At 39.1% G+C, this 212,500-nt stretch overlaps 13 protein-coding genes across 25 annotated transcripts in view; 6 read left to right on the forward strand and 7 right to left on the reverse strand.

Annotated features, from left to right (window-relative positions):
• Positions 1 to 24,990: 24,990 nt before the first annotated feature.
• On the reverse strand, positions 24,991 to 38,652 carry nt5dc2 (5'-nucleotidase domain containing 2). Its single transcript, XM_055045937.1, has 14 exons — positions 38,201 to 38,652; positions 35,471 to 35,655; positions 35,293 to 35,367; positions 33,931 to 33,986; positions 33,697 to 33,790; positions 31,884 to 32,012; positions 30,741 to 30,801; positions 30,550 to 30,652; positions 30,327 to 30,428; positions 29,524 to 29,605; positions 29,365 to 29,451; positions 28,268 to 28,408; positions 26,564 to 26,628; positions 24,991 to 25,577 (listed from the first exon to the last, which is right to left on the reverse strand). The coding sequence occupies exons 1-14, from the start codon at positions 38,577 to 38,579 to the stop codon at positions 25,316 to 25,318; spliced, it is 1,821 nt and encodes a 606-aa protein (XP_054901912.1). The 5' UTR covers positions 38,580 to 38,652; the 3' UTR covers positions 24,991 to 25,315.
• Positions 38,653 to 45,932: 7,280 nt separating this feature from the next.
• Positions 45,933 to 66,087, reverse strand: zgc:162200 (uncharacterized protein LOC558638 homolog). 2 transcript variants are annotated; one of them, XM_055045907.1, is made up of 10 exons: positions 65,904 to 66,087; positions 64,213 to 64,539; positions 61,568 to 61,780; positions 61,307 to 61,459; positions 60,677 to 61,159; positions 57,333 to 58,205; positions 55,527 to 55,706; positions 53,253 to 53,404; positions 51,678 to 52,038; positions 45,933 to 49,746 (listed from the first exon to the last, which is right to left on the reverse strand). In XM_055045907.1, the coding sequence occupies exons 2-10, from the start codon at positions 64,462 to 64,464 to the stop codon at positions 49,741 to 49,743; spliced, it is 2,673 nt and encodes an 890-aa protein (XP_054901882.1). In that variant the 5' UTR covers positions 64,465 to 64,539; positions 65,904 to 66,087; the 3' UTR covers positions 45,933 to 49,740. The 2 variants fall into 2 exon arrangements, with proteins under 2 accessions (XP_054901882.1, XP_054901883.1); XM_055045908.1 differs by lacking the exon at positions 51,678 to 52,038.
• Positions 66,088 to 67,005: 918 nt separating this feature from the next.
• apex2 (APEX nuclease (apurinic/apyrimidinic endonuclease) 2) lies at positions 67,006 to 71,202 on the forward strand. The gene is made up of 6 exons (XM_055045938.1): positions 67,006 to 67,164; positions 67,262 to 67,345; positions 67,484 to 67,664; positions 68,155 to 68,298; positions 69,132 to 69,201; positions 69,995 to 71,202. The coding sequence occupies exons 1-6, from the start codon at positions 67,050 to 67,052 to the stop codon at positions 71,084 to 71,086; spliced, it is 1,686 nt and encodes a 561-aa protein (XP_054901913.1). The 5' UTR covers positions 67,006 to 67,049; the 3' UTR covers positions 71,087 to 71,202.
• A 523-nt stretch (positions 71,203 to 71,725) lies between these two features.
• LOC129370190 (sodium-coupled neutral amino acid transporter 3-like) lies at positions 71,726 to 90,864 on the forward strand. Of its 4 annotated transcripts, XM_055045950.1 has the most exons (18): positions 71,726 to 71,924; positions 75,749 to 75,863; positions 79,410 to 79,461; positions 79,547 to 79,662; positions 79,739 to 79,823; positions 80,527 to 80,642; positions 81,814 to 81,887; positions 82,614 to 82,706; positions 83,491 to 83,572; positions 83,693 to 83,775; positions 84,431 to 84,489; positions 84,583 to 84,744; positions 84,853 to 84,932; positions 85,003 to 85,103; positions 86,094 to 86,218; positions 88,289 to 88,433; positions 89,185 to 89,288; positions 89,721 to 90,864. In XM_055045950.1, the coding sequence occupies exons 4-18, from the start codon at positions 79,622 to 79,624 to the stop codon at positions 89,823 to 89,825; spliced, it is 1,455 nt and encodes a 484-aa protein (XP_054901925.1). In that variant the 5' UTR covers positions 71,726 to 71,924; positions 75,749 to 75,863; positions 79,410 to 79,461; positions 79,547 to 79,621; the 3' UTR covers positions 89,826 to 90,864. The 4 variants fall into 4 exon arrangements, with proteins under 4 accessions (XP_054901925.1, XP_054901922.1, XP_054901926.1 ...); XM_055045947.1 differs by lacking the exon at positions 79,410 to 79,461; XM_055045951.1 differs by lacking the exons at positions 75,749 to 75,863; positions 79,410 to 79,461.
• Positions 90,865 to 92,598: 1,734 nt separating this feature from the next.
• Positions 92,599 to 98,968, forward strand: wasb (WASP actin nucleation promoting factor b). 2 transcript variants are annotated; one of them, XM_055045945.1, is made up of 11 exons: positions 92,599 to 92,841; positions 93,513 to 93,653; positions 94,275 to 94,361; positions 94,451 to 94,547; positions 94,862 to 94,891; positions 94,984 to 95,013; positions 96,098 to 96,296; positions 96,400 to 96,575; positions 96,985 to 97,526; positions 98,147 to 98,258; positions 98,347 to 98,968. In XM_055045945.1, the coding sequence occupies exons 1-11, from the start codon at positions 92,743 to 92,745 to the stop codon at positions 98,403 to 98,405; spliced, it is 1,572 nt and encodes a 523-aa protein (XP_054901920.1). In that variant the 5' UTR covers positions 92,599 to 92,742; the 3' UTR covers positions 98,406 to 98,968. The 2 variants fall into 2 exon arrangements, with proteins under 2 accessions (XP_054901920.1, XP_054901921.1); XM_055045946.1 differs by having other exon boundaries at positions 92,756 to 92,834.
• A 106-nt stretch (positions 98,969 to 99,074) lies between these two features.
• On the reverse strand, positions 99,075 to 119,179 carry sema3gb (sema domain, immunoglobulin domain (Ig), short basic domain, secreted, (semaphorin) 3Gb). Of its 2 annotated transcripts, XM_055045911.1 has the most exons (18): positions 118,646 to 119,166; positions 116,257 to 116,393; positions 108,058 to 108,218; positions 107,880 to 107,942; positions 107,669 to 107,788; positions 107,395 to 107,488; positions 106,791 to 106,910; positions 106,532 to 106,677; positions 105,307 to 105,421; positions 105,154 to 105,223; positions 104,864 to 105,008; positions 103,410 to 103,632; positions 103,239 to 103,327; positions 103,117 to 103,158; positions 102,460 to 102,617; positions 101,370 to 101,437; positions 101,156 to 101,283; positions 99,075 to 100,284 (listed from the first exon to the last, which is right to left on the reverse strand). In XM_055045911.1, exons 2-18 carry the CDS (start codon positions 116,366 to 116,368, stop codon positions 99,904 to 99,906), a joined length of 2,235 nt encoding a protein of 744 aa, XP_054901886.1. In that variant the 5' UTR covers positions 116,369 to 116,393; positions 118,646 to 119,166; the 3' UTR covers positions 99,075 to 99,903. The 2 variants fall into 2 exon arrangements, with proteins under 2 accessions (XP_054901886.1, XP_054901885.1); XM_055045910.1 differs by having other exon boundaries at positions 107,395 to 107,788; positions 118,646 to 119,179.
• On the forward strand, positions 112,324 to 148,747 carry si:ch211-167b20.8 (protein phosphatase 1 regulatory subunit 3A). Of its 4 annotated transcripts, none has more exons than XM_055045941.1 (6): positions 112,324 to 112,413; positions 127,643 to 127,723; positions 138,241 to 138,939; positions 142,006 to 142,040; positions 143,362 to 143,444; positions 145,352 to 148,747. In XM_055045941.1, exons 2-6 carry the CDS (start codon positions 127,662 to 127,664, stop codon positions 146,024 to 146,026), a joined length of 1,554 nt encoding a protein of 517 aa, XP_054901916.1. In that variant the 5' UTR covers positions 112,324 to 112,413; positions 127,643 to 127,661; the 3' UTR covers positions 146,027 to 148,747. The 4 variants fall into 4 exon arrangements, with proteins under 4 accessions (XP_054901916.1, XP_054901915.1, XP_054901917.1 ...); XM_055045940.1 differs by lacking the exon at positions 112,324 to 112,413 and adding an exon at positions 122,910 to 123,040; XM_055045942.1 differs by lacking the exons at positions 112,324 to 112,413; positions 127,643 to 127,723 and adding an exon at positions 143,631 to 143,657 and having other exon boundaries at positions 137,719 to 138,939; positions 145,352 to 145,464.
• Positions 130,350 to 137,124, reverse strand: tspy (testis specific protein Y-linked). 2 transcript variants are annotated; one of them, XM_055045944.1, is made up of 8 exons: positions 135,673 to 137,124; positions 135,301 to 135,378; positions 135,105 to 135,216; positions 134,732 to 134,886; positions 134,531 to 134,607; positions 134,130 to 134,329; positions 132,044 to 132,097; positions 130,350 to 131,944 (listed from the first exon to the last, which is right to left on the reverse strand). In XM_055045944.1, exons 1-8 carry the CDS (start codon positions 136,627 to 136,629, stop codon positions 131,904 to 131,906), a joined length of 1,674 nt encoding a protein of 557 aa, XP_054901919.1. In that variant the 5' UTR covers positions 136,630 to 137,124; the 3' UTR covers positions 130,350 to 131,903. The 2 variants fall into 2 exon arrangements, with proteins under 2 accessions (XP_054901919.1, XP_054901918.1); XM_055045943.1 differs by having other exon boundaries at positions 134,130 to 134,332; positions 135,673 to 137,121.
• A 2,489-nt stretch (positions 148,748 to 151,236) lies between the features above and the next one.
• gpr173 (G protein-coupled receptor 173) lies at positions 151,237 to 156,256 on the forward strand. 2 transcript variants are annotated; one of them, XM_055046433.1, is made up of 3 exons: positions 151,237 to 152,239; positions 152,369 to 152,398; positions 153,205 to 156,256. In XM_055046433.1, the coding sequence occupies exon 3, from the start codon at positions 153,374 to 153,376 to the stop codon at positions 154,586 to 154,588; it is 1,215 nt and encodes a 404-aa protein (XP_054902408.1). In that variant the 5' UTR covers positions 151,237 to 152,239; positions 152,369 to 152,398; positions 153,205 to 153,373; the 3' UTR covers positions 154,589 to 156,256. The 2 variants fall into 2 exon arrangements, with proteins under 2 accessions (XP_054902408.1, XP_054902407.1); XM_055046432.1 differs by lacking the exon at positions 152,369 to 152,398.
• Positions 156,257 to 162,262: 6,006 nt separating this feature from the next.
• Positions 162,263 to 172,606, reverse strand: wdr13 (WD repeat domain 13). The gene is made up of 10 exons (XM_055045825.1): positions 172,526 to 172,606; positions 171,131 to 171,218; positions 170,810 to 171,041; positions 169,330 to 169,439; positions 168,370 to 168,500; positions 167,980 to 168,287; positions 165,945 to 166,125; positions 165,696 to 165,837; positions 164,900 to 165,018; positions 162,263 to 162,956 (listed from the first exon to the last, which is right to left on the reverse strand). The coding sequence occupies exons 2-10, from the start codon at positions 171,169 to 171,171 to the stop codon at positions 162,772 to 162,774; spliced, it is 1,449 nt and encodes a 482-aa protein (XP_054901800.1). The 5' UTR covers positions 171,172 to 171,218; positions 172,526 to 172,606; the 3' UTR covers positions 162,263 to 162,771.
• Positions 172,607 to 177,108: 4,502 nt separating this feature from the next.
• Positions 177,109 to 188,715, reverse strand: LOC129370126 (protein-serine O-palmitoleoyltransferase porcupine-like). The gene is made up of 15 exons (XM_055045826.1): positions 188,583 to 188,715; positions 186,764 to 186,906; positions 185,700 to 185,892; positions 185,561 to 185,604; positions 185,319 to 185,500; positions 184,143 to 184,273; positions 184,036 to 184,056; positions 183,839 to 183,853; positions 183,626 to 183,751; positions 182,833 to 182,933; positions 182,104 to 182,180; positions 181,964 to 182,027; positions 181,743 to 181,828; positions 180,792 to 180,902; positions 177,109 to 179,288 (listed from the first exon to the last, which is right to left on the reverse strand). Exons 2-15 carry the CDS (start codon positions 186,897 to 186,899, stop codon positions 179,187 to 179,189), a joined length of 1,389 nt encoding a protein of 462 aa, XP_054901801.1. The 5' UTR covers positions 186,900 to 186,906; positions 188,583 to 188,715; the 3' UTR covers positions 177,109 to 179,186.
• A 1,493-nt stretch (positions 188,716 to 190,208) lies between these two features.
• Positions 190,209 to 196,378, reverse strand: LOC129370123 (uncharacterized). Its single transcript, XM_055045824.1, has 4 exons — positions 196,104 to 196,378; positions 195,918 to 196,011; positions 192,518 to 193,070; positions 190,209 to 192,390 (listed from the first exon to the last, which is right to left on the reverse strand). Exons 1-4 carry the CDS (start codon positions 196,300 to 196,302, stop codon positions 191,374 to 191,376), a joined length of 1,863 nt encoding a protein of 620 aa, XP_054901799.1. The 5' UTR covers positions 196,303 to 196,378; the 3' UTR covers positions 190,209 to 191,373.
• A 12,302-nt stretch (positions 196,379 to 208,680) lies between these two features.
• LOC129370122 (PDZ domain-containing protein 4) overlaps positions 208,681 to 212,500 on the forward strand; it is a 24,035-nt gene continuing 20,215 nt past the window's right edge. The window contains exon 1 of one of the 2 annotated variants that reach the window (XM_055045822.1): positions 208,681 to 210,962. In XM_055045822.1, coding sequence (XP_054901797.1) covers positions 210,903 to 210,962 — 60 coding nt within the window. In that variant the 5' untranslated portion in view covers positions 208,681 to 210,902. The remainder of the gene's footprint in view (positions 210,963 to 212,500) is intronic. The other variant, XM_055045823.1, reaches the window with a different exon arrangement.

Here is a 212,500-nt window from a genome sequence, read left to right on the forward strand (position 1 = left end):
GTCGTAGTGGATGAACAAGCCACAGAGTGAAAATAGCAATATAAATTATGTTATCATTATATTTTTCCATTATGAAAGGTGACGCTCTCCCTCACCTGCCCACCTGACCACAAGTCTCTGGTAACTATGGCAACCAATGACAGTCTAAGAGCATCCTGACACTTTCTGAGACTATGACATCACAATGTGACTCCAAAGGCAGAATTCTGACATCACCAGCGATTATAAAACTCCTCACATCGATCTACTGGCGTCACAATCTGTTAGCAGCCGTTGTTGATACGTTTGTCGTGAGAGTTTAGTTAGCAGTTCACAGTGAGATTTTCAACGTTGTTTGGAAATTGACATCAAACTTAACTTGAATTTTTACCGAGTTCCTAGAGAATTGAAAATAGCAAAAGATACAATGCAGTCCGACCAGCCCAGAATCGAAGAGGTTGCATCCGGCAACATTGGAAAGGGAATTACAGCCACCCAAGCCACTCAAGCGCAGGAAGAAGAAGGTGTCATTTGCTGTCTGGTGGGAGCTGCACGGAGCCAAGGAGCTTGCACTTTTCTGCTGAAAACATCGAACAGCAAGACGCTTCACTGGCTGAAAATGAATCGATTGCCAAAGCACTGGAGACAGTGGACCAAAACGGGGACAGTCAGCCGCCCGAGAGCAAGTCCAATGAGAAGAACCAGGTTCCATTTAAATCCTGGTCAGAGGAACACGTCCCTGTTGACAAAGAGAGTTCTGCAGAAAATGATGAACAGAAGAACGATTCACTGGCCAGTGAAGAACAGTCCATCGCTGGAGTGCAGGAGACAATTCAGAATGTGCCCAACGCTTCTGAAAAGCCGACAAGTCAACAAAAGTGTGGGTGTCTAGCCAAGTTCAAGGACCTTGAAATGGAGCATAATGAAGTACAAAAGTACTTAATGAAACTGCTGGATGAAATGTTTGACTTGAATCAAAAACTAAATGCGAAACTGACACAACAGGAAGAACTGACACAGAAAATACTATCAGAGAAAAGACAAAGAAAGTTTTCCATGGTTTCTGTTCAAACACAAACAGATGCACAAGAACGCCCAAAAACAGTTGAGGATCAGGAAGCCACCATCGAAACTAGCATTCATATTATTGAAACGGAGAGAGACACTGTACAGGAGATCACTGTGGAAGAAACGGTCCCCACAACCCAACCAACTGGAGACAAGGAAGAAGAGAGCAAACCATCAAAGAACGCTCAACGGAAAATAAAAAGAAAGGCAGCAAGAAAGGCAGCCCGGGAGCGTCAGACCCTCAAAAAAATTGAAGTTTCTGAAAAAAACACTAAAGATCCAATTGCTCCTTTAGAAACGGTCCCCACAACCCAACCAACTGGGGACCAGGAAGAACGGAGAAAACTGAGACGTAAAATCAAACGAAAGGCAGGAAGAAAGGCAGCCCGGGAGCTTCAGACCTTCAAGAAAGTTGACTTTTCTGAAGAAAACACTGATGGCAAAGTTACAGAGAGCGTAACTGGTGTGGTTGCTGCAGGGTCCACAGAAGGGGAGAGTGAGGACAACCAGAGAACCTCCCCTCCACAGACAGATAGACCATTGATTGAAGCTGATATCCCAAACATCAACTGAGGAATTAGAGATTGAAGCAGCAGAAGAGGCAGCTGAGCAAAACAACATCCACGAACAAATAGAGACCCCAAGGAAAAAGATTTCTCTGTGGAGGAGAATCAAGAAGGCATTAACTCCATCATGTCTGCGCAAATTCAAAGACTATCCAGAATAGATCAAATTTGTCAACGAAATTTTACATTTAAAAGGGGGTTGGGACAAACATGTGGGTTTACTGATTGGCGGTAATTGTAAAACAGCGACTGTTTTTGTGAATTGGAAATTTTAATATTAAAAAGCAAGAACTGCACGGGGGGAATGTCTCCCCGTGTAGGTGTGGGTTCTCTCCGGGTGCTCCGGCTTCCCCCACAATCAGACACATCAGTCCTCATGATCATCCACTGAAAAATAGCGACTGTTTTTGTTAATTGGAAATTTTAATATTAAAAAGCAAGAACTGCACGGGGGGAATGTCTCCCCGTGTAGGTGTGGGTTCACTCCGGGTGCTCCGGCTTCCCGCACGATCAGCCACATCAGTGCTCATGGTCATCTATTGTAATATTTTTATTTCTAATTCGAAGCAGAAGATAAGACAACCACACTTATTAATTAAAGGGAGATTTGGAATAAAATGTAAACAACGTGGAACAAAAACAGCCTTTTAGAGTTTAAACCTATACAAATTGTAAAAAATAAAATCCACACAACAGTGTGTGCTCAACACACACTGTTGAGCACAGAATATCAGATAGATACATATCTATATATATCTTTATATTGATATCACTCTATCCATTTATGTACTCTTGCTCTCTCTATTTCTCTCTTTCTCTCTCTCTCTCTCTCTCCCTATATATATATATATATATATATATATAACATATATATATATATATATATATATGTATAAATAAATATATAATAAACATATTTACATAATTGTATATTATGTATATATGTTACACATATACATAATATAAAATTATATTTTATATATATATATATATGTGTGAAACGTAAGAGCCTTACGTTCTCTCGCATTTTGCCAGACGTGCAATAATGACGAGAAGTAGTCAAATGAACTGTCATGTACAGAGCTTTGGAGCTGACGTCACTGCGTGTGACGTTTACGTCGCTCGGCGCCATGTTGTTTGGCCACAGACCAAAACAAACTTTTCCCGGTGTTTTTATCGCGTTGCCGCTGTATCCTCCTTCTCCATAATGCTGAAAAGCTGTTTGAACGAAGCTCTCTTGACAACAGCAGCACGCCATTACTGTTGGCGGTAACCACGCCAAAACAACACAAACAAAAAACAGTCTTTGCTTCTCTTGCAGCCTTACTCTTTCCAGTCGTTCTGCTCTCACACAAACCTCCGCTCACCCCTCACTTTCACTCACCCGTCCCCTCGCTCTCTCATCCATCCTGGTGCATTCGCGGACAACGGGAAATCATACTCTAAATCTCTAAGCAGCGTAACATCCAGTAACATTTAACATACTGTAAGGTCGTTATGATATCCAAGTTTCGCTTCGCTTGAGTTCAACGCCGTATTTTCGTCAAATGCGCATGTGCGCAGTTTTTCAGTAAGAGTAAAATCATTTGAGTAAACCTTTCGCGCTCAAAATGGTAGGGAAAAAAATGCACAGGAAAACGAAAATATGAAGATGAACACAGGACGTTTTTGACGGAGTGGGATGATTTATATTTTTTTGTTGAACGTAGTGGAAAGCCATTCTGTATTATATGTCAGGTGTCCTTGTTGCATTTTAAGGCTTTAAACCTTCAGTACCACTTCAGCTCACTTCATGCTAACATCGACCAGGATTTTCCAAAAGGGACTGAACTTCGCAAGCACAAGTTGGTTACCTTGAAAAATCAGACAGAAAAGCAGGCAAAGTTTTCCCAAAAGTTTACAAAGCACTCAGAGACTGTAACGCTTGCATCACATGAACTGGCTTGGAACATTGCACTGTCCAAAAAGCCATACAATGAAGGGGAGTTCATTAAAAAATGCCTCTGTGACGTTGTTGAAATCTTGTCTCCTGAAAACGATAAACTAAAACGAATGGTATCAGACGTCCAACTGTCCCGCCACACTGTTGAGCACAGAATATCAGACATTAACATGGCTATTCAGTCACAGTTGCACTCTGATCTTCACGCTTGTGAGTATTTTAGTGTTGCATTGGATGAGAGTTGTGACATACAAGACAAGGCTCAGTTGGCAATATTTGTACAGTCTGTGTCAAACGATTGATCAAAGACGAACTCCTTGATATCATGCCATTAAAAGACAGAACCCGTGGCGTAGATGTGAAAGATTCAATGATGGATCCATTTGTGAAAACAAATCTGCCCATAGCGAAACTAACTGCAATAGCCACAGGTGGGGCGCCAGCCATGATCAGATCTGTGAATGGGCTTTTGGGGCAGTGCAAAGCTGACCAAACATTTCCAGAGTTTTGGAATTTCCATTGCATCATACACAGGGAGCAACTTGTGTCTAAATAATTGAATTTAGACAGTGTCATGAACCCTGTGATGAAACTTCTCAACTACATCCGCACACATGCGCTTCACCACCAAGAGTTCAAGAATCTCATCGCTGAGCTGGAACAAGGGCTTCCAGGTGACCTGCCGCTACACTGCACTGTAACGGCCAGGTACTCTCTCGCTTCTTCCAGCTTTTGGATGTTGCGAAAGTGTTCATGGAAGAGAAGAACAAGGTCTATCCTGAGCTCTCAGACCTCGAGTGGGTTATAGATCTGGCCTTTTGGTTGACATGTGTCACTTGGACAAACTGAACCTGACCTTGCAGGGCAAATTAAAAATGCTGCCTGACCTGGTGCAAAGGGTGTTTGCATTTATCAACAAACTGAATTTGTTCAAGGCGCACATTCAAAAGGGAAATTTAACACATTTTCCCACTCTACTAAAAGCCAGCGGGCAGGTCACCAGCACCACCTTGAACAAGCAAAGATCCAGATATGCAACACTGGTTGAAAACCTGCACGAAAGCTTTGTGGCCCGGTTCCGTGATCTACAACTGAAAAGGCCACAGATTACATTCCTTGTCGACCCATTTAATGCTGAGACAGACTTTTTGAAAGCCCCGCTAGTCATAGATGAGGGTGCGGCTGAGTTGGAGATGATTGATCTTCTTGAGGAGGACCAACTGAAACCTGCTTTAAAGAAAGGGACCATTGAGTTCTGGAAACATGCCAATGGAAAAACATCCTGATGTCAAACGAGCTGCACTTAAGATACTGTCAAGTTTGGGTCAACATATGTCTGCAAGTCTGCGTTTTCTACCCTGAGACATGTGAAATCGAAGCATCGGTCTGTTCTGACCGACATCTATGTCAAAGAATTGCTTCGAGTGACAACAACGGCGTACAAGTCAGATCTGAACAGGATTGTTCAAGACAAGGAATGCCAAAAGTCCCATTAAATAACACATGTAATGCACATAATAAAAGGAAAAATGTATTGTAAATTGTTCTACTATTGTTTGTTCATTTAGTAAAAACAGAGTTTGTTTGCATGAGAACGTTCACAGTGTTCATTGTTGAAAATGTCTGGCCTGTGGACTTTGTAGTGTTAAAATAGTGTGTGAAATTTACAATAAATCTGGCTGAGCAAAAGTATGTGAGTATGAGGAAGGAATGGGTTGATGTTCATGTGTGCCCATGCACATGATTCATCTCAGGAGGAGCAAGTGAAACAAAGGGTTGAACAAAACACATATTTATTACACATTTTGGCAATAACACGAACAGAACGAAATAGTCAATGTTTTCCTCTGGGAGTCCTAAGTCAAGCCAGTCAAGTTCAAGGGTTCCTTTTCCTTTGATTCAGTTTCAGTTTTCAGATCTGAATGTTATGTTGTAGCTACCCGGGTAGTGTGAATATGTGCAATCCCACCGATCTAGTGGAACAGAAGAAGGTCCTTCTTTGGCATCGTAGTGGACACAATGTGAATCCGATCTTGTGGATTCTGGCTCGCCGTTCTTCATGTGTTGTTTCCCAACACACACAAAAAAAAAAAACAACCGGAGATTCACAGCAATAAAAAGAAAGAAATTAAATCTTTACAAAAACAACTTCTCCCAGATCCCGATACACAGAAATCAAAACTTAAACACAGATGAAACTAATTCTTGAAAAATATTCAAAAGAAAACAGATTTTTATCAATAAAGTGACCACAACCGTTTTTTTGCTTCTTCTTCTGATTACTCTCGCTCATATTCTGTAGCATATCACTGTAGCTTTAGACTACTTTGAAGCCATTTACTGCCACCTATTGGCAATATGTTGTATTACAGGCGATAACTCATGTTCGCTAAAATAACATGGGTTACATATATATATATACATTCGCCCTTACCAAAATGGTAAGGGCGAAACCAGACATTGTCGTAGTGGATGAACAAGCCACAGGGTGAAAATAGCAATGTAAATTATTTTATCATTATATTTTTCCATTATGAAAGGTGACGCTCTCCCTCACCTGCCTCACCTGACCACAAGTCTCTGGTAACTATGGCAACCAGTGACAGTCTAAGAGCGTACTGACACTTTCTGAGACTATGACATCACAATGTGACTCCAAAGGCAGAATTCTGACATCACCAGCGATTATAAAACTCCTCACATCGATCTACTGGCGTCACAACCTGTTAGCAGCCGTTGTTGATACGTTTGTCGTGAGAGTTTAGTTAGCAGTTCACAGTGAGATTTTCAACGTTGTTTGGAAATTGACATCAAACTTAACTTGAATTTTTACCGAGTTCCTAGAGAATTGAAAATAGCAAAGATACAATGCAGTCCGACCAGCCCAGAATCGAAGAGGTTGCATCCGGCAACATTGTGGAAAGGGAATTACAGCCACCCAAGCCACTCAAGCGCAGGAAGAAGAAGGTGTCATTTGCTGTCTGGTGGGAGCTGCACGGAGCCAAGGAGCTTGCACTTTCTGCTGAAAACATCGAACAGCAAGACGCTTCACTGGTTGAAAATGAACAGTCCTTTAAGTCTGCCGCTGAAAATGTCGCAAAGCAGGACAGTTCTCTGCCAGAAGAAGAAGGTGAGCTGGTAGATTCCTCAAAGAAGGAGATTTCCGAAGCTGAACCTGTGATTTCAACGACACAACAGGTCGCCGAAAAGAGAAACGTCTCAAAGTCACAGAAGGAAGTGGACCAAAAAAGGGAACAACAGGCAGCTTTGCCCAGTAGCGGAAAGAAGTCCTTTTGGAAAATCCTCCCCAACTCAGACCTTGTGTTGATGTAAGCTTTCTTGCTCGGAACATTCAATCCCAAAATGTTTTAATGCCGGCACAAGAACTGGACGAGGCAGCTACCTTGAAAGAGGAAAGCTCTACTGACAATACGGTGATTTCTTTAGACAGACAAGGAGACTGTCTAAATGAAATTCAGCATATGCCCAACTCTTCTGAAAAGCCGACAAGTCAACAAAAGTGTGGGTGTCTAGCCAAGTTCAGGGACCTTGAAATGGAACATTATGAAGTACAAAAGTACTTAATAAAACTGCTGGATGAAATGTTTGACTTAAATGAGAAACTAAATGCAGAACTTAAACAAAAGGAAGAACAGACAAGGAAAATACTATCAGAGGAAAGACGAAGAAAGTATTCCATGGTTTCTGTTCAAACACAAACAAATGCACAAGAACGCCCAAAAACAGTTGAGGATCAGGAAGCCAAAATTAAAACTAGCATTCATATTATTGAAACGGAGAGAGATGTAGTACAAGAAATAACTGCAGAAGAAACGGTCCAAACAACCCAACCAACTGGAGACAAGCAAGAACGGAGAAAACTATCAAAGAACCCTCAACGGAAAATAAAAAGAAAGGCAGCAAGAAAGGCAACCCGGGAGCGTCAGACCCCCAAGAAATTTGAAGTTTTTCTAGAAAACACTGAAGATCAAGCAGTTCCTCCATCAGAAACACTTGGGGATCAGGAAGCCAACATCAGTACTTGCATTGATATGATTGAAACAGGTAGAGACACAGTACAGGAGATCACTGAGGAAGAAACGGTCCAAACAACCCAACCAACTGGAGACAAGCAAGAACGAAGAAAACTATCAAAGATAGCAAGATGCAAAATCAAAAGAAAGGCAGCCCGTGAGCTTCAGACCCACAAGAAATTTGAAGTTTTTCTAGAAAACACTGAAGATCAAGCAGTTCCTCCATCAGAAACACTTGGGGATCAGGAAGCCAACATCAGTACTTGCATTGATATGATTGAAACAGGTAGAGACACAGTACAGGAGATCACTGAGGAAGACACGGTCCCCACAACCCAACCAACTGGGGACCAGGAAGAAAGGCGAAAACTATCAAAGTACGCGCGACGTAAAATCAAACGAAAGGCAGGAAGAAAGGCAGCCCGGGAGCTTCAGACCTTCAAGAAAGTTGAAGTTTCTGAAGAAAACAGTGATGGCAAAGTTACAGAGAGCGTAACTGGTGTGGTTGCTGCAGGGTCCACAGAAGTGGAGAGTGAGGACAACCAGAGAACCTCCCCTCCACAGACAAATAGACCATTAATTGAAGCTGATATCCCAACATCAACTGAGGAATTAGAGATTGAAGCAGCAGAAGAGGCAGCTGAGAAAAACAACATTCACGAACAAAAGAGACCCCAAGGAAAAAGATTTCTCTGTGGAGGAGAATCAAGAAGGCGCTAACTCCATCATGCCTGCGCAAATTCAAAGACTATCCAGAATAGATCAACTTATCAACAAAATTTTACATTTAAAAGGGGGTTGGGACAAACATGTGGGTTTACTGATTGGTGGTAATTGTAAAAACAGCGACTGTTTTTGTTAATTGGAAATTTTAATATTAAAAAGCAAGAACTGCACGGGGGGAATGTCTCCCCGTGTAGGTGTGGGTTCTCTCCGGGTGCTCCGGCTTCCCCACAATCAGCCACATCAGTGCTCATGATCATCCACTGAAAAATAGCGACTGTTTTTGTTAATTGGAAATTTTAATATTAAAAAGCAAGAACTGCACGGGGGGAATGTCTCCCCGTGTAGGTGTGGGTTCTCTCCGGGTGCTCCGGCTTCCCCCACGATGAGCCACATCAGTGCTCATGGTCATCCACTGAAAAATAGCGACTGTTTTTGTGAATTGGACATTTTAATATTAAAAAGCAAGAACTGCACGGGGGGAATGTCTCCCCGTGTAGATGTGGGTTCTCTCCGGGTGCTCCGGCTTCCTGCACGATCAGCCACATCAGTGCTCATGGTCATCTATTGTAATATTTTTATTTCTAATTCGAAGCAGAAGATAAGACAACCACACTTATTAATTAAAGGGAGATTTGGAATAAGAGATATGTAAACGTAACAAAAATTAGAATTTTAAACCTATACAAAAAAAAAAAAAAAAAAAAAAAAAGTATATATATATATATATATATATATATATATATATATATATATATATATATATATACAAAAATTCCCTTCTCACCCACCGCGGGTGGTTCTTATCCTCTGAGCTCGGGTCCTCTACCAGAGGCCTGGGAGCTTGAGGGTTCTGCGCAGTATCTTGGCTGTGCCAAGGACTGCACATTTCTGGACTGAGATGTCTGATGTTGTTCCTGGGATCTGTTGTAGCCACTGCTCCAGTTTGGGGGTTACTGCCCCGAGGGCCCCGATGACCACAGGCACCACTGTGGTCTTCACCTTCCAGGCCCTCTCCAGTTCTTCCCTGAGGTCCTGGTATTTCTCCAGTTTCTCGTGCTCCTTTTTCCTGATGTTGCAATCACTTGGTATTGCTACATCTACCACAACGGCTTTCCTCTGATGTTTATCCACTACGACAATGTCTGGTTGGTTCGCCATTACCATTTTGTCTGTCTGGATCTGGAAGTCCCACAGGATCTTAGCTCTGGCGTTCTCCACCACCTTTGGGGGTGTTTCCCACTTTGATCTCGGGGTTTCCAGTCCATATTCTGCACAGATGTTTCTGTACACTATGCCTGCCACTTGGATATGTCGCTCCATGTACGCTTTCCCTGCCAGTATCTTGCACCCTGCTGTGATGTGCTGGACTGTCTCAGGGGCCTCCTTGCACAACCTACACCTTGGGTCTTGTCTGGTGTGGTAGATCTGGGCCTCTATTGCTCTGGTGTTTAGGGCCTGTTCCTGGGCGGCCAGGATGAGGGCCTCTATGCTGTCCTTGAGTCCAGCTTTTTCCAGCCATTGGTAGGATTTACTGATATGAGCCACTTGGGTTATTTGCTGGTGGTGCATCCATGTAGGGGCTTGTCCTCCCATGATGGTATCTCTGGCACCTCAACCTCTGTTCCCTGTTGTCTGAGACATTCACTTAGCACATTGTCTGTTGAGGCTTTGTCCCTGATGTATTTATGGATCTTAGTTGTTTCGTCCTGGACAGTGGTTCTCACTCTCACTAGTCCTCTGCCTCCGTCCTTGCGGCTCGTGTACAATCTCAGGTGCTGGATTGGGATGGAACCCTCCATGCATGGTTAGTAGCTTTCTAGTCTTAATATTTGTGGCTTTTATCTCCTCCTTTGGCCAGCTGATTATTCCAGCAGGGTATCTGATTACTGGCAGGGCGTAGCTGTTTATCGCACGGATTTTGTTCTTGCCATTGAGCTGGCTTCTCAGGACTTGCCTTATTCGTTGGAGGTATAGCTGTGGCTCCTTTCCTTGTGGCCTCATCGAGGTTGCCATTTGCTTGTGTGTATACCTAGGTACTTGTAACTGTCCACTATGTCTGCTATTGTTCCTTGTGGGAGTGAGACTCCTTCTGTGCGGATCACTTTCCCCCTCTTTGTGATCAGCCGACCACACTTCTCTAGTCCGAATGACATCCCAATGTCAGTGAGAGACACTCTGAGTGACTCTCAGGGCCTGAGAGACACTCTGAGTGACTCTCAGCGCCTGAGAGTCACTCTGAGTGACTCTCAGGCCCTGAGAGACACTCTGAGTGACTCTCAGGCCCTGAGAGACACTCTGAGTGACTCTCAGGCCCTGAGAGGCACTCTGAGTGACTCTCAGGGCCTGAGAGACACTCTGAGTGACTCTCAGGCCCTGAGAGACACTCTGAGTGACTCTCAGGCCCTGAGAGACACTCTGAGTGACTCTCAGGCCCTGAGAGACACTCTGAGTGACTCTCAGGCCCTGAGAGACACTCTGAGTGACTCTCAGGCCCTGAGAGACACTCTGAGTGACTCTCAGGCCTGAGAGACACTCTGAGTGACTCTCAGGCCCTGAGAGACACTCTGAGTGACTCTCAGGCCCTGAGAGACACTCTGAGTGACTCTCAGGCCCTGAGAGACACTCTGAGTGACTCTCAGGCCCTGAGAGACACTCTGAGTGACTCTCAGGCCCTGAGAGACACTCTGAGTGACTCTCAGGCCCTGAGAGACACTCTGAGTGACTCTCAGGCCCTGAGAGACACTCTGAGTGACTCTCAGGCCCTGAGAGACACTCTGAGTGACTCTCAGGCCCTGAGAACACTCTGAGTGACTCTCAGGCCCTGAGAGACACTCTGAGTGACTTCAGGCCCTGAGAGACACTCTGAGTGACTCTCAGGCCCTGAGAGACACTCTGAGTGAGTGACTCTCAGCCCTGAGAGACACTCTGAGTGACTCTCAGGCCCTGAGAGACATCTGAGTGACTCTCAGGCCCTGAGAGACACTCTGAGTGACTCTCAGGCCCTGAGAGACACTCTGAGTGACTCTCAGGCCCTGAGAGACACTCTGAGTGACTCTCAGGCCCTGAGAGACACTCTGAGTGACTCTCAGGCCCTGAGAGACACTCTGAGTGACTCTCAGGCCCTGAGAGACACTCTGAGTGACTCTCAGGCCCTGAGAGACACTCTGAGTGACTCTCAGGCCCTGAGAGACACTCTGAGTGACTCTCAGGCCCTGAGAGACACTCTGAGTGACTCTCAGGCCCTGAGAGACACTCTGAGTGACTCTCAGGCCCTGAGAGACACTCTGAGTGACTCTCAGGCCCTGAGAGACACTCTGAGTGACTCTCAGGCCCTGAGAGACACTCTGAGTGACTCTCAGGCCCTGAGAGACACTCTGAGTGACTCTCAGGCCCTGAGAGACACTCTGAGTGACTCTCAGGCCCTGAGAGACACTCTGAGTGACTCTCAGGCCCTGAGAGACACTCTGAGTGACTCTCAGGCCCTGAGAGACACTCTGAGTGACTCAGGCCCTGAGAGACACTCTGAGTGACTCAGGCCCTGAGAGACACTCTGAGTGACTCTCAGGCCCTGAGAGACACTCTGAGTGACTCTCAGGCCCTGAGAGACACTCTGAGTGACTCTCAGGCCCTGAGAGACACTCTGAGTGACTCTCAGGCCCTGAGAGACACTCTGAGTGACTCTCAGGCCCTGAGAGACACTCTGAGTGACTCTCAGGCCCTGAGAGACACTCTGAGTGACTCTCAGGCCCTGAGAGACACTCTGAGTGACTCTCAGGCCCTGAGAGACACTCTGAGTGACTCTCAGGCCCTGAGAGACACTCTGAGTGACTCTCAGGCCCTGAGAGACACTCTGAGTGACTCTCAGGGCCTGAGAGACACTCTGAGTGACTCTCAGGCCCTGAGAGACACTCTGAGTGACTCTCAGGCCCTGAGAGACACTCTGAGTGACTCTCAGGCCCTGAGAGACACTCTGAGTGACTCTCAGGCCCTGAGAGACACTCTGAGTGACTCTCAGGCCCTGAGAGACACTCTGAGTGACTCTCAGGCCCTGAGAGACACTCTGAGTGACTCTCAGGCCCTGAGAGACACTCTGAGTGACTCTCAGGCCCTGAGAGACACTCTGAGTGACTCTCAGGCCCTGAGAGACACTCTGAGTGACTCTCAGGCCCTGAGAGACACTCTGAGTGACTCTCAGGCCCTGAGAGACACTCTGAGTGACTCTCAGGCCCTGAGAGACACTCTGAGTGACTCTCAGGCCCTGAGAGACACTCTGAGTGACTCTCAGGCCCTGAGAGACACTCTGAGTGACTCTCAGGCCCTGAGAGACACTCTGAGTGACTCTCAGGCCCTGAGAGACACTCTGAGTGACTCTCAGGCCCTGAGAGACACTCTGAGTGACTCTCAGGCCCTGAGAGACACTCTGAGTGACTCTCAGGCCCTGAGAGACACTCTGAGTGACTCTCAGGCCCTGAGAGACACTCTGAGTGACTCTCAGGCCCTGAGAGACACTCTGAGTGACTCTCAGGCCCTGAGAGACACTCTGAGTGACTCTCAGGCCCTGAGAGACACTCTGAGTGACTCTCAGGCCCTGAGAGACACTCTGAGTGACTCTCAGGCCCTGAGAGACACTCTGAGTGACTCTCAGGCCCTGAGAGACACTCTGAGTGACTCTCAGGCCCTGAGAGACACTCTGAGTGACTCTCAGGCCCTGAGAGACACTCTGAGTGACTCTCAGGCCCTGAGAGACACTCTGAGTGACTCTCAGGCCCTGAGAGTCACTCTGAGTGACTCTCGGCACTGAGAGGCACCCTGAGTGACTCTCGGCCCTGAGAGGCACCCTGAGTGACTCTCGGCCCTGAGAGGCACCCTGAGTGACTCTCAGGCCCTGAGAGGCACCCTGAGTGACTCTCAGGCCCTGAGACTTTTTTTTTTTTTGCTTTAAAACAAAGCTTTAAAGCAAACATTGCTACAAATAAAGCAGTTTGCAGAAAATATCTGAGCATTTCTACGTCAAAACCTTTACACCAAAAACATCGTGCTTTCCCAATGGCCGTCATTTTGAAGAATTACTCTGTCTACGTCATCACAAGTCCTCTCCTCGAGCATGTTTTCTTTTTTCTGCTTCCGGCTCTCCATTTCTCTGGAGCTTAAACTGCCCAAAACTCTAACATTTGTTTCATATTTTTCACTTTTTCAGAAAATTAAAGCAGGTTTCAAGAAGTCCTGATCGGATATAAAGACCCTCCAAGCAGTTGTCTCACTGCTGCATTTATGTCCCAACTGAACAGAAACAAGTCTGCAATGCTCTCAAATTATTATTCACTGAGAGGCACTCTGGCCTTGTTGCTCTCATGGACTGAGAACTTTCACTTCCTGCTCCTTCCAATTCTCTTACATGTACATTAGTACACTCTGGATGCAGCATATGCTTCAGACCAGGGGTGCTCAAGTCCAGTCCTCGAGAGGTACCATCCTGTAACTATCAGCTGCTCCAACACACCTGAATCAAATGAATGACTTGTTACCAGGCCTGTTCATAGCTGAGCCTGGTCTATGGAGTAAGGCTGCAACTTAAAGTTGCAGGATGGTAGCTCTTGAGGACTGGACTTGAGCACCTCTGCTTCAGACCATTCCATAAGCAGATCTTGAACTCCCTCCACTTTCCACCTCTCTGAGTAAAGCCTCCCTGACATGTGCTGAATCCAGCACATGTTAGAGTTGGCTCCCTCACTGACACTCTGCATACAGACTATGCTTCGCAGTGTTCCACCTGCAGGTCTTGAACTCAGACCCATCGGAACCGAACCCATGTCTTTACGCAGTGTGCCAACCGAGCAACTACCCATCTTTCCGTTCGAACTTCTACAAATACCACAAAGTCAGTCTTCCATGTTAAAGTTTAAAAGCATGCCTTAAGCAGGCTTTGAACTAAGAACCAAATGGACAGCAACCCAGTCTCGATCCACTGTGCAAACCAAGCATCTGCCGATCTTGTCGTTCGAACTTCTACAAGTAGCATGCCTTAAGACCTGCTTAAGGCATGCTTTTAAAGTTTAACATGGAAGACTAACTGTTCTTTAAAGAGGTTGTGCTCATAAAACGAAGACAAGTTCCACACTGATTTTGTTTTCTTTTTGAATGTGTTATGGGTGAGTCTAAGTTCCTGCGTAAGGCAGACTGTGCTCCGAAGCACAGTCTGCATCCAGAGAGACAACTGGAGTTTTAAAGTTTAACATGGAAGACTGACTTTGTGGTACTTGTAGAAGTTTGAATGGTAAGATCAGCAGGTGCTTGGTTGGTGCATTACATACAGACCGGGTTTTGTTTCAAGGCCTGCTTCAGGCATGGTTTTAAAGTTTAACATGGAAGACTAACTGTTCCGATGGTTCTTGGGATACTTGTAGAAGTTCGAACTGAAAGACCAGTAGGTGCTCGGTTGGCGCACTGCGTAAACACATGCGTTGCGGTTCTGATGGGTCTGAGTTCAAGACCCGGGTGCGGAACGGTCCGAAGCACCCTCTTTATCCAGAGTGACAGCTGGAGTTTTGAAGTTAAACACGGAAGATCGACTTTGAGGTACTTTTAGGAGTTCGAGCGGCTTGATGGGTGAGTGCTCTGTTGGCGCACTGCGGAAAGACATGCGTTGCGGTTCCGATGGGTTCAAGACCTTCAGGCGGAATGGTCTGAAGCACCCTCTTTATCCAGAGTGATAGCTGGAGTTTTGAAGTTAAACACGGAAGACCGACTTTGAGGTACTTTTAGGAGTTCGAGCGGCTTTGTTTTTTTTTTTTTTTTTTTTTTTTTTTTTTCCTGTTGTGGGCAATGGGGCCCGGCGAATCCCCGTGGTTAAACGGACGGCGGAGTCCGGCGGTAACAGGCGCTTAAATTCCGTGTCAAAGGGAAGGAGGAAGAAAGGGAAAGCAGAGGGAAAAAAAAAAAAAACTTGGTATTTTATTCTATGTTGCATGCCTTTGTGTTTTGTGTTTATGATGTAAAGCACTTTGAAATGCCTTGTAGCTGAAATGTGCTATACAAATAAAATTTGATTTTGATTGATTGATGGGTGAGTGCTCTGTTGGCGCACTGCGTAAAGACATGCGTTGCGGTTCCGATGGGTCTGAGTTCAAGACCCGGGTGCGGAACGGTCCGAAGCACCCTCTTTATCCAGAGTGATAGCTGGAGTTTTAAAGTTAAACACGGAAGACCGACTTTGAGGTACTTTTAGGAGTTCGAGCGGCTTGATGGGTGAGTGCTCGGTTGGCGCACTGCGTAAAGACATGCGTTGCGGTTCCGATGGGTCTGAGTTCAAGACCTGCAGGTGGAATGGTCCGAAGAGTCACTCAGAGTGCCTCAAAAATCTTTTACGTAAAGTTTCCTAAAAAAAAGGAAACCCTCCTTTAGTTTGTTATTAAAAAAACAGAAAAAAAACACACAATACACAAGTGAAAATAAAAAATACATATGGAAGGAGGTTGGATAAGAAGGCACCCTCAGAAGGCTGCACAAACTGCAATTTCCTTCTTTTAAGTTTATGACCATTTTCTGCTAGGAATTGAAGTAATTTCATGCTTTCAGAAACACACAGATTTTGATTGGGAGCCGCCGATAATAAATCATCAACATACTGCAAAAGAGCTGTCTGTGGTGTGAGTGTCAAATGTGAAAGATTTTCATTCAATGCTTGGTGAAAAATGGTTGGACTCTCATAGTAGCCCTGACAAAGTCTTGTGAATGTGTAGAGTTTATCGTTAAATTGAAAAGTGAACCAGAACCGGCTTTCTGGGTGAACTGGAACACTGAAAAAAAATTTGCTAAATCAATGACTGTGAAAAACATGCTGCCTGTTGGAATTTGTGATAAAATAGTGTATGGATTTGGAACAATAGCTGCTCTGGCAATGACAGACCTGTTAACTTCTCTAAGATCTTGAACAAACCTCCACTCAACAGGTTGATCAGGAGCACTGAGTTTCTTCACAGCTTCTGGTTTGAAAGGGTATTGTTTTTGATTGGGATAGTGACAATTTGATTTGGGCATTATGTGAATTGGTTTTTCATTTTTTATTATTATTATTATTTTTTTATTAAGCCCACATCATATTTGTAAGAAGCAAATCATGGTGATCGCGAAAAATAAATACTTTCTGAGTGACATATACAATCAGTTGTTTCATATGTTGCTTTTGCTAGAGGGCCAAAAGTTTTCCACCCGTCTCCTGGATGTTTTGCCAAAGAGACATAAGGAAATAAATTTTAAAAAAAAATCAGTCAGTGTGAAGAAGCTCAGTTGCTCAGGTGACAATCAGCAAAAAAAAAGCAGGTCTCAGCGGACCAGCATATTTGAGTTGCATGCAGCAAACCATGGTCCGAAGAGTCACTCAGAGTGCCTCAAAAATCTTTTACGTAAAGTTTCCTAAAAAAAAAAGGAAACCCTCCTTTAGTTTGTTATTAAAAAAACAGAAAAAAAAACACACAATACACAAGTGAAAATAAAAAATACATATGGAAGGAGGTTGGATAAGAGTGGGACGGCGACGGCGCCGCGACACTTACCGCAGTCCGGGTGGGGAATGGGAGCGAGGTGGTCCCTGGGAAAGGAGGGCGAGTGCATTTCCCTCCTTTAGAGGGAGGAATCAATTCCCCTATCCTAGCCGGCCAGTGCCTCCACCGAGGGCTCCTCGTTTCTATGGTCCCCAGCCCCGTTCTTATGCCTCAGTTGTGCGTGGTAATTATCCACGCAGGGGCAGGAGAGGTTTTTCTCCTTCAAATAGAGAGACTGATGTTAGGCGGGAACCTGCTGACCCTCAATTTGGGGCTTTGGTGCGCAAACTACATACAATCATAAAAACGGTTCATCATCTTCAAAATGTGACCCCTGAACCCGATAAGCCGGAACCACGCATGATTTCTGGAATGGTTGAGACCCTAGCTGGAATGATTAAACCAGCTTTACCGACCCGTCAAACCATGGATTTGATCGTAGGAAATGCTAAAAATTGGGGTCAGGTGACTTACCAGATCTTAATACAGCACTATGAGGAAACCTTGGAACATCTTTTGGATGACTTACCGGCTCTTTTGGTCCCACAGTGGAAGGAGGCTTTTGAGGTGGCAGTTCGATGGGCAAAAAGGAATTTGTCCAGAATAAAACGGGATGAAATAGATCATGCTGAGGCCTTAATCTTGGCGAGAGTAGGCCCAACGGAACCTATCCGCCAGGAGCGCACACGCCAGACCACCACGGCAATCCAGACGAGTGGTTCAGGCCGTGAAAAGAGGACACGTGAGGTGGGGACCTCGATGACTCGACCCTCACAACAACGGACGGTCAATTTTGAATCGGAAAGGCCCTCCGTAGGTCCCACGTAGGTCCCAGCGGCAAGGAAGGTCCATTGCCACCATGACTGGTGATCAACATGACATGATGGTTGAGGAAGAAAGGGCAGGACCTTCGAGACCACTTGAACGCAGATCACCTAGACGACAAAGGTCACAGATTCCTTCTGTTCAGGAGAACCGAGAAAGGGATCAAGATAGTGATGAAATATCCCAAGATGAGAGGTTTTCACCTGCTAGCCCAGAGTATCCAGAACTACAGGTCCTGTTTGATGAGATGCAGCAGGAGGAGGAGGAAAGAGAGGAGGAAACTCTCAGGGCCTGAGAGGCACTCTCAGGCCCTGAGAGTACACTGTCTGTACCGGCCACTGTCCTCTCTATGGGAGGATAGTGGCTGTTGTTAGATATTTTTAGTATTATCATTTTGTTGTTACTTTAGTTTATATTCAGTCTAAAGGATTATTTGTGATTTAGTATAAACTGACCTGGAGGTTACGACTGTCTTCATGCGAGATAGTAAAACTTTATGGTTCTCAGACCCTAAAGTTTTCTCTGGTGTTTATCTACCCGGTCTTAGGTGACAGTTTGACCCAGAGCTGAACTGGGCTCAGATTGTAAATTAAGATATCACACCTGGAACTGAGTTGTTGGTCTGTTTGTGTTAAATGTTTTACGACCTCTGTTGTTGATGTTCTTTGTCAATAAAGAGGGAGCTCACGTGAAAGCAGATCAGAATTCTCTTTTGACCAGCCCGGAGGAGCTGTTGATCGGGATTTCTCCTTCTGCAGAAGCCTGACCATATTTAATTCATATACGTTGTCTGTGGTTATTTTATTGTAGGTTCGAGGAAAATACCTAACAGCTGTCCTCTCGTAGAGGACAGCCACAGATTGCTGTTGTGGGACGCCTCCCTTTCCCATATGCCTTTCCAGTATTGTTCAGTCTCCAGCCTTGGTGGATCTGCTCTGTTGTTATTACCCTGCCATTGAGAGTACACCTTAGCTGGTTGAGTGGAGAAGAGCCGGTTAATCCTTCTGGATTCATTCTCCCTTGTGTATCTCTTTAGGCGGCTGGCCAAGGCTTGGAGCCTCTGTTTGGCAGTTTCAAGTGCTTCAGGTATGGGCATCTGCCTGTACTTTCTGGGTACTGGTCTTTTCATTGTACCCTTGTGGAGCTCTGACAGTTGGCTCACTTCCTCCTTTGTTACCTTGATTTTAGCCTCTAACCGTCTTTTCCATGGTGGGTATTGGGTCTCATGGTTGCTCTTATAGCCAAGTATCTCAAGGATCACTGATGCTGAGTTGTAGATCAGCTCATTGGTTTCTGTTATGGTGTTGGTAGGGATCGTTCTCAATGCTGCATTCACATTCTCAATGAGACTTTCTGATGGTACTTCACTCAGCCGTTGTAATTGGCGCCGAGGAGGCCTGGTTGTCATTCGGGTCATGATTCTCTCTCTCAGGTCAGCAGCTGTCTTGTTCAGCTCTGTTTCGCTCATTGGGGCCGTGTATCCCCTCACTGGGTGGGGACTTGTAGTTAAGTCCCCACAGTCCTGACATCCGGGTTCCTCCCTTTTGCCGTAGCATTTGTGTTGTATCTCGTCAATCTCAAGTTGTGATAGCAGTTGCCGTTTGCGGATGTTGGAACACTGAGCTACTAGTTGTTTAGCGCTTAGTGTTGACTGGGGATGTCGAAGTAACCATTCCTTCCCCAGTCTTTGCATGTAACCTCTCTCACTAGGGTTACTTGAGTAGTAGCATTCCAACAGATCCACATTTTCATCTCTCGCCCATTTCCGTCTTGTTCCAGTAGCCCATTTGTCATCAAGGTGCTCTGGTTCCCCAACACCTGACGCAGACCTTGTTTGGCCGGAGGGTCTTGCCTAAGGACCCAGACTGGATTCGAACCCCGCCCTCTCGGGTGATATACTGATGCCTTATGTATTGAGCTATATATATATATATATATATATATATATATATATATATATATATATATATATATATATATATATATATATATCACACTGCCCCATCAAAGTGGGCAGTGAACACTTTTAACTTTAAACTCTAATACACTGTATATTTTCTTTCTCCGTTTCATTCCAACAGTGGCGATTTTGCTCACATATCTTTGCCTCCCACATTGGCCAATAGGGTCCACATATTTTCCTTTGGTTTGGTCTGAAGGCCTGGGTCCGCTGGGCTTTGTGCATCCGCTTACCTACTAAGATGGCGTGGATCACGTTTGGTTCAGATTTCTGGAAACTATGTATTCTCTGCAAATTATGTATATGATTATTTGGTTGAATGACATTTCCCATTTTATATATTTCACAGCGAATGAAGTTGCAGTATATCACAACAAATCTATTGTGTTCGGAAGATAACAATTTTATGTTTTGAACATTGTCAGAACACAGGAATGTTCCTGTTGTTATGTAAGATTTTGTTTCATGTCATGTTGGGTTTGATGCTTTCAACAGAATTTTAATTATCTCAACATCATTGCTTTCCTTTTTGTCAAGCCGCCTCTAAATCTTTTTAGGTATGAAGCCCAGAAGGCAAAGTTGATCTAAAGGAGAAACACTTACAAAGATGAAATCAAATGAATAAATATAAAGATTTTAATCCCCAAGACAAAACCTTGTTAATCTTGGATTTGTCATCTGTTTCGCATGCCAAAGTACAAATAAACCCCGTGGATGTGTGTAGGCAGAGACAGTCGGCGCTTCATAACAGCTGGTATTTCCAAAAATAATTTCAAAATGTCTGCATTTGTCGCCGTGTGTGTACAGGCGTGTCCTGCAGGGCAAAAGAGCATGCTGATGACTCAGGAAATATGCTGCAACGAACAATCCACCAGTGACACTGAGCTAATCCACCATCAAAGGGTGACCTTGAAAGGTCGTTGCTGTGAGAATTTAGTGGCTCTAAAAACTCACAACTAAAAAATATTCCTACAAGTGGGATCCCTTCTCCTGTCGAGCAGCTCGGTGGTGCGGAAACGAGATCATTAGTCGAGTCAAATGAGAATATGTTCTTTTAAGCAAATCTATAAATATTCATTCACAAGTGGGCTGAGGAAGGAAGGCAATTTGTGTTGAATGATGAGTAAATGTTAACAACCCACTCTGCTGCTAATTCAAATGCAATGTCTCTGTCTTGATCAAAAGTGTTTCTCTCTCAAATTCATGAATAAAATCCCAAGCAGAGCTGAAGCTTTTCACAATTTTTTTTTTTAAAACAGACAACGGATATCCTGTCAACAATGCCTTTGTTTTAAATCTTAAACCTTCATCGTCAATTTGTTCACATTTTATTTTTTTCTAATGTCTATTTTTGTTATTTCTGTTTATTTCACAGTCTATTAAGACGTATGCTGCTGCTGTCTTTCTTGCCAAGTCTTCCTTGTAAAAGAGACGTTGATCTGGTTAAATAAAAAACTTAACATAAACAAATTTTTAAAAAAAAAGCAATTATGACCTCTGCGACCTCAGAGACGGATATGGAGCAAAGGAAGAGTCAATAGAGCCAGCAGGAAGGATCGGGATCGATAATAAGGTATCAACTCAGCGTTCTTCATACAAACCTCTCACAGCGGGAAATTAATCTACCGTTCCTGCACTCTGCATCTTTGAACGTATGCCAGACATTCATTATTGAGTCCGACTGAATTTAATCTTAATGCATCCCGACAGTCGCAATGACATTGCATCAAATCCAACCCTCCTAATTAAAGAGTTAGTCTTGCATGCTATGCACTCAAGAGCACTCACTTTCTAAGAGAGGCTACTTGCAAGGGTGCAGTACCTCTCTAAGGAGTAGGAATATAACAAAGACAGATCCTTTCCAGAAAATATAGGAGGGAAATAACCAGTGGCTGGCTGCTAATAATCAAAATATCAAAAAGACCAGAAAAGTCAAGCAAACACTCATTTATCATGCACAGCACAGGTGCAATCTGTGGTGGAAATCCAGAATAAATGGGAGGTGCAAAACTGGGAAAGATGGCGGTTCAATTCGGGGCGATCAAAGAGGCAGCTTGCTTTCACTGTAATAAGCTATTTCCTGTGATTTTCGGAGAAATCCTCCTCTGAGCAAGGATGGCTCAAAAATAAAGCGTGCACATGAATAATTTAGTGATGTAGGAAAGCGACGCATCCATCTTCTAAAAAGAAGTTTGAATGAATCTTAAATTTATTTTTCTTCAGAAACTCTCTTCAAACATCACGAAAAGAAAAAAAAAGACGCTTTGATTTTGTGAATCAATATTTTAAGTAATTTATTTAGGATGACAATAATTTATAATAATTGAAACGGTTTTATTTTGCACCACGATTAAATTTTCTTTCCTAGACATGTTCAATCCTGTATGAAACATTTCTAATCGACTTGCTTAGAAAACATGACAAATATAATGTAAAAATAAATTAAGAAAAAGTCTAGTGAATAGCTTTCAAATGATTCCAACAAAAGGATTCTCTTCTTATAAAACATGAATAAATATTAAAACTAGCTCACTAAACTGCGTCACGTAATCACTCAAGACGCCATGATGGAGGTCGCAAATGAGTATTGCACTGAAAGACTTAAGATGTTTTCCCAAGTTGTTTGTGTCAGTTTATTCTTGTTTGAGTCCAGGTAATTTGTCTGAGAATATAAAAGGTGTAGCTCACCTGGTTGGGGCTCATAGACGGCGGGATTAACAGAAGCATGAAGCAGCTGGGTTAGAAAGCGACCAGAACTTGATCAACTTTCCAACTTTGCCTGAATTCACACATGATTTATGTCACTATGTCGCTATAAACTGCGTTTCCCCGTAAACCGGAGCAGCATTGAAAGGAGTTTCGAATAGAGTGACGTCACGTGCAAAGGGTCGATAATTACGTACTAAAAAAGTTCCCTATTGAAGCATTGTTGCAGAAAACAAAGTTAAGGACAAAAGTGAGAGAATGACTTTTAAGGAGGATCACATTTAGCATGCTTCAAGTCTAAATGAACAAATTTATAGTGAAATATAAAATTGGAGGAAACACATTCAAAGTGGGTGTTTAATCAAGTCTTTGGTCATCTCATGTACTTATGACAAAACATAGATTTCTGTAGACAGACCGGCTGGTCTCTACATTAAGGCGGCCATCTTTACAGCTCACAATCTGTTTGCTAATGCTCCACCTAAATATCTCCACCTTCAGCAGAGCTTTACTCGTATTCAGTGGTTGTTGGCAGAAAGGCAAACCACATGAATAAAAAATAAACATGTGGTTTGGTGCTGCTTTTAAAGAATGACAATAGAGAAAGGAAGGACTGTGAGTTCTCCGCAGGGGAGGGGCTTCTCTTTCTGTTGTTTTAGTTTTGCAAGGCTGAGGGATGGAGTATCCTGCATCACTGGGAACGTCTCAAACGCTGAGATCTCTAGTTGTGAAAGCAAAGGTCCTGTTACGTTTAATAATAGAAAAGGCTGCGGCGCAGTGGCTGTCTGAGCACACAAACCAGAGCCTGCAGCTGTTCATGGACAGACACACAGGCACTGAGGAAGAAAGTTGAACATGAGAAGCCACAACAAAATGGTGAAATGTAAAAATAGAGAGATACAAAATAGGAGAAAGAAAGGAATTCAAAAAGTACCCCAACCCTGTTTGTCAAAAAACTACAATCTGAGCAGATGTCATACAAATCAGTGGTGATGAGGTCTCTCTATTCATTGCATGTAATTTACAGCGTATTAAGTGTTCCCTAACAACAGTGTGTGTAAAACACATTTCTTCCACCTCACTTGTTGCTCATTGAAGTGAAGCTCGTCATCTAATTGCCTGATTTCCAATCAATTAGGTCGGCGAGCTTGGAGAGAAAAAAACCCTCAAATGCAGGCTGGAGTCACAGAAGCATGAAATACAAACACCAGTAAGTGACCAAGTCACCTTAAATCTGTTTGCCACTCGTATAGAAAGCTGCTTCACCTCATTATGTGTTAAATATCAAAACAATGTGGAATAATCAGCAATTGGTCAAGTATAATGGGTAGATAAGATTATAAACCGTCAAACCGAAGCACATTAATGCATTTAGTTATGCATTTGAACTGCTCTTTAACAGATTTAAATGTTCACATGACACATGAACAGGCAGGTGCGTCTCAATAGGAATATTATTTCAAATCTTCCTTAATTTCGTTAAACATAATTTACTAGGTGGTTTATAACAGACAGGTTGATCTTTCAAGCTGCTATTTCTGTTCATTGTGATAATTTTCCACTTACAGGTAATAAAATCTCAACATTTAATATTCTACAAATTTGAAATATTGCAGAAGTACAATAAAAAATGCTGAAGAGTAAGCTTAGTGGCAGCTTGAAGGAAAAAGTAAATGGTTGTCCAACATGGAGATATATTTTACTATTAATTAATTGAAAAATGTTTGGCAGTTGTTTGCCTTTTAAACCAAAGAACACCAGTAAAATTCTGCAGCTTTAAGTAACAAGAGCCTGAACTCTAAACGTAAGAACAATTAAGTTGATTTATTGCAATAACGATACATTTGCGATATATGGTGCAGACTCAATGTATCTATATTTTGAAATAGTAATAGTAGTTTGTGAAATATCGTTTGCAAGGCAGTTTATGACTACCAGGCTGCTAACTAGTCTCAAAAGTAAAGACTGAAAACATCTATAAATATTTTAAAAATTCATTTGCGCGAAACACCTTGAGATGCTTTTTCATCCGAACCCGGAACCTTCTGTGGTCGGTATAAAAATAACTACGATAGAATGCGGATGAAAGTAAACATAAATCACTCTGTTAGCTGTAAGCATTTATTGATAACTCCCATCATAACAAATCTCTCACTGTGTCAAAACAAAAAGAGCAACAGGAAGTATACACTTGGTTCCAGGAAGGCGGGGCAGCGTGCTAAAAAAAAAAGCCCCCCAAAAAACAAGAGTTGGACCCAGACCTGTGTCGCTGTTAAATTAGCAGCAGCAGCTCCTGTAGTTTAATAACAGCCACAGCCTTCGCTCAGAAACATTTCGCTCAGAAACATTTCGCTCACCCAGCACTAAAGTGTACTAAAGTTAAGTACTCCGCCTCTGCTGTCGTCTTCTGACGGCTGGAACCGAATGAATTTCAGACGGAGGCTGCGTGAGCAAAGAACGGATGCTGTGCTGCCTAGCAACCAACCGACCAATCAGACTGAAGAAATCACAGTCCCTATGCAAATCACTAAACGGTTAGTTTCCACTCTGATTATGTTCGACACAGTGAGGTATTTTGTTCACTACTGCACCTGTAATGACACGCAGAGTACAGCACGTTGGGGTTAATAAGGCAAACACAGAATTATAAAAGATCTTAGTTCTTTATTTGCTTTAATTGTGCGACGCAGCTTAGTATTAAACAGTTTCCCCATTCTCACCAATCCTCTGTCAGTCTTGTACCACATTTCATTTCATTGACACGTCAACTGTGGCTCTACAGCGCCCCCCAGTGGACTCAGGGAGGAGGTTGCCTCTACGAGTGAGCAGTGTCCAGTGGAAGGAATTGTGCAGCACCTTCTTGGATAAAAACAGACCCTGTTAAAAGGAACTAAATGCTCCGGCTACCTCAAGTGTTTGCCACTTTGACCTAAAATGTGTCCAAAGAGTCAGTGGGGAGAGCACAGCTCTCATCGAATGCTGGCCATGTCATCCAGGTGGGGCGTCTTCATGCAGCCTGTGCACAGCTGATCCATCCACAGGGGGGCTTCGTGCTGGAGGGGCGTGCGGCGGGGGTAGAAGGTGTACGAGGGGTCGTAGTTCAGCAGGCAGCTGAGAGAAGCCATGTAGATGTCTGAGAATCGGCTGAGGCGTCTGGAGAAGTAGGTGGGGTTGTGGCATGTTCTGAAGATGCTGCCAAACTGAGGGTTGAACAGGTTCTTCGTCATCACCCTAAGAGACGCACATTTGTAGAGAAGTTAATACAAGTACATGCTTATACTCGCCTGCGAAGACATTTCCTACTTGTTTATTTTTTTAATAGGGTGTGTGATTAATCTGAAAAGTTTAAACATTAATATTGTCTAAGGCAGATTAATTAATTACCTATTTTGAGCTAAAAGCTTCTCTCTAACATAGGTTTACCTAGTCCACAGCAGCACAGTCTTATACTGCAGACTTGAGTAAAAAGATAAACCCAAAGAGTCAAACTTATGTGTTCAGTCACTTTAAAAAAATAAATAAATAAATAAACGCATGTTTAGGTAAAATCAAGCTAGTATATAGCCTGCTTTTTACAATGATGAATAATAATATGTTTAATATATGGAACAAAATTACTACTTTTAAATCTTCTTGAATATAAAAACTTTGACAATTGAGATTCTTCAGACATAGTTTGAAACATTTTTTCAAACTTCCATTTTTATAGTCTTAAGGCATAAAAAGCCAAGAAAAACATTTAACAATGTTAATGTTCATGCACAATAATCACATTTTAATAGGAAACGTGTAGTTAGGTCCCTTTTTATTATGCTGCCACTAAATAACAACCAGTGTAACTAAATGAATTCAGAAGTTACTCAATTAGGCTAATAAAGTCCGAGTGTTTTATTGAAAAACATTAATGAACAAGCTGCAATGGAAAGTGGAAACCTATAAAGAAATGACTGCACATGGAAACAAACAACTCCTGAAAGCTAAGCAGTAATCAGAACGGAGTAAAGAGGCCAAAAGCATTCAGTTTATGCTTGTGGCATGACATTACTTTGCATGCAGACGACACGGAGTAGACGAGATGTATAGAGTGACACAAAAGGCTATAGAAAGGATTGTTTTGCATAGGGGCAGATCTTGGCAACAGGAAGCACTGTAGACTGTCAGAGGTCAGTGGGTTTACTGGGTGGAGCCTTGGATTAAAAGGCAAGATAGAGACTCACCTCAGTTCTTCTCTTTCTTTCTGCCATTCCAGAAAAACTTTTTTGGAGGCTGGGTCACGGTGTGTCTGAAATATTACAGAAGCGTGCATTCAAACATCAAACTGGGCAGTTCGGCAATGATTATTTCTGTCATGAGAAAAGTGTTATCTCATCTTTAGTCAAAGAAAAAAACAGTTGTTGAATGTGGAGTTCAAGAGGTTCCCCATGATCCTGCAAAGGCATGTCAGCTTAAGTTTTGTCTCTGAAGGCATTTCCTCCATAAGGAAAGGTGACAGAGTTCACTTGTGTGTGGCGGCTTCCTAATAAGTACTTCATGACTTTGTGTCTGTCTAATTTTACTCAGCATTGCTTCTTCTCCTTTACTGCTGCCACATGTGAACATCTTGACTTCAGAGAGAATTCGGTGCACGGCTTTGGTTATGAAAAGCTCAAAAAGTCAAACTTACGTATTAAGTTTTTGTGAAAATTTGCAAGTTTTGGAAAGGTTGGATGTGTCAGAGAAGGGCCGGTTGTGTCAGAATGTATGAATAAAACCCATTAAACTGTTAAAATATCAATAAACATCTGTTTATTTTTGCATTCAAAAAGGTTTTCTTAAAATAAAATAATATTAAACATCTTTTCACACCATTCAGTCCATCCAGGATCCAGGACTGTTTTTGTGGTGTTAATTCAGAAATATTTGTAAGAATGTTTTACACTATTTGTGCCAATATATAATGTTAAATCGCCGTACTTGACATTAAGTAAGGCTGAGGCAGCAGTCTATTAAATCTAATATTTTTGGCCAATTTTGAGAAAATTTTGCAATGAAATAAAAGATAATGATTTTGTGTGAATTTTGCAGATTTGTGAAAAACTGGAGGGACTTATTGATGTAATTTGGAGTCCAGACGGCCAAATAAAAAGCCACAGCGGCCCAGATTTGGGCCACGAGCCTTGAATTTGACACATGCGCCTCAGAGAGTGCAAATTTAAATAAATTATTTTAAAAAATGAACATATAAAATGGCAAGAGGAGAAAATATGTTGTGTTCTTTTCTCATAATGCAGAAAAAACACAGATAAATAAAAAAATAAATATGTGATTATGGTTATTTTGTCTAATTCTTCTTGCCGTTAATGCAGAGTAGTGATGAGCCATTTGCTGCTGTCAAGGTCTTCCTCAGTCCTAAAACATTATTAATACTGGCAGGTGTCTACATATAACCTACTTGAATACATAGAGAACTGTAAGTCACCAAGAAAATTGAATGACGAAGTGTTTGAGGTTATTTTGTTTAAAAATGCTGAGCACGTTCCCTGTTGTGGACAAGTTCAGACAGCAGACAGACATGTTCAGAAGCCAAGCCCTATCAGGGTGCATATTATAGCTTTGTAATTGTTGCTGAGAGCAGTTTGGCTTCCAAATGTATGATTCTGAAAAAAAATTTGTTTAGTTTTTTTTACCTTTTAAAAGAGGAAAACTTTTGTATTCAGATTTAAATGCTAGAACTTCCTGCTTGTTGTTTAGTAAAGATTCAAAACAAATGCCTCTTATTTGATGAAGAAGATGTTGCTGTAAAACTCTTTGGCCTCGCTGTCTGGAAATGTCTGTTCAGGTTCAAAAGTGGCTCAACAAGTGTTGCAGATTTGTGTTTCGTCAACAGAATCGTGCTTGTAAAAACATTACATGTCTGAGCGAACTGGGTGTTAACTGCTCACCTGAAGCCGCTCCATCAGGCCGGTCAGGGCCTGCAGCCAGGTGAGGGTCACTGCGTATCGGTGCGCGCTCACTATTTTGGTTTCTTGCTCCAGTTCTGGGACGATGGCTGCGGTGCGCCAGCCGTGTCGCAACATCAGATCCTGCAACACGCAAAAAAATAAAAAATAAACAATGACAGAAAGGTTGGATGAACTTTCAGTTTTCTTATCTGGCTATGAGCAGAAGTATTTTAAAATGTTTGATTTTTATTGGGGAGAAGCAACAGTGCAGAGAAGTTTTATCCACAATAAACTTATAATAATAAAGAAAAGCAAGAAAGGAGGAGACATGACTAAAGAGCATCACATGGATTTCTTTATTTTATCAGCCCTGCTGCTTAAGGTTTAAATATTTAAGTCACACCAAAAACCAAAATGACGCTGACCGATGTCTTTGTCCGTTTCATCAAATGCACAGCATCTGACCATAAAACATCTTCATGTTGAGTTTAAGATGTCAAGCTCTAGATCTGCCACAGTAGATAAAGAAATAGCTGATATCAATCTGATCCTGTCCAAGGTGCAAGTCTGAGGTTTTATCTGTTCGTATCCACTCATTTCAAACATTCTAAACAGAAATTAAAATCTGGACCTGCCAATAATATTCCATTCTCTAATTTTTTCTTATCATCCAGACTAAAAATGAGACTGAAACCTTGCAATGCTTCATTAACATTGCAAGATCTCTAAATGTGCAGTTAAAAAAAACCAAAGAATATGAATACTTTAATTTCTCAGTTAGTCAAAGAATAAAAAAAATAATTGTCCAGAGAAACATTTTAATACTTATATTGCTAGTAAAATCTGTAAAAAAAAAAAAAAGCTGCACAAAGCTAACCAAAATGAACAAAAATCTTCAGAACGTTTTTCTTCAGGTCACGTCTGCAAGTCGCAACAACAAATGTTCCAATGAAATTTCCAACTTTGCATTAATCACACACTGACATCACCGGATATATTGAACACAGGAGCTGAGTCATGTTTCCCCTAACGCTTAGTCATAATGTGAACTTTTACTGAGGGGGAAAGAAAATAAATCAACAAGCTTCCATACTCACAGCCAAGTCGCTATAAAGATGATCTCCAAAGTAAAGGACCTTTGACCCTCGCCATCCGGTCAGTCTGAGGAAGTCAAACAAGTTACCCTGAAAAACAAAACACACCAAGTTAACTTACAGACATACAGTTGCAGCATGTTGTGACAGACAGACACTAACCTGTTTATAGATCTGCCCTTTGTCCAAACGGTTGATCTTTTCCCACCGCAGGTCTCCGTTATTATCCAAGCGCCTGAAAGGTCTGAAACAAAAACATGTTGCTGAGATCAGATTCTGAAACTAAAAGACCTGAATGCTTTGCATGTTCTCTTTCAGTTTTGTGGATTTAATGTGGTGTGCTTGTTTGTTTAGATTCTATAAACGTTAATATATTACGTTTTTCTTCACAAAAACCTATCATACAAGTATGGAAAAGAAAGGGATAAAATAATTTATGGTTAGCATTGCTAATAAACAAATATAAATACCCGGATTGTTTCACATCGGAGCAGAATTTCTTATGAAACTTCTGATAAAACCGGCCCTTTGTTAAACTAAGTCTCTTAATAACAATAATAATAATTTCTAATAAGGAATATATACAGGCCCTATCATTCATGGGAGAGGGAGACGCGTTATTGTTTTCAGTGAGGGGTAAGCTAATGAGGCGTAAGCTAGGAAGCTAAAGGTCAAAAGCAAAGCGCATGCGCGATTGGTGATATTTTAAGACCACAGCGCCATCTCGTGGCCAGCTGACTCAGCTGTTATGCCAGCATAACAAACTGCGTACATACAGTATAACGTCGCGCCGTTTAAACGTGGAACCTTTACCGAATTAAAAACATCTAAAAACACCAGGAGTTTCCTGGCAGCTGTTTGGTATAAATGTAGCCGATTGGAGGCTACAATGTGGCAAAATATGAAGATGTTTACTTTTAATCACTACTTTCCCAATTAACTTAAAAAAAATAGCAGTTACTTACTTGATACAGTCGGTGAAGAAGTGAGGTTTATCTGCCTGCACGATAACAACATCAAAGAAGTCTCTCCAGTTTTTCCCCACCATGTGCGTCATTCCTTTATCCCTACACAGAGAGGAAAAATACAGCATTACAATTTGCAACATGGTGGCTTTTTTTAGCATTTCCTGTCCTGTGAGTCAGAATGAACTGCAGCAGTCGGAGACCTCTCAGGGCTCAGACTTACACAAAGCTGAAGGGACTGTTGGTGATGAGAAACAGCTTCTTCCCCTGACTGACCAACCGATGAAGGACAGCATCCGTCTCTTCCTTTCTCAGGATGAACTTGTCTGTGAGAGAAAACAAGGCAAAGTGTGGCTGAGTCTGTGCAGCAACATGCAGGTCGATGCAGCAGAAAGGAGAGGCAGTTGCTCTTACCAAGGTCTTGCATGATCCACTTGTACATGTAGCCTTTGAGATGAACCATGCCAATTGCTTCCTATGGTGTAAAAACAAATCTGTTTATATTCTTTGTATATTCACCTTGCAAAAGTATTTACACCTTAAAGTTTTTTGCATTAAAAACACAAACCTGAGTTCAATTTGTTGGGATTTTATCTCACAGGCTACAACAGAATATTAAGAGCAACACAGAATCAACAATTGAAGCATTACATTTACTTTATTCTTTTTCAACTTTATTATTGTTATATTATAATTTTATTTTCATCATTTTTGTGTTTTCATAAAGTGAAGCACTGAAATAAAATTTGATTTGTAGTCATGAAATTATAGGAACAAAGTCATATTTTCAGTCATAATATTACACGAAAAAAGTCATAACAACATGAGAAAATAGTCATAAAATTACAAAAATGTCATAATATGAAGAGAATATACAAACTAATTTGATGAACAAAGTCGTACAAGAATAGTCATATTATTTTTAAAATAAAGTCTTACGAGAATAAAGTTGTAATATTCTTGTGATGTTTCACTGTTGGGTTCAAGGTGACGTTTAGTTTTTGACCTCACAGTGTAAAAAAGCTCCATTTTTGTAGGAGACCATCTTCTACATGCTTCCTGTGTCTCTTGTATGTCTTATGGCAGACTTCAAACATGACCTTTGACCTTCCTTTCAACATTGGTGTGTGGTTGTAACGAGACGAAATGTGAAAAAGGTTCGAAGGACATGATTACTTACTGTGAGAACTACATGAAACTTTAAAACAAGCTGGCTTTGGGATTCAGAGCGTTACATTTCAGAATCATTCACTGAGCTTTTTTTTTTTTTTTTATAGATTTTTCCTGGATGTTCCCGGAAAATGACACATTTGTAGCTAGAGAGGAAAAGCACTCATTGTTCTTGGCTTTGCTCGTGAATGTTGCCATTCAGATTCCTGAGCCTCCAGCTGAAGGATTACGGGACTGGATGTGAAAACAGTCACATACACACCCTGTCCTGTCCTGCCCTGCCCTGCCCTGCCCTGCCCTGCCCTGTCCTGCCCTGCCCTGCCCTGCCCTGCCCTGCCCTGTCCTGCCCTGCCCTGCCCTGCCCTGAATGAACACAGAGGAACTCACAGAAACATCTTTGAAGAGGTGAACCGGGTCGTACTCGATGTCATTGGTGATGAAGAAGTCGTTGGCGACGGCCAGCAGGGTCATCTCTGGGATGGAGAAGATGTCCATGAACTGCTTCACCTTCGGTCCCTGCGAACAGGAAGAAGTTGTTATTTAGTCTCGGGATGCACGATATTACCGATGTTAGCTGTACAATTTAACATCGGATATTCTGTCAAAGTAACGATGACGCTCCCAGTCGAGCGAGAACTCCGGTTTACATGTTTACACATCAGATGCGCCACAACGACAAACATTTTGCTTTCAACAAACGACAAATCAATGGGATCCCTGAGCTTGTTTCTCTGCAACTAGGAGACAATGGCACCCGAAGTGTTGCTCCTGCACAGAGTATGTTGGTTTCCACATGGAGAAGCAGTTTGAAGCTTCATTGCCTCATTTATGAGCCGGTCACCATATCATGCAGAGCAGCTTGGGACGTGGGAATCGCCCACCGGGATAAATCCAGTCTCCTGTCTCTTTTCTGGACATTTTCCCTTCGCAAAGAAACTTTCCAAAGACATCTGATCTGTTTCTGACTCATTTTGCAGCTTTGTGGCTCAATACAAGACATAACCAAGAGAATCTGGTTAAAGGATTTTCAAAATAAAAGATCCTCCAGCCTCAGACAATCCATAAAACGGAAATATTGAACTATTTCTTGTACGGCCCGGTTCCAGTTGGTTCGCGGCCCGGGGTTTGGGAACGACTGCTTTAAAAGATTGAAATAAAACATATACGTCTTTTTTTTAAATTAAAAACTAAACATTTTATTGCTTAAAATGCAACATATCATTCTTTTAGCAGACGCTTAATAATTTCTAGCAAAGGATGAATCTGTAGCTGAAACAGTAAACGCTTTCTGCTTAAATCAGAAGGTGCTATGTTACCTGGAGAAGCTAAAATCGCCACTTTATGAGTTCTAGGTATTTACAGACAAGTTTTTGCTGTTTTTTTCATTTTAAATGCAAAATATTTTTATTTTTTGTACAGTTTTGGCTTTATCAAGTTGTTCTTTCATCAAATGTCTGTTTGCTATGTGTCAACTATATACTCTAGGTCATAATTAATTGATTACTAAATTAGTTGACAATTATTTGAATTATCAACTCATTGCAATTGATCTGATTACTCATTTCAGCCCAAAATGGATCAAGATAACAGTACCAGGCCTCGTTGTAAACAAAGGCAATGAGATTATAGCTGCACAAAAACTTTTCTGCTTAAGTTTATTTAGGAAAAAGTTGGATTTAAATGTCTGCCCAAAGAAAAAATGCCAACCTGACCCAACATTTCACTCGTAATTGCTCTTAATTGGACTCATGTTGGCTCGCTTTTCACATTCAAGGATTTCTGCCTTTCCTGACTGCATGCAAGTCGGAGGAAATTAAGAACACAGAAAATCTTTCCAGAGAATACTTCAGAGTTGGGAACGCTGCTTTCATCACGCCAATGGGATAAACAAGATCCCCGAAGTTAGGATTTGGTCTTATGCAATGCTCCCGGCTGTCCAATATCTGAGAAAGCCGCCAGATTACATCCTCTGCTTGTTTAGACATGGACAGATGAGATTATTATTGTTATTTTTCTGCAGAATCTGCACCATGCTGAGCACAGTGCCACACGAAACCGATTATACAAAATCCAAAAAACAAAGTGAAGAAACTGGAACACATGCCAGCTATTGCTCAAAAGTTGTTTCACAACTGAAATAATGTGGCTGACGAAAACAAACATAATTCCTTCAATTAAAAAAGAAAAAACTCCTTCTAACCTTTCCGTAGAATCCACTGTCCTGCGACAGCGGGACGTGAAATGTCCCCCCGTAGAGATAAAGGACCTCATCGTCCGACACTGGACTCAGACCGCTGAGGGCAGCAAAATTTTTGTTCAGAGGATAATATTATCTGACCAAACAAACACTGTTTTGTCTTGAGCAGCAGGGATGAAGACAAGCAGAAATAAATCAATGTGTTTTATTTAGAGAGAAAAGGTCGGCAGCTCCTACCGGTACACGGTTCCTGGCTCAATGTAATGGAAGGCATCGATTTTCATGAGAAGTCCCTACAGAGGAGGGAGAAATGGTTTTATTTGAACAAAGAGAGAATTTTTAAAGTTGTTACATGGATTAAACAGGGTGGTGATGATTATGACTTACAGCTTACAATAACCCAAAACTCAGCCTGAGCATGCACTGCAAAACCACAAAATCTAGTGCAAATATCTAAGGCAAAACTAACTCACAAGTAACTTTTCAGCAAGATGTATATAATATTATTTCTTAATATTGAAATGTACTACTTCCATTCACTTTCAACAAGATACAAGTTAATTTATCTGTCAATAGACGTACTTTTTCATCAATAAATGTTACTGAAAAGTTACTTTTGAGTTAATTTATCTTATTTCAAGAGTAATAAGATATTTGCACTTTAAACTAGACCAGAAAATACTGGGCAGTAGGTGTTGGCGACTTCAAATTGTATCACAATATTTTGTGGTAATATTGTGATAACTATAAAAGTGACGATGCAAATTATTTATTAAGTTTTTCAGGTCGCTGTATGGTTGTGTCTGCAGCAATCATAGCTTCACAAACACAAACACTGCTCTTACGATCCGATTTGTAATACGTTTCAGTCACATAAAAAAGCAACTAACTGAACTTAATCATATTTTCATATTAATTTATATTTATTGATATTTTCATTGGAGAAAATAGTAAAACTAATAATTCCAACAATACGGAGAGTTTTTAAACATTGTTTTTGTCAGAATTTATTGTGACAAAAATGAATTAAAATTTCTGTCATAATAAGTCATATATCCACCTAGCATGGAGGCTTGAAGCTGATCAGCCTGGTTTACTGCTGCTAAGCTAACAGAATGCAGATTGGTTTAATAACAAATTTATGTGCCGGAAAAATACTTTGGACTTGATGAGGTTATTGAGAAACGGCGATTTGCTGGAGGCATGAACTCTGTTTTATTTGGATTAGATTTTACCCAATCGCTAACGCAGGGTTTCCCCCCAGTGCTTTATGAGCCTGGCGGGCCACCAGGCTCAGAAAGCCCCACCAGGCTAAATGCAAACGTTTTTAAGACTTTATAGTTGATGTTCAGAAATTAATCTTCCAATAACACATAATTATCAAGTGACATTTTAAAATTTCTGTCAACTTTGAACATTTTTAATTCAAAAACATGACGGGCCTCTGGATGAATGACCGCCAAGCACCCAACCATTGGGCTTAGCAAGTTTTCTGGGGGAAACTTTGGTTTAATGTTTAGATATTTTTATTACATTTCTATTTAAGAAACACCTGCATACACACAGATTTTCCTGCAATAGCACATTTAAAATATTCACCTTTTGGATGTCATAGTGAAGGCCTCGGACAGTAAAGTTGGGAATGTACTCATATTTTGCAATTTCCTCAGGATACTGCGAGGCAGAAACACAGAGTGCATGAATTAACACAACTTTAAAACCTGCTTTCTTCATATTTTCCTTCCTCTACAAATCTGCTAAAGTATTATTTCAATACCTTAAAGTGCTCAATCAGGAATCCTTTAGCCGTGTCGTAGATCAGCGTATTGAGCGCGTTGGAGTACTGAGCCAACGTGTAGTCGTAGTCAAAGCCGTAGATGTCCACTTCCTCCAAGCTGACCTCGTTGTTGGCGTAGATCACCGAGGAGTTCAGGCTTTTACACGCACCGGGAGGGATCAGGTCTGAGCAGAGAGAGAGACAGATGGGTGATTCAGTTCAAATAGTCACACATCACATCAGACGGGACAATGACTCGAGCAAAGAGGGAAAGAAAACGCAGTGATTATGTGGGGAAGGCTAGGATTAACAGCGGCTGCTGATTCTGCACTTCTGCAGAGAGCAAAGAAGTTAAACTCTCCTGCTGCTGTTTTGGTTCCAGCCAGGGACTGGCGAGCTCGGCGGGGATTGCGTAACCTGCCTGCAATTCTCAGATGTCAACTGACTCTTGACCAAACCAATTCAGCCCACAAAGAACATTCTGTGCACTGAAATGTGCGGCTGAAAGCCACTCCTGAATGCCTTGCAACGCAGGTTACTTCTGCTTTGTCTGCTTCCTGCCTGGCGGGTTAAGAAGCCGCGACAGATTCATCTGTTTGCATTCGGAGGGTAATGCCCCCGCTGACACTGTATCAGCGGACACTATATCAGATCTATGTGGGAAAGTAGGTCACGACCTTCTCTCCTGGGACAGTTCAGTGAGCGGCGCAGCTGGGGAGCAGGTGTGCATTCAGCAACCCTCTGGCTGGACGCCCTGCAGCTAAAAGCACCTCTCTTTTCACGCAAAAACACTCATCCTGATAAAAATCTGTAAAACTGTGATCATGAAGGGAATGCATGGCTGGCTTTCAATTGAGAATCTGCAGCAGAAGTCGGCGGCTGAGAAAACTTCTTTTTTTTGTGTGTGTGTGCGTCAACATTCAGAAAGGCAGCGTACCAAGACAGAAAAAACACAGTGTACCCAGTGGCGTACTGGTACTGTACGTACTTCCACGTTCCACTGTAAACAGTGTTACAGGCACGTTTCTGTACGTCAGAGACAAAATCTAAAGTCACGTCTAAAACTGCATTGGCATTTCTGCAATAATGTAATAATGAAACCCTTATAAATGTAGCAGCAAATCTAAGAAAAGCTGCCTTGCTCCTTTTGACTTTTACTATAATTAAGCAGTTTTGTTTACTTTAGAGTGTTGTTGCATTGGACTTCTACTTTGTTTGCCGATCTGCTAACAGCCAAGCCAATGTAAACAACCTTGTAATGCAAATGTATTGTGCAAGTTTTAAACTATTTTACCGTTAAAAGGCAAAGTAGCACAACTTTGCAAAACGCCGAATGTTAAAAATAATATTTGTGCAACAGAGTTCCTTGTGGGTTTCCATGAGAGAAGCTATTGATTAAGATTAAAGTGCTGTAATCAGATTTAAGTTGACGCCCCAGATATAAGCCTCTAACATCAAATACTAGGGTTTCCCCCAGTGTATTAAAAGCCTGGCGGGCCACCAGACTTTACTTGTTCCCCCAGCAGCCCAACCACTGCTTATTTATTTAATTTTTTTTAATTAAAATTTTTTTAAGACTTTATAGCTAGTGTTCAGGTATTACTCTTCCAGTCTTTTAATAAAACATGATTATCAAATGATATTTTAAAAATTTCTGTCAATTTTAAACATTTTTTAACTCAAAAACACGACGAGCTTTTGGATGAATGACTGCCCTAGCAGCCAGCCACCGAGCTTAGCAAGTTTTCTTGGGAAAATTTTGTAATACAGTTCAGAATTAAGGACAAAATTAAGTCAAAATCATAAAACATTAATCCTGGGTGCAGACGTTCCTATTTAAACTCAACATTTTTGATGCACGGCTTCCCTTCTTCCATGCTAAGCAACAACAACCAGTGGCAGGTGGCGCTCCTGTAATTCCAACCTCACAGTTTCTCATGTTTTGTCAGGGAGCAAAATATTTCCAAACAGTCGAAAGTGTCTGACTTGTGAGGTGAAAGTGCAGGAGCCCTTTATTCATCCAGCTGGCTGGAACCGCTCAGCAACACACAGAGCTACAGCTTGGCTGCAGAAAACCAACTAAATCTCTTGAACGCATCCGTTAGGCAGAACTACAACTTGCATCAGCTGTGAAGATGTAATTTTTCTTTCCATAACACCAACCTGTTGCCTACATGCTAAAGATGCACACAGTAAACAAAGCATTTCACTGTGCAGGGAGGCAACCACACACTTCATGCAAAATGTATCTCAAAAGCATAAATCAGAACATGTTTTGTCAACCTTAATATCCAACTGAACACAGTTGGGACGATGTGTTTGCAGGAATAAAAATTACTGGGAGTTTCTAGAAATGAATCCAAAAGGAATGGAGTCCTGCAGTGTGCCAGTGGTTTAAAACACAGATTCTATCTACAGGCAGAAGTCAACTAAATAAATAGCTCGTGGTTCATATATTGCACTGATGTGGATAAACTACAACATAGCTGTAGGGACTACTGTAGGTAGAAAATAATGCTGACTCGTTGTAAACCACTTGAGCTCTGAGGTGACCAGCTGCATAAATCTGCAAAGTGAGGATGCAATAGGGGAATCCTCAAACGTACAAAATGTCCTCGCTGGCTACAGATAAACATCTTCAGTTGCCTGGTGACGTGGACAAGGGGGTGCCTGCTTTCCGTGGGGTGGGCTGGGGGGGCTGCGAGGACAAAGGGAGGATCCGGTGCTTACCGTAAACCAGCCGCTTCAGGTCGTTGTAACGACTCCACAGGAACGACGTCTGGTCCATGGGCGCCGCGTTGGACGTGAACGAGCGTCTCCTGACGCCGCTGGCGCCCGGGGCGCCCGCGGTCTCCTTCAGCCTCTTCTTCTCGCCGCTGCCGCATTTGTGCGGCGGCTCGCCGGATGACGGCGCGTCTGCGCCGCTCGGCCTGTCCGCGTCCGAGCTGCAACTTTGCCCCTCGTTCTTCTCGATTTGCTTCGAGCCCGCGAGCGCCCTGCACGAGCTGGACAGTCTGTTCACGCGTGGGGGTCTGGCGAGTGGAGGGGTCCTGTTGCCCCGGGCCCACAGTGTCCGTGTCAGCACGGTGCCCACGGTCTTGAAAGACATTTTCTTTTCTGAGATATGTAAACACGCCTCGCTGCTGCTGCTGTCTGTGCTGCTGCAGGATTCAACCAGAAGCAGGATGAAAACAAACCTCGCTCGGAGAGGCCACGCCCACTCACAACCCCCACTCTGGTGCCCCACTGTGGAAGGGATGGGTCTCTAATCGCTGCTCTTATCATAAGCACTGACATCACCCTATAGCTGCTGTTTACCTCTGTTATCTGAGTTCGTGAAAAAGCGGTAAACACTGTTTAAAGTTTCTTAATGTGTTCCGGAAATGCCTCTTTAAGCGAGGTGGCGCTTTGTGTTGCTGCAACGTCCCATAAACGCATCACAGATATGAGAAGGAAAAGCAAAATATGGATACATGTCTTTACAAAAATGCATCCATAAGGAAAAGGAAAATCAAAATACTTTTCTTTGCAAAAAATGCATCCATAAGGAAAAGGGAAAGAAAAACAAAAAAAAGCAAGAAATCTCAATGTATCCATTGAGATTGTAAATGTAAGTTAACTGAAATAAAGCTACAAAATTCAAACTCTCCCACAGATGCTCTGCACCCAGTCTCACTGAGGTTGAGCTATTTTGGGAAGAAGAATTGCCAAAAACTTAATTTTCTAGAAGAGCAAAGCTCATTTAGTGAAAGTCTTCTGCATCCTGGGTGCACAAATGAGCGTTACCACAGATCCTTCCTTCCAACAGCTGTTAGATTCTTCCTAATCTTTTCAAAGCATCTGGTTTTTATCTTCAAAATGTATCTGACATGTGAGATGAAATGCTTCATGAAATCGTGAGGAAAATGTAAGGATAAGCGCTTCGGAGCAGATTCCAGCGGCTCCAGCAGAACGAAGCACATGTATGAACTGGGTCACTGTGATCCTCCGAGCTGAAGGCTGCAGACAGAACTGAAACACAGTGAGTCAGAGGAGAAACGCGCAGACTTAAGCAGAGCAAAAACTCTGTTTCCAGAAACAATCATGCATACAAAGTCAGTTATTAGCAAATTTTCCACCTCTACATTGAAACTGCTGGATTTATTTTGTTAATGGCAGGTAGCTGTTGTCTGCTGTGCATGTGACCAGTTGAGATAACGAGACGTTTATCAGCGTGTTTCAACACGTCCTCGTCCCCTGCTCAGTGAAATCTCAGAAGAACAATAGTCTGGTGAGAACAAATAGTTATTCAGTTCCTGTTAAACATGTGGAGTTCAGCAGCTTTCTAATTCTCTCAGTGTTAGTAGGTGAAAGGTCACCGCTGCAGGCGGGCCGGTTATGCACATGGACTATTTCTCTTCCTCACTTGGTTTTGTGGAACTATGCAAAATATTGTTTGGTTTTGTTTCACCAAAGCAACAAAAACCTCCTACTGAGACAAAGATATCATCAGGAGCTTTTCCAAAATGGAGTCTTGTCACGCAGGATTGTTCGAATGCTGCGATGCCAGCGGGAGACGCCGTGAGCCCGTCCCCCCCAAAACCAACAGCCTCCATGTTTTCACTTCATATTTTAACATCAGAACAACTTCTGACTGCATGGAGAGCATATTAGAACTTCATCTTATTTTTAGTTGTATCTGGGTTTTGACTGGGCCATTTTGTCATTTTTGCTTTGATCTATGTGTCAAAGCCATAGCTTTGTATGTAATCCTCCAGATTCTAAACTAAACACTAAATGTGCTTAAATATGTTATCAATCCAATATGCCAATCCAATGCAATATTACTATTACTTTAAAACAACGGTGCAGATTTTCTTGTATTTTTTCTCAAAATGTTTCAGAAGAAGTGGCCATTGGCGCTCATCCTGATTAAATCATCAGGGTTTTGGGATTTTACCGTAATCCCAAACATTTACTTCTGTCCAGGACTACGTTTTACCACGAGACGGATTTAAACTGTGACAAGGCTGCGTTCAGCTTCACAGCTGGAAGAAACTACAGGTTCAGCAAAACAAGCACCAAATAATTCCCAGCTTCTGGTTCAGGCTGAAGACACGCCACCAGATTAGAAACTTGAAAATCAGCTTGTCGTTAACAATTTACCCCGGACAGCCAGCAGGAACTAAAGAGTCTTCCACAGACCTCTGCCTTTCTCTCCTGAGCTCCTGGACTTCATCGTAACTCACACTGACCGCCTTCCTTGCATACTTTCTCTACGTTTAAGAGAAACAAACAAATGTCTCTGCCTTCTCCATGAGCGATTTATAATAGAGACGACACAGGCAGCAAAACAACTGAATCTTTCATCCCCATTCCCTGTAAAATCACGACTTAAAATTTTGACCTATTTGACCTCCAACAAACCCCCCTGTCTCTTTTTTTTTTCCCTCTCAGAATCCAGTTTCATGGACTTTAGCACTAACTTCAAGACTCTCATCCCCACCCCCACAACCCTCTCCTCCTCTTCTTCTTGTTCCTAAATTTTCCCCGCACGCAGCAACAGGGTGCAGTCGCTTTGATTGGCTGCAGCCTGACATCACCACTCCGAGTCCCACGCCTACAGGGCTCCAGTCGGGCCAAACGAAACAGATTTCCTCTGACCACTCCCTGCAGGCACACAAACTTCTCAAAACACTCCGCAGTCCATAAAGACGACAAGCTCAAGGTGTCGAGCCTGGAAGCTGTAAACAGCTCGGTGGTTTTCTGTTGTTATAAACAGGAGCAACAGATCATTCAGTCTAACCGCAGACTCTGAACGCAGCACAAGCTCATGCTGGGATTTTTAAGAGCTTTAACTGCACGGAAAAACACAGAAAAAACACAAGATCTCACCAGGTATTTTGTCTAGTTTTTAGTGAAAATACCGAAGCACAATGAAATAAGATAAAACCAACTTACAAATAACTTTTCAGCAAGAGATAGGAGCTTGTTTTAAGTCAACAGTGATTAAATAACATAACTTTGGTCTTATAATCTAAGGTTAAAAAAACAGTTCAGATAGAGCTGGAGCTTGCCATGTACTGCAAAAACAAACATATTTTTAGTCTAGATTTTAGAGCAAATATTATAGTATACATGAAATAAAATTAAACTAACTTATAAGTAATTTTCGGCAGGTAAAAAGAGCTTGTTTTAAGTCAATAATTCCTTAATATTGGTGTAACAAAGTACTTATTCCATTGATATTTCATTTAACTTATAACCAGACATTTTTCCCCTGTTATAAGTGAAATAATCTGCTCATGGGATAAGTACTTTTTCACCAATATTGATAAATTATTGACTTAAATCAAGCACTTTTTATTTGCTGAAAGGTTAATTGTAAGTCAGATTGATCTTATTTCAAGTCCACTATGTTTGTGAAAATACTTGGTGAGATTTTGTGTTTTTGCAGTGCATGAGAAATGTTGTTTAACATTGGTTCATAAGACAAAGATCCCAGTGTGATATAGTTCTGTCACATGTCTCAGATGATCACAAAGGACGTACTGATGCTCTGATTTGAAGCAGAAGAAAATCAGACATTAAATTAAATCTTTCACAAATAATATTTATACTTTAGGACCAGAGTTGGGTAGCAGCTAATTATTTACAGATTCTGAAAGTGTGGATTTTAAGCTTTCCAATCATGTCAAACACATGGAAATTGAGGAGCAAAATAGTTATTATTTCCTAACACATGTTGTATGAATACAACCACCCATCTATTCATCGATTGTATTTAACTAATTTAATTTAATCATTTTTAATAAAAAAATATTAGTAGCTGTATCATGTGCGAGCAGAGCAACAAAGAGCCGAGTATTATTTTCCAACACATCTTTTGTTAGGCCAGGTGTGGCGTCGCGCTTTAAGATGACGTCACGGTAAAATATAAATAAACGTGAGGAACATGCAGTTCCTTACGGAACACTAGGGGGCGCCCCCCGCGAACTGGCAGCTCCTAAAAGACTTTTAGGGGAGTCTTTACTTTTTACTTGAGTAATTGTATCATAAAATATCTCTGCTTTAATTTGAGTAAAATGTTTGGATACTCTACCCACTGTGTGTCAGATTACCTTAACTACAACAAAAATTATACAGTTTTTGTAAAAGTTTCAAAAGTTTTATATTGAAAGAAACTAATTTGGGATAATGTTACTTTGCCTGATTTTGTTATTTGTCTAATTATTTTATTCATATAAATTATTTTCAGTTTGATCTTTAAAATACCAAAATTTCCTTAATATTTGGGTCCGACTGATGATGTTATTTTCAAATATTAAATGATTGATGTTTTGATCAGTTCAATACTTGATTTGCCCTTTTACCAGATTCTTTTTTTTTTACTCTTACTAGAGTAATTTCTTGGATGAGTTTTTCTTACTTATACTTGAGTAAAATATGATGAAGTAGTATTGCTGAAGTAGTATTGCTCAGAGTAAACATTGTACTCTGGTACAATGTTTTATACTGGATCAATCTCTGTAAAAAACAGATTATTTTCTTCTTACAGCTGAAGAAAACATGACGTTAAATCAGAAAAGTATGCTTAATACTTGCTTAAAAGTTATTTAAAAAAGTAGTTTTAGTCTAACAAATAAGCCTCTGTGGGACACATATTGTAATTTATTAAATATGTCTGTAATCACATGCACATTGCACAAAAAACCCAAACCAGATGACTGAAAGTTGCAAAGCCATCTGGCACAAAAGGAGGTGAGTTGTAGTTATGAATGAAGCTGACTGTTCCAATGTGAAGCCTAGGAACAGTCAGCTTCACATTGGTTTTTAGTTCGTAACAGGATTTTATTCAACCCTTAAAATGGCCTGAATGCAGAACATCTTCCAAGAAACTCTAAATTCTGATAGTTTCCTTCAGATTGCTGCGATTTCATTTGAAATTTGCCTTATCTCAGATATGAAATTGCTCTGACTTGTTCGGCTCAGAACAAGCTCCAACGATAAACACGCTCATCTTGGAATGTCTGCCTAAATGCAAACCCATATCGGAGCGAAATAATCCACATCAGATTGAGCACTTTAAGCTTTAAATTTGTCTTAGGAATTTTAGCCTTTAACTTAAGTCTCTTTAAGAGATTATTCCTTCTGTTGTTCTAAATTGAGCTTTGTATTTTTTAGGCTACTGGGGTTTTTGTTATTACTGATATTTCTAGTTTGGCCCCCAAAAACTGTCTGTCATAAATCAACTGTAATACAACAGCAGTTATAGCTTGATGTGTTGCTGCCCTGTATAGAAAAGCTGGTTCATTAAAGCATTTAAATAAGTGTGTGTAGAGCGAAACTTACACACACTTAATATCACACTGAATGTTTTAAAACTTATACATTTTAAAACACATTAAATTTTTAATAACAAAGATTTAATGTTACATCTTCAGTTTTCAGTTTTCATTAGTAACAATTTTTATTGTTACAAACATTTTAGTAACAATAAAAATTGATACTAATATTAGTAATAAATTAATAATAAATAAAAATTGTTGCTAATTGTTACTAACATTTCAATACAGAGCACATTTGTACAGAGTAAGAATAAAGATGTCAAACTACATTCTTTGTTGTTTCTAAATGAGTAAATTTTGGATTTACATCCCAATGAGAAATACTCTGAAATTCCAATTAACAGATTTTCACACACTTGGGTAACACGTGAGAAAAGATCAAGAGTAAACATGAACACTTTATCGAATTAACTGGCAATCAGATGATTAAGTGAATGTTAAGGCCCGCTCCTCTACTTTTATTTTTAATCTTGTTTAAAACATTTCGTCTGACTTTCAAATTAAGGTTGGATATCAATGTGACATCAGTTTTATCTAGTAATAGATTAGTTTATTTTTTGTTTGTTTGTTTCTTTCTCTGTTATGTTTGGCTGGATTGTGCAGCACTTTGGTCAACATTGTTGGTGTTTTTAAATTATTTTCTATGCATCACAGTTACATAAAACAAGCAAACCTCTGAGAGTTAGTAAAAATCTTTCCAAAGTACCACAATTATGAAAGTTAGAGAAAACTTTCACATTTTTGCTGAGGCCAGCTTCCCAGGAACACTGTTCCTTAATCCAAGTCTTTTTCCATTTCAGACTGGAACAGAATAATACTTTACTAAAGAGTTGTGTGAAAACAGGAGGTGCATTTTTCTCACAGCGTAGATGGTGACTTCTCCTCTTTTTACAGATTAGCGGGTGGAAAATCGCGCTGATTAGTTGCTGAATTAGGCATGAGAGGTGCAGCCACAAGCAGGGTGAGCCTTTAATGCTTTTCATACAGAAAGCCTTTTCTCAAACATGTTTCTACAGCAGCCCAGAAGAGACAAATCCAAACAAACACTGGTTCTATGAAGAACCTTTAACATTGTTTACCAAACCAGCAGCCTTTATATTCACCTCTAGATGAGGAAAGACACTTAAAACAAATAAATTCTTTATTAAAGTAGCACTGAAAAGTAAAAATTCACATGAAATTTGAGAAATGTGAAAAAAAAGCCATTTTTAGAAATATTTCTTAACATTACAGAAAGGCAGCTTGAACTTTTCACATATCTGTAGCACAGTGAGACCTTTGACCTTTTCTCTTTACAGTGTCTCAAGATTGTGAAGACGCCGAGTTTTCCATTCCACTGTTGATTTGATCATTTCTTTCATGCTGAACCCACCTAGAGTGTTTGTTGCTGACAGAAATCTAAGCTTTATCTGACCAAAGCACACAGTTCTAGTTAAAGTCCCAGTGGAGATAAGCTAACTGTACATTTATGTTTGTGATGGTACGACAGATAAGGCTTTTTCGGCTGTTATAAAGTTGGAACAAATATGCCACTCTTCAACTTTTTTGAATCCCTTATCAAACTGTTACTTGTACATGTTGGTAGTCTAACCTTGGAGAAAAAAAGGCAAAACGAAACGGGCTAGTGTGTTACGTCATATTTTGACTCCAGAGAAACAGAAACTCATATTTTGACTCCAGAGAAACAGAAACTCGTGAAGCACCAAGTAGTTCCTGGAAACTCTTCAACTTTTATAGTTGAGTTTAATCTAAAACTTGATACCAATATTGGCACTGCATGCGATTATGTGCTGTTGAAACAAGATTTTTGCAAATGGTCAATAAAAATATATGTAAACATTTGAATTTGATGAAAGTTACAAAAAAAAATAAAAAGTTCTCAGCAAGTTTTTCAGCTTTAAACAAATAGAATAATTTTGGTAATTCTAATACGAAACCAGAAAAGTTTTAGATCTGACTTAACTTCAGACAAGGAGGGAAAAAATTACTGCATGTTTATTTATGGTGTGTAAATACAATTATTGTTTGCCCCACTAAGTGACATTTTTACTGTTTGAAGTTTTATTATTTTTTTTAAAATAAAAGCATTTAAGAACTAATTTCTGTGCAAATAATGATCACAAACTGAAACGGTGTACAGTGTTGGCTTTTTATTCTTCTGGAGGTCAACAAAGGTCAACTTGCATACACATAAAAAGTTGAGGACCATCAGACAGCTTGTTTGGAGTGTTTTGAATGACATCATGTCGATTTACAGAAAATGCAAACCACATAAATACAGTTAAAATATTATACAGCAAAGGTCAATAAATTATCCACAGGGTGAGTTAAATAGATCAATTTACAACCTTCAGTGCAACATGACATTATGTTAAAGCATTTTCACTGTTTAGTCGGAACATTAAACGTTTTTCCATTATTATTTTCATACAGCAGCAATTTTCCATGATAAATACAGCAGATAACATATCAGGATTACTTCATCCTCAAAGGAGCTAAAAAGTGAAAATATTTTACCAAAAGGAGATGTCACCTTTGTCAAAGCTTCAATCAACTTCAAGCAGTTCAAACAAATTTTTACACCAATAAAAGCTACAGTGTTTGAACAATGTGGAGAAGAAAAAAAACCAAGGCACAGAAATGAAAAAGCAGGATATTGCAGCAAATGGTCAGTAAATTGTTAAAACATTTCCTCATTAAGAATCAAAATATCTGATTATTTCTATCATAAGTTGGGATAGATTTCCAGATGATGTCAACGAACCCTTCAGAATAAAGCGACTCTCTTGGATCACAGAAATGCCCCGACAATAAAATCTTTTATCATAGAATCATGCACTTTTATTGATCCACCTGCAGTCTATCTGCATATTGAATTAATAGATTTAAAGTTTTCAGGGGAATCTTATGTTCAACAAGCAAAAACTTCACTAGCAGCAAGAGACACTATAGTAGTTAGAAAACAACAGACTCAAGCAGCAGCTTTACTGTGATTACTATACATTTACATTAGAGCACAGAACTATTTAATCTGAAATGCATAATGTTGATGTTTGTTGATTAGCTGTGGCAGAGAATAAGGAGCAGAAAGACTGAAGTGTTAATGGAAGCCAATAAAGTGGAGAAACAAGAAAATGTTACGTTAATTTATCTAAATTCAACCTGTCAAAACACACAGCTGCATGCCAATAAAATCCATGATCAATAAAAAGTTCAGTTATTTCAGAAAATCATTTCAAAATATGAAACGTAACTAAGAATTATGGCTCATAACTAATGAAGAGCCAAATTGTTTCTCAGAAAATTATAATATTACGCAAAATGAACAAAAGAACCAATCAGTTGTTGAAACAAAATGTCTTTGCAAAATTCGTCATCTGTTCAGAGCTAAGCACATTAGCTGAAAGTTAGACGGAAGGAAAAAAACCAAAACCTAATTTATAGCTTCAGTCATGAAAAATTATTTTTTTTTACATAGTTGTTGAAACTTTCACTAAATCCTGATAAATTATGAAAGATAATCTGTGAAAATAAATAAATATATGGAAAAAAAGAAAAAGAAAACTCCCCCTTGTGGTCTTACCACAATTTGCAGAACTAAACCACTCAGGCATAAAAAAAGGGTCTTAGGAGTGTCAATCATGCTTGTGTACACACTGCTCAAAACTGTGGGTGTGCTAATAGCAGAGAAACAATCTAACATTATAGAAAAGCTGCCAATTTCTCACACAGTGATCGCCTTCATGCATTGTTGCAGAAATTTCACTGACTTATGCAATTTTCTGAGAAACTGTTAGGATTTCATTAGCTTGAAGCAACAAACTTAAAAGCCAAAGTTTTATGTTTTGAATTAATTAATTGAAATATATAAACTTCTGCTGGGCTGCTTCATATTGAGTGCGATTCTTACAGAAGATAACTCCCGAAAGCGGCTCGATGGTTAGGACGTTAAATGGCTTTTTTTCTCAACGAAGCTGCGGCCAGCCAGGAGCTGCGTTTCCATCAAACATAAAAATACGCAAATCAAAATTACAAAAATAAATTTGCTTAATAGAGACAAGACAATTTGGGAGAAACTCACATTTTTCAATATAGGTTTTGCATGTGTAATTCCCAAACTGCAATGGAAAGACTTATATTTGCATCACACGGGTCATGTGATCGACGACCGGATGTTACTACTGGCAGAAACAACAAAGTCGATGACAGGAAATAGAAATAAGAGTTTGTTTTTGTGGACAATGTGCAGCTGACTCCACCAGATCTCCCACAGCATCGCACAGTTCATAAAAGCTTTATCGTTTGAAAATGTTAACTCCATAGCTCTTCGATAAAATTGCAACAATTTTCCCAAAATGCCGCACACAGAGCCGCTCTAGCAGAGGTCTGTTGCGCCAACGTCTCCTCTGATGGCTGATAGATGGTGAGCGCTACCGGCAGAATTTATAATGACTTATCGCATGAACAAACTTATTCTTGTGTGTGACGGAAACACAAAATTCTATTTATTCCAGGTGAGGATGTTAATTCAACAAATCTTAAATGTACTTTCTCTTTCACAGGGTCTTTTCGACCGAGGCATTCACCAGGACGTCCTGGTAAAGTCACTAGTGCTTCTGAGGGCTTTATAAGCCTGGCGGGCCACCAGGCTTTACATGTGCCCCCACCAGGCTAAACATTGCTTTATTTATTTGAGGTTTTTTATGTTTTCCATGGGTCCCTGGAGGATGAGTGAGCTCGGCTCACCTCCCTATCTTAAAAAAAATAAATAAATTTTACAAAGTAAAATTCAAGATTTGCGCACATTTGTAATGGAAACGCAGCCAGTGTTGAACCAAAAGTCAGGCAGGAAATAGGCACCAGTCTGCATAGTTTGTAAAGTAAGACCTCCACTGAAGACTTCTCAAACTGATTATTTATGGTTCTGACCTGAGGCGGTGACGTTATGGCTGATCTATTTCCACAAAAAAACAACCTTGTTTACTGACCTCTAGTTAAAGGGTGTAGCTGACAGGCAAGGAAAGACAGAAGGTAAAACAAGACAGGTAGGAGTTAGACGACAACAGCGAGCTCCACTGAGATCTGTCGGTAAATGTCCGCCGCTCATTTTAAGAGACGATCATTCTAGACGAGCTCAGGGTTTCCCCCAGTGCTTTCTAAGCCTGGCAGGCCACCAGGCTTTACATGTGCCCCCACCAGGCTAAGCATTGCTTTTTTTTCTTTTTTTTTTCATTTTTAAGACTTTGTAGTTGGTGTTTTGGTTTTAATCTTCTAATAACACATAATTATAAAGTGATATTTTCACATTTCTTGTCAACTTTAAACACTTATTAACTCAAAAATACGACGGGCCACTGGACGAATAAATGCCCTGGCGCCAAACCACCGGGCTTAGCAGGTTTTCTGGGAGAAACCCTAAAGCTAAAGTCTTTTCGATGCTAAAGAACGCCTAACAGGCCGGACAAGGTTGCCAGGTTAAAGGCAAGAGGGTGCGAAGACGTTAATGCCTCCAGAGAACAGATCACAGCCTTGTTTCTGAGTCAGAGGATAGCAAATACTGTACAAGAAGGATTCTGTTTATGGAATAAATACTGTCGATGGTTCACCACAATACACCGTGTTGAAAAAGACAAAACAGACACAGTCAGTGAGAGAAGAGAGAGAGAAATGAGCGGCAGGTTAGACTCTTCATCCTCCTCCACGATGCATGCAGGTTTCTCCACACCAAGAGGCTGGGATGGAAGATTCTGTCTTTTTTTAAATCTTTTCAGATTTTTTTCACTCCATGGTGGAGAGGGATTAATGCAGCGTCATATCTGGGATGGACAGGATGTCTGAGGTCAAGCAGGGAGGATGGAGGAATTAGCCGGGTGGAGGGGAAGTCACAAGATGAAGACTGGTCCTGATGGAGCAGAGGGGTTTTGGAGTGATGGTGGGAGTGTTTCAGCGCTACGGAAACAGGGGGAGACAGAGACAAAACAAAAACATTAAGTTCAACTTAATCAGAAAGAAAAGAACTGATAATATGAGAGTGAATGATAATGACAAGCAGAAATCCTGCAGTTACTCGCAAAATCATTCTAACAGCTTCCACGTTTTGGTTACAACCACACACTTTAATGTATTTTATAAAGACTTTATGAGGAAAAAAAAGTAAATCTGAAGCATAAATATAGAAATAGATCACCACAAATAGAAACCTAAATAAATGGTCTTGCATTTGAATTTATGCTTGAACAATAAAGCCTCCAGTCACTAGGGGGCAGCACACAACATGTTCAACCCAGTAGAAGATGGAGACAGAAGTCAGTGGAAGTAAAACAGAAAATGCCATTTGCACAAAAAAATGTTAAAAAGTGACATACCATGGATAAAAAATAATCAATGCTTAGTTTTTTAAAGTTTTGAATGTTTCTCTTGCCAACGCAATGAATCATTTGCAAGGTTTCTCGAGAATCACACAATCTGAACAATCTTAAACATTAAAAACTGAGTTTATAAATGGAAAATGGCTCAAAGCGACAAATTTTAGTTGTTACTGCTCATTTTTATGAATCTGTGTTGATTGTAAGCAGCATGTTGGTGCCAATAGAGAGAAATAATTTTAATTCTCGATATGATTTATATTTGGAGGTCATGAAAGCCATAAATTTCTTCTTGCAACTCCATCCATACACATCAGATCTGCAGTTCACCGCAAGTCACGTAAAAACGTTACATAAGAGTAGCAAGGAAATAGCGATACCTGAAACAAAACTAATATTGCAAATCACCCTGCAAAATAAAACCGTAGTTCCCTCAGATGATTTGCAAATAAAGAACAAAATTTCAGCCTTTTGAATCATACAGCCTAAATTTGTAGAAATTAGTTAAGAAATTGTCTCAAATAGAGTCTCAATAAAACACATAGAGGTTTGTGGTTGTAATTTGACAAAATATGGAAAAGTTCAAGTGCTGCGAAAACTTTAACAAGTCACCACAAGCCATGCAACAATCAGCAATAAACCAATTAAACCTACAAATCTCTTGCCAAAACACATAAAGGTAAAAAAAACAGAAGACATACAAAGCAGCTTATTTAACGTCTCATATATTTATAAAACTTTTTAATCATAAAGCTGCTACTTTTTCTTGCGAGAGCATTTAGAATGAGAGCTCCGGGCCCTGGAAGATGCAGCCTGACTTTTATTACCACAGTTCCTGTTGGCAGCACTGTGTGATTCATCTGTGCTTCTATTTATGGCGGTGGAAGATCTGCCTCTAGACTCTCTGCAGACTCCGCTCATCCTGGGTTTACCAGGCGGGTTGTGAGCAGACAGAGCCGCGACTGTTTGGGCCGCTGAGTATCTGGAGTTGGGCTGTGAATGGGCCGACTCTGGCGGCAACGAGTAGCTGCTAGCAGCTGCTCCTTGCACGGATTTGGATCTGTTCTGCTTCTTCCTCACAGAGGCGTCTGGGTGTGTTTTTGGGTCGGGCTTTTCCCGGCTCTCGCCCCATGCCTTAGTTGTGTTAGGAAACACACACAAAGCTTTAGAGGAGGTTAGATCATCAGTAAGTGAAGAGGAAGCAGACTTCTGTCTGCTGGAAGAGGAAGAAGCAATGTGAGTTTTGACAAAAGTGTCCTGGCGCACAGGGACCGAAGCTCTCCGGCCTGACGCAGCCTTTCGTCTATCACTTGTACTGACTGTCAAGTCACTGCTCAAAGAACTGGTGGAGTCTTTACGAGCCAGAGAACGTCTATGACTCACCTGCGTATTAAAAACATCACTGATACTACGACTTCTAATGAAGGTGGCATCTCTTGGGAGACCCCGGCCACCGTGGGACCGGCTGCTTGTGTGAAAGCTGCTGTCGGAAGAAAGAGAAGAGGAGGTTCTTACAGGGCTTGTGTGGAGACTTCGGGTTAGAGCTCGCAAGTGGTGGGTGGCCGAGGCGGGGACGCTGCTGCCGAGGACGGGGCTGGCCCGCGGACTGCTCCTCAGCTGGGGCCTGCCGGGGCTGCTGCGGGGGCTGCGGGAGGCCCGGCCCGACTTGGCGGCTAGCTCTTTGGCCCGGGAGCGCCGGGGGCTGCTGTTCAGGCTGCGGGGGGCCTGAGGGGCCTCCAGGTCCTCCAGACGCTGAGTGAGGGCCAGTTTCTGCTGGATGGCCATGCGCAGGAGGGAATTAAGAGTCTTCTTCTCGTCCTCAGCAGCGGCAAGCTGCCTCTGCATCTCGTCCAGCTGGGTGACGTACTGATCGCACCTGAAAGACGTGGACAGTGTCAACATGCAGCATGCACAAACAGGCAGGCAGGAGCTCATCAAAAGGCACACAAAAACAGTTAGGTTAAAGACAAGAGTGAGTGTGTTACAACCAACACCAACTAGCACCGCAAATAAGACGACTTTTAGAATCTGAAATGTTGCTAATTACGTCGGAGAACTCAAACAACTTATGCTGCATTCAGACTAAATCCGATTTGAGCTTCAAGGAGCAACATAGAAAATGCTGTAGATGGAAAATATGAACTTTTGTAGATGAACACAGAGAGTCAAGCAATCTGAGACTTTGCTTTGTGACCTGTAGAAGAATGCAATCCTGCAAAAAAATTCTAATTGGATTGTTTGACACCTACAAAAAAAAAAGAGGTTTTGATCACTTCAAAAAATTTCTGAACATTCATAATTTTCTTTAAATATGAGGATTGAAATTGATGATGCCACAATTATAAAACCTATGATGCTACATTGCCGTCTTCAACAGCATTTTGTTGAGTTTTAGAACCACAGACAAAACAAAACGAAGTAGGAAGGTGAACGAAGGATGAGTCGTCCATGTGCAGTTCTAGCATCCCTCCACATGGTGGCACCACTAACCTAGGCTTGAACCATAACCTTTTCCAAAGCCGTAATCTGTTGGATCAGACTTCAGCCGTCCTTGATTACTGTCTGTTCTGGAATCCATCTTAAGGATAATCAAGTAGCAGCTCATAAATGTCTGCAAACAGACCAGACAAGCTGAAACTCGTCCAGGAACCTCTGGGCTCTTTAACACCTGCTACAAAAATTTAAAAATTTAAATAATAAAAATCTGGGAGTCATGCATGTTTCTAGTATATTGTATTGGTATAATCACTGCTTTCCAATCGAGCAGAGGAGTTTAGTGAGGGAGAGTTTGGTGATCTTGGTTTTGCTGACTTTTACTCGTTTCGTGCAAATGTTCGGCCCTCTTCCTCCCCAACTTGACCCGCCTGAACCGGACAAAATAACTCATGAGGCCCGTCCTTTTCCCCGCACAAGGCAGAGCATGTGGCTTATAATCTTCACGTGAAGTCGTGGAGAGTGCACGGGTGTAATAAGAATGGTAAGCTCATTAACCACTAACGAGTGCTTTTACAAAGCATTCAGTGCTAGAAAAAACTTTTAACAATATTTTTTCAGGTCTTATAACGAGTAATAAAAAAATAAAAACCTTACCTGCTGGCAAACATGACTCTGAGAGACGAGAAGGTGGCGGCGTCCTCCTTCAGGGCTTTGAGCTCATTCCTCAGTTTCATCATGGTCTCCGACACCATGCTCTTCTCCGTCTCATACTTGGTTTTCAGATTAGACAAGGCCAACTCAGCCGTCTGCAACGACACAAACATAAACAACCTCGAACATTTAAACAAGGTTTGTGAACCTTTCACAGCGTAAAATTCAAGCAAATGAAGGTTTTCAAACTTTTCCAGCACCAACTTTAGAGTTACAAACAAATGAACTAAACAATCTCAATTCAACATATGTATTATTTATTAATGTTGATATTTTGTGATAGTACTCTACAGCATAACTGTAACTAAAACATAACAAAATGTTGTGTTTAAGTGTCTCACACACCCCAAATACTAGACTGATCCGAGAACAAAACACCAATTCAAAAAAAATAAATAAAAAAATCCCCAGTTTTAATAACTTTATTTAACCTATAAATATAAGCAACTTTTATTTCAATTATAGGGCTCAATAAGTTTATTAGGAATAATAATATTCATTATTAAAATAAATCGCCTGATGGTAAATTAACTTCTTGCTCAAATTAAATGCTCCCCATACAAAGTTACAAAAATTTTTTTTAAAAAAGAAACAATCCCAAGTTTTCTGGCATTTAGCAAATAGAAGTAATTTTGGTCATTCTAACTACACAGTGACAAAAAAAAATGTGTTTGCGTCTTTTTATTGGCCGTATAAAAATATCTAGTTTTAACAAAGCTTTTTATTTGAGTTATTTGGTAGAAGCTCTGTGAAAAAACAGTTACCAACTGAAGCAAACGGATGTAAAACAAAAAAAAAAAAGAGTGAAAAATATGATACACAACTGAACCAGAGTTCACACTAAAAATAAATGAATGCCGTTTGACTGACATCAGGAAAAGCAGCGGGTCGCTTCTTCAAACAGAACATTAAGACGTTCTGTTGGTACCAGAATAACAGGAAGCAGGGCATGAGGACTGTAAAGCCCTTGATGATGCTAAGATCAGCAGGAATCTGCACTGATAGTAAAGACAAACCAAATCTAATGCAGTATTATGAATATTTTATTATAGACGAACCAGAGTCCTGAGCCCAGTCTGTCCCAGTAACAGCGTCATCAGTTTAACAGTGTGACGTGAAAATAAACATGGAATATATCAATTCCAGACAAAAACGTCACCTGGAGAGTGTTTGGAGAAACCGAGAGAAACGACAGAAGTAGGTCAGATGAGATAAACGAGTGGAGGAGAAAGCAGGCTTAAGCTCTGGAAAGTCTAAAAATCATTCAGCATTCAAAGAGCTAAGGAAAAGGGAAACTCACTGGCCCCTTTATTAGGTACACCTGATGATGGCGATATGTATATTAGCCAATCAGATGGCAGCAACTCAATGCATCCCGCATGGTGAAGTAGGGTTATATGGCTTATTATGCTTCCTGGAAGAGATTATGATACGTCTATGGCAATCTTTTTTTAAACTGTGCTCCGCGTAACAACTGCTAATTTACCATGACGTTAAGCTAACTGTGTGACGCTACAGTTAGCTAACCAAAGGCTTGCGTTTAAAAATAATAATGGATAAATGACTGAAGACCGAGTCACTAAAAAGAAAGCCTGAAGATTAAGGTGGAAAGTTTCTCAGGATGTGTTGTGTAACTTTTGTTTTTGAATGCTTTTATGTTAAATAGCATTGAGCGCTGCGCCCCACACTGACTAACTGCATCTTAACACCTAAAGTAACATTATTTATGTTCGGCTAACTACTGGCTGAAAGAAAATGCTTGTTTTTGCCAACACAACTCAAGTCTATTTTTCTTTTCTTATGCTTTTAAATTACAAATAGTCCTGAAATGCTACTAAGTGCAAACAACACTTGAACTTTTTAGAATCCATACTTTCAGAATCTGTAAATAACTAAAAATAACTTGTTCATGGTTTTATTGCACCACCCTTTAGATTCGGAACAATATTAACAGACTAAAATTTTCATTTCAGGTTGTATATATTAAGATGTTGTGTTATTGTACGGGTACTTTCAGGTTAGGTGGTCCATGAGTGTTTGTTAAATGGGGTAAAGTGGTCCTCAGCCTGAAAAAAGTTGGAGAAACACTGGTCTATGGGTCATACATAACATGTTCATCACATTTCTGCATAAAAGTTTAGCCTGAATTGACAGATAATACTGCGGGAATAACCAAATAACCTAAGAGACGAGGAAAAGCGCAGTAGCTTCGTTTACCTGCTTGTTTGCCTTCAGGACAGTCCGCAGGGTTGCGATCTGCTCTCTCTTCGTGCTGAGAAGGGATTTGAGTTTTAGGACTTCCTCCAAAAGGCTTTCGGTATCCCGCTCTGACTCCTCGCTGCTGCTGAGCCCAGAGTACGGCATCGCTCCTCTCTGACGGCAGAGGTCCACAGCCACCTGGGTGGACATGCACACAGGGACAGAGAAAAGTGATTTAATGGATTTCTTTCTGCTTTGCTAAATTTATTACACTTCTGCAGCAGTTTAAAATAACAAATCACTATATTATTTACAATATATTCAGCAACATTCTATTCAAATTTCTAGAATAGAGGTGGGCGATTTGGACTATGTTTTATCTTGATATTTTGTACTGTTATTGTGATAAAGATAAATGTGACAATAAAAACTATTCATTATGTATTAATTAGGTAACAGAATATCTGTGATTGTCCTTAACACAAATGTTACTCTTTAGAAACATTTCCATTTGCAATACTCTTCTTTAAGTCACCAGTCACATCATATTTCATAATATTTTCAATTTTATTGAAAAACTGTGGAGAAAATGGTAAAACTAAATCCTGACAATATGGACAGTTTGAACATTAATTTGAATTTTTCACGATAAATGACGAGATAAATCCCCACCCTCCGTTGTAGAATTAATTTTTGCATGGAAAATGTTTTCACTTCAGAGAAAGAACTAAGATAAGCTTTCCAGTGTTTAAGATAATGTTTGCTCAAACAAATGTGTTTTCCTGAGGCCACAACTCAACTTTGACCCCTGGTAATCCGATTCATTCAAACAAACACACACAGGCACGTGTCAGCACAGCCCTGAACCGGCGCTGGATTTGAGAGGCGCTCAAGAACATTTGCTGTCTGAACACAATGTCAGGTTCAAGGAAAACTGTACAGAGGAAAAAGCCTGGCTTTTAGTCGCAGTCAGAAAATAAGATTTGGAAATTATTTACGCCTGTTTGTAAGAGGTGAGCTGGCTCTGCCAACCAGGTTCAATCCTGGGACCCCTCATATTTACCATCTACATGCTACATTACAATGTCACCAGGTGACTCTCAACTCATACAAGCACCAAAAAGAACAAATCAATGTGTGGATGGGACATAACTTTCACCAGATAACCAGAAAAACTGAAGTATTATCTGTGGACCTAAAGAGGAACAATCTAGAGTCAATCTAGAGTCAATTAATCTCTAGTTAATTATTATACTAATTAACTAGAGATTTGTTCTGAACATTTAGAGCCACATAGAGATGGGTACAAAGTCAGCCTTCTATCACCTGAAGAACATTTCCAGGATTGGAGGACTAATGTCTCAGTGAGATCTAGAAAAACTGTATCTAAGAGAATTTACTTTTAAATGCTGCAGTTAGTTTATAAATCACTGAATGGCTCAGCAACACAACACATTAAAGATCTGCTGTTGTATCACCCTTCCAGACCTCTCATGCCTTCTGGTACTGCTCTGAGTTCCCAAAACCAGAACCAAACATGGAGAAGCAGCATTCAGCTTCTATGCACCACAAATCAAGAAATCTGCAAACAGCTGAAACACTGAGTTCCTCTTAATCAAGGCTAAACAGCCAACAGTTTAGAGCTGGCTTTGATTTGTAATAACTAGAACACTGATCAATATATTTTATGTACATCTGCTTGATTTCAATATGTGTATTAGCTGTTTCATAATTGATGACTGATGTTTTTATGACTTTGAACTGCCTTGTTGCTGAAATGTGTTGTACAAATAAACGTTCGTGTCTCGAACACCGCCCTCTTACCCTGAGGTGCTTGATCTGGCAGCGGATGACAGCAACCAGGTTGGATACATTGGACGGGTCCCTGAAATCCAGAGTGGGGGATCCGGGACAGGTCAGCGAGTCTGCACTGGATCCTGCGCTGTCCACCTCGCCCATGAACTGCAGCGCCGCAGCTTTGGAGATGAACATGTCGTTTGCCCGAGGCTTCTTCTGAGCGTTGTGTTGGGCGAAGACGTAGTGTGACCTCCGCATTCCTCCTCCGCCACCACCCCTAGCGCTGTCCCGGTAGTAGTCCAGGGTGACCCGTTTGGGCGTGATGTTGTTGCACACACAGATGTGGTGGTAGAGGTTGGACAGCTCCTCGGAGAAAGCCAACAGCTCCTCCTGAGCGACGCTCAGATGCCCTTCAGAATCGGTCGCCACTTTCCGGGTGGCTCCGATCTCCTTCTCCAGCTCGCCGATGCGCTCTTGATCCTGCTTGCTGGACTTGATGCACTGCCGGATCTTGTCGGCCAGCTCCTGGGCCTCGCCCCTCCAGCGCTCCTTCTCCTGCTTGTATCTCTGCTCGAGGGTGTTGTACCGCGCACCCGCCTGGGAGAGTTCGTCTCGCAGCTTCAGGAGCTGTTCGCTGGCTGCGCGCATTCGTGCTTCCAGCACCTCTTTGCTCTTAGTGTCCACCTCGTAGTCGAACCCCTCACTGCCGTCCTCTCCGGTTTCCACCTTCTGCCTCTCCTCTGCCTCCGGGTTTGGACGCGGACTACTTTGCGCAGCTTCCAGCTGCTGAGTGAGAGCGCCAACCTTGTCTTCCTGCTGACTTAGAGCCTGTTTGGACATCATCAACTGCATCTGCAGTTCCTCCACTTTGCTACCCAGGCTGGATTTCTCCCTTTCTGCCTGAAAATACACACAAATACACAAAAAACATTTAAAAAATGTAAATTAGGAAAGCAGGTAATCGATCAATGAGTTAGTTTAAGGTTGATTTATCTCATTGATCAACTAACGATTAATAGAAGCCAATGTCTTTCCATATCAAAGGGCTAAAATGTTCATGTTATACTAAATAAAAAAAAAAAATAAATATATATATGTATATATTACCATTATTTTGTGTCACCTCTTTTAAATACTGATTGAATAAACTGAAAATTGTGGCTCTTACTAAACTTAGACATATTTTAAAATTGAAATGAAACGGAAACCTCCCTGGCTGCTGAATAGAAAATTAAACGATGAAAAGAACAAACATTAACTGAGATATTTATATAGTCGTACCAGTGATGGCTGGTGGTGATATTTGAAAGGTGGGCCAATATATTTATTTATATTTCTAAACAGATACGCATAAAGTGCATGTTATATCCCACACCGGACTCAGTTTGGGCCGTTTCCATTTCCCGCTATGCTCTGAATCCGCCATCTTTGTTTCTGCATCACTCTCGGATAACCAGCGGCGCCCTCTGCTGGCTGGCGGCTAAACTACAACACTAAAATGAGCTCTAAGCGAATGTCATCACTAGAAAAAAACACTCTAGCCACTCATAGTTTTCTTTTAAACAATTCGAATTGACTTTATTTATTTTAAGAAAACGAAAGGATGATTTCTCAGACCTCCCCCTCCCTCTTCATGCATTTTTAATGTAACCACATGCAGATCCAGAGCCCAAACATCTGCTAGACAGGAGCTTTTAAACCCAACCCCCCAACTTAAGTGCATCATACATAATGCATTTCCTCCAAACAAAGAGAAGGGACAACTCGATATGTTCTCAATTATTCGAGACACATTCTCTTAGAAGGAAGCTGAACTGACAATAAATAGGAATGGACTAAAATTTCTCAGTGAAGCAGTTGTTACGAAACAGTGCTAATCCTGCAACAACACAGAGCGGATGTGGTTTCCGACAGGAAGTGCCAGCTAACAGCTGCGTCACACAGACTAAATGGTGCTGAAACTTCCTCACTTGGGACAATTATGAATGTTAGTATTTAACGGAATCTGAACACACAAAGAGGAGTTTCATCTACAGATTTATGTAGTGATTTGTTTTGGTAGAGACAAGATGACAAGAGCAGGCTAATATTAAAACACACATACTCATTTAAAATGAATGAACGGGTGTGTTTTTATTCAAAAGTAATATGCTCAGTGAGAAAAATATGTAATCCCTTTATAGATTTATTTTATTTGTCACTCAAATATTTTAAACTATAAAACACACCATAAGATAAAAAGAAAACCATCAATAGAAACATAAATCAGCCATTAATGGACCAAATACTAATTTATTATTTTTTATTTAAATGCGTTGTATTTTGTATTTTCCAGGCATAATGCCATTTTATCGATCAATCAAGTATCTATTATTTTAAGCTAATGTGAAAATTTTGCATATACCAAACATGACTTAAAGCCATTTGATGCGTTAAAATTGGGCTTCTTTAAGAAGCTCCTGCTCTTTCCGACACTCTGCCTTAAGCACATCACCACAAAAATATTCCTCCTTAATGCGGTTTACAACTGTTCTTAGGAGCTCAGTGACATAGTTATTTTTTTAGGTAACTATGGCTTTAACTGTGTGTCACAGCAATTACAGCCCCACAAACACGAGTGCTGCTCTTGAAAAACATTCCCATGTCCTAAATATGCTTATTTAGGACACCAGGGACATAAAGAGGTTAACAATACGGACAGGTTTTTTTTTTCAGCATCATTAATTGGAAATTATATAAATAAGTGTAAATTATTATAATATGAAATTTAGCATGAAGCAAGATAAACGATACAAAAAAAAACGCCCACCTCTAGTTTCACCAGGTGTTTACTAACTAATGCTGACGCTAGTCTGCAGGAGCTGAGAGGGGAAGGTGTGGCGGGAGGTTTTCTGTGGGGTAGAAGATCCGAGAAGTGGAAATAACTTTGTAAAAGAAAGCATTCAGACACCCAGTGTTTCCCCCAGCGTATCATAAGCCTGGCGGGCCCCCAGGCTTTACTTATGCCCCCAATAGGCTAAGCATTGTTTATTTGTCTTTTTAAAATGTATTTTTTTAAAGACTTTATAGATGGTGTTTATCTTCCAGTCTTTTAATAAAACATAATTATCAAGTGATATTTTTAAATTTTGAGTCAACGTTGAACATTTTGTAACTCAAAAACACGATGGGCCGCTGGATGAATGACTGCCCAACTACCAGGCTTAGATTTAAGGATTCGTCAAACATAAATTAACTTTTTTGATGAGGAAGTGGCATAAATCTAAAAAAAGTGGATTCTACACAATACTCCACCTCTAAAACTCAATGTAAAAGTTTTTTTCAATATCAAAGTAATATTTCTACGAGTAGTAATAGGCTCTGTTGCATACCTGTAGCAGCTGCTGCTTTAGTTTCTGACTGTCTGAAAAGTGCAGCTCACTCAGCAGGTCAGACACCAGGCCTGAGGCTGGAGCACGCAGGAAAACGTCGCTGTTGCGCGGCGTGGAGTAGCGATGGACGAGGCCGTTGCTTTTGGAGCTGGGCGCAGACGCAGATCCGTTGGTGTGACTGCTGTCCTGGTTTTCTTCATGAGCGTCGCCCTCCCCTCCATGGCCCTCCTCCTGGCTGTCGTCCAGCCGGTCCAAATGGAGCTCCAGGTTCCCCACAGAGTCGAACGGGTTGAGGGTCAGGGCGGAGAGCTCCCGCCGCAGACTGTTCTTCTGCTCCCGCTCCTCCTTCAGCGCTTCCAGGGCCTCGTCCAGCTGCCGCTCCGCGATCTCCCTCAGCCTCGCGGCTTCTTCCAGCTGCGCTCGCAGCTCATCTTGCTCTTCGTTCTTCTGGGATAGCTCAAGCTTTATTGATTCAAACTCCACCTAAACGCAGATTAATTCAGTTAATTCAAAGACTAAAACAAATTTTGACAAACTTCACATCTATAATATTGTTAAAATAAAACCCTGTTATATACACACAATTAACACAAACTCAACAGGCAGCAGTAAAAGAAAAAGACATCTGACCTGGTTTTCCTTTAGCACAGACACTTGTTTCTGTAAGGAGATATTTTCTTCTTCCAGCTCGCCGTTGTCCTGTAGCTGACGCAGCTCACGTACTTTATATTCCTTCATTTCATCCCTCAAATGGTTCTTCTCTGCTTCCAGACATTCACATTCCTACAGGACGTAGCAAAACTTGCAATTCAGACTGGAAAGTTGATATATTGAATAATGGACAGAATACACGAGGCCCCGACAGGATTGATTGGTGGATACACATCGTACCTTCTTAAGCTGGGTGGAGAGCCCCCCCAGCCTGTCGAGCTCTGCGTGGGCGTTGCCCAGAGCAAGACGCGTCTGTTTGAGCTCAGCCTGAACTTCCTCCATCCGGGTTGCCATGGCAGCCTCTTTGGAGGCCGTCTCCTGCAGCAGGCTCTCTTCCCGACACTCTCCATCAGCAGCTGCACGCTTCTGGCTGCTCACAGAATCTGCAAAAGCCTTCACACAAACAAAAGAAGTGAAAAATGGAGGGAAAACGTGAAGTATCTCACAAGCATCTATGTGAAAAAGTCACTGATTTGATGGATGAATCAAGGACAACTCAAAGTTATCCTAGATTCATAGATAGGAATAAACACAGACTTTAATCATCCGGTTCCTAACTATGGTGCTGCAGAAACACAGTGAAGGCCTAATGATTGGCTTATAGCCTGTAATCAGGAAGCAGATCACTGATGGTGCCAGTGAAAAGTGTTTCACTGGAAAGTGCTTTGTTGTTGCATAATAATGCTAATTGGAGGCACTAGCTCACACTGCTTTCCTTAAATCTTGAGTATCCAAGAAATTCTGTTTAAGCCGATTATGAAAGATTTAAAATTCTGTAAGCTTGTGACCCTTAAGAAAGAGCTTGTCCTAACACTGAGTTTGAAAAATACCTTTCTCTGCAACATTTATTAACAAGAAAGGCTTCAACTAATGATTATCCTGACGATTAATCGCATAAAAATACATTGTAAGGCTTCTTCTGACAATTGTTATTTCAATAATCTGTTGATTACTTTTTGGATCAACTAATTAATAAAAGGATAGCAAAAGGTAGTTAATAGGAGATTTCAACTTATGCGGAATTTGAAGCAGGTGAAGCAAAGTCTGACATTTGAGAACTTTTAGGTATATCTTTTAGGTTTATCTTCAATTTAAAATATAGATTTCAGGGTTTCCACCTAAGCATTATAAGCCTGGCAGGCCACCAGGCTTTACTTGTGCCCCCACCAAGCTAAGTATTGCTTATTTATTTAGCTCTTTTTTCAAATGTTTGCATTCTTAAAGACTTTACAGTCGGTGTTTAGGAATTAATCTTCCAATAACATAATTATCGAGTGATATTTTCAATTTTTTTTGTTAACTTTAAACATATTTAACTCAAAATCCCGACTGGCTGCCCTAGCACCCAACCACCAGGCTTAGCAAGTTTTCTGGGGCAAACCCTGAATTTTTTGCAGTTTTGGCTTATTTACTACTCTGGGTATAATGTTTATTTAGCAAATGATAAATGGAGCAAATACTCCAGTTATCAATTAATTGATTACTATATCAGTTGACGATTATTTTTCAAATACTAGTTCATCACAATTAATTTTCAGCCCTATGACAAAGAGTCTTGAATGCCTTTAAGAAAAAGTTTGACTGTTACATTTCTTCATTTTAATTACATTAATTTGTAATATATATCATCATGACTAGGTTCTCTCTTCATAAAGTTTACAGTATGTTGATCTCCCTCACATGCTAGTATGCTAGTGTTCCAGGTCATTTCTGAACTCAAGGGTCTAAAATACATACATTAATAAAATGCATTAGGAATGGCTGACCTAATAATTGGGATTGGGCCTTTCAAACAAATGGTACTGAAGTCCAGATGAAACTTAACTCCCGTTCCCAGTTGTCTGGGATTCTGTTTGCCGCACCCGCAGTGTGCTATGTACGATGGATAGTGGACATTTTTTTAACAAGCATGGAGTATTTTCTTTTGCAAATGAAGTAATATTGCATTTTCAGCCAGGCTGATTTAATGAAACTTTGTTTTTGCCCCCAAAATTAAGTATTTGTTACCCATTACTATTCATAGTGATGGGAACATGCCAACTTGTCAACAAATCCAAGTCAAAAACAGAGCGAAAGCCAGTGGAAACCATTGTTAGAAAAGCAAAACACTAATGGTCTGTTTGCACTACGAAGCAAGATTTTCTGAGTTTCCAGTCGGAAAAACAATCAACATGAATGCCACTAGAGTTCAGGATTCCTCCTGGGAAAGACAGAGCTCGCAGGGAGACACAGAGTTCACTGTTTGCATCTAATTAAACCCATAAAGCTGTACAATGTGTGTCTGAACAAAAGATGGACATCCTGATAATCCTACCCTCATGATGCCTCAGACATTACATGATAAAGTTTAATTTCCTTTTAGGCCATAAATGGAGCCAAGCTTTCATCTTAGTGGAATAATTCCTGAAACATAATTAATACAAATTTAAATCTATGACTCATAAAGGTGCAAATATAAAGAGGAAGAAGAGGAATTTTTAAACGGCTTTGAGAAACGCTGCGAGCCGCTCCTCAGCTGTGAAAATTCAAATCATCAGTAGGAGCAGTGACATAGCACCGTTATGTTATTTGCATTTCTGCAAACATTGTAGACTTAAACTATCCCATTGGTGTATAGTTATATCACACAACAATATTTATAAACGGAGGATTATTGACTTTTCAGTCTGGGATTAAAAGGTCATGGAAGCACATCACTTTAAATCTGTCACACATGCTGGATCAAATGATTATGTTATCATTGCAAAAATTCACCTTGGATGTTTTTGTTAGTTTGTTGATGGTTGTATCATCTAAAACATTGATGGTGAACACATTTGTTTTACCTCTCTGAGCTGCTGCAGCTCCAGCTTTAGGGACTCGTGTTCCTCCTCCAGTTGCGTGTGTTTCATCTTGAGAGCGGCGCTTTCTTCCAACACCACCAGCCCGTACCGAGCGGCCTGCAGCTTTTCATCCGTCGCCTCTTGGAGCTCCAGGGTGAGCCGCATCACCTCTGCCTTCAAGTCTCTGCTGCCCATATCTGCTTCCACATCTTCCTCGACCTCTCCACCCGCCGGGTCGGCATCCGTCTCCAACATCTTTACCCGGCCTCGCGCTTATCTTCTGACGAATCGCTACCACACCCTCACTCCTCCACCCTCATAACCACTGGCCTGCAAACGAGAGGCACAATATTGACACCTTGGATGGTTCTGTTGCCAACAATGCTAGACAGGCTTTCACAAATTGTCTGTAAACAACCCGCCAAGCCATCCAGAAATGTAGGTTAAATCTCTGTCATGCAAAGAAGAAACCATATGTGAATGGTGCAGCCCTGAGACAAGGCTGATTTAAAAAGAGTGTGAGTGGAAAAGCATTGTCTGGTCATTTAAATCCAAATAAATGACCATAAAAAATTCCTGCATATCTGGTGGTACACATCATAAAAGGTAACATTCATTGCACCACTTTTACAGTTCATCAATTGGCTTTCAAGGAGTTTTCTCCACTATAGAATCAGAGTAAACATTTTAAACTTCAAAATTAGTACCAAATAAGATACATTTTACTACTTGCAAGTCGCAAGTTGTGCAATTTGCAAATCATTTCATTATGTTTTTATGTATAGCTTACATATAATAGTGCCTCAACTTTACCAGAATCCCAAACATTAAAATTGTTAATAGTTGAGTTAGAAAGCGTTTTAACTTGAACCTCTGCTTGGTGAGGCTAAAGTCTGAAATTACCAAACTGCAAGCATTTCATGTGCATCTCATGTTTCAATGCTGACTCTGCTTATGCTCTCATGTGAAACTAAAGTGTTTGCGTTCAGAGACAGCACATCAGAGTGGTTCATTCAAATTATTTAGAGCTCAGTATGTGTGACTGCTGTGATCATCAGCAGATTGGATTCCATTATTGCAGTGATATGGCTGAGCTCAATCCTCTTGCATCTGCCAAACTATGGAATTACAGATCCCAGCTACAGTATAAAGTATAACTGAAAAGGAAAGGAAAAACAACAACGTGGATTGATATTCCTGTGACGTGGGGAGTCGTGGACACCCTTTGACAGAAGATGGACATACCAGCTGTCCCTGTTGTTGCCCAGATGATGTGGTCAGTTAGTCATCCTGAAAGCATCTGATGCTACCAGCCCACGAACCAATCTCTCTTAGTATCAAAAACAAAAATTCAATCGTATATTGATTATTTTCCAATACTGACCTGTTATATAAATGATAAGAGATCGCCTGACAGGGATACAGAACCGAACACGACACCGGTACAGAGAAACAGGACACTGACCAGACTGTTAGCATCGGTAGCTTAGCTTAATGTGATGCACTCAGCAAATAAAGTCATAATGTTGACTTACTGGCAGAGTTTGGAGATCAAGCATCTAAATCTTATACGTTTTCAAAGCAGAGGACGAACCAAACTAAACAGAGATCTCTCTTTCTCTCCCAGTTGAATTCTATCAGAGGAGCTAATTAGCCCGGGCAGTCAGCCATTAGTAGCCAAACTACGTACTCACCTCGCTGTTTTATTTCACCGATAGAGCTCGCTTGCCGCCACAAAACCGCCGCTTTGCTCCTTCCAGAGGAGCGCTCAGCAACAGCGGTCTCCTGATCGCGTTAGTTAGCGGCGGTTCCAGGTTTGGTTTAGCGAACAGCCGCTCCCCTTCCTCCCAACCCACCTGCTTCCCTCGTTTGGCGGAGGGGTCGAGTGTCAAACGCGCGCTGAAAACGTGAAGGCACAGGGGCGCCCTCTTATGTACCACCAGGGTACTGCAGATGGAACCACAGAGCTGCAGGGTGTTTGCGTCTGAAGTTAAGTAAACGCACTTAACCTTTTAATGTTGTTAGATAAGTACTGCACTTCACGTGAATAAAGAGGAACACAAAGTGCACGTTTATTTGTGTATTTACTTTTAGGAGCGGTTTTATGTTTCTATTGACTTCGTTAACTAAAATTATAATGAAAGGATTGATTCTCTTACTGGTGTGAAATTTCTGAATAATCTACAGATCCGTCAAAAATGCATGTTTATTTGTTTTGATTTTCTTATTTCAGTCTTTAAAATATTTTGCACAAGGCTTCATGTTTATCTCTTTCAAAAACATAAAATATTTTTGACAACTCAGTTCTTATGCAATCTTTTTAGGAAATTATTTAGTGTGATCAGGTGTGTCATCGTTCAAAACTCTAATATGTTATTCCACAACAAAGTATACAATACATAAACACTTAAAAGCATTGAAATTGTAATATTTTCTCCTCTTTTTTGGTTCTACCACTAATTTATTTGAGTTAATCTTAGAGTTAGACTGCTTGGACTTAAACTACATTATTCTAAAAGGCTTGTCAGTTTCTTTCAAGCACATTACTTATTCTTTAAATAAATGAAATAGCCCTTTACTGACTGACTCTGAAGCTAAAGCGAAGGATCAAACGTCAACCTCGGCTTCGTGCTTATTACCGTCTCTATCCGAAAAATATATAATGTATAATTCATAAATATCAAATACAAACATCTTGAAATCAATAATAAATGCGTTTTAATAAAATGACAAGAAAAAATAGACAAAAGAAGACTTCCGCTTGCGTCGGCACCAACATCCGGTTTACTTCCGGCTTTTAACTGTGGCTTGTTGCCGCTCTCTAGTTTAAGTCTGACAGCATGAAGCTCGTCACCTGGAATATTAACGGCATTAGGACGTTTAAAAGTGGGATAAAAAAGGCTCTCGACAACCTGGACGCAGATATAATTTGTGTCCAGGAGACAAAAGTCACAAGTAAGTGTTAAAAGCAGAGAAGCTACCGCCCATTGTGCTCCAATCAGAGCTCCGTTATGAAAAATAATGAAAAGTTAATCCCATTTATGCTTTTCAGGAGACCTGCTGGATGAACGGACGGCTATTGTTGACGGCTACAACTCGTATTTCAGCTACAGTCGAGGACGCAGCGGTTATTCAGGTTTATAACGCATCTATCCCAGCCATAAATACCACACAAACTATGATAAAGAAGATTTGCTGTGTTTATTTAAAGATAGGTCCTGCAGAACAAGGAAGTTCATAACCTTATGTCAACACCTTTGCCTGGTGTCCACAGGTGTTGCGACTTACTGCAGGGATAATGCCACTCCTTCTGCTGCTGAGGAGGGACTCACAGGCCTGCTCACCAACCATGAAGGAGCTGTTGGATGCTATGGTGACCACCGTGACTTTTCAAGTGAAGAGCTGCAGCTTTTGGACAATGAGGGGCGAGCCGTCATCACGCAGCACAAAATAATGTAAGAGAAAAATTCAAAATTCATTTTCTTCTGCACAATGGTGCAGTTAGTAGCACCGTTGCCTTGAAGCAAGAAGGTCCTGGGTTTGATTCCCAGCACGGGGTCTTTGTCCCTGTGCATGTGTGGGTTCTCTCCAGAACCCTAGATTCTCCCTAGGTGTGAGTGTGTGTGTAGTTGTTTGTCCTGTCCATCTCTGTGTTGCCCTGTGACAGACTGGCGACCTGTCCAGGGTGAACTCCGCCCTAAACGTTTGGAGATAGGCATCTGCACCTTCCGACTCCACCAGGGACAAGGGTGTACAGAAAATGGATGGATGAACGGATGAAAAATTAATTTGTTAGAATGGCGACTGAATTTGGTTTCTGCATTCAGATGTTTTGGTTATTAATTAATATTAACCACATTCCAAACTTCATTCTTCTAAAAACAACCCATCTAATTTAAGCAGTGCTTGATTTTTTTTTAAAATTCTTTTGCTTCCCATCCACAGGTGTCAGGACACAGAGCAGACTGTTACTGTAATAAATGTCTACTGCCCACGCGCTGACCCAGACAAGCCGGAGCGAAAGCAGTTCAAGCTGCAGTTCTACAAGCTGCTTCAGTGTCGGGCTGAAGCGTTACTAAAAGGCGGGAGGTGAGTGTAGAATGAAGCGTTTGGCACAGGTGTTTCCTGCTTTTACCACGAACGTTTCAACTACAACATAAACTACTTTTCTTTTGATATTATTACTACTTTACAGCTGCAATTCAATTAAATTCTGCTTAAATAAATAGCAACAATTCAAAATAAATTATGTTTTGAAGGACTTTGCCAAAAAAAGTAATTTCAGTTCAATCACACATGCATTCCAGTTGATCCTAGTCATCAAGCTATAAATAAATAAATCAATCAAGCTCTCTTCATCATTCAAAATAGCTTAAAAATCTTCTAAGGAAACTAGAGGAACCTAGCAAATTGCAACATTGTGGACTTTCATTGACCTAGTTGCATGATAATTCCCATTTGCAGCTTTCACAAGCCATGCAGAGGACAATAATGGGAGGAGATGTGGCGAGATTTGACCACAATTTAACTTTTTGACCTACATTTTAAAAGCTATTTGTGGTAGATTATCAACACGGCACCTTATACCCACAGTGAAGCATGGTGGTGGATGCATCATTCTTTTTCAAACATTCATGAGTCATGAAGGCCCAGCCAAAGTCCAGACCTAAATTCACAGAAAATCTCCATTGAATGTAAGATGGAGTGAATAGTCAAAAGTTTAGCAAACTGGCAGAGAAATCCTCCAGAAGCATTTCGGCTGTACTTCATTAACTTTCCACTTTCTGTTCCTCTATTACATAAAATCCTAATGAAATTCTTTGAACTTTGTGGTTGTAATCTGACAAAATGTTAAAATTGTAACTATCTTATTTCTCTGCTTCTTTCTACCAAATTTCTAAACAGTTTTTTCTGTTCTCCAGCCACGTCATTGTTTTGGGAGATGTGAATACTTCTCATCAGCAGATAGACCACTGTGACCCAAGAGATATTGTAAGTAAAAGCTTTAAAAACTGCTGAGATGGAAGTCCATTTTTAAACTAATATTATTAAGACTCAAAAGAAAGCCTACAACCTTTAAAATCTCACCACTCCATTTTATGTACATTTCATGAAGGAGATTGCGCTCATGTCTTCTACGGAGGTTTTTATATCGTTTCCTTCTGTAGTTCTTGATGCAGCGCCACCACAGGCGAGGAGGGGAACAGGTTTATGAAGTGGTTTTGTTCGTTGGATACAGTGGACTATAAAAGCAAACCCCACCAGATGAAAGTGTAACAAATGTTGCAATTTTGGTCCCAATCAAACCGAGTTTACCAGTCTATGAGGTGTGAAAAGATCCGTGCTTTGACATTCAATCAATCGATCAGTAAATTTATTTGTTAGCACATTTCAATGACAAGTCCGTTCAAAGTTCTTTACATCATAAAAACAAAAAATACAAAGTCCTGAGCCCTGGAAGGTTGATACAACAACATCAGAGCTTGATGCCGCACATTAGCAAATTGCCACAACCTCTGCATATGTAGCGTATAGACTTGGGAACATTTCATTTAATCTTATGACGACCTTTATGCTACTTCCCCTCTGAAATGTTATGAAACCAGCGAGGATATGCTTATCTTGACACATGCCGCTTTTTCATTTCGACTTTGTCTTTGTTCTGTTGTTGAGGATTTAAATGATCAGAATCAAAGTCCTGGAACAGAAAGAAGTTGCACCTTTTTTTTGCCATTACTCTACTTGTTCCTGCTCAATAACCAAATGTTTTTCTTATATTTCTCAGGAGGACTTTGCTGAGAATCCTGGGAGGAAATGGCTGAATAGCTTTTTGTACAGTAGCGCTCAAGAAGAGGAAGAGGAGGAACATCATGAAAAATTAGAGACAACAGATTGTGTCCAAACGGGAAAATTTATAGACATGTTCCGCTACTTTCACCCAACTCGCACCAACGCCTTCACCTGTTGGTCAACTCTCACTGGAGCCCGACAGACTAACTACGGCACTCGTATTGATTATATATTTGCGGACCACCAGCTGGCCCAGGAGCAGTTTTCGGGGGCAGACATTATGCCGGAGGTGGAGGGCTCCGATCACTGTCCCGTTTGGGCGCACCTGAAATGTTCGCTTCTTCCCTGTTCCAAACCTCCGCCCCTCTGCACTCGCTACCTGCCAGAGTTTGCCGGCAAGCAGCAGAAACTCTCTCGCTTCCTGGTGAAGGTGGACCAAAAGTTCCTGGGATCTTTGCCAGGATCCCAGGAAGAAGAAGAAAAGAGGGAGAACGTGAACCCGTTTTGTGGCGATAGTAAAAAACGATCAGCGTCAGAATCTGCTGCCCCAAAGGGGAAAAAGTCAAAGACAACAAATACCTCCTCAAAGCCGCAGGGCAACCTCCTTTCTTTTTTCAAACCCAAACTCACAGATGTTAAACCGTGTGACAACACACCTGGTCTGGACCAATTTACCTCATCGCACAGCAAGCCAAAGGCATCCGTGACCAGTGAGCTGCGTTCAGGAACGGGCGGCACGACTGAACACACTGAGCTTGTTGTTGACGCTCCGTCCCAGCTGTGCACCAGCAGCGGCGCAGGACAAACAGGCAGCGAGGTGAAGGCCAAACAGCCGGCCTCTCGGCCCACTGAGGGGCAATCAGATGTCAAGAAGGGGGCATCATCTGTGTTTTGGAAGTCTGTGCTTCACGGCCCGCCCCCGGCCCCCTGCTGCAAGGTGCACAGGGAGCCCTGTGTGCTGCGTACTGTGAGAAAAGACGGCCCAAACATGGGCAAACAGTTCTTTGTGTGTGGACGGCCTCAGGGACACGCTTCCAACCCCGAGGCGCGTTGCAACTTCTTCATGTGGGTAGAGAAAGGAAAGTAACACGTTTTCTGTTGCGCGACCGTTAAAACTCCATCAGACACACACTCCACTTCATTTCACTGTTTTTATAGATTTTTATTTCGTCTGACTTGAAAATAAAATAGTTTTATATTCTATGAGTCCTTTTTTTCTTTTTACTCTTATGCAAATAAAAATAAATTGTTGATCTTTAAGGACATTTCAAAATAAAAGGTTACAGATTATAGATTCCAGCTAATAATACATTATTAGTTTATTGTTAATGTTAACCTGTTTTTTCAGATTTATATTAAATATTTTCATAAAATTTGTGTTTTTGGCTTTTGAGACATTCTAAAGTTAAAGCTTAGACATAAAAAAAGCACATTTTTTAATGCCTGCATAGCACAATAATACAGCAGAACAATGAGTCACTATTTAAGTGAAAATGCAGTTTTAAATCCACAGTCGTTAATTCGTGTTACTTTAGAGGTCGGTTTAAAAAAATAAAAAACTATTTTGGAGTATATTAAAGGTAATTTTTTCCAAAAATGGGATTGTTAAGCAATAGAGCACCATGTGTAAGCCTGTGTGGGGAAAAAAAAAAAGGGGCTGGCGAGGGGAGGAACATTTATTTTTACGCGCGTCGTCACTACCTTCGCTTCCTTTCCACCATCTTATTCTCTCAGCTGCTCATTCTTTGCTGGAGCTTCAGGTTTTGTTGAAAATAATTCCTGGGGCATAAATCAGCCACCACATTTTGACGTTTCCCCTTCCTGTCTTTCACATCTGTCTGGACTGAAGACGTCAACCTCTTCTGTAAGAGGTGGACAGCAGCAGAGGTCTCTTCACAGCGCTCCACGTGTTCAGCGGTTCCTCTGTAAGTGTTTCACATTTAAATATGTGGCGAGGTGATGTGACAAAAACAAAAGAAAAGAACAGTAAAGTACTTGAATTTAGTGATAGAATTAGGGTAAAAAAATAACACTCTTACATCCAGTTTTTTATCATTACTTTTGTTAATGGATTAGTTAATGCTGACTAGTCTTATCGGTAAAATGGTCAGAGCAAATGCAGAATTTTAAAAGACGAAGAAGAAGTAGAAAATTATGGCAGCTGAAACAAAAACTACTTTGTTGAACATCTTTATCTAGTTGTACCTTCTGAAGTTACTGATTCCTGCAACCAGAAGTGAAGCTTCTTTCAATTCCTATAATCAAACCATGTGTATGGGCTCCGGCAATAACCAGCAAACCCTGATCAAATAAATGGAAATATGTGTTATCTTAAAGATTATGCCTTATAAGACTTATATTAAAAACTCTTCTAGCAGAGGAAACTTGCTTTAGATACAATCTGTAACTGAATGACATCTTTTCCAGCTAGAGTTTTGTGTCACAGTGAGATAAAGTGGGTGCGCTGTTAAAGCCTGTATCTCTGTTAAGTTGAACTTTATCAGTCAACTGAAATGTCATGTGTCACAAGTTGGTGCCATTTTTTTTTCTAATTCAAAGCACAACTGAATGGTTTTGTCTTGTTTCCATGATATCCACCTTTATGCTGGAGTGTTTTATTATTGTGCTGACGTGTCGCATGGTGTCTGAAAGTGTTTAGACATCAGAGGGGAAGAAGTCCTGGAAGACTTTCAACCTGAGCTCTGGTGATATTCGAGGGATTGGTTAGTTTTTTTTGTGTGCCTCTTCCGTTGTTACGTGTGTGTAGGTTTCGTAGTTTGTTTTGAGAACAGCACCTGCAGCTCCTCAGTCACATGTGATGCATCCTGAAAAAGCACTGATCTGCTAAGCTAATTACCATCGCCACAGCAACAGGCAGGATGCAAACCAGCAACCTCAGATGGCATTCTCTACACTCCTATTTTTTTTCTTCGCTTGAGTGGTCAATATTTACATTTCCTTGTAGAAGTATTCTCACTCTGTGAGGATTTTTTTTCACATTTCAAAAAACTTTTTAGCATTGCAAAAACACAAAATCCTACTATTTATGGTTTGGTTTTTAGTGCAAATATCTTTGTACACTTGGCATAAGGAATAAAAAACTAACCTACAACTAACTTAAGAAAGATACAGGAGCTTGTTTTAAGTAAATATTGATTTTAAAAAAGTACTAGTCCCATTGGCATATTATTTCACTTATAACAAGAAATGTTTCCCATGTTATGAGTTAATTTATCTGCCAATAGAACAAGCAAGAATCATTTATTTTTTAATAACTCCTTAATATTGTTGAAACGTGTTACTTCTATTGGCAGATTTTTTTCACCAATAATTTGGGAAAATGTTTTGTTATAAGTTTAATAATAGAATTAGTCCTTTTTAAGTCAATAAAAAAGAAGTATTTACTGAAAATAAGCTCATATAGCACCCTAGAAAGTTACTTCTAAGTTTGTTTGTTTTTTCTTATGTCAAGTATAGACAGAAATACTTTTGTGTTTTTGCAGTGTGTCATTAGATAAGTGACATAAATATGGGCATAAGTGTAGAAATTTATTGAATAAACACATCACTGTGAACACTATCTTTCACTGTCAGAGTTGACAGAGAGATGGATGGATGGAAACGTAAAGCAATCCTGTGTCAATTTGACGCTAGAGTCCAGGTTCACCTTCTGGAAACACAACAAACATGCAGCCAAATGGACAGCATGGCTTAGCTTAAGTCATACACTACAAGAACAAAATTTGAACAAGTATTTTTGTCTAGGTTCTAGTGCAAACATCATAGAAAACTTGAAATAAGGCAAAACTAACCTAAAGTACCTTTTTAGCAACATATAGAAGCTAATTTTAAGTAAATAATTTGATTAAAAAGTCATTGTTCTATTGGCATACTTAACGTATAACAAGACATTTTCCGATGTCAATTTGTCTCTCAATGGAACAAGTATTTTTTAAACAATGTAAAGGAATTATTTACTTAAAATAAGCTTCTATATCACATGTGTCAAACTCAAGGCCAAGGGGCCAAATCTGGCCGGCTGCAGCTTTTTATGTGGCCCTCTAAAGTCTAAGATACATCAATAAATCATGCAAACTCCACACAAAATCAAATCTTTTGATTTTGCAATTTTTTCCCAAAATTTGCTGTAAATATATAGCAAATATTGTAAAAATCTCTTACAAATATTTCTAAATTAGCACCACAAAATCTTTGATGGGCTGAAAAGACATTCAATATTATTTCATTTTATTTTACTTATTGAATGCTGAAATCAGCAGCTATATATTGATAGTGAAACAGTTTAATGACAGATTTTATCAATAGATTCTGGCACAATGGGCTCTTTGAGAACATTAGATCTTTGATATGGCCCAAAACAGAAATAAGCTTCACATTGCGCTATATCTTGCTAAAAAGTTACTTTTAAGTTAGTCTTATTCCAAGTGTACTAAGATGTCTGCACTAGAAATGTATTTTTGTATTTTGTATTTTTGTATTCATGTGTTTAAATGGCCCAGTCAAAGTCCAGACCTAAACTTATTAGGAATCTGACTGTTCCTAATCAAATCTGGCTTGATTTTAATTCACTTGGTCTTTAGGATTTGCATAGTTGGTTCAAACATATTCCAAAAGAGCCTGCAGCTGTAACTCTTATTGAAAATATTTACTGAGTGAGGCGACTAACAAATACGCACCACACCTCAGAGTTTAAGACTCTCTCTGTTCAGGTGGAAACCCAGGTCTTTGCAGACATAAAAATGTCCTAAATGATTAACCCAACATCACTCCCTTAAAAGTTTAGATACCCAACTGTTTGTCTGCCAGTCATTGCACAGCTGTAGAGATTTAAAACAGCTAATTATTAGTAATTACCTGAAGGCGATTAGTTGCTCTGGATTCCAGGGTTTTTCCTTTGCATAACATTTTAAAAAACAGTTTCCTTCCTCTTCACTATTATTCCCTACTTAGTATTAGTTTCTTACAGTAAATCCAAATCAAATAAATTGATGTTGGTGGGAAAAATGTGAAAAATTATTGGGAATAAATGGTTTTTAGCATTTAAACATAGTAACATAGCTTAAAATAAATTTCATTGAGTAGAATAATCTAAAATGCAGATTATATATAATGTTATAAAAATATCAGCTTTTATTTTGCCTTTCTTCCAGCATTAATAAGTAGCATGTCCATATAAAAATAATTATTCCTATTAAATAAATACAGTTAAACCATTTTTTAAAAAATTAATACCTTGCCTTAAAGTTCCTCTCAGCCACTTTTCTAAATGGGAAAGACAAGAAAACATGCCACACATTGAAATAAATAACCGGCTATTTAACAGTTGCTACAGTAAGGAGCCACTCACTTAAATCCACAGCTGATTAAAAGTTTAAAACTCTACCTGTGACAAACTTAAATGATCTCACCACTTACAGAAAAGAATTAAAATATCTAATTTTTAAAGAACAGCAGCAACAAGATGGGATTTGAACCAAAGTCTTTAACAGAAACAGTCATAAATAATGAGGTTCTGTGAAGCAATCACTTTCTCTGGACACAGCCGGCACTTCATTGCCTTCACACAGCCACCAGTGTTTGCACCATTTCAGTGGTAAGCAGATTCCTGCCTGCATACGTGCAGCTCTGACACCACCTGTGAGAGGTTTAACAAAGGGTTAAAAATGGGTGTTCCCATTTCCTGCTCCAGCTCTAATCTCCCTCACACTCTCCTTTCTTCACTACCAAGGAGCTTTGGAGAGACTCCCTGGAGCCAAACTCCACACAAACCCTGGTGGATTCTGGAAAACTTAGGCAAACTTCCATCAGGATTTATCATTTCATAAATAAGCTCTGCATCTGGGGTAAGTTGCTGCTAAACTGTGCGAGTCCCATTGCTTTGTAGATGATGTGGAAGAGAAGGGAAGGGCTAAGTGTCAATAGTGCTGAGTCTTGCGTCAGACAAAAGCCATGTGGCACACTCAGCCAAATATTAATAATGATCTACTGTGTGTCAATGGAAAGGTTGTTCTCACTGAAAACAGTTTATTTAATGTCTTATTGTGATGTAATTATAATCAGAGCACAGAGAAAGGGCATTTTTGGGTCCGTTTAACTGATATATATCAATTAAACTGATACATGTTTATCACCTGGTATCCACATGTTCTGTATTGTCTGTGTGTAAAAATCAAACAGAAGACATATTTGATGGGTTATGCTCTTTGTTAACCAGGTTTGACTAGTTTGCCCACCCCCCTCTTCTAGGCTCCATCGTCATTAAAATACGTGAAGCTTGCTCAGAGCAAACTTTGCCTTTTAAAGAGTAAGAACCCAACACAAGACTTGTTTAGTTGCAAACTGTTCCTGACATTTGGTATGCTTTTGGCAGTTTCATGAATTGGCTGTCTGCCCTGGGAAAGTTACAGGGTATGCAACTGAAGAAAGTGAGTCCAACAAAACCTGACCTCAGGCTAGCCCTCTGGGAAAACTCGACCCTGTGTTTAGTCTAAAACAGCACCAATTTACACTGCCGCTCTTTGTTTATCTCTGTAGTCGGCTGCTACCAAGCGCCAACTTCTCTGGGTGGTTGTACGCCAACAGAACTGCTCATTATTCTGGTTTTGTGCGAAATTCTCGACGACGGGTCAAGTCTGGTGACAGAGTGCCCTTTGGAGGTCATATGTGAGAAAACAGGGGGAAGTTTGACCCAGGAGCAACAGGGACGCATCCCATGACCCAGGAGGGCTGGAGGACAGAGCTGTGGGTTTTCCCAGAGGTGTCCATGCCAGCTTTACGCGTCCCATAGGAGATTAGGGCAACACGAGTCCTTGTGACTTAAAGCTGCTCCAGTCTTAACAGCAAGTAAAAATAAAATGGTTACCACAGGACAAGCCAACCCTAAATGATGGATGGATGTAACATCTAACATGCATAAAATGAAAAAGATAACAATCACAAGGCTGGATAATTTGGCTTGTGGTGGAAAAGTTGGATAGACCTCGTGGGACTAACTCTCGTCTGTTTCTAGTTTATGTATTTTTAGTTCTTCCTTTGTTTATTTATGTATAACGAGAGGTTTCATTAATCTTTTAAAAGGTGAGATGCATGGTACCAAATTATTACTTGGTAAAAAGCTAATTGAGTAATTAATTACATACATGTTTGACAAATTATTAATCAAATTTCACTAAAAACCAAGCGAGCCAAACTAAAAAACTAACAGAGAATTAAGAAAATGTACAAATCTCCTTATTTAACAACCACATTTTTGCCAAATGTGCAAACATTTTACAACTACAAGTTATGATCTCGTTTTGCAAAATATTCTACTATTTCTTACTATTATTTTTTCTTTTATATTATCCTATTTTTCAACCCAATCAATTTAATCTTTGTTGAAATATAGTTGTAACTATTGTTTTATTTATCATGTCTTTCTTTCATATTAAAAATAGCATTATGATATTGTGACTATATGTTTTGTAAAATTAGCTTTCTTGGATATAAATGATAAGATTCAATTTTTAAAAAGCAACTCCAGTTGCTTAACAGAGGTTTTAAAGAAGTAGAAGTTCTTTGTTCATCGGATTTCTGTTTTTAACATCTCTAAATTAGGAAGTAAAATTCTTAAAATCAAAGGCTGAATTTCTTGGAGCTACATTTTTATGTTTTCTGGAAACTGTGGGTCCAAAAGTACACTTACAATTAAACTTCAATGTTTCATAAGCATTTTATGTGACAGAAAAACCCAATTTAGGGCATATTTGTCAAGGAACCAGAAACTAAGACTTTACCATCCACTAAACTAGCAGAAGGAGCCAACAGACCCAGGGTAACTCTGGAGGAGCTGCAGAGATTCACAGAAACTTGGTGGTGGTAACATCATGCTGTGGAGATACTTTCAGAGTTTATGGGAAAACTGAGGTTGCTACAAACACAATAATCCCTGAAATGAAACTTTATTCTGGGGTTGGTGCTCCAGCAGGAAAGTAAAATTGTTGGGAATTTTACTTTCTATTTAAGGGACAGACTTTATTCACCAAGTCCATCTTTAACCTTTGATGTTGTCGACATTAAAAGCTTACTCATGTGTTATCATGGCACAATCAAAGTCCAAAGCAAAATCCAATTGGTGATCTTTCAATCCAAATTGGTTGAGCTTGAGATATTTTGAGAAAAATAAAGTAGGAAAATGTCCCGTGAACTGTCAGCTATTATGAGTTACAATATCTCATTGGGGCTGAATTTAAATCCATTTATTCTTTGAGAAAATATAGTAACTACAAATTTCCTTACATTTCACAAGTCTTCACTACTTTCCAATAAATAAATCCCAACAAAATCCTGTTGTAACTTGACCAAATGGTTAAAGGGATGTGGATAAAGTCAGCCGTAATATTTGTTTTAATATTTCTTTCACTGTTTAATACACATGCACATTATTTACGTTTTTGAAAAAGTGATCCGGCTCAGCTGTACCACGCCGTGGATTGTGGGTCCGATATACCGATTTCTAAAAACTGCAGTCTTTTAGGTTTGTTTGTACAGTGTTGTATTGTTTTTTGTGTGAACCTTTATATTTGTTGCTGCTTTCACAGCTGAATTTTTATGGGATAAAAAAGGCTATTTTTGTTTTATTTTATTTCTATTCTAACTAGGAAGTAAAAAATTTCAACCCTACTGAATAAGAAAAGGTTTTGTATTCTTAGTCTGTGTTTGATATGGAGCTTGTGATTTTGAACAAAAGAAAAATCACTCTTACACTGCAAAAACACATCTTACCACGTAATTTTGGTCTAGTATTTAGTGCACTTGAAATAAGACAAACTAACTTAAAAGTAACTTTTCAGCAAGATGGCTTTTTTAAGAGAATAATTCTTAGCATACATGAAAAAGTACTAGTTAACTTATAATGTGGGGAAAATTTCTTATTATAAGTTAAATAATCTGCCAATGGAGCTAGCAGTTTTTAAAATTAATAATAAGGAAGTATTGACTTAAAACAAACTCCAATGTCTTGCTTAAAAGTCACTTGTCTCATTTCAAATGTACCAAGACATTAGCACTAGAAAGTAGATCAAAAATATTGCTAAGATTTTGTGTTCTTGCAGAGTAGCCAGCCGATGATACATATATAACCTTTAAAAGTGTGCCACTGCTGCCCTAGCATTGTATCAGGCAGATAATACTGTTTGTGCTTCCTGCAAGATATATTTCAAGAGCTTGTCTCAACTTTAGCAGGTTAAACGAAAAGGTGATGCATTCAGATGTAATGTAAGATACATCCTGTAACATAATTTGGCTTGTACGATCTTAATGCCGTGTGGATGTGAAATAATGTGTGAGCAACAGACAACCTCAATTTCCCTATGGGATTAATAAAGTTTTTCTATTCTATTCTATTCTAGTTTGTACTTTCTATGCGTTTAAATATCCAAATCAATCCAGCTGACACCAAAGGTAACCCGTACATAAGCGAGTTTATGATTTACAGGAACTTCTTTTGGATGTGTCAATAATAAGGTGTTTGTTTTTCTGATTCCAGTCATTTCAAGTATCAAAGACGAGCCTTTCATTGCACCAAAACCAGCCCAACCACAGCAAGTAAGATAAAAATAAAATGGAGCTTCAAAAGATGAATGGACACAGCAGAGATGATGGGTGAGTGACTCCACGTGAGCAAGACTGTTCATCGAGTCGATCTTAAGTTAACCCTTTGACTCTTCCTCCAATGTAGGTTTGATTCAGTTGAGGCCATGGAAGAAAACTCTGAGTTTCTGCCACATAAAACCGGCATAAAGAAAGAAGGCCACTTCACAGACGTGAGTTTCAGGCCACGTTCACACAGCAGCCTCAAGTGACACAATTCCTATTTTTTTGTCAAACTGGATTTTTTGGCACGGTCGTTCACACTTCCGATCTGTATGTGTTCTCCAGAGTGAACTGCAATAGACCTGAAAGTGTCCCGCATGCGCAGTAGAGAGCGCAGTAGCGTCACAAACAGAGCGCGTGCTCAGTGATTCGCCTCATAAAAGAGCCGAAGATAGACGTGTTTAGTGTTAATAATGGATGCAGGCTGCCTTTATAATCTTAAGAAGATGATGAGGCAGAATTAAAGTGCTCAGTGTTTGCGAAGGTAAACATGGATGCTAAAGGTGGCGCATAGCTTACAATTTTTAAAGCCGTTGTCCGACTGTACCAACATATTAACAACTTAATCTGCCATGGTTGTTGTTTTTCTTCCCGCTTGGGAGAACCAGGACGCAGAATCGTGACGTTGATCGAATATCAGTAACGTTCAGGTCGGTAAATGCGATCTTATCGCATTTGAAAAGATCGTATCGGATATCCAAGTGACCTGTATTGTTCAGATTGTATTGAAAAGATAAGATTCAGGTCGCATTAAGGAAAGAAAAAAGTCGGAATTGGGTCATCCTGCGGCAGCATTGTGAATGCAACCATTTATGTCAAATGATTTTCTTTTTTGTCACAAAGAAAGAAACATTTTCATGTCTTTTGTTTCAGTTTGAGGGGAAGACTTCATTCGGCATGTCCATCTTTAACCTTAGTAACGCCATCATGGGCAGTGGAATCCTGGGACTCGCGTATGCAATGTCCAACACAGGAATCATTCTGTTTATGTGAGTAAACTGAACAAAGTTATTTTATCCAGGCTAAACAGTGTTGAATTTCATCAGCTGCTTGTGATATTTATTTCATTTTTGGTGAATCCCTGACTGCTCTCTAAAAATTACAATAACTATTTACTAATAGCACATTTATATATTTTATTATTTTTTTTTCAGTCACCTTTTTGTTTTGTTTTTTTGTAGTACTTTTTCTAGACACTTTGTGCCTTTTTATTTATGACTTTACAAATAATCTTTTTAAAATTTAATTAAACGTACAATGTGAATCAGATAATTTTCCAGAATACTGGACAGACAAATAAAATTAACAGATTGTGAGATTTCTTATAATATGTCCATGGAACTGCATTTGTCCAAGATGTAAAAAGATAAGTAAACATAATTTTTATTATTATTAAATACCTATAGTGAAAATTTCTAAATAGTAAATAATTTAATTAACATTGTTGTTAATCCTACTGCTGTTATTAAGTAGGAATAACAGCAGTATTGCTACTCCGGTAGGAAACACTACAATTTTATCTTATAATATTTTATATAAAAGAAAATATTAATTAATTTAAAAAATATTGTATTTTATAATAAATATTTTATTATAAATATTTTATTTATTATAACTAGAATATCTATTTTTATAAATATTTAATTTGTTATAAATGTATTCATAATAAATAAAATATTATTTAATAAACATGTTTTATCATTAAATAGTATTTTATTTTTAATAAAATAATATTCATCATCCTTACCATTATCAATAATAATTTTAATCAAGACAGACAGACAGACAGACAGACAGACAGACAGACAGACAGACAGATGTAATGTAAACAGTGTTACACCATGAACAGCTTTTCTACTGGTAGGTTCTGATCTGTCAGAACCTACGTTAGAGCAGACAGCTCCTGTAAATCAGATTTAAATGGTTAAATATAGAAACCCAATCAGGTCCAAGACACGCCTCCCTGGAGCTGGACTGAACCATATGGCAGGTGGGAGATAGAAAAAAAAAACAACCTGCTTCTTTATGAACTAAAATGCCTGTTCTGAAATGATAATCTCAGGAATTATAAAAATGATTCACTCCAAATTATCGTTTGTTTTCTTTTTGTCCTGTAACTTTTATGATTGCGTGCCAACAGAAGTGTTTTTTGTCTTTCAGAATCCTGTTATTGTGCATCGCTGTTCTGTCTGCATATTCAATTCACCTCCTGCTAAAATGTGCCGGAGTTGTAGGTAAGAGGCTCAAATAAACTTTCATAGCTTTTCCACTTATGCCTTAATAAGTAGAAACTTTTTTGACATTCCTGGGAAGGTTTGTAAAAACCTAAAAGTAGTTTAATCTTTAACATAAAAAGTTGCAATCTGGACAAAAAGACCCTGAATAAAAGCAGTAATATTGAATAAAAATCCAACAAACTAGATCATAAAAAAATAGACATCTAGTTATATTCAGAGTCTGATTTGACAACTTTACCACACAGCATGGTATACCAAGTACTGAGCTCCAATATTAGTTACCTACTGAACTTTAACTATTGTTCAGTTTGCTCAGATGCAGTTCCTCTCATAAGCACTAGTTGCCGCTGTGATAATGTGATAAAGTGATGGGAGTATACTATTTATTTAGTATAAGGGGGGAATCTGATATTAAGAACATTGAATGTTTGACTGTTGCCATGAAGTGTCATTTGGTAAATAATGACACTTTTAATGCAAAGTTGATTCTTTCAATTGACTTTTAATTTTGATTTTAATGCAACTTTACTTTAAGCGTGACATTATTTACCAAATAATGCAAAGTCGACACTGACATGAGATTCCCCCCGAGTCCCCACCACCATTACTGAAAAACTGAAAGACTGCAGCTAAAAACAGTGTGAGATTATTTTTCTGTGATAAAATATACTTTTAAGCTCTTTAAAACTCGTCTTAATATTTATTACCACGGTTGGTTTTCAGGTATCCGTGCATATGAGCAGTTAGGAAATCGAGCTTTTGGACCCCCAGGGAAAATGCTGGCTGCCATCATCATCACTGTGCACAATATTGGAGGTATTCTTAATTCATCTCTCATAATGCATTTCAATATTATCCTATATTTTCCTATGTCAATGTACAGTCATTTTTAATAAATTGGAAATTTATCCCAGTAACTCAGTCTACTGAGTGCCCTTAGCAAGTATTTTTGGTTTACTTTCTGGTCCAAATATCTGAGCACAATTGAAATAGGGCAAAAATAACTTACAAGTAACTTTTCTGCAAGAAATAGGAGCTTATTTTAAGCTAGTAATTCCTTAACATTGATGAAAAAGTACTTGTTCCACTGGTAGATTATCTCACTTATAAATATTATCTTATCCATCAATATTAAGGACTTATTTATTAAAAACAAACTCCCATATATTGCTAAAACGTCACTTCAAAGTTAGTACACTTGAAATAAGTCATAACTAAGACATTTAAACTAGAAAATAAGACCAAAACAATGTTAAGATTTTGAGGTTTTTGCAGTGTGACTCACATTTTATAGATTAATTACACATACTGATGTTATCAAGCCTTTATTTCCTGTTATTTATCGTGATTTTTCACAGATAATAAAAACTATGTTTAATGACTAAAGGTACTTTTAGTTTCACAAATGATCCCCAGAAAGCATATTCTAATTTAATGAATATGACTGCATATATTTGAATTTAAAAATTTATAGTTTTGTTGTCATGAATTAAAAAAGTTATAGTTTTGTTGTCATGAATTAAAAAAAATTATAGTATTGTTGTCATAAAATAAAATATACACAAATAAACAGCATAACCTTGTCCTTATGTGTTTGCAGCCATGTCCACTTATCTTTTCATTGTAAAGTCAGAGCTCCCTCTGGTTATGCAAGCATTTCTTGGAAAAAGCAACAACACAGGGTGAGCATTTATTCCAGATTTCTTCTTGGTTCTCTCATGGCACTTTCAGTTTTTTGTCGTCATCGTTTTTTGCTTGATTGTGTTCTGATTTTCTCATTTGTTTGTGTGGCCGAATCTCAGAGAATGGTTCCTGAATGGAAACTATTTGATCATCATCGTTAGTGCCATCATCATTCTTCCCCTTGCGCTCATGAAACGGCTCGGTACGTCGGCCACTCTCACCTTCTCTCGGCCGCTTTTCCACTGGCACGTCGCGCACTGACCGGTTAACGTCCAGTTTGGGTTTACAGTCAGCTTTTCCGTTGTACAATCTGTTCCTCTGTGTTCAGCTAATGTTTTCATCGACGTTCTGGTTCTGATGGACTAAACTAAAATAAACCCAGATGTTTTATTTTGTCTTGTAGAAATTTCCCGTATTTCAGTGCGGCTTGCTGCTTCTTCTTCTATCTGACATTTATTGGCGGTTGTCAAAAAAAAAGTCAAATGTTGGTTGACTATTACCAGCAATGCTAAGCTAAATGCTAATTTAGCATTTTATGCTAATTTTCAGTGACGTAAATCACGAGCGGATCAGTGATTGCGGTCTGCTGATGCCGATCTATGTAATTATCATTTGAAACAATTTATTGTCTTATTTTCGTCGTATCTTGTCGCGGACACTGTATGTTTCCCATTCCGACAGAACACCGGATCGAACCGGTTCGAGGTGGTCTAGTGGAAAAGCGGCTGCTGTTTTGTCACTCTTCATGCTCTTCTCATGTAGACATTTTTGTTGTCTGTTTTTACATGTCTGACTCTGAAAGTGATTTAAAAAAAAAACTTAAATAATGATGTTGTTTTCTTTTTATTGCACTCCAGGATACCTTGGCTACACAAGTGGCTTCTCTCTCTCCTGCATGGTGTTTTTCCTTATTTCAGTGAGTCAGCAAAATGGAAATGAAAGAAAACAAACAGCTGCTCTCCTGTTAAATATTTGTCTTTTAATAAATTTGTGGATGCATTTTGTCCAGGTTATCTACAAGAAGTTCAGCCTCCCCTGCTTGTTTGATTCCAGTAATACTACAACCCTTCATGATGAAATCTTCCCAAAGCTCAATACCACAACATTTCATGATAACTTCACAAAGCTTAATTTAACATGCGATGCCAAACTATTTACCATCAACTCCGAGGTCAGAAAAACGCCACATCGCCTTTATTGCCGTGTGCATTTCATGTAAAGTCAACAGCAGTGTTGGGAACATTTGATATTCACGCTTGTACTTTGTTCTGGCGTTTAGGCAGCGTACACCATCCCGATCATAGCTTTCGCTTTTGTCTGCCACCCAGAGGTGTTGCCCATCTACACAGAGTTACGGAAGTAAGTCAGGACGTCATACTCGGTCTCTGCTGCGTATGAAAGCGATATTAAAGTTTTTTCCCTCTTGCAGTGCCAACAAGAAGCGCATGCAGAAAGTTGCTAACATCTCCATCCTGGCCATGTTTGTCATGTATCTGCTGACTGCTATTTTCGGTTACCTCACCTTTTACGGTAAGATTCGCACGAAAGCTGCAATATGTAACTTTTATAAATATATATATATTTTTTTTTACACATATGCTGAAACAGTCACTATGTTGTGACAACATAGTAAGAGTGTTTTTCAATTATTTTCTGTCAGATATGATATTTAATCATTTATCTGTTCTACATGCTGGCTCCAACACAAAATGACCCAAATATTAAAACTATGGAGAGCTATTTCAGGCAAAATTAAGGGTAGTTATTTATTATTTTATGTATTTATTCTGTATTTACACCTTCATTTATTATATTTATTCATTTATTTGTTATTTTACTTATTTACCTATACATCTATTTATTTTATTGATATATTTACTTATTTTTTATTTATTTATTCATTTACACATCTGTTTATTTCATTATATTAATTAATTTTGGCTGAAATTGTTCTCCATATGGTAGTAGATCATTTTATTGTTTTAAGTTTCATAACAATTTCCAATTTCAGTTCATTAACTCAATCAGTGACATTTAATCAAGACTACTCAGTCAACAAAAAAAATGCTAATGATTCACTGGGATGTACAATTTTACAGTAAAACTTTTAAAATTATAACAATGCATTCAGCTTGTTTGTCAAAAAGTTTATTGTTTTACATTTTAAATTTGCAACAATATTGATTATATTTCAGCTTGTCAAAACAGATAAAAACATTTTACATTCACGCTTTGATGCTTTGTCTTGTAAAGTTATTATTGGTATTACTTATAAATAAGAAAAACCTTTTTTTTTTAAAAAAACAAATTACAATCAAATAATCAGCCGCAGGACTATGAAGCAGCCATTTAAAAAACTGCTTATTTCAAAGAACCAGACTTTTTGACACTATTTGAGTAGCACCGGTGTAGCAAGAGACAATTAACTAACAGAAAAAATACACTTACGTCTGGAAAGGTGTAGCAAATGTGCAGGAACCCTAAAACTGAGAAGTGTTTTTTTGTGTCGTCTCTCGGTAGCTGGAGTCGAGCCAGAGCTGCTTCACACTTACAGTAAAGTGGATCCTCTGGACGTCCTGATTCTCTGTGTGCGTCTGGCTGTACTGGTGGCCGTCACTCTGACTGTCCCTGTGGTTCTGTTCCCGGTAAGAAACACTGCAAAAGTATTCAGATGTACAATAACAGGTCCCGCATATCTAACAGACTACACATCAACACCAAAACACAAAACCGATATGCAGAAAATCAAACCAATAATTTAATGGTGAAATATTTCTGAGTAACTAAAGCTCCTTTCTATGTTTAGTCTTCAGACTTTGTCTCTTTTTTTTACCCATCATTCTGTTCAGTTCCTTAGTTTCCCCAAAAAAAACATCTGTTAATTAGAAAAGCATTTTCTTTCAATTGAATTTCTTCTGCACTGTAAAACATTTGAGCTGCATTTAGTCGCATCTTCTCTCTTCTACTCTTTAAGTCAAATAAATTTGGAGTTTTAGATTTTGAATTTAAATGTGTGAGTCTGAGAAATATAAACTTGCAGTTATGAGTTGTGTTAATGTTTAATTGACTTTGTCAAACCTCTAATAGTTGAATAAACTAGTTTTTAGGTTAGCACTTAAAAAACTAAAAGAAGAAAAAAAACAGGAATGAGAGCCATTTCCCAGAATGCTTGGCGGCATGTTTTTGTATCCTGACTCTTATGAATGCAAATGTTTATTTTAATGCAACGTGAGGATAATGTCCTGTTCACACTAAAGTTTCTCAGCTGAGTTCATTGTGATGTTTAATAAAATTCATCATCAGTTCAGAAATTTTATTCATGCAGTTTGAAAGAAGAATTTAAATGATTCTAAAGCAAAATAAACTTGATATTGTGAGTAAAATAATAGAGAAATGTGGCTCTTTGACCAGGTGGGGGCATTATTTTCTTGCATATTGCAAAATAATTATTTTATTTAAATTAGATCATTAGGGTAAAACTAATAATTTAAGATTAATGAATATAAAAACCAGTCTTTAAACAACTTTTCGCTTGTTGTTAAATCAACTCCATGAATTTTAATTTCCAAGTTAAAACCAACGCAATTTAATTTTTGACTTAACTTGCATTTTTGACGCAGCAGGTGGACTTTTATTTTCAAATTAAACCTCCTTCAAATGTTTTAGTGTATGACAATTTTTTAAGTGTTTAAAATGAGTAATTTATCTTAGTTATCAATTTCATCTTTAACTTTAGAGATGCATTTCTTTAAGAGCTTTAACCAAACTGATGCTACATAAAGATTATATAAATATATTTATTTAATGACATAAAAAATGTAGCAAGGCGGCTTTTTTTTTTAAACTGCAATTTATATATTTGCTTTGGATTTTATTAAAAATTTGAAACCTTAATAACAGTTTTAAATCCTGGAATTTAAAAAGTTGCTAAAGTTTAGATTTAGCTTAAACAAATTTAGCTATTTTGGGTTCCAGTGTGGAACAAAGCTGAACCTACCACCAGTCCAAATTTTTATTTTTAGGCTTATCAGATCTTTAATCTGCCATCTTGACTTTAAGCTAAGGTACTGAAACTGACTCAAATGACAACAAAGGAAATGGGTCGACTTCCTTCAGCCATGCAGCAGATCGACTCTGGGGAGCTTCTCTAATAACCTTTGTATCTTAACTTACAGAAGCAACAAGAAGTTATGAAAACCGTTTTAGTTTGTTCACAAGAAGTACAAATCAAACCGATTTGTACTAAATTAATTTTTTACAGTCAAAATAATTCTACCTGTTTTTATAAGTGAGGCTATTTTTTCTTGCAAATCCTTAAAGTGAAAGATCAATACGAGTTTGATGCCAACAGAGAATCTCAACGTGAATTTAAGGCCTGCATGTAGCTTAGCTTAGTTTAGCATCAGTTCAAGAGCATGGTAGCCATTTGAAGGAAACACAATGTATGTAAATATCCTTAAATATTGCATCTTCAATTTGTGTAGCAAATATATACGACAAACTTAAGTCAAGATTTTGAGCTCAAACCAAGTTAACCTAACCTTAAAACAAATTAATGAGTTTTGTAAACTGCTTGATCTTTCTTTCCCAATCACTTTAAAGAGCACATAATCATTTCTTTAAATGTTTTAGGGTTTTTTTTGCAGTCTTTATGCTCAATGTTTGTGTTTGAAAGGAACTGATTTCCCTTTCTCTTTATCTCTTTTTTTTTGTAGATTCGCAGAGCAGTGCTTCAGATCTTCTTCCCTGACAAGCCTTTCCACTGGGCCAGACATGTCCTCATTGCATTCTGTCTCATCTTTGTGGTCAACCTGCTCGTTATATGTGTCCCTTCAATCAAGGACATCTTTGGCGTCATCGGTACGTTCGCAATGTAGGGACAAGAAATCGGAGCCTCACTGCAGATGCTATACTGTGAACTCCACTCTAAATTTAATTAAGTTGGAAAGTAAAGGGTTACAGATTTTTTAGAGTTTACAGCTAATAAAAACATACAATTTTGTTCCTTAGAAATATAAAAATATAACATGAGGACAATAAAATAAAGAGATGGTGTCATGTCTAACTGTCCACAAGGAGGATAACTCACAGTTGTCATTGCTAAAGAAGCTAAAGAAAGTTGAATGGAAAGAAAAAGGATTTAGAATTTTTTTCAAGGTTTTCAGTTAGTGGTGAATTGTTGAGTTATGACATCAATTGGTGTTGCTCCACTGTGTTTTTTCACAGTGCAGCCAAAAGATTTAAAACACTTATAGTTCTGCTAAAAAGAAGCTTTGTGGAGGTTCTAATTTAAATTTGTACCTATCCACATTACCAAAAGTACCAATACCTTCCAGGATCTCAGTGGACTTTAAATTGGTCTGTAACAAAACCCTGCAGAGAGAGAATCTAGTAATCAAAACTGGTTAAAAAGAGAGCTTAAAATGAATCACTCTTGGTTTAGTGAATCTACATAACATATAAAATTCTCTCTTTTTGAATTGGAAAACTGATATAAGTTAATTTTTCAATGTTGTAAAACTTCATTGTCAGTGCTTTACTTATATTCTGCGGTCAAATTAACCATTTGCAATAAAAAATCCTTGTTGCTTTCCGTTCTTGCCTTGTGCAGGAGCCACATCGGCCCCCAGTCTCATTTTCATCCTACCTGCGATTTTCTACATCCGGATTGTTCCTGAAGACCAGGAGCCTTTGAAGTCAAAACCAAAGATTCAGGTAAGCATCTAAAGCTATGTTCACACATCAGGTCTTGATCCTTAATTCAGATTTTTTTTTTTTTTTTTTGCATGGTCAGTCATACTAACTAGAAAATTTATAAAGAAATTTAAAAGTGGCCTGCCAAAGCTTGCTTGTTGGTTGGATCCCAGCGTTCTGATGCTGAAATGCTTGAAAACAAATTACTACCACATGTGGAAGCAGCACAGATCAGATATGTATTTGGGTGAAAAGATTAGAATTAGGCCATTCAGACTGCGGTGAAAAAGATGTGTATAGGTCACATAAGGGCAAAAAAAAATAGATTTGGGCCGCATTTACCTGCTGTGTGAACGTAGGTTTAGTGAAACACTCACTGTGTTTTATGTTTGGTTTCCTACTTTTTAAAATCTAATTAACGGACACATGATATTCTCTTTATGTCTCCTTCAGGCTGCCTGCTTTGCAGCATTAGGATTCATCTTTATGATCATGAGCCTGTCATTTATAATCATCGACTGGAGTACCGGAAAGCCTGGAAGCGGAGGCGGCCACTAGCTTCGCGCTATTTATGCTGTGACTGAACAAAGGTACTGCAAACAGAATGTCAACCAAAACTCTCCCAGAAATTATCCCGTTCAGCTGAGATCCGGGCCAGAGCCTGGAGATTTTCAACGAAGGAAAAACAAATGCGCCGGCGTCAATATCTGGAAAATGTTTTGACGTGTGACAGCACAGAAAAATGTTCTGTTGAGGAGGAGGGACCACAGGATGGCACGACGTTTGTTCTGTCCGAGTCCGCCGCCCTGCCACGGCTCCAAGTTAGGGTGAAGATGGCAGCAAGAGGATGAATGAGAACAGCATGACTAAGTTGGAAATCCCATTTCAGTGTTTCATGGAATAGTTCAGTCACTGCCAACATCCCTCCCGTATACTTCCCTAATATTTCAAATTACATTTATTTACTGTTTCTCCAAACAAAACAATCGTTTTGATTAAATGTCCCTACATTTGTCTTGAAAAATATAAAGAACAATGGCTGCATTTTCACAGAGATTGTTATATTTGGCAAAGAAACAACTATCTATGAAGTGAAGTTCAACTAATGTGATATTATTTTTTATGTCTCTTGTTGTGAATGATGTAAAAAAAATTACTATTTTTCAGGCAGAGTCTGAGGTGACCAAATAATCCGGTGCAATATGCAGGATTTTGCTGCTGTTCAGACAATTTGCTGACAATCATGTGAGCCAAAATACAGAAAAAGGGTTTTGCACAAAGAACGTAATGTTTTTTTTATATATATAAATATATATTAGATTAGCTGCAGACCAAAGAGTGTATTTATGCAGTTATACTGGTGGAAAAGTTACCTCTTTTTAATTTATCAGGTGCAAAAGTAGAGCCTCAAAGCATCCGGTGTTGCAAAGCATGCTTCATCTCGTTCAGAAACGTTTCCATATGTTACCCATTGATAAGGTTAAAATAAAGGCTTTTCTGCGAAATTGGTCCAAAACATCTGTTACCTTTGTGAAGCAACCTGTTCATTTTCTGACTGGTTTTACTAACATATTACAATAAAAGTCTTTTGTTTCTACACGTGTGTCTTTTTAAATCCACATCTGCTCTGTTTTTTCTTTGAGAAAATCTCACAAAACTGTCTTCAAATAAAGTCATTTGCAAACATTGAGATTAGTCTGCAGTTATAGAAAATCAGATGATTTAGAAGCTTTTGGAATCATTGAGTTAAATTGACACATTTTAACACAAAACATTTCCTTTTTTTTATACCTCATAGCAAAATCAAATCAAATTTGGCAACATGTCAGGAAGAGAATCACAAACCTCCACAAGTCTGATAATACAGGGAAGGTGTTTTTGGTCAAGAGATGAACATATTATTATGTGTTTAGCTGTTAAATTGACCAAAAATACTTGCAGAAGCTGAAGAGAAGCTCTTTGTGCAAATGGCCGCCATTCTGTTAAGCTAATAAACATGTTGTGCTTCCTTATGCTTCAGAAGCAAAACGCCCTTTACCTGGTCTCTGACACATAAGTACAAAATAAAAATAAGTACAAAATGAAACATAAACATGTGTCGATACTGAAATAGCACATTTTGATCATGAAAATGTCCGAGAATGTCGCCGACTAGCATAAGCTAAAGCTAACGTTAGCCACAAAGTTTAAAGAAAGCAAAACTCACCTTCATATCTGTGAATGTACAACGAGGCGGACATCTTCAAACCTTTTTCCAGCTTACTTGTTGGGGCTTGATGTACCTCATTAACTGTTACCTTGGACAAGGCCTGCGAGCAGCTGGCCGGTAAATAACTGCCATTTTCAACAGACCGGAAGCGACGGAAGCTGGCGTGGACCTGAAGGCCGCACAGACAGGAAGAAGCTCCAACCAGTCTGAAATCAGCAGATTACTGTTTACAAATACATTCAAAGACAAAGACCTTTTTTTAAATAGACATTTATTAGAAAGTTCTTGGCCTCAGTGAGCATTGCTATAGTTAGAGGAAAATTTAGGAAGCTTGGAAGCCTAAAAAAACATACAAACTGTAGAGTACGGAGGTGGCAGCATCATTTTTTCCTGCAGGGGGTTCTGGTGAAGAAGAAAGTACACAATGTGCAACACAGTTAGACAAACAGGAAGTTAAAGCGTAGGCACAAGTGGGTTTTTCAAATTGTCAATGAGCCCAAGCCAACTGCTGAATTTACAACAAAGTATCCTAAATGGGAACAAGGTTAATTACTCAACTTGAACAAAGTTCTGAAAGTTTGCAGGCAAAGTTTAAATGAATTTGAACAAACCTGACTCAGTTACATGAGTTCTGTCAGAGGGAATCGGCCAAAACTGCAGCAAACAGCAGCTTCTTGAAGAATACCAAAAAAATTCACTCCAAATCATGCAGTTTATTGAAAGATAACTTTACAAATATTTAAGAAAATGTGTGCAAACTTTCCACTTTGTTAAACGCTGAAAACATCTCTCTAAAATATGGAAAGGTTTAGTTTGATTTATTGTCAGTGGAAAAAAAGTCTTCCCTTTTTATGCACTCTATGTTCAGCTGTTTGAGATAAAAAGTTTTTGTTTGCATGGCTGTAAAATTAACAGAAGAAGAGTACACACACACACACACACACACACACACACACACACACACACACACACACACACACACACACACACACACACACACACATTGCCTGCCTGTCTCTCTCTCTCTCTGAAAATGGAAGTAACAAGTTGATTTGTGCATCGACTGAGCGAGAGAAGAAAAGTGGGGGTTAGAGAAGTGTGGTTGTCCGTTTCCTGCTTTGAGCTGATCTGTGCACAGAACAGAGAAGAGAAACTTCCTTTCTGACAGTGCATTGTGAGGACATTTCTGTTTTTTTTTTTTATGTATTTCTATCAAACGCAGGAGATATGAATTTCAAATAAACTGGAGCATTTGTGAGAAGGACAATGAGCCGTGGGAAGAATAAAACGGAGAGCGTCTCGAGCTCCCTGCTGAGCCAACAGGAGAATGAGAAGCTGGAGGAGCTCCTGGGCAGAAGGTGTGCTGTAAGTTCACAACTAGCAATATACTGATATCGGATAATCTTCTTTCTGACCCAAGGCTTTCCTCAGGTTCAGTCTCTTCCTTTTGAAGAAGCTAAAGTCACATCCTGAAGTGAATCGCTAAATTAACGGTTACATATTTGAATCTGATTCTTGTAAGATCAGTTTTTTTACTTTTAGTTATTAGTTTCTGAAAAAAAAGGAAGAAAAAAAGGCATCAGGTGTTTATTTTTGCTAGGTTTTTCAGTAAAGGAGGTAAATACATGTTTTCTGACATTTGGTCATCAAGAAAGTGGGTAGCTGTAACAGGAAATGGTGGCTGAATCGATTCTTCCTCCTCTGTCAAAATTAGAAATGACTGTGTTTAGTCTCACAGCAGAGCAGAAGTTAGTCTGTTCTTCGTTCTTTTTAATCCACTAAAGTAAAGATTTGCTCTGGTGGATTTAAAAACCTGCAAAGCTTTAAAACAGCAGGTGCAACAGAGAATACAGAGCACTAGAAGAAAAACGTATCAGAGCAAATGAAAGCAGAGAAGGAAGTTAATCATCGTCACCAAACTGCAAATTTACATTTAAACGGCAATAAAATGCCTTAGCAAGTCATATCAGCTCTGAACTGTGTCCAATGCCTCTCTCTCTCTCTCTCTCTCTCTAAACATGTGTGTGTGTGTGTAGTCGATGGCCACAGCAGTGGCTCAGTTGTTCATGGCTCTGCCTCACAGCCCAGCCATGTGGAGTCTGCAGCACACTGGAGTGGTCTGCTTCGTCAAAGACAACCCTCAGCGCTCCTACTTCATACGCATGTTCGACCTGAAGGTCAGACAACAACCAAAAACCAACAATTAACGCTCACCTTTGTTTTCCACTAAGTTCTCCTTTTTAAACGTCACATATAGTTCACACGAATTACTAAAGTTGATTACTTTTACCAACTGTTCACTTTAGACCAACATTTAAAACAGAAAACTGTTTAGTTTATTAATTTGATAAACTAAACATAACACCAATATGTAGCTTTATACTGTTAATGTCGAAGCAAGAAACTCCTGTTAGTTTACAAATCTAGAACAAACTTAAACAGAACCATCTACTTAACCCAGAACAAGAACCAGACACGGAGAACAAACATTTAGCTTTTTACTAAATAGATATAAAACCAAACCCAGAACAACTGGAACCGAAATATAGTTTTATCGGAACAAGAATCCAAAGAAACCACTACTAGTTTATAACTTTTGGACTAATTATTCTTATTCTGAAACATGAGGAACCAATATACAATTTTATATATTTTCATTGTTGTCTTTCTTTTGGTTTTGGCTGTATTTTCTTCTAATTCATATGAAGCACTTTGAAACGCTTCGCAGCTGAAAATGTGCTTTATATTTAAAATATACCTGGCTTACCTAAGAGATGATTACAATCTTTTCTCCTCAGGCTGGTAGGCAAATTTGGGAGCAAGAGCTCTACAACCAGCTTGTTTACTCAACGCCGCTGCCGTACTTTCATACGTTTGCTGCAGATGTAAGACGTTCCCTGCACATTCTGCATTTATAAGTCAAGGTTTTCTGTACATTTCTTCTTAAGCTGTTTGATTCGATGTGCATTCGCAGGACTGTCAGGTTGGACTGAACTTTACAGACCAACAGGAAGCGGACGCCTTCCAAAGCACCATCATGGAGAAAATCAACCAAAGACACAACCGACAAGGTCAGCATGAACAACTGAGGGGCAAAAACATTTCTTGTAAAAATTAAACATTTAAGCTAAGGTTGACCTTTTTAGGAATTATTATTATTATTATTATTATTATTATTATTATTATTATTATTATTATTATTATTATTTTTAATCTGTTTTGTTGGTGTTACATTATCATACAGACAGTACAGACTTTTTTTTTTTTTTACTTGTCTATTCATTTATTTCTGCTTTTCTGTTTTAAATTTAACTCTGCATTCACGGCGCTGCTGTGACATCCTGGATGCTGTGATCCAAAATGGTGGCTTGTTTACAACCGACAGAGAAGAAACAGCGCCCCCCACCGAAGAATGGTAGGATATACCCCTGATAGGATGTTTAAAACGAAAACTTTATTTGAATCATGCATCAAACCTGTTATGTTTTCTTCTTTATATTGCTGCAGACAGAGGTTCCCTCCCTCCTGTCCCACCCGGTATGTATTTCCCATAATTCATAGCGCTTATTGAAACAACATTAAAAAAAATTGTGTTTTGATAACCCAGTTTTGACTTTTGTAACTTTCAGTGCCTAAATTTGTTTTGGAAGTTTCATAAAACAACAAGATGCACAAACTACATTCAGAAGTATTTACTTTAAATAAGAAAAAAAAATTAATTTGGTAAAAGAAAAAAAAGAATAATGAAAAATAATAACAGCCATAAACATTTAAAATGAAATAAAATAAAATTATATTATGGAGTGAATGTTCAGACTGAACGTTTATCTTTTCTCAAATGTCAGAATAATTAAATATAATTTCACAAGAGTTTTTGTCTTATTTAACTTCAAAGTTGAGAACATTCATTATGTTTTTGTAGCAAATTATATCTTATTATAATATTTTGGGCATTTGCTGAGTTTACTTAGTCAGGTTTGCGAGTCGTCTCGCAAACAGTAAAATTTTAATCATATGTCCGAAACATTTTTATTAGAATATATCAGTTGACTTTTTATTGTTTTCCAAGTTAATTAGTAGATAGTATGGCTGCATCTGAAATAATTGATAATAGTTTTTGTTTTTATCATTAAGATCCAGAGTTGGGTAGTAATCTATTTATAATTGCTGATTTAGTTTTGAGAAAAAAAAAACTTTTAGGAGTATTTTCACAACTCTGTGTGCTTTACTTTTAATCAACGAATTTTATTATGACTTATTTCTACTGTTACTTGAGTAATATTTCTGGATTCTCTACCTAATGATTGATAAGCAAAAAGCTTTTAACCAAAAATTCAGACACACACATGCAGTTTTTTGGCAACGTTTCATAAGTTTTATATTGAAAAATTTGGACGAAAAATATTTAGTTTTGCCTGATTTTGTAATTATTTAAATTAATTCTTTTCATTTTGGTCTTTAAAACATTTTCACATAATTTATGTTCTGTTGTGTCATTTTTAAATATCAATCGTTTGATGTTTTGATCACTTACTCAGTACTCTTTACTAAACCCACTATCACTTATAATTGTTACTGTGTCCATATTTGTTAATATTAATGCTTTTATTTCTCCCTACAGCAGCGTCTCCCAGCCCTTCATCTTTCCACATGGCCACAGTGGACATCCAGAACCCGGACATCCAGTCTTCGCGCTACCGCTCCATGCCTTCCCCCGCCATCCCCGCAGCTGTTTCCAGCAAAGGAAAGAAGAGCAAAAAGGACAAGAAAAAAGGTGCGAAGCTCTCCAAGGCGGACATAGGAGCACCAAGTGGATTTAAGTAAGGATTTGAGCTGCCAAAACGCATCCAGATGTCTCAAATTAATTTATTCTGGAATTCACAGATGGACTTGCATGTTCTTTTTTTTTTCTTTTTCTGACAGGCATGTAACGCATGTAGGATGGGACCCCAACAACCTGGACCCAGATCTGTCCAAGCTGTTCTCCCAGGCAGGCATTTCTATGTCTGACCTGAATGACGAGCGGACGTCCCAGCTGATCTATAACGTCATAGAGCAGTCAGGAGGCATCGAGGCCGTGAAAAGGGAGCTGAACCGAGGTCAGACTTTTTATTTCCACCTTTCTAATTAATCCCTCTGCTCCCAAAGCCTGAAACAAAAGCTACTAAAGCTACAGTAACTTTTATTAAAAATTTTTTTTTAATTTTTTTATGTATTTATTAAAACTGACACTATATTGTGACAGATAATCAGTGAAAAGATCCTCTAAATATTTATTATCTTTCAAAATCAACTCTATGCAGGTGGGGTTTTAGTCTAGATTTAAGGAACTCAGCGTTTCGGCTGCTTTGCAGTTTTCTGGAAGTTTGTTCATTTACATATGAAAAGTCAAATCAGAGAAACTGATCATTTTAAATCGTCTCTTCATTTTTCGCAGAGTTGTATTTTTTATTAACGTTACATCCTGCATTTATAACTGGGTTCATTTCTCCTGTGTTTACGTCACAGGTGATGTTCCTCCACCCCCTCCTTCCAACCGACAGGGGCCCCTGCCTCCTGTGCCGGGCCCCGGACCCCCGGCTCCTCCTCCCTCACGAGGTCGATCTGGCCCCCTGCCTCCCATCCCAGGCCAGGGGCAGCGCGGACCTCCTCCCCCTCAACCGCCTCCGACCCGCAGCGGCCCGCCACCTCCTCCTCCAACAAGCAGAGGAGGCCCACCTCCACCGCCTCAACCGGCCTGCTCTTTTGCCCCTCCGCCTCCTCCGACTTCACGGAGCATGCCACCTCCTCCGCCGCCATCCGGCCAGCCTCGCTCTATAGGTGTCCCTCCACCTCCTGTCCCATCTACACCCAGCAGGAGTGGTGGGGAAGGAGCACCACCGCCTCCGCCTCCTCCGCCTCCACCTCCTCCGGTTTCTGCTCCTTCAGATTTCCCTCCTCCTCCGAGGAGTGGTGGCGCGCCTCCACCACCTCCTCCTTCATCCTCCGGAGGAGGAGACGGCAGAGGCGCCCTGCTGGATCAGATCCGACTCGGAAAGAGTCTCAGAAAAGTAAAAAAATTAATCCTTCCTCATATTTTTTACACTTCGAATTAAATTTCCATCCATAAACAAACTTGAAGGGGACTGACTATGCTTCCTTGAACAGGTTTTGCATAAAATCATTCTTAGATAACGAGATTTTAGTCTGTTCAGTGCTCTGCTGCTTTCAGGATGAGACGTTTTCATGTCCCTTTAAATAATTTGCTGGCCTCGCCCCACAACTCAACGTTTACACTCACACGTGCAAACGGTTGCAAACGACGGACAATTATACCGTAAATGTCTGAAAAGCAGAAGTGGAGCCTCCTGTGCAATCAAAAAGAATGCAGCGAGTGGTTTCTGAGCAGTAATTCAACAACAAAACATATTTTCCAGCAGCCATTGTACAATGCATACAGTGGTTAAATCAGCTGACCACCTGGGTTGCTAGGTAACTAGGCTGGACTCTGCTGGTGTTGCTAGGCAACGGCGCAGTTCCCATACTTGTAACTTTATTTTATTTAATTTTTTTTAGTGCTTAGCCTGTTTTAGAAGTATTAGAAACAATTGCGACCCAAATGGAAATATAAAAATGTGCAAATATATGAATTTTGGATAATAAAACCTGTTGTGTGTTTTCTTTTTTGCAGGTAACAGAAAGCTCTGAGCCGCCGCCGCCTTCAACGCCAGACGAAGGAGAGGGCATCGTTGGTGCCCTCATGATGGTGATGCAGAAGAGGAGTAAAGTCATCCACTCTTCCGGTAAGCATCAGCTAACATTGTGAAGAAAACCGAGCCGAAACAAAACCAGAACTCACTCCTTCATGTGTGCGTTTGTTCGCTCCTGCAGATGAAAGTGAAGAGGACGCAGGATTTGACGATGATGACGACGACGAATGGGACGACTGATAAAACACCGGCTGCTGCAGATTCTGAATTTATTAGATATTAGTTTTAAGCTCAATAACTGTTACATGTGACGTTTCAAACTGGAAAACGACTCGTATTTATGGGAATACTGTTTTTGCATTTGTGCTGGAGTTAATAAAAACAAACGGTTCATTAAAAAGGCTGAACATTTCTTATTTAGAAGAAATGTTATAAGTTTAAGAATAAGTTTCAGCGTTGAGTTCTTTAGAAAATTAAAGTTTAAGGTGATCTTGCATTATCATGTAACTATAAAAATGACTTGAAAATGCTCTCAGAACAACAATATCATCGTTTATCGCAATAATTACTGGGACAATTTATCTTTGTTAATAATGTCTGACATCTCACCAAGACTTTAAAACAGTCACTTGATGCTGTCATGGCAAATGAACGATTTCTCATCTGTCAACACAAATATAATTATGCAGCAATGTTTATATCTGTAAAAAACAAGTAAAAATGTTAGAATTCTGACATTGTTGTCAGAATATTGAGAAAAAAGTGACTTTTTTTCTCAGAATTAAAGTCAGAACTCTTGTTTTTTTAGTTGCCCTAATCCACTTCCACACATTGGGATTTTTGTCTCCTTGCTGACAAAATGTCTAGATACAGTGTAGGATGACAGAATAACAAGCAATACTACATCGATCCAGGTTCGCTCCCATTTTTATCGTATACTGTACATTAAAAAAAAAAAAAATCAGTTCTTGTCATACATCTGTGCAAAGATCCCCATTTCCCATGAATGCCACCAACAACAAAGTGCATAACTGGAAGAAGAACACTGTACGCTACACAGAACTTCACTACTCACATACTGCAGGTCACCAAAAGCACAGGACAGTAATGGGAGGGCAGTAAATATCAACATCCAATGGAATTAGCTTAACATTACGACTCACCAACATCAGAACACAACGAGAGAGCAACCATGAAATGTACAACGAGCAACGACAGTATGCATGCAAAAATATGCATTTATATCAACATCATACCATACAGGGAAACCGAAACAACAGGTCATGACCGTTAATATTATATTCACAATTAATATATTACACTTCTGTTCGGAGATACTTAAAGGAAAGCATACCTGTGTAACTATAGGCTTATCATTTGCATTATTGCATTCAGCCTTTTTTTTTTTGCAAAGAACACCAAGTTTATGTGAAATGTGTGCTTTGTTCCACTGAACAGTTCTTTTATTTTATTTTTTTAAGAACAGTAACATTATTATACACTGTAATAAAGCTGCTGTTTGGTAACTATGGCATCATGTAGAATGTGGTCATCAGTAGTGTAAACTATATTTAATATGGATTTACTGGGTTGAAACTTGCAAAACCAACAACACTTTAATGATAAAACAATAATAGCGTCACCCACCCCAAATGAGTGGAAGTGACACCCAAACGAGTGTCGAATTAAAACGTCCAGCATAAAGTCCAGACAGACCGGTGTTGGACCGTCCCGCCGCCTAACCGAGACCTTGGTCTTGACTTTCTGTGTGCCTGCGGTTCGTGCGCTTCCGCTGCTGCTGCTGCTGTTTGGGGTTGACTTGGTCCCAGTAGGACTGGCAGTACTGGTTAATCAGTCTGATCTCAGGTGGGAAAGGCGTGGAGGCGACGGACGACTGAGGGTACGCCCCTGCTTGGCGGGTTTTTGGCTCCTCGTCCTCGTCCTGAGCGGTCAGCGCCAAAACGATGTCCCGATCCAGGATGCGCAAAGCCACGCGGGCCACGGTGTGCTTGAAGTTGTTCTCGGTGGCGAGGCAGTGGTAGAGCCCCGCATCTGATTGGTTGAGAAACTTCAGGAGGATTCCCTGGTTGGTCTTCAGAACTCCTCCAACACGATTCAGCTACAGGTTAAAGAATGAGCAACAAGTTTAGATTTCTATCCTTCTAATAACTAAGAACTAACAATTGATGCAACAAAGCACCAGCAGCGCAGTGAGCGTGCTCAGTGTTTTGGCAACCACCATAAAAAAAGAAGAAGAAGTGTTTGCAGTAACCATGGATGCTAACAGTGCAGCATATCTGACAATTTTAAAGTTGCTGTCCAACTGGAGTCAGCAGATTAACAACTTAATCCTTATTACAGCCTCCCATGGTTGTTGTTTTACTTCCCGCTTTCGCGTAATGCGACACAGAATAGTGACATTTGTCGAGTATCAATGACGTTCTTTCGGCTAAACGCGACCTGACCGTTAAGATTCAGGTCATATTTGGAAAGAGCAACCAGGTCGCATTCGAAAAAACAAACCAAAAAAATCTTCTGTTGTTCAGACGGTCATGTAAAGATTAGATACAGGTCGTATTACAAAAAATCGGGTTTGCATGTCAAACATTTTTTCTTTTGTTTTTTTTAATTCTTTGACAACCATTAGCAATTTCAGTGAGTCACATGAAACCCAAATCAATAGAAAGGAGCTGCAGCATAACTGAACCGGGAAGTTAAAATCTGTAGCTGGAGGGTTTTTCTTTTCTCACAACAGTAAGTGGTTGGAATAAGTACAATTTGTACAGTATAAAATAGTAAAATGTTGTATCATTATTTTTGGGGAACAGCGGTTATTCTTGTCAACATTGGTAACAGGGTTTTATGCAAGAACACAAGATAGGAGGTTCAGACTTGAATTACTGAATTGAGACTTCAGCCAAACTTCAACCTCTATATTTTTATTTGTCTTTTCTTATTAAAGTTGCAATGAACAAATTTTACTTCCTCACCACTTTCCTCTTTCCCTCCCTCTGGTAAAGCCACTTGACTGTGGCCTGAGGGGAGCGAGGCTGACACTCCAAGAAGGTGCTGCTGCCCTCCACCCCAAACTGCACCGTCTCTCTCAAACGTTTCTCCACTGCACAAGTAAACAGAAAACAAAACTGCTTAAAATAAAAACAACAAAATATTCATGATATTTAACAATTAAAACCTCCATCTTACCTTTGGCATTAAAGCCCCTGCACTGTCTCAGTGGATCACCGTGCTTTACATCCTGTCTTCTGCTCCTCCTAAAACAAGTATTAGAGTTTAAGGATTCATTCACACCAGTCCTTTTCAGTCCACTTTACTCAAACGCTCGTTTGTTTGGGGAAGTGTTGTAATCAAACTGATTCAGATCAAAAAAGTTAACTGGTCCACCTACAAACCTAAATATCAGTTCTGTGGAAGTGAACTCCAAGTATATATAAACGCCAAGTGGACCGGAGGCCACTCCAGAAGCAGGAAGCGGGGTATAGCGCAGGGGATTCTGGGTAATACAACTTAAACACAAGCTGGGAGTCTATGGCGAGTGGGAGAAATAACTCGTCTTATACATAAACCAAAGCCAAACCGCTAAAATCTAACGTCACTCCATTTTCTTTACATTTCGTCAAGAAAGAAGTTCAACTCTTGTCTTCGTCTGAGTTTTTTTGTCTTGTTCCCTTCAGTGGTTCTTGGTGTGGCGCCACCACAGGTGAGGAGAGGGAAGAGTTGGAGGTGCTGCAAAAACACCAAATTTCACCAAGTACTTCTGGTCTAGTTTCTAGTGCAACTATTTTAGTAAACTTGAAATAAGACAAAACTACCTTACAGTTATTTCTTTTTTTAGCAATACCTAGAGACTGTTTTAAGTAAATAATTCCTTAGAATTGATGAAAAAGCACTTGGTCCATTGGCAGATTATTTAACTTATAACAAGGTATATTTCCCATGTTATAAGTTAATTTACCTGCCAAAAGAGCAACTCCATTTCTATCAATATTAAGTATTATTTACTGAAAACCAGCTAGTTTGTCTTATTTCAAGTGTGCAAAGATATTTGCTAAGGAACTAGACCAGAAGTAATTTTGTGTTTTTGAAGTGGGGAACAGGTTTTTCAAAGAGTTTGGTTCTTTTGACCCAGTGCCGTGTGAAAGTGAATCGCACGGCACTGGGAAATGTAACAAATGTCGTGACTTTGCTCCCCAGTGGAGCCGAGTCTCTCAGACTGTCAGGTGTGCTTCAGTAAACCCAACAGAACTGCACAGTGATAATACGAGGTGAGCGAAACCTTTTGGTAGAAGGGGTGAAGGCGGAGCAGCTCTCTCCATCCCAAGCGCAGTAGGGGTCCCGGGCCAGGCAGCAGTCGGAGCAGGCCCTGCCGTACACGCCGCAGCGGTGCAGTGACACCTGCGTCAGCCCCGCGTCCGATGACACGTACAGCTGTTGCTGAAGCAACACAAACAAAAACGAGGTCTACTCAAAAAGGCAGTAGATGGATGTAAACAAAGGTCGTAGTGAAAGTATTCATACCTTCTGAACATTTTAATATATAGAGCAAAACATTTTTGACACATCTCAACAGCAAACCTCAATGTCTCAATGTCACAAATGTGGTTATATAATTTTTTTTTAAAAAACATTATATAATGGCTCCGATTTTATGTTTACGGTTGTTATCTTGATGGAAAGAAAAGTCTCTGCTCCAGTCCATTGAAAACCAAGCTGGTTTTCTTCCAGGATAGTTCTTCATTTAGTTACTTGTCATTAACTCTAACCAGATTTTTTGTCTCTGAAGAATCCCCACAGCCTCATGCTGCCACCACCATGTGTTACCAAGAAGAGCGCGTTTTCAAAGACTGTAACAACGTCTGGGAAATTCAAGCGGTACAAATACTTTTGTGAGAACCTGCAGTGTCTCCAGTATGAAGAATAAAAAAAAGCTTACTCTTTTTGAAGAAATCTTCATTGTTTTAACAGGAACTCTGGTCTGAAATTTAATGAAGAAAAATACATAAACTTCTGTGGTTACTGTCATTGAATGAACACAGAGATGAAACGGAGACATACCCGAAAAACCTCAACCTCTTCTAGAGTCAGTTCCTCCATGGTTGTTGGGTCTTTGGGTAAAACGATGACTTTTTGCACTGTGCCTCGGTCTAAAAGCGACATTAATATTATTGAATATTAACATTTCTCAATGAAAATGTATTACAACCGTCTGTCCTACTGCTATTTCACCTGTGCCTAGAAATAGGACCTCATAGCGCCCATCCACTGCGTCCACCTGGTCAACCACAAGGGCCGTGTACCGGTAGTCCACGCCGGTTTTCACCACCAGGGGGCGGCGGTGGATGGGATACACTGAATGAAACATGAGGGGATGTGAGCGGATGAAATTCACAGCTTCATCCGAGAAGTTCTTGGACGACTGGATGCCTGGAGTGAAGGTTCCTCCTGGACACTGGATGCAAGAGGGAGGAAAGAAGGTTTGATTACACCAGAATCATGTTGAATATGTACAAAAACACTTACAGCATGAAACATAATTACAAAACTTGTATTTTAAATATCCAAGAGAAAGGATGGAAGTGCAAACTTATCAATACTTCTCCTCCTTAAATGTTACATTTATTACATATACATTATACTTTTACTTAACTTGTATTTAATACTTAACCCATTTTAATTACAGTGGATGATAAAACAAAGGTAGGGTTAAAAACAACACCAACATCAATAATCGACTAATAATGTTATATTACTAGAAAACATGCTAAGTCATTCATCCAGCGGCCCGTCATGTTTTTGAGTTCAAAAATGTTTAAAATTGACAAGAAATTTGAAAATATCACTTCAAATAATTATATTTTATTAAAAGATTGGACAATCAATACCTGAGCACCAACTATGAAGTCTTGAAAAATGCAAACATTAAAAAAAAAACTGCTTCAATACATAAGCAGTGCTTAGCCAGTTGGGGGCAAAAGTAAAGCCTGGTGGCCAGTCAGGCTTATAATACACTGGGGGAAACCCTGACATAGTGCATCCAGTAATAATCATAAGTTTAAATGATAATTTGGACACTTTAAAATTGAACAATGTTCAAATTTGACTCCACTTATTGATATACAAACATTCTAGATCTGAATTTTAAATTCAGAAAATTTAATTCTCCCCTTAACTGATAAATTTCCCCCTTAGACAAATTTTGAATGTTTTTTGGTAAATATTTTGGGTTTGTAAAGAATTAAAGCTGTCAATAGTTTTACTTTGTCAATGAATTTTAATAATCTACTTTTGACAAATAGTGTGTTAGTGTTTTTGAAGTATGACACTAGTGTGTTTGTGTCATACTTCCATAAGGTTGATTGACCTTATGGATCAATCAACCAATAAATTATGTGTATAGAAAATTTCAGGCATTTCAAAGTGCTTTACATCATAAAAACGCAAAAATACAAAGTCATAGAACACACAGTTCAATTATTACACATCAAGTTATTAATTGATATTTCATTGATTATGTTTCAACCGCAACTCTAAGTCAGTGGGTTTTTAGGCTAGATTTAGAGGCACTCAATATTTTGGCAATTATCTGGAAGTTTGTTCCAGATTTGTGGTGCATAGAAACTTAATTGCTTTTGCTCCTCCTTGTCGTATTTCTCTGTGAAGAAAATGAGAGTGAAACTTACTGTTCCAGGCCGTGGATAGGGAATCTTCCCAGTGTATTCTGTCCACTGGTAGTTGTGGCCGTGCTTGTGGGCAAACGGCCCATTGAAGACGTTGCGGACGTCAGCCATCGAGTATACGCAAACTGCTGAGCCCTTAAACACAGAGCTTCAGCAAAAACAAACAACCTTATTAAAAGAAAGGTGCCAAACCCAACCCATGAAATTAGAGAATAAATTAGCCACAAAAATGTGTTGATAAAACAAAGAAATTACTATGAATTTGTGAACCTGGATTCCAGAAAATGACTCACCCGGCTGTGGTGAACAGAGCGTACACCATGGGGTTTCTTTCATCCTGTGTTGGTTGAATGAACACGTCTCCTGGAAAAACAATGACATGCATTTCATTAAGATCACAGTCAAACAGATGCCGCTGACACAGATTGGAGACCATTTTCTCTTACGTAGTTCATCAAACGACGTCTCGACTCCGTCGTCTCCTATAACTGAGCAGACAAGACGCGCCTTCAGGAATGTCGTCCAGCGGTTCACCAGGGATTTCTGTCCACCTTCATCATTCTGCCAGATAAATATAAAGACATGGCGAAAGGTGACATAGTATGCAGGTTAGAATAGGCTTTACAAAACATGTTCATTACATTTTTTGTACAAAATCAATCTTAGATAATGAGATTTTAATGCTCCTTTCCGAATGAGCTGTTTTTATGGCCTCTTGTCACTTTAAATTTTAATAAGCTGCTGGCCACCCCACCCAACTCTATGTTTACACTTGCATGTGAAAATGGCTTCAAACAGATACGCAATAATACAACAGTACATGTTTGAAAAGCGGAAGTGGAGCCTTCTGCACAACCAACAATAAAGCGCTTTATTGTTTTTTGGCTGCTCGTCTTTTCCAGCAGCCATTGTACAGCGCATACAGCTTCAACAATCAAGACGTTTTGAAACAACACAAAAAAGCCCATCAACTTATAGCCACAAAATGTTTAGGTGGTTGATTTAAATGCTTGGACTGTTTTTAAAAGCAGGCGAGACCCAAATAGAAGTACAATCATATGCAAAATGTTAATTTTGTATATTACTGGTAGTTCATTTTGCCCTTTAGACTCCAAATTACATCAATATGTTCTTCCAGTTTTTCACAAATCTGGAAATTCACTCAAAATCAACAAATCTCCACATTATTTTGTGATTTTACTGCTAATTTCTTATCAAAATCGATCAAAAACATTGAGTTTAGGCGACTGCTGCCTCAGCCTTACTTGAGGTTAAGTTGTACTCCTCAATTGATACGCCGAGTAATAAAAAGTCACATTTAACATCATACGTTAGAGCAAATATAAAAATTCCTTTCTAAATACCTATAATTTGATTGCAAAAAAAAATAAATAAAACAATCACAAAATCTTGGCGGAACAGCTACTTAACAGAACTTTGTTGGTAGAGGTGGATTGTTTTGATCAAGACCTTAATATTCACGCTCTATTTGCTCAGGAAGTGACTTTTAAAGATCGTTATTATAAAAGAAACATTGAAAACTTCTACATCACATTTATGCATTACTGGATGTCCCTCCAGCAAATAAAACACCAGAGATTTGTGGTTGTAGAATGAAAAGATGTGAAAATGTTCATGGAGTCATTTGGTTGGTCGCGTGGTTCTGCTTACCAGACACACTCTCCCCACCCGGGCTAAAACCGTGGGGCTCGCCCCACCACTGGTGTCTAGACTCTTCTCCCGGAAAAAGAAGTAAAGCTTGTCATCATTCTTTTCTGCACTGTCAGGGATCTGCTGGATCTGGATAAACACCGGCTCTGGAGGATAAAAGCAGAAAGAGGATTGAAACGAGTGGTTGTCAAAATGAAATGAGAGGATCTAGACCGTGTAATCATTGGCGTTTTACTTCTTCATACCCACACTTACTCACCGTTGAGCCACCTGGAATCATACTGCTCCGTCCTGATTGCTGTCCTCCCTCCCATGGTCCTAAATAAAGCAGCGTCTGTGCTCATAAAGTCAATATGTACACCTGCGTACAGGTTTCCGTCTGTAGAGACACAGAAAGATTCCACCATTTACTGACCAGCTTGGGTGCGTTTTTTTTTTTTGCGTCTAACGCAGCCCGAAGTGACACAATTTTGTTTTGAGTTTTTTGACGTATCTGAACTGTATCTGATCTTTTCATGACAATCTGAACAACACAGCTTGGATTTTTTTCAAGTGCGACCGAGGCCGCTTAGATATCCGATACGCATCCGATTCGAACGTGACCTAACGGCCAGGTCACATCCATCCGACCTGAACGTCACTGACGCTCGACAAACGTCACTACTCTGCGCCCCGATGCACCCAAGCGGGAGGTAAAACAACAACCATGAAGGATTATAACGAGGATTAAGTAGTTAATGTGCTTCTCCGGTCAGACAACAACTTTAAAATCATAAGATATGTCAAAAAAATCTGTTTTGATAAATAAAAATCGTAATTGGGTCACGTCAGGCTGCAGTGTGATTTTCAGGCATTTTTCTTACTGATCAAAACTGCAACATTCTCCTGCTTGGGATCGTAGGAACATTTTCCCTTCCCTGAATCCATATAACCAGACACCAGTCTAAACAGGTAGTCCTGCAGAGGCAGATCAGAGAGAGAGTGTGCATAAAAATAGAGCATAAGGAAAATCATAAACAAATCAGTGTCCCAGTTTGCCGTCCTGAAATATTTAGCAGGACAAAGCTCTCCAGGTCTGCGCTGCTTGGGGCGTTTTGCTGTAAATCCCACTTGGGGATCTGTAAACGCCGTGTTCACCTCTGCCCTCCAGCCTCGGTTGATGAATGTGCAGATGGGTTGGTACGCCCCTGTGCCGCAGGTGTAGAGGTGGGTGCGGTTCCACGGCTCAATCAACCTCACAAAGTTGGCACATTCGCCCTGGACGAAGAGGAGCAAGATAAATGGAATTCCAACAATGCTGCAGCATCTGGAAAGAAGGATTAATTTTTATATGAGCACAAGATCCCACCTGTCTACCCTTTCCTGTCATCTGGCATTCTCCCTTTCTCTTTGCAGATGCTGGCCAGTGGATCTGCATTAAAGAAAAAAAAAAAAAAACACCACAAATTGGGATCAGTGCACCACTCAGAGATTTAGGACCACATGGCAAATAGCAGAGTGGATTTGAGAAGAGAGCTTGAACGCACTATAAGCGGTTCTTTGTTGACATTGTGCATGTCCAGAGCAACCAGGTACTCCCGACTGCCCAGGTAGAGGCGGCCCTGGTCCTGATCCATGAGGAGGATTCTGTAGTCGCTGGTGTTGAAGGAAAAACTGAAGGGTCGCGCTGCTTTTGTGTCCATGAGTTCTGTGTGGAAAATGTTACAGTAATGTTTAAAAAAAAAAGGACTTGGGCTGGAGGCAGAGCACTCATGCTATTCCCCTTATGCCTCTAACATATTTTCATTACCAACTTGGATGAACTTATGGTCCCTGAAACAACACACTCAAATTTTTTTTTATTTTTGGAAAATGTGTGTCACTTATTAAATATGACTCAACATTGAGCGTTTTGAAAAAGCATATTCGCTTTTAAGATCTCAATATTTTATGTGCTCTGGTGTCTGATTGGGTTTACAGCAGTGCACGCCTTGTGGAGTTGGAGGAAAAACCGTGTGGCTCCCTTAGGAAACATGGTCAGTTGAACTCGCAGCTAATTCTTAAGATCAGGTCTGTGTTCAGCAGAGCGTAACCTGTTAAGACTTGCAGCAGTGGAAAGTGTTTCTCTCTCTCTTTTTTTTTTTTTTTTTGTTCTCCTAAAAGCTCTGATTGAACTTTTAAAGGGAGACGATTATGCAAAACTTCATTTTTTGTGCCTCCATTTGGATCTCTTCTGGTTCCAGAAAGAACTGAGGGCTAAATTTAAAAACAAAACAAAAAAAATCAAACATTTTCTGGAAATAAGTTCATGAGTTTTGGTGTATAGAAAATTAGTCGCTTCAAAATCCTGAGTCACAATCTGCGAGCGCTGCCCCGTTGCCCAGCAACCCCAACTGACCCCGTTGCCCAGCAACCCCAACTGACCTCGTTGCCCAGCAACCCCAACTGACCCTGTTGCCCAGCAACCCCAACTGATGGACTCATGCAGAGTTTTTATGCAAAACTTCATTTTTTTGCACATTTCAATGCTTCCGTTTGGGTCTCTACTGGTTCAAGAAACGCTAAATAAAAAATAAATAAATTAAAAAATCTGAAGTTATAATCTGCAAGCACTGTCTCGTTGCCTAGCAACCCCAACCGATCCCAGTCCCTCACCTAGCAACTGGTCAATTGATTTTATTGCCATGTTGTTTATTTATTTATTATTTATTAATGCACAGCTACTCTTCTTGATGTCCATTATTAAAACGCACATCAGACAGTAGAAATCATTCAAACACAGCAATGAAAATGAATTACAGTTTATACAAAATGTTGATGAATTAAACAACCCAGTTACAGGCACTCTGCTCCCAAAGCGCCTTTCAGGTACTTTTTAAAAACTTTCTTCTGTTTGGCTTCAATTATAGTTGGTACAATGGCTGTTGGCAAAGACAAGTGGCCAGCAACAGCTTATTTGCATAAAAGTAGAAGAACTCCAAAATGGCTCATTCTGAAAGCAGTTCAAAACAGGACCCATTGTGGTCCGTTGTTAAAACGCACATTATGCAGTAGAAATCATTCAAATGTAACATAACCAGCAATGAAAATGTATTACAATTTATACAAAATGTTGATCATTTCATATTATATACAATAATTAAACTATTATAATAGGTAAATTGCTCCTGGAAGGGTTTTCAGCAACTTTTTTAAAACTTTCTTCTGTTTGGTTCTCATTATAGTTGGTACAATGGCTGTTGGAAAAGATACATATTTTGAGGTTAGATGATGGACGTATGGCCAGCAAAAAATAATTTTCATAAAAGTGACAGGAGCCTTTCTGAAAGCATTTCAAAATAGACAGAACTGACAGAAAATCTCATCCTCAGAATGATTTTGTGCCAAAACTGCAATGAACATGTTTTGTATAGACCATAAAACTAACTTGTCTGAAAGAAAACAGAATAGGTTTCCTTTAACAACTCCCTAATTCACTGCAAGAGATTAAAGTCATGGAAAGCACCCCAACACACACCCACACACACATTTGTGGTATGTCTGAAATATTGGCCACCATATGTGCTCCCTCTGACACGACGGAGGCGTGTTAAAGACAGCAGGCTTAAACAATGACAAATGTTCTCAGAGACCCTCAGAAGCAGGCTTACAGGGACTCAAGAGGAAGCGCAATCTTTATTTACATCAAAGAGCCTGCCATCTTCCTTTTGAGGCCCGCGTTAACAGGATGCAGTGGAGGTGCCACTAAAATAAGCCTCGCAGTCGGATCTCCGGTCGAAGCGGGACGGAGTCTCAGAGTCCGGCTCCGTTCCCACAGGATAACAAGTCCCAATGGCCGAGCTCCAACACGGTCATGGTGGATTCACCGAACGGGCTAAATGCAGCAACGCCGCACCCCTGTACTCGTCTCTGTTCGCCAAAAATAGCAAACAATGTCCTGCCATCATCTGGTAAACATTCAGCAAACACTTATCGTCTGACAACATTCTGACATCGATAGGGGAAACACTGGGAAGGACATACTGGGAAGTCCAGTATGGGGCCTACTATGAACGCTCAGGTTACCGCGTATTGTCACTGAGTCACTATAATAACCAGAACCACTTAGTCCCAGACCCATCTCCTGTATGAACCGCCTGGTGACAGCACAGCGAGGGTACGAGAGTCTAAAACATGGCTCACGTTACACAGCTTTCACATTCTGCTTTCGAGCAACGCAGAACCAACAAATCAAGAGAGCTTCAGTTAATTCCTTTGAAATCTCCTTAATTGACCCAACTTCCTGAAAATCAACATGAAGTCCTTGTCCTCTACAGACCACATGTGGCCTCAGAGTGTCACTCAGTCCGGCACGCTCGCTCAGAAGAGTCACATGCCCCGAAACCTCCTCCACAGGCGCCTGGAGGAACAAAGGGGCTCGCTGTCACAAACAATGAACAATGAATCCTGGGAGTAGCAGAAAACAGTTGGGGACTAAATCCTAACCTCTCTGGGTTTTGCCCTGTTCTAGGGGGAAGGGTCCGCTTTATGACTAAAACCTGAGAGTCGATCTAAAACCTTTAACAAGCGGCTGACTGTGAGAGCTCAGTGCACACAGAATCTGCAAAGTCATTTCTCAACCCAAATGTAGGACAGACCAAGCAAATATTGGGTCAAACGTTGCGACTCAATGTGTTAAGTAAGAGAAGTCAAGTCAAGACAAGCTTATTTGTATAGCACATTTCAGCAACAAGGAAGTTCAAAGTGCTTTACGTCATAAAAACATAATGCCAATTATAAAACCAGCAATAAATATTAGATTTTGTCAAATCCTGTCAACAAAATCGTCAGAGGTGAGTAAACTATCCAAAAGTTTTAATCAAGTGATAGAAGCACTTCTTTAAGATATTTGTACTCAAGTAACCATCCAAGAAATGACTCAAGAGTCAAAAGTATTTGGTGAAAATGAAACCCAACTGATCAAATTATCAATATTTCATATTTAAAAATAACATAATCAGGCAGACCAAAATATGAAATAATGTGGAAATGTTGGTGTTTTTAAGAACAAAATGATTTTTGTAAATAAAATAATTACAAAATAGCAAAAATCAGGCCAAATAAACATGTTTCCAAATCAGTTTCTTTCAATATAAAAGTACAGAATCTTTCACTAAAACTGCAATTTCAGTTAAAACAAACGTGTTCTTCATTCACTTTAGTAGAATATCGAGAAATTTTACTAAAGTAAGAGACCAGATCATTATTTAAAAGATTCCACTTTCGTACAGAAACCTGATCAGATTTAGCCTATCCTCTTCCAGTAGTTTAAATAAAAGAAATGGTGGAGAGGTTTCATGAATTGTAATTAATTATTATTATTATTATTATTTTATCTCAGACATGAAAAAAACACACTAAATAATTGCTTCTAATTCAAGTAAACTCCTAACAAGGTATACAAAATAAAATAATCATAACACTGAGAAAATTGAAATAAGTTATCTGTGACCAAAAATACACACTACACATTATGCCATCATGTGATTCCCTCTGTTTAGAAAATTTGAACCAGGAAAATGACTTTAAAAATTGCAAGCTAGGATGGTTTATGACAACTGAGGCAGAGATATCTTAAATTAAAACGTCTAGTCATAAAACAATTTGAGATATTTGGAATGTAAGGCTGGCAAAACCGAATTTATGTTAAAACGGCTTGCCATAGGGCGACGCTAATGGCGATCTGAGAACGTATGTTGATGACTGGGCGGAACAAACCTTTGTCACAAAGTTATTTATGCTGAGTAATAGAATTAATGTCATTGGGTTGGTTTGTGGTAATAGGAACTTGTACAGTCTAAGTCAAAGGACTCTGAACCAATCGCAAAGTGACTGAAAGGGACGGAGTTCAAACCCACTACAGCGTGAGTACCTTCTGCTCCACTGTTCAAATAATTAGTGTTTTTTTTCTTGCTAATTAGCTAGCTGAGCCTAGTCTTAGCTACGTTCAACATTTTGACCAACAAATGAGTCACAAAGTCAAAATTGATTACTTTTTTAAACCAATGGTGTCCAAACTTTTTCCCAGTCAGGCTGAAATCACTGGTGGGCAAACAACAAAAAATGTTACTGAAAATGCAAACATAACTGAACTGTCTTTTTAATTTTTTTTATTTTTATTTTTACCTGCTCAGCAACAAGCTGAACATTCAATGTTTTAAAAAACAAAGATAAATTTGTTTCTTGTTTTGGATCTGTAAATCTTTAAGACATTTTATATTTGAAAGAAGCAACTAAAAGGCTAAAAGGTTATGTCTTTTGCTAAAAATGTGACAAGTATTTGGGTTTGTTGCCCTCAAAATGTGCACAGATATTTTGAGAGACAGATGCTCAAGCGGATTTTGTAAATCTCACTTCCAATTTACATACTCTTACAAGAAAATAAATATTTTTGTTATCTTTTATTAACAAACATATTGTCCAAATGAAACCGATCACAATCAAATAACTATGTAAACTTCAGTTTCTCTAAAAATTTTTTAGATATCAATTATGACTTAAAAGAAATTTTACTTGGTAATTTAACACCTTCAAATTGGGTCTTTGCCTCTTTCAAAATTTCTGCTGTTTCTGAAACTCCGCTTTCAGGAAGTCATCTCAACATCACTCCTCTTTTAACTCTTTCACAAAGTTTTACCAGCGTTGCACTGAGATATGCCGTTCCACCTGGTGTTTGCTAATTGCTTCTGGCTAGTCTGAAGGAGATGAGTGTGGCAGGTGTGGAGAAGGGCTGCTCTGTAAGGCAGAAGCTGGGAAGCTGTGACTCAGAGGAGGAGCTGCGTCTCGAAGGTGGCAGAAACTATAAGATTACTACACATACAATTTTTAATTACTTGATTTCCCTGGAGAATAATAATGTATTTTTAATTGTAATTTTCTCTATAAAGTTGTGCTGTTCTGCACAAAAATCACTTTAATACTAAATTAATGCAGGAGTTCATCCTATATTTTGACTTGAATCAAATGTTATAGTTGTAGTTTACAAAGCCAGTATTTGGGATAATTGAATCTTTTCTGTTTTAAATTTTGTTATATGTACAATAGACCTCCAAAAGTTTGGAGTTATGTTGCACAGAAAAAATAAGGAAACAGCGAATAGGGATCCATTGTACTGTGGAGCCATGGTGGTTTATTACTATTCCTGTTACAATAACAAATTATTACAGTACACAATAATATTGACTATTTTCAACTAACATAATAGTAATGGCTTAATAATGCAAGAACACATTCTGAAAGTTCAATAAACATTAAAATCAAATGAACATTTAATACTAGAACTGTAAAACATTTTAAATATCCAAAATAAATAAACAAAACAACAGACAAAATTAGTAAAATTAATCATAAAGTCTCTGCAAACAAAACCGTTCTTCAAAAAAATGGCTAGCAGAGACCAAAGCACCAGACTGAAGACTTTTATTACTCAGAAAGAGAAAAAGGAAAAAAAGAACAACAAATTATTCAAATGGAAATTATTCAGCTTGTTTTAATTTATCATGTGATTCATTGGTTTATTGCCTGTTGCAACAGGCCTGGTTATTACACCATGAACATCTTTTACTGCCATTTGCTTATGTTAGTATAAATTAAAAGGTTTCCCTATTTGTATTATAAGCCTGGCGGGCTACCAGGCTTTACTTGTGCCCCACCAGGCTAAGAATTGCTTCTTTAATTAAGTTTTTTTTATTTTGGCATTTTTAAAGACTTTATTGTTGGTGTATCTTTCAACAACAAATAATTATTAAGTGATATTTTCAGATTTCCAGTCAAGTTTAACTTTAACTCAAGAACACGACAAGCCACTGGATGAATGACTGTCCTGGCACCCAACCGCCAGACTTAAGTTTTCTGGAGGAAACCTTGCATTACGGGTTGAACCTCAAACCCAATATTCTGGGTCAAACTCCCTGTGGCGTTGAATCAAAACACACTGATGTTGTCTGATAAGTCCCAGAGTTGGGTTAGAAAAATCCGACCCAAATTGAGTTGCTTTTAACGCTTCAGTTTTGGAGTTTACATGAGTCTGAGAAGGAGCAAATTCAAGACCAAACTTGTGCGATTGATCCATCAACTACTGTGCGCACCGAGCTCCAAAAACACCCTGCTAAGCTATTTACCGGGAGAGGGATTAGTGTGAAAGGTCACATAAAAAAGCAAGGCCATTACTCTCTCAGGGCTAGGATGGGTCTGTCTCTGCAGCTATCCGCAGCATGTGGACAGCTGTTGTCAGAGTTACAAAATCAGAAGAATGCACAGCAGCCTTGCACGTACACCACCAGTGTTTCTGTCAACCACAGATCTCATGATTACCCCTGATCTGCCTCTGATTGCTTTTTAAAATGTAAATCATACATTTTTATCACTGAATCTCTGCACTTCTACAAGATAAGACACTGTCTAGACCTTATTTTGAAACCAGAGCCTCCTGAATCAGCTGTACATCAAAGTACTCAAGAATGTTATAAATCTGATCCACACCTCTCATTTTCGTGTCCATGCGGTGTCGGGCATGTGTTCTTACACGTGGAGCCCTTCCTGCAACTTGATGTGACACCATGACAGGGAGGCAGAAATAACAGTAATCATCTGGCATTGTTTTGATCAAAGGTGTCGTCCACATATTTGTTAGAAAAAATCTCTGCCATCAAGAGTTAATGAGCGCAGGTGAGCCGAGAACAAGGGGAAAATCCCAAATACCTGCACACAAAAAAAAAGGCTTAAAAAAAATGATTCTCCCCGTCTCAGCTTTAATTATCCATCATTGAACAGGTTAGGATAGGACTCTGTGCTACAGAAAACCCATTTACACAAAATCATTCTCAAATACTGATATTTTAGTTTGCTCAGTTCTGCCTATTTTGAGCAGAATTAGGGCGTGTTGTCACTTTAAATCCCAATAACGTGCTCCGGGCCACAGCCCCAAACTTAATGTTTACACTTAAACATAAAAAACGCTGCAAACAGATACAATTATATATCTGTACATGTTTGAAAAGCATTAGTAGAGGATCCTGCACAATCAACAAGTCTGAAAATGGTTTGTGGATGGTAGTCAACAACAAAATACTTGTCTTTTCCAGCAGCCATTGTACAGAAAAACCAGCTGACCAAATGTCCTGGTGTTCCGCTTGGGTTGCTAGGTAACGGAATAGGCTTGATTGGGGTTGCTATGTAACAGCGCAGCTCTCGTCACATGGGAGATAATAACCAGACACCAAAAAAACATTAACTTATTGCCAAAAAAAACGTCAGTGTGACTTTTTTGAAGCGAAATGGAAGTACAAAAATGCACAAAATGTGAAATTTTCACAATACGTCCCCTTTAACGGATACATTTCACTCCTGTGATCAAGTTTCAGGCGTTTTCCTCTTTTGTGACCCGACATCGCAACAAAGAAGAGCCCAACAGGTCACATCATAGTGCGTGAGCGTTTCAGGGTGTGGGGAGAAACTCTGGCGAAGGGCACAACGTGTAACCAGCCACACGTAACATCCACCTTTTGTTTTCAGCGCCCCGCTGTTTGACATGCGGCAGGAAATACGCTCTTTACATATTCATAAAACGGAAGCAAAACCTCTGGTGTGAACAAGTTTGCGAGTCTTCCAGGGATTTAACCGGACAAGAACCAAACAAATAAACCTTTATAAAAATTTTTTTTAAAAACCTGCAGGCAGAGGAGTTTACTTCATATGTATGAGCTCACCTTTGAAGGAGAGGCGAACCCGCGGCGCAGACTGCTGCAGGCCCCAGCCTCTGTAAACACACAGGGCCAACAGGAGGAGCTGGGCTCCAGATGCTGTCATGGTAACAGTCATGCAGGTAGCCCACAGAGATCTAAATCTGGACAAAAGAAGAAAGAGAAATGAGTGTTATTATAGAGTGCCCCATGAGAAATGGGAGACAGAAAAAAAAAAGAGGGAAGGACGGACTCCCTCTGATGTCTCTGATCAGACGCCTGGCCTGCAGCCTCCTCAGACGAGACGCGTAGTTAGGCAGCAGAGAATAACGTCCAAATCTTCACACCTGCTCTGGAAAATATGACAGCCCTATTATTTATTTAGAGCGTAAATGTAGTGAGGTATGTGTTAGGACTGCAAAACGGAGCCCGCCAGGCCAAGAAGTATGGCAATTACGCGAGATTAAAATCACCGAGCCTTCATCTCGGACAAATTCTTCTACAAACAGCACTTAGTTCAGCACGTATTTCACTCACGTTTTACCTGCACAGAGAAGACAATGAACATGCCAATCAATGATTCCCCTCTGGCTCTCCCTCACTCTTTCTTTCAACAAAGCGCTCTCAGAAGCTGATGAGTGGAGGCCATGACAGTTCAAAGGAGCAGGTAACCCCGGCTGAAACAATCCCTGACAGTTACGGCGTGTTGTGAAACTTAGTCCAACTGTTAGACCGTAACTCAAGACATTCATTATGCATTTGCACTTTGCTGGAGAGGATCCCATATAAATTATGAATACTAAAAGCTGAGTCCATAACATCCATTAAATTGTCTCCCTTAAGGTGTGCTTTGCTTGGGTCTATAACCCATCCCCTGGGCTTCTTCTCCAACCTCATGAGATCCGCAGTCGTTTGGAAATTAGGAGGTGTTGGAAAAGAACAAATTTTTTTAAAAGGAGCGTGATTTCACAAAACATTTGGCAGCAACACGTAATCTGGAAAACATGTTCCCGAGAAACACGTTTTGAACATTCTGTCGAAACCGAAACGACTGGAACACGATGGAAAATCAGAAACAGAGGCCACGCTGGCAGCACCTTAAACAACCTTCCTGGCATCGCGGCGCGAATCTGACGCTGATTCCCTCCATCAGATGTTTTACAGCCGCAGCAAATGAAGCGCCAGTGCATCACAATCAATTAGGACATCACAGATTGAGCTGGGTAATTCAATTTAAAATGTGAAAATCGTACATTACATGGGTTGGTTGAGTGCAGAGCGAGATTTATTCCTGTTAATTTTATTATTGTGGCTGAGTTAGATGCAACACAGGCTATAAAAGAGTGTTTTTAAAGAAATGTTGGCTGACTGAAAGGGGATTATTTGGCATGACTAAGGCATCAGTAAGGTGTAGTGTGTTGTACATCTCTGCTGAGCTGCTATGATAGCCCAGGGTGCTTTAGTAGCCACTGTTAGCTCATCTTCATTAATGGGTTTGGTGTCTCCCATGGGGGATTTTTTATGATGTCATAATCGCTAGACTAGGTGCTAGTACTGCTTTGGCAGTGAGTCTGGTGGCTGTCCTCGTTGTTTGTGCATGTTTTCTAGTAAACTTTTTCCTTCCACTAAACATTCTACCAAAAAGAATGGATGCAGCACTTCCTGAAATTGTTTTTACCACTCTCATGTAACATTTAAGTCAAACTTTTTGAAAATTTGATCTTTTTTTTTTGTTTTGTTTTACGTTTACACAATCAAAGTTGACTGAAATAAAAATGTGAAATGTACAAGTTTATTTATGTGCAACATAAATAAACTATGTAGGTTTATTTAAGGTAATAAACCTACATAGTGAATTAGCTATTAACTGAAATAATGAATCAACTTTTTAAAGATATTTTGATTTATGGGGCTGCACCTGCACAATCACATATATAAGACAATAGATATTTTAATGAGTCATAAGTTAAAATTAATCAGATGATAGAATACCAAGCATGTGTCTATAGTTTGGTACAATTTAAACCACTTTGGTGCAAATTCACGCTCTATTTTCTTTGTCATTTTCTTCTAATTATAAATGTCTAATAGAAATCTCCTCGAGGCTCCACTGTGTGCTGGACTGACTTCGTGGTATATTTGCACAGCGGTTCTGTTGGTTTTCTGTGCTGGGTGGGAGCTGCAGGACAGATTGAAGTTCTGCTGTAATAATATATGGCCTCCCTTTAAATAATTACAGGATTTCTTTCAGCTTCTTTCATAAGCGGAGGAGCGCGCACTTACCTGTGAACTCAACATCCAGAAATAGGAACCGGGACAAATACGCGCACTCCGGCTTTCTAAAGGACCAGACTGCACCACGGAGTGACCAAACGCGAGTTAAAAGTTAAACCAGGGTTGAGTTAAATGTCCTTACCTTTGATTTCTGCGAAAACAGCCACAACTTGCGAGATGTTACCGCGGCATTCCGCGCGTTTTGCGCCTTTGGAGACCGAACTGGCAAAGAAAGAAAAAAAAAAAAGAAACAAAACAAACAAACCAAAAAAACAGCGTTTTACAGCAGCAGATCTGCGCTGTTGAAAAAATACGAAAGGTCTGATAGTTCCGTGGGAGAGAAAAAAAACCCACAATGCCGAATCAGTCGCTTTTATCCGAAGGCATTCCTCTGCGTAACAATAAAAGGAAAAGAAAGAGAAAATGGCATCAGATCCCTGAACGCTTGTCCCACAGTCTCCAAAAGTTTCTGGCCACTAAAACCACCGGTGATGTGATCGAGATGTTGGTCCACGGGTCGGAGAAGCGGACTTGAGCTGGTGACTGAATGGGACCCAAAGTGACCAGGTGCAGGTGTTGGGAGCGTGATCTGCCCCGCTGTCCTCTCCCTTCTGTTCTGCCCCCACCCAGCCTTCCCTCTCCTGTTGGCCCACAGCAGCATTGGACCAAACCTCTCAGCGCACCATATGGGTGTGATTAACCCTGTCAGTGCTGGCCGAGCACAGCCGACCCATGCCTGCCTGCATCAGGCTCCAAGCTGAAATTTAATAGCGGGCACCATTTAAATGTCGTCATGGTCGAAGCTGAAACTTTTATGATTTTTTTCCTACATATTCTTTGACACTGTAGCTATGTTGTGGCATTATATGAGGCAGATAAGGTGTGATAAACATCAAGCTCATCTGCCTTCTGCTAGCTAGAAACAACCAATCAGACACAAGAGGGGGGTCTTAGTGTTGTCAATCAAGCCTGTGTGCGGCACCTTTTCTCCACCATTTGCTCTCTGCTACAAAACATCTTTTCCTTGTTAGCAGAGGCTGCCATTAATGCTAAGGCTAGTTTGCATGGCCATCAATGTTTCTCTGCTATTATCACATTTAGCAGCATGTTCGTGAGGTTTATTGACAGTGCTACGATGCTCCTCCTGGCTCTGATATGTTAAAAAACATATTTTTTAATGAAAGTTATGTACTGCAGCTTTGAGAGCTTCAAACTATGAAACATAAATTATGATATTTTTCAAAAGATGCAAATTGCTTTACATCTCATCCCTCACAAACAATCAAACTTCATGATTTATTGGAGTTTATTTCACATCAAGAACAGGTGAAAGAAAAGTTAATTCAGTTTAATGTTGAATAATGTGAACTGTCCTAATCAAATAAGTTAATTAATCAGCTTGTAGTCCAATCAGAGATAGTTTAGATCAGGGGTGTCAAACTCATTTTTGTGTTGGGATGAATCAGGAGTATGAATGCTCTTAAAGGGCCGATTGTGATCAAACTTGCTCACAAACTGTTTAAACATCTATACATTTATTAAATTAAATAATGTTGCTGAACATTTTTTCAGTTCCTCCATACTTTCTGTGATTTTTCAAAGTGCCTGAGGTGCTAATTTGGAAATATTTGCAATATTTGCTCTTATTTATGATGATAAATGCGACTTTTTATTACTCACTGTAAAGATCATGGACTATAATCTGATATTGCTGGAAGCTGAGGCAGCTGTTCAGTAGATTTTTTAAAATAATTTTTGACAAAAATCTGCAATAAACTCCCAATTATGTATCAGCGCAAAAAAGTGCAAGGATTTTTCGATTTTTCCGTGAATTTCCACAAAACTGGAGGGATCGATTGATATAATTTGGCAGTAAACAAATTATATCAATCTATAAATTTTATCAAACCACAAAAACTGCATTTAATTTGATTGATGACATACTATTTAAGAAAATTCAATGTTTAGTTTAAGATCTGGAAGGCCACATAAAAAGCTATGGCGGGCCGGATTTGGCCCACGGGCCTCGAGTTTGACACGTGTTGTAGAGAATTTAGAGGAAGCTAGCAGCACATGATGTGACTGTTGTATACATTTCTTCTGCTAACTTCATATGAAGGACAAAAAAATGCTTCTGGTTCCAAATTTCTTTCTGTTTTGCTCAATTTATATTTGTTTGGCAACCTCCATACTGACAGTGGCGTGTGGTGGGAGGGGAGGAGAGTTTATGAGCAATCATATAAAAAGACTATTACCTACTGATCTATTTACAACCAGTTACAATGCGCATCAAAGGTTTTCTCAGCTCAGACACCAGCAGCAGAAACTCACTTTAAATCTAAAATTAAAGCTTTGAATATCTTATTTGATGCCCCATGGGAATTTGAGTTCTCTCACGGCCTGAGACAGTTTATACCTGAGACCAAAGTCTAACACGCTGCTCCAGTACTTTCCTACTGGCTGAATAATTCAGCTGCACTTTGTGATGGGAACTCACACTTTTTTACACAAATGTTGTTTTTTTCCCCCCCTCTAGCACTGTGAGAGTCACAGGCTATTCTTAACGCATCAGCAGTAGCTGAAATTTACTATTAAAGCTGGAGGAGTGGGGCCTACTACTAGGACTGTGTCACCATCGCTTTTCAGCGCCACAAGAGAGCTGGGTCAGCCCAAAAAGATTCCCGGGATTCCTCCCTGGCTGGCACAAGCACTCATGACAACAGTGACAAAGCAACCAAAACAGGAGGTGGGGGGCAGCTGGGTGTAAAAGACACCCATCCTGTTAACAGCGCCTCGAGCTTGAAACTGAAGCCGCTTCGGAGCACCTCTCATCTTTGTGGAGGGCTGTGACGCATGATGGGGGCACTGAAGACGAAAAAAGCAAACTGGGAGAGTATTCTGAGCCAGAGCGCCCTGGAAGACAGTCCAGTTAAACAAACACACGGGAAGATGTGGTGTTTGAGTGTATAAAGTTCAGCGAGGAGTGCCGACGGCGGCAGGGCTCACAAAGCTTTTGGTTATTTGCTTATCTTTTAATGATCCTGCTTAAGTTTAAACGACTTTGGCACCGGCGAAGCGTGACTGCCATGTTTAAACCTGGGTGTGAGCCAGATGATCTCCCAGCAGCTGTGCGTCAAAGTGTGACCAGGAGGGGAGTCTTTGTCTCCCGCCCTTCAGGAGGCATCCCTCTGTTTCCAGCGAAGGAAGTGAGTCACGACTGTGTGCAGAGTTTAAGTTTCCGTGTGCTGTAAACTTTGGACACGGACACCAGGACACTGACCAGCTCCCAGGGCTTTATAGGCGCCGGCTGACGTCATCTGTACCTGCATCATCAGCTGTCCTTATCGCACCGGCATGCACACCCCTCTGGAGTTGTTTAACAGGATCCCATCCTTTTTAAACTGGTTTGTTATGTTACAAACAAAAACTTAAATGCTTTTTGATTTGATGTGGTAAACTGTAAAACAAAGTCAGTAAAAAGTACAGCGATATACAAATACTGAAGAAGCAGAAAATCTTACAAAGTGTTCTTTGACTATCCCTGTATCAAGTACACTTGAAATAAGACAAAAAAAACTTCCAAGTATCTTTTCAGCAAGATATACAATAGTTGTTTTAATTCATTAACTATTTAACACAAGACTACTCTGTATAACTTACCTAATGCTAGCATCATTTATAATTAGCTTACATTGTACCTGTGTTAATAAGGCTATTCGGTTTAACCTTACAGAAGGAGCAAACTAAATAAAATATAGATTTTGAAATGCAGAGAATGATATTTAAGTGTGCTACATTATTTTAACTATTTCAAAGTAACATCAGCAGACAAACACCAAATTTACAGCAGATGAATTGACAAGTTTAATATTTTATGTTATCCTAACAGAAGCCAACATCAGGAAGAGATTAACCTCTTATTATTTTATTTAACTTCCAGGCGAATTAGTACTTCTTCATCATCAATATTAACCTGTTGATATAGAGGGCCCCAAATAAAAATCTGCTTTGGGCCCCTGATTGCATATTTTTGTTTTTAATTCTTCTCAATTTTCTGTTAATTAAGAAAAAAAGAAGAAGAAAAAAATAGAGTATTTTTAAACAAAACCAACAAGAGATAGTGCATAAAACTGAAGTAGAAGAGAAAAAAAAATCATACATAATTTTACAAAAATTAGCAAATAAAAATCTTGAAAGTACAAGACATGCAGTAATTCACCTCCGGAAGTGACTTAACCAGTCAAAAGAGTCCACCAGTGTAATGCAATCTGTTCTGTGACTGCCTCAGACATTTGTGAAATAGCGAGCAGCGTCATGACTCCCAAGAAACACAACAGACAAGTCCAAAAGAAAGTTATGGAGAACGAACTGTTTTAGGGCCTCCTGTCTCTTTAAATCCAAATAAGGTGCTGCTGGCCACGCCCCCGACACAACGGTCACTCTCAGACGTCAAAATGGCTGATGAGCAATTTTATATGTGTGGAGAGGAACCGCCTCAGGCACAACCAACAAAAATGAAGCAAGTGGCTTCTGAATGGTAAGTTAATAATGAAACATTTATCTATTCCAGCAGTTTTCGTAAAGCGGGACCGACTAGCTAGCTAATAGCTAAATACGCTGGAGCTCTGCTTCGGTTGCTAGGTAACGGGCCGGGGCTTTGCTGCGGTTGCTAGGTGAGGGGCAGCGCCTGCAGGTTTGTAACGTTATATTTGAGATGTTTTCGAAACAAGTCGTTTTCAATACACCAAAAAACAAAGCTATTGACAAAAGCGTTTGGGTTGTTTTTAGAAGAAGTAGGAAGCCCAAATGGAAGCACAAAAATATGTTGAATGTGATTCATTTTCATAATTCGCTCCCTTTATGGCACAGTGACGTCATAAATGAAAACTCCCCCAAGCTTCAAACCTTTCACGGAGAACCCCTCATTGCTTAAACTGAACACATAAATGAGCACAGCTACCCACCTAAACTGGCTGGTCAGCCAGCATTCATCAGAAAAGCAGCTCAGACTGGGCCATAGAGATGCATGACTCAGATGGAAAAAATCTGACAGAGCTACTACTGGTAGTGCCTTCCTCAAATCTGGTGTTCATTAAAAAAAATGTCAAGGCGAAAGCAAGAGACAATACAAGAAATCCAGTTTCCAAGGTGCTCTGGTCAGATGAGAACACTCCATTCCATCTGAAACAAGGCAGTGGCAACGTCATGCTGTGGGGATTGTCTTCTTTCGCAGTCAGCAAATGCTCTCCATCAAATCTGAGATAAATGGGCAAAAATCTTAGCATCTAGATATATTTGAATGACATAGATACTCTAGTAAGGCACAATATTTTGTTGAATATGTCAGAGTAAAAGAAGCCCACTCTCACTAGTAGCATTGAAACAGACAGCGTGGATTTGAAAACAAAAGATCAGTCCAGAAGATCCCCACATGGACATTTATAACCTCAGGCCGACCAGAAGCTCCAGATAAATCGTATTTCCACAGACACATCAATCACTACAATTTCAGAGACATAGTATTTGTACCCTGGAGGAAAAACAACCTATTATCTGTCCTCCTGCTGATCTCTCCTGGAGTATATTGATGAACTGAAGAGTGTCTGAACATGCCTGCAACCTTGAGACATGCCCTGTCCTGGGAAACCACGGCCCTCAGAGTAAATTATATACAACACCTTGCAAAAGTATTCATACATTAAATTTTCCACATTTTGAAAAGTAACCACAAGCTTCTATGTATTTTACTGGGATTTTTACAAATACAAAATATTACCAAGTATTCTTCATCTAGTCTCAAGTGCAAATATGTTAGTATACTTGAAATAAGAGAAAACTAACTTCAGAAAGCTATGGGAAACTGTTTTGAGTAAATAATTCCTTAATATTTATTTAAAAACTATTAGTTCCACTGACAGATTATTTCTCTTCTAACGAGATTTCTCATTAGGTATAAGTGAATCAATCGGCCAGTTGAACAAGTACTTTTTTTATCAATATTATTGACTTAAAATAAGCTCCTACATCATTTATAATTCACTTGTAAACTAGTTTGGTCTCATATCAGTGGTACTACAAGTTTTCCCCCCAGAAAAATTGCTAAGCCCGGTGGTTAGGGCGCTCTCGCAGTCATTCATCCAGTGTCCCACCGTGTTTCTGAGTTAAAAAATGTTTAAAGTTGAAAAGAAACTTGAAAATGTCACTTGATAACTATGTGTTATTGGAAGTTTGGATGATTAACACCTGAACTTTAACAATAAAGTCTTAAAAATGCTAACATTTAAAATAAAAACATAAATAAATAAGCAATGCTCAGTCTGGTGGGTGCACAAGTAAAGCCTGGTGGCCTGCCAGACTTTCAATACACTGGGGGAAAGTCTGTGCTAAAATATTTGCAGTAAAAACTTTACCAAAAAATACTTGGTAAGATTTTGTGATTTTGCACTGTTCCCATATGAAACTCATTCTAAAAACAGCTTGGCTGCTACTCTTTAGCCTCTTTTAAATAATTTTATGAACTCTCATTCTTATGTTTAGTTTGTCTATTTTATAATATTTTAATTTTCTGTACCTTTTTTATTATTGTTTTACATACCGTACATCAGTGTGCCTCTTGGTCCTCATAAAGGAAATTTTAACTCGAGGGACTTCCTGGAAAAATAATAGTTAAATAAGAGTTAATAATTCAGGTTATTAAATTACCTACAGATTAATGCTTTCAATTTTATTTCGAGATATTAGAGAAACAAAAATTAACGTCTTTGTGTTGATCTGTCATGACGAAATCTCAATTAAACAAATGTTTATAGAGGTTGCAGGGTGTCAGAATGTAAGCTCTTGCAAGTCACTGCACATAGTACAGAAAAATAGAGACATTTCGTATGATTGCAGCTCCACAGCATAATAATCATCACCCTACATCTGCGAAAAAATGTAAACATTAACGTGTAAGGAAAGGAACAGGTGTTGCCTGTCATCCATGAACTTCACACATCGCTGATTATCAAAGAGGAGTAACTATGGAAAACATTGTTGACATGAAGGGCGCATACGTGGCACACATTCCAGTCACAGCCTGTTCACCTCGCGCTGAATTGCAAGTGGGCTTTCCGTCTCAGAACAGTGTGCAGGCACACGATGGCTGCAGCTTCCAAGCCATGGAAGAGCGTCAGCAGCAGTCCAACATGCCACGTGTCCGGCGGGGCCAGCCAGCCGCCATCTGCCTTGAAGACAGGACTGGCACTCTCCCTCGGCAATAAAACTCAGCAAGGAGAACAAACAGCTGTTGAAGAAGTAACAGCGGGGTGTGTTTTTTTTCTTGGAGGGTGCACAGTTACTGTACTTGAAAAGAAGATAGCGAGGATGAGTGAGAGTAAAAACGATGTGTCTTAACAGGTAAATCTGTCAGCACCCTCTCAAGATGCCACGGTGACAGCCGGTTAATAGTTAAGTGCTGCTGCGGTGTAATAACAGTCCAAAGTGGTGTTTGGTTTTTCTAAAATGCAAGACTTCAGCTCCATCTTTTAAAAAAAAATGTCATTCTGATGGCCAAACCCATGGGTGGTAACTCTCTTATGTACCTCATTTAAACACAACAACCGTTTAGTTTCCCATAAAATGTTTATTGGTTGGTTTAAATACATTGTAAGTGTTCACATTTAGCATTCTGATGTATTTTTAGCTACACATTGCTCATCTTTGTGTTTAAGATTCAATTTTGTTTCTTTTGCCAGCTTTAACTGGGATTAGCACACTTTAATAGATGGTGTTGATTGGATTGCACCAACAGTTTCTGCTGAAGCTTATGTATTTAAAGTTAAAAACATTTGATTTTCTTTTTTACTGTTTAGTTTATTAACAAACTTATCTGTACTGTGTTGTTTGTTGTAGTTAGTGATTCTATTATACATACCCTTGTGTGTTATATCTTTAAGTCTGTTATATTTTGTTTGTGGCGTCGTCAGCTAATAAGTTTGTTCAAATTTTTAGCTGAGTTTAATCCTATTTTTTTTTCCTCTTTTATGAGCAAGAATTATTTTTTTTGTAAGTGTAATCCTTTGGGTTAAAGTAAAAACACATATTTTCTAATACTTCCTGTGACTCTTGATTTTCCACTCAATCCACACTGTCCTAAGAGAATTTGTAAAAATAAATAAATAAAATTTACATTTTCCTCCAAAAAGGCAGGAATGAATGTTTGGAAAAGAAAAAAAAATGTAAATGAAAGTACAGAGTTACTCCAACATGCTGCCACTATAAGTGATGTAATTCTAGAAATAATATAACAAATAATAATAATAATATATCTACAGAAAATAAAATTTAAAGCACAATTAAGAACAGAATAAGTTTTGTCACTAAAAATCATGCCACACTACTTCCTGTCGACGTATTCTTCATAGTTTGTGCCAGTGGTAACATCCGGTTGTTGATGTTACAACCAGATGTTACAACCGGATGTTACTTTTTCCTCTTGACTCGTGTGAAGAGGAAAAAGTATTTCCATTTCAGCTTTTCAAAATAAACCAAACACCTCATCCTTCCATAACACATTTTTATTGAAAATTAAGAGGTTTTTTTTTTAATTCCTGTATTTGCATTAAGCAAATTTCTTTCCAAAATGCCAAACTGTTCAATGCTGTGGCCGATGGAAGCACAGCGACGGTGTGCATCCTGACACAGAAGCCCAAACACACATGCATTTTCCCTGCTGTTTGAATTTAAATTGAATTCTCTTATCTTTACTCGCACCCTGGCTCTCATCACACCCATCCTTCAGACACCAGACTGCAGGTGAATTTCAATGTCAAAGATGCTAAGGTATCGCAGGCGCTGCAATCTGTTCATTCTGTCAACTGTGTGAGTGCGTGTGTGTGTGTTGATGTGTAAGGGTCTACAGTATGCGCTCTGATTGCTGGGGGTTAGGCCCATTCATCTGTCTGGTGTGATCATGGCTCTCTGTAACTGGGCCTAGGCGTGAGCATGCTCTCTGTGATCTCCCTGATAAGAGTCATCCATCTGCTGTGTGTATCTGTCAGGGCCCGGGCAGCTCCTCTTATCAATGCACTCATCCGTTTCCCTCAATCATTCCAGCTCTGTCCTCTTTTCTCTCTCTTGGCTGCTTTCCCCCTCTCTGCAGCTCCGAACTTCTTGATCCGATGACGGGTGGAGAATCGTACTTTTGTGGACCGGCGGCGTTGGAGAAAAATCTTGCCAGTGTGTAAGTGGCGCACACAACCTCCTGCAAAATACGAATGCATGCATGGAAGAATACGAGCTGATTCTTTATGAAGGAGCATAAAGCATGTGCACATGTGCAAACACACACACTCACACACACACAGATCACTGGTATTCAGGGGCCCCACCTCAGCCTCTGAGATTATCTACAATAGATGAGACTCAAAGAGAAGCTGCAGGTTTTTTTTCTTGCAATCTTTCCAGGAGAGAATACCCTCCTAATCATCAATCTCGCAAATGAAGAATTAGCTTTTGTGTGCTACTCTTTCATTTTTCACTCCCTCTATAAGGGTCTGGCACTTGGAAAAACTCCTGAAAACATGAGAACATGAAGCGGCATGACAAGAAGATTTGTGTACAGTACAAATACGAGCTCAGATCAGGGGAGTGTAGTGTACACAGCGGAATCCATCTAGGATTTTGCCGCCCCGCATATAACAAAAGGCTTTACAAACAACCCCCAGACCACAAAACAGCCCGAAGAAAGCTCTGCTGTCCCAGCAATCTGTACTTAGTTTGTCACAATCAATAGGAACCAACCCTATTATTAATTTATATCTAAGAAAACACATTGGGCTTTTAGGTGGGCTGGATTAAGCCGCTTGTAAGAGGAGACTAACACTGTTTAGCATGGGCCCCCTTCATGGGGAGTCCATGGGTTTCATCATCAGTATTAATAGTGTAGGCCTAACCCAGATTGCATGCTCTGGGTGCTGCTGGGTCCATACCAGGACAGGTTTTTGCGAGTGGAATATTTATAGCTGTGCATTAAAAGTGGAATCAAGGGTTTAAGTGTACTGTTGTAACAGAGCTGCTGCTCCTTTGTCAGGGCCTGTCCAAAAATGTCTTTCCCGGGGCTACTTGCATTCACGCTGTTAGCAGGATCACACAACCGCTGTCATATCAAAGATGGAAAACAGTAAGAAGCAGCTGCAGGATTCGTTTTGTTTTCTCGGAAATGAAATCATTGCAGCTAAATCCATCTCAAAGTTCCTATAAGTCACATCCATACATCAGTATTAGTCATTTTATTACAGTTAGCGCTGTCTTCTTATTGACACCTGAAAGCTTCAAAGCTGCTTTGAATCTTCGATGAATTTCCAAACCTTATGGCCACCAATAGAAACTTAAGTTTAATTTAACACTGCCGCCTTGTGGTGATTTGAGATAAAACATGTTAAAGAGCTAGGCACATAAAATATGGAAATGTTTTGTTGTACGTCTCAAATTCTCATGAAAATAACCTTCTCACATCTTATCACTTTACAACCATAAATATTGATAAATATTGATTCACTTTATTTGGATTCTATGTGATGCACCAAACAAAAATAACTATTGATTTTTGTTTCTACAAATAAAAATCAGAAAAGTGTGGGATCTATTTGTATTAACCATAATTGTCATTATACATTACACTGTATACTGACACATCATTGCACCTCTATATACTTGAAACTACAGCACACTGTTACAAGACAACAATGAGCTGACCTGTTGTTTTACTATTTAAGGTAATCTGAATATTCACAAGCCTCCTCTTGATATTTCGGAACAACATACCTGTTGTCTGTCAGCCACTTAGGAAAGCTTTTTAAATTTCATTTTCTGCCTCCCCATCTTTAGCTCTCTGTCATCAGAGGACAACACGATTCAATAGCAGGAACAAAAACTTGCTAAGCCCGGTGCACTAGGGCAGTCGTCCAGCCGGCCGCCATGTTTTTGAGTTATAAAATGTTTAAAGTTGGCAGGAAATTTGAAAATATCACTTGATAGCTGTGCGTTATTGGAAGACTGGAAGTTTAATATCTAAACACCAACTAGTATTAAAAATAGGAAATAATTTCAATAACTGGAATAAATTAACAATGCTTGATCTGGTGGGGGCACAAGTAAAGCCTGGAGGCCCACCAGAATTATAATACACTGAGGGAGACTGAATGGAGGAAAAAACAAAAAAATGCACCTCAGTATGTTTTCAGTTTGCCACAAATTATGTATGACATACAGCAAAATATGTAGAAAACAGTTGTTCCTATCAGAGGAGATTAGCATTTATGTCTTTAGCCTGCATGCAAAAACAATGTGGAAGAAATCTTCGTTCCACCTTGAATCTGGTTCCACACAATGAAACACAGTGGAGGCAGCATCATGACAGGGAATGAGAAACAGGTTAAAGTTGAGAAGAAGGAAGGCGTTAAATCCAGGGCAACCCTGGAAGAAAACCTGCTAGAAGCTGCAATTTGTTTTTACAATTTCACCATTTATGGTGTTTGCATGTTGCATCAGTTCTGATTTTTATTTCGCTCTTCATTTTTTTCTTTTGCATATTTGGGCAACTATTTCTTCCGGTTTTGTATCTGGATAGTCATTACGATGCGAAAGCATGAGAATAAAGAATTGTCATGGTTTCAAGATACCCCCAAAATAATGTAACTGGAGCAAAAAGTGATTCTACAAATATAAAAAACAGCTTATTTTCCCTCCACTTCACTGTTACCTACTACTCAATGTTGAAATTTTGCATAAATTTCTCTAAAATGCTCCATATTGCTGTTTGGATGAATACTTTAGCTCACCAGCTAAAATGTAAAACTCGTGATCAGCAAAGTCAAACAGCCGTTTATTTATTCGATCTGAGTCAAAAGATGGACATTTATCTTTAAAGCAAACAAGATCAAACAAAAAAACAAAAAGTAGAAATAAACTACATCGTTCTAAAAAACAACAATAAAAAATAAATCACAGCACACAAAATATAAATGTTGTCTGAGAAAACAAATCAAAAACAAAATCCAGATTATTTGATAACTATCCACGAATTAAAACATGAATCTTATTCAAAAAACCTTGCCGAAGTAGTATTTACAGGTTTGTTGCTAAGAAAATCAAGCGAATACAAATGCTATTTTTTGTTTTTTTACAGTGCACCGCCTTACAAATTGCTGTGAATTTGAAGTTTATACCTCACAGCAATATTCCTCTACACAGCAGTGTGCTATTGATCTCCTGTCTTACAACTTGTGCTAACTGGCATGCCATAACACAAATGTGTAAAAAAAAGACCCATAAATACCAATGTTTTTTTTGTTTTTTAGAAATGTAATCTTAAGACACAAACATTGGATGTTTACATCAGTTAATTCAAATTGCATTTCAATCTAAAGAAAGCTCAAAGTTCCTACGCATTGTTTGGGTGCCTTACATGAACCTGGGAATCCACAGAAACGCAGTTTAAATTATGTGAGGACTATCGAACATCAGAGATAGTTTACGGGTGTGGATGTAACATGACGGCACAGGTAGAGGAAAACAAAAAACACACTGGTAGTCTATCAAAATAATTATTGTTCCTATATACTACAGTAGAGTCCACATTTCTTTATACACAACCAACAGTAAGTATAAGCATAAATGATTTAAAATTAGCCAAGTTATTTCAACAAAACGACCACCATGATCATCCCTGAGAAGACATTTTGGTTCTGTACTCAGTGCATCTGAAATGTACGATCATTATATCAAATTGAGCTCATGACATATTTGCTTCGTCATGCTTCGAGTTAAAAAACAGCTTGAAAAGATCAGTATTAATGCCTCTGATGATTTTAGTATTGAGCGAAGAATTGGCTAAATCTAATTACATGCGAGTCGGGTGTTATAAACGGTTTGTAGAAACTATCTTTTTGAACTTTTGGAGTGGGGATAGTGAACCTGAAAATGTGCACAGATATAAAAGGAAAGAGTTACATAGTAATGACTATAAATAGACAGAAGGGACATGCTGCCTTGGCTTTACTGTTACAGTTTACCCTGATTTAAAAGCGTCTGTCTATTTTAGGTAATAAAAAAAAAGAAAAGACTGATATTTTGTGCATAAAAATGACACCAGGAAGAACGATTCAATGTTTGCACTGCGTCTCCTCTTCATATTCCCAGTTTCTGGTCCCTACGGCGGCTTGCAAACACACACAATGCAGCAGCCACAATATAAAAACCAGAGCGCTGAAGTCAGTCAGATGACTTCCCAGAGATCCTGCGTCCGTGTCCCGATGACCCAGGGCTGGGTTGGAGGCACAGAGAGGACCTAAAGAACACCAGCAGGTGGTTTTAACGCTGCGGTTTACTGGTGTGCATCCGTTTATCTTCACTTTTTCCTCTTAGGCCTCCTCCTCTTCCTCCTGATCGCTGTCATCAGAGCCTGCGGGATAAAAACAACAGAAATAGTCCCAGGAGATGAAATTGCATTTTATTTTGTTCCTCAACTTCTGTTTTGAACAGAAAAACGGTGATGACTTACCATCGATCACAATTTCTCCACTACCCTCCTCTTCCTCCTCCTCCTGGCTGTCATCTGAGGAAGACACATTTTGTTGTCCATTCAGTGCATCGAAAGAGCCTCGCACATTTTCTCACATCACTAACTATAACTTTAGTGTATTTTTAGATGTCGAACTGAAGAAAGATTATACAAACTAACACTCTGGTTTATCGCGTTGTAGAAACGGCTTTCTTTGTGACAAAAGCCCTATGTTTTTGAACGCCCTCGCTAAGGACATAAACAACTAACAGAACAAAGTATCACTCGCTCTACAAATAGTAAACTACCCTGAGAGCAGAGAGCAACAGCTCTGGAACAATGAAGAGCCCACTGCACTGAACCCATTTGAAAACCAAATATTGATTTCTGAACTCTTCCTGAGTTAAAACATCAGTGTTGTTGTTTCTAAATGAAAATGAACTTGTTTTTCTTACATTATTTGAGGTCTGAAAGCACTGAACCTTTTTTCTGTCATTTTCACCATTGTTCATTTTCTGGTAATAAATACAAAATTTTTGTTTGGAATTTCAGAGACATGTTGTCAGTAGTTCATAGAATAAAAGAACAGTGTTCATTTTACTCAAACATAGACATATAAAGAGTAAAATCAGAAAAACTGATAATTTTAAATGACATCTTAACTTTTTATAGAGCTGTATATCAGTTTCTGTCACTTTGACACCAAGTGGCATTTCTCTTTACAGACAGTGCATGAACATCTTTTCCATGCAATTCACATATTTTATACTTTTGCAGCTTTTAAAAGGTTTTGTCATCCATTTTCCCATCAACTCTGACCAGATTCGCTGACCCTGCTGAAGAAATGCATTCCCACATTATGGTGCTGCATAGTGAAGAGAAGTAGAACAATTACAATATTTAACTTTAGCACAAAATGGCCAAAATAAATAATAAAGCTTTAAAAATCCAATAAGATACATAATCCATGTGGAACATCAGGCGGTTCATGGAGCCACCACTTTTTAACCACGATGAAAGAGATGTTGAGCAATAGAGTGAAGCAAGTGAGTTTTATACATCAATATTAAGGAAGTATAAACTGATATTTGTTCAGTATTAATTGACGTCTTACAATGTTTATAGGTATTTTAGAATAAACAAATGTTATTACCCATTAATAATGTTGGGAAATGTTCTTTCCATTTGTATTGATCAAAAACCAGAGTTAAAACTGAATACTGGCGATTACAGTACAGAGAAGAGTGTTGTGATGATCTGTGAGGCTGTATCGTTCGGCGCCTCTTGGGGGCTTCTCTGATTAATGGTCACCTTGCCTGGCCTGTCAGGTTAGATGGACAGCCGTGACTGGGTCGGTTTGCGGTTTTGTCACCTCATTTCATCTTCACATGATGGATTAAAAGGAGCTCTGTGAGACATTCAAATCTTAGGATACTGGTTTTATCATCTCCGACATGTTAACAATCCCTCTCTCTTCATGCTGTTTGCTCTCTAACGTTCTTTAAAAGGAGCAGTGTTTTATTTTCCAGGCACATTGTGCTATAAAATGACACAAACTAGTAAATATGTTGCTATAAAAATGCTGTATACATCATACGCGACTAAAATAAATTTGCAATTTGACGCCTTGAAATTAGATTTGCCACTTTAAGAAGATTCTACTCCGACTCCATCACAACAATTTTCATCCATTACAGCAGTTCCTATCCGTTCTTATGAGCACTATTATATTAAATTACTCACAAATGGATCTTTATCTACTATCTGTGTGAATTTGAATATAACTGGTTCCCATGAATCATATTAAAGTCAAAGTAATGGGGCGACAAAAACAAATGCATTTATTTTTATTTGTAAATAATCTTTAATGCCATCATTTATCTCCACTCTTTGTTGCCAATCACTATAAAATAAACTGACATTTTGTTTGTAACACGAGAAAATCTGAAACAGTCTAAGGATTATACTTTTTTTTAAGTTATAACAGTCCAATAAACTTCACCTCACATGTAAAAACCAGTATTACAACAAAAACTCAAACTACCTGGACACTTCGGTTATGTCACAGTTCTGTTTCTGCACCGACCTGGACTCGCTCGCCTGCCGTCTTCCTCCTCCTCCTCCTCTTCTACACCTTCTTCTTCTTCATCATCGTCCTCCTCCTCATCCTCCCTGCTGCGGCCTCGATCGCCGTCACCAGTGTCCTCCCCCGGCTCGTCGTCCGAGTCAGAAATTACCACGCAATCATCTCCATTTCCGTTTCCAGCCGCTCTGGCCTCCGTGGCGCTACTGGAAAAACAAGCATAGAGACGGTCATGCAAACAACAAACGATAGTTATTCTGGACAAACACCAAAAACAAGAAAGCATCTCATATGACAATAAATTGTAGTTTAAAGAAACAGCATTTCAGATTTGTTTTTTCTCTAAATTTGCAATTTGTTTCTCCATCAGAATATAATCCTGTGTGTGGATCTGTCTGGTTCACCTGCCGTTCTCCCTCGGTTCCCAGAGAGGAGTGAGGTAGTATCTCAGTGGATCTCTGTAGAGGTCGTCCTTCAGTATCTAAACAGAAAATAAATAAATAAAATCCCCGGAAAACAGGTGGCTCAGTCACCATCACCAGGCACAAATATTAACTTCATGGCAACTTAAAACCCAAATAACTTGAGCTGGCAGTGATCTGTACCTGTGCTACATCGTCTTGCACTGGGTTGCTGTGGTCACTGAACCAGCTAAAAAACGTCTCGTAAACGCCGCGGCATGACTTCCTGGGCTCGCTGTTAGCGGTCAGATTGTGTCCGCGGTGCCAGAGGATGGGGTTGGAGAATGACATGGGTGACCCTGAACGCATCAGAAAAACAAACTTGTACCACAGCAGTCACACTGAAAATGTAGTTAAACTGTGGAGCAGACAGATTCGGATGCGACTTGTAAACATTACCTGAAAACAAACTCTGTTACACAAAATGGAAAAACAATAACTTTAAATCATCCTCTTTGATAGTACGCTTCCAGAATCTCATCATTTTTGTTTCAGTTTACAAGGAAACAGCTATTACCTCCCATGCCAAGGTGCAATTCCTTCATAATGATGTTATTCTGGAAATAGGGGTTCCGTCGGAAGTGGAACCGAATCCTGTAGCCGAGTTTGGTGTTTTTGAAAGATTCGACCTGAGAATGGCACAAATAAATCAGCTTTGCATTTACTAAAGTGAAATTAGTTGATTAATTAAAATATGGACCAATCAAACCTACTTCAAGATCAGTCATGTAACTAAGAGCATCTTCATCAGTCTCATCTATGTGAGCAGAGAGGTGAGGATGGTTCAGCAGCTGAAGAGTTAATGTTAAGATAAAAACAACAAACGAAAGAAAACATGCAGCAGACAAGGGAGAAGTAGGGGTGCACCAACTGCAGTTTTCTATCTAATCGCTGATTAAAAAAAAAAAAGATGATTCCGATTATTCTTGTCTGAAATGTTGCTACATATAGCAGGAAAGTCACTGAGTTACAATGGATGATTTTTAGACCTTTGCTGAGATAGATAAAGACTGGGGGACACAATCAGCTTCACATGCAAGTATCGGTTGATCCCCAGTCTCCCAAAATTGGTGTTAAAAGGATACAGCCGTCACCCAAAACCCCGGGATGGTTTTTGTGATGGAGCTTCTCTGATCAAGATGCGGGCGTCTCTGGCGATTTATCTTCAGCTCCAGCCGTTGATGGAGTCTGACGCTCTTCTTCTCAAGAGCCTCAAGTCTCATCTGCACTTGTGCCAGTAGAGCAACAGACTGCCTCATCTCTGGGGCCATTTTGACCGACACAATCGCACACTCCCCATCATCATTATCCTCATTGTCAGATGGGAAAGAGGAGCTGGGTGTGGAGGAAGATCCCGAGACGGAGTCATCCCCCTCGTCTGCTTCCGCAGCATCATCTTTATCTTCTCTGTCGGTACTCCGTGCTGATGTGGAGCTGTCTGCAGCTGCTTGTGTTTTTGAGCCAACTTTTGAAGGCTGCTGGCCTGGTCGCTGTTTGTTTTTACTTCCATGTTTCACTGGTCTCACTTTTGCAGATGAACACGGAGTCTCTTGGCTTTCCTCTCCGTCTCCGCCAGTGAGACTGGCCAGTGCTTCAGCAGCTGCTCTGGCTGCGGAGTCGGACTGGTCCACAGGGGTTATGGGTAGGTGCATTGATTCAGCTGTTTTCTGGGTTTCTTCTTTTGAATCGGTGGGTGCCGAGGCCTCTGAGGACTGCGGTTTCTCGGTGATGTCGGCGTTGTCACCGTCAGGCCTGGAGCTGTTGACGGGCAGCTCGCTTGTGTTTTCTGTACGGTCCGAAGCCTTATCCGTCTGCACAGAAGTTTCTTCAGCAACGATATCTTTTGGCTTCCTGTGAATTTCTTCTTTACTTCCAACTTCACTGTTTTCGCAACTTTTTGAAGTTTGTTCAATTCCATTTGCGTCGTCACTTACTTTAGCGGACTTATGAGGAATCGCATTATCTCCGTCCTGGTCGAGTGATGAGCTCCGTTTCCTTGATGCAGGGTCACCGGACTGTTTGTAGCCAGTCACTTCACTCATGTTAGCAGGCTAGCGAACGTGCTAACAGGCTAGGAGGCCAGCGGGCTCTTAAAAATAAGTGCGATCGATTACACCGTTGGCGCAACAGCTTCTACAATTAGCGCAACGTTACGATATATTTGGTAGTTTTAAACTACATTCTTGGTAACCACAGATCAGGAAGCAGCTCTCGTAACTCTCCGCGGCCTCGCGCGGAACGTTAAAATGGGCAAGCTGCAGCTAACTTAGTTAGCTTACGTTACCCAATTATTGAATCCGCGCCTTGACGACACCACAGCATCTCCGCCAATATAATTCCAAGAAGAAATACTTTATTTAGTCATTCAACCCCACCAACACAATGCACCCTTCCAAAAACTACCCGCGTTCTCGAGATAAGTTTAGATTTGCATTATCCGTTAGCTTACTACCCGTGAAACGACGCCAGAGAAAAACAATCCTCTGATTGGCTGCGCCACGCCGCGCTAAAACATCTCAGCCAATCATCGGCAAGGGTGTGTTTACATGGCGCTCTATCTGAGGTGGAGCTAACTGCGCAAAAAGGACACGACGTCCAAATATTGAAATTCACTTCTTCCATAAATAATGACATTTAAACGGCATTAAAGGCATTTTTAATTTCTGGGTTGGTTAGAGTGACGTTGAACAATACATTTAAATTGCTTTCAGTTTTTCATATGAGTTTTCAATATAAAATTTATTTGAATACTTTAAAAGACAAATAGGTGTAATATATTCTCAGTTATATAAAATCAGTGTCATTTTTGACAGGTAAATTGTATTGAATTTTGCTTAGTTTTTTTTTTACTATTATTATTTAGTTTTTGATCAGTGCAGAAGGTGAATGTTAACACCAAAATGCTGATAAATCAAATTGTACAAATCCTATCAAAACAAATCATGAAAGCCTGGGATATTTCCTATTTAATATTCTGACTTTTTATATATCTACGGATATAAATCCGTAGAGTATTTTTATTTATTTATTTTTGTATTATTTAGTTTATTGTTTTATTTATTCATCTTTTCATTCAAAGGCTGAATTGAGTAAATGTGTCAAGAGGGTTTTCTTTACCCACTGTCTCCACTAGAGGGCGTTCAGTCAGCCCGGACTGAGTAGAAGCATTGGGTGCAGTAGGATTACACCAGTTTAAAAAAAAACACATTTGGGTCACGTCAAAGGAACCAGCACTAATATTAGAGGCTGCTGCTTTCAGAAGAGCTGCCAAGCAGCGCCGCATAAAGGCGTCTTAGCCAGGGGATAGTCTGTCACAAGGACTGGAAAGCCTGGTTTTCCACGGGTGACATTTAACGCCACACGCGTTGTCAGGACGGAGGGGCTTCACCGTGCGTAACGCAGATACGGCGCTGGATCCGCAGCCTTCAAACCATGAGTACTTGCAAGTGTTTAATTTGAAGGCGGCATATGCACTCTTCTGCAGATATGTCTTTCTTAACCATACCAAGCCAAGAGGGCCTTTTCAAAACGATTAAAACCAGCAAAGCGGCCGGATTGGAGGAGGGTAGTTCACGAACGGACGCCGCTGAGGAAAACGACGATGAGGAGGATGAGGATGATGATGACACCGATGATGTCCGGCTCATCCCCAGGTGTTCCCCGGTGCCCAGAAAGCGGGGCGCGTCCATCTTCGACGAGACAGCCGAGTACATGCGGATCCACCAGGCGCTCTCTGCAGGAAAGCGGGTGTCGTTCGCCGACACAACAGGTGGAGATCTGGTGGACGTGCGCGAATTCGCAGCCTTCGACTCGGACGAGGAAGACAGCGCAAAGTGGCAGGAGGAGGAGGCGAAATACCGCAAAGCAGAGCGGGAGCCGACCTATCGAGTGCACCCGGAGTTCCACGTTCCCAGCGACGGCGTCCTGCTGCAGGCTGTGCGCTCCAACAAAGTGGAAGTTGAACGGATATCCCCATTGGAGGACGAGCCGCTTGCGTTCAGTGGAGTAATTCGAGTCCTGAACATCTCCTTCCATAAAGCGGTGTACATCAGATCAACCATGGACAGCTGGGGCACTTACTTTGATCACCCTGCAGAGTATGTGTTGGGATCTAACGTCGACGACACAGATCAGTTCTCCTTTAAGCTGTCTTTTGCACCACCGTACACAACGCACGGCTCACGCATCGAGTTTGTCGTGCGCTATGAAACCTCGGTTGGTGATTACTGGGCCAATAACTTTTCCAGGAATTACGCTGTGACGCTGCTTTTGTCCTATGAAGATAATTCAGCCCAGTCCAGCATTGATATGACACAAAAAAGAAGCATCCTGAAGAGTCCGAAAGTCTACAGGTAACTGTTTTGTGTCCCTGAAAGTTATCAGTTTTAAAGCTGCAGTGTGTGACTTCATAAAACACATGTATATATTTTTTGTATATTGGTTAAAACTGTCACCATGTGAATGTATGTCACAACAAAGATAATCCATGAAAAGATCAATCTCTTTCACCTCCTCCCTGAGTTACTTTTGCCACATGCACAACTCCTAACCAAAAGTAACCAATCACAGCCAGGAGGTGGGTCTTAGCGCTGTCAATCAGTCTCGTATACTCTCATGTGTTAATGGTGGAGAAACAACTTACCATTACAAGAGAACTGTTTAGCCTAAGTATTCACAACAGACTCTGCTAGCTGCTGTGTAGCAGAGAGAAAAAGGTGGGAATAAGAGGGGAGAAGGAGCATCACCACACAGAGGGTGATTGACAGCCAAGTCCTACTAAAAGTTACATACTGCAGCTAAAATGTCGTGTTCCAGTTAGTTGGTGGGAACTCAAAACTTTTCCTTCAACTTCACAAGCAAAAATTACTATGTCTCTGTCTCTCATTTAGAACCTTTGAAAAACAAAATTGAAGAAATTTAAAGGAATCCTATGCTGCAAACTTCACATTTTGCATGTTTTTATTCTTCCATTTGCTTCTAAAAACAACCAGAGTGCTTAAAAAAACATCCAGCTTTTTCTTTTTAAACAAAAATGTCATGTCCTTTTTGTGTCTGGAAAACGAGCCGTTTCCAAAACATCTCAATTGTTGAATCACATTTGAGGGACACCAGCAACCCAAGCAGAGCTATAGTACATTTGGTGCTTTACAATGGCCTTGTAAAAGGCTCTACTTCTGCTTTTGAAAGATCTATGATTGAGTAGTTACATTTATAACCCATTGTGAATGTTGAGTTGCTAGAGACAGCTCATTTGGATTTAAAGAACTGACCATTATCTGTAATGCAATGAATATGTTGGATCTATTCCAACCTGCTCAAGGAAACATCACAGGTCAGTATTAGCTCCTAGATAGAGTGACCCCTGCAACACAGACACAGGGGCAGCAGCTACAGAGCAGTATCTCCTTACTAATACCCTTTGAGCCTTTCTGGCTAAAACGAGCATTCACCTCGGTGGTAGACGTTTTGCCACTGAAGAACCCGAATCCAAATTGTGACGTATATTCAAACAACACAAATGGCACGTTTCTTTGAATTTCTTATTTCTGTTTCATTTTTGTCCACTTGCCCAGGAAGAGATTTGTCAGAAAGCGCTCACCCTGCGCTGAATGCCAGCGGCCCATGTGCTGTGTGACGCGATGAAAATAGGAAAAGGGCAGGTGTCGTTTTCAGTCCTGGCGTTTCCCCTCACACTAAAATTTAACTCTGACCTTTTCTATCACTCGTAAGGGAGCGGAGCGATTTCAAAGGAGCAGACTGGCCTCTGTCCCACATGTAATTAAGAGGCTGCAGTCTATCAAAGCCAAATAATCCTCCTATTTATTGTAACATCAACAGGATAAATGGTAGATATTGCTGTGGTAAAGGTTCTCATCGTGTTAGCCACACAAAAAGAGGATCAAACAGTTCATAAACTGATAGCCATCATGTAGATTTTCACTTCCGCAGCTGCTTGGCGATAATTTCTGATGGTTTATCCACTACAGATTAAGATAATTGATACATAATTTAAGAAATCACCGAAAATATTTTGTTAATCCTGAATTTGTCTGATTTTTATTTCTCTTGAGTAAAAGAATGAAACATTCAAACTTAGATATATATAAATGTGATATAAATCAGTTTCACACACACCTGCCCTCATGGCTTCAACAAGCTATTTTTTCCTTCAATGTCATGCTCAGGGTCAAGGGACAGACCAGACATTCGTCTTAACTCGGACATACTCTGGAAATAAAACACAAGAAGAAGCTCCTGCACTTCTTGTCACATGCTTGTCACACGTCTTCAGCTTTTGGCATGCTGAGCTTGGGCTCTTGGCAATGCGGCGTTGCCCCATCGTTTGAAAACTCGTGGACAACATTCCTGTTTCAAAGTGTTCGTTTTTATTTAGCTCTCATATCTGGCATTTAACAACCAGCAGGTGTTTCTCAAAAAAAAAAAAACCTTGCAAATATTTAAATCATCTTGTGTACCACTAAACAGCACATATTGAGACATATTAGCTAACATTCATGCTGGGTTTTTTACCACATGTGGCCTGAATTATATCAGATTATGTCTCAAATTTCTCTATTCTTCTGTCGAGAAATGCAGCTTTATAACTCAAATAAATAACATTTATCATCAAGGGGTTGGTTTGTTTCCTAATCAGTCATATTTCAGGATTGGTTGATCCAAACCTGATTCAGAACCTAAATGCATAATAACTGGGACATAAGGCAACGTTTTCAGAATATAATAAAACATTTACATAAGATTTGGAATTTTTATTACTGCTTATTCTCATAGTTTAATTGCTTTATCCCAAAGGTAAATTGCACATTATTAAAATATGTTTTAATTATTAAAAATACCTAATTGCTAAGAAAAATAAATGATCACACAATGGTTCAAGTCTATGACTTATTTTTAGATAGGAAGGATGAAATGACAACGAAGTAGACAAGAAATGAAGGGACAAAAGGATTCACTAAGGAATCAAATTCACTAAAGAAATATCATGTTCTGGCATTTTAGGCAATAAAATGTTCATTTTTTTAAAAGAATCAAATTATTTGTTTATTTCCGTTTTTATGTAAGTCTGATATTGTATTTAAAAATTTTTCTAAATCTAAATAATATCAGAATCTGTGTTTTGGTCAATCTTGATCATCATGTTTCCACAATTTTCATCTCGTTCTTGATTCTTAAATTGATAAATTCACTTTTATTAATTATATACTAATGTTTACTAAGCAAAATTTAATCTGTAGGAAGTTTAATTTATTGTGCAACCACAGCAGTAGGAAAGTTAATCGCCCTTAAAATTTATAGGGATTTATACGTTTTGTATTTATGTTTTATTTGATCATTTTCACCACAACTTAGAAAACATAAAAAAATTGTTCAACATTATGTGCTTTCTTTTCTTGCAGTCTGACATCAGAGGAAGATCAGGAGAAAGGAGAAGGTACTGAATAAACATCAAATTGTTGCTTATTAACTGAAGACATTTTAAAAACCTGTGTTTTGTACCTGTGGCACATATAGACCCTTTTCCGCTTTTCCCCAAACGCGGAAGCTAACATGCAAAGAGTCGATTGTAGGAAAAGTGGTAGAACGTTTTTGTACAAGTTTATCATTCATTATTAGCTGTTACCATTTGGACACGTTTTATGTTATTGTTTACATCAGAAAATTTTGCGAAGGCAAAAAGACGATTCTTTTCCTTGCCATCTGTTCCGTTACCTAAATGAAACCTTCCTAATTTAGAGCAGTGCACCACTGCACAGGAAAATAACAAACAGCTCCACCATATGTATGAGGATTCAACACCATAAAACTCTCAAACGTTTCCCCACACAAAGGGCAACACATTCAGTCCTTAACAGTTTCATGTTTTCAGGCTTGATGTTTGGGATTATGAAATGACCTGACCACAGCGGTGGTTGACTAGCTAATTCAAACAGCTGCTCTAATTGTAACGATGACCTGACAGAGTTGGTGTGTTGGTCACCGAAACACATGAACATATTGCATTTGTTTATTTAAACTTTTCAATGACCTGTGAAATATGAAACCCTTGAACCTTGTTGTCTAGCTGTTCTAGTGTTGACAATTAGTAGCAAACTAATATTTTATTGAGAATAAAACGTCGGCCTGTGAAATTGGAATGTCATTGCATTTCACTGATATTCTTTAAAAAACAAACAAATATCCTAAATCTTATAGATTTAAGATAAGCACTAAAAATAGTGCTGTCTGTTTTTACCATGTGAGGTTTTGGTAAAGATAAAGTCACAGTCAGACCTCCTAGTATGGGATAAAGTTTAGTCTTACACGAGCCGCCATCTGACATGGGTCAGTGCACCGATAGATTATTACTCTATAAAAAGTTTGACCCGCCCATTTCAATTTTATCCAGTGACATTTTTTTGATTGAACTGTCGCTAAACACAGGAAGAAAGTCTCTGGGTTGGTTACAGTGGAGTCACTATTGATAACTACAAGCTTGCAGACATGACCTGGTGGGCCGGTCCATCAGTAAACCTCTCACTGCAGAGCAGAAGAGGAAAGTTTAGACCTTTGCTGAAGTAGAAAAGGTCAGAGGATGAGATTGGTTTTACGTGAATATTGACCGATCACCAATCTCCCACAATTGAGGAAATCGGCGCAAAATTGGCTCCATTTTGTGTTGGCAGTAAAACTGTTGTAGGGGTAGTAAAAAGTAGTAAATTCAACTCTTAGTATCTCTAATCTTTGAGTTTATTTCTTCTGTTTCACATCAACAGAGGAACCAGAGAGTTTAAAAACAGAACTAGTCAGGCCAGCAGCTGAGTGTCCAGTCATCATTCATCCTGAGATCGATGTGGAGGTAAGGACAAAAGGAAAAGATTAAGAAGTTAACGCAAAAGTACGGCGGATCATGCAGTTGATTACAATTTCATACTTTACAAGTGATCAGATAAAGCCATTCAGTTTATTTATTAAAATCATGGATCTAAAACACTTCAGTTAAGAAGCATATCATCTCTGGTGTGGTTGTTTATATTGTTCACAGCTCATTGAAGCGTCAGCAACAACTTAGGTAACGTCTCACTTCTCAGCCTGCAGCACGTTTTCTGTTGTTTTCTATCCGTTGCATGCTCTTTGGGGTTTTTGCCGTTTGCAATATGTCTGTATGTTTGCAGAATAATGACTACAGACGGAACTAAAAAACTTAAAACTGAGATTATAAAGAAAGACTTTTTTTTTTTTCAGGAATAAACTAACCAAAAAATTATGTCACCTTGTTTAAAGAACGGATCTGATTGCGTCCGTTGTGTTTGTCACCTCTTTCAGTACCCACATGCATGCTTTCTGCATGACATCATGACTTGATGCCAGTTTTTCTTTCTAGTGTAAGCATTTGAAGAGGTTGATCGTCCTGAAAGTGGGGCTGGACAATATGGCTGAAAAAAACGGCTCACTGTTTAAGCATTCAATTTCAACCCACATCAGTAATTATTCATTAGTTTTGTTTTAAATATCTAAAATACTGTTAAATACTATTTATCCACAGTTTCAACTTGTTTATTTTTAAGCAGTTAAGCGGCAACAGGATTAAAAGAATGAGTGCGTTGCTAGGTAACCAAAGAGCAAGTGAGTTAGTTCATGCCACCAACTTCGCTTAGCGAGCTGCTAGCGGCTAGCTGCTTGCGGCTAGCAGCTAGCCTTTCCTCCGTCTACAGAATGCTGTGTGGATCTGGATCAGAGTTAAATAAAATTACTGAATATTCTGTCATATGTATAGTCTGTTAATATATTGCGATTGCTTTATTGTCCAGCCATAATTGGAGGATTTTTTTTTTCTTATTGTTTTGTTTTTTGCGAGTGTTTTATTGATTTAGCAGTGGTTGTAATCATAAAGTGACTTCAAGTCAACCTGAACCCTGAATGGTTGGGAGTATTTATGAATCGTAGGATCCTAGTTTACAAAAATTTGAGTTGGAAATGGAAATTGTTTTTAGACTTCAATACATTTCACACTTCTGGCCTTTGTGGTTTATTTTTCTCCTAAACAACCTTCTAACTTGTTTGATACTTTCTGTCTTTTACGGCCCGATACCATCCAAGTTTAGTTGTTTTAGGTCAAGATTGAAGACTGCTTTCATCGTCAAATTGATGTTTTGGTGACGAGACACTGGGATTGTTTGTAAACTGTTTGTGACACAGATGCCTATTTCATGTCTCTACTATTGCTTTCTTTGCTACAAATCACAACAATAACAAATAGATTTTTGTTGTTGTTTTTTTTCTGTGTTCTGGGAAAAATTACAGGTTTGCCATGTTGTAACTTTGGAGTTCGAGTCGTATGTCAGCCATGTTGTAATTTTTACCAGCCAAGACATTTCATACCTGCCTTGACAACTGCTGATTTAAAGTTTTTCTTTTTACTTTTTGTCTGCTCTATGACAATTTAGAGTTTTGTAATTGTTTACAACAAAACAATTACATACAATAGAAAAAATTACAAATCAACAAAATGAAAGGCAAACATTAAACTAATGTTTATATTTTTAAAAGAACTGATTGATTTTTAAAATATATTTCAACAAGAGGTCCTACTAGTTACGATTTCCAGAGCTGACCTTTTCTCACCTGTCTTTACGTCTTCACCGTCACACTGTCAGCATGACGTTTATGTCAGAGAAAAGCATTGGTGTGTTTTAAAATGCTTTTCTGTTGATTTGAAATAATTTCTCTGCTGTAAGCTTTCGTTGTTTTCTCTTTGATTAACAGAAACCCGTTCATCAGTCCAGCGCCTCCGCCGCATCTCAACAAAGGCCGCTATCTCCCAGCACCCCGCCGTCCAAACCCGCTGCACCTTCAGCAACCTCCAAACCCGACCTTCAGTCCAATTCTGCCGATGCACTCGAACCAGATAAGTCTGAGCCTTTGCATTTACTCCACCAGAAGCACGAGAAAGAAACACCAGAGCAGCTTATGCAAAGCCGTCCCGCTGCGTTGTCATCTCCCATACGTCCTTCATTTCAAGAACCCGAACAGATATCAGACGAGTCTCAGGCTGAGAGAGAGGAAATTCTTCTTTGCTTCTCTCCTCTGTCACCAGCAGCAGGAGACAAGAGCATGGCTGCTGAGTGTGTCTCCTATCTCAATCAGCTGGACGAAGTCAATGTAGAACGCATCCATCTGAGAGAAAGGTTTTTAGAAATGTCCGCAGCCAGAAGACCTGCAGTTGAGACTCGTCCATTTGTGGAAGCAGAGGATGGAGGTCGACCATCAGCGAAGGCCGCTGAGCCGAGCCAAGACGCCGCTCCTCCCTCTGCCTCATTCGACGATCCACTAGGCCTGATGTCTGGAGAAGAAGACTACAGCATCGATCTGATTCCGTGCCTCATCTTCATGGGTGTTTCCCTCTCTCTGATGTGGTGGAAACTCTTTAGCAGAAGGTAGAGAAGCTGCTCAATAAACCAAAGAAGGAGCCACCTTTGTCTTTATATCTTTATTTGAAGCGTTCAAAGACTCTGGTCAGAGAAGCAGAACCCCGATGTAAGTTTTCCACACAGTTATTTACACACACACGCACAAGTATGAGTATGTTCCAAGCTAAAGAAAATCAGAAGAGAAACAGGTCCGGATATGGAGATACAACGATACCAAACATATTTGAGCCTGGTTCTTACACTTTATTTAGAAACGGACACATTTAAAGTTTTCCACTACACTAGTAATTCTGGTTCTTCTGGATTTGCTCCTAAGGTTCAGTCTGATCTGCTGTCAAGCGAAGTGCCTTTTAATGATTCCAAAAAGAAGCCAGTGAGTTCACTGACGCTCACGTCTATCTGATTTTTTTTCAGAATTCAAACACACAGAGCCTCGTAAAAATGTTTATCCCCGTTAAGCTGTTTCACATTTTGTTATGTTGCAAAAGCACAAAATCTAGTAGCTATCTTAGTACACCGGAAATGAGACAAAACTAACTTACAATCAAGATATAAGAGCTTATTTTAGGTAAATAGTCCTGCAAATTATTTCATTTATGACCAGACATTTTTCCAAAGTTATAGAAGCTAAAACTTTTTCATAAATATTAAGGAATTATTGACCCAAATTTCTTGCTAAAAGGTTAAAAGTTAGCTTTTTCTTATTTATAGAGTGATATTTCATGTTTTTGCAGTGTATGCTACAACTACAGTGCAAACTTTCAACTATTTCTTCGGGGTTTGATGTGATGGATCAACCCACACACATTACTGTAAAGTGGATTCATGCAGAGATGCAGAGGAGCTAGTCAGAGCTAAAGAGGAGACAGATGAAGCTAAATACTGAGGAAATCTGTAGGAACCTGTGAAATACCTCAGATCAGGACAGAGTTGATTTCGACCCTGAACAATGAGCCAGAGATCAAATGATCAGAGCACATTCATGTGTCAGATAAATCCACTCACGGATTTTTTGTAAGACTCAAAAACTGAGATTTCCTTCTAATCTGAGTATCATCTGTTTTGCTTCGATTCATTTTCAGATTCTCATTTGAAAATAACAAAACAATGCATTATTTTATAACTTATTTTATTTTGATCAAAAATAATTAAAATATGTTGAAGTTTGTCACTGTAATTTAACAAAAATATTGAAATCTAATGGGGAATGAAGACTTTTGCAGGCTTATGCCATGTATGTAGCAGAATAGCAGAAGGAAAGCACAATTGTCTTCTGCAGACAATCTATGAATTATCTTTTCTTGTTGTGTGAAAATATGACCAGTATGTTGTGTGATATTGTCCAGTTTGTGTGAAGATGCACTTTTTGTTGCACTCTTCGTATGTAGCACAGGTTCAGGTTAGAAAAACATGAATATAGCCAGTAAAATTAAAAGTGACGCCAGTGAGAAAGTGCCTTAAAGTCTCTTAGTGATTCCCATTTTATCTATAAAACATCTGTATTTTGTAGACAACATTCACTGTTTAAAAATAGTTATTTCTTCACGTAAACTCATCATGCTTTTCAGAATTACGTTGAAAATGGACCTTAGACTATAATAACATCCAGCTGATGAAGCCACAGTTTTTGATCTATTTATGGTTTCTTGCTGCTGATTTTATTAAGTGGATCATTTCCTGGCGTATTCTGGCGTCCTGGTTCTCTGAGAAAATGTTTATTTTCTTAATAGTTTCCCGTTTTAAAGCACATATTGACTATTTAAGGGTGGCTATTCTCAAGTTGATCCAGTTAACTGAATTTCTAAAATTGTATTTGTAAAAATAAAATACAATAAAAGCCTCCCATTTAGTTTCCAAAGAGAAATATATTTTGTTCAGGCAAAAAGAAGGCAACTTCCACAATCGTTAAAATAAGCAATTTTATATTTAAAAAAACAGGTAAACTTGATTTATCTGCTCTGGAAATGGTTTTTGTCTCAGTTATAGATCCAGGCAAAGTAACTTGCAGGTTAGAAGTACAATTAGTGCTCACAGTTTTTACTTTAAATGATCTGTTTATTTATGTTTTTTGTGAATTATGTTCCCAGCTACAGAAAAACTAATTGGTGTTGCTGTTTCATTCGCCAGTGTTACCCATTTGAACTGGAAAGTATGAAAAGAAACCCTAACATCCCTTAAAATTGTAAAATCAAGTTCAAATTTCCACTTGGAAAATTCCAAACTGACGGCCATGCATTAAAAAAACAGCAACAGCTTCACTTATGAACTGTTTATCTGCATTTATGAGAGCTTGCATTTCATTAAACATAAAGAGCTGCACTCCTTCCTTTCATAAGTCCAAATTTCTGCAAGGTTTAAGTGTACAAAAAACAAGAAAAATGCAGGATTGTTACTGTTTTATGCTAACAATATTTAGTCCAGTCTGACCAAAACAGCTAATCAAGCAAATATGGAAATCCCACATAATTCACTTTTATTTTTAGCAGATACTCTGCAGCACAGGTCATTTTTGCATTAGCCGGAAACTAGTTAGGAATCCAAAATGGCTGCCATATGTTCAGAAACTGCTGCTGTAATACATAGTTTTGTATCTCACACACACTGGTCTGTTGTTGAACGTCCAGTTTCATGTTTTGAATGTGAAATACATTTTCTTCCATCGCTAATTTTATGTAGCTTCACTGGTTTTCCAACTGCAATGAGGTCAAATTGGGTGAGAGTTAGATCAGACGTCTGAGGTAAGTAACAAAAACAAACCACTCAATGTGCGTCACAGCATGCTAGCTGCTAATGCTAATGGCCCTAGCATCCACCACAAACACAAAAGCTCATGATTTGCCTCTAACTGGTACTGGTTTGTCTCTTTACCTGAACTTTTATGACACAGTTAAAGGTTGAGCGAATGCTGAAGCCTTTGGGTGTAACAGTGCAATAAATTGAGAATATATTTTTACATTTTAATCTCAAGGGAGAACTCTTCTGAGAGTGCTTATGCAGGCAAAGCTCTACACCTGGCAGTGACTCAAACAAGGGATAACGACACTCCTCCGTCTTTTCTAAATATGGTCTCTGATGCATCCAGAATATCAAGATGGCAGCAACCAGCTGCCAGAAAGTTACGTTTTAAAATGGTCCACGTCGTTGGCGACTTTTTGATTTTAAGTTGTGGAGTGTTACGTCTTCAGTGTGGCACAAAATCTTGAAATAGAGTTTTGTTTGTAAAGTGCATGAGAACGACTTTGCCTCACTCACTAGTAAATGATGTCAGCTTAAGGAAAAAATTGGAGCCAGAAGTGATATCGATGACGGGAGTTCCTGTTGATTCATGCCAGTAAACCCTCGATGTTGTTGCACCAAACTGTACAACTGTTTTGTGAGCCTCACAAATGACTTTAAGCACAAAATCTAATGTTTGAAGTGGTGAACGTTTTTGAATTGTCCCAAAATTAAAGTTGATCCAATCCCCTCTTGTCTGACCTTATTGCCTTCATCTGTTTTTCAAAATAGGTTCTTTTGGCTTAATGCAGAGACGTGGCATTGTTGTGCAGAGCAGAATAAACTGGAGTCACTTTTAAAATAACGCTAGCATCTGCAGAGTGCACTCCACTTTCTGAACACAAACTGCAACATGAGCTGCAGAAGAAAGCCAAAGGTCACACATTGCATTGAAGTCATAGTATCCTGCAGCGCCTCAGGCTTTGTAGGCTGAGAGACGGATATGAAGGCTGAAAAACCAACCAGGATTATAATCTGAAATGTTATAGACGGCTTCAGATTATTAAAAAAAACAAACAACTGATGCTACAGGGGCTTTTATTGTCCTCTTGTTTGTTCAGTTTATTATTTCAGTCATACAATGGTGCTAATTTAATCCATTTTTGGATTATTAGTGTGTTTGGCCTTTAAATAAAATTATTAACTAGCTCACCTTTTTTATACTTTTGCAGAAAAATCAATAGACATTTTTGTCGGAAAAGTAGTAAAAATGCATTCACTCAATTGACTTCAGAATAAAATGGATAAACTTGATCAACAGTGAATAAAAACTGTCTAGACAACTGAGATCTGAGTTATACTTTCACACAACATTATCATTTTTAGATGTTTGGTGTGACTAAATCTTATTTTTTTCTTCTTCATTTTCAATAACAATCATGATCGGATATTTTGAATTATGTGTAATTTTCTTTCTACAATTGTTTGCCACTTTTGTGTTGGCCTTTTCACATAAAAATTATCTTTACAAACGTATGTATAAAGATAAAACGTCGACGTTTGGTGTCTCAAAACAAGTTTCTAAGGAAAACGCAAAAAACAGATTACTTTGTGATTTTTTCTTTAATGTTTTGGGTTTTTTTTAAACGATTTAAAGTCCAACATGCATTAAACTCTTCAAACATTTGCAGTCCAGTTCACAGATATTCGATACAAACAAATAAAACAATTAAAGGTGCAGCATCATGTGAAATCCACTGTTTTCAGCTTTATCTCATGTTATAATGTTTTCCCTCATCAAAATCATACTTGGAGGACAAAACGGGTTTCACAGGGTCCTAAAAAGGAACCGGGTCCATTTCTTCTTCACAGAACCAGAGTCTCTTTCTACCTCAACGGCATATTAGGAAAATAAAGGAGAACTTAATTTACATTAAACTCTGAAACTTTTAGATTGAGCTCAGAATTTTTTTTAAGAAAAAACTTTGACTTTTTTCTAGCAATTTTTTTACTTTTCAACCTCAGAAATGTCCAAGAAAATTTCTGAGATTACTCTAAAACTTTCAGATTTTTTTCTAGTAAGTTTTTCCACTTTTCAAACTCAGAATTTTATTTTTTTTTTTCAAAAAATCTTCAGACGTTAATCTTATACACATCCTATTTTTTCCAGAAGCTTTCTGAGACGTTAGTCTGATAGATTGCAGACATGTCTGGCTGAATGTGCCGCAGGTTCCTCCTCCATGTTCCCGTCATATTGACGGCCTGTGCGGCGCGTCCATCCGGCCCGGTTCTGGAGCTGGAGCTCCTCTCTGTGTCCATGCGGTAGAAAACAGCCTCAGCCTCCCGGATCCCTGAGAGGCTTTTTCAGTCGTGGCCCACAACACCGCACAGCAGGTCTGCCTCCCCTCTCCCTCTTTCTCCCCCTCTCTCCCTCTCTCTCTCTTTCTCTCTCTCTCTCCCTCTCTCTCTCTTTCTCTCTCTCTCTCCCTCCGAATAAAACCGACGCTTTCCGCGAATGTGCGAGCTGCCTCCTCGCCAGCAGCCATAATTGGGATTATTCAGGAATAATTCGCCTGATCCTGGCCGCGCTGTTTTCCTTCGCCTTTTTACCTTATTTGCTGAAATCCTAAAGGTGATTTCGAAGCGCAGCGTCTCCGAGGTTAAACCATCGCTTCGTTTTCATATTTATATATAAATATAAAAACCTCGGCTGGATTTTGTTTTGGGCTCCGGTTTTTCCTCATATATTCCATCTGTCATGGAGGCTTTTATTACGGACCATTAAGATGTAGCCCACCTTCGCCACGGCAGCAAAACAAAGACTGCACACCGACAGATCAGCGGCAGATGCATCGCTTTTCGCCTCGCTCGTTTTAAACGGTGTTTCTTTGACCGAAAGATGGGAAACCGAGGCGTACCGAGGCTGTTGTCTGGGTGGACTAATTGTCCTGCTGCCAGTAGCCATTGTGCACGCCAAGACGTTTTATTTAGGGGATCCGCGGTCTTTTTCTCCTCCCCGGCGGTGGTGGGTGGGTTATTCTGAGCGTCGAGATTCTGACATCAATTGGAAATACATGATCAGAGAAAAACAGATGCCATCCATCCCAGCGACGTGATGCAACGCAAAATCTGTTCTCTCGGATGATATTCAAATGAACACATCCCTCCATCCCTCCCCTGTAAAAAGGGTGGCGGTGGGTTTTATTGTTATTATTATTTATTGTTGTTATTATTTAAACACATCCCCCTCATTCTGGATCAGCTGTTGATTATTGCTATTGGTTTTCTGCAGCTTCTCATGTTTATTCCATGTCGCTCTTTTGGATGGATTTATGCATAACAGGTGTTGCTGAGCACATCGGGGGTTATGAAGCTTTATTATGTGTCTTTCTCTCGATTTGACGAGCAGTGAAACAAAGCGACTGGGATCCTGTTTTTTTTTTTTCTTTTTTTTTTTTTGGTGCGTGTTTTTTTAAGAGGAGACAAAAATACAATGAGGAAATGAAAGGTAGGTTATCATTCATGTCCGTTTCAAACATGCACATATGAAAAAGGAGGAGAGGGGAGAAAAAAAAACACCCAGCAGAGGTGATTTTGACACCTGTTCATCTGTTTTTCACTCCACCCTGTGTTTCAGGCCTTGCTGGGCTGGCAGCCATTTAATCAGGTGAAATTATTTGCTTTCTAATTTTGTTTAAAGATGAGAGCTGGAGGGAGTAGATTTTATGTCCGTGGCCTACATTGACTAAGGCCCACCCAAACCAGAGTCCCTGTGCATTGTTGTCATCCCCACCCGCAATATTTATATCTGTAGATGTAAATATGTGGACATATAAAGATATAAAATTGGTTCGGATTTGGCTTGTTGAATTGTCATTGCTTTATCACTATCACTTTATCGCCTCCTGTTGAGTGAGGCGGCACACTTCACACAGACGCAGAGTCAAAGAAAAAAAAAACCCAAATGGCTGCCCCTGCTCTGCTGCTACATCCCCATATTTGCTCTCTGCTACGAATGCTACAGATCCTGCTCCTCTGCACACAAATGGAGGAGTGCAGGGGAAAGCATAAAATGTCCTTTTGCTCATTTACAACATCTCTGTTTGTTGGACATGCCCAGGGTTGGTTATGCTGTGTCTGCTCCACCTCCCCCCCCACCTCATCGTTTCCACCCGCCCTCCATCCCTGTACACCCCCATGCATTCACTCAAACACCCACACTTGCACAAAGTATGTGAGCTGTAGTATCTTAGCAACGGGCTAGGTAATTACTGAGAGAGCCAAGGAGCTGGCATGCTGTAGAGCTGCTGATCTGATCCCAGCGTTAGGGAAACAGGAAGGCAGAGATTTCAGAGCCGTGTCGTCCAACACGACACTTGTGTGTTTTGTATCCACTGAGTTCACCAACACGCAGGTCAGACATCTTGTTTCCCTTTTAGTTTAAACCTCGGAAATGTGTGTCTCTGTTCTCAGGCGCTGAAGCCGTGGACAAAGAACAGAGATGATTCTGTCGCGTAGGGAAGATCCGCTCGGCCTCTCCTTGTAGAGACCAAGGGGAGACGACGACGACGGCGGCGACAGGAGGATAATAGCTGTTTTCTCAAGGGCCCGGATCAGGCAGGCTCTCTTGGAAGGTGATAGAATGTCGAACCAGAGCTTCGCCATCGATGGCCCTGGCAGTTTACTGGCCGTGCTGGCTTCCCAGAGCGGACCGGCCAAAGGTGGCAGCAGTAGCAGCAGCAGTGATGGCAGCAGTGATGGCAGCAGTGGAGGTCTCTCTGCCACAGATGTTTCTGCCTACTTTAAGCTGGTCTTCTTGGGGCTGATCATCTGTGTCAGCCTCGTGGGAAACCTCTTGGTGTCTATGCTAGTGCTGCGAGACCGGACACTCCACAAGGCCCCCTACTTCTTTCTCCTGGACCTGTGCCTGGCCGATGCGGTCCGCTCTGCCGCTTGCTTCCCCTTCGTGCTGGTTTCCGTCCACAACAGCTCGGACTGGCCTTACAGCAAATTGAGTTGCAAAGTTGTGGCTTTCATGTCTGTTCTGTTTTGCTTTCACGCTGCCTTCATGCTGTTTTGTGTGGCTGTCACTCGGTACCTCGCCATCGCCCACCACCGCTTCTACGCCAAACGCATGACCATCTGGACCTGCGCCGCCATCATCTGCATGGTGTGGACCTTGGCCGTCGCCATGGCGTTCCCTCCCGTCTTCAACGTGGGAACTTACGAGTTCATCCGTGACGAAGACCAGTGCATTTTTGAACACCGCCACCTGAAGAACAACGACACCCTGGGCTTCATGCTGATGCTGGCCGTGGTCGTCCTGGCCACTCACGGATTCTACGCCAAGCTCCTGCTCTTTGAGTACAGGCACCGCAAGATGAAACCGGTCCAACTGGTGCCGGCTATCAGCCAGAACTGGACCTTTCACGGTCCCGGAGCGACAGGCCAAGCCGCAGCCAACTGGATCGCGGGGTTCGGTCGTGGCCCCATGCCCCCGACTCTGTTGGGCATCAGGCAGAATTTACACAATCAGCACCGGCGCCTGCTTGGGATGGAGGAGGTCCGGTCAGAGCGCAGGCTGGGCAGGATGTTCTACACCATCACCCTGCTCTTCCTCGTCCTCTGGGCGCCATATATCGTGGCCTGCTTCTGGAGGGTGTTCGTCCAGTCCTGCACCATCCCTCACAGGTACCTCTCCATCACGGTGTGGATGAGCTTTGCCCAGGCCGGCGTCAACCCCATCTTCTGTCTCCTGCTCAATGAGGACCTGAGGAAAGTGATGCGAGCCCACCTCCCCACCTACTGGAGGACTAAACAACATCTGCCCCAGGATGAGGCCTACTGCATCATGTGAGAGAAAATTAGGGTCCAGGTTTCAGATTCAGAGAGAGCAGAGGGGATTCAGTGCACTTCCTCTTAAGTGTTGGCGTGTAATTTGTTGTTTTACACAACGAAATCAAAGTTTTGCTACCAAATCCTGGATTGTTTTGAAGAATGTCCCGTGAGGTGAAAATGGTCCGAACAGGGGCGCTCAGAAACCCCTGGCAAAACTTTTGGCGACGTGTACTTCTGATGTATGACTGATAGCTTGGAAAGATCACAACAATCACCACTCCAATTAGGTGTGACAGATGCCATTTTCAAAATAACGTTGCCTTATTTCAGACGGACACGGCCCAGAGAACTAGTTTGTGTCACATAAGGCCCTAAACGGATAAAAACGGCCCTTGAAGAAATGTGCCGTGGACTGTGAATAGAAAGTGTTGATCAGAGCGATGCTAACTCTGAAACACATCAAAGAACTCAAAGGTTTCATGTAATTCAAAGAAGACTGCAGAATATTAAGCGGACCTGATACCCTTGGATACATTTAAATAGCTGTTGTGAACGCAGAAGCCCCCCCAAACATGCTTGATTTTTTTGGACTTAGGGCGTGTCAGGTTTCTTTGTATCATACAATTAAAAAAAAAAATGCCTGTTTTGCTTTATTTGTAAACAATACATGTTAAAGCAGATGACACTATTTTGAAATATGACTTGATTTCTTATTGTATAGACTGTACAGGAATGTACATTCCTGCTTGTGTGTTTTTCTATAGCATTTGTGCGCGTGTGAGTGTGTGTGAGAGGGTGTGTGTGTGTGTGAGCAAAAAGGGAGAGAGAGGCAGAACGAGACTGACAGGAGAAATGATGATAGAATAGGTTTCAGTAATACTGAGTCAAAATGAAGGCAGCCACACTTTGTTGTCTAAATCCTGCAAAATTCAGCTGCCGTCATATGGAAATTTATTCTTTAAATGAATTTCTGCAACTGAAACTGTGGTATGATTTTTTTTTATGCTAATGTGCAAAAAATGTGAAATATCGGGGGATACGATTAAAAAAGGGGCACTTGTATATTACAAACAGGGCATAGGATTTAATGACTTGAACGATGTACGTATATTACATCAGTTTTAAAAAAAATAGCAAATGTATATTTATTAGCAAATGATGGTCTTGGGAATGTTTTAAAGTACTGTACTGTTACTGTATGCTTTCACCAGAATACAACGCAAAAGAAGACGCGCCATGAAAGAAACTCGAATGTTACCAGGCCCTCTTATATTTCAGCATAAATGCCATCATTTGATTGTCTGGATCACGGTGTGTTTGGAAAATCAAAGCGAAATCAGGCTGCTGTGTGGATCCCGGCTCAGTCTGCACTGAATTGTTTCTCCAAATTAAGATTCATGTAATGCAAATGTCTGACCTTCAGTGCGTTAGGCATAGAGATATTAATGTGCAGTCAATCTTTTAAATGTGGACACTTGCACAGCCTACTGTTCTAGCATGCATTCCACTGCATTTCATAGGTTCCAGACCGGGTATTACAACTTGTACAGATGTTGATACGGAAAAGGCAAAGTGAGGTCCATAATTTTTACGTCTGGCACTCTTTTGCGAGATGATATTCTGTAACTGTAAAGTTTAATTGAGGTGGTTCTTTTGGCCCACTCATCAATAAAGACTCTACTTTTGATGCATTCTGAGTCATGACCTGCCTGGACCGAGACGCGACCGACTCGGTGACGCAAATTACATCCTTTGTGGAAATGTTTTGACATTAGCTCTAACTAACACTTAACGTCTGATCTAAAATTACCTGTCATTTATTTCCAGTGCAGAAAAATCACGTAACTGCTCACATCCCTAGAACATTTTCACATTTAGGCTGCGTTCACACTGCAGTATGAAGCGACCCAATTTCGAATTTTATTTTATTTATTTATTTTTTGCCGTGGTCGTTCACACTTCCAAATATATGCGACTCAAGTGTAAACTATAATCGGTCTGCTAGTGTCCCGCATGCGCAGTAGAGGGCGCGCTCAGCGTTTTGCTAACCGCCATAAAACGAAGAAGAAGAAGGAGGAACGCTCGGTGTTTGCGGAAGTAAACATGGATCCGAATGATGAAGCAAAGCTTACGATTTTAAAGTTGTTGTGCGACCGCAGTCAGGTTATTAACAACTTAATCCTCATCATGGTCCGCCATTGTTGTTCTTATTCTTCCCGCTGGCGCGCATCAGGGCGCAGAATAGTGACGTTGGTCGAGTGTCAGTGACGTTCAGGTCGGACTGGCGACAATACGATACGTATCGGGTGTCCCAGTAGCCTGGATCGCATCAGAAAAAAATCTGACCGTCATGAAAATGTCAGATTCAGGTCGCATTGAAGCAAAACAAATAATAAAAATCAGAATTGGGTCACTTCTGGCAGCAGTGTGAACACATCCTAGTCATGTGGAAACCACAAACTTTGACATGTTTTACTGGGATTTTATGTGATACACTGAGATGAAAACAATAAATGGTTTTAATTGTTTTTACAGTTAACAAAATACGTAAACAGTTATCCAATGTCAATACTTAGCTTTTATAAAAAAAATTGTTACTGTCATGACAGTTTGCTATGAGACACATAATCTATGAAAAGCTTAATCTGCTCTATCCAATCTCTGTGCTGCCTGAAGAAATGCACAGCTCTCGACAAAAAGCAACCAATCAGAGCCAGGAGTGGGGTTTTAGCGCCGGTCAATATGCGAATAGCACCATTTATTCAAACTCAAAAATACTTTGTTGATCCCAAAGGGAAATTAAATGTTGTAACTCTTTAATTCAATTTTTCAAAGAGTTATTGTCAAAGATTTCTTGTAGCGGTTGACGTCACCGGATGTATCACTGCAGTGTTTTTATGTATTTTATGTCATTTAAATTGTTATTTTATTGACATGTAAAGACGTGAGCAAGGAAAACAAATCGATGTTTTTCTTGTATTGTAGTCTTAGAGCTGTGAATCATTCCAGTACATGCGCTGCTAAATGGCCTCAAGGTGGGGAAACAACCTACTAGTACAAGAAAACTATTCATTCACCATTATCACTAAAATTATCATTCATAACAGGCTGTGCTGGGTTGAGCAGCGCCACACAGGGAGAAGGAAGAGGAGCTGGAATTTTTTCATAGATTGTCTCGTAACATAGTGACAGTTACAACAAATATGTAAAAAATATTTTTATAAATATAAAATGTATATATTTTTTACATTTATATTTTTTATTAAAGTGGCGTACTGCAGTTTTAAGGAATCACAACTTGCTGCAATGACAGCAGGCATGTTTCTACCAACTTCTTCTCAAAGTAGCTCAGAAGTGTCTGCAAACATTATCTGTCATTTAAGGCCACAAAATTGCCTTAAACACCAGAACTTTGACTAGGCCATTTTAACACATGGATTTAAACCAGTGGTCTCCATTTTCAGCTCTCAGAAGCATCTTTATGTGTTGAATCAAATAGTTGGCTGATTCAGATGTTTTGGGATCAGTAACTAGTTATATTGACTTGAGAAACTTATTGGAAAAATTTTACCATTAGCAATAATTTTTTACTACACTGTACATTTAACTTTTTTGTTGAGTAGCTTTATTATAAAATATTCCTACTCTGAATGAAGATTGTTTTGACCAAACACAGACTCACACCTCCAGTTTGTGTTAGTTTTATATAGAAAGAAATTAATTGGAAAAAAACTTTGGTCTATTTTTTTAATTTAGTAATTAATCATTACAAAATAATGATTATATTTTGTAATGATTTACATTACATTATTTACATTTCAGTCCTTAAAGTACAAAAATGTCCACATAGCTTTATATCTTGGTCCATCTGAAGATAATTTTAAATATTAAATTATTAATCAATTACTCAGTATTTGAGTCGAGTTTTTACCAAATAATATTTAAGTAATTTATTGGGCGGCTACTTTTTTACTTTTATTGACTAAAAACATGTTGAAGTTCTGCGACTCTTACTTGAACATAATTTTGGGGTTTATGTAAACAAAAAATTCAGTTTTAGTATCTAAACTTGTATTATTGCTAGATTTTCCCACCTTATTTATTGATCTCTACAGGTTACTGTTGTCTGATTTTATGATTTATGCTCTCTCTAGGTTTGCAGATGTTTCTCTTTTAGACGCTTTAACAATTTTACTATAAACTTTGATTGTTTTTGTTTTAACAGAACACATGGTATTGATTTATTGTTAAATTACAAAATCTTTTTGCTAATTATGTGTTTTCTGAAACTATTGGTTCCGTCTGAATTTACGCAAGGGAATCATGTCATAAATCTTTAGTTTATCAGAAAAAAAAGGTTAAAACTTCCTTTATTATGAGTCAATCTGTCACATATTTCTAAAAAAGCACACTTTAAATATTTTTTTATACTTTTAAGAGGCACTGTAGGTTTTAAATATGCTTTCAAATATTGATCCGCTTGTAAATTGCCGAAACATAAACACAACATCTTCTTTTAGGCAATAACAAAGACTATGAGATTGTGATGTTTTTGGTGGATTACAGGAGGGATGTAGAATAATACAATAAGAGAAATTCATAAAGTTTTAAAGCAACTAAGTCAGACTAACTTGTTTCAACCTGCTGTTGCAACAAGTTTTATTTCTTCAATGCATTTCTGTAGAAGCAACAGTAGGAAATTAATTAATCCAATAATAACAATGAGAAGTTTCAGGTTTATAAACTCAAAATTTTTCTTTATCATTTGAATCTTAATACTAATTACATTTGAAACATAATCAAATGGATTAGGTGACAACTAACTCTGTTTTTTTGGAAATACCCCCAAGAAGTTAGTCTACAAATTCTGGTTTATAGTCTCTAAAACGGCTTAAATGGAAACAAAAAGGTGAAAACTAACCATTATATTTTCTCTCCAGACTCATACATCTCACACAGATTCAAAACTCTGACTGTAACAAGACGTCCATCCTTTGTGTACCTTATAAATGTTTTCATTGATTAAAACACATAATTTCAGGTATGAAACAAAATAAAGCTATATGATGCTGAATGCCAGTTGAGGTAAAAGCATTCATAAAACCTTATGTAAGAAACTGTGCTGAATAATTATGTTAAGATAAAATGGATATGATGGAAGAATATAACATGTTTTTACCCTAATTAGAGTCTGATTGAAATCCAGACAGTGGATGATTGTATAATTGCACAAAAAAAATAATTAGCTTATATTTCAAAAATGAATGTAAGCTAATTTCTATTGTCTGCCTTGGAGCTCTGAGGCTGTGCATGTCAGAGATGTTTCCATTGTGAGCAGAAGCCTCAAAATATTCCAGGTTTGACAGGTTGCATCGCGTCTGCCTCCTCATCTTTGACTGCTTATTTTTAGTCTGCTTCCCTCTTCCCCATCACAACAAAAAGGCCATCTTACCCATTAGGGAAAACACACCTGCTGTATATTTAAAAAGAAATTTTTCTGTTGACCTAGTATAAGTTTTCCTGCCATTTTGAAATCTTCAAATAACTGTGAACTCTGACAACCTGAAACTTTCATCTTTAGCTGGCATTATTCTAGAAAGTCAAGTCAGTTTCATCATAAAATTTAAAATAATGAATTTGACCATTACTGCTGGTAACGTGGATGCAGAAACATTAACATGCAGAGTATTAAATAATAATAAAATCAGTGAAGGTTACAGTTTCCATGCATGCAAAATAAATTTTTAAATCTTTTTTTTTTCCTCCTGAAAACTGTACATACTGTAAATACAAGAATAATCTCTGGAGTATCATCAATGCATTATTCTGGCAATGCAACACCAATGCATCACTTTTATGGCTTCAGTAGACCTAAGGTTTTGGATCACAAACAAATAATGAGACATTCTTTTAGCTCCATCTCTATGACTCCCAACTCTCTTCAGAAAATATTGTGATGCTAAAATATTATATTCACAGAGATAATTTGATTTATTTAATAGCATAACATATCCAGGCTTTCACCAATTTAAATCTGAAACATTTCAAAGACCTGGATCACATCAGAAAAGGATAAAAGAAACTAAAATTACCAAGTTTTTATTGCACAGAAGGATTAGCATCGCATTTGTTACAGAAATGATCCAATAATGAAGACGAAACAATAAAACTAGCAATAAACTAGCATTTAATCATGATCAACGCAAAACAAAACACAAAAAAACAAAAAACAGGCTTTTAAGCTAGTTAGCTAGCTTGTGTTTTTCCTTAGTTAGCTTTTCTTTTTAGCTAGCTATCTAGTTTTTCTCCTCTCTCCCTTTCCACTGCAGGAACCAGACCCAATAACTTCTGCTAATATAGCTGCTAACATACTGGTGCTAGCTAGCAAGAGTGTACTAGCCTTGCTAACAACAGTAATATTGCTAATAGTGTAAGCTTTATCAGCACAAGAGTATACCCTTTCTAGCAAAGGCTAATACTCTAATTAATCATCAAAATTATTGATCACTAAGATAATAAAAATGGCTTCAGTCCTTTACATTAGTATAACAGTGACAAAGATTTCTAAAGGAAATGCAACAAGTTAAACGCTGGTAAAGTGTTAATTTTTGATAGAGGGAGGAGTATGAGCTTCTTAAAGAGACAGTGGCCCAATTTCAAGGCTTTACATGTGTGAAGTGAAATTACTTTAGTCATGTCCGATATTTACATTTTTATAGCTGCTGAAGGCAACAGTTACTTGATTTTGCTATAAAATCAAATAACTGTTGATTTATTCAGATAAATCAACATTCTGTATTATGTGTTTTCCATGTTATGAAAAATTAATAACACTGCTCCTTTAAGGGTTTAATGACGCAGCACCTTGGGAGGAGCAGGAGCTTCTTAAAGAGACAGAGGCCCAATTTCAAGGCCTTAAATTGCAAAGTCTCTTTTAAGTCAAGTCTTAAACTATACATCACTTTTATTTTCTAAAAATGTTGTATACGTTTGATTTCATAAAATAAATAAATAAAAAAATAATTTAAAATTAAAAGATATATATGCATTACATTACTGTCCCTTTAAGTTTCTGGAATAGATTCAATCTCAACGTTAAATAACATTTCCAGATTATGCTTACAAGTGAAGTCTGTTGAAGGAAATCCAATGTTTAAATCAGGGGTGTCCAAAGGGTGGCTCAGGGGCCACTTGTGGCCCGTCGGTTGATTTTTTTTTGTGGCCCCAAACTGCAGCCCAAGAATGAGCTTTTTTTTTATCAGGGTAAAATAATTAGTAAGATAAATTTCTGACAATGAAAAAATATTAAAAATGAAAGAAAATATTTGTCTTTTAAAATTTTTAGAATAAGAACCATGTTTGTTTGTTTTTTTAATCCTACAAAGCATTTGGAAGGAAAGTGACTTGAAATAGAGAATAAATTTGTTCAACTAATCCTAAAATTATTTGAAAAACAAGTAATAAAGAAAATATTCAAAATTATTTTGGATCTAAATTAAAAAAAAATCTTAAACAAAAGGCAACTTCATTTGCTCGATTTAAAATTTTTATTTAATTCTTTTTTTAATTTTGACTTGTTGACTTTATCCCACGTGACAAAAAGTCTGGACGCCCCTGCTGATCTCCACAAATATTTTCAACATGCACCCTCCTCCGATATTTCAAATTATTTAAAACATTTGACACAGATGAGTCACAACGCAGCCATTTATTGTGTTAAATAAATTATCTGAATCACCACACACATACGAACAAACACACTGAGAAACACGGCAACATTTAGTGATGAACGACCTGCTTGTTTCATGCACATGGTCTCAAAGGCAAACAGGCGACTGAGAGCAAACAACACTTGATTACGCTGCTTGAATAACAGTTACATAAATAGTGAGGGAGCTACGCCGGAGGGAACATCAGTGTGATATAAAGTGTTGCTTTTTCCAGTAAGATTACACGGCGTCCTCTTCACGCTGGCTGGAGGTGAGCCATGACGCATGCATGGTGGTGAAGTCGGTTCCAGCTGCAGGAGGACGGACTCCTCCCTCCCACGCAGGAAGAGGCTCTATCTGATTGCACTTTAGTTTCACTACTTTAGATGTTTGATACATTCCAGTGAAGACCTACACGGACGGTAAAGAGCAGCAGGCTGGTTTTCATTCATACATGTTCATATGTAGTGGATGGAAGCTTGTCTCGGGTTTTTCATTTCTGCTCTCTCCTCCAGACGATGACCATGCCGGTGGAGTCGGCGGACGCCAGCAGACTCTCGTCGCAGTTGAAGCTCACGTCCAGCACCGGGCCGCCGTGACCCTGCAGCTTGTTGACGATGGCCTTGGTGTTGCGCTCGACGTCGAAGAAGTAGACGCAGCCGTCCTCGCTGCCGGTCACTGGGACGCAGAGAGTTAAGGACAGAAGAAAGAGGTTTGACGCTTGGATGAAACTACAGATCATGCTAGTTAGCACCGATGACGGTAAATATACGGTTTTCCTGAAAGTTGTTTCTATGTCATTAGCTCATTTAGCAGCGAGTACATGAGGATGAGTGACAGCTAGGCTTGTCATAGTAACAAATTTTGCTGGATGATAAACTGTTCCAGAAATTATTGTGATAAACAATAATATTGTTATTTAGAGACAATTTTAAAGTACTAAAATGTTGATGTAAGAACATGTTCTCAAAGATTAATAAACTTTATTTTCTCACAAACATTTAACACTGGAACATAAACAAAACAAAAAAAAGCAAATAAAATGAATTATAAAGTCTACGTAAGCTAAAAAAAAAAAGTACTAAAACACCAAACTAAAAATTTCTGTCGTCCAGTTTTTGGTAGAAACAGAGAAACGAGAAAACTACTAAATTCTACAAGTTGAAATTATTTAATTTGTTTTAATTTATCACGATTAATTGATTTATTGGTTATTGCAACAGGCTGGCTCTGATTGGTTGTTTTTGACCGGGAGCTGTGCATTAATTCTGACTTCTCATATTGAACTGTCACAACATATTTAACAAATATTCTAAAAACATTTTTTATATAAAAGTTATTGCAGCTTTGATGAAGATAGAAAACAATGAACTGGCCACATTCAGTGCAAGAAAGTATAAAACAGATTACGTTTTCTCCTCCATTATTTTTAATTGTAGTGAAAATGACAGGAAATAAATCCTGTTTAAATCTAGATGTTTTTAGCAAGTTTGAGTTGAGATTTTGTGTTTTTGTCTCAGAGCACAGAGTCTTACCAGGATATTTTGTGGTACTATTATTGTGACAACAATAAAAGTGACACACACACAAATACCGCTCTTTAAAAAACCAGTCACTAAAGTGAACACATCCATTCCACTTAATCATATTTGCAAATCCATTGACACTTATTGATAAATAACATTTTTGTGGGGTTTTAAACATCATTAATTGGAATTTATGATGATTTTTATTACGATAAATGACAAACGATGCCTTAAATGATCAGAACTGCCCTATGGAAGCCATTTTACTCGCTGAATGTCCTGATCTCAACGATACAGAACATTTCTGAAAACTCGTCAAACATCCACCTTCAGGTTTCCCTGAAGCTTGTTTATGGCTCGACGAGGCGTCATAATGCAACTTGGAAGTAGAAATATGACTAAATGTTAGATTTTTTCATTACATTTGACTAAATGATATCAAAGATGGGTGGAGATTTATTTAAGTCTGTCTGAGAAGTTTTTGGATTATTGAAAACTCTACTTTTGAACAAGCAACATTCAATTTCAAATTTGCGACAATTAGATACCCGACGACTGAATTTAAACTTCCCTACAGAATTATGTCTTAAAACTATTTATTTCAAACTAAAAAAAGCTGTGTCAGTGTTATTCAGTAAAGTATGGCATTTAAAACATTCAAGTGAGTGTGAAAAGCACCAGGTACCATCGTCTCTGACAGAAACAATAATTTTTCTCTATTTTAGTTTAGATATTTTTAACCTTTCTGGTGATTGGGAAACCCAAGTCTGATCCAGACGCCGGTGCGGCTTGTTGTGAAATAAAAAATAGGAGATAAAAGAGAAACGTGGGGATGCTGGGAGCATGTCTGCAACGTGCTGCAGAAAAACAGGCCGCCTTGTTGCTGTAATTTTCTAATTCTGGATATTTCCTTTCAATCCGTAAGCAGCCTGGTGCTATTTTAGATTTCTGTCTTTCTTCCTTCTCTGCACTGCATGGCCTGCAGCTCGCTGTGCAGTTTGGTCTCATTTTTGATTCAGATGTCGCAGCAGGTACGCTAAGAGACCCCAGCAGGAGCACAAAGCCCACCAGAGTGGGAGCTGCAGGACTTCTTACCCACACAGGCCCCTTGTCTGAAAGACATGAGGGGGCAGAAAATGCTGTGGACGTGCTGCGATCCGTGCTGGATGGGGAAGTTTCTCTTCAGCTGCAGTGTCCCTTCGTTGTCCACAACCCTGAAATTAGGAAACGGTTTCAATAAATGAGATGCAGCTGAATATTTACAGCTTTGAAAAGCATTTTCACACAAAAAAACCAGGCATTTTTCAAGGAAAGTTTTCAAACTTTTCCTGGGCCAGACTTAAGAAATTAAAAAGTTCACTATTACTAATAATATTTGGTGATGCTATAAGAGAAACAAGCTAAACTAAAATTAGTGCTGAAGTGATTAATTGCTTTAAACACAATCAGTTACTAAAATAATTGTTAATTAATTTAGTCATTTTTAGCTCAAGTAATTTTCTAAAAAAAGATTCTTGGAGCAGTAATTAAGCCAAAAATATATAAAAACATGCTGAATTTAAGATTAAAAACATATCTGTCTGTAAATATGGTTCAAATTCAGTAAAAAAAAGATACATTCTGGTGTCTAATTGCTGATAAAATTGGAGAGTAATTTCCCAGAAAATTTAAGCATTTTCAAGGAAAGTTTTCAAACTTTTCCAGGACCAGACTTTGGAATTAAAACCAATGCTAAAAAAAAAGAATCTCCCCAAACCAAACATTTAAATTTAAGCTTTTAATCAAACATTATGTAGCATTTTATGACCAAATAACAAAAATGTTTCATTTTCCAAAACTCTTAAGACAGGAACAGCAATGAGTAAAGAAGCTGCTAACAAACGAAGCTCACCTGTAGAGCAGCAGCTTGTTGACGCAGGCGTTGACCAGCAGGGACGGGTCTCTGGCCTCGCGGCTGATCCAGGAGCGAGCGGAGATGCTGCAGATGGAGCTGCCCTCGTTCACCACCAGCCGCTTGGCTTTGGTCAGCTTCCCTGGAGGGACAGAGGAGGGAGACGGACAGAAACGCAACCGGCAGCTGCTGCTCATTATTCTGGGAAAAGCTGATTAGAATTTGTAATGCGGACACTCGGGCCTGTACCTGTTGCCATGTCGAATAGGAAGGAGAAGATGCTGCCGCGGTCGTCGCCAGCCCACAGGATCCTCCCCGGAGCATCAAAGGAGAGAGACAGCACGCGGCCTGTCAGCTTACTGGAGCCCCCCTTCACCTTCTTCCCAGTGGAGATGTTCACCACCTGCAGGTGGTGCTTGCTGTTTCCCACCTGGAACACGACACCGAGCGAGAACAGCTTCATCAGGACGGCGGGGAGCGCAGACACCAACACTCAGAAGTGATCTACACCAGATCTACTGCGACTAGAAACATAGAAATGTTTCAGCTGGTGTTTAATCAGATTAGCGCTGCGATTAATCAGGAGTAAAGCTGCTGTATGTTACTTTTACAATAAAATATTACTTTACATATTTGTTGAAACTGTCATTGTATTGTGACTGCTATGAGACAGAAAAATAAAAAAATGTTTAAAAAAAATAGCGATCTTCTGCAAAACACAAAATCTGACCAAGTGGTTTGGTTTCTAGTGCAAATTTCTTAGTAAATTAAAACTGTCTTAAAATGAAAAACCTAACCAACAACACAAACAATTTATCTTTTATCAGTCACAACGTTTGCTTTAATTTTAACTTGATAGCACCAAAAACATCCAGTAACTTTTGCTTGTTAGGCTAAATAAGATGCTACAAATAAAAAAAGTCAGGCTTCTTGGAGCCTAGAATTACAGAAAAGAATTAAGGCCACTGAAAAAAAAGAATTCTGACTTTTTTGCATCAGATTCTGGTTTAATCTCAGAATTTCTGAGATTTCAGAATTTCAGAATTGGAGATTCCTTTCTCAGAATTTTGAGATTAAAGTTATTTTTTGTTGTTTTTCCGGTGGCCCTAATCCTTTTCCTTATACATCTAACATTATTTTCAGATTATTATTATTTTAAAAGATTGCATATTTAGAATTGCTTTCCGCATGTTTTATATGGTAAAAGAAATAAATTAGCATCTTTATGGCCCGCTGCGGCTAATTTTTATCTTCACAGTTGCCGTAAACAACGTAAACAACTCTTATTTTACATAACAGCTTCCTCAGGGAGATAATTCATCATTGCAAAGAAAAAGGTTAAAAATAAAATCGTTCAAAAATATCTACAGCTATAATCCCGGTTACAAGCGCTGACATTTAATAGTGAAATTTTCATCAATGTTCAGGCATTTACAACAAGGTAAAGGGCTTCCTTCTGCATGCAATGATTATCAATAAACTTCACACGCAGGAAACATTTGGAAGAAAAGAAAATAAAAGCTGCTTGCTGCGAGAATATTCAGACCAAAGCAGGATTAGAGTCTTGAATCAGACTCTAATTCGTTTGTCTCGAAAGCTCGAGTTTTTGGAGAGGTCTGAATACAAATTTGATTTCCAAAAAGGACTTGGGCGCTTAGGCAGTCACTCATCCAGAGGCCCGACGTGTTTCTGAGTTAAAATTTTTTTTAAAGTTGACAGGAAATTTGAAAATATCACTTGATAATTATGTTTTATTGAAATATTAATATCTGAACACAAACTATAAAATCTTAACAAAATGCAAACATAAAAAAAATCTAATAAATAAGCAATGCTAAGCCTGGTGGGGGCACAACAAAGTCTGGAGGCCCGCCAGGCTTATAATACACTGGGGGAAACCCTGTATGATGCTAATTAAATTCAACACTTTTTGAAACTTAAAAAAAGACCATTATTATTTAAATTTAAGCCCAAAACACACAAAAGATTACCATTTAACTTCTTAAATAAAGATAACTTAAACAATAAAGTTACATTTGTGAAAACTAAGTTACGGTTTTGTGAATTTAGTGTTTGTGTCACCAAACTTCTTACAGAAAACATCACTTATGATGAGTTGAAGGAGCCAAACCTCATTAAAATACAATCTTTTTTGATTAAGTAAGAATATTTTTATGCGTAATTTCCTACAATAAATCTGTTTAAGCAGTAAAGTGGCTTTTGAAAGGACAATCAATAAATCAACAGACAAATTTATGACGTGGTTTCAGCCGGAGGAACTCACCACAGTGAGGTTGTTGTTCATCGGCTGGAAGGTGCAGCAGAGCAACTCGCTCGACTCCGGGTCTCTGACTTCCCGAATGCACCGACCGTCCTCCGTGTTCCAGATCCGCAGCGTCCCGTCCAGCGACGTCGACACGATGATGTCGTTGCTTAGAGACCAGGCGAAGTCCGTGACGGGGCCACCGTGACCCTTCAGGGTCAGCTTCACGCTCGGAGGAGGCGGCGACAGCGCCATGATGGACAGGGTGCCGTCCAACGAGCAGCAGGCCAGGAGGTGCTTGTCGTCATTCGCAAACTGCAACCGTGGGACTTCGATAAAGCAGGAGAAAAGACTACGTGAAAAATATGTTTGTATGAACGATTTAGCATGTTTAGAGGTCGATTTACGTACCAGCAGAGTCAACGTGTTGGTCAAATATGTGGTGCATGCCAGCGAACGCGTAGTTTTCACTCAGGGTTGTGTCACCTGCCATGGCACGGCTTGCCTCTGCCACCGAGGTGGGCACCAAGCTGCCCGGGGGCCTGGGGCAAAAACACATAAAAAATAATAAATAGCATATAAATGTATGACGAGGTATTATTGACATTATAGATGGGGGGGTGAGAGGGGAAGTTAATTTTTGCCAATAAAATCTCTAAAGTTTCTTATAAATAATAGTTTGAGAAGTCAAAAATTTGCTCGGAAAATTTCAGAAAATTTGAAATTAATCCCAGAAATGTTTTTAGAATCGTACACAATTTGTGCAAATTTCCCCATGAACAATTCTCTGCTTTTCTAACATGGAAATTTCCAAGACATTTTTCTCAATAGCTTCTGAAATTAATATCAAAATTTTTTAGTTTTATGTTGCAAATTTTTTAACTTTTCAAACATTTTTAAAAAGAAAAAAAAAATTCTAAAATTAATTTAAAATTTCTGGGGTTTGGGTAGGAATTTAGTCAAACAGATTAGATTAGACTAATTATTGAAGTAATCAACTAATTTAGTAATTGATTAAACAAATGGCCGAAAATTTAAAAAAACCTCAGCCATATTCAAAGCAACAATTAAGCCAAAACTGAACAAAAAAAATCGACGTGAATTTCACATTTAATATAAAAGCATCTTTATCTAAATATGTTTTACCCAAAACTCCTCAAGTTGGACTTTTTAATTAGACCCAAATTCTCCAAAGGAATGCTACATTGTGACATTTTGGACAACAAAATGCTTTTTTTGTTCCTCAAAAACATAAAATAAAATGATCTCTTAATGTATTTCTAATATCGTAAAGAAAAGGCTCAAGTAGTTAAATGGAAAATCTGCAGAATGTGACGGTTTAATTGTGAGAAGAATCAATAATGTTCTTGCCTCTCGTCGTAGACGGCTCTGTTCATCTGGGCCTGCAGCTGGTAGGAGCCTCGGCTGACGGACCGGCGGTGACCACGGGCCCCCTGAGCGCGGGGGTCCTCCTCAAAGTCCTGCAGACAAACACAACAGCAGCAGAGAGAGAATCTCAAAGGGATGAGTCAACGTGAAGACTGGAAAAGTTCTTCGAATAACCATAAATCAGCTGTTTATAAATTATATATTTACAAATAAACAAATATATTTAATATCTTGCAGGACTGGGCAATAAATCAACTTGATCTTTTTAAGTTAACTTGTGGAAAATCTGTTTTTCTTTCACTAAAGCACTCCGTGGTTGTGAAGTCAGCACGCCCACTGCCGCCATTTTGTTTTACAAGCGTTCTTTACAGATTCTATTTATTTGGACTTTAATTTAGGTTAACTTTATAATGAAATATTAGGACCAGGTCTATATGTGTATTTTATTTATGAGAATAGGTCATAATATTCAGAAGAAACCAAAGAAATCTGCTAAGTCTGTTTCTCCGGGTGCTTGGGGAGGCAGCCAGCTCGTTTCTGAAGTAAAACGTGTTTAAATTTGAAAATATCACTTAACAGTGTTTGGAAGACTGGAAGATTAATACCTATACAGCAAATATACAAACTTTAAAAAAGACAATCATTAAAAAAATAAATAAATAATGCTAAGCCTGGTGGGGAGACAAGTAAAGCTTGGTGGCCCTCCAGGCTTATGATACACTGAGGAAAATTTTATTACAAGAAAAACATAATAGAAATACAAGAATAAAGTCCTAATATTAGCAGAATAAAGTAGTAATTTTATGAGAACGACAACACGAAAACTAACAAAAAAAGTGAAAAGAGGAACTTTGAGCATCTTCTGAAGTTATACTTTGGTTCACAGAAAAGAAAATGTTTTTATCTTGTAACACATTGAATTATTATCAGTAATAAAGTCTGAAACAACTGTGCAATAATTGAGTATTTAAAACTCCACCCGGACTGAAGTGGCCACGTCAGATCGTGTTAATTTTAAGAAGAAGAATTTTAAGACGTTCTTCTGGTAAATTATGTCTTAATTCTGCTAATATTCTGAATATATTCTTGTAAATACACAAAAATAATTGCAGCCTAGCCCTCATATTCCATTGTACAACTTACAGAAGGGATAACAAAAACAAAAACGCCACTTTTTGAAAATATTTTCTGTCATTTGTAATTTATTTTTAAAAGAGAATATCAGATGTGTTGTAAAAAAAAAAACTAATAAAATGTTGATTTTATTTCTAAAGTACCCATCCCTAAAGTATGATCAAAACTACATCTTCTTACTAGCGCCAGCCATTTCAACCAAGCTGCTCAGCTTGATGCACAGCAACAAATTTGCTGCATGGCTTTGACTTGCGTGTTTTAAATCCCATCTCCAACCACATTTCTCCCTATCCTCTCTTCCCTACTGTCCCGTTTCATTGAGTCTGACCTCCATGCGGTCCAGCGTGGTACGGGAGCTACGCACGCTGCTGGCCCTGAAGCTGCTCTGCTCAGACAGCGGCCCGTAGCGCAGGGCCAACAGCTGACTGCGCAGCTTCAGGTACTGCCTGCGCAGCCCTGGCTCAAAGCCACACTTGGCGTTCTCTCTGAGCAGCTGGCTGCGTCGGCGGATGTACTGAGTTCGGAACTGTGGGAAGGTAGGCGTGCGGTAAGCATTATACCTGCAGAGGGAAAAGAGGCGACACAGGCGCAGACAATTGTAACTAAAAAAATGCACTTCCTGGTCGTCAGATGCGTGGCTGCGTCTTACCTTGCGTCCACTGCCAAAACCTGCTGCCAAACTGCTGCCATTCCACACTCGCTCTGGATAGAGAGGAAGCCACTGCCAGGGCAAAGTCCTGGGAAACAAAAAGCTCACATTAAAACCAGTTATTGTATTAATAATTGATTATTCTGATGACTAAATACATTTAAAAAATTAGCACATTCTACAGATTTTTAATAAATAATAATAAAAAAAGCTTTTTCTTTCCTAAAGAGCAATAATTTAGCAATAATTTAGCAAACACTTGATCGTTTGTGGCAAAAGATGCATCTAAAAAAATAATTGTACCTCAATACAGTGTAGGGCTGATCAGTTGACTATTTTCATCAATAATAGGACAGCAAAAGTGTTTTTCGTTTTTACGTTTGTTCATTTAATTTTGAATCGTCTTCTCCAATGTTATGAATTTATAAAAATTAACCTGCTTTGCTTCAAAAACAGATTTATACAATATTATGGGTAAAAATATAAAAAATTTCAGCTGAAATACAATAAACAAACTCAGAATGCCATCTTTTTTCCATCATTGACATAGATGGAACAGTGTTGGTAAAACAAAACCGTATTTGATTTACCAGATAACAAATAGACTTTACAGTATTCCAACTATCTGTTTACCAAATGTCAACTAATTTTGATAGAAATAATTTAAACATTAATTTTAGAATTTAAATGTTTAATTTGAAAAAATAATTTAAGATTGTTCTCTTTTTTCCAAGGCAAAGCTTTTGCAGCTGTTTTTAACATTAACTTCTTGACTGAATAAAAACATTTTCATGTTTGGCAACATTCACTGCAACTGCTAAAATATTTTTAATTGAGTATTTTTTGTGGGCTCCATCTTCTCACAGGTTTCAATAAATTAAAAAACGAAAAGGTGAACTAAAGGTGAACTAAATAAAATCATAATGTCAGCTGTAAAGATGCTAATTATTTAACTCGCATAAAACTAATTATTTGGACATAAAACTTCTGATAAAACATAACAGTTGAATGAGTTGATGATGCAGAAGCAGAGAAAATACGATGCTATCGCTGAATGTTTCAGTATCTCCCTTTGACATGCAAATATAACAAGAAAAGCGTCATTTAAAATACCAGATAAAGTCAAGAAAAGCGTCTTTATTGGATATTTTTCCAGCAACCGCCACAGAAGAAGAGCATTTTGCAGCAGCAAAGCTAACTAGCATCAGTTAGCAACTAGCAAGAGAGCTAATAGAACTTTAGCACTGCTCTGGCAGAAAATAAACAGATTTATGTGTAAGTGTTTGACGCCGAACTGAGGACTGTATCACGTATTGATGGTACACAACAGATAAATGTCATAGCGTGGCGATATTCCCAATGATAGATGGTGAAACATGTTTAGAAACGGCTCACCTTCCTTAGCTTTTCTCCATCGCTTCTGTTCCTGTCAAGTCACGTGACCCGCGTGACCAACCCTCTCAGGCTGACGCGGGATCTCCTGAATCAGACGAGATTAAGATATATTACTCTTTCCACCGAGATTCACCGACACGGTTTGTGCGAGGGCACTTTAAACAAAATGGCTAGTTTAAATTATTTACTGCAAATGTAGGCCTGTCACAATTAAAAATCTGTGCCGGACGATAAATTGTAACGGTAATTATTGAGACAAACGATAATACTGTTGTTTTGAGGCGATATTTTAGTAATATATTGATAATTACACAACCTTCCTTCATCCTTTCAGAAACCAATAAACTGACAAAAGACAACTGATATTTTAATAATCCGAAATGAACATCTCAAAACATTAATAGAATTTCATTAAATACCATAAAACCATAAATAAGATGGATCATCATGTCCGTCTTATTTATATATAAAAAAATTCCGTTCAAAAACTAGCCAAATAGCCAAGGGAAATGATTGAGCTCATTTTAATTTATTATGCGATTAATTGATTTTTGTGTCAGACTCAGAGCCCTCCAATCCAGTCACAGGTTTTTATGAGGCCTGATTTGTTCTTATTTTATCAATCAAATCAAACCACGTTTGTCCTGTATGTATCTAAATTACATCAATGTGCTTTTTTTTTCCTGATGTTTTGATCATTATTGTTTTGTTGAGTTATTTATATAGCTTATGTTCATTTTGATATTTAAAATACCAAAAGTTTCCACATAAGTTTGTATTTTGGTGTGTCTGATTATGTAATTTTTGGTGCTTTCATCAGTATCACTTGACAGACAAGTATTTTACCAAATACTTTTTACTTTTAATGTTTTGGACAGTAGTGCTTATCTTTCAGTTTTTGGATACTCTACGCCAACAAAACTAAATATATAATCCAAATCAATACAATTCTGACAACATCAGAGGCATTTTTAAACAATGAGACAACCATACTTGATTCAGTTCAGTGAAATAAAAACATATACTTAACCACAATGGGAATCAAACAATGGCTGAGCGCCCAATTCCAGTAAGTTCACAATGGCAGATTAGAAGGTTTCGCCTGGCTCAGCAAAGGCCTGCAGAGCCGGGGGTCACGCTGCTCAGCTGACCGCGCTCTTTGCTTGTTCTCGCTGCTCTTCTCGAAGGGGCCCCAGTGTCGGAGCCATTCACAAGCACGGCCCATAAATGGTCGACTCGGGCCGCACATTAAGCAGTGCGATTCCCCTCCAAATAAAAAACACAAAACAGCAAAGACTCTGGAGAACAGCCAACATGCCAGGAACGAAAGGTGAGCAACATGGACCGCCATATTCTGTGAAATAGGTTTTATTATTTGAACACTAAATCAAAGCTAAAATTAAATAACCAATAGCTGTGTTGTACATCTTTTAATCACATCTTGTGATTTAACCACATCCAGGTAATAAGTCGGACAAGAAGTCAGCTACCAAGGTAAATACTCACTTTTATATTTCAATTAATCAATTTACATGTATAGCTCACAGGACTGGGCGATATGAACTTAAAGTTTTATTGTGATGTTTTGCAACATAAAAGTGACAATTAAAACTATTTATTAAATCTTCTTAAGGGAACGTTATGTGTCACAGCAATTATACCCCCACAAACACAAACAATGCTCTTGAAGAACATTCCTTTTGTAATTTCCTCCTTTTTACACTAGTCTCATAAATAAGTGTTCATTTTTTTACTAACATGCACATGGTTAGTTATATTTTCAAATTTATTGCATTTATTGATGCTTTCATTGAACAAACAGTGGAAAAAAATGATGAAACTATCAATCTTGACAATACAGAGAGTTTTAGGGATTTTTAAACTTCATTACCTGGAATTTATTATGATGAGGATTTCATTTATTTATCACAATAAATGATAAATGATACGATAAATGGCAAGTTTTCATAGCACATTTCAGCAACATGGCAGTTTGAGTTTGTCTCTGTTTGAACTTAGTGTAATAAAATAAGCTTTTATACTAAAAAAATACATTTAAAACAAAAGAAGAACAGCAGTAAGGTATATTTACACTTTGAAAGGAGTGTGTAAAAGCATGAACTTGTTTTAATCTTACATATAAAGTGTCATCCAGTAAATTACTATTTATAATATCTTAATTTTAACGCTTTCTTAGTATTTTCTGTATGTCTATAAATAGTACAATGCATTGATAATTGCATGCCATTATGAGCAAACATCATTTTTAGCAAGTTCTTTTTAAAATAAATAAAGTAGTAATATTTGACAGCTTAGTTAAATGAAAAAAATAACATTGATGTTGATTATTATTTCTCACATTGTGATATGAACTGATGACCATTTTCTTAAATTATATTTCAATCATAAGCACAAAATAAACCATTTTATTTTGTCAAATACCTTTGTTAAAATCATCAATACACATCAAATATGCCGGTAAATGTTCCATTTATTATGCTCAAAAATCAACTCCAAACAGCTGGATTTTTAGTCTTGATTTAAAAGAACTCAGTGTTTCAGCTTTTTTGCCGTTTTCTGGAAGTTTCTTCCAGATTTGAGATGCATAGAAGCTGAATGCTGCTTCTATGTGTTTGGAGAAGCAGCTTCAGGGCCGGCCCAAAGCAATGCGACTCCTTAGGGCCCTCCATGCCACCAGGGGGCCACCAAGAGCACCAAATTAGCATAACAAAAAAGATATTTTAAATGACATTGAAAACTGCAAGCTAACTGCTATCACACATGGAAAAACTATTTCTATTTTATTTTTATAGATAATAATGATTAATCTCTTTCTGCTGCCACTGTTGGGGAAACATAAGACATTAAATTTAATGTTTCAAATAGTTAAGATAAAATGCTACACTTAAATACCGCACTACATTTCAAAACCCAATTTCATTTTTATTTTTGTTACTCCTGTAAGGTTAAAATGAACAGTCATAATAGCCCTGGTATAAAGCATGCTAATTACAAATTGTGCTAATGACAACAGGTGTGCTAAATTATAATAAATCATCTGGTGTTTACATGTTGGTATGGGGGACGGACGGCCACCAAAAAAGCTGCTTAGGGCCCCAAAAAGGCTCTGACCGGCCCTGAGCAACATTCAAAATAAAAATATTAAATGTTTTTGATGATATGTACCTGGGTTTTAATTTCACAGCAACCTCAGAGTCCTAAAGAACAGCCGAAAAAAGGTGATCAGAAAGGAGATGATAACAAGAAGCAAGGAGGTAAGCATTTGCCAAAATCCAGACGATGACACAAACAACTTTGTGATACAGGAAGTAGTAAAGCCCACTGAGTTCCCAGTGAAGGTATCTGTCTCCGTTTTGTCCCCTCGCAGGACAGCCGAAGGGAGAGAAGCAATAACTTCCAGGCCTTTGTGAAGATGGCTTTGGAGACGCTGCTGGGGTCCTGTCGTCGTAAACACGGGGGTCCTCAGGGGAGACGGGGCTGAGCGAACCTTCCCTTCTCAAGCTGCTGCAATACAACATCTGCTTTCCCCCACAGAGAGGCACAAGGCAGACCTGATTTCCATCCATCACCATCTGCTCCTCTCAGCCTGTCCAACCCAAACTCTTCCTCTCTGGATGTGAAGAAACAGACTCCAGGCTGGATCAGACTAATCCCTCCTTTATGCAAACATTCTTTTTGTAAATACTGTTTCAAATAAAGAATATTTCTTACACACAGCTGATATTGTGATGTACCGTCTTAGTAAATGTAATCAAAACTATACCTTTAATGTAAGAGACAATTAATTGGATTAATCGACTGTTGAAATAATCAACAACTAATTTAGTAATTGATTAATTATTACTTCAAGTAACACACTAAAAATTAACATTATTAGAGCAGAAATGCTGTTACTGTATGTGTTTTACATATTTAGGGACAAAACACAATTACTGTTTTAATTAAGTCAAAACTGTATTTATAATTTGAATAAGTTGATTTGAATAAATTATTTTTTTTGTTACTCCAGGCATGATAGCCACGATATAATGAATGCCAAGTATATACATTAGCATACATTGTACATTTTCATTGAAACAACAAAAAAATACATATCCATATATATCTAAATTGAGTTTGTAAACTTTACCCACAGTAAAATTTAAGCATTTTCAAGGTAAGTTTCAAACTGTTCCAGCGCCACACATTGTCAATAAAAACAATACAAGTGAACTAAATAAGAGGTCACCTGATGGTTTTGCTTTTTCATGTTTTTATCAAGACCAAAATCAGAGCAGATATTTAGAATGAGATGTTTTTTTTCTCTTCTGAGAAGCTTCATCGATTTGCTGATTTAATTGTCCAGCTGGACAAATGTCCACATCAGTGTTATAAGATGCATATTTAGTCTTATCTTATACTCTTAAATAAATATGTTTCCAGAAGAAAGCAAATTAAATGTACACTTTGTATTTTAACAGACTGTTTTTGAATCCATTTTGAATTATATTATCAAAATTAAATACATTTTCAATGAGATTCTACTTTATTGAGATTCGCTAAATCAAAACAAGGACTCCATCTTTACTTTTCATGTAAAATTTTATAAAAATATCACAGGTATGACGTTGCGTTTTACATATTTAGGGACAAAACACGAATATAAAGCAAATATAAGGTATTTACAGTGGTTATTATACTGAATGGCACTACAGCAGAAACTTGGCACATCAACAAAAGCTCATATCTAACACCAAATCTTCATTTTCTGATGCACACACTCATTCCCGTTCATCAGATGGTAAATCAGTAAACGCAACTATTAAGTAAAAACCTGGAGGTAAGAGAAATGCTTGGTATAGAATAATGAATTATTTTATTTTAGTTCACACAAAGCTGAAAGAGAATTTTTGTTAATACATCTCAAATACCCTGATTCTTAAGTTATATTGTAGAAAGAAGAAGGGAAAAAAAATAAAAATCACATGTTTAAGGACATAATTCAAGTCAGAGCAAAATAAAAACACCATCAGGACACTACACTAGTAAAAAAATCTGAATCATCTAAAACCGTTAATATGTCTAAAAATCACAAAAGGAGGATTAGTTAGTGGTGGTAAAAATGCAGTCTAGTAACAACATGTGCTTGTTGAATTCAGTAAATAAAGACTTTGTTGGTTCCTAGGAGGAGAAAGAGACGTGCGTTGTTTTTTTTCCTGGCTCTTGTATTTTAAATTGGAAGCAGTTTCACACAATCGACTGGTTACAGCAGCCAGAGTCTCCGGCTGTCTCCTTTAGCCATGCTCCACCTGCCTACCAGGGTTCATAAAAAATTCAATTCTGTGGGTTTTGATTAGGCTCCCTGACAGAACCGCAAACAAGCAGCCACGACGCAGGCTGGCTGGGAGAAAAAAACAAAACAAAACAGAATACAAAAAAAAAAAAAAAAATCACAGAGACAGGAAACTGCATTATTGATTCTGGACGTTTAATTCAATGTGTTGAGGACAAAAAGACGAGGAAATGTCACCGGTACGGCACCTTGAAACGTCTCACATTTGTCACATTACCAAAAGCTTAAATGTATTTTATTGAGATTCTAATTATGAAGTGGAGGGAAATATTTAACAAAGATCCAAAAACAAGTTTATTTTGTTGTTTTTTTAGTCATTTTAAATGCAGTTCTGTGGATGGTTGAGGTTTGTTGTAAAACATTAATGAGTAAAGAGGATTATGAAACATAGTGGTGGCTGTAGCATGCTGTGGGATGAGGAAGCCATCCCACAGTCAGAATTAATGGGAAAATATGTAGAGCTAATACTTTTCAAGGATTTTCCAGGTAAGTTTTTAAACTTTCCCACCACCAAACTTTGGATATAAAAGCACCACAAATGAACAAAAATAAAAATCAGTTTATTATTATTTCATTTATTCCTACTTTACTAAATTAGAATAGATAATATATCAGAATATCTAACATTTTCCAAAACAAAATCGAAATTTAAGCATTTTCTAAGATAGTAAACGACTGGACGAACCTTTGGATTAAATCATATAAATATGCTAGAATGTCCTAGTTAAAGTCCAAATCTAAAGCTGCTCTCTGAGCTATTTTGCAAATAAGAATGACCAAAAACTTAATTTGATGCAAGCCAGAAAGACTTGCAGCTGAACTTGCATCCCAAGTTTTTTCTTCCACTTCACAATTTTGCCCTTCTTGATCTTGGGATGAGATATAAAAAAGACTAAACGTGAAAAGTTTTACGAGGCTTTGCATGACCAGGAAACAGCCGACATGGTGGGCTGTCGCCACTGGGGGACATCTGCCTCGCGCGCGTCGTCACGTGTCCGCCATGCTGATAGTTATTGATTGTGAGTCAGTGACAGCGGTAAACGCTGCCACAACAGGAGGCCATGATGACTGAGCCTCAGATAAAAAGGAATGCGAAACAGAGAAAAGGGAGGGGGAAAAAGGCGGTGTGGTCTGTCTTTTTCTTTTCACAGATATCAAAACCAGTCCCCAGAAAGTTAGAACAGCATTCCCCGACCCGCATACAGCACAACCTGAAAACTGCAAGTCTGATGCAGGATGAAGTCACAGTACAAAAAAGTGGAAAAACCTGCTTCTCATTATTGCTTCTCTCTTCTTGGTCTCCAGTTGTTAGAGAGTGAGGCGGTACAGAATCCAGCATCCAAACGTGGCCCAGTGGCTCGTCCAGCTCAGCTCAGACCACTTCTGAATGGTGTGGTGGGTGATCTCGTCCTGCAGGAGGCGATCACATAAATCACGCATCATAGACTGCGTTCACACTGCAGCCTGATGTGACCCAATTCAGATTTTTTTGTCAAACCTGATTTTTTGCATGTTATCTCCAGCGTGTACTGTAAAGAACCTGAAAGATTCCCGCCTGCGCAGTAGAGGGCGCAATAACGTCACACAGAGGGAGTGATCAGTGTTTTGCAAACCGCCATAAAAGGAAGAAGACGACAAAGAAAAGAAGTGCTCAAACATGGATGCTAACGGTGGAGCATAGATTTTAATGTTGTTGTCCGACCAACAACTTAATCCTCATTGTCCGCCATGGTTGTTGTTTTTTATGTTGTGAGCATCAGGGCGCAAAATAGTGATGTTTGTTGAGTATAAATCACGTTTGGTTCGCTGGAGGCGACACGACCGTTAAGATTCAGGTCCCATTTGAAAAGATCTGATATTTATTGGTTGTCCAATAAATATCCAATAAAGCCTTTTTCACATGTCATGAAAAAAAGAAATCGGGATTGGGCCACTTAAGGCTGCAGTGTGAACACAGATAAAGCCACGAATCGTTCCGCTATAAATACTTTATAAATGTGTTCTCTTGTCACAGAGCTACGTATATAAATAGAGTCACTGAAGATCTTTAAAAAGATGCGACTCAAATCTGTCACCATCCTTCCCCAAAAGGAGAAGCAGCGTGAGAGATTTCCGTAAAAATCAAATCAAAGTTAGGCTAATGCCGTTTCACACACAGGGTCCACTGCAACTGTAGGCATGTGTAACCGGGTCCTTTCTGCATTTGGCTGGTTTTATTTAAAATTAGGCCGTGACGAATGGATGGTTTCTAGTTTTATTCTGACGAGAACACAAAGAAAACAACTGTAACAATTGCTATTTTACAATTGTTAGTTCACTTAGATATTCACTTAAAGGAATATATTTATATATTACAAAAAAAAACAATCTAATAAATATCAGCCGGATGTGTTTAGATTAAAAAATAAACCTTTTTTCCGCAGGACAAGATAAAAAAGTGCAAACAATTTAACAGTACCATCGATCTTAAAGTCACAGTAAGCTTTAATTTTGCTTGAGTAATTTTATTATGAAGTATCGCTGCTTCATTTCTGTATTTTCTTCTCACTGAATCAAAAACAAACATATTTCACCCAAAATTTACCAGACGCAGACAGAAAACTGCAGTTTATACTGAAATAAATGTTTTTGCCTGATTTTATTTATTTATTTTTTGTTACTTGTATAAATTATTGTCATTTTTGTCCTTGAAATACCAAAAATTTCAACTCAACTTTTGACTCGCATTAACACACATAGCACAAAGACGATGTCACTTGCGCTGCTTCAGCACAGACTCACATCAGCTGCAGTGCAGCAGTGTCTGTTGAGCCGTTTATTAAGCTACATTTTCTCTGTTTCTTTCATTTCAGATGCTGCTTTATTGCAGCAAAATGTGCATTTTCTCAGTGGAGCAGCAGTCTCTCATCTCACCTCATCCTCCTCCATGTAGTCCACGCTGGAGTTGAACACAGAGCCCAGATATGTCAAGTGAAGTATTGCCAAAGCAGAAAATGCTATGTTAATCATATACACCCACAGCTTCTGCAAACAGAGAGAGCATTATGGTAGGCGACTCTGGATCTCATGCAGCCTTGACTGGTTTAATTTTAAAGTATGTGACCCATGATAACATGACTTAGTCTGCATAAGCTAAGCAATGTAATTACAGGAAGAAATGCAGTATATATGGCAGCTTCTTGAAATAAATATTTATTTCCAAACTAAATCATGTTTTCTTTAAAAATGTTTTTCTGGGAAACATTTCAGTGAATTACTGAAATATTCGAGAGTAGCAACAGATCACTGTATTTTCACTCCAGCACTCCGTGTAGGCACCGCAATATGATATTCATGCTTCTTTAGTCACACTTCAAGTGTAAGATCTCATGTTTCCTAATGTGATAGTCTGGTATTGTTAAGTGTTGCTCGACAATCAATGCAGCAACAACAAACATGAGCGATTTCATGGTTATATTTCTGAATGCAGTGCAGAGAAAAGCAGATCTAAAAAAACACCAAGAAATTCATTTGACATTTGTTTAAAACAAAAACCTGATGTTTGACACTTGCAATCTTCTTTGGTTCAACATAATTACGGTTTATATAGGCTCTGAAAAAGTAGCTAAAACAGACAATTTAACAAGTAAAATTTAAAGCTTCAGAAAATTAAATGCACTTCACAAGGATCTAGTTTTACAAAAAAATTTAATGTTTTCTTTACTATTTTGAAGATGCTTTGCTTCGGTCGTGAAAATGGATTTCTCAGGTTTTTGGGTTTTTCTGGTTGACTGAGATGTGAGTTTGTTTTCTAATTGTATTTTTAAATTATTTATTTTCCTTTAGTTGAAAAGCAGCTAAAAATATGAACGCATCACACATTACCTTTTTGTTTTGGTGAGTGCAGTTTGGTTGACATTTCCTCGAAAGTACGCACGCATTAAACATGGCGGCAAGCCTCTTCCGAAAAACTGAAATAAAACAGTCAACGCCTTAGAATAAATAAAGGAATGAAAGACATGGAGGAAAACGACAAGCAGTATGTTTAACTGAAGCAGTTAAATACTTTCTCTAAACAGAAATGTTTTCATTCGTTCGGCTCTTACCGTGCTCCACGTACGTAATGAACCCCAGAGATATCAGAACTGCACCCAGATGGAAACTTAGACCCTGAAATGTACAAAAAACTTCAACAATCTTGTTGATACAAAGACATTAAAAATAAGACAAAGTTACATAATCTCACATGTAAGAGCGCGCTGGCCATGTACGTCACCATGATGGCAGTGAACGTCCCAAATTTGACGGCACTCTTGAAAACATCTGAGAGAAGAAAATGAGACAACAAATATCCAGAGTTTAAGTTCATGTGGTCCAATATTAAATACCAACATCTAAAAAACATCATGGAGGCAGGATCTGAATACAAAGCCTGAAAATAAAAAATAAAAATACTTTATCAGAAAGAAAAGAGACAAAAAAGGGAAAGGATGAAAGGACGGATGAACAAAAAAAGAAGGAAAGACAGCAAGGCAAAAAGAAAGGAATAGTGAAAGAAAGAAAAAGTAATAATAAAGACAAAAGAAAGGAAGAAAGAGAACTAAAAGATAAAAGAAACAAGAGAAAGGACAAAAGAAAAAATGACAAAAGGATAAAGAAAAAAAAAGAAAACACAACAGAAAGGAAAACAAAGAAAGAGAGAAAAAAAGAAAGAATAAACAAAAGAAACAACAGAAGGTATTAAAGTAAAAGGATAATAGATGGAAAGGAAAAACGAAAGGACAAATTAAATGAAGAACAACGGACAAAAGAACAAACTGAAGAAGGGACAAAAGAAAGAAAGAACAAAATATAGATACAAATGAAATCCCATCTTCTTTTCCATTTCCATAATTATTGAGTCCTTTAAATGCTGAACTGTGTAGGTGATCTTATCTTAACATGAGTCCTGCAGTCCCTGCTGCCAGCCACTCACATGTGTGCAGGAAGCGGGACATGGGAACGTTCCACGACGTCGCCACCTCCACCATGGAGCGGGGAAACTCCACCTGGAGCGGCTTGGACACGCTCAGATCCCTGCAACGCAAAACGGAAACCTGCTGGAGTCTAACAGGAATTAAATCAAACAGATGGATGCTTTTTTTTTCTTAGCTTAATTGGAAACAGTTATGCAAAATTCACATTTTGCACATTTTCTACCCATTTGGTTCTCAACTGCTTTTGAAAACAACCCGACTGCTCAACGTTTTCGGGCAAAAAGTTGATGATTTCTGGAAAATTAATCGCTTCAAAATCCTTAAGTCACAATGATTGGGGGCTGCCCCGTTACCGAGCAACACCAGCCAAGCTCAGCCCCGTTACCTAGCAACTCAAGTGGAGTTCCAGCACATTTGATCAGCTGGTTCTACCAGTGGATTTGTTGTTGGAAAAGACAAATATTTTGGTTTTTACTTCCTATAAATCACTTGCTGCATTCTTGTTAGTTGTCCAGGAGGCTCTACTAATGCTTTTCAAAGATGTACGGTTGAATAACTGCACATCGGTCTTCAGCCATTTTCACGTGACTGTAAACATAGAGTTGGGGGGCCGTGATCAGCAGCAACTTATATGGGTTTAATGTGACTAGACGCCCTAAAACAGCTCAAAATAGGCAGAACTGAGCATTACATTTCTTGAACAAATGTAATGAACATCTACTGTGAAGCCCACATACCGATCCTATCCTGTTCAAGCACAAATAATAGTAAAGGAGGTGAATGATTTCTCACCATTTGAGGTTCTCCTTCTCCTCCGTAAAGCCCGCCCCGGCGAGAGTCGCAGTAGTTTCGCTCAGATAACCGACAAAGTAATTGCTGAAGTGGAAAGACATCGTGTTCTCATACGCCAGCAGCCACCTAACGCAAACATATAGATGGTTGTTATGATCCGATTACAGTTAAAGTCCAACCTTACTGACTATGCAACAGGAATAAACTACATACTTTGCCAGTGAGCCTCTGGGAGAGCATGAGGAAACAGAAAACAATATTACATTGTCTTTTCTTGTGATGATTCAAGGTGATGAAATGGAAAATGGGAAACCCTGGTGCACATGTAGGATGGCAACGACAGGTTAACAGAACAACCAAATCATCTACAATAATGAGACTGACCAGGAGAGCTTTGGACCATTACTCACCTGATCTTCCTCCTCTTTTTGCTGTCAACACAACAGGCAACACTAGCATTAACTCATAGAAAACTTTGGCTACAACTCATTTAAACATGGCTCTGTGTGTCACTCGCCTTCGTAGGAGCTTGTCTCCATAGACGGGGATGAAGTAGGGAAAGAGGTAGGGAGCCACACAGTTGGAAACGACAAGGCAGATCTGGCTCTTCACCCAGCTAAGAGACACTTTTAAAATCCATCCTAAACTCTGGGAAGAAGAAACAAGTTAAAGCTGACTTTGACTTGGTTCGTTTTGTCATGCTAACAATTTCTTTTCACAAATTCAGCCTTTTTTATTGGGATTTTTTTTCCATTAGACCAACAGAAAGTGTCTTTTAATTTTTAAATTTGGCAGAGCATTTCTTTACTAGGTATTTCTAACAAAACATCTTAATATATTCCACCTGAAATAAAAACATTGGTCTTTTAAACCACTTACTGTTGTCTTTGTTCATCCTAATAAAGAGTTGCAAACTAGTCAACGCAGGGACATTTACGTCTTAAAAGTCTATTTTCTTTTATTTTGTGTGTTGCATATGCAGTTAGTCAGCATGGGGCGCAGTGCAACCACAGGCCAGGAAAACCTAGATCTGTGTGCTGGTGCCATGCAATGTGTTGTCAGACTTGTTACATTTACTCAATTACATTTACTTGAGTAACTATTTTGAAAAACATTTACTTTAAGGAGTATTTCACTATGCTATACTTTTTACTTTTGCTTGAATATTTTTATTATGAAGTATCTCTACTCTTACTTGAGTAAAATTTCTTAATTTTCTACCCACTGAATGAAAAACCAACATGTTTTAATCAAAACAAAATTACCAGGCACAGATCTGTGTCTTCCCTGAATAACTTATTGGATATTTTTAACTTTTACTTGAATTAAAAGACATTGAAGTAGTGCTACTCTTACTTGAGTACAATTTATTGAGTATCTACCCATCTTTGTGTATTATAATAGTGTCTAAAAACAAAATTTCAGAAGCTCACACCAAGAAACTGAAAAATATTCCACCAGACATGAATTGCTCTCATAAGTAATCCTGGCATTGATCTCTTTCCATTGGTATCGTCTGCTTTTCTTTTCAATCTTAAGCTACTTATCGATTATTATTTTTAAGCACAATCCTTTGTATGAATCACACTTTGAGTTCACGTCACAGTGACCACCGACACAGATTTAGTGATATAAGTGTAAAATAAATCTCTAAATATTTTCCAACATTTGAGGTTTACTGCCTCAAACTTACCAACTTCCGTCCTTCTAGAGCTTCTTTGTAGCTGTTGAAGCTGATCCAGGGCCCAAAGATGACGGTGCCCACAAAGTAGATGTAGCCCATGAACTCAATGGGCGAGGGAACATTGCTCACAACACCTCTGTCCAGATCAAAAGCCAAGGAGATAGCTTTCATGGCAACCACCATCTGTGAACCTACACACATTACAAATTACAACTGCAACATTTTCGCTCGTTAGAAAGATAACGCATTACCTCTCATTTTGTGCCAGTTGGTGGTATCCATCATGTGCAGCTCCCTGATCAAGACAGATAAAAATACTACGACTTTAGTGTTTGTCCACACTTTATAAAAGAAACAAATATTTCAGGTATCTGAAAACGACGTTTTTACCCGAGAAGTAGGTAGATGAGAACCGTTATAGACAGAAAGGTTCCTCGGATGGTCGAATGGCGGCACAGGAAGAGGAAGAGGTAGCACAGCAGGCTGAGAAGGACGACCCAGATCATGTGGAGCTCGAAGAACAGGTACAACGTGTAGAAACCTCCTGCCACCGTGCACAGGTGCTTCACGAAGGAAGGGAGACCTGACAAATTAAGTTTTAAAACCGATTTACAAGATAGACACTTAAAAAGGTAAACGCCAAAATGACTGGCGTTCACATTGTAGCCTGAAGTGACCCAATTCCAATTTTCTTTGTCAAATCTGATTTTTTTTGTGTGTGAACTGCAAACGAGCTGAAAGTGTCCTGCATGTGCAGTAGAGGACGCAATGATGTCACACACAGAGAGCGGCGCTCAATGTTTTCCCAACCTCCATGGTTATGTGAAAGGAATATTGGAAAATGAAGAAAACATTGTAGATATTTACACATCAAGGAAAGCATTATTTATTTATCTTCACAATACAACATTACAAAACAGAATGTAACAGATGTAAAGTAGTGTTGCTACACACTCGTGTACAGTAGGTGGCGGTGTGTACCTTAAAGTCGCTTGCGATCTGCCATAATAGAAAAGAAGAAGAAGAAGTGCTCAGTGTTGTGGAAGTAAACGCGGATGCTACCAGTGGAGCACAGCTTACAATTTTGAATTTGTTGTCCAAACAGAGTCAGTATATGAACAACTTAATCCTCATTATAGTCCGCCGGGGTCGTTGGTTTAATTCCCGCTTTCGCGTATCGGGGGGCAGAAAAGTGACGTAGGTTGAATATCAATGACATTCAGGTCGGATGAACGCAACCTGACCGTTAAGATTTGTGAATCTAAGACCTGCAGGTCAGACTGGAAAAGATCGGATATTGGTCGCCATCCCCCAATACAATACGTATCGGATATCCAAGCATACTCGGGTCTCATGTCATGAAAAGATCGGGTACAGCTCGCATTAAGGCACATCAATAAAAATCGGAGTTGGGTCACTTCGGGCTGCAGCGTGAACGGAGCCAAAGTGCTCACCTAACATCCAGAGCAGGCGACACAGCAGGCAGATAACCAGCAGCTGCCATACTTGCTCCAGGCCCTGCTGAGCTGTAGGCAGCAGGCAGCCATGAGTGAGCTCCTGGAAAAACTTCTGCCGGCTGAACACTCCCATCTCTGGACTGGGGAACCAGATGGAAACCAAACAACCTTCGTTTATGGAGCAGCTAGAACAGGTTATGCTGTAAAAGTTAAACAGTTTATTTGCTGTGTTTCCTCACTTTCTAAGACTATATAGTCATCATGCAGTATCATTACTGTCTCTTAAAAGTAACATGGTCACTTCTGTTTGTGTGCCATGTACACAGCAACCTGTTTCCACAAAAGTAAAACAAATTAAAACACAAATTAAAACATATCCACAAGTTTAAAACAAATTGCGTCGGAACAGAAAGAAGGAATACAGCTTAAAGTTTTTCCTCTCCAACTACATCACGGTTGCAACCAGAGCTTAAACAGCAGGCCTGTGAATAAATACATTTATATCTCTGAATGTATTTAAAAGCAAAACTGATCTCATTACATTCAAGTTGCAGATATGCAATTGAGTCATTTGCATCTACTATATTAGCCAGATCTTTCTTGTAAAAGACATGTTGACAAGACAAACCTGGCTAAACAAATATTATTAGATTTGTCTACGGCAGTCAGGTAGAAACTGTGCAAATACAATGTAAAAACACAAGTCTTACCTAGAGACTTGGTATTTTCGGTCAAGTTTCTATTGCACATATGTTAGTAAACTTGAAACTAATTTGCAAGTAACTTTTCAGCAAGAAAGAGAACTTCATCCTTTAAAGTCAATCATTTCTCGATGTAGACGAGAAAGGACTATTTGGAATGAGACGTTTTTCCAGTTTTGTAAGTTAAGTTGGGGAAATATCCATTGGCAGATTATTTCACTTGTAGCTAGTACTTTTCATCAATACTTTGAATTTTTGACTTAAACCAAGCTCATACATTGTGCTGAAAAAGTTACTTTTGTCTTAATTTAAGTGTTCCCAGATAATTATTTCACAAGAAACTAAACCAAAAGTACTTGATAAACTGTCAAATACACAAAATGCCGACAATTAATATTTTTTCCATCATAATTATGGCGCCCCTTCTAGCATGGCGCCCCTGTGTCACACATTGTATTTCAGTTCCTCATCTTCTAAAATTGTTTGATTTGTCTACATATTGTTAATTCATTTATGTATTCAAGCACTTTGCTCTTTTATGACTGTTTTCCAATCTGTGCAAACAACTTTGCGTCACACTGGTTTGTTTGAAAAGTGCTCTACAATTAAAGTTCGATTAACCGATTGCGAACTGTGCGCATCCGAGTCAACGCATCCCACTCAAATCACAGCAAGCGTGTGATAATCCATGCAGCAGCTGCAGAAAAACCTGCAATAGATGAAATTTCAGGTACAACTGTTTCGCTCGGTCTCACCTGATGATCAAAGTATGAAAAACACGTGAAAACCGCAAACCGATGAGGAGAGATCGGGTCTTGAGATCAGCGTGTTACACCGGATTTGAATGATTATTAGATGCCATTCTGCAAGGCTTGCTCTCCGCAATGCAGTCCAGCAAAGGGATGAGTTGACTCACAGATGCATTAATAAACAGCACGGCTGGTTCAGTGTGCTGTGTGCGGCGCGCCGTGCAGAAAACACGTCTTAAACGCCCTGAAGCTGCTGAAGCCAGCAGGATTTCCAGCCTATCGGACCTGAGACTCGCTCCCCAGCCCCCAAACACCGCTTACTGGACGGCACGGGAATGCCAGCTTGGTTTCCGGGGTAAGACTCACCCTCTCCGGGCAGAAGCAGGAGGTTCCTCCTTGTGTCTTTATCCGGATGTTTTCTCTGCTGTCCGTCAATCCTGCGTGCAGCTGCTGCCGGACCCTCAGTTCAGATGGTGCCTATCTGGAAGGCTCCCATTGTCACAGCATCAGCACCACTGGTTTATCATGTATGAAGGCACGCGAGAACACGAGCCAACCAATCAGAGCTCCGAGTGCGTTAAATTGAAGGGTAAAGCATCCAATCAGAGGCGTCGGCCATTGTGACCGGCGTATCCGAACCAATGGGACGTGTACAGCTTGCAGATGGACTCAGGTGCACCTCTGGCTGATGGACACAGAAAGCCCTTCTGGGTTTCTGAGGTACTTAATGGATGCTTTTGTTTCTTTAAATGTATTAGGGCATTTGCAGACAGAAAAACAAATAAGGAGAACATTTTGCCTAAAGAAATCAGGAAATTTGAGAATGATCTCAGAATTTTCCCACAAAAAAAGTGAAATTTCTGACCTCTGAAAGTCAAAAATTTTAGAACAAAGCCAAATATATTTTTTTAAGATTAAGCTGAGAAAATTACTAGAAAAAAATGTAGGTATTTCTGAGTTTCAAAAATTAAAAATTTGCTAAAATACTCAGAAATTGTTAGATTAACCTCAGAAATTTTCAAGAAAAAGCATTTCTGACCTATAAAAGTGAAGAAAAAAATTGCTAGAACAAACTCAGAAATTTTTATGATTAAACTCAGGAATTTTGAGAGTATAACAGAAATTCTAAATTTAAATTTTGCTAAAAGAAAAAACTCAAATTTTGAGATTACCCCCAGAAATTGCAGAGGAAAAGAACATTTCTGTCATCCAAAAGTCAAAACTTTGTTAGAACAAACTCAGAAGTTTTTAAGATTAAGATCAGAGATTTTTGAGAAAAAAAAACTCAAAAAGCTTTGAATTTCAAAAGTTGTAAATGTACAAGAACAAACTCAGAAATGTTCAAGAAAAAAACTGGGAAACTTCTGACTTCCAATATAAAAAAGTTAAACATCGAAGCTATAATTTAAGAGAAACAATGAAAAGTTAAAAATGAATTTTCAATGTAGTGTAAATTATTGACACTACTTAGAGCTTGGTCTCATTTCCAAACTCCTTTACATTTAAATTTATAACCAAGATTGCAAATAAAGAAAAACACTGTTTGAAGCATCTCTTCTTCAGCTGGTTAATAAATTTTCAGTGATATATAAATATGTCAAAACTGTCCCTATGAAGGTGCTAAAATGTTGATTTATCTAACATGCCCTCAAAGAACTGCATTTATCAATGTAATCACTATTATATTTGTTAATCTCATAATTTAGAAAAGCAGAACTCAAAGCTAAGAATATTAGCTTTGAAAAAGGTACAAACTATATTGTCTGGCATTTTGAAAACCAGACAGTAATTTTCCATGATTTTAGCTTCTCTCAAATCTAGAAAACATAAATCAGGAATGAAAAACAAAAAGCTTCCAGGTAATTTACAAAAATCTCTTTGTTTCACAACTTGAAAAGATCTCGGGACGTCTACGGAAAACATTAATGCCGAGAGATTGACCCGAGGTGAAAGTAAAATCTACACAGTGCGAAACTAGTAAGAAACACCAAATGTGACACACATTTTGTTTATTCAGTGAACAAAGCAGGTGCAAAACTAGTTCAGATCTTACAACCTGACAGCTATTTTCTGGAAAGAAAAACAGGAATCAGTGTTGCCACTTTTCTTTAGTTTGCACAAAAATCTAATACTTTTATTTCAGAAATACTAGAGTATTTAAACATACATACATTGTGTCCAAAAGCAGCATTCATCTGTAATACGAAATGAGTTTTATTTGCTTTTACAGCAGGCTGAGGTAGATAAGAGAAGAAACTAAAACGAAAAGAAAAATAATGCGGAATGTGAAACACTGCTAATGTTGGTTGTGTGCAAAAAAACTGATTGAATACGACTCAAAAAACAAAACAAGAAATAAAAAATAAGCTTGATAATTACATGTAAAGGTGTCATTTAGAATCCAACAGTAGTGATATAACATCACATAGATCAAGAATAACAACATTTTATTTGATTAATCCAACACCCAAAAACATAAAAAATATATACCAGAAAGTAGCAGTCCTCTAATAATTAATAGTAAAAATTGATTTCAGTTTTACACTTTAGTTACAGTGGAGAAATCAATCAGGATTACCAGGGATTGATTAGGTTACACTTATATCTAAAATAAAATAATGATTTGGTAAAGACATGTTGATTTGCACTGCATTATTTCACAAAAAATACTGTTTTAGAACGCAAACAGACCTCATAATTATGTTGTGTTTGTCTTGATGGCATCATGAGAGGCACAGGAATCTGTCTGGTCAGCTGACACTGATAAGATTTAATCTGGATGAGTGACTTTGACTTGCACTTAAATTGAAAATGGTTTATGATTGAGGAGAAAAATCCCATGATTCCAGATTATGAAAAGTCAAAAAGCTTTTCATGAAAGCTTAGTATCAAAATTTCCTCCATTTCTGAGACATACTGCCACATCAACAGCGGAATATGACTGAAAATATTTGAATATTTAGGATGTTTACTCTGATTGGTTACCTTATGTGATGTCATCAAGGGCCTCTGAGAGTGGGAGAATGTTTGAGAAGAGAAGATGTCGTCTTAGGTAGAGATTTACAATGAAATCTGGATGAGACCATTCCACACTGTTCTATAGGAGACGCATTTGATCTGAAGTGAGTTTGACTGAAGTCAGGTTAGCAGCTTTAAGTCAAATTACCATCTCGAGGTCATAAGCGATTTTCTCCAGTTTGACCTGCTTTACTGGCTCCTCATCTGGGCAAATTTGAACTGGCTCCTCTGGTTCCTCCTTGACTTTCACCATGTCGTTTTTAGGCTTGCTTAAAATGTATCTGTAGTTTCTCTGAACATTGAGCAAGGCTGAGGTGAGGTGCTGAGTGGAAAAGATCTTCAGGGAAGGTGGGAGTTGGGGTTGTTGAGGAAGATTTGGTCGTTTCAAAGCGGGAGAGATGTCCGACAGGAGCGGTTTAATCTGAAACACGGTTCCTGGGTTGCTGGGGAACCTGGTGATCGGAGAGGGTGGAGAGGGAACAGCAGCAGGCTTCACCGACACCAGGAGAGGTTTTCCGACGTCCGTCAGGTTGGAAGTCTTCAGTAACGGTGAGTTACTGAGAGCAGGAGTGTCTGGAGGTCTTTCAGTCTGAACGCTCAAAGGGTTGTCAGCCTTTTCTGTAACTTTGCTTGCTTTCTCCTGCTCTGCGTCCAGAGATTCATCCTCGCTGCTGGAGGAACTCTCCTCAGACTCGGGTAGAGGCTCGGCCCGCGTCTGGAACAAAACGTGGTTGTGGCGGCGGCAGAAGAGCGCGCCACACCTGAGGCACTTCCTCACGTCTCGAACGTGCAGCAGTTTGTGGCGCTTCAGGTAGTGGCTTGTAGTGAAGGTTCGATCGCACAGGTTACAAGGAAAGGACGGCTGATCCCTGTTGGCACTGGACTCCGTTAGTCCTCCCTGACTCGTGTCTTCACGCTGCTCTTTGGACGACACCGCGGTAGAGGCGCTCAGGTCAACATGATAAGCACCTTGAGGTAAAAGTAAAGGCTTTAGGAGCACAAAAGGATTCATTTTATCTGTTTTTTTTCCTGGTGGTTTCTGTGGTGATGGACTAGGGCTGGATTTGTTTTCTGTCTCCATCGTTTCAGGTTCAGCTTCACATTCGGTCACTTCTGGGTCTTTATCATGGATCTTCTCATCTTGTGTTTCTTCCTCCTGTTAGGCAAAAAAAACCAGAATATATTATTACTGTACTGAAAAAGTTCAAATGTGTTAAATAAAAAAAGCTAAGTTACAAGTCTACAAATGTATGAAAGCACAACAAAGAGGTGGTGACTGCTACCTTTGACACTGGCAAAGTTTGCATTTCTGGTAAAAATTCATCTGTAGTTTCAATCAAAGCAGAGGGCTGGTGATCCATTGAAGACTCAGATGCAGGTTGGGTTGGTGATTTTTCTGTCTCTTCATCATCTCTTGGGGTAGTTATGTCTTCATTTTCTGTCAAATTAGTCATGTCTTCAGTCTCTTCATCGTCTCTCGCAGTAGTCATGTTTTCAGTCTCTTCATCGTCTCTCGCAGTAGTCATGTTTTCAGTCTCTTCATCGTCTCTTACAGTAGTCATGTCTTCAGTCTCGTCATCGTTTCTCACAGTAGTCATGTCTTCAGTCTCTTCATCGTCGCTTACAGTAGTCATGTTTTCAGTCTCTTCATCGTCTCTTACAGTAGTCATGTCTTCAGTCTCTTCATCGTCTCTCACAGTAGTCATGTCTTCAGTCTCGTCATCGTCTCTTACAGCAGCCGTGTCTTCATTCTCCTTATCGTCTCCCCTTGCTGTTGTGGCTTTGGTCTCCACATTCGCTTTCTGTCTTTGACTTCTTCGACAGGCAGAAGAAGTCCTTTGAGAAAGAATAATGATAATAATAATAAAAAGATCTAATTATGTGGCATAGTATGACATTATGCTTTTAAATCTTGTAATTTTAGATGTGTGTCATAAGCCTGGCGGGCCACCAGGCAGCATTTGCGTCCCTTGTGGGCTATGAATTCTTAATTTATTCAATGTTTTTAACACACCAGTAACAGTGATATCAAAGACGGATTAAAGAATCTCTTTGGTGAAACAGTTTGTGTCACAATGGTAACGTAGTGTGTGAATACATAGGCAGGCCACATGCTAACAACAAGGATAAAAACATTTTATACACTTTAATGAGGATGAAACTGAATCAAAGTGCAAAAAAAAAATCAGTATTTATTTCATTGTTTTATGTTAGGCTTTTTAAAGACTTTATAGCTGGTTTTTAGGCATTGGTAATAATTTCAGGATACATAATTATCCTGTGATATTTTCACATTTTATGTCAACTTTAAAAATGTTAAAGTTAAAATTTAAGCTTAGGGTTAGTTTCTCATCAGTTCTGACTGAGAAACAAACAATTAATTATACTCTTGACATATTTTTGTTTAGTTAATTTTTTTTTTTTACCAACATGTAAGTTGGAGTGGATTTTTCTAGCTAGAGTTCTGAATTAAACGTGAATTAAAATTTGTGGAGTGAGTTGAAGATTAAGGTGATGGCAGGGAGTCCTTCCAACCACTGGAAAAAATCTGGTCAGTATTTACAATAGAGGGTAAAAGGACAGAAGTAACTTCATGCATTTTTTAATAATATACATAAATTTGAATAAAATATGAAAAATTGGGGCAATATCAATATCAGATATTAATTTTGCTGTTATGGCCAATAACCGATATCTTCTGATAGCAGATATATTTTAATACCTTTGGGGGAAAAACACCAGAGATAAAAAATTGATATATTGGCCTGACAGCAATATGTTCAAAAAATCACCAATATCCACTGATACCGACGTTGGTGCCAATATATTGCACGTCTACTAAAATGTAAAAACAAAGAAAAAAGATACTTCCTTTACATGTTTTTATAGTGGTTAGAAGGATATCCGTCTTTCTTTTTTCTATTAAAATTTTAATAGTAAACCTATAAAAGTTATTGTTACAACTTCTATCTATTCACATCATATAATCAAGTGCACATGGTAAATGAGCTTAGACCAGACTGCGCTAGCATCTCCAACACAATCCAAACACAATTCCTCTGGGCTGTTTGAGTATCTATCGATAGTTGTCGAAGGACCAAATTGCGCTGAACTGAAACAGGCTCATATGCAGAGAAGGGGAACTGATGCCCCCCGACAGCTCGGCTAGTTCTGACAGAAAGCTGTCAGACTGCACAAGGCATCACAGTCTGCTGCACACAGAGCTGCATGGCAGCAAACCAGCTAACGGTCATAATTAGACGCATCATCTGCACGAAACATGATTAGACTTGCAGTTATAAACCATTTATTTGCTCTTCTGTCAGTTTAAATCTCAAATCAATACCACGCACGCTGATGTGCTGATGTGTAACCTTTAGAAAGGCAAGAATGATGATGAAAAACCCACAGTTTTTTATTAACACGTAAACATGACGTGTAATCCTGTTTGATAGATCATTTAATGAGAAGTGCTCAACTTTATTTAACAAAAAGTATGCTCAAAAAAACACAGGGATGGCACTGAAGCACACTTGTTACTTACATTTCCTTCAATTTATTCTGAAATTCTGCTTCAAATAAACTAGATGATTTGCAGCTTTCACTGAATGAGATGATTACTTAGGCAAACAAACCACATGCAAAGATTCAAATTGATGGGCTTAGCTTGACAAGATCAATAAAAACAAATTTCTTAAGAAAATAATGCATGACAAATTAAGCAATTACTGGAGCGAAACAAAATCAATATCAATATTTAAAGCAGTTCAGTTTTTTTCTGTAAATTAAAGGAAATGTAGGGGTTTTTGATATTAAAACGTCTTATGCTCACAAAATGTTTTTATGTGTGGAAAAATAGAATAAAATAAATAAAATCAAATGGAAGCATAAACATTTTGATAAAGTTTTGGTTTTGACTCAGTTGTCACATATTAAGAATATGTAACCAATATTCTTTCACAAATATGTGTATATATATAAATATATATGTATAAAAAACAGAAAAGATCTCCAATTGTATCTTAAAAGAGCAGCAAAATAGATCATCATATCAGTGTGTGCAGTTTTCAGATGGCAAAGAACTGATTGGAGTTCAATAATCGTTAACCAATATAATCCAAGTATTATGAACTTCCTTTCCACACTTTAATTTATTGTGTAAGCACAGATGAAAAAGAGAGGAAAGAAAAACGAAATACATCACAACTTATGTAGTTATCGCAATATTTTCCAATAATTTCACCATTGTAGGGTTTTGTAATTTGTTGTAAATACAATTTCGCAACTCTTCTTTTCACCAAGTTATTTTGGCTTTATCTGAGCTCTTAACTGATTTACGCAATTATTGCTGGTACGGTGATATGAATGTTTATGTTGGAATGGATGGTGTGAAAACATTTAGATAAGTCAAATGGGGGTACAAACATTGTGTTTTTAAATATAATTCCTAATGTATGCTCAATTTTGTTGTGACAATGCCTTTGAATGTATCCAAAATGGAAATACTGAACAGCAAAACATGGCAATAATTGGCATACTGCAGTGTTTAAACACTTTATACTTTATATTGATCTTTAATCAGTAGTTTGTCTAAATTTAGGTTACAGCCAAAATGCAGGAATGTATTTAGAATTTAGACTGGATACTTAAATCCCTTTAACAATAATAGTCACTATATGTTACCATTTTGCGCTTTTAGTTGGACCCTGGCGTAGCTTACTACATCCAAACAACGTGGGGACGAAATTCGGCTTGTCTGGGTCCGTGGAAGCCTCTCCTGTGAACAAAAAGAAGTTCAGGAAGAAAATACTGAGCAAACTCATATTATTAAATATATTTTGCTCGCTGCTAAGCTGCTCCTTACGCCACCTGAGACGAAATGAACGCCACAAATGCGAGCGTCTGCACGGATCTCACTGCTGCCCCCGTTGGCTTGTTGGATCGCCTCCATCCATAAACGCCTCCTCTGGACCTGGAACTGCCGGTTCCCGCTGGGAACTCTGTAGAACCTCACGGTGGAACCGGGGTAGTAGCGGTTGTGACAACCGGTCACGCAACAATTCGGCATTATCGCACTGGAAGTGAGCCGTAGCCAGCGCTAGCATGGAGGTGTGTTGGGGTCGGGGGGAGTACGCGGACGAAGCCAAAACACACAACTTCCGTTGCTAAGACGCGCGCGCATCCCTCTGATGACGTCACACAGAGCGGTTGGCTGGAGATCCAGGGGTTCAATGCTGCGTTTGGTTACCTCGGAAGTTGGAACTCGGAGCTGGGCTTAACGTCCGGGACGTTGGTGGCAGCATTTTAGTTGTTAAGAAGTCTGGATTTCAACATGGCGTCGCCAAACATAATTTTAAGCTTTATCTTCCATAAGAAAACCCAACTTTTAATTTGTTGAAAGTTTAGTGTTTCAGGCGCATTATAACATTGGTATTTGACGCACTTTTGCACGTGTCTTGTAAAATACATGTGTAAATTACACATGTTTCCTCCACATCTTATTAATATTCATGTGAGTGGCTGTAAACATCGTGACTGGAGGTAGTCGGAGTTGCTCCCACTTTCCCAGTGGGAAGTAAGAGGGCCCACCAGTTCATTTTTCAGATTGAGAAATCGGAATTTCCCAATTCCTGATACAACTGGAACGCAGCATTACGACCAAACCGATGTTTAATATATTTTTGTCCACCTCTTGAAATAGGAAGATTTTTTACAAGATAAGATGCACTAAATTTCCCCTTCTAAAATCTATATGTACTTGACCATTCTTCAAGATGAAATGAATGGTAAACACCACTTTATTTCGGGTTTTTTTTTCAGACTCATTTGTGAAATGTTGACATTGGAAGAGTCGAAAATGAATTTTAGATAATTAAAACGTTCAGTATGACCAAACAAAATGTAAGATCATGTCTTATTGTTGCACAATAAATTTCTTGTTTTATTGTCCCACCTACATTTAATCATTCATTGGTGAAAAATTTTGTTTTCTGTATTAATTTGTACTATATCAAATGATCTTAATAATGTTAAAACACAGCTCAATGAGGTCCCCTGCTGGCTGTGGCTCCAGATTTAACCAAAACATTTTAAATTTCTTCACAAAATTTATGCTCCATCTTTTTTCTTCTTTTTAAATTGAAGAACTGGGTTATTTTCTTGTTCTGTGGCTTGCAAGAACAGATACCTTTTCGTTTTTGCTTAGTATAAAATTATTACAATGGAAATGGAAAATATGATGTAAAGTATTAACATTTTTCTGGCTTTCTCTTTAATTTTCTATTAAATTTGGAAGTGAATTTGCTTTTAGTTAATGTTTTACATTGGGCTAAATACTGCAAAAGTTTCCAAAGAAACAGTGACCTGAATCCTACTCTGTTTACTGAGGATGCATATATATATAAGTATATTTATATATATTTATTTTTCTCAATTTGCAAATTGAGTGCTTTTCTGTTAATGAGGCATCCTTGCAAAATTCTTTTTTTACATTTTCGATCTACAAATTACACATTTCCGTCCTACAAAGAGCCTCACTACTTTATTTGTTTAGATGTACATTGAGATTTTATTAATTTTGAAATGTGTTGAGAAGCCTTTTTGGCAAAATGGCAGTAAGTTAAAGAGGATAACATGTTGAGCAAGCCTCCAGGTCCAGCTCCAGGTTTCCTCAGATTGAAGAACCAGCCGTGGTTTGAAGCGTTAAAGCTTCTTGTTTTATTATGTGTGCACAGGCATGTAGTCGTGCATTGGTATGATTTCCTGCTTTGCTCTCTGGCGGCTCACTTTCTTCATTAAAAATGCTTTTAATAGGACGGAGTGTGAAGAGTAAAATTAAGGATGCTCTCAGGGGTACTGACAGAACTGAGGGATTGTTTCTCTTAATTAGACAAGTTCAGGCTAGTTTTACAGAAATAATTAAAATGGACACAAGGTTATGCAGTTACAAGAAGGGTCATCTTTATTCATGCTTTTATGAATTAAGGTAAAACTGAACCATAGCTGGAGAATCATGAGTCTGGTGTTGCATATTTCTAAAACAACTGTTTGAAATTGGCTATTGGACGCTTATTTATTTAACAAAATGAATGAAGAATCCACCTTATAACTCGTGATGTCACAGAAATATTCAACCTTTAAAGTTTTGGTACAATATTAAGTTAATAATACTTTCACATTTATTTCCCAACAGGATGTTTCTCTTTTTTATTTAACAATATGGAAAATATGACGAAGAATTTAACAGGTTTACTTTAAATCAGTGGCTGTATTTCACCAGCAGATGTCACTGTGGTTAAATATTGGAAGCGAAGTCTAAATCAATTTGATGGATTTTAAACCGAGATAAATAATAATAATAATAATAATAATAATAATAATAATAATAATAATAATAATAATAATAATAATAGTAATAATAATAATCTTTAACTTTTTTTATTTTATTTTGAACAAATTTCGATTTTTCCTCCAAACAAACATTATCCCCCATGTCACAAAACCTTATAGAAATGTTCATATATCAACTTTTTCAGCCCCTGAGAAATTAAAACAAACATTTTCACAGTTTTATTGCGAATTTATGCTACAGAAAGTAGCATTTGGAAATGTTGACAAAATTGTAGTTGTCAACATTTATAGAGATGAAATTACATTTAAATCTTTAATGCTCTTTTAAAAAAATCCAACCCAGCATCAACATAAAGGTAGTTTAAAATCTGTTTGATTTGCTCAATCAATCAATCAATCAATCAATCAATCAACCAATCAATCAATCAATCAATCAATCAATCAATCAATCAATCAATCAATCAATCGTGTTTTTAAAATAGAAAATTTCAGCAGTTCAAAGTGCTTTACATCTTGAAAACATAGAAACAACAAACAGTCATTAAATGTGAAATCAGTCAGAAACTTTTAATTTTGTCAGGTGCAATCATCAATACATCAAATATAATGATTGATGTTCAATTTATTATGAGTCAAAGTCATTGCTAATCACGAGGGTTTTTAGCTTTGATTTAAAGTAACTCAGTGTTTCGGCTGTTTTGTAGTTTTCTGGAAGTTTGTTCCAGATTTGCGTTGCATAGAAGCTGAGAGCTGCTTCTCCATTTGTTATGAAACATGACATATCATGAAGCATAAACCAATATAATCAATCTGATTAAATTTTCAGAAGAAAACAAATGTGTTCAGGCTCAAATTTGAAAAACATTTATGGTTTATGTTCAACCATAAACAGAAGCTCTTCTTTCCATTTATTTTTCTTTGTGATTGATTTCTTCAATAAAATCACTTCATTTCTTGAAATCTTGCCACAAACTAAGTTTTTTTTCCATTTAAAAATGCTGATCAGTTAGAGTGTTGCTCAGTATATCTGCAGGATCATGACCTGAAAACTAATATATTGGCATTGCATGGCGTTCCTCCGCCTTCCCCTCTTCTGCCTCAAGGTGACTCCTCCATCTGCAGCCTCCCTGGTGTTGCCAACGCCTCTCTATGCAGCAAGCATGGCACCGTAGCTAAAACCTGCTTCTCTTCTTGTTTCTGGAGACCTGCTGCTGCAGCCTCACATGTTTCATTATTCCTCAGAGATGCACCAATCAGGAGGTGCTTGAGAAAGAAGTCTGAATTTAACAGTGATCCTCATGCTTTGTTTTTATTTCACTCCCGTTTCTTTTTCTTTTTTCTGTCCCCGTTGTGGTTGAGCTGCGTCTCTGAACTAGTTTCAAATCGCTGCACGGCATCCGTGTTCTAATCACCTTCTCCTTCGGCCCTCCCATCCCTGAAGAGAGAGAGGAATCTGAAGTAAACATTTACATTTATATCTAAATGGGTGGGGTTTGTTGTGAACGGACGAATATAGAGGAAAGAAAATAGAAAAGATGCAGAGATTAAGATGCAAGACTTCACAGCGCTTCAACAAATTGTTTTTGGAGACACAATTCAATTAATTGATAACAACGAATTCATTTTATAACTTCAAATAGATTGAAAAAAGCAACACATGAAGACAAATAAATCTATCTCAAATAATTTAAATGTGTCAATCATAAATATTTGAATGTTTATTATTGATTTCTTTCTTTATTTTGCTTTCAGGTCAATAATTTTAGTATTTTCTTTGCTGCAGCACAACTAAAGACAGAAACTGATAAATGAGGTTAATTTGATGAATAAAAATGACAATTTAGGGTATTTCTGGATAGACGGAAGAGGAAGGACTAAAGGTTAGAGAAACTGCCTGGACAGACAACAAACTGGACCAGAACTTCACGAAAACAATAGTACAAAAAGGATGTGTGAATGATGTTGTCATAGATTATAAATCTCTGGGATTATTGATCCATTTCTTGGTAAATGTGTTACTTTTAGTCAGCTGTGATTTTAGCTTTGAAACTCTAATTTTTACCCAACATTTTCCTTATTATTGAATCAGGAACTCAGACTTTAGCTGAAGAAAGAGACGTTTTTAGATGTTTTTGGTTCTTCTGTGACCTTCCTGGTGAGTTTGTGAAGAACTCCTGGAGTAATTTTGGAAGATCACCTGCTGAAAGGGACACCAGTGTAAACCAATCAAAACTCCTTAAAAATATCTTTGAAGTTGTTGCTTGTTGTTATTTTCTGAAGCCTTCCAGATTACCTCATGTTGTCACAAAGTGCTTTCTTGATTTCTAACCCTGAAACAGGACTGCAGCTTCATGAAACAAAATTACCCAGCGACAGCGAATATTTAATATCTTTAATGCTTCAATGAGAGACTAAATATTTAATATTAACTGGGAGCAGAAGAAGTCTTAGGGGTTGTGATGGCTTGATTTATGCTTCCTAAATAGCATCCACTGCAAAACACAACATCTCACCAACTATTTCTGGTCTAGTTTCTAGTGCAAATATCTTAGTAAACTTGAAATAAGACAAACTTACTGTCAGTTAAATTTTTTAGAAAGAAATAGGAGTCTTGTTTTAAGTAAATAACTAGTTTATTTCACTGATAAGACATTTCCCCCCTGCCCATATTATCAGTTAATTTATCTTTTTCATCAATATGAAGAAATTATTTACTTAAAACAAGCCTCCGATTTCTTAATGAAAATTCAGTTTCAAGTGCACAAATATATTTGCATAGAAATGAGACCAAAAATACTTGGTAGGATTTTGTGTTTTCAGCATTTAATGAATGCAAATTTTAATTCAGAATTTCCACATTCATCATTTTGTTTCAAATTGAAGGCAATCATTAAGAATTACACTCATTTCCAGTTTTATTGACATTAACACATGCATATATATTCTTACATTCTTTATTTACTGGCTCATGATTCCTCCATTACTAACACATTCAATATTATTGGAGCTGGCCTGCGGCCGGCCTGCCTCGCTGATGCTCATTAACTCGTTTGACTGCTCCCGGTGAGTGATGTCGCTACCTGGCCGTGTTGACACCTGAACAGCCTCTCTGTTTACCCAGCAGCCCCCAGGAGCTGCCACTGCTACCAGGAAGTGATGGGGCCGTCGTTCCTGCCACCACTCACTCCTTCAGGGATCCAGCCACTACAACAATCATTTCACCCTCACGTCTCGCCTTCAGCCGCCTCCCCCTCCTTCATCCTACTGGCTCAAATCCCTCTCTTACACCTTTAACCCCCTTCTATCATCTTTATCCCTCTTTCCTCCCTCTGCCTTCCACATCAACATTGCACAGAAACACACAATAGCCCAGAAGCAAGAGGCTGGAGAGTGAAAAAGAGGGGGTAGGCGGACGACGAGAGGAGCAGTGAAGGGAGGGGAAAGGCGGCATGAAATAGTGTGAACTGTGGAGTAGAATGGAGTAAGAGTGGAGAGGGATGTAGACCACGGGGCGAGCAGAGAGACTGGCTAATGACGTATTGATTCGGCTGTGCCTGCAGCGAAACAGTGGGAGTGTGTGGGAGGAGAGGAGTCACAGCTCGCAGATGTCTGAAAACACCTGGGTGGGAAAGATGTTGTTTATTATACGCCTGTGCTGACAGGAGAAGAAGAAGAAGAAGAAAACCTTCATGTGTGCACACAGAAACTCTGCTCACACTCCCTGCAGCTCCTGCAATTTGAAGAAGAAGCTACATTTATTTTAATAATCTGGTAAATAAAAGCTCAGCTTTTTTATAAAAATAAAAAAAAAATGCCCCAGCTTATGGCGGTAAAAGCTCACATTTAGAGGTAGATGGGCATTGGGGATCACATTAGGTGAGATCCTCTGGGGATGGAGGCTTGCTAAGGGGGAGAGATGGAGGGATAAAGTGGAATTAATTGGATTTTGTGTGTTTTCTCTTAATAATGCATCATGGACTGAATGTGTCCATGCTCCAGTGTCCCCAGGGACAAACAGGTGAGGGATGCGGGCTGTTGAATACATTTCTGGGTGAATCATACAATCTTTATTGACTGGGTGAATTAATGATGCTAAAGAAGGGCGGGGGAGTGGAACAATAGAAAATGCTCCAGCTATGGCTTATTATGCAGCCAGCAGGGTTGCAAAAAATCTGAAAAGTGTGGATTGCATATGTGTTGAGTCCACTTTATTTTGATACTCCTGAATAAAATCCAGCTGTGCTCAGAGGGTATTTAATTTGGATGGAGCTAAACGGGGAGCAGTCCTGAAACCATTCACCCTTACTGGTCTTCAAGCAGGACAGCGACATTGAAAAATCCACATTTTTCATGTTTTTATACTTCCATTTGGATCTCAACTGTTTCTACAAGCAACGCATAAAAATACAGACATTTTATTTTAGCAATACGTTCATGTTTTTGGTGTCTGGAAAATGAGATGTTTCAAAAATCTCCTGCTTGTTAAGATCCCTAATCACAAGAACACTGTAGTTCTAAAAGGAAGGGTAAACAATTAATCACAACAGCTACAGTGTCAGTTCTCTTTTCCTAACTAAGTGTTAGATACAAATACAAATACAAAGACCAGGAGACTGCAATGCCCCTGGAATCTGGTCTGTGTTTCTTTTATCTTTGAAGCGATGATTCTGTCACCTCGGATGGCGACATCCAGCCTGATAGGAAAAATGGGTCGTTTACATACAACCCAAAGTCTCAGGAACTGAACTTTACGACCCCAGAGACAACAAACAACTGTAAGCTCAGGAGATGCAAAGACAGTACTTTGATAATGTATATTGTGATTGCCTCTCCTTCTATGCATCACAATTATCTTGCATGTGATAATCTCCTTCAGGACATCAAACAGAATAGATAATCAGTCTTCACAGTAACAGTTTTACAGCATTCCAGCAACTCAACAAAACAGAAACATTCTTAATCCTATAATGAGATTAACTTAAAGGAAAATATAAAATAAAGATACATTATAAAAATCAATGAGAATAACAAATATTTGATTAATTATATCACAATTTCTCCAACAGATGCCCCACTTTGTGTTGGTCTACCCCAAATAAAAGCATGATGTTTCTCTCTGTAATGTGATAAAATCCTGCACTGTTAAATCAGACATAATGTAAATATATAAACCAGAAGACCGTGACAATCCCGTCGTTTCTCCTGAGCTGATGAGATAAGTTTCCGCCCAGTTATTAAATGTGAGTTCATCTGTGATCCAGGCAGAAGCAGCAGCTGGAACAGGAAGTCATTCAAGCATCACAGACTCTTCAGCTGGATTAATTAAGGCTACTTCATGTCCTCTGTGCCAAACTTTCTCTCAATCCACTTCCCAGTTACATTTTGTTCCTTCTGTTTCATGGCAAATATATTCAAGCTGCAGGAAAAGGTTCGATGCATTTTTAAAGTGGCAACAAGAGAAATACATTGTTTTAATTCCTTCCCTCTTCAGTCTCACCTCTACATTTACATCTCCTCCTTTGTCTGAAGAGACAGAGCAGCAAAGCGCCTTGGAGAACTGGGAATACCATGGATGAGTGAGGATTTGATGGGCTGGCATCAGGGAATCAGCTGCCATCACGCTTATCACCACGAAAAGCCATTAATTTGTTTAAGAGGGCTTACATGCCCCACAAGATTGTCCTCCTGTTTGTGATTGGCAGACTCAATTCTGCTCAACATCTCTGAAGTGTGTCTGCTTCACGCTTATCACTTTCATAAACAGAAAAACACACTTCCTATTATTCCTGGACGGCAGCGACACTCCTCAGTTTGTCACATATATTCATTAAAAACCTTTATTTAGTCACCATGTATATATAAACGCATAAACTCCAAGCAATCACAATGAAAGGCTTCTGTTTCTACTGCAGGTGTGTTACACATGAAAGTTAATTTTTAAGGTCTCATCAGTTCGTCTCGGCTCCAAGTTCTCTGAATTTATTCCAACAGAAGAGGAAATCAGTTAAAATCAGTCCAGCAGCTTCTGCCTCACAGTCACAGACAGAAACAGAAAAAGCAGCAGCTAATTGTGATTGCATAGTGGTGTTTATACATACCTTTACATAATTAGTGATAATAACTGAAACATAACGGATCAAAATGAAACATGTTACTCAGTGAATGCCAGAACCTTTGCATATTACTACAATTGCTAAAAATAAGAAACTAAACCTCAAACAAATCTGCCTTGGTCCTCTGTAGAATAATAATTTTATGAATGCAGTAATATTGTGATTAGCATATCAGCAGCTTGTGAATCTAAATAATGGACCACAAAGCTGCCTTGAAACAACACAACAAAAACGTAACGTAATGTTTCCCGTCATCTTTCATCGAACATGTTGGCCTTCCTTCCCATCAGGCCTTCACATCTGTTCTCTGCTGTCGCATGTCGTCGACTCAGTCCTTCTCCTCGTTTCCTACGTTTGATAGCTTTCACACACAAGGTGACTTCTCCAGAATGTGAATGAGGCTTCAGGAAAAGGTCATTTTAAATGACCTGTCAATCACCAAAGAGGACACGCTCAAACAAGCTTGTTCTCCTATAAACACCTACGAGCGCAGCATAAATATAAATATGGTTTTTCCTGCAGCATGTTATGTACTAGCAGTCTTCTGCTCACAGTAGTAAATAAATTATGAGGACTCTGTTAAAATTCTTCCTGTACTCCGTCTGCTGCTGCGATGAAGCCCTGCTTCCCTCTGAAGGAGTGGAAATCCACTGGATGGAGGTGGAAACGGTTAGACCAGGCTACAAGGCTTTTTACCTCACTTCCTACTATTACTCCCCGCTCAAATCCCTCTGTTCCCGCTGCTCTCCGAACTCCTTGCATCGTTTATTTCTCTCACTCCCCTGGAAACTTTCTCAGACAAGAGCTCCTAAGTTGCCTGGCAAAGCATATAACTTGAATTAAAGGGAAGCTATTATGCAAAATGTGGTTTTTGTACCTCCTCTTGGATTTAAACTTTTTCTAAAAACAGCTCAAGCCTTTTAAAAAACCATCCAGCTGGAGGTTTTTTTAAGTTAATGTTTCTTGGTGTCTGGAAAATGAGCCATTTCAAAAAAATGTTTTTGCAGAGACCCAGCACATTTGGTCAGCTTGCTTTACCACTTAATGAGCTGTACAATGACTGCTGGAATAGACAAGTATTTTGACGTTGACTTATCATCTAGAAACCACTTGCTCCTTTCTTGTTGGTTGTGCAGGAGACTCTACTAATGCTTTTCAAAGACGTACTGATGTATAACTGTGCATCTGTTTGCAGCCCTTTTCATGTACAGTGTAAACGTTGTGGCCACCAGAATTTAAAGTGGCAAGAATCACTGAAAGATTCACACTGGAAGGAGGCCAAAACAAGCAGAACTGATCAGATTAAAATTTCAGAAAAAAAAAAATGCAATGAAAATGTTTTCATCACAGATTCATCCTAACCTGTTCAGGGAAGCATAATAGGTCACCTTTGATAATTTTCCAGGCCTGGTTAAGGAAAATTAAAACACAGTTAAATTTCCACAGTTCCTTCATTGCACCATTGTCTAAAAGTTTCATTCATCCAGCTTTTACAAAGAAAACAAGATAGCTAAATTCTTCCCTGTCTTTCTGAAAATGGGGAGATTACTGGATTCCTCAGCTCTCCCTCTGCATTCTTGGTTTCTATTCATGAAAAGTTAAGAGGTCAACAGGATTGAGCAACACTGGAGCAAAGGTGAAGCTCAGCTCCGAAATTAAAGGGCATTGAACTCCAGGTCACGCGACCTCTGTTCAGGTGAGGGTAACGAGGCAGTAATGAATAACAAACCGTGACATTTAAGTAGGAAACTTCCTGAAACGATTTGCACAGGTTGGACCCACCTGCTCAGACGTAATCAGCTTCAAACAATTGATATTTTAAAACATGATACCACAATCCTGGGGCCTTTTTGGAGTCACTGAGTAAAACTGACAGACAAAATATCTGTCAGTGACTCTTGAGAAGAGGGACAAAACACGTCCTATGGATTAACCACAAAATCTGAATAAAATGTACACAAAATTAATTTTTTTCAAGTATCTGACTAAACTAACCTGGGCCATTTGAGCAGAACAATGTATGTTTTCCTGGTGTTTGCTGAATGTTTTTATTTTAAACATTGTAGTAGGTGAATGGTGTCTGTAAAATCCCTTGTCCTGGAGCAGAACTCAATACATTCTAATAGTTCAAAACAAGGAATACTAAGATAATATATTATGACAATTACATATAAGTATTCAAATACTTATTGATTGATTATTGATTTTGTTGCACCATTTTTAAAGAATTGTAAAGTTTTTCAGGTCTATTTTTGCCTTACATAGTTTTACAAAAAGGTTCAAAAGCTATATTAATTAACATTAGTATCCTTGTTAACAAGCTTAAGTTGTGAAACAGGAAGTTAAATTAGAAAGGGGCTAAAACGATTGGTCATAAAAGAAGAAAATACAGAAAATGTTAAGGTCAGATTTATGGAAAAGTTTAAATGATGGGTGAAAATTCAAATTTCATGCAAGATTTGTGAGAATTTGCATTAATAGTTGCAAGTAGAAGTATTGCTTACATGTATTAATGTCGCTGGTTAGCATTGTTGCAATGCAGCAAGAAGGTTTCAGGTTCGAATCCCAGTCTTTGCTCTTTGTCTGGAGTTTCCATGTCTCTCCCTGTGCATGCGAGGGTTTGATGTTGCTACCTTCCACAGTATGAAACCGTGACTTTTAGGTTAATCTGTCCCTCCAAACTGCTGTTTGGTGTGAGCCAGTCGTGCTCGTTGTGTATTGTCTATTATATGTTGCATGACTTTGTGTTCTTGTGTTTATGATGTAAAGCACTTTGAAATGCCTTGCTGAAATGTGCTATACAAATAAAATTTGATTTGATTTGATGACTGGCTGTTTGTACCAGCGACCCGCCCACGATGTACCAGACCCTTTCTGCAAGGATAAGCAGGTAGAAACAATAAATTGATGGCTTTATTGTACATCTGTATACACATTTAGCAGCAGAAGCATCAACGCTTATAGATCTGTAAATACCAATATTGACATTGTTTCTATTTCTGATCACCGTGCAATGTAATTTGGCCGGCTTTAAGCGACAAAAAAAGGGTTGTGGCAGGAATACTTGTAAGCCTGTTGAGCCACACACAGCCACCATGAAATCCTGTTTCAGCCTGGATCATGGGCAATATCCCAGAAGGGGGGGAGATTGGATGAGTGTGTCTGAGAGCGAGAGAGAAAAAGATAAACACAAGGATATGTGGCTCTTTATTTGGGGCAAGCTGATAAATGACTCTCTAAGGTTGCAGAGAGAGCATCTTTAACGAAATTCTCGTCTCTCCCTTATGAACTGGCTTCCTTCTCCAGCCTGGTGGCGTTTGGCAAAAGCCTCTGCAGCAAAAGCCTTGAATAGTAAATCACTGGACGTGGAACTGCACATCAAATAGAGGAGACTTTTAAGAGTCTCCCAGACTGGAATATCTCAATGTGCGTGTGTTTTACCCCCGCCTTCAGCAGGTCATTTTGATTACTGCAGGGAACCATTGTTTCACTTCATCTCCGCTTCGCCACCGCTCTCCCACTCACTCATTTGCATTCCCTCTCCTGGCTCTCCTCCACATTTTTCAATTTATCCTGTCACACCTGTTATTCACTTCTTTTTTTCTTTCTATTTTCCCCCATTTTGCTTTTTCTTTGTGTCAGCGCGAAGCCTCATCTGAATGCAGAAGCAGTCTCAAGCTCTCTACCTGCATCTTTACTGCTTGAAGAAGAGCAATCATCATTTCCCCCCCCCTTTCAAGATATCTATGAAAAACACAAGCGGAGTCCCGACTTTCCTAAATGCCATGAAAGCAGTGGCTGAACCTTGTTTGTTTGGGTCTTGATGTTGCAGCACATGCAACCTTCATATTTCATTCACTTTCATGCAGCTCTGCTCGTTATCTCGCTCCGTCCTGCATAGACCGAACACACAGACTTTCCAGTGCCTGCTCTCTCCCTCGTCTGCAGACGAGTAGAGACGGAGGCAGGCTAGAGTGAGGAGGGGCAAGAGGCGAGCAAATGAGGTGTGGGTAAAAATTATAGGGGGGACTGGAAGAGATTGCAGCAGCCCAGCCCTGAATCAGGAGAAACGGAGGGTGTGGAGGGGGAAGAGACAGAAAACGAGAGTTGTTAGGTGCAGGATCCTGAAGATTTGGGTTTAGTTGTGGTAGTGCTGCGTGCAGATCTGCATCCTCCATCGCCGCTGGGAAACAAGTGCCTTTTGTGCCTCCCCCCTGCTGCAGAGGGGGGAGTGCGTTTACCGGCGTCCCCGGAGGGAGAAGGCAAGAAGTCTCCTCCAATCAGCCCTTAGAGCTTCCTCTGATCTTGATGGGCATTTATCACTGACCTGAGACAGGCACTGCTCACCACTCCAACCACCTGGAATGTCCTCAGCGCTTTCACTTGGTCTATTTTCTATAAAATCACACTTTGACGAGGATACGGCAATCAGCCTGACCAGAAAAAAGGGGAGGGATATCTGGACATGCTGGATTGTTTGTTCATGATGGACTGACTTTTCCACATGCATTTTTCTTTTCTTTTCCCCAGCGGAGGACTCTTTTTCTTAAATGTACGAAGGCAATATTTACCTTGTCATGTCGTGTTTGTCGTCCTGAAGGAGATGAGAGGCAGAGCGTCATCCTGACAGTCATGTAGGGCTGACACATGTAGATAGATTTGAAGCAGGAGAAAATGGAAAAGGGTGACAGTGGGAGCACTCTTGCCTGCTGGGCGCGTCTGGCGCCTCGCTCTCCAGAGTTGGAGGTTGTTTCGGCCGAGTTGTCATGCTTCTAATTGGACAGCGATAGCTTTCGTCTCAGTGTGCGGCTGGTGAGAGGAGTCGGCGTTTGGGGGATTACAGGCTTTACGCAAAAAAGGAAACAGGTGCCGTGGAGCCTTGATTGAGGATTAGCTTGTGCGACCCTGTTGATGGACCTTTGAGACAAGACGATCCTCACTCAAGGATTAAAGAAAAAGATGAAGGTTTAACTCAGACGATGAGACTCACAGGAAGGAGACAGGAGAGGAACTTGCATTAAGATTGAGATCAGGTCCCTGAAAACTGTGAAAAGTGAGGTTTTTAGGGCAGGTATCAAGATTGAGGAACATGTTTGCAGAATTTCAAGGGGGAAAAAAAACCCTTTCCTCAAAGTCGAACTGATCCATGACCTGTTTTTTTATTGATTTTATCTCAACATCTAGAGGTCTTGTCTGATTACTGCTCAAGAGGTCACTAATCTAAACATAATCCATCACCAGTCTCACCCCGAAGCAGTTTAAGTGCTGAGTGAGCCACGTCCGAGGACTAATGGTACGATCAGAATATCGCTGAGATCCAGTGTAGGTGCAGTTAATATAAAAGCCTTGTATTGTTTTCAATAAATTGTGGTGGGTGTTTGTAAGTAGATCGGCTTGTAGCTCAAAGGATGGTGTGTCGCAGGTTACCTTATCTTCAGTGCACAGGAAGGGCTTGCAGCTTCTGGCTAATGGTGTCATGGGCACAACCTGACACAAAGGTTTCAATCCCACTCATGCCCTCAAGGAGTTTCAGTGCAGTTGCATTAAGAAATACCCCTAACCATATGCTGATCCTTAAGTAGATGACCAGAGCGAGACAGAGTGCTGACTCGGCTTTAAGCAAAGGCCCGTTATCTCAGCAAACCTGGAGAGCAAAGCAAGAGTAAGAGGCAGCCTCTGCGAGTTGTTAGATGGTCTCATTGTTTGAACGTGTAGCTCTGTGTGAGTGGGGGAGTTCAGCCACAGCGGGCGTCTTCTGGGAGTAACTACTCGATGCTGCAGCTCCAGACCTCTATGACCCGGAGTAGCTGGCTACAGCAGGAGTTCTGCACCGTCGCGTTTGTCTGGGAGAAGCACTGACATGTCAGAAACCGGTGCCTGATTGATTAATGAAGCACAAACCTGCAGGGCAATTAGAGTGTAAAGAGAAATCTGCCAATGAGCGCACAAACTTCAATGGAAATAAAATAATTTCCAACGTGTGAGCACAACAAAGACAGCGGAACGGTGACGAAGCCGGTTAAACTGTGCCCTTTCCTGCCGTGGATGAGTTGCGTGTCACTCTGAAGAGGACTGGTGTTACACACCACCAGTCCCTGCGAATGAGGGTGGGGCTCTCCCACTGCCACAGACAAAGAATACTGCCTTAAGAACCGAACTTGGGTTGGAGGACCAGCGGGTCCGTCATTCCCTGCCAGCCGTCGCCATGGGCTGCAACATGTGTGTGGTTCAAAAGCCCGAGGACCAATACAGGGTGATGTTCCAGGTAAGCGCTTTCCTCCTCTGAGCTAACTCTGACTGGCCTGCGGAAGTATTCACATCCCTTCAACTTTTTACATTTTGGGCCGTTACAACAGGGTGTCGAACTCATTTTCACTTTGGGCCGATTAAAGATCATGAATGTCCTCAAAGGGCCAGTTGTGTCAGAATTTACTGATAAAACTACCCATTAGCAAACGGTCAAAACTATGAATAAAGAGCTGTCTCTGCATTTAATGAGTTAAATAATATTGTCACGTTGATGTAATTTGGCAGTTTACTAATAAAAAAAGCTTTGACTTGATTGATGAAATGGTGTGCACACAACTTTTATTTTGAAGGATCTATTTATGTAGCTATCTAGAGTCTAGAGGGCCACATAAAAACTTCTGATGGACCAGCTTTAGCCCCCTGGCCCTGAGTTTGACAACAACTACTTGCAATGCATTTTCTTTTATGAACGAAACATGAACGAAAGCGCTGCGACATGAACGAAAGAACGTAAAAAAGAAAGCCTGAAATGAATTCAGGTTGCGCTGATTTTCCTAATCCGATCTTACATTTAATACATTGAGTTGGTGAGGGTGAAAAAAATCTAACATTAAAGAATTTCACCCATTTTTTTTGCCATACTTCTTCAGGCATTTGCTACAAAAAAGAAGTAAGACTGAAGGCAAAGTTTAAAAGAAGATTCAGGACTTTCTGCAGACTTGGTCACATTTCAGTATCAGTGAAATGCAGCCCTGCATCATCCACCGAAGCAAATCTTGTTGCTGTGCTCGTAATGTAAGATGTGTAAAAGACAGGCGGTGTGACTCATATGCAAGGCTTTGCTATGGAGAGTCACACTTCACATGATACAGAAACAGCAGACATTACTATATGCTACATAAACAAATAATTAATTTCAATAACCAACAGCTTTACAAGCTTTTTAAATCGTTAACGCCATCTTGTCAGATATCTTCATGGACAGAAACAAAACAATACAAATGTATGAACAAAACATCCTCCTACTATCATCTCTCATAACAAAATAAATCAAATGAAGCTGGATTTTGGGTTGGAAATGATGTAAAACCATCCGTTTGGCCTGACGTTGATCTCCTTTTATTGTTTTAAATGCAGATATCAGCTCGTTATCCCATTATCTGTGCGCCTAATTGCTGCATGAAGCAGTCATTCAGCGACAATGATAGTGATAATTAGAATAATGATGCTTCACTGTGATCGCCGTAGCAGGAGAGCGTCGAACGGAGCAAACGTAGACGGCGCCTCAGAGCCAGAGGGATGGATGGGTGGTTGCCACGGTTACAGCCTCCCCAACAGAGTCTGCCTCTGAGAAGCTCGTCTGGCTTTGCCACACAAACGTTCCTGCGTGGCGACCCGGTGACACATCCCCCAACCCGAAAGAGATCCTAACAGAGCATGAAAAACGCTCGGCGCTCCGCGGTTCATGCAGAGCAACACTTTGAGTATCTGTGGAGCCCCAAAGGCTCAGCTGGGGCTCAGTTGCACGCTGGACTCGGCTGCATCTGGTGCCAG

This window comes from Poeciliopsis prolifica, unplaced genomic scaffold (assembly GCF_027474105.1).
Source record: "Poeciliopsis prolifica strain line A6 unplaced genomic scaffold, Auburn_PproV2 SCAFFOLD023, whole genome shotgun sequence".
NCBI lineage: Eukaryota > Metazoa > Chordata > Actinopteri > Cyprinodontiformes > Poeciliidae > Poeciliopsis > Poeciliopsis prolifica.

Coding starts and splice junctions, on each gene's coding strand:
- wdr13 (XM_055045825.1), bottom strand. CDS start 171,171: ATGGCAGCAGTTTGGCAGCAGGTTTTGGCAGTGGACGCAAG. Junction 169,440..170,809: donor CCACGCTGGACCGCATGGAG/GTCAGACTCAAT, acceptor GTTTGTCTGCAG/GACTTTGAGGAGGACCCCCG. Junction 162,957..164,899: donor CAGACAAGGGGCCTGTGTGG/GTAAGAAGTCCT, acceptor TCTGCGTCCCAG/TGACCGGCAGCGAGGACGGC.
- zgc:162200 (XM_055045907.1), bottom strand. CDS start 64,464: ATGTTGGAGACGGATGCCGACCCGGCGGGTGGAGAGGTCGAGGAAGAT. Junction 61,160..61,306: donor CTGTGCTAAAGGAAAACCAG/GTCAGATGTCTT, acceptor ATCTGCGTTTAG/GTGGAGTTTGAATCAATAAA. Junction 52,039..53,252: donor AGAGTCATGTTTGCCAGCAG/GTAAGGTTTTTA, acceptor CACGTCTTTCAG/GTGCGATCAGTACGTCACCC.
- gpr173 (XM_055046433.1), top strand. CDS start 153,374: ATGTCGAACCAGAGCTTCGCCATCGATGGCCCTGGCAGTTTACTGGCC.
- apex2 (XM_055045938.1), top strand. CDS start 67,050: ATGAAGCTCGTCACCTGGAATATTAACGGCATTAGGACGTTTAAAAGT. Junction 67,346..67,483: donor AGGACGCAGCGGTTATTCAG/GTTTATAACGCA, acceptor TGGTGTCCACAG/GTGTTGCGACTTACTGCAGG. Junction 69,202..69,994: donor ACTGTGACCCAAGAGATATT/GTAAGTAAAAGC, acceptor TATATTTCTCAG/GAGGACTTTGCTGAGAATCC.
- wasb (XM_055045945.1), top strand. CDS start 92,743: ATGAGCCGTGGGAAGAATAAAACGGAGAGCGTCTCGAGCTCCCTGCTG. Junction 94,892..94,983: donor GCGCCCCCCACCGAAGAATG/GTAGGATATACC, acceptor ATATTGCTGCAG/ACAGAGGTTCCCTCCCTCCT. Junction 96,576..96,984: donor GAAAAGGGAGCTGAACCGAG/GTCAGACTTTTT, acceptor TTTACGTCACAG/GTGATGTTCCTCCACCCCCT.
- LOC129370126 (XM_055045826.1), bottom strand. CDS start 186,899: ATGGGAGTGTTCAGCCGGCAGAAGTTTTTCCAGGAGCTCACTCATGGC. Junction 182,934..183,625: donor GAGAAGGAGAACCTCAAATG/GTGAGAAATCAT, acceptor TTTGCGTTGCAG/GGATCTGAGCGTGTCCAAGC. Junction 180,903..181,742: donor GCACTCACCAAAACAAAAAG/GTAATGTGTGAT, acceptor CTCTGTTTGCAG/AAGCTGTGGGTGTATATGAT.
- nt5dc2 (XM_055045937.1), bottom strand. CDS start 38,579: ATGTCTTTCAAGACCGTGGGCACCGTGCTGACACGGACACTGTGGGCC. Junction 32,013..33,696: donor ACAGTGGATTCTACGGAAAG/GTTAGAAGGAGT, acceptor TCCTGTTCGCAG/GGACCGAAGGTGAAGCAGTT. Junction 30,802..31,883: donor ACCTCTTCAAAGATGTTTCT/GTGAGTTCCTCT, acceptor TTTACACCATAG/GAAGCAATTGGCATGGTTCA.
- tspy (XM_055045943.1), bottom strand. CDS start 136,629: ATGAGTGAAGTGACTGGCTACAAACAGTCCGGTGACCCTGCATCAAGG. Junction 134,887..135,104: donor ATTGCACCTTGGCATGGGAG/GTAATAGCTGTT, acceptor TGATGCGTTCAG/GGTCACCCATGTCATTCTCC. Junction 132,098..134,129: donor CGGCAGGCGAGCGAGTCCAG/GTCGGTGCAGAA, acceptor TGTCTTCCTCAG/ATGACAGCCAGGAGGAGGAG.
- sema3gb (XM_055045910.1), bottom strand. CDS start 116,368: ATGACTGTTACCATGACAGCATCTGGAGCCCAGCTCCTCCTGTTGGCC. Junction 106,678..106,790: donor TGATTCCAGGTGGCTCAACG/GTGAGTAAGTGT, acceptor TTTATCCTCCAG/AGCCGGTGTTTATCCAGATC. Junction 105,009..105,153: donor GCTCTGTTCACCACAGCCGG/GTGAGTCATTTT, acceptor TTTTTGCTGAAG/CTCTGTGTTTAAGGGCTCAG.
- LOC129370123 (XM_055045824.1), bottom strand. CDS start 196,302: ATGCCGAATTGTTGCGTGACCGGTTGTCACAACCGCTACTACCCCGGT. Junction 196,012..196,103: donor TGGCGTTCATTTCGTCTCAG/GTGGCGTAAGGA, acceptor TTTTGTTCACAG/GAGAGGCTTCCACGGACCCA. Junction 193,071..195,917: donor CCAACTAAAAGCGCAAAATG/GTAACATATAGT, acceptor TCTTTCTCAAAG/GACTTCTTCTGCCTGTCGAA.
- LOC129370190 (XM_055045950.1), top strand. CDS start 79,622: ATGGAGCTTCAAAAGATGAATGGACACAGCAGAGATGATGG. Junction 79,663..79,738: donor GGACACAGCAGAGATGATGG/GTGAGTGACTCC, acceptor CCTCCAATGTAG/GTTTGATTCAGTTGAGGCCA. Junction 84,933..85,002: donor ATCTACACAGAGTTACGGAA/GTAAGTCAGGAC, acceptor TCCCTCTTGCAG/TGCCAACAAGAAGCGCATGC.
- si:ch211-167b20.8 (XM_055045939.1), top strand. CDS start 138,056: ATGCACTCTTCTGCAGATATGTCTTTCTTAACCATACCAAGCCAAGAG. Junction 142,041..143,361: donor AGATCAGGAGAAAGGAGAAG/GTACTGAATAAA, acceptor TCACATCAACAG/AGGAACCAGAGAGTTTAAAA. Junction 143,445..145,351: donor ATCCTGAGATCGATGTGGAG/GTAAGGACAAAA, acceptor TTTGATTAACAG/AAACCCGTTCATCAGTCCAG.